Here is a 288,358-nt window from a genome sequence, read left to right as displayed (position 1 = left end):
AAACAAGCAAGCGCTCAGACAATATATTACATAGATATGTAGATGTAAACAAACGAATAACACAACAAGAACGCTAAACGAAACTAACTCGCACTCTCACTTCGTACATATACACCACGACGGCACGGGCAAGCTGTGACAAGCCGCTTGAGAGCGAGAACACACCTCGAACGAACATACATACTAGGTACCTACCTACCTAACTACAATATAAATGCAAAAAAAATATATCATGGTGGGTGATCTTAGCGTCTTAAACGCATCTCTAACTATGCATACATATATGTATTATAGTACCTACTAACTAGTAGTAGTAGTAGTAGTAGTAGTAGTAACCAGAAACCCAGCAGGCACGCGCGCTCGCGCGGGGGGGGGGGGGGGGGTGCTTGCGTTCCTGCCTTCATAGGCGTCTGTGTCACACCACACCAATGAAGACTCAAACACTCACCAAGTCGTTGAACCTAGACAAACACCCAGGCACCCCCCCCCCCCCCCCCCCGGCCACACACCCCCGCTCTGCAGCGCCTCAGGTTCTTTTGTGGTGGTCGATGTTAGTTCTTCAGGTTGATGGAGGCCACCCTCTCAACATATTCAATACCAATATCTGGGTGGGTGGGGGAGGAGCGGAGGGGGGAGGGTAGGGGCGGGGGCTAGGTCTCCACTGTCGGCTTTCACTCACCTCGAGGGTAGGTAGTGTTTGAATGACACCACCGACGATCCCTGATCTGCTGATCTCGAAACTTTTCAGTTCACTCGGTCGCTTGGTACGTGGATATCTCATCGTATAACGTATTTCTCCTCCGATACTATATACGTTTAAGTTTGCAACAATGTCATGCGGCGCGCGCAGATGCGCGCACGTATGATGTTGTGCGCGTGCGCGTGCGCAGCTTTCAGCGACTTAACGTTGACACGCGAACATTATTATGTTAGTGTGTTTCACGTTAAGTCGCTGAATGTCGTCTACGAACGAAAAATGGACGACACACACATGTAGTAATATTATTATGAAGATGATCAACACACATACATATTATTATATATATATATAAGTGTATATATATATATTAGTATGTAAGTGTGTAGTACTGTGTGTGTTGTGCGTTTGTGTAACTTCAACTGTGTGGACCGTCGGTTCGTAACAACGTTACGATTCGTTAACGGTTCAAATGTTATAAAATATGACTTTAATCGTGACGTGATCGATTCAAACGCGCACGGATACGCTAATGTGAATCTTTCGCGAGTTCAATCACGATTATTTATTTTTGTGTAAATAGTATTGTTCTATATACGCATTATTATATGATTACATACATAAACTAAACAATGAATATAGTGAATACGGACTCTGTACAATCCGGGCAATTAAATCGTTGTTTGACGTATTTTATTATGTTAACCGAGATTATTATTAAAGTGAATGAAATCGTGTCTCGATACGAACGTTCACCATCGGGGTTTTTTCATTATATTGTACCCTTATAGGCGTCGTCGTAGTCGTCGTCGTCGTCGTCGAAAACAATATTCGTCTCAATTATTATACGAGCTCGCCCGTACAAGCGTCTGCGTTAATCCGTCGACGCGCGGGAATGAGGATTTCTCGTAAGTATCGATATAGAGAGAGGACGGTATACGTGTGTACCACCGCAATCGAAAATCGAAACGAACGAGAACGTCTTTCATATGAATGAAGCTCCCTGGTTGATCCTGCCAGTAGTTATATGCTTGTCTCAAAGATTAAGCCATGCATGTCTCAGTGCAAGCCGTATTAAGGCGATACCGCGAATGGCTCAATATATCAGTTTTGGTTCCTTAGATCTTACTCAGTTACTTGGATAACTGTGGTAATTCTAGAGCTAATACATGCAATCAGAACTCTGACCAGTGATGGGATGAGTGCTTTTATTAGATCAAAACCAATCGACGGATGGCCATGTGTCTGAAGTCGTTAATTTTGATGAATCTGGATAACTTTTGCCGATCGCATGGTCCAGTACCGGCGACGCATCTTTCAAATGTCTGCCTTATCAACTTTCGATGGTAGTTTCTGCGACTACCATGGTTGTCACGGGTAACGGAGAATGTCTGAGAAAGGACATAGGTTGCATCGGAAAAAAAGAATTAATGGGAGATCAAAGGAATTCTGGGAGTGGGGTACAGCTTTTAAAGTTGGCTTTAAATAATATTGTTTATTTTAAATCTATACTCTATACTAATATAAAAAGCTGAAGAGTTTGTTTGTTTGAACGCGCTAATTTCAAGAACTACTAGTTCAAATTGAAAAATTCTTTTCGTGTTCAATAGATCATTAATCGAGGAAGGTTTGAGGCTATAAACCATCACGCTGCGACTAATAGGAGCGAAGGTACAATGGTAAATGTGGGAAAAACAGAGTAGATATAAATCATAACTTATATCTTCTAACCGAGCGGACGAAGTCGCGGGCAACAGCTAGTCAAAGAATTATGTCTGGTAAACGAAGCCAAATTACAATTTTCGCAAAATTTTCTCGTGTTTGTTTCGTAACATCATTGTTACAAAGAAAATGCATTACTGCTATGTCACATTTTTCTATTGTATTTTTTTTTCCCCGTTACATTAGCGAGAAATTAAAAGTGACAGTGACAGCCCATTAGTGCATTTTGACAAAGCAGGCTTTTTTGAAACAACTTTCTGTTTTCGTGAAATACGCCATATCTGCTAAAGACAACCATGGGATAAAAAATTGACTTTTACTGATTTTATCTTTTTATCATTGTAATCGAAATTTATTTTTATGTTGTACTTCTTCTTGGCTCAGCTGTAGCTGCACAAGTTAATCTCTCTCAGGTTAAGCTTCGCTTGATACGGTTGGTCCATGGATATGTGACCATCTATAACAATATAGATAGATAGAGATACTTTCACAATTATAATACTGCTATGGATTATGAGTTTAGGCTATAAAATCGATTATTGCGAGTCTGAATACAAATAAGGTAAAGATATATAAATAGTTTAGATAGGACTAACGGACGGGCAAAAGCAGACCTCAGAAATTTTATATGGTTTCATTTTTATCCTTTTAGTAAGGAACCCTAAAACCAAGAGGTTTAGCAACGATCAGTGCAATCATAAATTTTAAGTGACCATCCTAAAAATCTTTTTTTTGTATTTGTACGGGACCATCAGCGTCACAAGACCGTCTCGCACTTGTTTTTTTTTTCATATTTTTTATAATATGTTGCATCAGGTGAGATTATAACACAACCTTCCCTAAGAAAAGTCTAAACTGCAAATTATAAACACTTCTGCTTACCCACTTAACGAAAACAGTCGCATACAATACAAACGAATTTGAAACAGCAAATTAGTGACCGTTTTTTATTACATTTCAAAACCAGTATATTTTGAGCTCTTACGTAAAGACCGTTGACCTTTTCGGAGGCTCTGTTTAACTTGGCGGTTGGTAAGCCATTCATCATTGTGACTCGCGGTTTTGTAAATCAACAGGTTTGGGGTCAGATCTTTATATTTTAGGAGAGACTTAAGAATAGATAGATAGACGGACAAACAAGCTTGTTTCAAATATTTGTGTGATCCACGAATGCTTGTCCTGAGTCTGGGTGTCTTGTGCGTGTGACTTGAATGTTTGTGAAACCCCCCACGATGTATGTAGATCTTCGAGACACATGGTTAAATTCCTTAGTGCAGGAATTATTTCTCGTTGTCGTCCTTTTAGTACTGGAAGCTGACTCCAACATTATTGGGAAAAAGCTAGGATGATGACTACAGGCTGGTGTTATTAACAGCTTCGGTAATGGCGCCCCACCGTGGAGCAGCTCACAAGCGTGGTGATCAATGCTCGTTCTCTGTATGAGAGGCCTGCAGTGGGACAGTTACAGGCTGGTGTTATTAACAGCTTCGGTATTGGCGCCCACCGTGGGGCAGCTCACAAGCGTGGTGATCAATGCACGTTCTCTGTATGAGAGGCCTGCAGTGGGACAGTTTAAATAATGCTCGTTCCCTCATAGTTTTCCATATATGTAATAATACTCCTTTATCTAATACTGAAGCCGCTAAAAATCTATAAAATCCTAACAAACCCCGGTTTTCTCTAACAAAAATTAACCCTCCAATGCGCTTTTAACGCGTTATCGATTCAACCCTTAAATAGTCAGTCATGCCTTATTATCATGAACAAAGGGCCAAGTTAAAACACAGCGACCCGCAAAATACCCCCAAAGTCGTTGGACACAAATTGCTTGTGTCATTCAACGGTTAAGTAGGGAGAGGGTTAAAAACAAAGATTTGGGAAACAGTTAAAATTTTTGTAATTATACATCATTATCATCAGCCTTTGTCGTCCCACTGCTGGGCATAGGCCTTCCCTTTCTCGTTGATTTCTGTGGTCATGTACCAGCCTTAAGTAATACAATGATAATATTGACATGCCTGTTGGTCTAGTGATTGGTGACCCTGACTGTTACACAGTTAAAATTATCACAGATAAAGAATTTTTGGTCTAGTACTTGTAATAACCATAAAAAAAGAAAAGAAAATTGAAATTTTAGTTATTGATGTAGTTACAACAAAAAATACAAAAATAGGAAGAAATTTAGGTTAAGCAACAGATGCTAAAGTCAATAATGGGATGATGAACTTTTTTTTTTGCAGTGTCCGTCTTGTAGTTTTTTGTATAATAATGGATACGTATTTTTTTATTCGTCCCGCAAACATAAACTGACCAAATTACAGTGAATGAAACTTACGCGTGACGTCACGGTTGTGTATAAATTTTACTCTATCGTTACGTCACAAGCCCCTTCTCCTAAACATTAAAGCAGTTAATCTTTGTCAATTCTAGTTTTTCTGAAAAAGGAAAAAATACGTGTCTCATAGTTTTCAATTATCTAACTGAGGGACTAATGAGATTTTTTTCTTTTTATACCCAGTCATCATCCCTATTCGATGGTCGACGTATTTTCAAAACTTCAATCTCAAAATTGTTCGATATCCACAACAAAGTTATAAAGGAAATAGAAGTCCAACAAAAAACATTAAAAAAATATAGAAATCAAGGTTAAGCAACAGTTGAAACACCCAATAATTCAATGGTTGACCCATATTTTTATCAAAAATCAATTTCGCCTAAACCTATAGGTATATACGGGACCCCCAGGGTAGCGGATACAACTCACAATTGACTGCTTTTAATATTATTCCGTGTCTCCACTCCCTATATGTGTAAATAAAATAATAATAATAATAAATGCGGACAACATCACATACATTGTTCTGAACCCAAAGTAAGTTGCCAAAGCACTTGTGTTATGGAATTCAGATACAACGAAGGTACCACAAACACCCAGACCCGAGACAATGTAGAAATGTGATTTTTACATTGACCCGACCGGGGATCGGACCCGGGACCTCAGAGCTAGCGACACCTTGGAACCGGTGCGTACGCCACTCGACCACGGAGGTCGTGTAGTACAGTCAGCACAAGAAGATCGATTAAAAAAGTCATAGGCAGAAAACGTTGACTCCAGTAAGCTATATTATAAAAATGAATCTTACAGAATTAATGATGTCAATATAATGAATTTAACGACCGGCCTGTTGGTCTAGTGGTTACCCTGACTGCTATCCCGGAGGTCGTGAGCTCGATTCCCACCCAGGACAAATGTTGTGTGATGAGCATGATAATTTGTTCTGTGTCTGGGTGTATATTTGTATTTATTTGTATTTATTTATATTATGTATGTATTTAGAGATATATAAGTATGTTTATCAGTTGTCTAGTACTGATAATACAAGCTCTGCTTAGTTTGAGACTAGATGGCGCTGTGTGAAAGTTGTAGCTTGCTTAACTTGCGATTTCCAGCGACTCTGCTCACTACAATTCGAAAAGCCTCCTAACCTATATGTTGTAAACTATCTGTGTACCAAGTTTCGTCTAAATCCGTTCTGTGGTTTTTGCGTGAAAGAGTAACAAACATCCATACATACAAACTTTTGCGTTTATAATATTAGTAGGATTATATTATTTTTACTAGCTGTTGCCCGCAACTTCGTCCGCATGGGTAGAAGATATAAGTTATGATTTATACCCGCCCTGTTTTTCCCACATTTTCCATTGTATCTTCGCTCCTATTGGTCGCAGCGTGATAGTATATAGCCTAAAACCTTTCTCGATGAATTATTGAACACAAAAAATTTTTCAATTTGAACCAGTAGTTCCTGAGATTAGCGCGTTCAAACAAACAAACAAATTCTTCAGTATTATATATTAGTATAGATATAGATTAACTTGCAAACTGCATCTTAGCAGTTTAACAGTATTTAATAAAGATTTTATTTATGCCTACTTGTTTTGAAAGTCCATATGATACGTATTCTGTTCCTGACGGTAGGTACCCTCTGCCTACCCCTTTACACATTAAGAGCGAGAGGGTCTTTACGCTGTTACACCGACACCGCATGAGTGAATTATTTATTTTTAGATACAATCCACACGTGTATAAACTAATAACAAATAAGTTTTCTCTTTTAAAGCAACAAACGGTATAATGAACTAAATAGTATTTTTTTTAACAAAAACGTAAATACGACTTCAAATGAAAACTAATAAGGGAATTTTAAAGTTTTGTCTATGAACCATAGGGCAGTTTTTAGGCGTTAAAGGAACGAAGAATCAAGAAAAACGGTTCATCGAGTACGAAGTTCTTAAGGTAACAATACAAAAAAATAATAAATTGAAAAAAAAAATCTCTTTTAAAAATGTCCATTAAAATTTTATCAAAATCGGTCTTAACATTTTTAGAGTTGCAAATTGTAGGGTGAATTTCCCGGACCCAAAAATTGCGTGGCATCGATGAAATCGGTACTAAAAAGCATTGTTATAATGTTCTAACATTTTTTTTAGATAGATGACATAAAAACCTATCTGTAGCAGTAAATATTTTATTAATAGAATTAATAGGTTTTCCAAAAAAAAAAGTTAAACCACATAATCTTTCGTCGCCGTGTTTGTCCACACGTCACCTTGATGTATTAAATACATCATTGATCAAAAATGTATCGTTATTTATATTAAAACTTAGTTTTATTTGATTCGTGAATAGTTTAAGTATTGTCTTGGAATACATTTATTCAAATATCTAAACAATACAACGTATGGTTTATAAGAAACCGTTTGTCCCAGAACTACCTTTCATCGCCATGTCCTAAACATATTCGAGAATATAGCATATTCTAACGTTTTGCGTCGCTCCCGTTGTGCGTTAAACGTTGCATATAAGTAACGTCGAAAGGCTCGACAAGGAACGACGTGTGTACGCGTTTTCGAGCTATAATTAAAAGTATTCGATTTTTTGGTACTGGCCATTTTTTCTTTCATCGCCGTGGATAGGTCTAACTTCTATTTCAATAAGTTTTTAATCTCGATTGAGCATTCAATACAATGCCATTTATATTTAGTTTATTTGTAAAGTGTTCATTACTGTTAATTATTACCAGTTTTTTAGTAAATTGAATTATACCCCTTGATTTTCATCGCCGTGCTTTCATTGCCGTGGTTTCCGTGGACAAAATTTGCTATGGTAATGAAAAAAAATACACGGGAATGAAAAAAACATCATCGCCGTGCCTTGTAAAACAGTTTCCTTCCATTGCCGCGGCCACGTGTTTCATTTCCGTGACTTATGCTTTCATCGCCCCTGGACAGGGATGTATCTATTTATAGTTATATTATAAAAATAATATCATGTGTTACTGGATTTTAACATATTATATTCTATTATTATTGCGTATAAATTAATAGTATTTATTTTTGTTTCAATTATTAACTTTATCATTTAAAAATTCTTGTACACTATAATAACATTTAATTGCCATGGACGCATGTTTCATTGCTGTGCATGCATGTTTCATCGCCGTGGCACGGAATTTTCAATCTTGTATATCTCGTTAGTTTTTTAAGCTATCTGCTAGATATTAAGCAAAACTGCATATCTGATCATAAACTTGAGTAAACACTATTTTATCTTCTTCTTAGTTGAAGAATAAAAAATCCACGGAAATGAAGATTTTATTGGACCTGTTGAAATTCACCCTGTACTGTCATCTTTTGAAGCGACTCTGAACACCAGTTACCTCGCGACTGTCTATCTGACAACACAACACATGTCACTGTAACACAGCATCACATAGTTACATTTTAACCGTAACTATGAAAGTTAAACTACTAAAACGCTCTTAATACTAAACTACACTAACATTTTTAACCACGAAACTTGACTCGAACACTTGACGAGCTAAGATAACAAACTTGATCAACTAGACATCAAAGGGAACCGTCAACCTTTGAGATCAAAGTACCGACGCCGAGCGGTTTTGTTAAAATTACTTACATAAGTAGTTTGTTAGTTAAGCCTTTTAATCAATGGGTTTAAATAAATGACGTTTTGTTTTAAATGTCACTCCTATATATGATGATTAACAGTTTCTTCTAAAAGATTACTATTTATTTATTTATTTAATTATCACACGCTGTAATAAATAGGAGCAGAGCAGTACCTAATTAAATAATTATGTAACTCAGAAATTAACTGGATGAACCAATTCTGTTGATACTTTTATCATTTAACTTGAAATGTAATTTGGTCAATTTTGGTCCCATTTTTATCAAGTTTGATTTTAATTTAAAGTCTGAATGTTTTTATTTTCTATCTTCAGAACTTAATACATTTGGATAAATCGTAGTTTTTTATTTTATTTAACGTGATATATCTGTAATTTGACCCCACAAACCTCATCACATTTGTCTCAGTAGTTTTAATTTGAAATCGATCACATATTTCCGTTGTTAAAAAATATTATTTTTTCGCCAGGACCCAGACGGATCAATAATGCGGGCACTTGGTCAGCATGAACAACTCCTGTCAGACGGTGACATTATAAGGATAAATAGCATTTATGGTATAGACTGCTTTCTAGCAAAACGGGGTGTAGACAAGAAAATAGAAAACAGAGCTGACGAAGGCTATGTGGAGTTACAAAACGGAAAGGGATTCGCTGAAGAAACTTATTTGGGCGGGACAGGTGCTTCGGAAGAAAAAGATGTTGAAACCAAAGATGCTTCGGAATAAATTTTGTTAGATTTATATGGTTGTCGTATTTATTTTTTAACCTTAATAGCTGGTAAAATTTAAGCTGACTGGCTAGTTATTAGACGCCCTGACTGCTACACCGGAGATCGTTAAATTCCCACCCAGGGCAAATGTTTGTGCAATGAGCACGATCGTGTTTTGGTGTAATTTGTCTATATTATGCATGTATTTAGAAATATAAGTGTGTTTATCAGCTATCTATTAATAATAAAAAATTGCATTTGTCCTGGATGGGAATCCAAGACACGGCTTCCAAAAAGGTAACAGAGTGACTGTAATCAGTCAGGCAGATATTGACAAGTCAATAAATACAGATTTGATGCCAAAATGCAGACAAAATACTTATAAATGTAACTTTTTCAAAGTTATGTAGGTACTTAATGTCTTAGTATTTCAAGACACCACTCACAAAGCTGGGTTCTAATTATTGAAATCTAAAATCGCCCGCAGTGAGCTAGCGTGGTGATCAATGCTCACACCTTCCCTACACGGGAATAGGCCTGTGCCCAGCCGTAGCACGTATATAAGCAATTAGGCAGGTATTTATTATATTAAAGATACCGTCAAACAAGCCAACTTTGCCAATCAAGGTATCTTTGCCCCAAAAGCAATTTATAAACAAATCCTCTTACATAAGAATCAATTTTAGTTTTATGGTAACATTTATAATCAACTTTCCACCCAAATAATAAATATTGCCAAAAAACTAAAATTGTTTCTTATATTAGAGGATTTGCTTATAAATTGCCTTTGGGGCAAAGATACCTTGATTGGCAAAGTTGGCTTGTTTGACCGGTACTTTTTAAAATCCGTTCATAAAACATTATTTACTTAATTCAAATAATACAAATTCCATACTTAACATACAATTTAATGGATAAAACAAACTTAAAACAAAGCTATGGATTATCAAAGTGTTTTGTAAGACTTATGTCACTTTTGGTGATAACATCGAAAATGTCTACGCCAGGCGAATAAGTGCGTTTTCTGAATAGACATTTCTCCGCAAATATCATTACGCACACAGCTGAAATTAAAAGTCTTTATTGTAATAGAGAACAAAAAATATAAAACGGATTTTTCGACTTTTCAATAAAATATGGAATAAATTTATGAAAATTAATTATGGATAAACCAAACTTCACTAAAATATCCTTTTAATCAAAATGTGCCCAATCTCAATATTAACCTCAAATAAGAAGACGCGCCAAATCGATCCATACAGCAATTTGTTTTTTTTTACGGACTAAGTTAACTTACTATTTGGCTTTCAAGGTTGTTGTTGTAATTTGTGGTGGATTTATGCTTCTAAAAATCGATACAATTTCGTTAACTTTGGTAACCAACTAAAATGTTGAAAAAAATCCAACTAGTAAACCCAAACCAACCACCAAATTGTGTGCAAAAATAATCTAACAAGTGTAATTCATTTACAAGCAAAGTATCAAGTATGAGTATTTAACATGAGTATTTCTCAGTCTGTACAATTAATTCGTAAAATTTAAATTAAATTAATCAGAATAAAAATATATGTGGCAGAATCAGAATATACTGTTGCCCTATAAAAGTTGATGTAAAAATCTTTGTACAAATTATAAAATACTTACCGGGCCGATCCACCGTATTTATTTTATACATTCTTTCTATTTTATGTTCTTCTTTCCAATGGAAGAAGACTTTTCTGATAATTGCGATGACTAAGGCTATCATGAATATGCTTAGGCCGAACAATATAGTATACAGAGCCATTAAAAAAAGGTTTCTGAGAATGAAAATACATCTTGTTGCATTCAATATACTATTTCGATATTAGATGACGTTATTTTGACAACCTACATATTTATTTGTCCAAAAAATAAACATATTTGAGAAAAACCTTTTCAGAGCAATAGGGATGATGACAATTCTTTTTTTCAATGTCTGTCTTGTAGCTTAATGCATAATAATGGATACGTATTTTTTATTTTGCCCGGAAACATCAATTTATCAAATCTTAGTGAACTAATGCGTGACGTCACGATTGCGTACTTTTACCAAATCACCTGCCCTTGTCACTTTTTGTGGTTTAGAAAAAGGCAAAAATACTCGTCTAATTTATTAATTATTTATTTAACCGAGGGACTTAATAGATTCTTACATTTTATACCCAGTCTCAGTTAGTCATCATCAATCTAGTAAGTCTAGGCAACTGAAAACTTTTTTTATATATATTTATTTTATTGTTAACAATAATTTATTAAAATAAATTTAACAAATATTCTAAATAGGTCTTTAATTAGCATTTAATATTTTTAAAAACATGTTTTACATTAATTTTAAATAAGTAATACTTTTGACTTTGGCACAATAGCAAGACAGCATTTTTAGTAAGTATGGAATTAAAAAAAAACATTTATGTATAAAAATCTGTGGCGCGAAATAAACGTTCATTCAGAAAATCTTTTTCAAATTTATTTTAGGACGCAATTATTATTATTTTATTATATTACCATGTGTGAAGTAATCAAAATAAAGACAACATGAATTTTGACGATTATGGTAAGTGAATTAAATTACAGTAGGTACTTAACGATATAAATTAAGTTAAAACTTAACTTATGAAAGATATCTACTTTTTACCGTATTTTTTCTCGGTTATACTTAAAATTTTATTACGTTATTGTAACAGTGTAAACATTAACTTAATCACTGTAGTTAATTATTTAAACAATTAGGCGTTTATCAATGTTAAATCTTTTTATTAAAACGTTTAATATTTTTATCCTATTATCAAATAATAGGATTAAAACGAAATCTTTAACTACTTTTTGAAGTTTTATTGAGTCTAGAAACTTATATTGTGGATGTGGAAAAGTTGAATAACGTCATATTTCGTATTGCAGTAAATAATTGTCGATTTCCATTCATAATTTGACAACTAAATCTTTGGCTTGATTTAGTGACGGTCTCGGTTTTTTTGAACGGTTTTCTTTTTACAAAGTCACATGCACAAGACACACAGACTCAAAAGCGTTCGTGGAGCACACAAATGCTTGCTCTACGCGGGGATCAAACCTGCGGCTCTTCGCAAAGAGGATGTAGAGTGATGGCCAATAGACGACCTCCGTGGTCGAGTGGCGTACGCACCGGTTTCAAGGTGTCGCTAGCTCTGAGGTCCCGGGTTCGATCCCCGGTCGAGTCAATGTAAAAATTCACATTTCTACATTGTCTCGGGTCTGGGTGTTTGTGGTACCTTCGTTGTATCTGAATTCCATAACACAAGTGCTTTAGCAACTTACTTTGGGTTCAGAACAATGTATGTGATGTTGTCCGCATTTATTTATTTATTTATTATTATATAATTAAATTAAAACATCGCCAATCCGTGCAGTCAAAGTCAATTAATACTAGTGCCTAGCATATTCCTTATAACTTATCTTAATAATGAGGTGCAATAGACCCCAAATTACGGTACTGAAACTAAGAAAAGCTTAAATTATGATAATTATATGAAACTACAGAACAATATTTACACTATAGGCAAATTCAATTAAATAACTATCGTGAGACTGATTCATTATTAAATGATGTAACGGTTTACTCACGCGTATTTATCGGGGTAGCCCGACTAGTTTCGGACCCGCGAAACCGGACTCGCGATCCCGCCGCGTCTGCTCATGATTAAGGACTCCGGTTGGGTCCGAAACTAGTCGGGCTACCCCGATAAATACGCGTGAGTAAACCGTTACATCATTTAATAAAAAATTCAATTAAATTTTCAGCTACCCACATCTATCAAAAGCTGAGGCTAGCTATTGCTTTAGCAATCATACGATCGAAACCAACAAATATATCAACGGACGAATATTTAAACGAATTAAAATCCAAAATGGTGGACAAAATGGAGGATGATGACGTCACAGTGTGTAGCGATGACTTTTTAATGGACGACGACGATTTAAATGATAGTGTGAATCTCTTAAAAGATTTTGATCTAGGGGATTTGGAAAATGATGGAAATATTGTAGAATCTAATGTCATTGAAGATCAGAATATGAACTTAGATTCTGTGCAGGTAACTAACTATATTTTTATAAAAACTCCTAACCGTTTTTTTATCAGACTTAAGGTAGATACTAAGATTATTAAAAGTACCTCGATGCATTCTCAAAGCGAGACTGCAGTACACTTGGACTCGAGTTCGAACCCCGATTCAAGCCAAGAACTAACTTTTTCAGCCTATAAATATTTAGTAGAGCTAGCTAGCTTGGAAAAAAACTAGATGGAAAAGAGATCCGTCCTCTAAAGGTTAAACTTTATGAATAACCATTTAAATTCATATTAATTTCCATTTTAATTTATAGGATAATGATCTCCAGAACGATTTAACGCAAATGACGCTTTTTGATAACTCACCAATCGTTACTCAAAATACGTCAAATGATATTACAATGCACGAAGAAAATAGTAAAAACCATCAAAAAGTAACGAAACCCTTTGATTCTAATAAGAATCAAGAATCAGAAACTGCAATTGTAGATTCCTACCGCACGAATCTCAATGAGTCGAGGACTGCAAAATTAGATTCTACTTATTACGATTCTCAAAAAACTATTCTTTACTCAGTGCATGGTTTTACACAGAATTATACTCATTTTAGTCCAAGCCAAAGTGATTTAATAATTCCTCAACAATATATATATGGTGTTAAAGAAAATCGTACAACAAATAATAATAATCCCACTACAGCTCAAAATATAGAAAGTAACGTCTCTAACGATTGCAGTACTTTGAACAATAAGAACAATGTATTGTCTCATAATCCCCAAATAGTAGAAGAAGTAGAATTTACTCAAAATAGAGTTGTTGCACAAAATGTTGATGGAAGTTTCGATGTAAGACAAAAATCCAATTACATTAACAGCGCTAGCAATAATTCTACGTCAAATACTATAACTTCCAAAAATAACGAACCTTATTTCCAAAAAAGTCAAGATTTTGTCCAATCTTCCCAAAATGCTGAAGAATTTTTTGAAGATATGCAAAATATTAACAAACATGGTTATTATAATGACTCCCTTGTAAATAACACTCCGCGATGTATAAATATCTCAAATATGGATGAAACTTTAATATTTTCTCAAAATGGCAACCATTTCCCGCTAAATAAAAACAGCAAAGATACTTTTGAAGAAGAAATTTATTTACATAATAACAGTACAGTTAATGATCACCAAATTATTAATAATATAGTACTTTACAATTTAGATACGAAAACTATTAATTCTAAAACAAATTCTTTTAAGAATCAAGAATCAGAACCTGCAACTCACGATTCTTACTCACTTACGCAAGAATCAAATGCACGAATTGATTCTACTTACAATGATTCTCAAAATAGATTACAATACAATGTAGACGAAATTGAATTCGATGATTCAAAAGAACTAGTTTCTTATAAAGTTCTAGAAGAATTCAATAAAGTAAAGATGTATTTAAGAAGAACGGAGCAGAATAGAAGGTTGTCTTGCGATGGATATTCAACGGATTCGGGGTACCGCAGTGATTCTCAAATCAGGAGCAGTAATCGCAGTGGTAAGTTTTAAAATGATTCTATTTCTCTCTCTGCTTGTTGTAAAAGTTAGGGGTTTTTTTGTATATTCATTGAAAACCCTAGGATTTATTAACTTACAGTTAAATTATTAAAAGATTAATTAAAACCCATTGATAGTTCTCTCTCTCTCTCGCTTCTCGCTCGCATTATAGTAGATTTTAATACTGCATTTTAAAACAATTAATTTTTATTATTAATGTGCATATGTAAAATAATAATTGCTGTATTTTCTGTGATATTTGATCTTATTTTAATCATTCTATAATCACAAATTACTGTTTTTTTGACACTACAAGACCCTATATCCTACTCCATAAAAAAGTTGTTATACAGGGTGTAAGGAACACCGTACCACCAAAGTCGCATAATGACTTTAAAATAACGTGTTAATTAATATTAAAGAAGTCGCTACCATCGGAGATTAATATTTATAGATTAAGTCATTTTTGAGCACGCAATGAATTGGTTACCGCGCGATCCTTACGCTCAGCGTACGTACTTACACGAACTGTAATGTAGTAGGAGGGCGACACTCGGCGACACGATCGAAACATTCGAAACGCGCGCGCATTTTATAAAAATGTTGTGATGTAACGAAAAACAATCACAAAAAAATACCAATCAATTTACACTATTCTGACTTCAATCTGTGTCTTGTGTATTATTAAATCAAACCTACTCTTACCTTAATCTCGCTCACTTCTAACCAGATAAGGTTCGAAATGTCCGCCATCTACGTGCACACAAATTTTGGCGCGGCGAAAAATCTGCTGCTGAACCCGGGGCAAAAAGTACCGCGTCCAGTAAATGTTGCATTGCCACGTGCTTCGCCATAACACATTAGCATGTTGCCATTCTCCCGGGCGGTAAAATAACCTATCGAGCTACTAGGATCGTAATTTAAATAATACACACACAACACACGCACTTATATCACTTAACACAATAAAATTGTCTGCCTACACGATAATTAGTCCGCGAATTACCCGATTGCACATGCACATTCGATTAGCGTAAGGAACAAACTGAGTAAAAATAGGTACTATTTTGAAAAAAGCCGAACTTTCGGTTTTACCTTTGAGTAGTGTTGGACCTAGGTACCTATGATTCTTTATCGATAAATTACATGAGGTCGAAGTGAATATCGTAAAATTATTCTTGACAAGTACTTAACTTAAACCTTTAAAATTGATTAATCACAAAATGTACTTTTGTGTAAGAACACAATTGTTTTATGTGACTGGAATAATTATTCAGCAGTTCGTAGGAAAAAAAATGATAAAAAATTTTAGGCAGGAATTTCATTAGTAGATGATGGATATTAATAACAAAACAGAGTTTAATTTTAGAAAAAATAAATTATTGTTACAAAATGTTTTAGAACTACAGAATTCTAAACAATAACAAACTGTTAATAATAAAAGGTTTTAATAAATTTCGTAGTACGATAAGTTGATAAACGCTGAGAAGGTGATTTTCTATTTTATAACATGGAACCCGTGTAACAAAAATCGATGTACTATTTTATCCAGTGTCACAGGTACGTCACTCGCCGATACCGCTGTAGGTGTCGGCGACGCGCTGGCGGTGTCGACAAAGGCGGCTAGCGGTGCCTACAAAGCGCGCGGCTTTTTTTAAAGGAATAGTAGGCAGGATTACGAATAATGCGTGCGAGTGCGCGCGCAATAGTTGCGCTATCTCTTACGCTTGTCGCTCATGAGTATTGGTTCTGTTTTGACGTCACTTTCGGTTAGATTTGCGAGAGAGCGATGACCGACGAGTACCTTTACGAATCAGCTGATCGGGAGCAGTTTTTAGTGTTTCATTTACATTGCCTTTTTTTGTGAAAACGGCTTAATAATGATTTTGTTTATGAAAATATTATTGAAATACGTAGGAAAAATGATTTTATGACACATAAAATTAAAAAAACGCGAAAAAAAACTGCAATTTTCATGAAAAGACCGATGAAAAATTCCAACGCAGTGGGGTCTGGAATCATGTCTAGAACTCAGGTCCCACGGAAAAGTCACGGTGTTCCTTACACCCTGTATAAGAATTCAGCATCTGCGCATTTTATGATTCTTTCTAATTTCACGTGACTTTCTTAAATGTGAATTGATTTTTAGCATTACAACTAAGTGATAATTGGCTGAACCAATCTGCATGCTGTTTATTTAATTATATAATGCAGTGCCCTCTTGTCGCAGCTACGAGAGATATCACAAATGAAATTGCACAAGTAAGTTTAATTTACAGTATTTTTTTCTGTGGCAATACTAAATAAATTTGAAGGTCTTGTGGTTCTATGTACGGAATTGAATGCTCGAGATTGTAGGTTTGAATCCCATGCATATGCGATTTTAAAATTATGTGTTTTTATAAGACACCACTGACAAACGGTGAAGGAAAACATTGTGAAGAAACTTGAATTCCAGTGAGCTAGCGTGGTGATCATTGCTCAATCCTACTCTATCAGGGAAGAGGCTTATGCTCAGCTATGGAACATTTATAGACTGGTATCATCAATTGTATTTTTTGCTGGTACGGCAAAGTAAAGTTAGTTTTAAACCCCCGACGCAAATAGAGGGGTGTTATAAGTCTGACGTGTCTGTCTGTGGCGTACACACAGCTCGCGAATGGATTGAGGGATTTCAATTTATAATAGTTTGTTATCTATTATAGGTGAATTATGTGCCATTAGAGCCATTTTAAAGTTATGGGGTGAATTTACCGTCAGGGGTTTATTACATTTTTATCTTTTCACGATTATTTCTAGGTTCTAAGCCAATTGATTGACAAATTGCATGAAGAAGAAAAATATCCATCATTCTTAGAAGATTTATTAGAAACTATAGATTTATTACTACAACAAATCTATAACGGATCCAACAGTGAAAACGAGGTATAAAAATAAACATGTTTTTGATAAACTAAAAAAAATATTAAAAGGAGGGTAGGCAAGGAATAAATATTAATTACCTACAAAATCTAAAAATGGAAGTAACTAGAGGCAATGCAAAAGTTCAATACCCACGGCTTCGGTCACAATTAAAGACGTTGGTATAGATTAGCCTGTTGGTCTAGTGGTTAGTGGCCCTAACTACTATACCGGAGGTCGTAGGTTCGATTCCCACCTAGGAAAAATGCTTGTGTGTTGAGCAAAATCATATGTTCTGTGTTTGGGTGTAATTTATGTTTACATTTTATTTAGATAAAAAAATGTAAATTTAACTGTTTTATTTTCTGTTTGCAATTTATAATATTCAACTTAAAAAAAACAGCAAGCTTCGAATTGAATACTTGCCTACCTACCCTCGCTATGGTTGAATGTTATGTTTCAATCAATGAAATAATTTTGCTATTGAAAAATATCATTATTTTGTCTTCAGTTGTTACACACTAACACGCACACACACACAACACGCACATATTGATCTCAATTTGTTTATTAATGTTTTATAAGTAAGACTTAAGTTTCATTCATTTTAATTTTGTTTTTTAATTTGTAATGTTTAATTTTTATCTACTGTCAATTTGATACACAATGTTTATGATGTTATTAGGAAGAGCGAGGCCTCCTAGCACAGGTAAATACTTACTTAAAAGGAGGTCTCCATGTAAGATTTTATGATTATGTTAACTTGTGTCAAATAAACAATTTTTTTTTTTTAGTTCCTGACAACAGACGCAAACATACAAAGAATACTTTTACTAAATAAGTCGATACATGTCCAGCAGCACACCATAGAAGAAATAACGAAAATACTCGAAATCTTCCACACAAAAGTTAACGAGAAGGATACTACATACGAACTAACGAATATTGAAGAAATAGAAAATGTATCCTACATATTTCATATCCTAGAGATTTTGTTAAAAAAACATATCAAAAACAAAGAAATATTAAGTCAAAGTAGTCAGCAATCACAAGAAGAAGAGAAAATATTAAAAAAGAGTTCAATTTCTGATATTTGGAGAAAGAAATGGAATCCAAGTCAAAAAGTTTTTGAGGGTAGTAAAGAAAAAAAATGTGTTTTGAAAGTTTGCAGTGATGTGTTAAACAAAATAGTTGTTGATTGCGTCAGTAACTACAGTTTGGTCGCTTATTCAGCGCTTAAATGTTTTAATTCTATGCAATCTTAAGATAAAAACTAAGGATCAAAATGTAGGCAAGTATTTTTGAAAAACATCAGTTAGATTAATAAGGCTAGGCTGGAATTTAGGTATTAATTTTGTAAAATATAAGTCTTTTAGTTAAAAATCCTTACTAAAGGCATCATGTAGTGTTGTATCAATAGTTATTTTTAAGTAAATAAAATTCTAAATAATATATTACAAATATTATTTCTATTACCCTACATTTTCTCATAATGTCACTCTCGATTGATATTCCGCTTTGCGAACGTAAATGTTTTTCCGTCATTCTGTTAAAGTATCTCATGAATTGTGATCACAGACATATTTTTCTATATAAATATTAATCAAGAAATATATAGATATACTAGCTGACCCAGCAAACGTTGTTTTGCCGAATATTTTTTTTCTAGTTGTATAGATTTCTAATGCCGCATTATAAAAAATATACAAACAATAAACTTCATTCAAACAATCAAAAAAAAATTTTTAGTGTGGGCAACCCTTGTCACTTAGGGGTATGAAAAATAGATGTTTTATTCTCAGGCCTACCCAATATGTATACAAAATTTCATAAGAATCGGTCGAACCGTTTCGGAGGAGTACGGTAACTAACATCGTGACACGGGAATTTTATATATTAGATTTCTGTTGTTGCTATACAAATATTAGACCTATTTCTTTCTCTTTATACATATGCTTCTGTCTTCTATGTAAGGACCAATTTCTACAAGCAAATCATTGATCAATTAAAAGTTACCTGCCACTCTGACAAAGTGAGCATCAATAAAACACCAATAACATCTAATTTACACTTTATTTATACAAATAACTTAAACTACTTTCTTCTCCGGTAGCCCAAACAGTTTCCTCACTGCTTCTGCGTACTTCTTTACAGTTTCTTCACTTTCGCCGCTATTCATCCAATCCGACACTGCATTTTTATATCCATCTGCGTGTTGTATTTCGGATACATCAAATGATTTGTATTCGTCATCTGTTAATGTTTTGCTTTCTCCCTTTTTTTGTAAATGCCAGTTAACCAGGCTTTTCTTAGAAGCGTTATTATTCCAATCGTAATACTCCATATCATCTTCCGTTTTATCCTTCTCCCATTCTTCGACGTTCCACGCTTCATGAAAGCAAGCGGTCAACAAGTAATTGACGTAATCCGTGTTTTGTATTCTCGCTGGACAGCGGTCTGCTGTTATAGTTACTAAATCTGTAGAGCTGTCATAACGGTCTCCGACTAAACGTATAAACTTGTCACGAGCATGTTTGTCAAGTTTCAGGGTTGATAACTTGACTCTCAGGGTCACTATCCTTGCTAAAGGGTTACGGATGGATGGGCTGGCATGACAGTAATCTGATGTGATAATTTCAACTGGATAATGCTTCTCAATAGCCTCTTGAGAGTTTAGAAGGTTTGGCCATTCCGTGCAGTACTGTTTAATGGCTTCACACTGGCTTTTAATCACTGGAGGAGTTAAGTGGAGGAAGTTGGGCACTTTCATGAGCTCAGCGTTTGCTTTCTTGCCAGGAGGTGCCTGGCCTTTAGGCACGTAGCCTTGTCGGAGAGGTAGTGGAACAGATGATGGATGAAAAGTTTTCGGTCCTGGCCACACATTGCCCCAATTCTGTGAAAGAAATATGTAATTTAATCCCAGTACAGATCGTTTTTTATATTTTAAAGATTATTTTGTAATTCGGTACAAGATTTGAATTCGATTAATAACACAAATATTGGGTGACAATTTTTATCAGCTGATTGTCTTATTTTCGGTAATTTATTACATAAAAATTGTTTCGTACCTGGTCTGGAGCCATTCTGTCGGACCTATCAGGCTGTATATCAGCTCTACGTGTAACTTTCCTCTGAATTCTATCCTTTTTCTTCAAAATATCAAGAACACGAAATTCCTCTTCATTTTCGTCTTTTTTCTGAGTACTTTCGGCTGCTGTTGAGTGCAAACGCCATATCTTGACATTGTAAACAGTCGCTAAGCTGTTCGGCTTGTAATTTCTGATAAATAAACTCATTTTAACAGTTTTTTAGTAAAAATACATTTATCAGAATTTAGCACTCCATTTTGAGGTTATGAAACAGATTATACAGAAATTATGGCAGTACAATCGTTTCATTACACGATATCCAAGTGAGGAGTTTGATGAAAAAGCTAGAGGATCAATATTAATAACTCCAGAATCCTTAAACCCTACATAGGTAACTTAAAAACTTCTTAGTCCATCCATTTCCCAGAAATGCGATATATCCATGCTTACTGTTGAAAAACCCGGTACACATTACCGGGCTCTCTGTCGTCTCTTCTTTTGAGCGAAATGTTTGAGTAGCCTGTGTGCCCGCACTGCACATCCTTTCAAACCATGGGTTAGGTCGGTTTGCATTAACCATCTTTTTTTACGGGGTGAAACTCTAATGACTTCAACCCACGCCGAGGGGATATGTCACACTCCAAAAAACACCCCAGGCTTCTTCAACTGCCTGTGCCAGAGCCACGGGATCACTCTCACATGGTCAGTGCGACTCTAGCCGGCTTGCATTTACTATCCTGGCGATATACCTATAATTCACTAAACTTAGGCTGTAGCTGAACAGACAGAATGTGTTCGTCAGTACATACATATTAATACTCATCTGTATATTATTCTTGCTACTCTCCATTGTTAATACGAATCATAGCGATTTGCGTGGTATAATATTAATAGATTTAATAACAGGTCTGCGCGTCGACCCGACCTAGTGTGTATTCTATTATTTTACTTCAAGTTTACGATGTTCAACACCTTTTAGCGTTTCAAGTATTTACGAAATTTCCAAAATGACCATATCAAACTAGGGCAAATATAATAAAAAGAAGATCCTCAATCACGAGACTTTATTTAGGTTAGACCTAGTAACATAGGCGGTAGGTTTTACAATAGAAATAATACACGGGGCTGTCAATATATAAATTTATTAACGTTTTCACTTGGCGGCGGCCACCTGTTTCTTGGGCTTTTTAGATTTCTTGGTGGTCGTCTTCTTGACGCCCTTCGAGGCCTTGGCGGCCTTCTTGGGTGGAGGGGGGGCGGTTTTCTTTGCTGCGGGCTTCTTGGGCTTCTTGGCAGCAGCGGCTTTGGCGGCAGCGGCCCTTCGCACGCGGAGTTTGTCAGCCTTGACAGCTGGGTCAGAGTCGGGCAGCTTGATCTGTTGAAAACAAAGTTTATTAAACATGGGAAGATGGTGGGTAGTTTAAAATTGGAGTGTGGTTATGGTCAGGAAGTGTCAACGTGTAAGTAATCATGGTTTATCATAACCCAATGCTCTGAAAGAGAGTATCATCATTTTAAAGGTTTTTTTTACTTGAAAAAATTAAAAGATGGTTGCATGTTTTCTTTAGTGGAACATGAACAGTGTAATGTAATTTTATGTTACTTACGCCACGCTTCTCAGCCAGAGCCAGAGCCTTGACGTTGTTCCTCCTGGCCTGGTCGAGGACCGCGCGCCTTCTCAACACAGCTGAGTACGGGTTCAGTCTCAGCATAGCCTTGGTGTTGGTCAGGGGGTTCAACTTCCTTGTGGCGCGGACTACACGCTTGCTGTAAAGAGATTTTAAGGTTAAAATGTGATCGCGTGGTTTACTGGTGACGAATTGTATGGACTAAAATCAGGAAGTGTCAACGTGTAAGTAATCATGGTTATCATAACCCAATGCTCTGAAAGAGAGTATCATCATATTGGTAAATGTTACAACTGTACACAAGTGTTTATCATAAGGAGCAAGTTTACCACACTTACATGGCTTTATTAAAAAAATACAAATATTATGAACAGGTAAAGTTTGTGATTTTGGTTCCTCACGATCTATGCAACCGATTTTTAAAGTTCCTTACCAATAGCCATGTTACAAATGTAAAAATCAGTTGCATTGCAAATGCATACTCTACATTAACCCGAAAAACACCACACAATGAAGTAAAAATGAATCAGTTAACATTATAATCACGCTATACGTACTTGGGCGCGCGCAGGACCTTCCTGATCTCATCAGACTTGAGCAAGCGGCTCAGGTCCGTGTTGGCCATCTTGGGCTGGGGCAGGTTGAAGTTCTTCTTCTCCTTTGAGGGAGTCTTCCAGGAGCCGAACAGGGAGTCTGTTCAAACAAATAGATAATATAGTAGTGTAACAAAAAAAACATTATTGGACACAATCCCTTTATCTTTAATGAAAGTTTAGCTATGAATATAGAAAAATCGTAAAACGGAACGCATCTCAAAAAGGATCTCGACTGTGATTGGTAATCTGTGGTCATCCTTGATACCATTTCTCAAACAAAACTACAGTCGCAAAACACGCGTCTGCTAAAAAAGCTCTTAAATCGTGATATCTCAAATCTTTGAGATCAAGTGTTACAAATTCCCTCATAAGTAACAAAACACATTTCGATATTAACAAAACAATATAATAAAAATAAAAATGTATTCCACACGTCGACACACGACCAAACAGTTTGTTTCGGTCATGTTTCCTAAGGGAAATTCAATCTACCCCAGTATTAGTAACTCCATATCGTATGTTACGAAATGAGTAAGGCTTACAGGGGAGAAACTATCACGGTACAATTTTTCGATTCAACTGTCATATACACGGAACTTAATGACAAAATGGAGATCGTTTTCCATCACTATTACATATTTTAATCATTTGTAAAAACAAGTTTATTAGGTTTGTTCTACAAATAATTATCGAAACTTTAGGCTGATCTGTCTTATCGGGCCACGGGAGTGCGGGCACACAAGGCGTTTGTGTACAATAAGTTGGGTTGCCAGGTCGCCAAACCTTACATTTGGACATAAAAGACGAACTCACTACATTGAATACGGCAAAAATAGTTTGTAAAATCAAACTTTGTTATTATTACCATAGCTGTTGTTATATTCTAATGTAGTATGAATAAAATCGAATGCTAAGACAGTCATTTTGGCAGGAAACGGATCGAATGCTAAGTCAGTCATTTTGGTAGGAAACGGAACCAAAAAGCCTAAGTCGTGTTTAAGCCAGACGCCTGGCAACCCTAACTAACCCTTGCTGGCCGTGTTTAGTCAGGACATTTTTATAATAAAACTAGCTGACCCAGCAAACGTTGTTTTGCCGAATATTTTTTTTTGTTGTATATGGTATTTTTAAAGCCACATTATAAAAATATAAAACAAACAATTTCGTCCAAAAAATAAAATATTTTTTTTTAGTGTATGATTTCTTAGGAGTATGAAAAATAGATGTTGTTCTATTCTCAGTCCTATTCAATATGTATACAAAATTTCATAAATATCGGTCGAACCGTTTCGGAGGAGTACGGTAACTAACATCGTGACACGGGAATTTTATATATTAGATGAAGTTAGTTAATCAAGAGTACTCACCAAGCCTGTCGAAGGACGACTGGGTCCAGATGACGAAGCGACCGAGATGGCCACCGGGGGCGAGCTTCAGAAGGTTCAGCTTGTCCACGTTCAGCATCTCAATGCCGGGAATGTTGCGGAAGGCGCGGGTCAGGCCCTGAACAACAAGTGTGTGGTAAGCTATGGACGTCGAGTAACTATACGAACGACGAAACAAAGTTTTGTTTTAACTGATTCTCTGGAATCTGTCAATGACGCAGTATTTCGGGCAGTGATGCTAATTGGAACTATGCTAGATCGACGTTATATCAATGAATATTATACAATATAGTATCGTCTCAGATCCGAATCGAGATCAAAATCAAATACAATAACAGAAGCAAAATAGTTTCCGGTTTTCGCTTGCCTATGTAAATGCATGTTCGCGTTAATTTTCCATTTAAGTAATTTATTACTCAGTAGCATTCCTGCAGGCTTTAGGCTAGGGTCCTAACACTCTGTCCATTCGTCTTTTTATTCGACTATATAATGACTGAGATAACAAAAAATATAGGGCCGATTTTAAACAGAGTGGTTGTTTATTAGTATATGTATTTTGAAAAACTACTAAGCTATGATTAGTTTCTATACAATAAGATACATGTAGCGACACGTATGATCTGCACAGCGTAGTGACGCGAGCAGTTCGGTTGTGCCGCGTCGATCTCACCCCCGCGGCATTTGGCCACACTTTGTAAACGCGGCCGATATGTCCCAGGGGTCGGTTAATACTTATTAGAATTGGTATAACTATAATTTCTAAGATGTTAGTATGACAGGGTTATAATTATAAGTGTGCGCAAAGCGTCCTAAGGAGATAAAATACTGATAAAATTACCTATACCAACGGCTATACAACCCATAGCCTAATACTCAATGATGCTTCTAAACAATTCTACCGAGGTTACAGTTTTGACCTCACTGTTTAGCCAGTTAAAATTTCTTGTTGTTACACATTGGTAAGATACTTCGTAATATTGATAACATACCTGGTCCTTGTGGTAGATGATCAGGGGTCCCTTGCGCTGGATGCGACGACGGTTGCGCATCTTACCCTTACCGGCGCGGAGACGCTGAGATTTGTATACCTAGATAGAAAATTATTAAGTTTTATTTATAACTCGAGGATAAAACAATAATATTCTACAAGTGCTCTGTTTTATTCCACACTTCATTTACTCCATGAATATTCATTGTTTTTATAGCTACAAGTAATGTGATTTTTTTTAAGTAGCAATAGACAAATTATGAGGCAAGCTGATGCTTTAAAGACGTATTTTTGAGAAAAATGTATTCCATAGTCTATGTCAGAGTGAAATAATTCAATCAGATTGTTGTCTTTGGAAAATTTATATATCTCCATAGACATAACGTCAGATATATCGATCTGAAGTTAGCTTTTAAGGAGAACACAATGTTGAGTATACAAGTATTTTATCAAGAATATTAAATAAATAATTTAGGGCGTATACGATCTATGTCGCAACTGTATGGCATTAGTGGGTTCGACATTAAGATGGTGTTGTGTTATTTTTTGGGCAGTTTGAAAATATTTGATGATATAAATATGGTTTTCTCACCTTGAGGACATCAGACCAGGCCTTGATGCGTCTCAGGAAGATGACAGCCTGTTTGGTCTTGTTGATTTCTTGGACCTTGTCGGAAACCACCAGGGGCAGTTCAGGTACCTTCTCAATGATGTGACCTACGCAAAACGACATACATTTAGTAAAATAAAAACTTATGTAAGTTCATAAAAAATATTTATATGTTTAATTTAGTAATAAATTATATGTTTGTTTTCCTCAGACTACGTCCAATCTAAAACGGATGTTCAGTCGGATGGTTGGCTGGGAAACTTAATATCTCTCCATAGACATAACTAAAGATATATAGATCAGTAGTTAGCTTTTAAGGAGAATACCTAAATATTTTGTCAAATGCGGGGATCGAACCCGCGGCACGTCGCGCACTGTGGTCGCTAGCCCACACTTATGCCGCACGGCTATCCATACACTTCAAAGCATTGCTGAAAACAGGCTTCCCTTGGTAGAGCTGTATGACTCGGCGCAAGTGCGGTCTGCTTTTACGATTTTTTCGTTCAGACAAGATTGCTTACTTTTTGTTAATTTAGCGAGATTTGAAGCGAGACTCCAATTTGAAAAATTTACGACACAAAAGCAATTAAAAGTTAATAAATACATAGGTATATCTCACCTCTAGCCTGTACCAAGGCAGGTACGCCGGAAGCGGCGACCGCAGCAGCGACGGCGGCGCGCCTCTGCCTTAGATTGACGCGGCGGTGCCAGCGGCGCCACGGCTTCGTGGGCGCGAACATGCGTCCACCACGACACATGTTACCGAACGCACCCTGGCCGGACCTAAAGGGTTATTTATTCATTAGTTAATCAAACTGATTTTTATCTAATCAGTCTATCGAGGGGTAGGACGAGGTGATTTGTACTGTCTGAATCATTTTACAATACTAGTGACAAACGGTGAAGGGAAACATGGATACTAAATCTGAACGCCACAGATGCTAGCGTGGCCATAAATGCTGAAATTTTCCCTGCATGGGAAGACACCCTGATTCTTAGCAGTGGGATGTATTATAAAGACATAATATACTTTTATAAACATCTGTGGCATTGACATTTGAACTCTCAATTGAACTTTTTACTATTGCTTCTTCTTTTGGGAGTTGGTTTATTAAAATAAATGTATTCTAATATATCGAATGCGTCAACCCACATAGAGTTGACGTCCGCGCTACTAGAACTTTAATTTACCCTGCCATTGTACTGTCCACAATCATAGTATTGTACTGCGTCAGTTTTAAACAGGGAGAATAACAAATGTACAACTTGAGTCCGTGCAAGTGTCATCGAAAATCATCCTTTAACCTTTTTACGGTTTTGTGGGGCTTAACTTTAAATACACTAATCTGTGTGGAATAAAGATAAATAAATAGAATAAAATAATAAAAAAAAACCGTTGAAAGAAATCACGTTTCGTTTTGACGTCATTTATTATGCTTAGTCTAGATAGTAGAATCGGTTGACATGGAGTTTCTTTCCGGTTATTCTTCATGACATAAAAATTTTGGAACCATCCCACCAGTCATTTTTGTAACGTTTTAAAAGTGCCTGGAAACCAGCCTATTTGAAATAAACACTTGATTTTTACGAGGGCATAAAAATGAGCAATCGCTTTTCTGACGTAAATCAGCGTTAAGGGTAATTTCTCACCTGTGGGTACCACCACCGCGTACACGGGGGATACGGGCTACAGCACGTCCGGTACCCCAGGACTCGGCACTGGTCTGGTGACCTGGTAAGCAAGAAACCCTTAAATAAGCAACATTCTTACTAAGGCAGTTCAGTAAGAAAGAGTCTTCAAGGTTTCTTCAAGGTCAACAAGTTTAATGATTAGTCATAGTTCAAGGTCGTAAGTCGACAAGAATCTTTATTTATGATCAGGAAAAATTACTTGTCACTTTCTTGATAGTAAATTTTTTAAGTTGTCTAGAAATGATTACCAGTTTATTTTTTTCAGTTATCATGATGTTAATGTAATTGCAATTGCAATTAATAAAGACTTGACAAATAATTACGTATTTACAAACAAATATTATTTAACTGGTCAACATCTTCCAAAGTCAAACATAGATTATTTAATTGCATAGGAGGAACATTAAAGAAAATTTGTTGTAATAACTCTGCACCCGTCCTCACCACAGAGCGAGTCCAGAACGCCATGTCACTACATTAATGTTGCACTTATTTCGCAGTAACACTCTGCGGCTATATTATCCGAGAATGTGGACATTTAGTGCAGTTTAACATTTGACCAGTTTTTAGAGTTTGAAGTTAAATTGTATGCTCTTGACATCTTTTCAAAATTATTGAGTCATTACAAGCACTCAAAAGCTGAATTTGATTAGACCCAGACCAGATCCCAATAAAATGAGGAGAAATTCCATTGGTCATTCGGGAGCAGGATGGGTTGTTGAGATACTAAAGGTCTCGGGTTGAGTCTGGATGAGGCGGCTAGCACAGGGTCGTAGAAAGTGTCATGGAAAGGGGAGGTCTATGCCCGCAGGCAGCAGCAGTGATAGGATAAAGACTGCTGATGATGATGAAGTTCAAAATGTAATTGTATTTCTCACCTGCTTCCTTGCTGACGGAGTACGGCTGCCTCGCATTCTTGGACATGGAGACGTGCACATCATTGACGAGGTCAGGCCTGATGGGGGCCTTGAACACGAAGGGGAGGGGGAGGGAGGCGCCAGCGACAGCCTCGCTCTTCTCCGAGTAGACCGACACGAGCGGTCGGGCGATTGATAGACTCTGGAATAGATTGTCAGGTTTGTTATAATACAACTTATGTACAGAGAGTGTAAATCATCTGTTTGATTGTTTGTTATGGAAACTGCAATTCATTATGTGACAGTACATAATTACTAGCACACTAGATAAGTATAGGAAAGGCAAGGCAAGAATGACTTGAATTGTCTTTTTCCAAGTGACTTTCAAAGCCACTATTATGATTCTAATTAAGTATAATAAAATTCAAATGAAAAAGTATCTGTTTTGTTACACTAAGTAGGTAATTGAAATTACCTATGTCTAACTTTCACAAAAGTGATGAAATGAATAAAATTATTGAAGGTTTTATTTACAACAGATTGTTCCACTGCAAATTGTAAATAAGTGTAGTTGACAACTATCTAGCTGAGTCTAGACATTGACCTTTGTGATAATCTTGAACTAATTAGAAAGTGTAAAATATGAAAAGACTATAATAAGAAATATGAATATTCAAACAAGTTAAATGAGTATAAGGTTAATTGCTAAGATAAAAGATTAAGGTTGTTCCGGTTCGCCATACTGCTACCAAAAGGGCTGGTCACCAAATACAGGTGTGACTAAAAAAATAATGTATTCCTCATGTCGACACACCGTTAGCATGAAAACTAAAGTGTTTCCTAAGGGAAAATGATAATATACCCCTTATTATTGTACCTAGAAGACTACAGAGTACAACTAGGAAGAGTATTGGGGATCAAATGAAGTATGTATTGAACAGTCATGTCGAAACTTGTATTGCTAAACTTCCCTGATTTCATACAAATTAGATTACTTTTAATGAACTTGTATTGAATGAAGTAATTAGTAGTTTATACAGCACATTCTGAAGCGTTCAGAATGTTTTTTTTTTGAGGCAGAAGAGTTTCCAGAAATAAATTTGATTGACTAATGATCATAACCTCAAAATTTTCGCACACTTTCAAAACATTGTAATGCTTATGGAATATTTTTTATACCAGCTATTATAGATAAAATCTTATTTAATAGAAAAAATCTACAGCACAGGTGCACAATTTTAAGGTTTAACAAACAATAAACAAGTCTGGAAAAGCGTGATGCATCCATGGCGTTTGAGGGTTATCGCCATAGCGGATGCCTGGAAACGGGGTCGAAAAAGAAAATATATCGCAATAATATGAATCTCATCCTACTCACACCATTATTGACACGAATAACTTACGAAACACCTTGATTAACTTGTAAATTCTACAAAAGTTTGTGCAAACACGTGTTTCGAACACGACAACAATTCCAATTCAAATACGCACTTTCACTTCATAAAATCATTCACTTCATTATATTTGATATAATAAATCACATCTGCTAGCAATAAACTTACCATTTCGCTATATCAGCGAAGTTATTCCTCCAAATAACACTATATGCGGCGGCGAAGACCATCCGCCATGCCACGGAGGAGTAAAAAGACCGGATATGAGAATGGTTTTTTGACAGTACAAAAATCAGTGGCCAGATTAAAAAATGTTTTTAAGATCCGGTTCAGGTGCAAAACTTACTAAAAAGAAGTCGAAACCTCTTCTGGACTTGTAAGTGAAAATATGTATGTAAATAAATCGTAAAAAGCTAAAACTATCAATTAAACTTTATTTTCTAATCACAAGTTTTTCCAAGTATTCATTAGGAGATTGAAACTCAAAGCAAACTGAAATTCTCTTGTGACAGTGATTGACATTTTGGTTTACACATTATTTACGAGTTTAAATTACAGATTGATAAATGAAATTATACTTAAATTTACAAAAGAAAGTTTGAAGCAGTAATCGACCGCCTTTACAACTGAAATCCAAAAGTTATATATTATCAAGGGAGTAAAAACCAACTGCAAAAAAATTGGAAGAATAAGAAAATTATTAAAAATAAAGAACTTTCTGCGAGTTGAGTTAACAAACGTGCCGTAACATATTTGCTAACTAGCTAGCTTAGGATTAAAATATTTGACTTTAGCCAAGTCTTTCAGACCTTATGCGAAAGTCTTGGAAACGAAATATTTCTAGCTTAAAAATTGCAAATATATGGATGATCATAACGATCCAAAATGCAGTCGCGACGAAGACGTAGAAGCTGCACAAGATACACCGCAGCAAAATCAAACTACAACGAAAGCAAGCACTTCGGAACGACAGCGATCTGTTGAAACACCATTGTCGTTTTGTATCGCACGAGTGGAATCAGCGTCTCTTTCATACAGTCGAAACAGTTCATATTTGAGCGCATACACTCCTTTATATATCAGAGCGTCGACCCAAAGTCCTATTACCAGTCAACCACGAATGTCCGAATTGCACTCAACAGCATCTATGGTTCTATCGAACCAGCCTCAAAGTTTGTTTATTCAAGCATTGACCAAGCTAAACGAAAGTTCTTTGTCAGCTATCAACAGATTAAGATTAGTCCAGTCAGCAAATAACTTGGGCAAACTTAATATCGATATGACTGAAATGTGTGGAGATATAACACCACCAGATTCCTTATCAAACGCACCACCCTCATATTCTTTTGTATTGAGACAAATGGCCGTACGAAGACGGCCAAGACTTATGGGAACATTTATTCCTTCACCTTCTTTTGTTCATCATACACCACCCCCCACTTACACAACAGCTTTTGATATATATGTTGAGCCTGTCCCTCCTCCTCCGGCAAGGGTTTACACTTTTGGATTTGCTTCTATGCCCATTGTGTGCCCTGAATGTGGATATACGGGAATGACAGCAGTAACTACGAAAGTCACCATATGCACACATTTATGTGCATTTATTTTGTGTTTATTCTGTTGTTGGATATGTGCCCCGTTGCCGTATGTGTTGAGATCATGTAAGGACGTATATCATTATTGTAGGAATTGTAGAAGTTATTTGGGTATGTACTGTCCAACTAATCCTGATGCTTCATACCCATGATATTTGTTACTTCTATTTTTGTACAAGTTGTGTAAACATAATTAAGATTTTTTGGATAAGTTTAAACTTGTAATGTAAAGGATGGTATTGTATTTTTCTAACAAGATTTTAGTATGATTTACTAGAGATTTCAAAACGAAATCAAGTGATGAACCATAGACAATAAATATTTGAAATTACTTTGTTCTGTTTTATTTTGCGGGATTTTACACCAATTTCTTAAATGAAAGTAGTTAAGAAATTATTACTACTAGAACATAATATTATTATAATATTAAAGCTGCCTACTATTTTTCCAGTAACATTCTGACTGATTGGCAAACAATTCGCGAATATCCGAAAATGTGATTTTAATAATGATGCGTTCGTAGTTTCTTGTTCAAGACCATTCCAAGCATTTGAAAACTGACTTAAGATAAGGTTAAAACGCATTTCAAAACTTGGAGCACTGTACAAGAAATTGATCGAGTTTGTTTTGGGCGCTGAAAGTTTACAGGAATAATTAAAAACATCAAAAAACCATCATTATTTTGGAATGCGTTCACTGTCAATGATATTTCAGCGCCCTCTAGCGTCGAAATGTCCTGTGTAAAATTAGAAGTCACAGCCTTCCGTAAGTTCCGTGTGTGTTGCGGAAAAATCCCTTTTTGGGCGTCCGACCACATGTGTGAATTGTGAACAAAATATGGTTCTTTTATGATTTTATGTTAATAGGAGCGTTTTTCATAGTGATCGGTACACGACTTCGATAGATAAAGTGCGTACGGATCGTTCAGTGTGCCAGAAAAGTTGGAACAAGACGACGGAAGTGCATTTTTTTCGATGTAAATACGGTCCAACCAGGGTCAGTCCGGTGTGGTACGAGGAGTTCGCGCATATTTCCCAGCGACCGGCCGTGTGTGCGCGCCACCGGGACGAGTGAGTTACTTGTGAATAATTCGACCTTCGCACTGTTCGATCGGGCCGTTTTCATCGGGAAAGTTCGTTCGCGATTAGTGGGTTAACCCCATCATGCCGTCGTGTTGAGGGGCATGGAGGCGCGCTCGTGATCGTCTGTCGGCGCGGAGCGCGCGCCCGGGCTTACATAACGAGGGCAGCGGCGGCATGGCCGCCCGCGTGTCCGCCGAGGGCGCAGGGCCCTCTTACGCGTCAGTGTTGAACTTTAGAGGGGGCGACAGTAATAAGGAGAACATTGAGGCCGCGCCGGGCGAAGTGTCTGATGCTCCTCCCACCAAGCAGGATGACGAGGAGGAGGAGGGGTTCGTGCCTGTCATATCGCACGGCCGCCGTCCTGGCAAGGGCAGAAGGCACCCTGAACGCAGGGCTCCGCCTCGGCCCCACAAGGCGCCCCAGCCACATACTGATCCACAGAACCAGCCAACACCAGAACAGCAGCAGCAGTCATCGGAGAGCCAGCCGAAGAAGTTTGTAGAAGCGCCAATACCTAAAGTGAACCCTTGGCAGGTGAGTGGTATTATGTAAACAAAACAATGTCATAACATTAATGATGCAAGTCCGTTCTAATAGTTGAATCATGAAAGAAAGAAAATGTTTACGTATGTATTATACACACTTTTCCAATTAGGTCTTATGTGTTTCCGTTGACTTCTTTTTATATTCTTACAGGTTTCATTGACACATTTATGATTGGTATTCATATTATTCTACAATTATTCTTTTATTTTTCTTATTAGCATTTTAGGGGTAGTCGCAACATTATAATATAACTTAAGTTTGAACGCTAGCTAAGGTTAGTTTTACTGTAGTGGACATGTAACTATTTAAACTTTTAAACTAAGTAATTAAGTTCTAATTAACTTATCTACTATATCTTATATTTAAGTTTTGCCTCTTAGTTAAGTAAAAGTAAAAAATTGCAATAGCTTGCATATACCACATGGTCTCTTGTTTGTTTAAATTGTTAAGTATATGATTCTATATGTGTTACTGTGTAAATTGCACTGAAATTGTAACCCATACTGTAATAGCAGAGTATTTAAAACCATTAACTATTGCACCATAATGTAAAATTGTTTCTGTTAATATAAGTATCTATGTTGAGTATTCATATAACGAAATTACTTGAATTAAATTAAAACATTTGTAGTTATATTTCCGACAAATGCATAACTTTAATAATTAAAATGAAGAATAGAAAGGTCAAGAAAGAGACAAGTACAGACTCAAAATTTTTAATAATATCCAAACCTGCACTTTCATACTTTTAACCCACCAATCAATGCTCACACTACAGCTTATAACTTCTGCCACTTTAGTACATCTCATCTGTCATCTAGGTTCTACTTGCTAACCTCAACCCAACATGCTCTCATCCATAACCTACTTAAACCTTTCTTATATTCTAATATTCATCAAATAGTCATGTTCTTAACCTCCTTGGCCGAATCCTCATCAGAATTATTTATATTGTGTCTGAGATAGTCAACATCAGGGTATCCAGTGCTAGAGGACATCATTATACGAGATTCCTGAATCCTCTCGACATGTGATACAGTTATTTCGTTTAGATTACTCCATAATCTTTGACCCACTTAATTATCAATACACGCATTATTCTTAAGTTTAAACTATTTGTATTAAATGGTCTGTTTGCTTTTGCCTGATAAAAAAATATTCTTTAATTAAACTACCCACATTTATCAAGAAAATTTGTGTATTGTAAAATAATTTTCAATTTTCAAGTTTGGACTCTTTAGCCAAAGTTAAATCATTACTGTCTACAACACAGCTCATGATTAAGCTATATAGGTTCATGCCTTTTTTTTTAATCACTAACAATTGTGTCACAACACACAAACATCATGTGTCAAACTATTTTCTTCCATTACTTTTGTTTCCTCCTTACTTTGTGAATAATGAAACTAGATAAATAATTGGTATTTGATGAGAGATATTTCGTTAATTTATTTGTACGTAACAACCTCCCATTCAACTCCTTTGACAAATATTAATATTGATATACCCTCACTTTTTAATCTTAATGTGACCTGCATCAATCTTTAACAGCCAAGTTTATTATGATGCTGATCGGATGTAAACAAATTAGTTATATTTTGAGGTCACGTAACAATTTTTTCTTGGATATTGTCCAATATATTCAGCTGTTATTCTTGTTTTGAATACAGCATCCCTCAATACTTGTTCAAACTATCAACATCGTATGAAAAACATTATTAGTTGGAGTTCCACGCGTTCTCCAAGTAAGGCAGTAGCAGTGATTGAAATTTAATTGACTAATTTGATACTAGCTTATTTGTTTTGGTCATTACTGTAGAACGTTTCTTTAATTATTTTATTTTTAATATTGAATACTAACAATCTGTAATGAACTATTATTAAAACACCTTAAATTCTAAAAAGATAATATGTAATAGAAATCTTAACTTCAAGGTAACTTAAAATTAGATATTCGTATTATTAAAATACTAAATGCCTCTTAAAATTAACAGTTTCAAATGTACAACTATGATCCTCAAATTATTAGGGCTTTGCTCTTATTGGTGTAACTTTTTCATCTCTCTTGATTTTCTGCTATCACTTTTACTTACCTATAATATATGTTATCTGTTATGTTTGTTGTTTCAGATGGTATTATATGTACCTCATTCTGGGTCCCCCTCAGAATTGTCATTAGACAATAATACATACTACCTATTCTGATTTCTTCTGAGCACAAGACGAGTTGCTTTCTTATTAGTGTTTCAATCAATGGTTTTCTAGACTAGGTTGTGTCTTTTACCACTTCCCAAATTTGGTCTGTGGTGATTTTAAAAGAATTGTGTAGGTTTCTATTTTCCTTCAACAATTATAAGATAGGTTGTTAGGGCCTCAGCTCACAGCCAAACAAACATTACTCACAGCCAGTAGGAAACATCAGTCAAACATAAGTTTATTGTTTTCAGTAATTGCGCTTGTCCGTTTTCTCTTCACCAAGGTTTAATAGCATAATTATGAATGTAACTTTGCTTGATGACAATTTGATTGGTGAATTAGGTAAGCATTCTGTATTAGCAATAAGTATTATGTGTCTTGCATATAGCAGTCTTCAAGCCTAGTGTCAAGAACAAACTTGGTCTAAATAAAGTGCAGTTTATGATCATGTAGTGAAACAACTATGTAACTGTTTTGAAAGTTATTTGAATACCTAATATTATAATTCCAAAATTGGAATTCCCCTTTGGGGTTTTAGAAATGTGTTTATTCATTAATTTGGAATTTTCAAAGTTAAAAAATAAATTTATTTTTTAATAGCTAAAGTTTATTGTTTTAGTATTTAATTTAAATTTACAACCACACTATTTTTTTGAAATATGTCAAGTCATGCTCATAGTCTTTTAGGCCCATATATCATCATGATATTAATTTTATATGATAAATAATAAACTCAAGTCATTTGATTATAATTTGACAGTTAATTATGGCGTAATTGGTAGCCTGTGCCATAGTATTACATCAAATTACGAAATTAAGAAATAGGGAATGGAACTCGAAAATTGCTATAAGTATAACAAATATTTATGTATTGAAAATAATAAACTTTTGGGTCCTGAGTTGTGGTCCTCGATTTTGCGAGAAAAGCAAAATGCACAGGTTCTCTCATCGGACCTTAGACTGTAAACTATGTAAAAAAGTTGTGTTCCTACTACCCTCTATTTTATTGACTTGTAAGCTTATACTTCAAAGTTCCATTTGCCAAAGTTTTCAGCTTAAAAATAAATTACTTCTGCCTCATACTTAATGCATCAATACGACGCCATTACACATTAATTTTACTATACAAAAGCAAAGGAAACTAACAAACAGCCACAGCTAAAGAGTTTTTGATGTCACAAGCTATTTAAATTACAATGAATTATAATTTTGTCCTATTATTCCGTAGTTCTTGAAGCGTGAGAATATTAATTTAGCGTGACGTATGTCTCTGTATGTTAATAGGTTACACGAACATATGTTATTACGTCAGTCTATACGTAAATACCAAAAAAAATGTCGTCTGAAACTTCGTTCTTGGTTGAATATACAGGCAATATTTGTCCGCCACTTAACGTTACTTACCCAGTTACCTAAAATATAAGAAAATTGAGTTTACACTGAGAACGGTAGACACTTTATTATAATGTTATGAAGCAACGCTGCTCAGTTGTTCAAGGACACACTGACCTTATTTTCCCTGTCCTTCAGAGGTCACAGTGCGTAGTACTACACCGCGCATGTCTCTAGATAAATGAAAAACTTAAGGTCTTATTCCTCCTATGACGGAATAGTAACGTGATGCAATCTATATTTGTTCAGCGTAAAGTCTGCATTGATTGAATAGTATTTATGGGAAGGCCGTTAGTATTTAGTGGCTATTAATATTGCTACTGTGTTTATTTACGCTTCCGGCCAATATTAACTATTAATGAACGTATATGCTACGTTATTTGATGTATCCCAATTTTCGAGGTTATTACCGGTCTGTGACTGACTAGAGAGCAGCTGATATCAAAATTCCATTTCCAAATCAGAATGCAAATTATGCACATTAAAATCTACTCGACGAAGTCTTGACTAAAAGCTACTGAATATTATAATGTCCATACATTTGCGTCACGTACGGCATGACATAACATGTGATCGTTTTGAGGTTATGTATCGTTATCATCAGTTATCTATTAGCAAAGCAACGGTTAATATCTTCGCGATTCCGTAATCGTGATAATGGTACTATAGACAGCGAATTCGCGTGTCATACTTTTTAAATTTTACATTAAATTAGCGGGAAATTTGACATTTAATTTGAAAGATTACAAACAAGATGGCGCGGTATTTAAAAGTTTTGTGATGTGATTTTCGTAAGTGTGTGAATTTTTATCAAGAGGACTGATGTTTTGGTGTCCAATAAGGTATTTTTACATCATTTTAATATTTTCCTTAATCATATTAAGTAAGAAATGTTCTTTATGTTATAAACCTGGTGTTACATTAAAAATACTGTTATGTATACAAATTACAGCGCAGCGCACCAAAACCATGACAATGTTAGGTAGGTGTTGCTAAAAAGTACACGGCATAAACATTTTCATTAAAAAATCTAAATGAATTATATAAAAACTTAACCTTCGTCGATTATATACGGTTTTGGTTTACGTAAGCTTTGATAGATGGCGTTACTTGCAACGCTAAACAAATACTTTTTTATCACCTTTGCTTATTGCATATCGGTAGTTACCTGTAACAGAAATATGCAATAACATAATTATTATATGTTCAAGATGTAGTTTATCGTGCTTTCGTTCTAAAAGGGGTAGGCAGGGGTATCAAACTAGAAAAACAGAAATACGTGTTTCGAGTTAATATTTTAGATACTTATACATTTTTTTTTGTACATGCGTAAATAGTAGAAGAATTGTTACGGGTTTATTTTCACAATGTACAAAGCGACTCGTCGCAAGTAGTTTTCTTTTGATTTTCAATTGAAGTCTATTCATATGGGCGAAGACGAAGAAATTTTAGTATTCTCATGTTGTTAATATGTATCAAGTCGTTAAGGATTTCGTTTCGTTCAAAGGAAACAAGTAAATGTTCTCAGCGAGTAAGAACTTCTTTTTTTTTTCAAATTTTCCTCTCCCTTACAGTAGCTTGCCAATTGCGTCGGTTCCTGAAACATTCTGCCATAATATTATTTCAAGTAAAACCTCTAAAACGTCAAATTACACACTATGTGGGTTATAAACAAACTAACGGTCCCTATATCAACGCATTACCATTTACAATTAGCGCAAACAGTAATATTACACCGCAACACACTTTATATTGATTTAGTGTACTAGTAAGTACATAGGTTAACAACCTACAGCTATGTGGTTCATTGTTGCAATCTTTCGATTCCAGTTATCTTAGTCTCGGTTACGTGATACGATATCGTGAATATATAAACTATTATAGTATATCAATAACTCGGTAAATGTTACCATTTTATGTGGGTAAGTTTGTGAAAATAAATTACCTCTAAAAGGTATAGGAAATTGTTTTCATATGATTTTAGGAGCAGCCTGCCAACTAATAGTTGTGAAATACTTAGGTACGAAAAGAATAAAATCTTTTTAGTACGGCACTAGTGAACGAAAAGATAAAATCGTAATGTCCGTCAGGAAGAAAGCGTACCATTTATGTAAGTACCAATTTTAGTGAATACTACGTAATCTTACTGAAATAATTGAACAGGATTTTTTATATTTTTAAGACAAATACTATCACACGTTTTACGCTTTCTTAATCAGGGGTTTTTCTAATTTTAATTAGATAAGAGAATTAAATTCAATATTTAAAGCTTAGGTGTCATATAAAATTACTAAAACGATAATATTCTGACGTCACCACGAATTTATTGATAACAGAAGATTGTGATACAATAATTCATTGTTTAACGTGCTTCTTGTATTGAAAGTAAAATATTGTCACGATAAGATATTAAATTATTAAGATATGTACGATAGTCAATACTTATTTAATCTGAAAGGCCTTGGTTTCAGATATTTTTTTATTAATTGTATGCTTTTTTCTTAAGTTATAGAGTTTTTTGGTGTCGTCAAAAGATTAACAATATCATTTTTTTTAACTTTTATCTTGACACTTAATCAACGAGTTCTGCATTTATGTAAACTTAACAGTTTTCATTTGAAGAATGTTAACAACAACGGAAATATAACACTTATAATTTAAAAGTGTTTGAAATTGTGTAGACTCCAGTTCATAAAAATATGAAATTCTACTGTCTATAGTGGGACATCTATCTTGTTTTTATCTCAATCATACTGAGATTCTCGGCTGTCTGATAAGTATACAAACACGTGAGTACGGATCTATCAAAACGTCATATCACGTCGATCACGTGAATGGCCCAATTTAGAATGTTCCTTAAAATATCTAGTTATGAACGAATAAATAAGTTGTTAATTTTTTCACTATAAACTAAAAGATATCGGATATACACAGAAGGAAACGTTGATACATAAGCTTTATACAATCCGTAATTGGAATATATAAACGCAAGTTTTGGTCCAATTTCTACTAATTAGATTTAATTAAGAAATACACTGAAACATCAGATAAGTCAGTTCGATACGGAATGGCCTAGCTTAGAGTTTCTGGCCTCGTCGTTATTTCGTGGTGTGCCGGTTTTTTTTTTGAAGATGTTTTACCGTTTTTATCGAGTGTTTGATACGCAACTCATAAAATACGGTGTATGGTGGGATTCGAATCTATGGCCTTTTATTGGACAGTCGCATTTCTACAAGGCCATCATCATTTTTCAGCATCTAATCTGCAGTCATTTGGATACGTCACATCAGCATTACTAAGCAGAAAAATCCAGTTGAAATTTGTATAATACAATGCCTAGTCATTTCCACCCACTCCGAAGTCGGTTCGTCCACCTGAACCCACGTAGCGACCTCTAAACTCCACAAATATTTGTCGTTGCAGCGTAATGGTCATTACTCATTTCCCTGGCAGATAGGTCGTTTGAAAGTACTTGGGGCAGGTGACACAGGAATTAATTAAAAACCATGTTTCTGAATTATAACTTTCGTATTTTCGTTTTAGTAGACTTTGAGAAAAGTGGTGCCTTAAAGGCTTTTGGCAATCGGCTATCACCCAGTTAAGGCTATAAAGATGCCTGGCTATGTTCCAGGAACACTAAAATCTAGATTAAATTCGACCTTAGCCAGGAACTCCTTTAACAGCTAGTTTCAAAATCAACAAACGTATTTTTGTTTATTCCCCAATCTACACACAGTCCCGTCCATGACTCTCTGAAAATTATGAGAGAAGTAACTAAGCAAAACCGATAAAAACCAAACTACCCTCGTAAAATGTTAACGGTCAGTTGATTTAGAAGTTTGATATCACCTGAGTTGGCTCACATCCAGTTTAGACGTCACGCGGTGTCAACGTCTCTATGACGTTTTGAACCGTGATTGTCATTGGATTGATGTTATTTTTGGTCAGTTTCTGTGACCTCATCGTGTCCCTTCGCCAAAAATATTATCATTACCTTACCATTACCTGGTCTATCTAATTAATTGACTAGATAATTATAAAATATTGTAGATAAGTTCCAATTTTTGGACCTAATCATTTGATGTTGTAAATTTTCAAGCATCGTTGCCTACGATTAACGAAGCATGCTTTTTAAAAATTATTAGCAATTTTAAACAATTATTTTCGTATATTCAACGCTTAATATTATATTCGACCTCATCACGTTAATTGGATGTGTTACATAGTAATAACACTAATAACTCTTGTTCGAAACGAACGTGATCGCAGTGTGCCAGAAACCAGGTCTGTCACTATACTAACATTCCGGTGGTGACATCACAATGCTACGCATGTGGACGCTCGTCTCTCTGTCGTTTTAAACTGTTTAATTATATCGGCAGTTGTATTATGATGCATTAGAAATACCACCCCGAAGCTTCCTGAAAGTTATTAGAATCAAGAGAGAAATGGCAACTTTAAAAGCTTTTTATTAAGGGCAGGGGCTTTGGCAGTGACGTAAAGACCAAAAAAAAAATAGTTGACATACAGAGATAAAAAATAACTCAATAAAACGTACAATTGTATTCCTACCTCAATAGCGCAAATTCTAGGCTGATAAATGTTCTAAATAATTTTTGTTGAAAAGTCAAATGGGTATGTTAAAAGCTCCATGGTCAAGAATTATACACTACTTCAAATAATTACCTTTTTCAATGCTGTAGAGTTTAAACTACAATTGTTTATCATTTTGGACGTTATCCAAACTACCCACCGGCTCCTACTGCGTCAAATTCTAACTTCTTATTCTTCTTGCCGGTAGAGTCTTATTGAATAATGAAAGATTCGAAGATTAATTTTGGATCAGCAGTTACTTCTTTAGAAAGGTAAAAGAAAGTGAATTCAATTCGAACTTTTCGCATCTACATTTTTCTGACTTTTCATATTATCCAATGTAGACCATATGAAATGGTTTTATAATGGTTAAAATTCCCTGGTTAATTCTGCTTTATTCGAAATATACAACGTTAGAAACTAACATTCTAGTGCTCAACCTTGACTGACCAGCCGAGGTGTTGTTTAGACTATGTTCATGTACATACATAGTAGACATATCATTACGAGTTAAAAACAGCATATTCAATAACGTAATAGTTTAATAAGTCAAAAATTGTAACCCTACAAAAGTTGAATTTAGGCATTGAGGAAAAATTGTGTTATAACATCGAGATAAAAAGAAAATTTTGTCTTGTTGAGTCATTCGAGAGCAGCGCAATGCGCATTTTTCTTCTTGACACCCCCTTCTATGCGTCATTTCAGCATTTAGACTGGGATAAATCTTAAGCCTCATGTAGCTTCTTCTAGTAGTTTTGTTCTTGTCCTTGAAATAAGTTTCTTATTCTTCATGGATTGTGTTCTAATTTAGGACAGAAGAAGAAGAATACTGGAACGCCCAAATTCCCTTGAAAGCTTTTCTCCAGTACTTATCGGAAGCTAAATCTATCAAAGGAAAACTTGATAATGCTTTGTCTTTTTGTTTGCATAAGAAATTATGTCTTTTATAACTAGATATCGACATACAGATTGATCAGTCTGGTCCAGGAAACTCTGCTTTTGCTTTGAACCCATATTTATTTCAGCAATTTTCTGGATTTTTAGTCTGACCTAGGGTTATCGGTTTAGAAAGGTTTACTTCAGCTACTTTTAAAAATACTTTTTTAAAATCTTAGACCTTCTACATGTGATGATGTATGTTCTTAATGTACGAACTATATATTTCTGTAAGTATTTCTCATATATCTCTAGTTTTATTGCAGAATGATGGATGTAATTTATTTCATGTTACATTTGAGACGAGTAACGTAATAGATACGAGCACTTTACTACCACTCAGACTGTTTGTGGATTAGCTAACGTGCCGTCTTGTTTTTTCATAAAGGGAAAGATTAATAAATAATATAGTGTACTAGTAATGTGTTACTTTATTTTGTAAAGTATGGACTTTCATATTTAATCCTTTTATCTCTCCATTTTCAATTGCATTGTGGTATTCATTATCAAATAATGTAAGTTAATTGTGATTGCATTGAATGACCTTATTTTTATCAATCGTCAGTGTACAAGATTTTCGAACCATTTAGCAAATGAATCTACATTTTTGAACTCAAGAGACCCTCGTAATTGCTTCAGTGTAACGAATTTGTCAGTTCCCTGCCAAATCTAACCCAAATCTCGGAATCTACTCAGAATACAGCTGCTATTAAAATAAACGTACCAGCTAAATATATTACTATAATATTAGTCGGTGTGGCCATGACAGTTTACGGGTTTCGCGTTTCTGTTTTCCGGCCAAGACTAAGGTTGCTTTGATCATCTGTTTTAATTGAGATATAAAATCATTAAAAACTATAAAGAAAATACGTCTTGTTTGTACACAAGTTACATTTCTGGAACCTGGAATATATTAATGAGTGGAATCATTGAAATGCATAAGTACGCTTTTCCACTAGGTGATAAGTCAACCGGCTTAAATTTGTCACTTTGATATAGGATTAAATTAACTTTGCTATTGTATCTTTGAAGACCTAGAGAATTTTGCAACTTTGCATTACACTCTCAGGTCTTTATTGATGGGGGTAGCTTTTACCATAAAGCCTTTATCAAACCAGACCAATGCAGAGACCCAAAACTTCAGGTCTCTGCATTGGTCTAGTTTGAGACCCTTTGTTTTAAGAAAGATACAAAAAAAGTCTGCTATTCAAAATCAAAGGCTAATTGATATGCCTGTAGTGTTTGGACACAAGAAACGTTACACTAGCAAAAGCTTACTGTATGAGTCATCCACACCATACATGTCTATATTTAGCTGATCGTTAGATTTTACATAATAGAAAAATGAATGTCAAGGTTACTTTCACTGGTTCAACGATTTTGTTTTATCTACAAATATTTCGTTGGAGTGTTTATGTAATGTATAAGCTTCGAAAGCTGGTAAGCGGTTGATCCCAAATGTCTGTTTTCATCTTTGATGGGCGTTGTGTTATTAAAATTCTGACAACCAGTCGTACTGGAAAAACCATTCAGGATCAGGTTGTAGAAGTGATGCATTTTTTTCAAGAAAACACAACGTTTTAGCACCCTTAGTCTGTTATGGTATTCGGCTCATTGCAATATAGAATAAAGACTATGGAAATGACGACATCGTACATCATTTTTTTTACTGTATGTTTGGGAACATTTTTCGATCTCATAGTTCGTGATTTATTCCTAATTGAATTCAAAGTGCGCGCCTCGGAATAACAATGTCGGGTTTGTAAAATATTTGCGGCCTCATTAAACACGGTGCCAAATATTTTTTATTTGCACCTGTGTGCCGAAGTTTCATTGATTTGTCATTTACGTTTAAAAAGTAAAGGTTTTACGTTGTCATTGATTTTATTTAGGAATTATTTTGCATGATAACTGAATTAGAATATTTTGGGTGGAGCGGAATCTTATTAAAAGTAGAAAAAATCGGCCTCTAAATAATAAGAGTCGACGGCTACCGAGGTCGGTACCAGAATGACTTAGACGAGTACCGCGTAGGCTAGATAGGCTTTTAAGAAAACCCTCCGGGTGAAATACGGGCTGAGAAAAAAGATCGATTTTCCCTATCCAGATCTATACTAGTTTGACCTAGTTTGCTAAGTTATTGATTCCACACTGTCCACAATATATTCAATTACGTACTTGTATCCTACTTATATTATAAACGCGAAATTTTGCATGTATGCATGTTCCTCTTTTACGTATAGACTGACTAAGACGAAACTTGCTATTCTCATAGTTAATAACCAGGAATAACACAGGATGGTTTTTATCCCAATTTTATTTTCGCGTAGGAACATTTTTTGTAACAGGAGGGCCTGCGGGCAACAGCTAGTTGCACATGGATGAGAAGTGATACAATTAACCTAGAAACATTAAAATACAATTACTGACATAATATGATCTTTGAAAAGCGTCTTCACTGAGAAAATACATGCGAAACCTAGACCACAGTCACCTCTCACGGTTTCAATGCGTCTTATAGTTGTACTTTTTTCCTCGTTCTTATCGGATCATCGATCTAAAGATGCATGTTAAGAGATTTCTCATTTGCATACTCTGTGATTTGTTAAGAAATTCCTGCTGTTGCAATATTATTTAGAAATCTCTTCTCAGTCTATTAATTAAATTATTAGTGCCGAACTTCATCTATGGCAGCTTTACAATTGAAATTTCATTTTCTCTCGTTTTCGTTTCTATCGTGTAAATTCTCCAAATGTCATCATATGATACCCAGTCTCTGGGCTTTCAAAGGGCCTTTTTACATATTCTTTAAACATACACATACTATTGAATTTGCATACGTTTTCCTATGCCAACTTTGACCTTGCTATATCGATTGACAGATTCAGCCTATAATTACGCATTTGTAATGTTATATTCATTGGCCGTCGATTTTATCGATTAGGAAAAAAAAATCTATTTTTAGGACTCTACTTCAAACTTTGGTAACGATTTCCCTTTTACGGGAAATAGATGGATGAGTTACAATCAATAATAATTTACCTCACTGATAAATAAAAAAGAAGGGCAAAAGATACCTTATTTTTAGAATAACTATCGTGAGAATGATTCATTATTAAATGATGTAACGGTTTACTCACGCGTATTTATCGGGGTAGCCCGACTAGTTTCGGACCCAACCGGAGTCCTTAATCATGAGCAGACGCGGCGGGATCGCGAGTCGAAACTAGTCGTGGGTCCGAAACTAGTCGGGCTACCCCGATAAATACGCGTAAGTAAACCGTTACATCATTTAATAATAAAAGATACCTTGTTTCCATTTCTCCAATAAACTCTAAATACTTTAAAATATATGAAATTTAAAAAAGAACTATTTGAAGGTAAATTATATTCTAAACAGGATGTTTACAAGCATTACGATATTATTACATCACTTACGTTATTTAGTTTAACAACGGATTCCATTTGGCTTTGAGCCAACACCCGAACTCAGTTCTTGAATTTTGTATTTTTCTCCACACGTTTCGGTATTCTTTGTAATTGTCTTCAGCTGAAATTGGTCGGAATTGTGGTTCTTGATTCTTTGAAGCATAATTTGTAAAAGGTTAATTCTGCTGAGAAAATGATAATATACCTATACATGTTTTGAATAGTTCTCTATTTGATGTATATAGTATTTCTGGATTTACGTAGAGATTATATTCTGTGTAATTTATGTCTATTATCTCGATACGATTTTTAGCCATTACTCCCGATAGTAAGATAGAGAACAAATGATCATTGTGTTGATCTTTGACACTGGTAGAACAATGTTTTCTAGGTTTAATTTTTTCTTTCCAGGTAAGATTATCGCTTTAAGAAACTTATTGTTGCTGAGTAGATCCAACCATCCATCCACTAAATCCATTTCACCGTTTTACATACGAGCTTTTTCAGTTTCATTGCCCTTTGCATCGACGATTACCTTTTTCCGTCGTTATTCGGAAAAATATCAACACAAGACAGATCTATGTATATTGAAGAGTAGTCTGTCTCTCTTTGTTTAAAGGTATATTTTTTCACAAAGCCTAAAAGCTATTGTGGTGTATACGAGTAGTGACGTAAAGGCCTTGGTTTGTATTGTAAAAAAATGTAACACATGATGTCTGTATCATTAACGATTTCAATGGCTTCTTTCGTGTCTAGGTTTCATTTTTCTCGTTCAGCAGTGTAGGTTTTGAATTGGATCGCAATGAAAGACTAATTTAATGAGTAGAATTTTTGATCTGCTTTTGCATGGTTTGATTTGACAATATGGCATCAAATGTGTGATGTAATTGTAAAAGAAAAGTCTTCGTTTCTTTTTAGCCTCCTAAGAAGAGGTTTTTTTCAAGGTACTAAACCTTAGTTAAGCTACTTCTTTCTATTTTTTATTTAAATTTATTAAACATTACAAGTTTCCAATGGCGGACTTACTGCATGAGAAATTATTACCAGTCAACCATAGATTATGTTGGTTAGCAAAATTATCAATTGCATTGTAAAATAATAAAGGAACATGATATAATCTTTTGTTCAAAAACTTGAATAGACTTACGTTGCAAGTTTGCAAGGTCGACATTCAAAATACCGAAGATACAATTTTATTATTCACAATATTGCAATCGACTGTTACCTTTATAATACATTCATAGAGAGATCTATTCCACTTCCGTTGCAATGATTGCTCGATTGTAGAGTTGAGTTTAGGTGCAGATCTAGGCAGTAAATAATTTCAAGTGAATATTTTAGTTTTCTATTGGTATATGGCGGAAGTGTTCTTATATTTCAAGGCTTATGTTTCCTGATAATCGTTTTCTTATCGATTGAAGCATCGTGCTGCTATGTGCTGATTGAGTTTCACAGTTTCTTCTCCAGAAAATTGGGAAGTCAAAATTTTTGAATCGGCGATGTGTCTTTTACTTCATTGATTTCCAAAAAGTGTTTTGTAGTCCGTGTCTCATAAAAACACATTTAGATATCTAAAAATTAATCATGGGGAAGCACACGTGAAATTTTTTCAAGAGTATGTTAAGTCACGTCAGAGACCTACAGGCTTAAACTTTGACACCAGGTGGTGAATCAACAAAATAACATAAAGAATACCTCTTTCAGATCTAAGATAGTCTATGTTTCGGTTTCTATCATTAATTTCTTAGGATTATTCTACTTTGTCATCTTAACAGTGACGAATTATAGTTTCTGAAACACTGACATACATAATGCTAAATATAATATCATTGAATTATTTCAGCTTGTTACTATTTGTATAGGTGTTTAATTTGAAAAGAATTTTCCGTATTTTACTACGAAACGTGTCATATTAAATACAAATTTATTTGCTTATTTTCTTTTAAGAAATGTGGTAAGGTCGTTAGTTAAGAGGTACCTGATGACGTCATTACTTTACATGAGTGTAGTATGCACTTGACGAATCAATGATAATGACGAGATTGAGTATTAGATTTATTTATAACAATGATGTAGGCTGATTAGGAACGAGTACTTACTGGTCCAATCAAAAGACTACTAGCTGATCTAAACGTAGCATGGGATAAGGCTAGCGTTATTCAAGCTATACCAACATTACGAAACGAAGTCTTGTTGCCAACCTTAGACTGAATTACTAATTCCTTTCCCATTGATTCACAATTGCACTGATAAGGCGCTGATAAGCACTTCCGGGATGTTAGTATTAGTACATTTCTACGGTCATACACTTTTTAGTGTTTATTTTTAATTGATTGTGTTATAGTAAATGTTTTGAAATGTAACGAGGCCATGTTTACGTGTGAAGGAAAACTGTTATTCCTCTGAATGAAACTGTTTTGTCGGCAATTTGTCGCAGATCATCCCTACGTCATAACACACAAAATGGTTTCGTTTAAGACGTAAGGCATTTAAAAAAAAAAAACGACTCCCTAACCTAAGGAATTTCTTCGGAAAAAAATTCTGAGTGGCAGGATTTTCCACATGGCTCAAATCACATACACAAGACACCCAAACTCGACAAGCTTTCATGGATCACATTTAATAAATGCTTTTCCTATGCGGGGATCTAACCCACGCCAAGTTGCGCACAGTGGCTTCAGCGGGGTGACAACAAAACAGTTGGAAGACTGTCATGTTACTATTTTGTTGCCAGTAAGCGGCGGAATCTAAGATGCTTTAATAAGTAGTCTTCTATTTGGTGCCTGATGATAATTTCTATATTACTACATTTTGATCGCTTGATATTTTCTTCCCAATTTGATGTACCATGCTATTAGTAAAACTCCTGAATGGAATCATCATTCTTAACCCAAAAAATTATCGAATGGGTCAGGTCTTGTTCTTCTTACTAATAACTCAATACTTGTCTTTTCAAAGACTTATTTTAGAATTCTAGCAGTTAACAGTCTCCACACGATTCAAGCATAAATAAAAATTTAATTTAAAGGTATAATGCAGCAGAGCGCATCATAGAAAAAGTCTTGGTATTCACATTATACTACCATTTGAGCTTGATAGATGGGAAACTTTATTAAAAGCATGTGAATTGCTTTATATATTAGTAAAAAGATTAAACATGTTATTGGATCAAGTACATAAAATCTCATATTCTAAACACTTGTTGATGTTCTTGAATTAATACTTGTCTTTTCATTCCACTTAATTAGATAGAGATAGCATGATATTTAAAATACAACGGCATCATCATCACCTAATCCTTAAAACCACTTATAACTCTGATGTCAGCTTAACCGCTTATTTGACATCTATATATTTTTTTATTGATTTAAAACACTTCTGGATCAAAACCTTTTCGTGTTAACTGGCGAGAATATAAAAAAAGTTTAAACTTTTAAAACCTCAGTTAGGAGTAAATAACTAGCTGATTACGGGGTCCTTGAGTTGATATCGAATTCTTGATAAGGAAGTCATCGATCACGGGCGTTTAAAAACTTTAGATTGTGCTATTACTAAAGATTTTACGCTTCGCTCAACTTACAGTATTTAGTTCACGCCCTGATTGAAAACTGAGCTCTTTAAGATCATATTAAGATATGATGATTACCTTGAAGTAAATTAGTCTTCAAAAAGAATTCTTATCATGTAGACAAAGACTCGTGTTATGTCTGCCAAGTACTACCTAAAGATAAAAGAAAATGGGATCTCATTTTGTTTTCGAACCCACTACCTTCGGCACGTCATTCGGGCCCACTAACCGCTAAACTAACAGGCCATTCTGAAATTGAAGAACCGTAGAGCGTAAGTATTGGAAGGTGAGAAAGTTCTCTCCAAAATATTGCCGTCTTTGTCTCACACACCGTGCGCGTATACTTCCATCTCGTTCAAACAATCGTCTATCTCTTTTATCGGCGGCACTGTACTAAATGCTATCTTAAGTTATCGTAAAACCCTAAAAATATTGTGTAGATAATTTATTGTTTTTACTAGATTAGTGTGTCAGTAGTGCTTCTCAGATTTATCTTGAAAACGACAGGTCAAAGTCAAAAATAGTGACGATATCGTAGCTGTTTTAGATTTATTTACTAAACATTAAAATTTAGTATTTTTTATCAAAGTTATGTTATGTCTTTCTTAGTTATGCTAAGTCTGTGAGTACACGTGATTAATTAAGACTCCAAAGAAGAAGGTTGAAGCTTTAATTACAAGGATCTCCACGTTAGAGGGCGCTGCACTGACATGCTACTAGCTCTTTCACAAAAACGTTTTTTGTAAAGAAACAAAATTGGTGTAATTTAGATTGTAGAAACATTTAATTCATACAAATAGCCTGTTTTAGATCTTACTGCTGAGTAAAGGCCTCCCCCGAGATAATCTGTCATCTTTTGCGATTTCTGGCCACGTGCGGCCTGCGTATTTGACTAGATCGTCACACCACCTATGGCACTTACCACATTCGACACCTTCGGCAGTACCTACACTAAATGTTAATCGTTTATTCAACATTTTGTACGAACAAAATATTTGTTTTATAATTTTTAAAATACTTGTTGGTTTCTTGGTATTTCAGAGCATTCTAAAATAGAAAATAATAAAACCCATTGTTTAAGTTTCTGTTTTGTTCGTACCCTTGTTGGCCTACGAGGGACTAAAGTTGGAAGGGGTTGTTTGTTGATGACGTCACTACAAGTTTATAATAAATCTAATTTTATAGTTTACCGTTGGTTGTGTCTAATTAGATTGCCATTAAAAGCAAATTGTTAATTAGTTGCCAGAAATTGAAGTAGATATGCAAAACTAACTGTTGATGTAATTAGTGGTTGGACAAGAGCTTAAGTTATATGTAATGTTTGTTTTTCAACAAATATATTTATAATAAGTTTTCCATATTCGTATTCCCATAAAATGTCCCGTTATCTCCAAGTTATTTTTAAATAACATACCCGCGACTAACGTGAACGAAAACTTAGTTTATTATTAAACCAAAACCGCTGAAACGAAATTTTGCTGTGATACAATTAAAAATATCGATTTGATTTTTAACCCAGTGCCTTAGCTATGTGTTCAAAAAGCAGGACGCTTGCTATCGTGGTAGCGAGAACCACACCGCTCACAGAGCTATGAGCTATGCTATGCCCTGAGCGCTCAGTTCCAACCGACTTCGTTACAAAAAGGTGCTTCATATAAATAGCGGTTTGTGAAACGTCCCTTGTGTTTCAAAACACCTGTTTAATGATACCACACGGCATGGGGTAGCATTTTATTGACCTTAACATTAACTTTTTTAAATTAAAGGGTTGTGGGTAGAGGAAATCACCAGTAAATTTCTTAGAAGTAATTGCGGATAAATTATGTAAAAACGTCTTGACATTCAAATTGCAGTAACGCTTGCTTTACTACTTGATCATTATGCTTTGATTCATTAATTATCAACATCATCCTTCGATCTTCGATCCATCGTAAAGGTATTTATGCTAGCATAAAGCGTTTTACTGATATTTTTAATTACACTAGTCCAAAAACGAGCTCTCTCTCATTCGAACGATTATTTCGAGGAATCAGATTGCATTAGGGCTGTACGTATTTGCGAACAAATAATACTTAGGGTCCGTACCCCCTGAATAGGGGAAAATATTATTAGCAGTGGAGCGAGACTGCCGTCGCCAATTTTAGTGTTTGTATTTCATGTAGTAGTGTACGATTGCTGATTAATTTTGTGAGTGTTTTAAGATTCTGCTCTTGAAAAAGGTAAGATCAATTTTGGACGATATGAAATCGTCTTGATAAAAGCTCCTTTTCCCAGTAGGTATCAATAATTGTGAAAGCGACAGCTTGTCTCACAACAGTACTGCTTTTAAAGAGATTCTAGCTTGAAGACAAGTAGATTCTCTTTACCAATAATCGATTATAATCCATTTAGGTAGTGTCGGATAACTCCGCATATTAATTCGAAATATCCCCACGATTTGCGGTGAGTTTTTTGGTTTTTACGTTCGATAAGTCAAAACGGATTCATAATGACCAATGCACCAGCAATTAGTAAATTACTTATGCAATCAAGATAAAAATCGTCATGCAAAACAATAGTTGAAGTGAGTTTTTTTATGTAAATGCAAAAGAAATCCGTTTTCCGCAGTACATTTTCAAGCGATCCGAGGTCGATTGAGTATCGTTCAGAAGTGTTTGTTTTATTCAAGCTGCTCGCTTTGGGCACAGCTCCAAATGGTGAGCTGAGGGCACGATTCAATGTCGATAATAGCTGAGACAGTTTGGTTTTAGTCTTGAGTTGAATGCCATAAGTGCATTGGTCTTTGCGAGTAGCCCGTCCCAGAAGCTTACATTGAAGTAACATACTCGTAAGCTTTAAAGATGAATGAAAGTTTGGAAACCATATAGTGCTCAAGGCGAAATTTATTCTTTCCCTTCTCGTTGCGATTAGTAAACCTTATTTTACATAAACTACACGCCAAGCAAAGGAGTTCAACTTGGTCTTTGCCAAAGATTTAGAATGGAATTAATGGTACAAGCATGGAATGGTCTAAGAATACTCACTTACCCTAGTACTAAGGCCATAAGGTTTTCTATAGTATGCCATAGAGACGTGCAGACGTTTTATAATTAATAGAATAAGAAGTGATATAAATTCCTGATGCTGCAGCTATAATCAAGGTTACAATAATCTATATTATGTAATACTAACTTATCCAAAAGATTTCGTCCGAAAAAAGTCAAGTGAGTCAGCGTCATTCGAAGTAACCACAAAAACTCTTTTGTGACATAATGTCATTGAACTTTATTTCTAATCTGAGTGACGATAGATTTATTTATAAGCTGTTATTAATTGAAATAATTCTAAAAAGTTTTTTTTATAAGGAATGCAGGACCATTCAGTTATAGTGAAAAGTCCACCTCCAAAGCTCGGATAAATTTTAATATGATACATAGTTATTATTATAAAATTATTTCTGACCAAATAGCGGTTTAAATTTATAATAAATACGCCTTCAATTTATTTTTCATTGTATACTAATATAGTTTTCTTAATTAAAAGTTAACCGTCGTCGTCGCCTGCGCAGGTGTCGATCCCACCTCGTGGCCTCCGAAGAAACCCGACAAAAACCGAAGTGCGCATCGCTTTTTATTTCAAACGAACTGAGATCCTGTAAAAAAAGTCTTCTTTTATTCATATTCGTGTTCTCTCTCGCTCTCTTTCGATTTTATATAGCTATCTTTTTTATACGCGATTATTCAGCGAGCTCTTGATCCGGTAAGATTTCAGTTACACGCGATCGAACGTCAACATTTTGGATCTAAATGAGTTGTTACAATAACTTACTTTGAGTTTAAACTTAGGACGTCAGGCGAACAACAAATTTTGTTAAAACAACAACCCGGTTTAACTAAAATAACAATACAGACAAAGTTGAGAAATACAAAGTTAATTGGTTTTAGTTATAATTGTTTGAACATCGAGGTTCGAATATTTTGTGTAACTAAAAATATTTTCAATGCTACTTTCACATTTGAAACTTTTAGATTAGAATGGGTTTAGTTAAATGTCTTAAACTATTCATAGTTACTAGAAAGCATTTCTACGGTCCTTATTTATAAAAAAGTCTTTCTAATTTATATCCCCAAAAAATGTTTAAAGGAATAGAAAAGACGAAAACGTTTTTTCACGCTGTCCCGCAGTTGGGCTCGTCAAAATCTTTATAAATTATTTATCCTCACCTTAGTCCGAGCTTTTAAAAAGCCATAAAGTAGCCGGTAAATAAGGTAACTATAAGTTTATAACAAAAAATAAGGGAATCAATCTCTTCAGGAGAGAACAAACTGAGATATTGACTAATTACAGCTATCATAATTCATTCTTCGTTTAGTTCAACGTCAATGCGATCCATCCCTATCAATTAAACCGAAAAGTTACCTAAAATTTATTTATTTACACTAAAACATTAATCACAAGTCACTGGCTCACACTAATCGTTGTCCAACCTAATTTGTATTCACTGTATTACTAAATCCAATGAGAAAATACTAAAACGTTATAAAGCAATAAATAACGATCGATGAAAACCCAATAAGTTCACAAGAAATTGCTCAATATTACTCCAGTTGACATTTCCAGGCAGTATGCTAAAAACCGGTTGATCAATTTTTCATTTTGCACATTTTATTTGATTTTGCACCTTATACCTATTTGACTAGAGATCGTTTTAGTATGCTGTCGTGTCGGAGTGTTGACATATTGGTTCGTTTCGCTTGGTCTAAGTTGATAAGCGGAGCGGGGCTAGTTTTTGTTTGAAGTTATAAAACTATTATTTTTAATTTCTATTCAGAATGAAAGGGAGTTCAGAGAAAAAAAATATGAAAGTTATTAAAAAAATCTTGTATTCGATAAGATTAAGAAAAAATTGAATTGATCGCGGTCGATTTAATAGTCGCCGTCGTACCATTATGTCTTTAATCCGCGACAGGACACCTAATTTAAAGCCTCAAAGCTATTTATGTATTTTGAAAACTGGTGCCATAGTCTACACCCAACCAGGTTTCGAATCATTGCAGTAAGCAGTAATATCTATAAGCGAATTTTTAAAGTCAGTCGATTAGTTTCAATGTGAATAGGTAACAAAATACACACTCGCTGTCCTGTTGGTCTAGTGGTTAGTGGCCCTGACTGCAATACCGGAGGTCGTTGGTTCGATTCCCACCCAGAACAACTGTTTGTATGATAAGCACGATATTTTGTTCTGTGTATGGATGAAATTGTAAAATTTACAAGTTTGATACTAGATGGCGTTGTGTAAAAGTTGTGTAATTATTATTATTACTCAAATGCATAAACAAACTTTAGTTTCCATACATGATAAGGCCTATAGTTAGTGAGTGCGATTGCGTGTGATACGATTCACTTAATTACCTACTAAACATTGTGTAGGTACTTCGTAAATACATCCACAAAGTAATTTTCCGCCATTCAGTCTACGCTATCTCTATACTTCACTAATAGAGTTGTCACAATTAGATAGCGGTTTTGCGGTTACCACTGCTCTATCGATTTCATTCCACGTTAATAATTATACAGAAATGTTATTTGATATCAGAATATTAAATTGAATAAACAAGTATTTAGATTCTATGAATATTTTCTCATGTTCTTACTTTTCAGAGGTCAGTAGTAGTAGTCAAATATTAAACTTTGAGTCATAGTGATAGTAAATCAACAAGATTTCGATAAACTTACGATAAGTTTGCGAGGCATTCAATGTTTCTTAAAGAAAAATGTTATTGGTTTATCATGTTACTAGCAAGTAATAAGAGTTATTTAAATTTAAAGAGAAAATAATTAAAATATACATTAATCAATATTTTTAATTATAAAAACCTGTATATTCTTATCACTTGGACCAAACGAACACGTTTTTCGATACAGTAAACTAGTTTTGATATCAGAACTCGATTTGGTAGCGTTATTTAAAAAATAATTGTTCTTGAGACTTTAACTAAGTGAACATTACATTGTTGCTTATAATTTTACATTTAATTAATTCGGCTCACCAACTCTTGAGGTAAAACTACCTTTTGCGGATAGATGGCGCTCACGCTTTCAAAATGTAATCGATTTTAAGATAATTGTGGTTAGGTTTTCTTTATTTAAAGGTTTTTGATTAGTATGATACCTATTTGTCTTCTTTCTAGTTCTGTTTTTTTTACTAGATTGTCCTCGTCAATGGAGTTTTATTACTTTTATTTGGTACTCGTTTAAAACATTTTTTCTCTAAGTTCAAGCCCTTTTGGTCCAATTCTGTTTATGCAATGTATAATTAACACAACGATACGTCCTAACGAGACCCTAAAAGTTAAGTTTTTTTCTAATCACACCTACCTATTACAAATCTCGTATCTTCTTATATATAAAATGAATCGCTGTTCGTTAGTAACTATTTTAGTCTCTAAATATTCCTGGAAGTCCAGGAAAGGTTTAAATGGTGATAAAATCTAGAAAAATTGCAAAAAAAGCATTGTTTCATATCAACTGTTAGGCGATACGTAGTTCGCTGGGACAGCTGTATTCAATAAAAAATACCAAATGAAAAAAAAAACAGTTTTACGTATTATTTATAAGAAGTTATCGATCGAAATACCTATCAAGGAAAATCGTGTTTGAATAAATGAAGTACATTTACTTATTGGAAAATACTTGTACGACCCGTATGGTATTTGTTGATAAGTATGTTGGTTCAGGGAAAGAACCTGCACTTGCGGCAAGAAGGTTGAAATATGGATTGTATTTTAATACGGATAAATCTGCGATTCTATCCCTCTAACTTTTTAGAGATTTCAATAATAATGCTCCATAATGATACTAAGCTCAAATATAGAACAATGAAATAAAAAAATATTTTTTGGAAGAGTCTGTATAATTAGGCATAACTATAATACGTAAATTCTTATTTTATTTATAAACTATCCCTGTTCTGCTCCTGGACAACCATTTTTTTTCCTGTTTCCCCGTAAGCTTTTCCTGCAAATCCAAAACCCTGTTTTTCAATAGATAATTTGCGAAGAAGGGTTTCCATGAGTTTGCCTCTCTTTAAGCTACTCTCATGTGCCTGATCAAAGCCACTCTGTAATTACTACACGATGGGATAGACTTTAATTTCCGTTCTTATTGTCATCAGGTCCGAGGCGGCAGTACGGGCGCTCCGCCGCCAGCGGCACCAGCTATGATCGAACAGGAGAAGAGGTCGCCTCTACAGCCGCAGCAGCAGGGCAGAGTGCAGCCAGGTATAATTTCAGATATAGTTATCGAGATTTATTAAAACGACAAACAATAACTAGAAAAACTTAATTTACTTGCTTACTGCGTTTTAATGCCCATACACCCATGTCCTCTAGTGAAAATATTTTTTCTATAAAATAGTTTAGTACTTTTTCCCACGTTTTTATACACTCACTTTTCTTGTTTTTTTGTCGTTCCGGTTGGATTTTCGCAACAAAATTTTGAGGCACTTCCCGATAAGCTTGCAGGCTGATATTTACAGGGCAGCTTCAAACCCGAAGACAATACAATTTACAACTATAAAAACGGTTGGGTCTATTTTGATGAAATTAAATGGAGTGACATTAAAAAACGTGGGTTTATTATAATTGAGTAGTAGTATTCGAAAAGGAAAAACTCCTAACTTCATTTTACAGAGTATGCGAAGGTGATTTTTTTTCTTTTTTTTTTCGTCCACAGAACCCCCTGTAGTCAGCGTACCACCACCTCCAAAACCAGCGATAGTCAAGGCACCGAAAAATGTGAAAGTTAATCAAAAGGTAAGTCATTATATTAAAAACTCACAGCCACATGCAAAAACGGCACTTAGACAAGTAAAGTTTCAAAGTTATTGTCTCAACATTTCGCTTCACAGCATGAGGGATAGGGGCGCGACATTTTACCATGCGTCTGCTGTGCGTCGTTCTTGCATGCAGCTGCTAAACTATCACCCTTCACTTTCGAAGGTTGATTTAAAGAAATGCCCTTAATATAAACTGGTATTATTTTAATATGGAATTTTACAAGTGAGTTTTATATGGTTTTTAGCAGATTAATACGTTGGCATTGAGGAATTATTTACGGCATTTTGGGGTTCCGTGACTTGGATTATATTACGTTACTGCGATAATTTATTAAAAATTAAATCCTTTGTAAGTTACAAATCCCTTAAATATGAATCTGAGTGTATAACGGTAAGTCGAAGCTGGAAAAAGGAATAAATTGAGAAGAAGATACATAAGAGGTATCGCCATCATAATCTCGCATGAGGTAACCAGTCTTTGATACCAGACAAAATCATATAATCACAAATTTAAAAAAAGACTTTATTTCTTATCAAATCCTTGTACATCAAGGCCTGTGTAAGGAAAATAAAAAGTTTAACTTAAAAGTACCAATTTGTCATCGTAATTTAATTTTAATCAGCACGTATTTCTCTCGAGTTTTGTATTTTTTGCTGTAATTGAATTGATTTTTCGCTTTGTTTTACATTGTTTTTTTTTTTCGATATGGATTTGTGCATATTATATTTACGAATTTACTGACCGATGTATCTAGATAGCAGTCGATTGTGGGTGCGACAACCGTTTATGCTGCACTCTCTGATCCCACACTCTGATAGCTCTGACGGAAGCTATGCTATGGAAGCTCAAGAGATGTTAGCCCATCAAGATGGTTAGATACATACGGCATTACTTTTAAAATGTTTTTATTTTTTATTTTTTATGTAAGCAATTATCACATTATACAATTCTAACGCTACGTCCAATGCCACGCTCCTTACAACGTACCAACCATGTAATTTTACCATTTCTATGTCGTTAATATAGTTTTATCCAGTATTTTTATAACGAAGTCTTAGGATAAATCTTTGTTTGACTTTGTTAAACAATTGGTACACAATATTCTATACTGGAGGTTGCGAAATAAAATACAATGTAGTAGCAATATGTTGTCTATTTGTGAACGCTACCGTTCAATAACGGTAATTTCTGGATAATATTGAAATATCTTGAAGAATCTTAATTCTTGATGGAAACTATATTGACACACACGGACGCGTTAATCGATGAACACCATATCGTTTTTTTCGGTGGGGGTTAAAAATATCAGTTAAAGTACCTCAAAATTATTTTGCGTCACACAAATTAGCATTTAAGCAGCATCTAGTAATCGGTTCTGATATGCTATAATATAAACCATGATTGAGTAGTGATTCAGTGTTATCAGCGTCTTTAGCTGTCGATCGAGCGAAGATCCAACCTATGTCACAGCACGAATTATCGTCAGTGTCAGGTTCCTGACGATCTCCTCAACAAGTTAATAACTCAATGCTGTCGGCTGTAAGCCTAAGTTAAGCGTAAAAGTTAAAATTAAAACCTAGGCGTTACTAAGCAATCCATGAAATAAGAATATTTATCAATACACTCGAAGTTTCATTTTTATACGAATTCTTCGAAAACTTTGTTACAATGTAAATTGAACTGTTTCCCTCTTGCAGTAGAGTTTATTTTTGTTCTTTCGAACTTTTGTCGTATGGTTCGCTTGTACTTGACGTGATTGTAGGGTGCCATTACGTTTTCTAGGAAATCGGAGACGAGATTTTATGTATAAGCAGTATTTTGGCTGAATGTAATAGTCTTAATGATAAAGAAGGTTGAAACGCGCGTGCTTTATTCAATCTTTGGAAGGGCGACCTTTTGACTAGGGGTCACAATTCCTAGTCAAATTATTGAAGGAGGTCTGAGGGCTGTCTTCAAAAGTACGGGAATAACACTGCTTTTTGACAAATGACATGATTCTCACCTCCGTCTAGCTCATTTGAGCGATTCGTCAACTCAGACTTAGCATTCGCTGAACGATCGAACTGTTCAAGCGCTCTGTAAAATATATCGTTCAGTGAGATTTGGTGAGACTCAGTCTTCAGAACACAACTTGAATTACGTTTCGCGAATACTTATTTTCATATAGCCTGCGTCTTACTGTATAGCATTCTTCTCATTTGACTCAAGACTGTTCTGTCTTAGGCCTCTTCAATCAAATGCTCTAAGATCTTCAATCTTAAAGGTCCTACATGACTGGAATCAGTCAGAGCGCGGTTCCAAAAATCCTTTTGATTATCCTATAAATTATGTTTGACGTCGTCAAATCCCGGTGGTTGTACAAGAAGAATATCGCCATTACTTTACAAAAAAACATACAATGATATATTTTTACGTTTCGCTTGCTTTTCCAAATGCCTGGAAAACAAGTGTGTTGTAACATAACAATGTATCCTAGCGTATGTCAGTCTTAGATGTCAAATGAACAAAACAGGTAAACATTATTTACAGCAATACTATTGACATTTAAATATATGTGCCAACAAATTATAAACGCCAGACGATAAAGTATCATTATTTATTTAATGTTTGTAGTTATTGAAGAAACTATTTTCGTTGACTATGAAAATATTCACAGTTCTTGGCTTTCAAAATCGTTTCATTTTTAGAAGTTGGGAAAAATTAAGTGAGGTAGAAAAGGATTGGATTTTAAGGTAACGAGAAGAAGGAAAGAATATTTTATTCTACGTGGATGGCATTCCTTTTGGAAGAATGACGTGTGAAAAGTGGCGCCGGTTCGGACCCCACATATTTTCGCACCATCAATTGTGAGATTCACAAATGCTCGTTTCAAGTCCGAATGACTTAAACATTTGTGATTTGTGGTAAGGATTAAAATGTTAGGTCAGTCTTAGTTTATGATAAGTCTTTTAAGTTGCAAAGCAGAACTTGATCTGCAATGGTCAGTCTAGTGGTCTATATACACACGTATATATTAGATACAACCATGTCGCAATATCAACGAGAATTTTTGTATAATATATTTGGGACTGTCTCACAATTACTTAATATCAAGGCCACAACGCGAGTTGCTGCGCAAAAACAAGTTTCAATTGAGCTACGTGTCGTACAAGTTGTTGTTTAATAGTGATGGGCTGTATCGATTTCGATGTCGATGTTTTTGTTAATCAATTCGGAATTTGTTTATCGATATTTAAAAATCTTATCTATTTGTCTTTAAAGACGGAGATTATACAAAGTACGTGATAAAACGTGGGTAAATAATCCATGACAAAAACAAAAAATACATCCTTTATCTTCAAGTGCAATATCAAAGAAGTGGAAATGTTTAAGGATAGTTATGATTATTTTATGAGATTCAATATTTATTCTCTATTCTGAAATGACAAAATAACACTTACGTAAATTACGTTTTACAATTATATATTCACTATTCGTTATTGCTAGTTTTACCAGAATTTAAATTAGAAAGTTATGTATAAAAATAAGTTCGAAATCAAATAGGTCTGATATCATTACGGATTCAGGCGGCCAAACGTGGTTTCTTGTAACGAGTAAGTTTAATATTCAATCCAGTAAATGAGAACTATCTTACTTATCGATTTATTGTGATATGATGATGTGGCTGCGACCTTGAATACTTTTCACATTTAAGTGCTATTGAGTGAGTCTTAAGAATTTTCAATCGTTTTAATGTTAGAGAAAGAAAGAATGGAGAAATAATTTTCTAGAATTAACTGATGAAGAGGAATTGATAACTTCAAATAGGAATACATAGTACATCAATACTTCAATTATGAGTAACAATACACGAGAAAACAAGCTCTAAAATTATACGTTATGCTAGATTTAATATTATTTTTTATGTTATCAATGTTGCGAGTCCGTTTAATCAATTAGTCGGATTTTAATGCACATGAATATGTATTTCTTTCACAATAATCAGAGCATTAAAAATATCACCTAAGAATCGCTGCGATATAAACAAAATTAATGCTGACCAGCGAACCGAGAATAATCGAAACGATTCGATTCGCGTCCTATTGTAACGTGTCGCCTCACTACTAGTCGTTCGGCAAACGTCGGCACGGGCGGTCGCGCGCTCGGCGCGAAATATAAATAAAGATTTAGATATTCGAATAAACAACATTCTATTTATAATTTCCAAAGTAAATTCATTAAGAACTTTTAATTCCATCGAAAAAGTGATTTTCAATAGTGTAAAGTTTGAAGTTTTGAACAGTGTTGAGTGTGAAACTGGTATAAATAAGAAATGTATGGGTTTTTATTGCTTTAAATTCGTTCTGGTGACACATATCGGGTTTTAATTGTTATTACTTTAGTTTTGCGTATATTTTTACAACGCCTTGTTGTCCAGCGGTTTGAGACCGTGTGATTAATTGAATGCACGATAAGAGTGGTGTTAAACATTGTATTTCGTACTGCGTATATGGGAGATGCGAGGTTTAACAGGGTTCTATGTTCACGCCTGAACGATTGTGGTATGAACAAGTGTTGTTTTTTGATTTTGCGTTTCACTGGTATACCCAATGGTGGTGATACACTGGATCATTTCCTCTAACATTTCCTTGTCATGTAAAATTCGCGAATAGTCGACGCTCGATTTGGCGAAATGCTCGGAGTGAATAAGCATTTACCTTAACACTTCGTTAGAGAAATATCGGACTTCAAAGCACTTCACCTATTCTACATACACCTATACGTAAGGCTTGATGAGACTACGACAAAAAATAATACAAAAAAAAATCAAGTTTCCCTCTTTTTACAAGTAAATGCTCTTATGTAGCCACCTATGTTGTTAGCGACGGATGGAAACACTTTTCTTAATTGATCAAGTAATCACAATTAACAAAATAATTAATCCCTTCCTACTCCTAAGATGATAGACCTAACATTTTATGTGAGGCATAAGTACTTAAAGTTTTGTATTTGTTGTGGAACATTTACTTTCTTTATAGGGACAACGGGACATGTGATCACGTTAAGTATACAGGAATATTTGCCTTACAGCGCTATCTGACTGACCTTATTGTCATTAAGAAAGCACAAATAACTGAACTAAAAAACTGTTAAAGTGTTCATCCAGGTTTGAATCCTTGCAAACGATAAGAGTCACTAAATAGGTATGCAGTACACAACAACTCTTAACGTTGACATAAAAATCACGAGAACCCAGTTTCTAAGAAAATAAGACCACCTCGACTAATAGGATTCTATTATCTCCATTTTCCTTAACTTAATCAGACTAAGCTTATAATAAACTAAGGACATCCAATAAATATTTCATAAATAATAGCACTTACCTGCAATAATATGAATACTTCCTCAAGACTTATCAAAATTGGATTTATTATTCGATTAAAGGATAAACATACGCCAGCTGTTTGAAAGATATCGTGCCGAAAATAAGAGCTTATAAACTAGGAAACTTGAGGGAGGTCTATTTTCAATAGTGAATCGCGATCTAGGCTGAGTTTTAATGCTCAAGCTTTAAGAAAGATTCAATATCTCTGCGGGTCCCTCATCTTTCGCATTATTATCCCAACTTTGCTTTGATGTTGTTTATATTTAGGTACTACTTTTCTAATTTTTCAATATTCAAACCTCTCCTTCATAGGAAGAGGTCAGATGTGCTGCGTATTTACCCGTTTAAAATACCAGTCTGTTACGAATTCTCCGACCTTGGTCTCCGATGCATCATTAGCCCAGGTGAAGCCCCCGCGTAATAACGAACTCGTGTATGATCATAGTCGTTTATGCATGAAATTACTTGTTTGCGATCGTGTTTTTAGTATTACACAATTATATGTGCGTTATTGAATTCTAGAAAATGTTTTTTATATGTTTCCTGTCGTCCTTCATCAGGAATTATTACTTGAGAATAGATTGATTGATGAGCATTACTTATTGTAAAAATCTCGAAAATGTTCTCAAGTTTTGCAGTCAATTTAGAACGGTTCTTCAATTTATTGTCATGTGTAAATGATATAGGTCAGTAATATCATGAATTGTCCTCAAAACCTAGCGATTATATTCACCTAAGTTAATCAATAACGTCACACAGATAGAATCAAAGAAATATCTACCACTCGTATACTTTACTGGTTCAGTCCTAACTGACTTAATTTCCTTTTACGCTACGATCCCTTAGTTTAATGCCTGCAGGGAGCAATATCTGTCTCGAGGGACTGATAAATTGAAACTTGCCGTAATAGAAGGCCGTCTGAACTCTGAATCAATATTGGTATTCATTTTCAATAGCTCACCAGTGACTGTACTATTGATGATCCTTTTTTAGGAGTACAGGAGTATTTGTGTCGGTCATAGCACCGTTATTTTGATTGGACATAGTACCCGTGAGTTGAATCATAGCCTATTTTCAAATAGTGAAGAATTGAGCTTTGGTCTCCATGCTAGCCCAATGCGGGCTGGCAATTGCAGATCCAGCTTTCCTAAGATGTGTTTTCACCGTTTGCCTGTCTCTACAGCCAAACATTCAAAGAGGCGGCAGCCTTCCTATTGCAAAATAATATAACAGCTCAATTCGTTGTATTGAAAAACTGATCCGCATATCATATGGAAACCTTAAACAGTACAGTCATTTAATAATTTTGATCATATTAAAAATATTAAATAATGAAACCACAATATAATTTGCACTACTTAACCACTATAATATTATATATCTCAACCCAGGATACAATTTTTATATCTCAACCCAGTGAATGTGAGTGCAAGACAAATATTGCAATATTGAGATTTATATCTTCTTGATGATAATTATATATTTTACGGCTAAATTCCCTTTTTACTCCTTCATATAATATGTATGTTGTATCGTCTTGTACTGCACTATTTTTAATTCACCGAAAAGAGCATTTCTAATATTAGACTCCTCTGCAGATGTATTATTAAATTGCATAACGGAAAAATAAACCATCTACAATCTTGGCACAGAGAACTGCGTGCAAATATCTCAACGATATATTATCAGATAACGTACATATGTGTTACAAAATTGATTACGTAAATGATTTTATCACGAAAAGAACAACAATTATCTTTTCAATGATTTACTCACGTTTTTCGACTTGTGTTCGATGACACCTGATTTTATATGTGCAAATGACGCTATTGTCATAACAAGTGTTCTGTAAGAAGAAATTTAACCAGGTAAATGGTTTTCATAAAGATCTTAATAATATAGACCGACGGGAATCATTCAAGTGTATACAAGTAGACCTGATAAATATTCATGAGGATATGTCAATTTTAATAACCGAAATATCACGGAAAACGTCAAAGGAATTTACCCAAATTAAATCCATAGCTGAATGATTTCTTTCTGGTTTAAATACATATTGTAGTGAGTGCTTTTAATAGACTCCTTAAGTGTCTGACCGTGCTGATGTAATTCTTTAGTTTATAGTAAAGAATATTATGTTAAATTCTTTTATCCTCTATCTAGCTTCATATGTCTTATTACCGTTTTCTTATTTTTGGGCGATTGTGTAACGTGAATACTAAATGAATTTCTATCTCAATAAAGTATTTCTACTTTCTCGTAACCTTCAAAATTCAATACATTTTTTGGATTTACTCTACCAATTCGTCTTTTCAATGATTGATCCCACATTGACCACATTGATGCGTTGTAGCCATCTGTCACACAGTCATTGCTTGTTTGCTCTTTCCTGCAGTATAACTTCAGTTTTGGAGATACTTGTTCAAGTAACACTATTCTTTCTTACACTTATTCATTAACGTAACTAACATTAGTAATGCATTAAATTTTCACATCCCTCAGGAAAACTACCAGTTTATCATCTAAATCCAAAATAAAAAGTCCACTTTTACACGTATCTCTTCCGCCAAATGATAACGATTTAACAAGCATGGATATTCAATGTTGCAATAATTGTTTTGTTGCTTCGTCTATTACCTGGCGCCTTGTCTTTATACCAGCGATTATACGTGAATGATAATGCTATCTATCAAATATATCTGATATGTGTTTATGTTAATATGGCAGACGACCTTGAAACTACTTACGTGGAATTATCGTCCACGCGGTTTTGCCTCGCGATTTGCTCAGACAGAACCGTATTCGTTTTACATTTTAATATTTGATTATTTATCCTGGTACGGACGTTTTTAAATCGTTGAAATATGTTGGGTGATTTATTTGGGTTTACGAACGATCAAGTTCATATGGGCTTCACCATTTTGCGCTATGACACTTGGTTCCTTGCCTTCCGAATCTATTTTTATCCTATTTGTCATTTAAATACTTAGCTTTCTCTCTTTGGAATTGGTAATATTTGGCGAGATCTTATAAGATTTCCTTCTCTTTTACAATTATGTTTTCTTAGTTCAACTATACGACAAAAGTTACCCATTCTTCCGTCTAATCCTTGTTTTCCATAATTCCAAGTGATATTCAAAGCAACCTGTTGCTCCATAATTTTATAGTTCATCACTTATAATGCGATGCGGCTGTTCCATCTGTAATAATTCGAAAGGTCAAATTACTTAGAGTTCAAGGTCCTATTTAAATTACCTTAGAATACCGTACCGTGACCTTTCAAACTGACCTTTAGGGACACCGGCCTATAAAAGTACAGGTGTAGTGTTTATACACATTTAAATTAGGTGGTATGACCGCTTGAAGCGTTAGGTAATTCATTTCTGAGGCATCCCATGTCTCCGATACCGAAATCTCGTAATGATCGTGACTGTACAAGGGTCTATGAGTTGTCTCAAACTATTTGCTGGTAATTAATCTGAAAGAGAGATGAGGTTTGACTTTTTGCTTTTATAAATACGAAAAAAAAAAACAACTCCATTCCTACGCAAATATGTTTTTTTTTTGCGTTTTTCTTAACAGACTTTCACACACAGGACTTAGTACCCTTCGTTTGTGAGTCTGACTCGCATTTGGCCGGCTTTTAAACCTTGAAAAGATTGGAATGCTGCTTAAATTACTAAATCATTGTCACAACTTATTATTATCAGGCAATTATTAGGAGATGGGAATATGGAATGTCATTTGGTTCCCTACTCCAAAACGCATCTAACAATCTGATCTGGTTGTTTCACGAGCATCTTAGATTTTTGAAAAATATTTTTGTCAAAAAACAAAGTCCCTGATTGAGTCCTCACTGTCAGCAAATACCATCAGGTATAATCACCTTTAAGGTAAATAACTAAAGTACAGTTGACGACTGTCGTCTAGACAACTCGCAGAATTAGATCTGGCAAGCTCCCAACCCTCGGCAATCACTGTTATTGTCTTATAGACCGCCTTCTATATTTATATATACACATTTGTATACATACAAGTGTATTTTTATGTATATTATTTTGAACAGCCTCATTATTGGGGAATTTGTGATTTGGATCGCTCGGATAATGGGTGGATTCGCATTCCGATACGCGTTTCGATTTGTGTACGGCTGTGTGTCGAAATATTGCGCGGCTATTGTGAATTGAAAATGCGTGAATGAGGGAAAATTTGTCACGAAAGTTCATGTGAATTGCAGCGATAGCTGAATCAAAGGTGGGTTCTAAATAGTTCTAATAGACACACACCAATGTCTTTTTGAATTAATGTGCGTAAGTGATTATTACTTGCTCAAAGTGCTGAAGGAAAATATCGTGAGGAAACCAGGTTTTACATCAGTCGTATGAAAAGAAAAAGTATGTCATGAACGTACAGAAAGTATAAGAGGACTTATAAAAAGTCATTGCTTTAAAAAATGATTAGTGTCGATATCGAATAGAATACCCATGCTATTAAGTCAAGTCGGTTAAAGGTGTCAGATAGACAGTTACTTCATATAAAATGCTGTTTTCTACTGAATCCGGTAGCCCTGCGAACCCACACTACTATAGCTTAAAAAAAGCTTCGCAGATTAAAACTAGTATAATAATTCAAAGGAATAACATACATACATTTTTTTCTGCATGCACATGTAATGGAACCGGTCCTACACCTGTATCCGCTTTAATTAATACAGTTTCTTAATTATATGCTTGAAATATCGAACTAAATATACTATCCTCACGATATTCACATTAATATCTACTGAAACATGAAACAAATAACTCATCTAATCATCTCGAAAGCATTAATTTTATACGTAATTTATTCAATACATGATAAGTACGCAATAAATATTAAAAACCCAAAATAAGAGCATTTGCAATCGTCCTTCATCCTCCCAAATCGGCTAGACTAAAGTCTGCCACACATTTTGAAGCAAGACCGTGGAAGCGAGAAACTACTATACGTCGCATAGGTTTTGTCTCGCTCTTCTACACCTGAGATTTGACGGCGCTATCAAAATTAAAAGTTCATTCAATCTTCGGTTCGCTTTTGAAGTATTTTCGCAACGTCTCATTGTGAAACGTTTCGAGTTAATTTTGTTTTATAGCTGTAATATTTACGCAATTATGTTATTAACTGGTCTTGACCTTTCAGTTTGATATTATCTGGTTTGATGTGTCCGTCTGATTAAAATGCAGCTGAATTTTAGGCTGATTTACATTGACGGTATTGAACGTTTTCTCACGATGTTGCTAGTTGTAGTCAGACTATGACGTGTTACATTGAATTTTACCTTTAAAGCGACCATTTAGTTTTCATTATCATCAGCCCGTATTCGTCAACTGAATGAAATCTATTTTACGCTTCTCGAATCCGTTTTCTTTAAGAAATAAAATGCTTGTCTCATCTAATCGAGGTCTAAATCAGTACGCCTAAAATAAATTTCAAATTGCCAATAACAAAATACCATGACCAAACTAATTTATAGCTGTGCGAGTTATAATCCTACAGTCTATATATCTAATCAAGACTCTAAGGCCGTAGACAAGGATAGCAATATCAAACTACATACACAAGACGGAGAAGGCAATAGCAGTTGCAACCACGTGTAATTATGTGAGCGAGTCGTAATGTTGAATGCACGGCGGTAACAAAGAACTTTGATTTTAAACCTTATTGTCTGGTCAATAAACTTGAATTTAAGGGTATGAGGCTTGCTGGATATTTTGTTATAGCAGCTAGGTTTTATCCAATATACGTGCCTATGCCTAACAGACTAATGCTGTTGAGCTGTAGAAAATGAATGTTTCAGTAGTTTCTATGAAACAAGATGTGAGAGGGTTCTAGGTTGAGAAATAAAGATACTTTAGGGGCTAGGGAACGCAGCGGGATTGTCTGATAGGCTTACCGTGGCTCCGGTACACAAAAGGCAAAGGAAGGAACGCGGGTTTAGTCAGTAGAAGTCTTGCACTCCCTCCTGGTCATTCCAAAGCGAAAGGAGTCATTTCATGATTTTCCATCCGAAAAGAAGGCGCTATGTCATGTAGCCTAGGTACATTCCTCAGGGCGATATCGAAATAAGCGTATTGCTTTAATGTGCTACTAGCCAAAGTCCCATCAATTGTCAAAGAAGTATCAGTCCCGTTAGTTTGAAGGTATCCTTTTGTTTTCTCTTCTAATGCAATATAACATTGTCCAGGCCCTCAAGCTAAGTTACCAGCTAATTAGTCTAAATGCATTCAAGGTTTCTTAAGTTAATTAAACAATACGATATTTCGTCTAACTGTCAATTTTATATATTATGTCATATCATTTTATCCGCATTCGCTTGTATGTCCAGCCTTAGTGTAGCACAAACTATGTTTCATTATAAATATGAGTTGTAGTTAGATTGTTTGTGTGTTTAGCCGTGACTTTTGACTGGTTTCTGTTATTAGTATTAGAACTATAATGCTATAATATTGAGCATTGACTAATGTTTTATGATCAGCTCTATACTGATATTGTAAAAAAGGTAAATGTAATGAGTTTGTAATTTGTAACCTCTGTACCTATTGAATTTAGAAAAATCCTGTTCATATTATATGTATATAACCCGAAAAATACGAAGTACGGGTTAATAAGATGGATATTTTGCGATGGTTGGACACCCATATCGTTATTAAATGCTAAAACAGTTTAAATCTAAAAGTTAATTAACCTGCAAAGGTCTACATACGATTCAAGTTGCCTAATTAAACTGTAGGTATCAAAATTATATAATTGGACTATAAATTTTAATTAGATATCAAGGTTAACCAAAAGAGCGTGAAAACTAACTATCATATTTAATTTAGTATCCAAACCCAAAGATTGCTCAGATCCGTTATAAAAACGCGAACGGTAACTTTTTCATCATTCGCATGTTATAAAAATAACTAAATAAAATGTTGATTGCGCACGATTCGATGCAACGAATTCGCGTGGTCTGTGCGAGCGGGCACACTATACTTTCAACTAATAAGTGCGAACAGGAAAACTGTATTGCAGTCGTTGCCACGCAACACGCGATATAAAAATATCTTTATCTATACTATAGCAGAACGAGTGAAGATATTTTTTAAATAATAATTTTGATATGAAATAAGGTGATGTCACTTCGATAATACTCTGGTTTATAATCGTTGTCTCATGGGTGAGAAATACCTAGTATGTCAATAAAAAATGTCTCTGTACTTGATACTAATTTTCGACACCATCTAAATGAAAAAGTGACGTGTGTAACAAGATTGCATAATTCCATTTTGCATAATACGTAATATCATTTATTGTATGAATGTTTCGACATTACCAAAGGGCTTTAGATGATTGAAGATCAATCGTTTATTTAAATCGTGTTACATAATATTTAGTCGACATTTCAAACTTCGATTTGACATAAGTAGAATACAAGAACTAAGGTCCCAACTTGAAACTATCGAAATTCCAACACTTTTTTATACAATAAATTAATTCTCCTTCCAGTTATCTCGATCGACCTTCGCCACTCCAATCTGGTGACATTTCGCCCAAAACGTTTATGAACTTGCTAGACGTGAATTTTATATTCGATCGAACGATTTTATTTTTAGTAAGTCAATATGTGGATAAGTTGCTTCGCTCGAGGCGAACAACTTGCACATTGAATGTTTCCATAAAATCTGAATTGGATCTTGTTTTAACTTTAAGATATGATATTTTAAGTCTACCCTTTGTTATTTGGCTTAATTCAAACTGTTTTTGATAACTTCATTCATTCAAGATGATCATTCTATAAACTTGGCATTTTTGTCTGTTTGTCTGCCAGTCTTGTATAATTTGGTCGTTTAGCCAGTTAGTGAATAATTGAAGCCATACGGAATACTTGGGGATGATTTGATGATGAAGCTGGACAGTGGCCATGTGAGCTTCACTTTACAAGAACACTCACCCTTCTCGAGTTAGGACTCGTTTGAGAAAAGAAGCCAAAAGCTTTGATTTTTTAAACCAAGTTTTCAAGCTTATTCCTCCATAATTGATAAATCGAAACATTGGGTACGATAGGTTGCCTTACTATGAAATATTTGCGTTTCAGAAAACACAACAAGCAAAAAGGTCACGACACAAACAAAACCCATTCACGAAGCACGCATCTATTGATCAACTGACACACTAAAAACTAGGAAGTGAATGAAATGACACATAGTTGGAAAGTTTTTTGTTGTGTTACGTCACGTTACAATGCCTGCATACAATCGACGGGAGTAGGGCTCGGTACCGTTCTTTATTTACATAGACTGGTTGATGTAGCTGTGATCGTTGTGCTACATGCTGGTACTCGGTAAACCGGGCCAGTTACATCTACGTAGACAAGTTACATTTCGTTAACGCTGAAGAATGGCTCATATGTGTCGTGCCGAAAACTCATCACGTCACTTGTCGGAAAGTAATGTCGCTTCCCGTACAAGAATGTTCCTAATCTTAAGCTTTGAATCATTGTCTGGGCTCACAGATCAGCTCTGTTGTAAAACTATAATTTGAACCCTGTAGGTACTACATTTCAATTTCCAGGCTATTGTTTTTAATTAAGATTTCTATTCGGGCTCCGAATTGGAAGCTTTAAACCATCATTCTCTCATATCATCTTATAACAGTCCACCTCTTATCTTGAACCCTCTTTCTCTAACAACTTCGAAGGCACAGTATGGGAATATGTCGGCTTCTTGCCGACTAAAAACACCCCCTTCAGCCTGAGCCAGAGCTACGGCATCACTCGTGCTACTTTGGCTGGGTCTCTTTTATTCCCTGCTTGTAAATCCATACACTTGCTTGACTTATCACTTGACAATCTTTAATGTAAAGCTCATCCGTTGCCCATGCCGTGATTGATAATAACCTATTACCGAGTATCTAATATAATTAACACGCCACCTGACCCCAGCTCAATGACTTAGTGTCATTATAAAGTCTCCCTAATGTCTCATGATACTTATCAGTAACACGTCCTACGATTTATCTTACGATACTATTACTCAACCAGTAGGTAGGTTAGATCTGAGGTGATCGTCTGTTGACTTCTAGTGATAAAGTCGAATGGGATCATATGAGGTATATTTTTTAGTTTTAAACCACGACCAGTCTTTTAGTAGTTTTTGTTTAAAAAAAGTGAAGATAATCTGCACGTAGACTGAAGTGACGATTGCAAATGAGGTTGTTATTAATTTAACATACGTAGATAGAATAGATCCTAGCAAAAAATCTGGAGGAATGCGATAGGCAGTAGATGCATGAGAACTTTTGAGAAGCAGTCCAACAAAGCTTTAGACAAGGCAACGAATAAAAGTTACCAAACAATAGTTATCGTAGTGTTTGGGTTCCTGAAAAGTCGTATAATATAGTTATCCAAGTGAGTCATGCTATTTCTATATTCATCTATGAGAAATTATACTATAATTGAATGACGCCCTACCAATTTGCTTGATTCAATGGCCTATATACTTCCCTTAGAAGTAAATGAATCACCACCACTCAGCTTAATTAAGGCTGTATGCCCCACAAAAGTTATGACTGCTAAAGTGAGAACTAATTGTTTTTGGGAAAATTTTTATTTAAGTGGTGTTAGAATACTTTTTCATTGAATTAACAGACATGAAAGTAAGTGTCTTAAATAATTGATGATAGACATTAACAAATTGAAGACCTAAATGAATTTACACTACAGGTGTACTAAGAATTTTTTATTATGCTCTGTCCCTCTTACGAGTAACCTTTTCACCGCTCAAAGTTTTAAAGGGCTACTCCTAAACCGGACATTTAAATTTACAGCTTTACACATCACGCGTATGACTAGGGACGGTATGACATACAAAACAAGACGTCGACCTAATGATAAAATCAAAGACACAAATGTCTTTGAATAGTAAAACCAATATCAAAATTCCACATACATATTTAATTCATGAAATAACGCCTTATTGTTATTCAATACTTGTTCCGAATTGTATACTATACGCGTATATGGTCTCCATGCAAAATAGTGTTTAGTTAAACCCGTTGAAACTTAGTAGGGCTAGGATAGCCCCCGATTAAAGGAAACGCGGAAGCATTCCAGTGGTTTTAGCCGGTAGGAGTCCGGCATACCCCTCCGACTTCCTCAGGGCGAAGGATGTCCATGAGGATTTCCACTGGACAAAAAAAAAAGTCTTGGCTTTTATAAAATTAATGACGTTCAAAATCAATTTTACTGACTAACACAGTGTCGTAATGTTACTACGAGATTTTAGATTTAAAAAAATATCTACTCCGCCAATTATTTCGTCGACACAACTTTTGCAAGTTTTCCTTTGAATATACCTTTAGTGGCGGTTTCCCGTCTCCATCCAAGTATGATAAAGACGTAGTCAAGCAAACAGTTTGAACTAATATGAACGAGTTATTAAAATATTTACCATTGTTCTATGAACAATACCGTCTATACGGCGGATATAATAAACATTGTCTTGTGATGTTGATACACTGTTGTACGTCGCCATCTTGGATTTTAAGTACCTTGTTTCACTGGTTAATCGTATATGTAGAAAAATGTCCTTATTACAACTTCTAGAACAGCTTTGCTTTATTCAAGCATGTTTTCTTGCCTTCTGGAGATTATTTGTCTTCAAGTCTTCAGATGAGGATCTTTCAGGTATTTGTAATTGACAATTAGACTAAAAGATTTTCAAAAATCTATTTTTGTAACAGGGTTTTTTGGGTTAACCAAAGGTCTATAAAAACGAATCTAATAAGCCTAAACTCGATTAAGCTTCATTAATAAGCTCCTCATCCAATTTTACAGCTCCCAGCATCAAAATCCGATCAGCTCCATGCCATCATAATATTGCATTGTCAAACAGTATACCTATGCTACCATAATTTCAGCTTAATTAATAACCGAAACAGTGTGTCAAATGTAACTTGCAATTACACGCAAAAGGACGAATAAAAGACAATGAAAATACAGCTCTTAAAGCATACGTAATTCAGGAGACTAACATGGATTAGACAATAAATCCGTACATTTCTATCCACAAGTAAATAACTAACGGATACGAAACGAACGTGTAACCGGTTCGCATTTATCAAGCACTGACAAGTGACACATTAACATATAAATATATAGGTGGAGAAGCGATAGTCTGGGACCTTGACCCCTCGGGTCGTGGCGATATTAACTGGTTGAAATTTAACGTTATCTGAATACTCATAACATTTTGTTCTTGCATTTGTTTAGGTATGCATTATATCGAGAGACAAACAACTGCTACATTGAGTAGCCGAGTGGTAGAGAGACAGACTCTAAATACACTGCGCGCGATGTGTTGCGAGTTCGATTCTCTCGTAGGATAATAATTTTGAGTTTACACACTTTATAACACCTGTGACGCAACGATAAAATTTGTTTGTCTAAAATAATGCGATGGTTAGACGTTGTTAACTTAGACATAATTTTCGATTGCATGTTGATAGACAGAAGAGCTCTATAGTAAGTAGTGCCGCAATAAAAGACACAGCCCCATTGAGTTCGTGTTTATTTGATTTCTCTTGAAGAATACGATACTAAAAATATTTTCAGAAGTTGTTTTTTTAAACTTCTTGTTCTCTCTAATCCTTATAATTTGGAGATTCATCTCCGCGATCTCTTATACATGCAACTTGTTTGCTCACCTCTTGTTCGATATTTCTGACTTAATAATGCATTTGTGCTGAAGGCAGATCACGTTTCTTTCTTTATATCGACTCAAATCTTCAGTTTTTATGTGTATCATAAAAGCAATAACCTTGTAGATTTGATTGATCGAAGCTATTATTAATTTCCTTTTCCTAGTTAAAAGTAAAAAAGGGTTTTCTTTATTCTTTGAAAATTAATACATCCTTCTTATATTGAAACTGAGAGATCCCTTTTTTAATCATCTTGACTGAATTGCTTGTGTCCTGAAACTTTTTTTCTATACTCAATATTTTTTCAAACTGATTTATCTATAAGAACTAAATTAATGCACAATAAATTGACAAGAATTAAAGTCATTACATTATGTCTAATTGAAAGTTAATAATCATTAATTCAGGATTTAAGTCATAAACTTAATCAATGAAATCAAATAACTTGATTTTATGAAGTTTTATAATTGATTATTTAATTTAGTATCAATAAAATCTTGTCAGTGGTCATGTCCTGTCTATAAGATAGATAAACGACAATTACAATTACAATTAATTAAAATAATTTGGAATACAAAGAATATAATTTTGAGGAATAACAATCCGCCAAGGGACGCCTGGCAAGGTAATATATTCAATGGGTAACTATTTTTTATTGCAAATTTGTTTTTCTTCAGATATCGCCATTACTATTCACAATAAGCCAGTTCTTATTGAAATCTTTCAATACTATGACTGTAATTTCTTAAAGTTACTACTTTAAGTCTGTCGCTTAAATATTGCCCTAGCATTCTTCACTTTTGACAAATACCAGTAATTAATAATCTGGGTTATTTACTCTGAAGTTCGTTCGCTAAGTGAAAGTGCTCTCCTTGAAACTCGAATAAATCTTGCAAAAAAATCCCCTTTACTGCTGAGAGGTTTTCGGCTTTTACCTTACCGAAAAAGGGTTTTTGTGAATCTGTTTGTAGCGTATATAATGACGCTTAGATCCATTTTTAGGTACGGGTCTATTACGTCATTAGTCACCCATTGTCATGTCAATAGCCTTTTATAAGTGCTGTTTTTCCTTACCAAGTACTCGCCTTTTATGGCAACTGTTGTTCATTTTTAATTTTCTCCGGTCGAAGTCTTTCACTGCGGAGAGGCATTTCGGATTCCTATAAAATTTGTCGGAGTATATGACATTTCGTTTGTTTGTTGATGAGTTACTTAAAAGGTAATCGTCGCATATCGAGTATATTTTCGTTCTTCCCAACTATTAGTTTATATCCATGGTGCTGCCTAACACAGTCAATCGCTTTCTTTGCTACAACTAGCCATTTCTTTTTCGTCTCTTACTACTTCTGCCTTTTTTACTGTTGAGAAAAGTCCAAAAGGCAATGTTCCAATCTCCAAACAGTCTTAATTTAATCTATAATTTAAGAATGGAACTAAGTTGAGTTTATGGTAACACTGTCATCCGGTTGTAAAAAAATGTCTGTATGGAATTGTGTACTTGTAAAAGGGAAAAATAGAAATAAATAGAAAAAGTGATTGAATGTCAAGATTTATTATTTCACGATCCACGAAAAAATAACCAACATTTACTTTTTCTGATTTATCAGGTTGCGGGTTCCAAGTTAGTTAATTGTTTCCCCTGGGGCACACCGAGCTTACAGTTTCCATAGTTTTCGTTGGTTTCATTGTAGATTCTGTCTTACAGAAATCAATGACTGCCATGTGTGGCGGGTTTCTCAATAGAAAACTTTGATTGCCAGTCAACTGCCATTTAAAATCTCAGTTTTAAATTCTTCATTATAAAACACCATATTTCATAACTATATTTAACAATCTATAAATTAAAGAACCTTGCAATCAGATAAGAATTCAAACTTGTCGAATGTAACAATTCTATTTGGCATTTTATTAAGTTGCATCGATCTGGCTGCGCTGGCATTGCGCCAACCGCTCCACTGTTGCACAAAAAAAAACGCGTCAAGCGCAAACTTGGTACGTGAGTTTGGTTCTCGCAAAAACCCGTTCCTGGTTTCGAGTTTTGTTTAACCAAACTCGGTACTTTGGTAGGTCGTTAAGCTCCTGGTTTTCATGCAAAAACTTTTATTCGACATATTTCAGAAGTGCTTTTTTAAGTTGAACTCGCTCGCTCAAAGTCCAAGTAGTTACGATAATGCAATAATCCTATGGCACCATAACCTCTGCATCTTGATCTCATGAAAAAAGCTTCAACCTCGACATCATCATCAGCCTTGTACAACCCACCGATGTGCTTAGGTCTCCCTTTCTTTACGCCAGTCTTGCTCTTCGCATCCTACTCCTGTTATCTTTTCATGTCGACGGCCGATCTCACCTTTGGCTTTCCTGGATTTCGTTGTCCTATTCTATCGGCCTACTTTCCCTTATTTCTTCCAATCAGTTATGTCCAAATCTGAGATAAAGTATAATAATTGCATTCAAATGCTGTTGCAATTATTGAGCGACAGATAATAAACTTATTAATAAATTAAAATATATTTTATTATGAGTTAACACTTTTACAAACCAGTTCCTTGCTTGCCTTTACCATTCATATTGAAAAGTAGTATGACTTGCTTTTATTCTTTCAATTGCTTTCGCAACATAAAACTCTTAAAGTTCCGTGCCAAGAAATAAGTGGTTCTCTCCCAAGCAATTGCAAAATTTATTTTTCAATGAATCCAAGGATCTCTTAAACTGCAGTATTTATTGCTCTATACCGCATTCTGTTTCTATTAAAAATGCATTGACATTTATGCTTGGTTAAACTTAACTGTTAGCTTATTCCAACAAATAATGATTCGAGTTCACTAACAATTAAACAGCTTGAATATCGTTTTCAAGAGGGGTAAAAGAAAAATTTCATATATAGAAATCGCCTTCTGTACTCGCAAATATTAAAAACAACTGATTCTATTCAAGACCAAAATCAAGGATCTAAATAAACAAGCTTTTAATTATATTCTTCCTTTTGAATGATAAAAAAATCTAGGTACGGGGATTTTTGCCCTTCCGTTGGAGCCTAAGAAACCCAATGACAAATTCAGGAAAAAAAATGCATTCTGCATGCTCCTGTTCTGCGTAATCACCATGACTACTGGGTTTTCCTAGTTTGAACCTAAGTTTACCTTAACGTAAATCCAGTTTTTATAGTTTTACCCCCGACTACTGAAGTACTTTAAACGTTTCGAAATCTATTTCTCTCTTCTCTACGCCTGTGTAAAACTTTATATCATTTACTATAATGCCGGAAAACAGCGACCTTTGCACGGAACTGGGTTGTAAAAGACTGACAATGTTTCTTATTTAAGGTATGTACCACTGCAAAAACTCTGATGATGCTCCTTGCGCCTAATTTAGCTTAATAAATACTTTACTTTGTCTTGTTGTCGGTAATGCTCTTGGCAGCAAAGGGCTTATTTAATCATTTATTGTATAAAACATACATGGTACAAATTTACTTAGTCCACCCAATCCATTAGCCAATAGTTTGCCTGCTGAATCTCCTCAGGTTAGGCACCCATATTGTGCGCATACCCAAGTTCCACTGTTCTGTAAAACAGCACAGTTATTTTTGTATTCAGCAAACTGAGGTGATTAAAAACAACAACAGCTATGGCATTTAAAAAAATATGTACGTAACGACCGTCTTCCGTTGTTTTGACCTTCAAATGACAATGATTTATGTCGACGATAAAAAAATGGCTATTCAAAATAGAATTGCAATTATAGGTTACGAAGCCGTCACCTACGGAAGGCTGATTTTCATATATTCACGAAAATAGATTTTCCTATCAAGCTTTGATGTTCAATACGATCGAAGTGCTACACTACGATAGGTAGTACAAATGAACTATTTGAGTCTTTTGCCACGTGAATGTATCTAGGCATGAAAGTAATGAGTTTCGTAAAAGTCCTTTTCTGATTAGAAACAGACAATTATCATATTCCAGCGTATAAGACTGTGGTTCAGGAATTACATTAAGGATTCGTGCACCTAGAGTCATTACTGTAAAGTTTTTAAGTGACCTATTTGGAATAAAAGCTTTCGATTCTGACTTTAATGTTTAAGATTTAGCTCGTGCAGTTAGAACTGCACGAGCTATCAATCATAATTATGCTATAATAGTTTGTTATATTATAACACAAGAAGCTCCTTATGGTGTTGTGACTGCTCCTAGTTCGTTCGATAGTACCTTTTCATGACCAAATCAAAATTAAAAACGGAAAGCATTTCCATAGTAAATTTAGGATTAAGAAAAAGCGAGTAAAACCACCGGGCGCCATTATTACATGATTGGCAACATACAATTTTTAATACCATCATGCAATTCGATAATTATCTTAAAGCAACGTTTAACAGTAATGGGTTATAATGAACGGCGACACTCTTGTACTAAAACACTAAGTGGTACCTCTATGAGAAGTTGCCTCGACGCTAATTACAAGTTAAGGCGTTTATTAATCATGTTTACATCGAGCTATTGAAATGGCTTTAAATATTAGTCAAGAGCTTAAGGTCATAGAGACAGAAAAATGGCGACTGTTTTAACTGGGCAATGTCTACTTGTTGGGTACTGTTTTTTTTTGTATTAGCTTACAATTGCCTACTTCGTTTGGACGATGTTATTCAGTTATTTCACTCACATATGACGTGGTTTTATGTAAAATATACATAAATCCACTAACACTACTGCACTATTTGACCCTAACTAAACCGAATTATTTGAATGTAATGCAACGGTACTGTTTTATGCGCTTTGTTATAAGTATGTATTAGTAGTATGACAGATAAATGATAAATTTATCGGCTAATTAATAATTAGGAATCGCATTATCTATACAAATTACGATAAAATAGGTAAAATTTGCCTATTTAAATCCTACCAGGATAGACTAGGCTTCTTAAAACCGGTAAAACGACTTCGAGATAGCAACAAATGTTAATAAGGTCTTAATTATGCAATTCTTATTCATTTTAATTTGACCATTAAATGCACGAATACCTACTGTGTATAAAAACTCCCACGAAAATAATGATATAGGTATCCAAATGCTATTATCACTCTTGAACCAAATAGCGTTAGATAATCCCATTCACAGTTTTGAACTCCCCTGGACGTCGAAAACAAAAATAAACTCATTACATTAGTGCTTCAAACAGTATTACATAACGCGAAAAAATATATAACAGAAGAATTACGTACGTACCGCCTCGTTAGTGCCGTTTCAATAACCTTGAAAGTCGACGTGCGGACCCCTGCGGTGTGCGAGTGAGATAACAACGCCGCCTCATATGGTAGAGCGAGACACGAATACCGGCGCGCACGCAACGTGGTCGTCCACGCGGCCCAACTTAGGTTATGATGTTTTTAGGTTATAATCACATGTTTCGCAATAACTGTAAGATAAAACGACATTTTTGCATAGAAATATTTGTATTTTTGTAGAAACGACGAATGTATTTTTTGTCTATGGTTTTTTGACAACAAAAATAAAACATAACCTAAAAGAGCACGTGATTCTATTTTTGTGTTTATGGTGTTATGGGACAGCGCCATTTGACGGCTTATAGTGTTCACAACACGTTGGGTGCTACTTATTTTTATGGTAAAATTTTAGTTTCGTATTTGTGTGCAGTTTGAACTTATTGGCTGTGTTACTAAGTTGTTTGCGTTACGGTTTTTTTTTTATCAAGAGCTTCTTATCTCGTTTTTGTGTAATGTGTTAAGTGATAATTATTTTACAAAGTATTTTGTATGGATACGCGGATGACTTATAATTTAAATGGGGTAAGCTAAAGCATGACTGACAAACTATTCAGTAAGAATTGAAAAACAAAATGTTTGCTTAAAATTTATCAAAGTACTGTTTTTGAAAGCGTTGTTGTTAATGCAAGCGTATAGAGAGGTTAAGCCATGCGTGTCACGGTCTTAACTGAGGTCGGTGAGCGTTTTCTGTTTCTTTTTAGTATTTGTTTGTATGATAATATTGAAACTAATGCATTATTTAATAGTCGCTCGTAAAACATAACCCCTCCTTGCATAGTCGGGTAATAATAAAAGTTGGAACACCTGTCCTTAGTCGTATAGCTTGTTTGCTTTTTTATAAATATTTCTATTTCAACTGTTATGCTACATACGAATTGCAGTTTTTTTTAATTTATTTGCTATATATACAAGAGTTAGCATTAAGAATTCGAGAACGGATAGTTCCAATCAAAAAGAAATCGGATTATTTTCATCTCCACAAAGTTCTGTCGAATTTAAGTATAAGTATAAGTAGGCGGATAGATATTTGAAACTTTTTGCTCCGGTTCTATTCATCAGTCAGTCAACAAATAATACTGTTTGCAGCAGTACTTGCATCGGGAATAAATATACTAAAATTAACAGATCATTAAATAAGGATAAAACTGTTTTCTCTTCAACAATCAAACTTTTACAATAAATCTTTCATAGATATGGACTTTAATTTAAGTCAAAGTACCTATATTGAAACAAAATATGAACAGAATATTGATTATTAAATGTACCCCTTGCGTTAGCGTAACTAACTGCTAGTCTGCTAACTCAACACTTTATAATATGATTTGATCGATTCCTGTACACGTCTAGTGTTTTCTATTAATAACTATTTATAAAATAATAATAGATTTGATTGGTTTGCGAATTTGTAGCTAATTTACTTGACTGTGCTAATTTAGATAGTTAATGCACTATGTTTGTTGTTTTCGCTATTCTTTTCAATACATCCAGTTGGTTTTGCCTGTGTTTTATGCTTTAATTCAGTTACTATAACTTTAGTTTAATAATGTCTTTATTTTAAGCTTTGTTTATTAATGTAACAATAACTTACTTCATCGTATAGATAAGTTTCCATAATCTTTAAAATTTTCCTGATTGAAAGCCAGGGTAGACAAAATCAAAATAATAATTTTTAACTATCAGTTCAAACTTGTGAAATGCTGTTTACACTTGCTGTTTTCATTGGTAAATGCATCTTCATAATTTTCGTCTGTCCAGAGAACAGAACTTAGCACTTTGCAAATTGTTACTTCCTCTAATTATATTATTCGCTTATGAATCATACATAAGTTAGTTGAATGGTTATCGTAGAGCACTATGACGTCTGAAATTACTTCTCTTCTATGAATTTTGCTTTGGTACATACTATTTTACTATTTAGATTTATAAGTAATGATGATCCAAAGGTATTGAAATTAAATTTTATGGCGTCTTAACCCGTCTTCACGCTGGTAGAGACTCGGTCAAAAAGCTATTCACGGAACCAATAACGGAGTTCATTTATCGATGATGCTGCCAACCTTCTTTTGCCACATCAAAAAAACATTCTTCCAACGTTCGTGTAGCAACACTAACCTATACTAATTTCGTTATAATCTATGTTACTACACAGAACCTAAATGTCCAACTAATCAGCATTTACATCATTAGTAAGATTGAAACAGGGGGTTGAACTCTCTTGACTCACACATAATTACTATATTGGTATTCAGTTATTGCATTACCCACTGTCAGGTTGCTAGTATGTCATTAAAATTATCATAATAACCTGTTTGCGACACCTGTTGCTTACTATATAGATAAACGGTTGGGTAACCTACACGATCGTTGAGTGATAAGAAATTTTTCGAATTGGACCCAGGATAACCCTGGTAGCACCCTGGAAAACTAGAAACTTAGTCGAATTGGAGCTTTATAACCACGTGTTTGAAATAGAGCTTCGGTCATATTTAAAACTACCTGAATAATGAATTGTCATCCGCGTACCTCCCGTTATTAGTAAATCAACATAAAAATAGGTTCAGTAGTATTTGAGTTTATCGCAGACAGACAGACAGACGCGGATGAAAACTTTATTTCATTATGTAGTGATAATGATACCGTTTCTGTGTAAGGAAGTAAATATAAATGTCTATCCGTGCAAATGACGATCAGCTGATGGCAGTTTTGTGGAGTAAAAGCAATGGAATTGATATTGTCGAAGAACGAAAATATACAATCCTCAATGTCTATGTCATTGGCAGATTTTTCGGTGTTTTAAGAGAGGTGATTGCTGTCTTATTGCTGTCCAGTAACTTCAATTGCTACATCTATTTATCACTTCAATTGCTACTGCTGGAATTAGTATTTGATTCCTCAAGTTCACTTAATGCTTTGTTATTTTAAAGGAACATCATTAAACAAAACCAGTCAGTCAGTTTTGTGGGAATTGTAACTATGTAGTTATTTCTAGTAAGCCTACAGCAATAAAGTATGGGCCATTAAAATTTCGATTGCACAGGAAATCGATAAGCGAATGCTGATTCAGTGTATTGTTTTGTATTATCCCGTTTGTTAAAACGATTATTCCATAGAAATGGTCGACTTTATCCTTGGAAACATCATCATCTAGATACAGAGGTTCTTTCCAGATAGGCTACCAGTCTAAGCGGATGCAGCTAAGTATCAGTGTTTTACATAGAACGATGGCCTATCTGACCACCTTTATCCAGTACCCGGGTAATACGGGTAGTAAGGCTAGGCTGCCAGGCTTTCCGTCTTCGGACTACACGTAGCGAATGCCAAAGATAAAAAAGATAGCCTGAAACCTGCTATGAAACTTCTGAAACGCTAAGGAACTCGTTATGAAAAGGATTGTAGTTCGTCCATGGACGGAACACGAAGATTGTGATGATCCTTGCGTGTGTGATTTGATATTTAGCTATGAGCTTCTCTGTTTAAGAACCAGCTTCGATGCTCTTATCTTTAATAATAATAATTGCAGGAGAAGACTAGAGCTTCAACAATAACAGCCGTATGCAAGAATTACACTTAGCCAAGTGATGATTTAAATTGTCACTTCTGTAAGGGCCAGAAGAATTTGCCTCCAGTCGATTTTGTGAGAGCAAAAAAGTTGAATATATTGTTCAAATTAAAGCTCTTTTCTATAAACCTTCACAGCATAGCAACAAAAAACGATAATAGAACATATAATTAGGCAGTCAATTAAACACATATTAAAAGATATATTTTTATCTTATATTTAATTAATAAACACATCAGTCTATCACTTATTACTAGGGCGAACCGACCTCAAATTTAAATTTAACTCGTTACATTAAAATGTCACAAAACAGGTTCGTTTTTAATGCGTTTCCTTGATGTAGAAATGTCAAACGGCGTGTTTATCAGTCGGTGTGATTACCAGATCTCGGAACTGTGATTATGTTGTTAAAAATAATAATTTTAAATACACTTGAGGACTTTTTTCCTATAAGTGAAGTGGATAAGTAAACAGACTTGTTAACGGTAACGTAAAGTTGCAGATCGTTTAAAAGGGAGTGAATATCTGAATATTTAGGTGTAATTTTGTAAGCTATTTACGGAATACTATCAAAATATAATCCCATAATAATACAACGGCTAATGCTCGTGTATTTATTCCTGTTGGACAAGTTTCAAACCCATCTTTAGTCCTTAATCATGACCGAAAGCGACAGCGATTTCGCAAGTCGATTCAAAAGCGTGAAAAGCTATTATTTCAAAGTCTGCGCATAAAATACCTATCTGAAATATATTATCACAATCTCTTCGCTTAATAATATTTGCTTATACCAAAAAATACTTTGTATTATCTTAAAGTTATTACTTAACACAACAACCAAGAACAAAGTTTAATAGGCAAACGTAAAAGCTAAATCATAATAAGTTTCTAATTAGTTACAAATGTCATGGCTTGTTTAGACTATCTTAGTTTCTCGGAGAGTGCTTTAGTAGAAAATAATTAACGCTTGCCTTTCAATTAAAATCAAAATATGATCAGTTCCAATTTCTAAATCAGTCTTACCATGTCTATACAACCGAGAAAACAATAGCACTCGTAGAAGTTTAAATGATTGCTATTTTTTTTTTAATACAAAAGCAAACCTTTTCTATAATGTTAACCGGTTAATTTTGGCAAGTTGCATAGATAGCCAACGATGTATAACATTCAAAACCGACTAAACAATTCTTATCACAAGAATTAATAATCGTAAATAACTAATAGATAATTATTGGTTTATGTAAATTAATCATTTATTTGTCATTTATGATAGTCAGTGCTGTTTTAATTAAAGAGTTGAGAGTCTACCATTGCATCTTACAGTTATCGAAGCGAGACAGCTGAATACATGACATACTGACGGCCTCTCTCTTCCACAACTGCAACTTACTTACTTTGAGAATTCGTGGTAGCTGGTGTAATTGTTTGACTATAAAGTAGCGATACATGTCGTGGATAATTCACAGTAGAGTCATAAAAAAGGAATACTAGTTAGCAAATGGTGATTGGTTCTTAATGCCAAATTTTGACATCACAATTTGAATTCGTGAAGTATTTTACCTCACAATAACTTAGAACTTCATTTATGTGACAACAGAACGTTAAACGAAACTTAAAAACGAACAGCTCAGTAACCCGTCCAAAAATACAGTGACAAAAAAACAAACTGGACATATAACAGTATTTTGTGAACGATGATTCAATAAGTTATAAAAGTGTTGGATACTATGACGGCTGGTGTGGCGGCGCGACGGAAGTCACGGCCGAGGAGGAGCTGGGCGAAGGTGGAGCAGGATGGACAGGTAATGTGGTGGATGAGGTCTAGGAGTATAGGGAAATGATCCCTATCGACACCTGGTAAAGGGAAATGATGTGGATGTTGTTTTGGGTATTTTTAAGGAGATAGGAGGAACTCCGAAGTGTTGCCTTCCACATCAGATTCTGCTAAGAACCATGAAAGTAGTATTTTTGTATTAAATACTTAAAATATTACCATCCCAAGCCAGTGGCATTTCCAGAAACAATAACATAAATAGAAACACAACAAGAGTCGAATCACGTGACGTAACGAAGCGAAATGTCATTTTCATACGTTTTTTTTTTACGTTAAAAATTGGATATAGGGCAGGTCAGATTCTGCAGGAAACCACTGACAATTGTACTACCATAACTATTCTATTTTAAATCAGATACTAAATCTATTCTTCTGTTTGTCTCCAGGCGTCAGACTTCACGGATATAGGCGACTGGCCGACCCTCGGGGCGGCCGTCTCCGGAGGCGCCCGGTGTCACTCGACGCCGCCGCCGCACGACGCTGATTCCTCACATCATAATGGAAATGCGGTAAGAAATGATTTATGGCCTTCTCTATATGTACAGGAACTTAGACAATATTTTACATTTCGGCAATAGTTAGCGCCAATAAAAGCGCTAAAATGTATGGAAATTACTCATCGCGACTAGTCACGTGACTCAAGCCAGAGTAGATAGAAAATATAGCCGTATTTTCCATACTTCCGAGCATATTCAATGAAACTGAGCTGATTCCTGACTCGTCAAGAGACGCACGGCCTGAAGAGATGTTATATTTTTCCAATGTATAAAACTGACTAACCAAAGTTTTTCCAAACCATTTCACTGCGATGTAACATCGTCTAGTTAGGCCTTTAGAGAGCCTATCGACTATCGACGGTTTGATCAAAGCAATAACAGTTATACAACAGGTGCATAAACTAGACATGAACTTATAATAGCTAGTTTTACCGCAGTTCAATAGAAATAAAAATAAAAATTGACGTAACAGCTGTGTCTGTAAACTGTAAAATATTAAAAAAGAAACATTATTTTTATTGTATAGGCTTGATATAGATAAAGGCTCTAAAAAATAATATCACGAAGGCACGCAGTCATATGGGTTCTACTTCTGCACACAGAACTTTTGCCGGGGAAGTTTCTTGATTACTGTTCATGTTCAAACATTAACTGCCAAGCTTCAGATTCTACAAGCATTTCCTTCACCGATTTTCATTGGCGTCTTTCATAAAAGAACGTTGAAACAGTCTACAGTACTACTTGTGGCAATCTTGAAAGAAGTGGGAAAAAGCGGTTAACGCGGAGATCTATACAACATTCCAAAATACACCTGCTTACGCAGATTTCAACTAAACAAATGATAAATTTATACATTATGCAAGACATTCTATAAACCTCGTACATAATGCCGTAAGACTTTCAAATTCAAACAACGCAGGAAAGCTATAATAATCTTCGTGTATTGAGATAAGCGAATGTAACAATGTTTATATTACAAACCGACATTAATGGCCTTGTGAAGGTCAAATCATTTTACGTAAGATATACACTGACTTTGAGATTTTTAAATTTATATATGGCTATATAATGGGCCGGCTATATTAGATGTTTGCCGGGTCAACGGGGTTGTCTAAAAACGTTACCGCAACCCCGTTACATAAATAGCAAAAGAAGGAACATGGGTAGATTGAAGCAAAAGTCTGATACTCCTTTCCACTAAACCGAAAGTAGGAGTAACGAAAATATATGGTTGTGTATGCTTAACAGCCTTTTAGACTCAAATTTTCTAACCCGAAAAATACTTCTCAATTACCTAGTATAACACGGGAGCTAGTAATAAATATTGTTAAAGGCTTTCCATTGACAATCAATTAGACATGATCTAAATATGGCCCAGCTACTGGCCTGGTTACCCGTTCACCCATGCCCCTGCACATTAGATGACCTAATGCAAGCCAAGTAATGCTGCAGTTAGCCTCTTTTTGGACGACTTAGCCTAAGTATGGCTAAGTCTTTATCAATATGAAGTGGAATATTTAGATATTATACCTGAGAGGGAGAGGGATGTTCTAAAGGTTCTACCACATCTTGAAGTCATGTTATTATGGTTGCCTAGTCGTCACAGCACGCTATACAGCGTAAACGTGAATCTCTCGTCCACACCCTCAATAATATTAAAGGCGTGGCGGAAGACCCCCTATATTCGAATGTAAGTAACAAAATTGAACTAAACAACATGAAAGATAGCAATCTATCTATATAATTTGCCGACCCCACTGACCCAGTGGACTACAAAACGGTATTGATGTTATTTAATGGTAATAGTATTGGGTCGATGCCGAAAACCGTTTTGAACTATCAATTTAATAACGACATGCCACGGTCTTGACTTTTACGATCTTTGTTTGCATGATTGGCATAAAACAATCCCGAAAATTTTCCGGGTTGTTGGGGGCAGGATTTTTGCAGGACATTATTTCAACTAGTATTCGAACACCATGAAAAAAAGGCGTTTGATTAGCATAAGTATAATTTTAGCGGATATAATATGGCGTAATGTCTGAAGGTGATGTTGGCAGAGTCGTGTAGGTGCAAATTATCTTAGGGAACGTATTGCAGAATCGATTTCCGTGTTAGACAAGGTTTTGTATGATCAGCAAATTAGTTTTCCAAGTCTTGAAGTTCTTTATCTAATGTTAAAATTTATTTATCCTCGCGATAAAAGTCCCCTAGTACATCAATTCGTTAGCCTTGTGCTACAGAAAATATGCTGTTTGGGGCACAGTGGGTGACACCATCCCGCATGGGATCCAAAGATTTTAAAATGAACTATGTATTTATTTTTATCCCGTATTTTAGGCCTCATATTTCTGTCAAATAGAGATGTTGGGTTACGCAATACGGGTACAGTAAATTTCATTCTAAGTAGGTTTTATTGAGAACGTCCCGATTGGATGTTTTTGATTACTTATTGTGAAATACATTTTTCTCATAAATTCGATGGATAGGGCTTTTTGGAATTTAATTACAATATTTTATATAGCGAGTGAGATACCAGTATGTTTAATATGAATGCATGTATACCCAAGTAGTAGAAGACACCACGCCATAGACCTGCCGCGGGTTCGATCCTCGCGTGTGAAAAGCATACGTGCAATCCGCAATTGTTTTCAAAAGTCCTGATTTCTTGTGCAGACAAGGATAAAATTGCTCAATAATTCTTTATTGGAACCAAAAAATACGCAAGCCTGGCATAGCAAATCCGGAAAGAGTTGAAAAACATATACCTAGGCCGCTCTGTCTCGCTCTAAAAATATTTATCTTTTTTCCCAACCGCCAAGTTATCTGATCTTCCCAAACAACACGTCTATATTATAACTTAAATAATTACAGGAACAAGACCGCAAGCCGCCTGAGGAGCCGCAGCACCAACCGCCGGCCAAGCCGGAGAAGGTGGAGCCGGCTCACAACCACCAGCACACGGAGAAACACCACGACAAACATCTCGATAAGGCTAAGAGTTCAGGTGAGTTACAGCTAATAATGTTTAGGTACATAACCATTGAAAAAGTTTGGATCTCTTTGAACGACTATAAAACATAAGTAAAAAATTCTAGGAATTTCCAATATGAAGTATTTTTTATTAATTTTGCGCTCGTGACTCAATGATGGGCAAAGAGCTTTCCTTCCTTTCTTTTTTTTTTCTTTTCAAATCAAATCATTCAAGTCTTTAGATATTTTCAGGTTATTTTTAAGAATCAAATCCTATAGCTACCTATTCAAAATAGAAATGAAAGAGGTTTTATATGGTTTTTATATGGCTAAAACGACGAGAAATAACTTTCATATAAATTCTAGAGAACTACAAAGTCGATGTTTTTTTCTGATTTTCTTAAGCCTCTCTTCTCTCTTCAATCTTCGTCAATTTTCTATCTTACCCGAAAATATGTTTTAATTCTTATTTAATAACAATCCATAGGAGCAGGCAAAGGTGGCAGTAAGTCTGGCAAGCACAAGTGGGTGCCATTAGACATCGACGTTAAGGCTGCTCGGCCGGGCAAACATGGACCACAACACTCAATGAGACCAGAAAACGGTATGCACATTCATTTGAAGCATCGTTATCATACTCTAGCAATACGAGCAATACTTTGATACAAATGGTCAAGGTCACGTGTACAAGAACACCACTGGGACAAGTATTTGGGGATCCCGCAACCGCTTGTCCTATGCGGTGATTAAACCTGCGGCTGGTCGCTCAAAGTGGGTTTGACGTCGTGATGTTAACCGCTATGCTATCCGGGCACAGCAAAATTGAGTGTAGTGAAATCTTTGACCTCAAGTTGTAAGTAGAATCGGACAATGACTATACAATGTCACTTACGCATTTCTATTTCAAATTAATTAAAACTTGTTAAGAAGAGTATTGTGACGTTTCATCCCGTATATTAGGCCTCATTTCTCTATAATAGAGATTCTGTGTTACGCAATACGGGTATAGTAATTTTTTTTGCGAGTAGGTTTTATTGAGGACGTCGCAAACGATGTTTTTGATTACTCGCTGTGAAATACATTGATTTACTGTTATTTATATAATTTCAGTAGACATGTTGATTGTTAGTTAAATGATGTGATCTTAATAAGCTTGAATTTGTAGGAATAACACATCTTTTCGACGTGTAATGTGACTTTGACTTGTCTCTAGTATTGTAAGTGTGAGTAATGATTTATTATCAAATGATGCAACGGTTTACTCACCCATATTTATCGGGATTGGCCCACTAGTTTCGGACCTAATATAAGTCCTTAATCATGGGCTGACGCGGAGAGGTCGCGAGTCGAAATCTATTGAAACTGAAATCTCTGAAACCGTTGCTTCATTTATTGATTTAATTAGAGTGAGCGGTCGAAAAAATATTTATTTCTAAGTCCTATGCCAACTCTTGTATAATTAAAAGTAATATATTGGTCTGTCCCCCAGACACGGTATCCCTGAACGGCGAGGAGCGCGGGTCCCGCGGCGGCCCCCGCTCGCGCGGCTCGCGCGGCGCGGCGCGCGGCGGGCGGCGCGGCGGCGCGCGGCCCGCCTCCGCGCTGCCCGCGCTGCCGCCGCACCACCACACGCTGTACCACCACGCGCACGACTACCCGCACCATCCCGACCTCGCGCAGGTAACACACGCACACTGATAACTGCCCTCGACAACTTCCCTCGCAGCGCTGGGCGTAAGCCCTTTCTCCTACCCACTTCTATGATCAAACTCAACCCGAGAACTTAGTCTCGTCGACCAATCTTGCTCCCGGACGACCAACACTTCTTTTGCCTCTCGTAGCAATTTCTACGGTTAGACTTGACTGGAGTACTTCATCTCGTCGACCAATCTTGCTCCCCGATGACCGACGATTCTCAAGCCTCTCGTGGTAATTTCTACGGTCAGACTTGACTCGAAACCTTAAATATATCGTCGACCCATCTTGTTCTCGAAAGACTGACGATTATTTTGCCGTACTCTGGCCACTATTCTGTCACCGCCTTAGTGGTCACTTTGTCTGACCTAGCTTCCATTTGCTTCTTTATTGGGGCTCTTGCATTAATCTAATGCCGAGAAATGCAACTCCAGCCAAATCTGTACTTCTTGTGTGTGCCACAAACGGATTCTGGACCAATGACTTCTTTCTAACCACGCTGTAGACACGGCGATCTCTCCCTCTCGACTAAAAATACCCCGGGCACCTTAATTTGCCTAAGCCAGAGCCACGGGCCCTGCTCTACTCATGATACCATTTTAGAAGCGAAGATGCTGCGAAGTGCAAGCAAAATACACAGAAACACTTCATCAAAACATAACGATAGCTAGACTGACTGATGTTGCTAGTCGAACATATGACATTTTATAGCCAGAGATTAATTTCTTTGACATAGTAATAGCAAGTAGAAATTGTTTTAAGAATCTCATTAAGATCCCTATGACATGATTAAAGGTTCATGTGGTCTTCCAGTTTGCTGTCTGTTCTAGTGCGCTCAAGGCTATCATTGAAATTAATTCGAACACATTAGAGAACACACAGACATAACACTCTTATAATAATTCTAGCTTTAACTTATTAATGATTTTTTTAACAAGACAATTCTAAGTTATTTGATTAATGAATACACGATTCTGACTTGATTGCAGAAAGTATTGACAGCGGATTCGAATTCCGCAACAATTGAAAGTCTGAAAAATTCCTTAATATCGAATTGTTTTTAAATTAAACCTAATTTTGTAATAATAATAACCTTTTTGTTCGATCTGTGTGTAATAACAATTGAATATATTTATTCCCGTGTGCGGGCGAGACGTGTTAGCTGACCACGTTTCGTCCTTGGTATACGTATATTTCAATAATATATGTATACCAAAACTGTCCCCCTGTCCTTGAACCCAAAATTTCATTTTTGTTTTCATCATTTTGAGTACCATTTTCGTTTTGCTTGTCATTTGATGCTTATCATTTAATTTGCAATGTAATAGTGTATTAGATTATTCAAACACAGCTCAAGTTAAGTCGTTTCTTGTCCGTGACAATTTTAAGTATAAATTAAAGACTACATTTGGATAAACTCAATACTAGGTGTTGAGATACTCAATATTAAAGCTGAAACGTCACTAAACTTGAATTGGTTTGAGTATTCCTGAAGTAAATGTAAAGTAATGCTTGCTATTTTAATTATCAGATATAATATTTCTATAGTTAGGGTGCGTTTTCACTCGCACGGATTTAAGCGGAGTGTCTAGGAGCGATCAAAACTGTCTGAGAATTCGAAAGAATTGTATACGCAGCTACAGACCGTAATTGGCCAATCATATTCACTGTCTGCTCTTCTCGACTCCGCCTACCTCCGCTTAACTCTGTGCACTTTATGGATTAAGCTTACATGATAAATATAGTAAAAAGAAGCTTTCTAATAAAGCTAGTTAAAAGTAGCGTTGTAACATGGTGTGGTAGATTTGTCTTTATGTTTCATTTATTGTTTGTAAAACATACGTGAACGGAAAATACAGGTTTAAGTTTTTCTTTCATCCTGAAAAATACAGCCAGAAAAAAAGCAGTAAATCTATACTAATATATAAAGCTGAAGAGTTTGTTTGTTTGAACGCGCTAATCTAAGGAACTACTGGTTCAAATTGAAAAAATATTTTTGTGTTGAATAGACCATTCATCGAGGAAGGTTTTAGGCTATATTATCATCACGCTGCGACTAATAGAAGCGAAGATACAATGGAAAATGTGGAAAAAACAGGGCAGATATAAATCATAACTTATATCTTCTAACCACGCGGACGAAGTCGCGGGCAACAGCTAGTTATTACATATTCTCATACATTATTTTGTACTTAGTATGTACTTAATTACTTTTTGTTCTACGCTCTATGTTAGAACGAAAATTGTATGTTATGTTGTGTATAAGTTTATCGAATCTTTTTTGCAACTACGTAAATAAAATTCACACCTTTCTGCATCTGCTAGTCATCAATGATTTGCTAGCAAATTTGCAAGCATTTTTAGAAAATCTTTAAAAATTTCATCAGCTAGTAAGACAATGTAAGAATATGTCGTGCGGAAACTGGCACATCTGAGAATTGTTTAACGAGGTGTGAATCCACGTTAAACCTACGGGCTTAAACTCTTGACACCAGCTTTTACGTTAACCATATAAAATGTATCCGCTGATGACCATTTTTATAATAAACTTATTTTTTTACCGTCTTAACATTTTCAGTACTATGCCCCAAAGAGTTATTTCAAATCAAGCTGTGTCATCATGTTGTATAATCGCTTTACACCTGAAACAAATCGAAAAATAATCACATGGTACTCAAAATAACACTCATTCGGTGTGATTCATCATGGGACATTTTACATTTATTATATATATTTACTAACTGTTTTATGTGTATTTATCAAGTAGAAATGTTTTGCATTTTATATCTATATGAATATGTTGATAATTAGATGAAACTAAGTAATGATTTTTTTTAAAGTTTTGTCATATTGACTGCATGGATAACCGAGTGGTTGAGGTTAGGTTAGCACGCCATGCCAAACCTCTGTGCACATTATGACGCGGGTTCGATCCCCGCCTAAGAGTAGTTTTTTGCGATTCACGAATACTTTCAAGGGTTGATGCATGTGACTTGAATGTTTTTGATAACCCCACGACACAAGTATTAAATTCCTTTGTCCGGCACAAAGAGATTTAATGCTTTTAGTAGTTTTTTTTAAATCATAGAAAAAAAACTATCGCATTTGTACGTATCTAATCAATATTCGTGCAATCAAAAGATGCTAATAAGTAGAACAGAAAAATGGTTGTTGTAAAGAAAAAAAAGACATTTGATATTGGCATCTATAGATATAAGAATAAAGAACTAGATCTTAAATACCTTTTCATGTACATATATAAAGTAACTTTTTAACTTTTATTAGAGGGCAATGGCAAGGGCCTTTGCCCAGCTGTAGGACACAGAGGGCAAGATAAAAAATAGACGTAGTGGTAGACCCTCTGGAAGGACTCCTAAGGTTTAAACCTCCTATTGTACCGCTCGATACTGTTTGTTAGTGTGAATGAGTTGTTTTTAATATAAGGTTTAATTTAGTAAAAGCATGTTCAGTGTTAGTCAATTTAGTTTCTTTATTTTATATTTTTATTTACATAGATGAATGCGTAAACATTTTTACTAATATTGGTGTATTAGCGTTATTGGTGTTCATTTTCATTTTATTTTCAAATGAGAGTTTGGTTGCGATTATAGATTTTCGGAAAAAAATGGAAGAACTATAAATTTTCATACATTTGCCTGCAAATTACAATAATGTTACATCGTAAAACAGTAAAACTCCCTGTTAATGTGGGAAATGATCCTTCATACGTAGAAGCAGTGATTTACAAGTTCTTGTAAGATGTAACACGTAGAATGAAATAAAAATACATGAAAACATTACATTTTAAATATTGAAAAAAGCTAAAGGTCAATTTGAAATCTTTGTTATGAATACAAAACTAATGTGTTACGCTATAAGCTTAATATAAAAAGCAAAAAGCTATAGTGGAAACTAAATTTAATCTTAATTAATACAATCAGGCAACAAAAGTAGACTAAAAAGTCAACAGACAAGTCTACCAATCTCGATTCAGTTCAATCAGTATAAAATCGCGGAACACCAAGAATGTTCCAAGCACATTCTCTCCAAGAAGCCCCCCTCCCCACCCCAGCTGCGGTTACCAGCGGGCGGCGTGGCGCAGGTGGTGGTCCCGTTCGGCGTGGCGGCGCTGGGCGCCCCGCTGGCGCCGCCGCTGGCGCAGGCCTTCTACTACGGGGCCGCCGCCGCCACCGCCGCGCCCTACGGCCTCGGCCTCGACCACAACACGCTCAAGGACCTCATCAAGAAGCAGATGTGAGTACTACATGCTTACTTCAGACCAACACATACTCTCAAGTACCGAAGAATATGATAATATACACTTTGAAGTTACGAACAATGTCATTTATAAGCGAATGCTATCAAATACAGTTACTTAAAAGGCCTAAGGCCTGTTTCACCACCTACTTGCAACAATTTTGCAATATATCTGCCAGATAATCTTTTCTGTTCTAAAAATCCGTTTTCCTGGCAGTTTTATAACGTTCACAGTATTTACTCTAGGTACACGTTTACCAAATATCATTTTATAAAAGAGAATTGGCAAGAAACATCTATAGTAAATTTTAGATTAAAATAACAATAAAACAAAATCATAACTTTTTTCGGGAGTGACCCAGCTGAGTTCCACGAGTAACCATCCACATTATCCCCCCCTAGCGAGTACTACTTCAGCCCGGACAACCTGGCGCGCGACTTCTTCCTGCGCCGCAAGATGGCGGCGGACGGCACGATCCCGGTGACGCTGATCGCGTCCTTCCACCGCGTGCGCGCGCTCACCGCCGACGTCACGCTCGTGCTCGACGCCATCCGGGACTCCGACAAGCTGCAGCTCATCGCCGGCTTCAAGGTAACCACCCTACACACACACATACATATATACAGGGTTGGATACCTACTCATAAATAGTTACATGGTGCTAAGGGTCGATGACGTAGTAAAAGTCTTGAGTCGATTCTGGATAAGGCTGGCACAGGACCCTAGAAATTGGCACGAGATAGGGGACGCCTATGCCCAGCGGTGGGAAAACAAAAGCAATCTTCAAGTCAGCGACAAAACTGCCCATCATCATTATATATTATGTATAGATCTTCTACAGACAATATTTTATGCAAGTTGTTGGTGCACAGTGCTTCAACACCTTTTTTTATAAGACAGGTTATAAAGGTACATGTAATAAGGTTCACATATTCTGCTGTTTCCAGCCTGTAGTGTTAATGAGCATGTGTGTGAGATAGTTAAAATTATGAAATGTGGGAAAGAGATATGAGAATGGGGATGGAAAAGAGTAATCAAAATCGCACTACCTTGAACTGGAGGCCTACACTACCTTTCAAAGTGTTATTAAGCAGTTGTGAGAGAAAAACGCTTCGCTACGCCGAGTAGTGCAAAATTTAGCTTCCACACCTGTAAGTAAGCCATGTAAACTGCATCTTAAAATAATTTATAATTACTTATAATAAAGCAAAATTAATTCCAAAACAGGTGCGAACAGCCTTCGAACCAACAAAATGGCCGATCCTCGACATAGCAGCCGGCCCCAACGCCGAAGACGACAAATCCGATAAATCTGACAAGTCCGACAAATCCGACAAGTCTGACAAGCCGAAGGATCCCGAGGACAAGCCGAAGGATGCCGAAGACCTGAAGGATGACGTCACCGAGGAGGTTGTGATCGCCGAAGCTCCCAGTATAGCGGCTGAGGAGGCTGTGCTACAGAATGAAGTTAGTTCGACGACTGTTGAGGAGAGTGAGGTAAGAGTTCTGTATGTTTGTCGACCATACAACTCATAGGTTTTGTTGTTTTTAATGGGAAATCGTCATGTCTCCCCTCGCTTGCGGGTGGAGCTAACAGGTGTGTCAGACTTTTAACTGACTAGAACCCGCTCATGTGCCTCCGTCATGTATCCTTTGCACTTAAAGTACCGGGGTCAGGGGGGTGGGGAAGAATCCTAACCTGGCCTAACACATAGGCTGGTTTTAAACCGCACACTGGTTTAAGCAGACGCGACGCGACGAAGGCAAAATGTATGCGGCGTCTCGCTAAGCGGTCAGCTCGCATCATAAGACGCTGACTATGACACTGACGAATACATCAGTTCTGACAGGCAGCGAAATACACTAACGCAAGACATAAACACCCAATTCTAATGCTATAATACTAGTTCTGGTACTTGTTGTATCTGAATTAGCCGAAGTAGGCGAAGTGGGTTACTACATTTTGATTAACCCATTCAAGGGTTTATTCTGTTAAGGCTAAAGTGTTTCCGGCTCACGGTACTGATCAAAACTATTATGTAATCGTTAAGTAACGAATATCGAGCGACCAGTATAAGATTCAAAAGTCTGATGTATTGACAGACATCGGTCGCCTGATACTACGTGTCTAAGGGTTGTATGGTCTTTGTCTATAGCTTTTATCTGATAAGGTCCCTGTTTTCTTGCCTCTTAAGTTCTAAATACTAAAGAGGGTCACTACGGCAGGGGAAATTAACTTTCTTATGTCGCGAACGTATATTTCTTGTGAATATACGTTTCGACACATAAGAAATACATTTTATCAATATAATTGAGTTGAAAGAGAAATAAGTGATTGCCTAGTGGTATAATCGTTAAACTGGCAAGTTATAGGTCGTAGGTTCGAATCCCGATACGAATCAATGACTTTCCGAATTCATTTACGTATTCAAAAATTAATTATCATCCACTTAAAATGGCCAAGGAAAACATCGTCAGGAAATCGGCACATTTGAGAATTTTGCAATCTAAAAACTTCGACATCAAGTTTTATACTAAATACTAAAAGAATAAACAATGCTCTTCTCAACTCAAAACAACAACTAAATCATTAATCAAACCTTGCAGACACAACAACAACAGCCAGAGAAGGAGAAAGAGAACAAAGAATTATCACAAGAAGTGAAACAGGAGAGCAAAGTAGATTCAGATAACGATAAAGCCGTTATCGACCCTTCTGACGACCCTCCGCTGCAGAATGAAAGCAACGATGAAAAACCTGGAGAGAAACGGTAAGAGATCACCATACTAAATAGGGTTCTCGACAAAAAAAAACGTGTGGTCCGTCAAAAAGATTTCCGAAAACTATTGGATACGGTTCACATTTCCGTCATTGTAACTCCTGGTTATGGAAGTTGCAATGATGGGTGTATATGGCAGCCATGTCCCATAAATCCTATTTCAAGATGCCAGGCTTTGTAGATAGAAAATTTATTACATCATTTTTTTGGCCTAGCCTTTTGCCAACTATGTTGGGGTCGGCTACTAGTCTAACCGATTGCAGTTAAGTACCAGTGTTTTACATAGAGTAACTGCCTATCTGACATCCTCAACCCAGTTACCTGGACAACACAATACTCCTTGGTAAGACTGGTTCTTAGACTTTTCAAGCTTCTGACTACCTGTAATGAGGCATTATAGGCTTCGCCCGCGTCGAGGTCGGTTATATCGCGTTTCCAAGAGAAGTCTTCAAAAGTCCGGCATAAAAACTCTATCTCTACCAAATTTCATTCAAATCGGTTCATTGGTTTAGACGTGGAAGCGTAACAGACAGACAGACAGAGTTACTTAAGCATTTATAATATTTGTAGGGATATTAGTAAGAATTACTAGTTTCGCCAGCTTAATCTATACAGGGTGTAAGGAACACCGTGACTTTTCCGTGGGACTTGAGTTCTAGACATGATTCCAGACCCCACTGCGTTGGAATTTTTCATCGGTCTTTTCATGAAAATTGCAGTTTTTTTTCGCGTTTTTTTAATTTTATGTGTCATAAAATCATTTTTCCTACGTATTTCAATAATATTTTCATAAACAAAATCATTATTAAGCCGTTTTCACAAAAAAAGGCAATGTAAATGAAACACTAAAAACTGCTCCCGATCAGCTGATTCGTAAAGGTACTCGTCGGTCATCGCTCTCTTGCAAATCTAACCGAAAGTGACGTCAAAACCGAACCAATACTCATGAGCGACAAGCGTAAGAGATAGCGCAACTATTGCGCGCGCACTCGCACGCATTATTCGTAATCCTGCCTACTATTCCTTTAAAAAAAGCCGCGCGCTTTGTAGGCACCGCTAGCCGCCTTTGTCGACACCGCCAGCGCGTCGCCGACACCTACAGCGGTAACGGCGAGTGACGTACCTGTGACACTGGATAAAATAGTACATCGATTTTTGTTACACGGGTTCCATGTTATAAAATAGGAAATCACCTTCTCAGCGTTTATCAACTTATCGTACTACGAAATTTATTAAAACCTTTTATTATTAACAGTTTGTTATTGCTTAGAATTCTGTAGTTCTAAAACTCTGTTTTGTTACTAATATCCATCATCTACTAATGAAATTCCTGCCTAAAAATTTTTATCATTTTTTTTCCTACGAACTGCTGAATAATTATTCCAGTCACATAAAACAATTATGTTCTTACACAAAAGTACATTTTGTGATTAATCAATTTTAAAGGTTTAAGTTAAGTACTTTATTGTCAAGAATAATTTTACGATATTCACTTCGACCTCATGTAATTTATCGATAAAGAATCATAGGTACCTAGGTCCAACACTACTCAAAGGTTAAACCGAAAGTTCGGCTTTTTTCAAAATAGTACCTATTTTTACTCAGTTTGTTCCTTACGCTAATCGAATGTGCATGTGCAATCGGGTAATTCGCGGACTAATTATCGTGTAGGCAGACAATTTTATTGTGTTAAGTGATATAAGTGCGTGTGTTGTGTGTGTATTATTTAAATTACGATCCTAGTAGCTCGATAGGTTATTTTACCGCCCGGGAGAATGGCAACATGCTAATTTGTTATGGCGAAGCACGTGGCAATGCAAGTCTCGCGATGAATATTTACTGGACGCGGTACTTTTTGCCCCGGGTTCAGCAGCAGATTTTTCGCCGCGCCAAAATTTGTGTGCACGTAGATGGCGGACATTTCGAAATTTTCGAACCTTATCTGGTTAGAAGTGAGCGAGATTAAGGTAAGAGTAGGTTTGATTTAATAATACACTAGACACAGATTGAAGTCAGAATAGTGTAAATTGATTGGTATTTTTTTGTGATTGTTTTTCGTTACATCACAACATTTTTATAAAATGCGCGCGCGTTTCGAATGTTTCGATCGTGTCGCCGAGTGTCGCCCTCCTACTACATTACAGTTCGTGTAAGTACGTACGCTGAGCGTAAGGATCGCGCGGTAACCAACTCATTGCGTGCTCAAAAATGACTTAATCTATAAATATTAATCTCCGACGGTAGCGACTTCTTTAATATTAATTAACACGTTATTTTAAAGTCATTATGCGACTTTGGTGGTACGGTGTTCCTTACACCCTGTATAATGTTGATTAAGTATACCAGTATATATGTTTTATATGTATTATTTGCAGTCGCAAGAAGCAGCTAGTGGGTATATTCCCACTGCCGACGACGTCGGGCGGGCCGCTGGTCGCGCCCGTGTCCTCTCTGCTGCGAGCTGTTCCACCGCCGCCTTTGCCGCGGTAAATTACTTATTTTATTGTATTATGTTACAAGAAAGTGAATTATGTATTATAATCATTTCTGCAGGAGATAACTGCGAATTAATTGAAAGAGAGTAAAAAAACTTTTGATTTAGTTATTTATTGACAACTTTGTTAAGTCATACCCTGTTGACGGTCAATATCAAAACATTATTAAATAAAAAGTATGTTTTTGTATACATTTTTCTTTTCGAATCAATTCTAAGATTGTTTTTTTCCCATTGTATTATTTGATTTATTCAAAGGAACTAAAGATTTTGCTTAGTTTGAGACAATAAACGTTGTGTGCTTAAGTTGAAGAAGATAATAATCCATTATTTTAGTGTATATCTTTTCTTAAAGATTTAAGATATTCTCATACCTTTTATCGTATTGAGTTGTATCACATTACAATGTTTCCCCGCAGCATGTTCCGCGGCCCCCGCGCGGCGCCGGGCGGGCCGCCCGCCGACCCGCTCAACCCCGACGTGCCCGAGTTCGTGCCGCTCGCGCGCAGGCATGGTGAGCACACCCCACACATCATACAGGGGACCCTAGGACTAATACACCCCAAACCATCACTTATAACCATAAATAGAAAGAAATCCAATTTGATAAGAATTTATCACTGCAACACCATTGGTTAACATAAATTTGGCCTTGGTATTGTTTTATTCAATTATAAAAAATCTATCTATGATTAAAATATAGTTAAAAGACTAAATAATTAGAATGTCTGAAGTCCCTTGCTTAACATAAAATCAGTCTTGATACTGTTTTGTATAACTAAGGTAATTCTATTTTACCCAGATAAGAACGTGTATTAAAATATCGTTGTTGATTGACGATTAGTTTCTGAATGACGACTATTTATCAGGATTTCCTGACTTTTAACCATTCACAAAAAATTATATTCGAAGCATATTTTATCTATTACCGCGTTATGTTGAATCCGTGCGACGTCACTTACCAGTAAACTTCATTCAATTCACTTCACATTAAAAAAAAATGCTTGTTATAATACCACAACACACAAATACATTACCTCATTTATATTCTCATATAAACAATACTTATTCCACATTTACAGAAGAGTACAACGACAAGTCAGACAGTCAGAACGAAAGACGATCAGGCAACAACAGTCCCAGCTCCGAACAGAATTCTGATGCTTGGACTGAGGTGAGATGTTCATACAATTCATTTGTACAAAAACTTAGTGATGTTACTATAAAGAAAAGAGACCCTTGATAAACGGGAAAGTTTGTAAGTATGTTTGGATGTTTGTTACTCTTTCACGCAAAAACCATTGAAGGGATTCAAGCAAAATTGGTACACGTGATTTTTAACCTGGATTAACACAGAGCTTGTATCAAGGTTTTATGTTCCCCTGGGATAATTTTCTATTTATAGCAGGCCTAGCCAGTGGCAACAGCTAGTAAATAGATTTTGTCTAACCGAAGGATATTTAAATTTGATCTCTCAATTTGCTTTATTAAGTTATTTAGGTTATCGAAGTAATAAATATATGCACTAAATGTCCACTGTGCGCGGTGTGTATATCGCACACAGTTACTGCGAATGTGAGTGCGACACCAACTGTGTCGGCGGGCGTTCCGGAATGACTCAGTATTGTCAGAACGGGTGCAATGCTGATACGACAAACTAAATTCATATTTAGTTTTGATTTGGTTAGATTTAATTTGAAACTTGACCAGGCAGGCGTAATAAGGATTGGAGTAGGTAGTCGTAAACCTAGCGTATCTGTTTTATATTAGTAAAACAATCTTTAAACCTGTTGACAAACATTCTGGTAGAAATTTTATAAGTAAGATGTAGTAATGGCTATCATGCTTTGAAACAAAAACATCTTAATAAAATAAATGATATACGACATGGAAAAAGTCTTACTCAGTCGCCAAGTATAGTTAAACTAATAAATTCATAAAATATGTTCAGGTGAAGCGTCGCAACAAAGCGGGCTCCCGCGAGCGAGCCCCCGCCGCGGCCGATGAAGAGCAACGCGAGGAACTGCACTTCCAGCTCGACGAGGAGCTGGACCTTCCACCGCCCAGGCTCAACACCTTCACTGATGCTTGGTATGTATTACACAAGTCTACACATACACCAGTACCTAAACCAGCGTAGACAGATCATAGTCTGCAGTAACCAAAACTATAAACCATATTCCCGAAAATTTGGGTATTCGAAACTAAATATTGTATAAGTTATAAATAATGGGTAAAGGCGCACATTGAAAATTACTATTTTTAATCAGGTTTTTGTTTTCTGTCTATGTATATAACCTCGCCCTTGAATTTAGCATTTTACTTTTCTATAATACTTTGAAAATTGTGTAGTATTCTTATATAAAACAAACGGATAATGGAATTCGTTTAATATATTTAACCATTATAAGTATGTATTTTTTGGCCTCAAGAGATAATACATACATACTCCTATAAATTAATTTCTTACTAAGTTGGCCACGGTTTCTCGTAACGCAAGTCTACTGTTAGAGATAATAACTTTCTGTTTTTAATGTGTAAACAAATGATTAATTTCAACCATTCGTTGTGATCGCAGGTCTGACGAAGAATCGGACTTGGAGTTCACGGACCGTGACGTCGGGCGACTGCTGATCGTGACGCAGACCCCGGCGCGCGCGCACAAGCACGACGGCCACGACCGCCAGGGCGACTGGAACACGCGCACCAAGATCACGCAGGACCTCGAGCAGGTACGGGCCCGCTGCTGGCCAGGCTAGGTCACGCCATGACCAGTACATTGTCAAAACAACAGTTATAGCCAAATGATGTAATGGTTTACTCATGTGTGTATTTTCCGGGATTGCCCGACTAGTTTGACTACAGGGATAGCCGACTGGTCCAGGTAACTACGTAAAAACGACAGAGCGCAGCGTGTCGTGGGTTCGATCCCTGCGAAGAACAAGCATTTGTGTGATCCATGAATACTTGTCCTGAGTCTGGTTGTCTTTGTGCATGTGAATTGATGTTTGTGAAATCCCCGCGACAGGGATTAAATACATTAAAGTTTGACTAGTTACGTTTTTAAACTAAACAAGGAAAAGCAAAACTTTGCTAAAAACGGTGATAGTAAACATCATTAAGAAAGACACGACTGTGAATTGCAAGAGTGTGTTAATGTCACATCTGAGTCTTGCGGGCAGTTAATACTTTCATACCAAAGTTGTACATCTGCCACACAATTTTGAAAGCTGGACAATTATTCTACCCTTTTGTGGAGGATTAAGCATTAAAATACCCCAATGTACTTAATACTTGATATTCATCACTATGTATAATAATTAAGAATGTTAAAAAAAATCACCAACCTTCCCTATATAGGAATACGATAAAATTTATTTGTATTGTAATACAATGATTAATTTGCAGGTTATCACTGATGGACTACGAAGGTATGAGGAAGACTTATGGACTGATACGGATTACCCGTCGGTAAGTTATTATAACAAGCTTTTTGTATACATTTCAAAACAGTTTATTGCACTAAATGTCCACTGTGCGCGGTGTGTGTATCGCGCACAGTTACTGCGAATGTGAGTGCGACATGAACTGTGTCGGCGGGCGTTCCGGAATGACTTATATAGTCAGAACGGGTGCAATGTTGATACGACAAATAAAATTCTCATATTGAAGTTTATATTCCATTTCAAATTAAAAGTTACTATAGCTGTCCCGGCAAAATACGTACCGTCTAACAGTCGATGATACCAATGCAGACAAAAATATATTATATTTTTTGCAACTTTTCCATATTTTATCACCGTTAAAACCTGCCCTGGACTTTTCACGAATATTTCAAGGCAAAAATAATAAGCGTAATAGGTTCAGCCGTTCTTAAGTTTTCGCAAGACTAATGAACAACAATTCATTTTTATACATAATAATTACAGTTTGTATAATATATGTCCCGTTTCTGGGCATAGGCCCTCTTTTTATGACCAAGGGTGATAATTATCATCCCTTAGTCGTCAAACTATATGTAAACAACTTCACACTTCTTATATAAATCAAGTACATTTTAATTTCTTAAATATTTATATCTTTGAATACGATAGAATGTAATAGGTTCAATATTTAATTTTACCAACATGTTGTATGTTATGTTATATCTCCGTATATTTGATAGGCACTTATGAATATACCATTGTTGCGCAGTCGTACGGGTCGCAGACGTACCGCACGGTGTCGCTGATCAGCCGCGAGCAGTTCGAGGCGGCCGTGCCGGCGGAGCGCCACGCCAACCCCGCCGAGCCGCCGCCGCCGCCGCCGCGCCAGGCCACTGTGAGTGCACACGCGACACTCTGTAGCATCGGGACATCCACACAGCGCGACACATCACACTTACTAGCATATGAAAAACACTCTCGAAAATTTCATGCACACTTTGATGTAGCCCTGTAGTATTGCGAGACTGTTTTTTTACATCAAATTATAAAAGTAATTTTGACTAAGTAAAAATGGTCAGATAAAAGATGATAAAGAAAATCGGCAAACTAAAATGTTTTTCACCTAAAATCAAAATGGAAAGAGTTTATTTCATATATTCCATTCTCCAAGCACTTTTAAAATGTTACAATAATAACTCTAATTGCTCGAGTTAAAACCTAAGAATTGATGCATGCCAAGTCATAGACCTATGTATTGAAAACTCCATCACCATGTTATACTTCACCCATACGATAAGATTACAATGTAAATATATTTGTGCAGGTGGAGGTCCAAGAACAGCCAAGCAGCAAATCCAAACGGCCGCGCCGCACGGCGAGGTTCTACGCCGCCAACAAGGACCCGCACGCTACCGATGTTATGTAAGTTACATTATTTTCATGTATAATTGATTTTAAAGCAGGGTTTTTTTGACTAGATACAAGTATCCAAATGTCAAGGTTAACGAATTGCTCAAATGTATTGAATTTATAAGTCAACACATCATTTTTCGATTGAGAATGTCATCCATTTTTGACGATTTCTATTAGTTTTCAAGCTTGCTGTTATATTATACTGTCGATGATGAATGAATATCTTTTTTCCTGTCAAAGACAATATACTGCTGTTTACAAGCATCGCAAGTTACTTTGTAAACAAGCATGTCTCTGTGCAGTACATAGAGAAATGCTTGTTCTTGTGTAATGATTAATTAAAGTATTCAGACGCTTTACTTAAAATGGAATTAAAAAAGGTTTTATACCTTTATATAAGTTTTTCTTTGAGTAACCATACTATATGTTTACATATTTGCCCTATAAGTACTAATTCCCCGTCGTCTTCCCCAGCACGAGCCGCAAGCACAAGACGCGGCACAGCCTGAACCCGCCCGTGGAGCACCACGTGGGCTGGATCATGGACGTGCGCGAGCACCGCGCCAGGACGCACAGCACCGGGTGAGGCACACGCAGGGCTACTCGCTCAGGGTTGCTCAAGGGGCAGGAAGGGTATAGGACAACTTTCGATGAAATAATCGTCGTTTGAGAAGAAAACTGGGTTAAGGGGCATCATATGTTTTTGGGGTTAATGTGACTCGTTTCAACGATTAATCAACTGGTATTGATAGCTAATGAAAAAAAAATGTATAAGAAATCTCATGGATGCTTCCCGTCATCCCGTTTCAACAATATAGCACTGGCCTCAATAGCTAGTGTTAAAAAAAAACTAGAAAAATCGTAGAAGAGCGTTTATCTTACAGTCAGTTAAGGCTCAATACGAATGATTAGATTGATATTTTTTTAATAAATAAATAAATTTACTATTATATAATATATGCACTAAATGTCCACTGTACGCGGTGTGCATATCGCGCACAGTTACTGCGAATGTGAGTGCGACATGAACTGTGTCGGCGGGCGTTCCGGAATGACTTGCTGTAGTCAGAACGGGTGCAATGCCGATACGACATGTTTTAGATATAAATCAATAAAGTATTAAAAATTGAACGTCGCGTAAAAAATATTAAAGTGTAAAACAATGTACTGACCCACGATGTCTGGTCTTTGAAAACAACAACAAGACGTAATAGTGCACAAGTTTGTGTTAACACAGTCGGACTTTCTGTACCCGCACTCTCAAAAAGTGCTTATATGAGAGGACCAAAAAAATATCAGGAAAAAAATCTATATTTTAAGTTCCTTTTGAAATACAGAAGCTGTGATTTTTAGTATCTAAAACGCATACAACAACCTCCGGTGAATACCAAGTATTCACCGGAGGTTTTAATGTTCGAACTCAAGACCAGTCTATCACTACTTCTCATTCTATCACTATCTAAGTACACCCAGCTAACATACCGTCATCGCCAGGTCATCGCTGGGCACTTCCCCAACGCTGGGCTCGTCGTGCGGCTCGGTCCCGCAGTCGCTGCCCACGTTCCACCACCCGAGCCACGGCCTCCTCCGCGAGAACCACTTCACGCAGCAGGCCTACCACAAGTACCACTCGCGCTGTCTTAAAGGTAATCATCATCATCATCATCATCATCATCATCATCATGATAGCCTTTTCTCAACTATGTTGGGGACGGCTTCCAGTCTAAACACATGCAGCTTAAGTACCAGTGTTTTACAAGGAGCGACTGCCTATCTGACCTCCTCAACGCAGTTACCTGGGCAACACCATACCCCTTAGTCAGACTGGTTGTCAGACTTTCAAGCTATTGACTACCCATAACGAATGTCAAAGATGTGTCAATTACATCTGGGACCCACAGTTTATCGTGCTTTTCGAAACGTAGCTTAACCTGTGATTGATTTGTGAATTTGTGCAGTAGAGCTTTAGCCACGAGCTGCTCTGGTCAAATAAATAACCATTTATGTTTATACATATTTGGTCAGGAGAACAATGTTAGAGCATCTGTTTAATATTTCTTTCCCTTTATCTGTAATTAAATATTGCAAGTGAAAATTAATCCACTTGCCAGTTTCAAGTAATCTCGAGATTTGTAATTGCTCGACAATACAATATTACAATGCCATAGAACTGATCTCATGTTGCAGCTGCGACTATTAACTTCTAAACTGAGTTTTGTATCAAAAACTGTTCAAAAGACTCACCAAGATACTTTACCCTTTAGTTTAGTATAACCAAATAAAAGTAGACATAAAATTCACAGTCCTATAAAATTCTCCTTAAAAGCTAACTACTGATCTATATATCTTTAGTTATGTCTATGGAGAGATATTAAGTTTCCCAGCCAACCATCCGACTGAACATCCGTTTTAGATTGGACGTAGTCTGAGGAAAACAAACATTATATTACAAGAATATAGTTTTTAACTCACACTTCTATGATATCCAGAAAACTAATAGACATACAAACAATAATAAATATCGTTCACCACATAAAATATCGTTGTTTTTCTTTTGATATTGAAATCTAATATATAAAATTTCCGTGTCACGATGTTAGTTACCGTACTCCTCCGAAACGGCTTAACCGATTTTTACCAAATTTTATATGCGTATTCAGTAGGTCTGAGAATCGACTAACATCTATTTTTCGTACCTCTAAGGGTTGCTAACACTAAAAAAAAATATTTTTGCTTTAGGACTCAATTGTTTGTTTTTATTTTTTTTATAATGTGGCATTAAAAATACATACAACTAGAATAAATATTCGGCAAAACAACGTTTGCTGGGTCAGCTAGTAATGTATAAATTCATCTTTGCTGTGCCCGATAGGGTCCATAGTTGTTACTACAAGTTATGAAAAAGCAAATAGAAAATAAGTATAGGGTATAAACAATTTCCTTACTAGGACTCGAAATATACGACTTCAGCTGTCAGGGTGACCATAACCAAATACAATTTAGTTTCGGCTTCAAACGTAACCTAAAACTATCTATAAAAGATTAAGTTCATAACGAAGTTTTTACTCAAATTCGTTTTTATTTCAGAGCGCAAAAAACTCGGCATCGGACAGTCACAAGAGATGAACACGCTATTCAGATTCTGGTCTTTCTTCTTGAGAGATCACTTCAACCGGACCATGTACAATGAATTCAGGTGAATACAGCAAATACTTAAAAGATTGCATATAATATGGGACTATATCATCTGTGGCCAGAAATCGTAAAAGGTGCGAAAGAGCGGTCTAGAAGAGAAAGGGGCTCCACAGTGAAAAAAAAAACATATAATGGTGTCATCGCCGAGTCTAACTCGCAATTATGTTAGGAACATGTTTATGTTCCAGTCTAACCGTATATAGCATAAGTATCAGTGTACTTTAGGATTACCAGCAAGTAAATGTCACATTGCTAGTTCTATATATGGCTATCTTTGGAAAAAATATTCCCAAGAAATTAAATCCATGTATCGCGGGGGGTATCACAAACATTCAAGTCACATACGCAAAGACACCCAGACTCAGGACAAGCATTCGTGGATTACACGCATGCATGTCCTACGCCGAGATCGAAAAACTCGTTTGATCGCTTGCTGCAAGTGACTTTTTTTTCGGATGGGTTATTATAAAATTACTCTGCTTTGCGTTAAGCGGTAGGTAGTGCCAGGCTGTACTGTTGAAAACCCACCCATGATACTTCTTTTGTCTGATATGTACTGGGGCCACGGTAATCTCTTCAGACAATTCCGCTGCTCCGGCAAGACAGATGGTTCACTTTCGACTCTTTTGCTATATTATTTAGAGTGTTATTACAATAAATTGTGATGATCCAACAGAACGCTAGCCAACGAAGACGCGTCGGCGGGCTTCCGCTACGGTTTGGAATGCCTGTTCCGCTTCTACTCGTACGGACTCGAGCGGAAGTTCCGGCCCGAGCTGTACCAGCACTTCCAGATCGAGACCGTCGCGGACTACGAGAAGGGTAAGCTTTCACACAACGCCATCTAGTCTCAAACTAAGCAAAGCTTGTATTACGAGTGCTAGACAACTGATAAACATACTTATGTATTTCAAACAAATGATCGTGCTCATGACACAATCATTGGTCCTGGGTGGGAATGGAAGCCATGACCTTCGGTATCACATCAACAGGCCAGGCGGATCTCGCGTGATCGTAATGTCATACAAGTCTAAAGTTGACTGACCAGTTGAACTGACTAGTTTCAAAGTAAGCTGGTTGAGTATGCTTAGCTGTGAAACTAGTATCTGATAGTTGCCCCTCGAGTAAAAAAGGGGCTAGTGGCCCCGACTGCTTTACCCGGAGATTGAGAGTTCAATACAATCATCACTTTTCGATACCACCAAGCTACATCGGATTCTAGTGAATAGCAGCGTGTACATATAACTAAAATGTATATATGTATGCAGGTCAACTATACGGGCTGGAGAAGTTCTGGGCCTTCATGAAGTACTACAAGCACGCGGGCGCTCTGCAGGTGGACGCCAAGCTGCAGGCCTACTTGGACAACTTCCAGAGCATCGAGGACTTTAGGGTGCTCGAGGTATGATCTAACCCACACTCTTTGTAACGTTATCTTAGTAAGCATATGCAATACATAATTATAAATTACGTATCACGTTGTTTGTCCGCGATGGACTTCTGAACTACTTTCCTGATTTCAATCAAATTTGCGTACCATGTGCATGATCCAACTTGAAAAGAAATGTAGCCTACCCTGGTTTATTGCAGGACATGGTTTCTCTGAATTTGGACACAAGACTTGGTCCTTAGTCTTCCGTATTCAATGGATGACGAAAATGTACATGTTTTTTTTCATTGCGAATATTTTTATTGTGAAAATTTTGTATTTATTATAAGGGGCCCCAATTTTTTTTTAAGGGCCATCAAGGCTCACTATGCCACGGGTATCGAGATCGCTCGTTTAGTTTTAGAACCAAAGGATATATTATAAAAAACACTAACAGGGGTCGATAATCATGCGCTATTAAGATTTCCAGTTGTGTACGAGCTTGTTGGACTTGAACTGAGTATTATCTGTTACCGAAGTTTATTCAATATATGTTTTTGTCCCGTCAGCCGGCGTTGAACGAGTTGCTGGCGGCGCAGGGGCAGGGCAGCGGGCGCGGGCCTCACGCGCGGCCCTACGACCGCACGCGCTCCGTGTCCGAGAGCGACCGCGCCGCCGCCGCGCATAGGAACAGGTACTGCGTCTGTACTCATACTGAACGAGTCGCTGGCGTCGCAGGGGCAGGGCCCTGCCACGTAAACAAATATACAAATCTTCAACAACCTCTACAAAAAACCATGTGTGGCGGTCTCATTACATCGACAAAATGGATAGCTGTAACGGGTTACCACGAATTTTTACAGTGTGCCACAGTTGGACCGAGCTAATCTATATGGGACACGCAAATTTGTGTGTTTGTAGTAATGTTTTCAATAGCAATATAAGTATAAAACGCGCTCTACACTCGCGGCGCGAAAGTCCGCGAAAGCCGCGAAATGCGTGTGTAGATGGATTCTCGCGTACGCTTCGCACCGTTCCCCGTTCGTTTCGGTGGAATCGCGACCGAGTGCAGAGCGCGCTTAAAATTTTCAATGTATTTTTTTCGTATACAAATCAACAAGGTATCAAATAAGTTTCGAACCGCCTCATCCGAGTGAGAGCTCCATATAATGTAGTATATCCCCCCGCAGCAAGCACGTGTCGCTGCGCGGCTCGGGCGCGGCGCCGGCCAGCAGCAACAACAACCGCGGCCGCGCCGGCTCCTGCGGCGCGCAGAGCGTCGTCGCCAACGCGCGCCCACGACGTACGTACTCACACACCCACACATACATACACATATGGATAGATACATAGATAGAATAGTTATGTTATTGCACACCACATCAATACAGGACTGGATTAGCAACCGGCTGTGATAGTATGGCTATGTTAGATTAGATTAGAATTGAATTCAGTGATTCATTATACATACAGTGTTAGGGTACAATTATGGCGGTCTCATCGCTAAAAGCAATATCTTCCTGACAACCTTTGGCTGGACAGGAAAGTTATCTGTTTAAACAGAGGTAGATGGTCAGTAAAGTTTGGCGGAGGAATGAGAATCATGTGGTGAGGCCTTCCTCAGTGTTGAGTATGGATGTGGATGGATATAGGGGTAGGGGACGACCAAAGAAGCGATGAACAGATTGTGTCAAAGACGATATGGCAGCAAAGATTGTTCTTGCGAGATGACGTCATATAGAAAACTATGGAAGAGATGTTACGCCGACCCGTTTTAGATACCAATTCTTGGAATCCATATTCATGAAAAGCTCTAAGTGTCAGCTACCTCCAGAAGAAATTTCATTGAAATTGGTCTATTTGTTTAAAAGAGATAACAAATATACATTCATAAACTTTGGCATTCTTTATACTAGTGTGATTAACGAATATATTAAATCTCCACAGCAACGCCAAAATCGAAGCCAGAAGCGGAACCCAAGCAGCTCGCAGCAAAGCAGTGATTCGTGTACATATTAAAGACAAAAGTGCAGTGTGCTTAACACAAGTGTAGATTAAAAAGTATATCGGATGCATTTTCTTTTTCTATATATACTTTATTATAATATAGTGCTGTGACACTTAGTGGTTCGTTCTGGCGACACTCGACGGAAACGTTCGGAGCCTAGGTGAGAACTAACACATCATTATTTTTATTTAAATCTCTTTTAATTCGCCTGATAAACTCCACGGAAGAAACCCCGATACTTTAAGGCTTATAAAGGGAAGGCAGTCCAACACAGGGGTCTTGTTGAGGTCCTTAATCTAAAATGTGATGTTTCCCATCACAATTAAGATTAAATTTTTATTTATGTCATCAAAATGAGAGTAATTTGCGGTTGCTTCATAATATTCGTATTATTAAATAGGTGTTACCCGTGTGTATGTCGTTTATCCATAAAATTTCCGCAAATCCATTCAACTTCAAAGAAAGAGGATTATGTTTTATAAGTAGTAATTTAAGTTATATTTTATAAATCAATCACTTGTCTATAATAGGTCAGTAACTTGTTGTTTCTCCATCTTTCCAGCTTATATGCATCGACAATAAGCAACGCTACGCTGTATGTTCACGCGTTATCAGTTTTGACATCTATATAGCTAGAGTAAGTATGTACTACCATATAAACAATATTACTATATATTTATATATTTTTGACATTGTATAAAATATACACGACAAGCATCTTGCTAAATTCAAAATGACATAAAAGAAAAACTGTCATAGTCTTTGGTAGGTTAAGTATTTTTTATCTGTGGCGACTTTGGTGCTGCGACATCGACAATCCTCGCATTTTTTTCATTCGCCATCTTGGATTCTCGAGTGTGTGTACTCTAGTTGGTCTCGAGTTTTAGATGTTAAGGTTTTCTTATGACTCTGTTGGTTGTCGAAATGTATTGGTATGGTCGCCAATAGAAATCTATTAACACGAATTAGATTTTCAAAACAAAACAACAGTATACTATAACGACTGTGTCGAATGATTTGCTGTTGTGCTATGTAACAAACGGTTTGACAACAAATATAGTCAAAACATACTAATACAAGTGAAAAATACTATCTCCAAAATGAGATTGTGTAAATAGATTTTTGTCGCCGACTGTGCAGTTGAACTCGAGTGATATTATTAAGCGAAACACGGATTAAACTTAAATGTTACTCAAGTTTAAGCCGCCATACTCAGTCTATACTTCGCTAAGTATACTTGCCTTGAGTTGTCTTGAGCGTACTTAACCTCAAGTATCGATTATGAGTGTAGATACTCGAGTAGCACCCACTCGATTACTCCTACACAACGTTCTCGATCTCTAGAATTAACAAAAAAAAACTAGAATATATGTTGCGATCATAAAATTGTTTTGTATAACTTGTACAGCCGAGTATTGTCATGTATAAACGGAAAATAAATAGTTAAAAAAAAAAGAAAATGTATAATTGTCAGAAGACTGGATTTTCAGAAATGCGAGAAATTTTAACGTTTGCGAGATTGTGTGAAGCATACTCGATGTTTAAAATACTTAATGGTTTCTTTTTTAGTATACTTTTTAATTTTTATGCAGACCGTAGTTTGTTTGGCGATGTGTGTCAGTTTTGATGTTTAGTCGTGTTCAACGTAGGTAGAAATCCAAGTTACAACGCCTAGCTGACTGTGAAAGTAATAATAATAGTTATTTGATACATGAAAATCTGTTTGAATAATGTTTGTAGCATGAGATTCGATGTTTAAATGTATTCGAGCACAAAATTGTATTTATAGAATAATAACCGAATGTTGAGACGTCAGTCGCTTTTAAGACGCTGTCAAGTTACTTCGCTAGACGATTCAGGAGACCAATGTATTTTTAAAAGTTTAAAAATCTTAGTGACATTTACACTACCTTAAAAACCTTTCATTGTCGTTATTGGTTCAGCCTTTGCAAGCTTTAAACTGTACGACTTTATGTTATTATTTACTTGTGCTATAATTCATAAGTAGAAGCGTCAACGTATATTCTGATCGGCCAGTAGAATGTGACACGTATAAAACAACGTCTTAAAACGACACCAGTATTCGGGATTAAGGTAAATTAAAAGTAAATAGTTAATCTTAGTCTTACCTATAGGTAAAACTTGCCTTATACAATAATAATAACTGGCTTTAAGTGTAACTAAGTGAGCCATGAACTAACTTGGAGTTCTATCAACTTTAAGCAATTATATTAAAAGACTTAAGCGATTTATTATCACATACATGTTCAACGTCCGAAACGGTCTGCGAAATACTGCCACACGTATTTATAAACGAGCACACAGTTATTTTAGTACGGTATCCAAACAGTTTGACGCATTGGTTTGACGACAAACGGTGACACGAAATGTGTAGGCCAACAAATATTATGTAGTTTCGGTGCTATTTTGTAAATGGGATTAAAAATATACCGTTTGAATATCAATCCAATGATTTTTGAGGCGATTTTCATTGATTTTAAACTGAATTTCTCGAGTGTTACTTAATTTTAAATGGACTTAAGTTTCTGAACGATTGAATATAATATCATTGTCTGTCAAAAGTATAAAACATGTCAGTAATTGGTTGAACGAAAGGTCAACAACCAATTACAGGGCCTAAAGTCAGATTTCAAAGTTCTAGTCTTTCAGAAACTGATATTCAGTCTCATGCTGAGACAAACGAAAAAAAATAAAGTTAGTTATCATTCGAGAAACCGCTGGTTAGATATAGCACTCAAATTGTCCCGAAAGACATAGTTAATATTCAAACTCGGGATAGGTTACATACATATGGTTAAACAATGTAATAGCTTTAGTGTAATAACTAGGTCTATACAAACATGATTAAAAAGAGAATAGGAATGCACATCTCCATAGTTATATACTCTTAACATAGGAATGTTCAAACTAATGGTGGTACAGGAATTTGTATTGTGACATTCTCGTTATGAAGTCGATTAATTACTTTGGCCAATAAATAATGAACTCGGAAAACGACTTCAATATTAATGGTATACAGTCAATAATATTCCACAATTAATATTACTGTGCAATATTATTGTACATCTGCGGTCGCCTTACGCACATAACGTCGCCCCAATGTTGGCATTAGATTGATGTTTGTCGGTTTACTGAAGGAATGTTTGTACTCGCTATCCGTCCACACTTTCGTGTAATGTGTGAGCTGGTTAATATTTAAAACCAATTAGTAAGTTATATTTTTTTATTATTAGGGAATAAGTTGCTGTTGTGTGTGAAAACTTCAAAAATATCATATTAGATACGATTGTTACACAGTTGGTGACGTTCCTATTCTCATTTAAATCAAAATACAATTGTATAGATTAATATCGTGAGTTTAGTGATCTTAGATCTTTTTAGAAGCTAGATTTTCGCAATAATTACATGATAAAACTAAATTCTGTGTGAATCGAACCGGTTAGTATAAAAAGCATGATGTTTTGCCGACACTTGCCTGGTCCCAGGACAATGGCGGCAAAGTCTTGTATCAAAATCACAATTTTATCATTTCAATTTACAGCTAACCCCCTTAATAGTCATAGCTTGGTTCTAATGATAAAATTGTAAGTTTAATACGTTGGGAGGTCGTTTAAAACAATTCATGAAAATCGTTTCCTAATGTCGTCGTTATAACACTAACATTGCTCAAGATTTTGTTTCTTTTATGTATGGGTGTGTATTTGTGGTATGTCCAAAATTATGAATCCGAATTGAATTTTATAGCCGATAATCTAAATAGTATGATTTTCATTTAAATTGCTATCTATATTAATAAAAACTTGTTTTTTCTAGAGAGGTGACTATATTAATAGTACTATCTGCTGGTATATAGTAACTATTATAATCATCATAGTCACAGCTGATTCGATTGATTGAAAACCCAACTTTGCATGTTCTTATGATATTTGTAACATTATTAGGCCTTAGTAATTTACAATGTGATTACAATAAAGAAATCCTTCAGTATTTATTGAATAAAATACATTAAATGCAAATAATAATAAAATGGGTCTTTGAATAAATTGTTGCCTTATCAATTGTCTGAACTTATTAATAAAATCTATTTAACATTGGCCGATTACTCCAGACAGACAGGCATAATTCGTTTATATGTATACAAATGACAACTATTTTCGATATATCACGCAACTTGTCACTGTAATACATTTGCGCGAATTGATTATCGCTTGAAACAAATCAATTGCATAGGCAACTTAACTGATGATTATAACGTAATTTCAGGGAATTGACCAATTCAATGTGAGACCAATCTGATAATGTATTGTATGAGGTTGTGAAAATCTTCAATATAACACACGGAACATCGCCCCTATATGTCACGCTGTCTATCATGGCTGGCAAACTTTCGGTTCAGCAATAAGTTGAAAATAAAGCTATAAATTCAATTCGGATGCAAAAGCTAGCCAATAATATATAATATATATTAAAACCTGTATATGATTCATGTTAACTGAAGCTGGTGTGCGAAAATGGCTCTTTTTTTCTAGTATATAAGTGTGCTTTTATTTTTATTTTTTTTTGTTGTGCCATGTACTCTTGGTCTGTGTATTAAAATTATCCGCTTTGAACATACCAATAAAATTTATGATTTTATTCGACAATTATCAACAGTCAAATATTTTATTATTACACACCAAGAGCACAATGCAATACTGTTTAATAATATATATACCTACACTAGGATTATGAATAAAAAATAAAAAAAAATACATCTAGTTACGCTTAGATCGCTTCTACCCTGAAAAAAATAGTTCCTATACAATTATTATTAAATGTTTTAAGGTTTCTTATAAGTTTGTTTGACACAGAAATCTAGGCAGCAACTAGTTAAGTAAATTTTCTTAGTCATATTTACAGCACTTTCATGATTTTAAATTAACATAATGCCTTTTTAAGTCGCTTCAGAGGCCTAGAGGCTGTGTACACACTGACACCAGGTTGTACATCAACCATCCGCTAGTAAGACTTGCTTAAGAACTTACTCAAAGTTAAGCTCAATATTAGTTTGCCTTTAAATCTCTGAATGATTGATTTAGCAACAGAAATTGAGTTATTATGCAGGCATTAAATTTAATACATGTGCAAATCGTAAAGTCTCAACATTGGCCTATTGGTCAATTTTCACTTGAACCTATTGAAGTTTTATCAATAATGAACCTCCTGTAGAAAAAAAATAATACCTTCTTATTCACATCCTCTTTTCATATAGGAATGGTTTGAGCATTAATCACCACGATAGTGCACTTAGAATTTCAGATGATAAATAATTACATTCAATGATTTCTGTGTCACCAAACGTTTCACCCGTTTCGTTTGCCCGTCCCCATAGAGATGCATTGTAAATTGTATAACAGTTGTCTGTTTTACATTGTATCGAGGTAAATTTTGTATGGAAGCGATCGATAGCTGCGCCGTCGTGTTTGTATGAGATATCGTCAAAATATATTTGACGGTAAGTGGAGATTTTTAAATTCTAGTTGTCTCAAGAGTCGTTGGTAAAGCGATAATTTTATTAATACAGTTTTTGTTTGTCAAATTGTATGCAGTCTTTTTGCCAAGGCGAAAATTCGTCAACAAACAATTTTAATAAAAAATTTCATTCGTTACGGCGGGACGCTTTAGAATAAATTAATATTCTCATGCAATAATCAAAAAGTTTCGGTAATTTGACAATAGATGTCGTCGTATAAATTGTAAAATATTCCTTCAGCCTTTGGTTGTTGATATTTTCAATATATTCTAATAGATGCCTCTTGTTTTAACTCTAAAACCTCCCTCGCATACAAGTGCGACGTCGCAATAATGGCGGGATAATTGTTAAGTTGTTTTTAAGTTAATTTGTTGCAATTTTTTTCGTATCGTAAGCGCGCCAAAGGTGAAGAAGACAGGTGTTAAAAAACACGTAGGTTTACTGTATAAACGGAAAATATAAAAAAAAAATATCTTGCTAATAAAGTTAAGGCTTGCTAATATTATTAACGATGTGTACAATGGTCTGCGTTGCCGCCATTTCGACACTTATGAAATGACAGACGCCATGTTTTGCACGCACAAACATTAGCGTGTGATATTTGTGCAATCTTTTAAGTCATAAGAACAGTTTGTTTTTAAATAAATGTGTAACTAAACGCAAACCATTGTGCACACCGACTCATAGTAGGTTCAATTATTACTCCAGTGCATTCGATTTTGTTGTCACTATTTTTTTTTTCGGTAAAACTTTGGTTGTTGTAAAATAATAAAAAAATAATTGCGTAGATTGTTTCAAAAAGTTAGTCAATGTAGGTAGGTTAGTTTGGAAATTAAGTAAAAATTGATTTTTTAAGGTTCGCTTCGTCGAAGTGACGTAGACAGGTGTATGTATTATTAATTCACGGACGATTTTAATGAAAAGTTTGCATTTTAGCGATCACTGTCTTGTCGTAAGACGCAGTTAATGGCTGTAAGTTAAAATAATATACATATTATATTTGAATTAAATAAATTAATAATAAAACCACAATTCTTGTCTTTTATTTTCTACCTTTGCCTCCTGAGATGAATATACCAACACCTACCTGTCAGTTCTTAGTTGACAAAAGAAGAGGAAAGCAGAGATAAAATAGTAGTATGACTGTTGGACTGCCAAATCAAAGGTCGTTGGTTCGAACCCGGTGCACACCAATGATATAAATTTCGAAGAATTTCGAATTTAATTAAAATAACTACGTCATGAGGAAACCTGAAATCTTCAAGGGTGTACAAAGCCATGTTCGGGACTGGTTAAAACTCAGACACCAGGTATTTCATTGAACAAACAATAAAAAGAAGATATATGCAACAGAAATGATGAAAAGAATAGTTGGCTTGCCTATTCGGGCCTGCGGACACATTACTCCTCGCGCTAACACTGACAAATCCCTTTGAAGCTACTCAAATGAAAACGGCATCGACAGTCATTTGCGATAAGTGACGTGACTTGTCAGCTTGTCAATTCAATACATTTGAGGGATTTGTCAGTGTTAGCGCACAAGTGCACAAGTGTGAAATAAATATTTGTAAAATTGAAATTAAATTAAAAATTAAAATTATATATACAAATTAAAATTAATTTGAAAAATTATTTGTAGCCTTTTCCCAACTATGTTGGGGTCGGCTACCGGTCCAACCGGTTTCAGCTAAGTACCAGTGTTTTACAAGGAGCGACTGCCTATCTGACCTCCTCAACCCGGTTACCTGGGCAACACGATACCCCTAGGTTAGACTGGCTGTCAGACTTTTCAAGCTTCTGACTACCTGTAACGACTGTCAAAGATGTAAAAATGACAGCCGGGACCCACAATTTAACGTGCCTTCCGAAACACGGAGGAAAATTGAACAAACATACTTAACCCATTCGCTGCCGATCTAAAGAGTAACAATATTACCCAGTTGCCGCCATACTGTACTATGCAGCCCGCCCATCGGCGGTCCCGGCATCTTAATTATGTATTTTTGCCCGCCCATTGGCGTTTTCGGCATGAAGCTGCAGATTCCGACATGAATCGTTTGATATCGCATCCAAAAAAATCCTAGAAAATGCTATTAATTTGACTTAAGATAACGCGAACGCATAATATAAGCCTTCATTGCTTTTATCAGCCAGCCCTTTGTTTTGGCCCGGCCGACCGGCAGAAGTGCCGGCCGGCTGTCTGGGACGTTTTAGGCCAAAATAAACCCTGCCGAAGGGTTTTTTTTAAGTAAGAGGCGTTCCAAATGTTTTTTCTTAGTATATTTCACAACTTAATCAGAACTTTCTGTTGATCAATGTTTCGAAGGTTTTACACCTTTATGTGAAATAGATGATAACACTTTATTTTTATACACGAAATTCATGCTTAAGAAGTAGCGAGCAGAGAAGTTTTTACATAACTTAATAATAGCCGTTAGTCGTACTAAAATTTACAAATGTTTAGGACCTCTGATATAAAATCTTGCCTTTTTTCAAAACTTCAAATATCAGCAGGCCATTTGAGTTGCAAATCAATATTAATAAAACAAATCTTTACACATTATCTCATTACTTTCTGACGTTATTTCGTAAAGTTATTGCAGTTTAAAATCAAACCGCCCATGGGCGGTCTCGGCGTGAAAGTTAAAAAAAATTGCTCGCCGATGGGCGGGCTCGGCACTGAATGGGTTAATACATATCAATTTCATCAATTTGACGACCTCCGTGGTCGAGTGGCGTACGCACCGGCTTCAAGGTGTCGCTAGCTCTGAGGTCCTGGGTTCGATCCCCGGTCGGGTCAATGTAAAAATTCACATTTCTATTATTATTTTCTCTTTATCTATTATTTTCCCGGGTCTGGGTGTTTGTGGTACCTTACCTTCGTTGTATCTGAATTCTATAACACAAGTGCTTTAGCAACTTACTTTGGGTTCGGAACAAATACAATTAATGCAGAAAAATGGTCCTTTTAAGGTCTAACCTAATTTTATTATATTTTCATTATAAAATTAAGATTTTCCAAAAAATTACGCCGAGTTCCTAAAAGGTTGTTTCTTAAAATATGAAGTCTGTTGGACAGAAGCTTTCTCCTCCCTCCAAACCTCTGTTTTCACGCATTTGTGCCCCGCATATCGAATTGATTATGAATATTAAATTCAAATTAATCTCTTGAATCGCAATTTTTCTGATAACAACTCATTCTCCAAAAACCGGTATCTGAACTAACTAAGCAACTTTAGCGAAAGAATAAGTAATTTAGGACACAGTCGCTCAAAGCATTGAAGACCGAAAAAAAATAAAAATATTTCAAATTAAAAAAGCTAACGAAAAAAAACTGTATTGATTTTACTATTTTCACTGAGATTTTTGAGGACACTCCGATCTGCCACCCCGATTTATAAATAATACGATAACTGCAGACCCACTATATTTATGAGGGTAACACTGAACACATCTTGTACATAATGCATAAAATAAAAATGCCCATGAGTACAAATTATGTTTCGCTATTATATTTTTCATAACATAGTACATAAGTATAGTTTAGACAAGCAGGATAATTCTCTCTCTTTCTCACTATAGTCTATAATAATTTTGCAACCATCTTTGATCCATCCACAGTGAATTAATTTTCGTAATCTAATTCTTATACTTGGATATGTATTTATTCGTTAATAATTTGATAGAAAGACTGGTTTTAAAAGAAAGAGTGTGAGATTGATCTAACTTATAGTAATTTATACATTCTGTATATATTTAGGTCAACCATAAGTCTTAGAACAAATTACACAGCCGCATTGTCGAATAGGTTTTTAATTACCTAACACACATTTTTATTCAAAATGTTTTCTATGAATCCTAAAACCTTCCAGGTCATTTTCAGGTCAAATTAAGTGTCAAAATAACGCTAGTTATGACTAGGACAAACAAATGTCAACTTCAAAATGATTGCGTGGTATTTTTGTTACCTAACCCCAAAAGTCGATAATTGCTCGAATGCTATTTTTAGAATATTGAGCAACAAGCGAAGATGGAATCTATTTATCTACATATGTATATATGACTATAAACGAATAGCTCATTAAAGCAAGCATTATGATCTCTGCTAAGATTTGACCTCAGTCAAAAAGAATTTGACTTTGACTACTTAGATCAATGACATACTTTCTGACAAAACGTGACAAATTAATGTCAGTGAATTGACACCTGACATTGTTTTATTCTTATTGCAAGGGCTACAATGTGCTGAGAATATATGCCTCATCTAAAATGTGTTTATCTGAGATGTGAAACCTAAAATCGACACACCCATATTTAGGTCTTACGTAACATCCGGTTTACAAACAAAGGAAATCTTTAACGGCAGAAATCTACCATTTCAAACTCGACATTCTGTACTGTAATCAGTTGAAAAAACATGTAATAAATTTATGATAATTGGTTCAAATAGTTTGATTCATTTATCTTAATAAATAATAAGTAATTTTTATCTATTTTTATATCTTCTATGTATCAGTCATAGACAAAAAGAGAAACTTTGTTGTTGTTGGTCAATTAAGATAACTGGCAACATTAAAAATCGATTCTTTAAAAATAAAAACCTTTTTGTTGACAGTGCAGCTTCATACAAACATTATTTTTTGTAACACTACGACGTGGTTGAGTAATTATCTTACTTTAAGTTATTAGTCACAATTAAGTAACCTTAAAATGCTTTCAAATTAAGTGGAGTCCATGATTTCCGACTTGAAATATACATTTACTTGTTCGTTAGCTAAAAAAACTAGTTTATCTCAAGTGGTAAGGTCTATTAGTTCATGTGAAACGATAATTAATAAAAAAATATGATGTAAACAGATTTTATTTATTTCTCATTTTGCCTCCTTAATATGTGACGTAATGCTTGATAAACTTTTAATATATAAAAAGTACAAAAATAACGTTATTAAGTATTCAATCATTCAAATAAAACCTCATCCGATTAAAGTAACACGACCTTATCGATTCTCAACAATCGATTTGATGAACCAATGTTGCCATTCACTTTGCCGCCGAATTACATCACCATTTCATGGCACGCGTTTGACGCATTTGTTAAAATTTTCGACTTTTCGTGACAGCACGTCAATTTCGACATTTGATTGATAATTTTCTAAAGATCCATCAAATTAGTTTGTTTGAAAGTTGGTTTGGGCGCTAAATGTTATTATTTTGTTAATTTAACTTTGCTACTATGATGTGATCGTGAGGTGTCCATTTTTGGTTGCGCGCTTCCATTCCATAATGAGTGCTCTAAAGTGTGTGGTCGAAGGCTGTAATTTAGAATACGATGTTATCTGCAGCTTTTCCTTCTACAAGTGAGTTTGTTTTGGTCTTATTAAACTCTTGAATATAATATTTATTCGTGCCTTTTGTGGCTTTTGTAAAATGTCTATGGTTAGCTCGAGTGACCTCGAAAAAATGAAGTGGAAAAATAATAGTAAACATAATGCTATTATGTGTTTTCGCTTCAGTATTTTGCATATCAAAGCCATTTTTTAGCTATAAATGTTTAATTTTATTGGTTATTCATCCTTAAATGCTCTTACTAAAATGTTCAGATTATCATAAAATGTGAAAACTGCATATAAGTGATGAAATTTGTAATTGGCCTTAAAAATAGTGGTTCGGTGGGGATTAATCATGTAACTAATGATGTAGAATATATAAGGTTGTAACTGCTGAAACCTACTTTGTACAAAATCATCTATATTTTCTTTTCAAGTGATTTTTTCTGATTATTATTTGAATTTCTATGTATTGTACTAGATTTTGCAGTTGTGTCCTAATAATATACTAATTCTGTAGTGCAACTTTGAATATAAAATGTTATTAGTTGATTTGGAACTATAGCTTAAGCCTAGTTTTACTTCTACAACTTCAATAGAAAAATATCTAAAATTTGTAATAAGGAAAATGAAATATTTTGTTGCTATGTGAAACTAAGTACGTAAACCAGTTATACACACACATAAACACCTTAAACAATATAGTGATTTATTGATGAAACATTTGTTAGAGAAAATAATATAATCAGAATTATTTACAGTCTTATAACCCAAAGTATTCACCATATCTTAGTTTAGTTAATAAAATGGATTTAAAAAACCATTTAATATTGCTAAAATATTGACCTGTGAAAAAACCCCACTGCTGGGCAAAATTCACTCACAATAAAAATCATTACGTAGATCATAAATACAACCCAATCATAATCAATAATTACACTGCTGGTATAACATCTCAAATAAAAAAAACAGCTAACAATTTTATCTAAGTCCAAAATCCTTGCCTAATACTAACGAAAACCCATTTATTATTGAACACAAGCAACATTATCTTATACAAATGTTAACTTACTATAAAATACTAAATTATGATAAACTGTGGTATATACGTATATGTATTGATAACATTACAACACTATTCTGATAAGAACCAATATCTAAATTAGACCTTATTTAATATAGCAAAGGATCATAATACCAGTTGATATATATCCCACTGTTGGGCATAAGCCTATCCTTATCTTTTTAAAGTTAAGCAGAATTCTCTTTCTACTTACTGAATGCAAGTTGCTGATCCTAAGATACAATATTGGGTAAAGGATCAAATGCTTGTTATTTTTAACATGTTGCAGTCATTTTACTAAACTAAACTGCAAGTAGAGTCATTATTGTAATATTATAAATAATAAATTTTGATTTTTGGTGTCATAAGCCTATGAATGCCATTTAGTTGTTAGTGACTGAGAAGGAGGACTTGCACTTAGCGGTAAGACTGCCCATTTTTGGGGTCTAGATATATCTCAATACATGTACCTGCCAGATGAAGTTACATCCCATTTATATATTCGAGGAAGTAGTTCCTTTGAAAAAAAGTTGATTTTTATCTCAAACAGAGAAGCCATCAGATAGCCTCCTATAAATTATATTTGTTCAAGAAGACCAATTATTATTTTTAAGATATCAATTCAATTAAAAAACAAAATATCTTTTTAAACTATCACTGAATTTGGAATTAAATTACCTTAGCTAGCTATAGAGGTCTCTCTAAAAACATTTTTAATAAAACCTACATTCAAATATAAACTCTTATCACTAACACAATATCACAAAATATTTCAATTTTACAAAATTTTCTAAGATAACTCTTTATAAATAATCATACAACTTATTGTTATTATAACAATCATTGTGTTTGTACATATGGCTATACTGTTCTCAGTTACAACTGTGACATCAATGTTAGATACTACATAGATAGTGCAAATGTAAATAAATTAACATGTGTTTAGTTCATAAACATATATCTGCAAAATAATAATAATGTTGCTGAGAATGATGCTTTTGATTTTAGCTAGCAGTAAACAGGGCCGGATTTAGGGGCCCAGGGGCCCCGAGGCCTCGAGGCAACAAGGGAGTGGGGCCCCCTTGGTTCAAGTTATTTTCATTCAGTGAAAAATTTATCGAGCTTTTTTCTAGATGCCTACTTTGGCCACAGTTATTAAGACAGGCACTGTTAGTCTTATAGTGTCAATTAAATATGGGCTTCTACCGTGGTTTCGTATTTTTTTGTTGTTTCATCGAGACTGCTGAGCCCCTAGTCATAGTGGTGGGCCTCTGGTCATAGTGGGCCCCTACGCACTGGCCTAAAGTGCCTTATGGATAATACGGCACTAACAAATATACAGATAACTATCATCTACATATTTCAGGATTCCGTAGAAATAACGTGAAAATTAACAAGTTTACATGAAGAAAATACTGTATCAACCTTTGCTTAGTCCCAATAATATTGTAAAAATATATTATATTTAATTTTCCAGTGCAAATATATCGACTGACAATGAAAACAAACGACAGGACTGGATCGTCGGCGCTATGGCGGAAGAGAGCGAGTGTCTTTGGAGACACGTCAGCCTACAGCTGTGCGGGTAAGAGATAAATAGATTTAAAATATAAAAAAACCCAAGTTTTCAAATGTCATCCATTAAAATTTTATCAAAATCGGTCCACCCGTTTTTATAGTTGTAAATTGCAATGTCATCGGATTTGAAGCTACAGTGAAAATTTCAGCCTGCTAGCTTATCAGGAAGTGTCTCAAAATTGAGTTACAAAAATCTAACCTCAACGACAAACAAACAAGAAAGGGAGTGTATAAAAACTAGTAAATGATACAACGGTTTACACACCCGTATTTATCGGGATTACGCCACGACAACTCATAATTAAGGACTCTAATTGGGTCTGAAGATAATCGGGCGATCCTGATATATATGCTTTATTCTTCCTCACTTTCACCCCAACCCCCACACAGCAAAGCAATCCTATAACAATGATCTGACTGTACAGATAGCCGAGTTGTTGAGGTCATCACGTCAAACCCTTCTGCGCGTCGTGTCGCGGGTTCGATCCCCGCGTAGGACAAGTAGTGATCCACGAAAGCTTGTTCTGAGTCTAGGTGTTATTGTTCTTTTTTTTCTGAACCCAAAGTAAGTTGCTGAAGCACTTGTGTTATGGAATTCAGATACAACGAAGGTAGAAGGTAGAAATGTACATTGACCCGACCGGGGATCGAACCCGGGACCTTAGAGTTAGCGACACCTTGAAAACGGTGCGTGCGCCACTCGACCACGGAGGCCGTCATTTGTGCTCGTGATTTGTATTTTTGTGAACCACCCCGCGACAAAAGGGTTAAATTCCTCAGTGAGGGAGTCGCGTTAATAAAAAATATATCCTACAGGTACCACTTCGAGTTGGACAACCAGGGTCTTTGGATCGACTCGCCAATGCTTCCAGAACTCCTTGCCCATCAGGACAAGCCCACCATCGCACAGAGTCCAGCCGACAAGAAAAGTAAGTTCAGACAGTTATATTTTTGTAGGATAGTCAAAAGTCGACGAATAAAATTATATACATATAGAGTTTAATAAGGTATTTGACTTAACAAAATCGTATTAGTCTGCTAAATAGATTTGTAAGCAAATTTAGACGTGTATTTTTAATTAAAAATAAAATATACATTTTTCAATGTATATGGTCAAAGATGGAGTATGTAAAATGTGTGCTATTATAGTAACGTCACTTGTCGATAAAGGTTGTGTAAATAAGTGACAACTTCTATCTTTGGACTAAAGAAATCTAAAGAAGAAACTCCGTATTCTGGATACCGAAATAGTCATATAAATAAGTTTTCCATACATAGTTTAAATAAATAGGTACCATGTTCTTATTTAGTATCAACTGATTTTTTACTCCATTCAATAAATAAAAGAAGTGTCCAAAAGATAAAAAAGTAAATTATTAAACATATTCCAGTGTTGCCATAAAAAAAAAAACTTCACAAATATAAGGTTAAAAATACAGTCAAACTGTAACATCCTTCTTTTTAAAGCCTTAAAAAAAAGATATTAATACTCACATAAAGTAATTAATAAAAACATTATGTCAGTATATATTTTAGTCATCAAAATGTAACAAAAAACTTAGACCATGGAATAAGGTCAAGGTTTTAAGGCAAGACAAATCTATTTGTTAGCGTTAAAGCTTCCGTACGACATTGAGAAAAAATGTAACGAATTTTACTATAGAGGTATCTCAATGTCAAATATGAATTGACATTGTAGATGTAGAACAATAATAATATTTCACAACCTTCAAACAACGCCATCTAGTCTCAAACTAAGCAAAGCTTGTATTATGAGTACTAGACAACTGATAAACATACTTATTTATTTCTAAATACACGATGATTTTTTAGTCGTCTTACAAAAGAAGCCCAGTTCATGTATCCGACGTAAAATACCCCTAGACGCGATTATTTTTTTTTTATCATCAACTAAGATAATAAGTACCAAGAAAAATTAAACAAGAGAAATCTGAAAATACTCTTAAAAATGATAAAATTGCCGCCGCCCGCGCCCCTCACCATTGTTACAAGGCTCGGACCGCGCTCGCAACAGAACTGTGTTTCTAAAAAACTACGAATTGCATCATAATGTTGAATAAAAATTGCATTTTAAATTGATTCAAATCTCATAAATACCTATTTTTTTTAACATGAACGTGTTCTAGCCCTTGGATACATGAACTGAGCTGCTTTTGTAAGACGACTAAAAAATCACGGTGTATAATATAGATATATTACTCCCAGACACAGAACTATGTACTATGATCGTTCTCATCGTAAAAACTTTTGTCCTGGGTGGGAATCGAACCCACGACCTCCGGTATAGCAGTCACGACCTCTAACCACTAGACCAACAGGCCAGTCAAACAATGTTACATCGCATTAGAAAACTTCAAATGTATAGAATGACATTCCGTTTCGACAAGTGACGTGACTTTGACTTGTCAATTCAATACATTTGAGTGATTCGTCAGCGTTAGCGCCAGGAGTGATGTAACTTGTCTACAAGCCCGTATGTGCTTATTCAGTCATAACGGTTTTGGTTTCTCAACTTTACAAAATGTCTGTTTTGAGTATTTATTGTTATAACAGCTGCAACATAAATATATCGTCCAACCATCACGGTTTATGAGATACCATCTGGTGACGACGGACAACAGGAGTCGTAGTAACTTAGTAATGGGTTCCCGTTTTAGCCATTGGTTACGTAGCACTAAAATGATAAAGTGATGTCAAAATGTACTAAATAAGTTTCTCTTATTAATTATTATCGGAGTAACTGTCTATTAATTACCTATTTAACGCCAAATCGTTTAGCTTAAACAAAGACGTACATTTTGACACAACTATTGGCCCGAACATTATTTTATTGAAGATAAATGAAAACACATCCCTTATTATGTATGTATTAAACTGAAAGACGGACTCTGAAAAAAAATGTCTTCATTCCCATTTGACGGGAAAAATAAAATAGCTGTTACCCGCGAGTCCGCCCACAGCAAATTGAAAATTATCGCACGATATCACAAAATCGGGATAGAAGTGTTTATCCGGATTATAAACTATGTCTGTACCAAGTTTCGTCTAAATCCTTTCAGCGGTTTTTGCGTTAAATAGGAACAAACATCCATACATAAAAACTTTCGCGTTTATATTAGTAGGATATTGTACCTGTATCTTATTATACGTGATCTAAACTTTTACAAGTAGACGCTCTTTATCGTAAATAAATCTTAGAGCGTAGTATAGCAAGTGACAATTCTGCCTCATTGCAGGGCCTGGCAGGGGACCGTCCTATCAAGGTTTATTCGAAAAATTCATTGAAGGAGCCCCCAAAGGTACTGCAATTTAATACGGATAGGTTTAGCTCACGCAGTCCGAAATAAGCTTACATTTCACGACGCAAAACTCCTTAGTACGAAATTTTTTTGAGGTTATTTTGACAGCTGTTTGACATGATACAGTTAGAAACAATGATTGCTTAATATCGTTGGACTGTCAAACCAAAGGTCGTAGGTTCGAATCCCGGCACTCGAAAATGTATTTTGAATTTATTTATGCAAGTAATGATCACTTGTTGAATACTGTGAAGGAAAACATCGTGAGGTGTTTCTACACCTGAGAAACAGAGTAACAGAGTGAGAGAACAGGTGTGTCTACACCTGAGAATTGTTCAAGTGTGTGTTGCGTCACGTCAGAGGTCTACGGACGGATTAAACTCTGACACCAGGTTGTACATCAACCATACGATAAGAGGGAATTAATATTTATCCTTTCGTGATATTCTGTTTCTGAAACGGTCGAATGTAAATTGACAAATATACATTTATAACCGACTCAAGAAAGACGGAGATTCTCAATTCGTTTTTTTATAAGTTAACTCAGAACCTCAGACTTGATGAACCGATTTTCTAGATTATTTTTTCATTTAATGCGAATCAGCTATTATTTGGTCCCATAAAAATTTCATCAAGTTTTGCTCAGTAATTTATATTTGAGGTAGGTTGTATGTTTTTTTGAAATACTATTGAAGACTGTCACATATAATTTTTTTTATTATTGCATACAATCATTAAACTAGTCGTTATTCGTAATTTGCGTTGCCTCATGTAAAAAGTTATTTTCGGACTGCATGTGTTTCGTATAGCATACCGATTTATTAGATGAAGAATCTAGTTAATTTAATGTTCGGGCCTTAGTCAATGATCAAATATAATTTAGAATTGATTTAGGGAGTAGTATAGTAAATTCAACTCATCTTTCCTCGTCATGAGTGTGTAGCCCTTGTAAATACACAGTGACGTTGAGTTCTAACACAGCTGTCATTTGTGTGTCACTGTCACACTAATTAAAGCTTGCATAATAAACAATCGCTGTCAATCGCACGCACACATAGCGACAACAGATGAGTTTATAATTTGTCATTTTAAATAGATTTTTGTTTGTAATTTAGATAAAGGCGTGTATCTTGTAGATTATTAATTAATAAATCACAGTATTTAGGATAAGATGGGTAAAAAATAGGATACAAAGTATAGAAGAAAATGTCAGAATTAAAAAGGCTGTATGTAATGCCACTGTTGGACAAAGACCTCCTTCTTCTTTAACTGCCGTAATTTTTGGACACGTGCACTTCTCATACCTGAATTAGGGTTAAAACTTAAAGGGGTATCATCAAAAAATAAAGACAAGCAAAGTAGAAGACTTGTGTGTACGTGCGTGGGTGTGATAGTTTTATTAAACCAATATTGAATGCCTTTTTTTTAGGTTTTTTGGACTTTTTAACGGTTACAAATTTTACTAAGTGAAATACAAATAATCATGTATAACATAATTCTGAGCATTGTTCAAAAAGATTACACTTTCGTATAAAATTCGATTGTCAAATATTGTTTATAACATTTTTAATATCTTATCAAATATAAACTAGTCAGGTTCGATTAATAAGTGAACGGAAATTTACCGTCCAATTCACTTTAAAAAGTATTAAAATAACTGAAATTTATGAGCAAAAACTAATGTATACCTACATACATTTTTTTGCGGGATGCGTTTTGTAGACACCTTTCATATTTAACACTTAAGTGCTACATTACAGAAGACGTGCAAATAATACTAAATTTTTGTCACCATAAGCCCGGGCCTACTAGGCACTAGAGATGGGAGAATTATAGAAAACATCCTACAAAAGAAAAACGACCAAATTTTACCACCCTAGGCCCAACATACCTACATACATATTGTTTGCAATACATAATTGAATGATACTTATATCTTTACAGTGGCTGAAATAATCCGTATGGAGCACAACTACAGCGTTGAACCGGTGAAGGAGGCCCAGGATAATATATCCAGGCTGAATGTCAGACAGCTGGTCGATACCCTGGGATACCTGTGAGTATTTGAGGAGGAAATTCTTTTTTTTATAGACTAAAACTAACATTTCAAAACTTCATCTATGAAAAAGTGACAGAATAGAGATGATGACTGGGTATAAAAAGAAAAAATCTCATTAGTCCCTCAGTTAGATAATTGAATAGTATGAGACACGTATTTTTTCCTTTTTCAGAAAAACTAGAATTGACAAAGATTAACTGCTTTAAAGTTTAGGAGAGGGGGCTTGTGACGTAACAAACGAGTAAAATTTAAAATTTATACTCAATCGTGACGTCACGCGTAAGTTTCATTCACTGTAATTTGGTCAATTTATGTTTGCGGGACAAATAAAAAAATACGTATCCATTATTATACAAAAAAAGTACAAGACGGACACTGCAAAAAAAAAAATTGTCATCATCCCTATTACAATACAATCTTTTACAAGTCATCATTGTACTTTAATAAACCAAAGTTCGACATATAGGCCTGTATTTATTTATTTATGAGAGGTAGTTTCACAGCTGACAGTACATTTTATACTGAACTAGCTGTTGCCCGCGACTTCGTCCCCGTGGGTAGAAGATATAAGTTATGATTTTTATCTGCCCTGCTTTTTTCACATTTTCCATTGTATCCTCGGTCCTATTAGTCGCATCGTGATGGTTTATAGCCTAAAGCCTTCCTCGATGAATGGTCTATTCAACACAAAAATATTTTTTCAATTTGGACCAGTAGTTCCTGAGATTAGCGCGTTCAAACAAACAAACAAACAAACTCTTCAGCTTTATATATTAGTATAGATAAAGCACCATCAGGATTGTTTATACTAACTTAACCAAAAGACATAATTTTCTTCTAACCTTTGATATCCTAATGTCAACAGATCCATGAAGAATCTCCAGCGCAAACAGCTCTGGGTCGTTAAGGTCGAGTCTGATAAAGCTGAGGCCTCCATCACGCAATCAGAGCAAGTCATCACCAAGATGCCAGATCCGAGACAGATAATAGAGGTAACTTAATAATAATAACACTATACCCCTTGTTGCTAGTCTTTACCTCACCATGGGAATAACGCATGATCCGGGCCCCAATTCTGATATTTACAACGGCCGATGAATGAATGAAAATTGGCTTAAAATGACAATTTTCGTATTCTCTTAAGCATTTTTCTACACAATTATTGGAAATTCAGTACGGAACGGTACACATAAGGTCAATACAATTAACCTCCGATTATTATATTGGCAAAATGCTTAAGAGAATTGGAATAATTTCAAATTTAATCCAATTGCCATTCACTCATCTTTCACTGTAAAATACCAGAATTCTGACCCAGATGGCACATTAGTATGCTTTTTCAAACTTTGTAATATTAAAAAAAAATGCGTCTGAAGGACTATGTAGGAGCATATATCCGCAGGGCAGCTTGTGGCGAGCTGTTTGTGAGTAGCAAAACGGAACCTGAATGCCCCAGGGGGTCACTCTTAATGGGGACTCCCAGCTCTTTCTTGCCTTAACTGGTTAGAGAGGGGTCGCTAGAGCTATATGCTCGGGGGTGGAAGTGTCTAATGGCGTAATAACGAGGAATTCCTCTCCGGGTCTGTGACCGGCGATGGTGAAATCGGTGTCGCACCTTTCTACACCCTTAGCCTATCTCACTGATGTTGCCTCTCGCTGCCTATCGTGGCGCTATGATGGGGGGGGGGGCATTTTTGGGCCGGCGAGTCACCGTCTACCAGTTTAATTCCATATTTATAATATTTTGCACATTGCTATTGTTCTATCACGCGGGCACATAAATATCGTATGTCAAGAAGTAAGCATGGTTTTGCACTTTAATAATATTTATTTTATTTATTTAGCACTCCAACAGTACAATTACCTTAAAACTTAACATTTACGTTTTCAAATAATAATGGCACAGATTATAGGCATGCATGACATGTTCAGTATGTAAAGATCATTTAATTATCAGTAAAAGTTAATAAAAAATACACAAAAAGATTCAACAAAAGCGTAATCCTAATTTGAATTCCCGTACCGGGAATCGAACCCGAGCCTCCTGGGTGAAAGCCAGGTATCCTAGCCACTAGACCATACGGGATTGTACTTTTTAGACCAAAAACGCGTTTAGATCCGGTAGATTAATTTATAGATTAATATAAAATTACTGTATTGGTTTTGGTACTAAAAAAGTAAATAATCTTGGAGTAGCCCATTCATATTTGGTCACTTTTTTATTCATTTAAAATCTTAGTTTATTGTAATAAAACGCGACTCTTAGCAACAATTATTATCAAATCGTGTAAACTATCAGTACCAAAAAAATGGCATTTGTGTTTGAAATTAAGAAATTTAAAACTTATCCTACTAATATCAAAAAACGTGAAAGATTTTTGAACGGATTTGGTCCAAAATCGAATTTAGCTTCTGACTACAAGCAACGACTGCATAAAAAGTATAAATAACAGTTGTTACAACACTCGTTATGGTCACCCATCCACGGGCCGACCGTGTCAAGCGTAGCTCAACCTGTCATCGATCAACTTGTGTAGTTATACCTCAGCCACTAGCTCCTCAGGAGTAGAACTATCAATACTTATATATTTTTTCCCCAAATTTATTTGAATACTCTTTTCTCAGATAATCCCGCAAACTTCATCATCAACATCCCAAGCACAGAGTTCCGAAGTACTTCAAATAATGGATGACAGTACTATATCAGACAATTTCATTTACGAAATTGCTGAAGAGCAAGAAATAACAATGGAAGAGGTCAAAGAAATACCAACAACGGGAACAGAAAACCCAGAATGGACTGTCAACATATTACCAGATGATACCAAACCGAAATACGCATACATCAAACACTGCGCTTCTGGCAAGAAGAAACGACACTTCACTTCAGAAATGAACGAAATCACACTACAAGGTGACTTTGAAAACTATTACATCCTACCAGACGTAGACCCGTCCGTCGGCGTCGAGATCACGACAAGCTACGAACCAGAAAACTACATAGTCGAGGAGTATCAACATTTAGTGCTAGACGAAAGACCCAAGAAAAGATCGAAAGAGGATTCAGGAAAGAAGAAAAAGAAACGGCTGTCGACGAATCGGGAAATCAAAGAGGAACCAGATTGGGTCATTGAAAATAACATCGCTTATGAGCAGGATGAAGAATACGACGATCCGAAGAAAGTCGCGTCGAGAGTCAGAAGAAAAAATAAGAAATATTTAGGCTATGATTTTGTTACTTAAGTCCTTTAATGTCGGTGTTTTATCTTGCTGGTAGGTGGGTAGGTGTTGTTCTTATTCTATAGCTGTTCTACACCTGAGAATTGTTCAAGGGTGTGTTGCGTCACGTCAGAGGTCTACGGGCGGTTTAAACTCTGACAACGTTGTCCCAGGATATATATATAATGGCCGATGAGTGAATGAAAATTGCCTCAAAACGACACTTTTCGCATTCTCTTAAGCATTTTTCTACATAATAATTGAAAATTTAGTATGGGACGGTACACTTAATGTCAGTACAATGAATTTTCAATTATTGTGTTGGCATAATGCTTAGAGAATAGTTTCATTCATTCATCGGCCATTATAAAACAACAGAATTGGGGCCTAAGTGTCAGAGTTGAAACCGCCCGTAGACCGCTGACGTGACGCAACACACCCTTGAACAATTCTCAGGTGTGTCTTCCTCAAATTTTTCTTTAACCTTTTTTTGGTAAGTGATTTTTATTTTCTGTAATGTGTTAAAGAATTTCAATTGGTGCGTGGATTTGAACCTTGAACCTTTGAATTGGCAGTCCAATGGTTATATCACAAGGCTCTATCATACTTTGTCTATGTCAGTATAATATTATTATGAAATATACATATAAACAGAGCTAAGAGTGTTTTTTGCATTACGACTGGCAATTGTTTCACATAAAAGCATGTTAAAACTCCAACTCCACCAACTCGTTTAATAGTCTATTTTATTTAATGTTTATTAATCATTAGTTAAGTCGCACACAAAAAATTTGCAATGATTTATTATAATTTCAAATAATTTAGATATTTTTTATAAATATCAAATAAAATAGACAATTATGTAATTTTGTTTGTGTTACGTTATAGTCTAAATATGAGCCTCTTACCGTATATGGTTTGGGTATTCATTTAAAAATTAAATATGTGTTAAATTACAGAATTAAGTGTAGAAAAGAAAATACCTACCTACCCTACTACTTAGCTTGAAAAAAATCTATTTAAACATTCATATATTTGCTTAGTTTATTATAAATAGCTTATTATATTGTTCATATGAGATCATGATGAAAATATTGGCTGGACCACGTTAACAGCCTATAGTAGTCCCACAGTTGGGCATAAAAAGCATGGATCGATTATGACCTGCCCCACGGTGGGCGCCAATACCGAAGCTGTTATAACACCAGCCTGTAGCTGTCCCACTGCAGGCCTCTCAAACGAGCATTCATCACTATGCTAATCCCACAGTGGGCGCCCACAGCTGGGCTAAGATCTCGATTTTTTTTTGAAATCAAGATTAAATGCCGACATGAAAACTTTAATATAAGGTTTTGTTTTAAATATACGGATTTTAATTGCTTTGTTTTCAGTTCAACTTTATAGTTAGATGTTTGACTGTGGGTTAAAATTAACTATAGTAACGTTAGTTTAACGTAAATCAGAAAATACTGTAAAAAATATACCTTTATGTATCATTTCCGCTTCAAAATTTTCATTTAAAGGACATCCTTAGCTATCATGCTGTTTGTCATTCTCAAGTAAACGGATTATGATAGACAGACATTTTGAAACGTCACTTTCAAAATGCAATATTAATATAAACTAGATACGCTAAGTATCAAAGATCTCAGTATCACAATAAAAATGTTAGGCTTTCCAAAATAAAAACAAGAAGGACGGACTTTTTTCAATGATTGACAAAAAAAAAATATTAGTCAAGTGTTTAACTCGCAAAATGGAAGTTATTTTTGCTTTCAAGTTTGAAAATAAAACATTGACATGATGCACTGGGCATTTATATTGTCAGATATAAAAAATAGTCCTATTTAGAGTAATAGAAGTATATGGATTTTTATGGGACTAGCCCGCCACACATGCCCGTCATTGCAACTCCTGTAAGCCTGGATCTACAATGAAACCAACGAAAACCACCGAAACACTTAAGTTCGGTGTGTCTCAAGGGAAACAATTATCTGCCTTCTATTAATTAATTAAGTCACGTACAAAATATGGGCAAAGATGTAAAGATAATTAATCAAATTTCGGTTAAATTTAAGAAACCATCTTTATATTTGCTTTATAAATCCTTCTATACATATTATTATATAAGGAAATATTTTGCAATAAATAATACATATAATAAAAAAAATTAACCTCAAAAGGATTCGAACCTGCAAAACTAGTTAGATTAACACCAGTCGTTTGCGTGTCTCAAAATTGAGTTGCAAAAATCCAACCGGAACGACAAACAAACAAGAAAAGTGAGTGTATAAAAACGTGGGAGAAGATTTTCTTGTACAAAAGCTAAATGCTGGGCATATACAATGGCCAATGGCAATAATTGGAAATTCATCTGTATTGACCGCGAGTGTTCCGCAAATTTCCAATTATTGTGTTGGAAAAACGCTTAAAATAATACGAATACTGCTCATTTAATCCAATTTCCATTCATTCATCGGCCATTGTAAATAGCAGAATTGGGGCCCTGTATTGCTTAGACAAATCGTTATTTATTCACAATAGGGATGATGACAATTTATTTTCAGTCTCCTTTTTGCAGTTTAATGCATAATAATGGAAACGTATTTTTTATTTTGTCCCACAAACATAAATTGTCAAAAACAGTGACGTCACGATTGAGTATAAATATTACGAAGTCGTTACGTCATAATCGAAACTTTCACGCAGTTTATCGTTGTCAATTATTATTTTTCAGAAAAAGGAAAAAAATGTGTCTAATATATTTTTTATTATCTAACTGACGGACGAAATAGATTTTACTTGTTATCATTCAGTCATCATCCTTGTTAATTATCATTTAAATCTGACCGGAATATAAAGGTGCTACATGTAAAATAAACCGCATATTCATACGTCACTAGAGTTAATTGTATTTCATCAAAGTTTTTTGTGTGGGGTCATTTTCTAAAGAATGTATTTTGAAGTTTTTGGAAGCGAGATGGCAATATTTAGATCGTCTTCTTTCTCTATCTACAGTCTTTAAAAGTCACTGCTCGTTGGCACTAAAACATTTGCAAGTCGGTTCCGGTGTAGGTCACCACGCCAAAGCCACTGAGTGCGACGTGTTAGTTCGATCTCGTAGGACAAGCATTTGTGTGGTCCACGAATGCTTGTTCTGAGTCTGGGTGTCTTTGTGCATGTGACTTGAATGTTTGTGAAACCGTCACGATAGAAGGATTTAATTTCTTAGAGCGTTAGAGCGGGAGTTGTTTTAAAAAAAGGAAAGACTGTCTCGCAACTATTTAGATGCCAATGACCGAAGATTTAAAGATGTGTGAAGAAACTTCAATTTGCTAATGAAACAGAACTTTATTGATGTTTTGTCTAAAGATAGTTTAATGACATTATTTAGAGTAGCAAATAATAAAAGATTGCGGTTTCTTATAGTCTTATCAATACAAAAACTCATTAATCATATTTTGTCAAATTGGTTGTCGAAAGTGTGTTTACCGTTTTGATTTGACATTTACATAGATCATATCTTAGTACGATTTTCTTTACCATATTGCGTTTTCTCATAAAATAATTGTAATAATTAATTGGTTAAAAGCCGACCAAGGTCAAACACCTAATTTAGTTGACTAATTATGGTTTTTTTCTTTCATGAATTATAAGAAAATTCAGTGAAATAAATCAGATTTTTATTCATGTCATGTATATTTGTTAGAACATTAAATATTTTGTGTTGGTTTAAAAATATTTCTCTATCTTCAATTTCGTTGTAATCTCATTGACAGCTGAACACCAATATGTTATACGCGACTGTCTATCTGAAGACATATTTTCTTTGTAACTAAGTTTTGTAATTTCACATTGCTATAGAAAAAAAAACCAAAACAATAACTTAATAATCCAATACCTTTTGCTTGTATTCTCCGCGCAATTACTGCTAGACAAATTGTCTCGAAACACACTATGCCGAAATTACGCGATTGACTAGGCTATTTGACAAAAAAGACTGTTTAGTTCGTCAGACAGATTCCTAAAAAAAGATTGGATACGTATTTTTTCTTTCATATTGTAAACAAAAAACACAGTGAAATGAAATCTCGTGTGACGTCACTTACCAGTACGCTTTTTACTAGCAAGTGATGTTACTAGCCCCCACTACCAGACATTTCATCATCTTAGTTCTTTTTATTTTCCTAACTTTTTCTTAAATGGATTTTTTTTAATGAAAAACGTTTTCGATATTTTTGGGAAACCTGTCTGAAGGTCTAAGAATATATCAGTCAAATACCCTATATGTTGGCATATTCGGTTAATAACACACCATACGCGGCTGAAATTCAGTTATACAACTTTCTATGTGTATGCAATGTTGTTCCTACCGCTGTCGTCAATAAAACCGAATTTTACTTATAATTTATGTTGCTATAAATAATATTGCAGCGAAACTACTCGCCTATAATGTCGTTTCAACAATGTCGATATTACACGTTATAGCTTATGTATTTTTAGTAAATTATAGAAATTAGTGTGTTTCGAGACAGATTCTTAGTTCGCAGCGAATATATGCCAAGGGTATAGGAATCTTGAGTTACTCTATCGATGATGTCAGAATATATTTTTAAACCAATACTTTTGGATCATAGCATAGCATCATGGTGTATATTGTTGTATAATTTAAGTACCATGATTAAAGCAGTGTTTTAAAAATAAATACATTTCTTTTTAAGCGTTTTTTTTCTTTACACCTTGCTCCCAAATAATCCTGTCGTTTTCATAATTTATGAAAATTCTTAAATATTTAAGTACTCTTGCCAGTAAGGAAAGCGCTGAGTACTCTTGTGTTGAGCAGGGAAAGTATTTTAAATGACAGAAACACGAAATCACCTCGTGCAAGGCATCGTTGGTGTAGCCACACTGAGGCAAGCTGGGGCGCTTGGCCCACCCTGGCTCTATCCCTACTGATATTATAATTGCGAAAGTAACTCTGTCTGTCTGTTAAGCTTTCACGTCTAAACCACTGAACCGATTTTAATGAAATTTGGTACAGAGATAGGGTTGACTTTGAGAAAGAACATAGGATAGTTTTTATCCCGGGCTTTTGAAGAGTTCTCTTGGAAACGCGATATAACCGACATTAACGCGGGCGAATAGCTAGTATAAGAATATATATATTCGTCAACGAATATCGAAAACTTACCCAAATAAAATTGACACACAGTTCAAATCATCCAAATGAAAGTCTTACCTAGTTTTGCCAATCCTGAAACTGTCTTTAGAAGACCTGTTTACCTTACGGCATGTTCTTTGATAACATTAAGCCCATAGCAAATGTTGCAAATGACTTACGAAAATTTAAAAAAAACAGAAGCTTTCTACAATTTTTATAAATTAAAGGACTTTCTTAAGCGAGGCTGCACTGTGGTATTATTTTATGTGAAGAAAAAAATATGGAAATTAATAAATTGAAGATGAGAGAGCCGGATCTGACCAAGATTTCGGAAATGTTATTTTATCCCAGCGTAAAACTGCGCTTGCTATTTCTCTAACCCAGTTATGAACGACCTGGGCCCCGATTCTGCTATTTGCAATGGCCGATGAATGAATGGCAATTGGATTAAATTTGAAATTATTCCTACTCTCATAAGCATTTTACCAATACAATCATTGGAAGTTAATTGTTTTGATCTTGAGTGTACCGTCCCGTACTGAATTTCCAATTACACTTTAAAAAACATTTTACATTTTAAAATTATACTTTTCGTATTATGTTACTAAGTAACATAATACTAAAAATAAAAGTGTTATTTTAATTATTTCATCGGCAATTAATTGTAAAGAAACGGCCGATGAATGAATGAAATTTGGTTTAAAATGACAATTTACGTTTTCTCTAAAGCATTTTTCTACACAATCTCTGGAAATTCAATGTGGGACGCTAAACTCAAGGTCAATACAATTAAGTTCCAATTATTGTATTCGCAGAATGCTTAAGCGAATAGGAATAATTCCAAATTAAATTCAATTGCCATTCATTAATCGGTCATTGTAAAATAGCAGAATCGAGGCCCTGTATAACTGAGCGATCATTCAACACATGTCATTAAGGCGGGTCAAAACGTGGCTTCGATCAACAAAGTTCCTAGCACTTAATAAAAAAACTCCATTGTAACTCTTAACTTCGGTGATCGGACGAGAACCGTGTATTCAACGTATTATGGACGCTGGTGTTCATCCAATATATAAAATTCCCGTGTCACGATGTTAGTTACCGTACTCCTCCGAAACGGCTTTACCGATTTTTACCAAATTTGATATTCGTATTCAGCAGGTCTGAGAATCGGCTAACATCTAATTTTCATAACCCTAAGTGATAAGGGTTGTCCACCCTTAATATTTTGTCTCCACTGTGATCATCGAGGCGGTACGTAGTTCGCCGGGACAGCTAGTTTAATTATAATTATCTATTATTTGATCATATTCATAAATTATACACAAATATATATTGAACAAATAAATTACTGCTGGTTTACTCAATTTGATAATATTTTTGCAAAGAGTCGTGTTTTATTTTTCAAAAACCAAGTATTCAAATGTTTTTTTTCATATGTCGTCATTTTATATTAATCTATAAATTAATCTACCGGATCTAAACGCGTATTTGATCTAATAAGTACAATCCCGTATGGTCTAGTGGCTAGGATACCTGGCTTTCACCCAGGAGGCTCGGGTTCGATTCCCGGTACGGGAATATATCGTAAGATGTTGTTGTTTTGTTGAAACGTCTTTCGTTGTTTTTAATAAAGTTTTACTGCTATTTAAATAATCTCTATATTATTTATTAGTTTATTTACCTCGTGTGCAACAATTGTTTGGTAAATTCAAACTACAATATATTGGTGGGAACTTTATATAAAGGGTTTTGGTTCACAAAATTCGTTAATTAGAGGTATAGATATTTTTTTATACTTGGTGAGTCATATGTGAGTCATCTGTGAGTCGTGTGTGACGCAGAGTAAAACGGGGTGAATATGATTGGATTTCTTACTATCCTTATTAACCTCACTTTCTTCGGTAGTACATTGCTCACTCGCAGAGTCCACTAGATTATAGCTTGTATTAGAATACGCTGAAACGTGACCTCTATTAGAGTATTATTTCGTAAATTTCATAAATTAATTACAATTATTAAAGATAAAACAACAATTAACTTAAAATATTCTTTATTTACATTTAAAACGACTTACATTCTATCAGACCACTTATTTATATTTACAATTACACTACAAACATTATAAATACATATTTCACATCCATACAACGCCATCTAGTCTCAAACTAAGCAAAGCTTGTATTGTGAGTACTAGACAACTGATAAACATACTTATATATTTCTAAATATATAAATATTATAGATAAATTACACCCAGACACAAAACAAATGATCGTGCTCATCACACAAATATTGGAAATTGTTGAGTAACGAGTGAAGAGCGACCTGTATGAGAGTTGTAACCAGTGCCTTATTATCCATAAGGCACTTTAGGCCAGTGGCTAGGGGCTCACTATGACCAGGGGCCCACCACGCCCGATGAAATAAAAAAAAATGAAATCACGTTAGAAACCCATATTTAATTGACACTCTAAGACTGACAGTGCCTATCTTAATAACTGTGGCCAAAGTAGGCATCTAAAAAAAAGCTCGATAAAGTTTTCATTGAATGAAAATAACTTGAACCAAGGGGGCCCCCACTCCTTTGTTGCCTCGAGGCCCCTGGACCCGTAGATCCGGCCCTGATTATAAGTGTGATGTGTTGATAGACATCGGTCGGCTGATGTGAGGTGTCTAGGGGTTGTCTATAAGGACCTCTTTTAACAAAACAAGTGTTATACTAATAGTCAGCCGCGGTGTTCGCCAAATAATCTCTTCTGCCGATGTTTGACGCTTGCTTGTTCTGCACCGCTTCCAGCTTTGGACATTCTGTTGACAATATAATAATATTAGGTAAATGTATCATATTTTTACATGAAACAAATTAAGGCTTTAAACTGGGACTCGGTGTTTTTGATTAAAAATACTGAATAAGTATGTCTGATAGTTACGTTTTTTTTTTATAACGTGGTTAACAAGGAATTCAAATGATATTGTCAGTTGAAATTTCTTGTGACGTCCATTATCATTACAGTTTGTAGCGACAAACGACGTTTACCCCAATTACATCTTAAATACTGTCTTTTGCATTTATAATATTATGGTAGGATATATTTTTTATTCGAACTTAAGGTAGTCATCATTGGCCTAGCCTTTTCCCAACTATGTTGGGGTCGGCTACCAGTCCAACCGGTTTCAGCTAAGTACCAGTGTTTTACAAGGAGCGACTGCCTATCTGACCTCCTCAACCCAGTTGACTGGGCAACACGACACCCCTTGGTTAGACTGGCTGTCAGACGTTTCAAGCTTCTGACTACCTGTAACGACTGTCAAAGATGTAGGAATAACCACAATTTAACGTGCCTTCCGAAACACGGAGGAACTCGTTATGACAAAGATGGTCACCCATCTACGGACCAACCGCATCAAGCAAAGCTTAACCTGTGATCGAATCACTTATGCGGTTATAGCTTAGCCACGAGCTCCTCGATTCGATCTTAAGGTAGTATTGTTAAAAATGTAGCTAGTCGTTGAAAAATAAACCTATATATTCATTAAAGGAGGCTTTTCTTCACGATTGCCTAGTTTATAGATAAACTCAATCATTCATTGCATTCCATATGTTACAGAGATGGTACAAAAAAATAACAGTTCAATATGGACCTGTTTGGCACGCAAAAATTTAGGAGAGAGGAAGAGGGCAGAATAGCAATTTAGTCAAATTAATTTTGTGGCATTAAAACAACTAGAAAAAAATATATTCGGCAATACGTCAGATATAGTCTTACCTGTGATCCTGTGTCCCAAGCCCCCGCAGTAGGAGCAGCCCTGTCCGTCGGCCGCCGGCACGTCCGGCTCCCCGATCATGTCCAACAGGAATGAGGGGACCTGGACAAAACGTAGGAACGATATAGCACAATAGAGTATTCAACAAAAATAATTATGTTCAGTCCGTTACAAAGATTTCCAAAAAATATTGGATAGGTATTTCTTCTTTTATCTCGTAAACAAAAATGACGTTTTTTACTAACAAGTGATGTTACTAGCCCCCCCCCCCACTACAACACATTTTTGAATTACGAGATAATCGTTTGTATCCTTTATTTTTTGGACATCTCTGACGGAATAAACAAATTATTTTCGACCAGATTATTATAAAATCGGGAGACTAATTCATAATAAGTATTTTTCTGACGCGATAGTCGTGAGTCAAACTAGCCTTTGTCCATCCTTAGTCTCTAGACAATCTGTGTACCATACTTTATGATAATCGGTTGAGTAGTTTTGACGTGAAGCCGGGACAGACACAGGCAGACAGAGATACTTTCGCATTTATAATATTAGTAGGATGCCTACCTTCTGCCGAGCCTCCCTCAGCAGATGCGCCAGGTCCCTGAGCACGCTGTCGTCAGCCGCCCGCCCTAGCAGGGTCGTGGCCACGCCCTCGCCGCCCGCCCTGCCCGTACGACCGATACGATGGACATAGTTCTCAATGTCTTCCGGCATATCGTAGTTTATGACATGTTGGATATTCGCGAAATCAAGACCTGTTCAATAGGAAATGAGTAAGAATTATTCTTCTTATCGTATGGTTGATGTCCAACCTGGTGTCAGAGTTTAAAACTCTCGTAGACTTGAGTCAACATCATCTTAGCCTTTTCCCAACTATGTTGGGGTCGGCTTCCAGTATAACCGGATTCAGCTAAGTACCAGTGTTTTACAAGGAGCGACTGCCTATCTGACCTCCTCAACACAGTAACAGACAACACGATACAGACTTCTGACTACACGTAAAGACTGTAAAAGATGTAGGAATAACAGCTGGGACCCACAATTTACCGTGCCTTCCGAAAGACGGAGGAACTTACTTGGAGTAAGATGGTAAGCACTTGGGGTCGGATGGTAAGTACTTGGTGTTAGATGGTAAGTACTTGGTGTTAGATGGTAAGTTCTTGGTGTTAGATGGTAAGTTCTTGGTGTCAGATGGTAAGTACTTAGTGTCAGATGGTAAGTACTTGGAGATAGATGGTAAGTACTTGGTTTCGGATGGTAAGTACTTGGAGTTAGATGGTAAGTACTTGGTGTCATGTGTGAGACATGTGAGACTGGTGTGTGACATGTGTGTGACATGCGTGTAACATGTGTGAGACAAGTGTGTGACATGTGTGAGACAAGTGAGTCATATGTGTGACATGAGTGTGTCATGCGTGTGACATGTGAGTCATGTGTGACATGTGAGTGACATGAGTGTGACATGTGTGTTACATGTGAGACTGGTGTGTGACATGTAACGTATGTCATACGTGCTACAAAGGTTACGCGCGCTACAGATTTCAAATGTGCTACGGCGTAGTATATCTGTAGCTATGTTTAAGTAAGATGTCACAGCTTGTATGTCAATACCTTTGCTGGCTACATCTGTAGCTACCAGTACATCCTTTTCTCCCCTCCTGAATGCTTCCACAGCCCTGGACCTCTCCTCCTGGTCCTTCCCGCCGTGGATGGCGACCGCTTCTACACCTGAGAGAAGGAGATTGAATGAAATGAAATCATTCATTCTACAAGTAGGATATATCATCACTTTTACATGTCTTTTCTTTTTGTTTTAGCTGACTTCAATTAAAATAAAATTTTGGTCAATTCTATGACCTATCAAAAGATTCTTCCTAAAACTTTAACTTCCAATCTATACTAATATATAAAGCTGGAGAGTTTGTTGTTTGAACGCGCTAATCTCAGGAACTACTGGTCCAAATTGAAAAATTATTTCTGTGTTGAATAGACCATTCATCGAGGAAGGCTATAAACCATCACGCTGCGACTAATAGGAGCGAAGATACAATAGAAAATGTGAAAAAAAACAGGGCGGGTATAAATCATAACTTACATTTTCTACCCACGGGCACGAAGTCGCGGGCAACAGCTAGTACTAATATACAAAGATGAAGAGTTTGTTTGTTTGAACGCGCTAATCTCAGGAACTACTGGGACGAATTGAAAAATTATTCCTGTGTTGAATAGACCATTTATCAAGGAAGGCTATAGGCTATATAACATCACGCTGCGACTGATAGGAGCAAAGATACAATGGAAAACGTGGAAAAAACGGGGAAAATTCTAACCACGAGGACGAAGTCGCGGGCAACAGTTAGTTAACTATATCTATCTCCAACTCCTAAAGCTACTGACCCTTGAGGAGTAGATATTCATGAATAGCATCGACATCCTGTTTCCGTTCAGCGAACACCAGCACCGGAGGGGGGGTCTTCTGCAGGCACTGGAGAAGATGGACAGTCCTGGCTTCCGCCTTCACCGGCTCCAACTCCTGGCGAACGTTCAGGGAGGCCGCTCCGGCGCGACCCACGTTCACTGTCACCGGTTTAACAAGGGCTGATCTAGGTGTGAAGACAAATCATAAATTAATAGATGTTTTTCAATTTTTATAACCTTGAACAATATCAGTTCAAGAAATACTCCATTCTTGAAATGAAACTACTTTTACGGATTTTATCGCGGTTTAATTTTAAGATTTTAGTGACCATGATACCTGAAAAGGTTTCGAAACGTCGGGAACTAAAATCAAAATTTAAACCGCGGTAAAATCCGTAAAAGTAGTTTCATTTCAATGTCTAACATTCGCGTAAACCTAAGAAATCACTATACTCCATTCTTATCTATACTAATATATAAAGCTGAAGAGTTTGTTTGTTTGTCTGAACAAACAAACTCAGAAACTACTGGTCTAAATTGAAAAATATTTTTGTGTTGAATAGACCATTAATCGAGGAAGGCTTTTGGCTATAAAACATCACGCTGCGACTAATAGGAGCGAAGATACAATGGAAAATGTGAAAAAAAACAAGGCAGGTATAAATCATAACTTATATCTTCTACCCACGGGGACGAAGTCGCGGGCAACAGCTAATTCATTAATATACATATGAAACAAATAAATGGCTGCTGGTTAACTCAATTTGCTAAGAGTTCGTTTTATTATCATAAATTATGTGATTGAAATGAAAACAATCTCAAAATATGAATAGTTACGCCAATATTATTTACCTCTTTTCATACCTAAACAAATTTAAATATAATAATTTAATATTATTCTATAAATTAATCTGCCGGATCAAAGCACGTATTTCGTCAATTCTGTACAATCCCGTATGGTCTAGTGGCTAGGATACCTGGCTTTCACCCAGGAGGCTCGGGTTCGATTCCCGGTACGGGAATTTATTGAAACGACGTTGCTTTTGTTGAAAACATCTTTTTGTGTATTTTTAACAATCTTTAACCGATTCTTAGATCATCTTTAAATATTTATTTACTTATTGAGTTCTTGTGCAACAAGACCTTGGAATATATATTTTCTTTATTGCCATGTTTTTTTCGATAAACTTAAAATAAATTATATACACCTATAAAACAAAAAAAGGTGGAAAAAATCTTGGACGGTGTTGTCCAGGGCCTCGATTCTGCTATTTACAATGACTAAATTGACACTATACCTATTATTCTAATCATATTTCCAAAATAACAATTTGAAATTCAATACGGGGCGGAACACTCACGATCAACACAACGAATTTTCAATTATCGTGTTAACAAAATGCTTAAGAGTATAGGAATAGTTTCCAAAATTTAAAATTGTATCCAATTGCCATTCATTCATCGGCCATTGTTAATAGCAGAATTGGGGCCATTCGATAACATGTTTTAACACCTTATAATACATGTGGAAATCAATAAAAATATACTATACGCTAGTATAGCATATTTTTATTTTCATTTTCCCGCTCTTTTTATTTTCTTTTCACGCAGTTCCACCCGCGTGGCAGGTCGTCAGTATAATATACACCGTGATTTTTTAGTCGTCTTACAAAAGCAGCCCAGTTCATGTATCCAATGACTAGAATACGTTCATGATAAAAATAATAGGTATTTATGAGATTTCAATAAATTTAAAATGCAATTCTTATTCAATATTATGATGCAATTCGTAGTTTTTTAGAAACAGCTCTGTTGCGAGCGCGGTCCGAGCCTTGTAACAATGGTGAGGGGCGCGGGCGGCGGCGTTTATATCATTTTTAAGAGTACATTTCAGATTTCTCTTGTTTAATTTTCTTCGTACTTATTATCTTAGTTGACGATAAAAAAAAAAAATCGCGCCTAGGCGTATTTTACGTCGGATACATGAACTGGGCTGCTTTTGTCATCATCATCAGCCTATCGAAGTCCACTGCTGGACATAGGCCTCTCCAAGTGCACGCCACTGAGATCGATTTTCGGCTTCTCGCATCCAGCTCCTGCCAGCCGTCTTGCGCAAGTCATCACTCCACCGTGCCTGAGGACGTCCTACACTACGTTTGCCGAGGCGTGGTCTCCACTCTAGAACTCGTTTACCCCAACGGTTATCGGTTCTTCGGCTAATATGGCCAGCCCACTGCCACTTCAGCTTGCTGATTCGGTGGGCTATGTCGATGACTTTGGTTCTCTGACGGATTACCTCATTTCTGATGCGGTCCCTCAGAGAAATACCGAGCATAGCCCTTTCCATAGCCCGCTGAGCGACTTTAAACTTGTGAACCAGCCGTACCGACAGTGTCCACGTTTCGGCTCCGTAAGTCATGACAGGTAGGACGCACTGATTGAAGACTTTTGTCTTTAGGCACTGTGGGATCGACGATGTTAAGACTCGACGTAACTTCCCAAATGCAGTCCAACCCAACTGAATTCTCCTATTCACTTCGTCCTCAAAGTTGTTTCTACCTAACTGCAATGTCTGCCCGAGGTATACATATTTCTGAACAACTTCGAGAACGGCGCCGTGTATCGCAATCGGTTCCGGTAGAACATGTTCATTGAACATGACCTTGGTTTTGTCCAAGTTCATCCGTAGGCCGATGCGTAGAGAAGATTCAGCCAGGCCGTTCAGCATCTGTTGTAGGTCCTGCAGCGTTTCCGCCATGATGACAATATCGTCAGCAAATCGCAAGTGAGAGATGTGTTCGCCATTGATGTTGATGCCGCGTCCTTTCCAGTTCAGCGTCTTGAACATATCCTCCATTGCATTAGTGAACAATTTCGGGGAAATAACATCCCCTTGTCTCACTCCTCGATGCAACGGTATGGGCCTTGTTTGCTGATTCTGTACTTGGACGGACATTGTAGCGGCTTCGTAAAGACATCTCATCACTTGGATGTATCGCCAATCTACTTGACAACGCTGCAGGGACTCCAGAACAGACCAGATTTCCACCGAGTCAAAGGCCTTCTCATAGTCCACAAATGCTAGACACAGGGGCTGATTATACTCTTCGGTCTTCTGTATAATCTGCCGCACTGTGTGGATGTGGTCTATGGTGCCGTATCCGCTCCGAAACCCGGCCTGCTCCGGCGGTTGGAATTCGTCGAGTCTTCGCGCAAGTCGGTTCGTGATCACTCTTGAGAACAGCTTATAGACGTGGCTTAGGAGGGAAATGGGTCGATAGTTCTTCAGCTGGGTTTTGTCTCCCTTTTTGAAGAACAGGACGACAACACTCCTACTCCACGCCTCTGGAGTTCTCCCTTCAAACAGGACGGCATTAAAAAGCTTTTGGAGCTCCCCTAGTAAGGGGTTTCCTCCTGCTTTTAATAGCTCTGTTGTAATGCCATCCTCGCCAGGGGCTTTTCCATTTTTGAGCTGTCTCAGAGCGATCTCGATTTCGCCACTGCTGACTTCTGGCAGGTCTTCGGTGAAATGGCGTGTTAATGTGGCTCTGGGATCCTCATTTCCGGGATCAGGTCGAGATGCATGCGATGCGTATAACCGGCCATAGAAATTTTCCACTTCCGTAAGGACTGCCGGCACCGAAGAGACGACTTCTCCACTTGTTGTGGTCAGCTTCGTCAAGTGGCTTCTTCCAAGAGATTGTACGAACACCTTTGACCCCCGATTCAGCTCAATTGCTCTTTCAATGTCTAGAGTATTGGAGCACCGGAGGTCGCGTCGTACGTGCTTGTTGATCTCTTGGTTTAGAGCCCGCTTAGCTGACGAAGTGACAGGCGGGTTTTCACGTCGTTTCTTCATAAGCCCTAATGTCTCTTCCGAAAGCTTTGATTTCCTGCCCTTACGCTGCATGTTACAGAATCTCGAACCTTCCTCCCTGAGGATCCGAACCACATATTCGTGGTTCTGGTTAACGTCTGTTGTGGTTTCCACGGCGGCAAATCGGTTCTCCAAATTTGACTGGAACGTTTCAGATCCTGTCATGGTTTGGAACAGTGTTGGTCGGAGCCTGGCCTTCATCAGACGGAAACGTTCGGCCTTGAAGTTGATATTCAGAGAGCCTCGGACAAGTCGGTGATCGCTCCCGGTATTAAACCTATTGATCACGGAGACGTCTCTGAATATGTGCTTCTTGTTCGTCATGATGAAGTCAATCTCATTTTTAGTCATAGTGTCGGGGCTTTGCCACGTCCACTTCCTTTGAGGCTGCTTTTTGAAAAAGGAGTTCATCAAAAAGAGCCCCTCGCGTTCGAGGAAGTTGACGAGCATTTGCCCCCTATGATTCCTGCTTCCAAATCCATGGGATCCTACTGCCGATTCGCCGCAAATCTGTACTCCCACTTTAGCGTTAAAGTCCCCCATGACAACGGTGTAATGGGTCTTTGTAGTGAAGTGGAGGGCCCTTGATATATCATCAAACATATCCTCCACTTCATCGTCTGAATGTGTCGAGGTCGGTGCGTACACTTGCACGACCTTAAGGCTATACCTGTCGGTGAGCTTTATGATAAGGTACGCTACCCTGTTCGACACACTAGACACCTCCACAACGTTATCAGCTAGGGACTTATTAACCAGAAACCCAACGCCACCTTGAGATTGTTGGTCTCCCTCTCGGAAGTACATTAGGTGACCTGATTCGAGGGTTATGGTGTCCTCCCCCTCTCTTCGAACTTCACATAACCCTAATATGTGCCACCTAATCTTCCCAAGTTCCACCTCGAGTTGCGCCAGATGCGAGTCAAGCCGTAGCGTGCGGCCGTTGTACGTCGCAAGAGTCAGATTTGTTTGGTGGCCTCTCGTAACCCGGAGATTCTTCGCACCCCCTGTCCCGCCGTAACCACGGTCGCCACCGTGACCGGGAATAGCGGGACTGCCGGGAACTAGGGGCCGTGGCTTTTGTGTGCTGCCCATAGAGGTATTTAGCCTACTGCTATCACGCTGGCCAGACGGGTTGATAGAGGGTTTTTTTTTCCGAGTTTTCCTTCTCTCGCACTGGTGTTCGGTGCATTTTGACTCCATTAGTCGACTTCTACGACACCCACTGGAAGAAGGGGTAGCGACATATGTATTCTTTAGCCGTCGCTACACGGCACAATTTATGTAGATCGGCTGCTTTTGTAAGACGACTAAAAAATCACCGTGTATACAAAGATTAAGAAGAGTTTATTACCTGGCAAAGTTCTGTATCTTCCTGGGCATGGTAGCACTGAAGAGCAGGGTCTGCCTTTGACCGGCGAAATATGAGAAAATCGTTCTGACATCTTCTTCGAAACCCATGTCTATCATACGATCAGCTTCGTCCATACATAGGTAACGGCAGACGTTTAAACGAACCTAGAAAACAAACATGATTACTAATATTATAAATGCGAAAGTAACTCTGTCTATCTGTCTATCTGTTACGCTTTCACGTCTAAACCACTGAACTGATTTTAACGAAATTTGGTACAGAGATAGAGTTGACCTTGAGAAAGAACATAAGATAGTTTTTATCCCGGACTTTTGAAGAGTTCTCTTGGAAACGCGATATAACCGAACTCGACGCGGGCGAAAAGCTAGTAATGTATAAAAAAAACTCTACTTATTATTTTTGCATGATTTTTTAATTTATTAAACTAAACTATTTTGTATCGGCTTGGATTTAGTAAACTGTTTTGTATACTCACCATTTTCTTGTCTAACATATCCATGAGCCGTCCTGGTGTGGCCACCATGATGTGTACCCCTCTCTGTACGACCTCCATACACTCGGACACAGCCACACCTAATATAATACAATAATAATTATTATTTAGAAATATATAAGTATGTTTATCAGTTGTCTAGTACTCGTAATACAAGCTTTGCTTAGTTTGAGACTAGATGGCGTTGTGTGACAGTGATAGTTGTGGTATATTACAAAAAAATTAAAATAATACGAACAAAGATGAGCTTCATTGATAATAAGTTTTTTTGAAACGTCTTCCGTATTAAGGAATCTAATCCTTGTGTCTGGGGTCTCACAAACATTCAAGTCACATGCACAAAGACACCCAGACTCCGAACAAGCATTCGTGGATCACACAAACGCTTGTCCTACGAGATCGAACTACCACGTCGCGTTCAGTGGGTTTGGCGTGGTGACCTCAACCACTCGGCTATCCGTGCAGTCGTGCGACGGGTCTCGCAATTTGAACCTCACGTGACCTAACGTTTGGCTATACATAATTAATTTTTAATTGACATAGTCTAGGAACCCTCGAGGAGCTCGTGGCTAAGCTATAACCGCATAAGTGATTCGATCACAGGTTAAGCTTTGCTTGACGCGGTTGGTCCGTAGATGGGTGACCATCTTTGTCATAGCGAGTTCCTCCGTGTTTCGGAAGGCACGTTAAATTGTGGGTCCCGGTTGTTATTCCTACATCTTTGACAGTCGTTACAGGTAGTCAGAAGCTTGAAAAGTCTGACAGCCAGTCTAACCAAGGGGTGTCGTGTTGCCCAGGTAACTGGGTTGAGGAGGTCAGATAGGCAGTCGCTCCTTGTAAAGCACTGGTACTCAGCTGAAACCGGTTGGACTGGTAGCCGACCCCAACATAGTTGGGAAAAGGCTAGGCCAATTAATGATTGTCTAGGAACCCTCAATTACCTCCAATAGCCAAACAGCTCCTTATTTCAGGATTTCCCGCCATTTTCAGTTGTTTCACAAAGTGTAGGATGATGTCGTGTGTTTGCTTCGCTAATTCTCGTGACGGACAGATGATAAGGCCGTACGGTCCTTCGTTTCTGAAAATTAAAGTAATTAATTAATGTTTATAATTAGGTTTTTGTTAAAATAAAGTGTTTGGTAAGTTCATTGAGTGTTTAACAAAAATATCTCATGTTATTTTCTATAACTGCTTAAATAAAAAAAATGAGAGAGTTTAGATTTGGGAGAGGCCTTTGCCCAGCAGTGGGACACAGTGGGCTAGATAAAAACCAAAAGAAAAGTTAGTTGAAATCTCGTGTGACGTCACTTATCAGTACTCTCTCCGACCAATGACGTAATTAGTTAGCACTTCCATACGTAGTAACTTTCATGCTTTAATATTCGCTATTATTACGATATTTTTACGAAATGTCCCTGGCAGTCGAATTTCATTATTTTAATCGAATACCCTAATAAATACAATTTGTATGAAATGAAACCATGACATCCGGTACAGAATATTGTTAGTTTTAAGATAGAATAAGTTTAATAAACTAATTAGTTTTAGTCATCATGCGAAAACAGTTTAGTGGGTTTAAAAAAAAAATTCAGGTTCCCTAACCACAAGACAAGGCAAGTCAATAAAAAATAAATCTAATGTCAAATGACGTCACCAAAATGGCCGCCGCATCGTTACCAATATGAGTGCCACACTGACACTTACTTGATGAACGGCATCTTGATTTCCTGCTCCAGGCACATCATGATGATGGGCAGGGTGAAGACCAGGGTCTTCCCGGAGCCGGTGAAGGCAATGCCTATCATATCCCGGCCGCTCAGCACCGCCGGGATGCCTTGCACTTGGATTGGTGTTGGATGCTTTATACCTTTAGCTTCTAGACCTCGTAGGATACCTGGAAATAATGTTGTGTTTTTAATATTCTATAGGTTTTGTACAGCGCCATCTTTTTTCAAAGTTAGTGAAGCTGGTATTGAGTAATAGAGATATTAACACACTTATATTTGTGTAGTAAATGTTTTAGTATGATTCATGTTTAAATACAACAATTATGTAAATTCAATTCGCTCGCCCTTCCAAAGCGTCGGATTAAGGACTCCGGTTGGGTCCGAAACTAGTCGGGTAATCTCCATAAATACGCGTTAGTTGCATCATTTAAATTTTAAATACATACATTACAACATTATCTAATATATAAAATTCCCGTGTCACGATGTTAGTTGTATTACTGTACTCCTCCGAAACGGCTTTACCGATATTTACCAAATTTTATATGCGTATTCAGTAGGTCGCCCGCCCGCCAGGTGGACCGATGACCTGAGAAAGGTCGCTGGAGGGGACTGGATGCGGAAGGCGGAGGACCGGGTGTTGTGGCGTAAATTGGGAGAGGCCTATGTCCAGCAGTGGACTATGATTGGCTGATTGATTGATTGATTGATTGATTCAGTAGGTCTGAGAATCGGCTAACATCTATTTTTCATACCCCTAAGAGATAGGGGTTGCTCACAGTAAAAAGAAATATTTTATTTTTTGGACGGTTGTTCTTGCTTTTATTTTTTTATAATGTGGCATTAAAAAATACATACAACTAGAAATAATTTATTAGGCAAAACAACGTTTGCTGGGTCAGCTAGTGGATAAATAAACCCCAGTTATAAAACAACCACTGGCATCAAGTGTGTAGCAGTCAGGGCTACTTACCACTTGGCCATTGTAAGGCCAGTTTTTGTATAGTGGCCTATATATACAAACTAGCTGTTGCCCCCGACGTCGTCCGCGTGGTTAGAAGATATAAGTTAGGATTTATATCTGCCCTGGTTTTTCCACATTTTACATTGTATTTTTGCTCCTATTAGTTGTATCGTGATGGTATATAGCCTAAAACCTTCCTCAATGAATGGTTTATTCAAAACAAAAATAATTTTTGAACCAGTAGTTACTGAGATTAGCGCGTTCAAACAAACCAACAAACTCTTCAGCTTTATATATTAGTATAGAAGTATAGATTAGTATAGATATAGATTTTAGCATTACTAATATTTAAATTTTCGTTTATGTTTGCTCTCTTCTTTTATGTTAATTATGCTTTCCTAAGCTTGGCGGACCAAGACGGTGCACGGCGGTTCAGGTTTAGTCGTAGAAAGATTCTGACACTACCCGTTTCCCTGAAGAAGTTGGTTTTCAAGAGGATTCCCCCACCAAACTATAGAAATTGGCTGGTGGTGATGCTGACCTACCTTTGGGAAACTTCATATGCTGAAAGGTCCTGACGGGAGGGGGGACATCCTCACCCTCGACCAGGATCCGAAGCTGTCTGCGGACGCGCTCGTGCCTCTCTTCTGGAAGCTGTAGGATGCAGCGAGGGGGGCGCCAGGATGTCTTTATAGGTTCTTCATATTGAATACCTGGAGACAATGGTTGTGGTTAGCTTTTGAAATTTGATTTTTGAATTTTGTAATCTCATGTTCCATTAGAAAGTTAGAAATTCAAAGAGAATCTATCTATGTTGCCACTTTAACAAAAAAAAAAATAAGTTAAGCCACATTTGATAAAGCTATAAAAGTGATGTGTGATGATTTACAACTGCATTTGTAATTTATTTTTTAGGCCCAACTGGTTCCTGGTTACTTGTGAGTGGTGATGGACTCCCTGTTCCGCATTTAGGCTCCAAGTCAGCCCATTGTGCGTGGGGTCTCGTTTTGAGCCCAATTGTACAATATACTCATAGTCAATACATTGGACTTATTTTTTAAACATGTAAAAACTATATGGTTTTTTTTTCCATATAGCCAATATTATATCCCAAGGCTGAGCAAATAATAAAGTTGTGACGGCCTGGAACAGTCTGCCAGAATCTGTTGTTACGGCACCAACACTGAACTGCTTCAAACATAGACAAGACAAACTTAATATAATTATATCCAAACTATCATCATCTATTCAGCCGCTAGTGTGTTTTCAAAAATATAAAAATAATAAAATACTTATGTAATTTTCATTTAATTTCTTCCTTCTTAAGTTCTTAACTCAGATTCGCACCATTCTCAACACCGCAATACACAATGCTCTCCACTTGGCGGCAGATAAAAATATATGGCTGTTAGTTATATGCAGTACGTGTTCATGAGGCAGTCACGACCCTCAGCATTGAGGAAACCGACAAGCAGCAGCAGCATATTCTTAACTTACAACTTCAAGAGTTAGAAATATTTACCTTTAGCCAACTCAGCCACACCCATAAGAGCTTTACTCTGTGCCACACTTTCAAGTATATGTTCTTCTTCTCTGGCTTGCCTCTCCGCTGCCGACAGTGCTCTGGCCTCCGCTAGCCTCTTCAGTTCACTGTGCTGGTCCAACAGAGAGACGTTGTAGCGTCTGCCCCATTCCTCTTGAGAAGCTGTATGAGGAAATAGTTTTAATATAGTATTAAATATTGAGTATGTGTATAGTGTTCTAAAAACTTTCCTGCTTGGATATTTCATACGGTGGAAGAATTATAGCTTTACGACATAAACCAAAATTTCTTCAGGTATTGTGGAGTGAAATAAATATATATCAAAATTATTTTTAATACATATAGGTCCTAAGTATAGCCACTTTTTAGCCAGCCACCTTTAATTTTATTCGGATAGTGAGAATTGTATTCCTTAACTCATACAGAAAATATGAAATAGGTATGTAAGTGTGTACATTGCTAAAGTCAGTTTTAAATAAAAACAAACATAACCTAGAAATTATGATCAAACTTACTCTCGTCATCAGGGTCATTGTCACTGGAGCTCTTGGGCTCAGCAGCAGCTTCCGCTGCGAGCTGTCCAATCCTCCCTAATTTCATCAACTGCTGTTTCTTCCTCTCTTTAACTGGTACGTAAGGTTCATAATTATCAATATCTTCCTCTGACTCTGAGTTCTCTTCGCGTCTGTAACGCTTTATTGGCGGCGGCGGAAGTTCTTCTTTTACTTCTTCCATTACTTATTTCGGTTTTTGGATATTAATATAGTAAAAGCTCCGACTTAAGTTTTCGTAAATATTTACAACTATAAGTTCGCTACAGATTATAAAAAACTTGACAGATGATTGCCAATTTGCCAAAAATTCCGTTCTACGTAAACAACGAACTGGTTCGCTGTTACGTGCTATTATTAATTTCTGAATGTGAAATTTACTCGTGACGCACCAATCACTATGGACTTTATTGAATGCGAGTAGTAAGATTAATTTAGTTTCATTCTTTGGTAATTTATTTAATCGGGTTAGGAATGTGATAAATCAATAGGTGATTAATCATAGATAAGTGATTGGAATATTAGTTCTGTTTACAAAGTAAGAGACGGACAAGTTTCAGACGTAAAATTTGTATTTATATAAATGGCGTAGTATTTTATAAAGAATCAGATTTCTTATGTAATTTAAACGTTAATGAAATGTTTTTATGACACAAAAAGATTTTTGAAAGGAGGTTAATTAATTTCAAAATTCAACTTACATGCAAATCTTTGTCAAACAATCACACTATCAACGTGTTGTCATCTGTCAAATTGTCAAAATATGCAAGTGACACGTAACTTTATGTAATTAAATTACCTATTTATGACCTCCAAATGTGTGAAAACGTGAAAATTTTCTCTTCTACCGGTCAATAATATAGTATACAACATGTCGGATAAAAGTTTCGGGGACTGTCCGAGCAGGAACATTGTTAAAAACCCGCTTTTGTCCACCGCCGTGACTGGTCTCTCAATAGAGGATTTGACGCATAACGCAGTTTTAGTCCCAGTTGCGGCTAACCAGGCTTTGATCACGAGATCCGGTGAGTACTATTATTTATTTTTAACGTTAATGTACGCTACGAGCACGTTTTTCATGACGTAGTATAAAGAAACAAGCCAAAATAACCGTCATAGTTTTTCACCATCTCAATGTCATAATTCGAGTATTTCTCGCGAATTCTTGGCTGTTATACGCTTTACAGTACTCGCTATAGTGTTTAATAGTTCGTAAGTGTAATTTATAAGTTTTTAAGTGTGTGAAATTAGTGAAAAGTGTATATTTTTGGTGTGACTTACATAAACAGTTGCAATGTCGTCTTTTTTATATAAATCTTACAAGAACGCGCCGTTCGAGTACGGTTTTACACCGGAAATGCGATTTTCTTTCCGTTCTAAATTCAAAAGGATGGAGAAATATGTGTTTGATGCTACACATGTGAGTAAATAGTAGTTTTGTCTCTGGTTGCTTCACCAAACCGTTTTGAGTACAAAACAATGTTTATGGCAGCCATTAGAATAAATATACTACTCTTTAAAATTGATGAAAAAGTTTAATTTCTACCCTATATCACTTAAATAATTTGTTTACAAATTAAGGATTTAATCAATATAGCCCTTTTATGGTCATCCATTAAGTGTTAACTTGCCTCCTATTATGCCTTATGTTCTCTCAATGGATATTTATGTTGTATTCTCATTGCCAGTAGCTTATTTACATTATTTAATACATAGTCAATTTTAAATCCTTTAATATTTTCATAATAATTCGTAAATGGTTGATATCATCTTCAAATTATGTGTAAGCATCAACTTTATAAAATGTAAAGACGGTGTGCCCTCATGTTTGTATTGTCTATACAGTTTGCGTTTGAAATATATTGGGTTTGGTTATCAATCAATTGAAACTGTTAATTACTCTATTACAAATCATTAGTCACAAGATGTGTGTAATGCAGAAACTGGTTACCGTTTCGTAACTCTAACTTTATTAACAGCTGTTTTGGCATTAAATTTTTCATTTATTACAAAGATTTAAATTGATTTTAGTCTTGTTTGAAATATTGTATCTTTACGTGTAAAGTAATACCTAGACTCCATTTGTTTAGGTACCTGAAAGATTAACTTTTTATGCCAACAAATGTTAAATAAATAAACAACAGTTATATTTCAGTGGTATATTGGGATTTGGAATTCTTATCTATCTTATTTATTCATGTTTTAACGTTGTTTTTAACTGTTTTTTGGCACACATAAGATTATTTACCTTTTTTTAAACTACCTGATCATTTATGATATATTTATAGCCTGAAGTTATCCCACTGCTGTGAACCTAGTTATGATTTACCACCTATGTAATATTATGGTATGCAGTAATGATTTGATTTGATTTGACTGCTTGGGACATGCCTCTTCTCATTTAGGCAAGGCTCAATCATCGATAACCACGCTTCCTCATGACAAATTGGTCTGGCAAACTCGTCTCAAACAGTCTTACTTTTGGAAATCATGTTTTCCTAATGAGGTTTACCAATAAGAATGATTAAGCAAGTAAATGTTATCTTTGAAAAATGTTCTTGGATAATTGTCTGTGTAGGGTCGATTTCGCAATATCATGCAAACAAATAAAAAAATGACTAACTTTTTTGTATATGAATTTATATCTTCTGATATCTTTAAGTTTTACATATCACTTTACGATCTTTAATTATTACCTGAAGCAAGGGTTTACTCACGCGTATTTATCGGGATCGCCCGACTAGTTTCGGACCCAACCGGAGTCCTTAATTATGAGCTGGGCGGGGTCGCGAGTCGAGCTGACGTCAGTGACCGTTCATCTCGCTGCTTAGCGCCGCGCTACAGACCGCAATTTACCGATCTTATAATAGGCTTAAAGCTAGGTACAATAATGGATACCCTGTAGGGTACAGCCAAAACTATGTATCTGTTCTCCAATTCCCATCTGACACATCTGGAGAGAGATCAAGCGCATTACCCACATTTCCCGCCCCACGTTTTTATACACTACTTTGTTTGTTTGTTGTTCCGGTTGGACTTTTATAACTTAATTTTAAGGCACTTCTCGATAAGCTAGCAGGCTGAGTTAGCAGTAGAATTTTCAGGGTAGTTTCAAACCCGATGACAATGCAATTTACAACTGTAAAAACAGCTGGACTGATTTCAATAAAATTGTAATGGTGTGTTAAATAAAAACGTGGGTATTTACATTTTCAAATCTATTAATTTTTACGTGCTTTCCGAAACCCGGAAGCTGTGATATTTATTGCTAAAACAATCACAATCATTGAAAAGCTGGTGCATCACTTGGGATCGAACTTGAAACTTTTGGCTGGGCAGCTTTGATAAAAATATATTTGTGCAACTTATATTCCTTGCATTATTAGAACTATAGTTTAGATAAACCAGTCAAACAAGAGATGTTAAAAAGGTTAAGAGTTATCTAACTTGGTTTTAATTAGTTATAATGTTAATAACTCTGGTTAGATGAGGTAGTGATTGTGAATCTATTGCAAAAGAAATACTAAAGTAATATTTGTTTATTGTCTTGCCAATGGAGTTTTATAAACACAGTTCTGGTTTATCAATAGAAAGTGTGAATTTATTTATGGAAGTGAATTTGACTTGGGAAAGTTGTTTCTTTCAACATATGCAGTTCAGAAGGCACAACGGCCAATTTAGGCAGAGGCCATGTTCTAGGCATAGATTTATTGATAGACATGTGATCAGAAACAATATTCATAACAGACCAGGCTTGCTATAAACATTCCAATATTCATGTACTTTGGGCATCTTCTGTCATTTTATCTCTGTAGCTTATAAAGTACCACTGCTGGGCAAAGTTAATTTTAATAATCCTTATTAATAATATAAATGCGAAAGTAAGTCTGTCTGTCTGTTACGCTATCACGTGTAAGCCACTGATCTGATTTAATTGAAATTTGGTACCGAGATAGAGTTGACCTTGTGAAAGAACATGGATAGTTTTTATCCCGGACTTTTGAACAGTTCTCTTGGAAACGCGATATAACCGATCTCGACGCGGGCAAAGCCGCGGGCGAAAAGATAGTCATTCCATAATCAGTTCCGAATACAGCTACAGTGTCAGCTGCGAGTAGTGAATTGTTATCAAAAAAGGCAAATGTTAATGTTAAGAAAATAAAAACAAAGACCAACAATGATTTATTGTTTATTTCATAAAAACTTATTTTTTTTTACAAAATATGGCTCTTTTTAAACTAAAATTAAATTATTGTACTACCCGTATTAGTAGAAAATACTTATTTTTTTATTATTTGGGCGAAGATAGGCTTGATTACGTCATAGGATGCGGTGTGATGGAGAAAATTGAACGCACGGCCAATGACCTTGATAGCTTAGTTGGTAGAGCTAACCAAGAGTGGAAGGATCGATTCCTGTTTGATGTTAAAAAAAGTTGAGTTACAATCTCGTAAAATGATAGTCCGAAAAATTTACAAATGAAATGCCGCAAAAATACATAAATCAAGTATCTCGATCACTCAACTCCCACTTTAATTTAATCGTTGAATAAAATCTGATAAAATTCGCAATAATACCTATTCAATGAGCTTTCTTCGCCCATTTTAGTTATTACAATATTTAAATCTAAATTCTAATAAATAAAAACACGTTGTCATTTTAAAATTAAATTAAATAATAAAATGGCTGACATCGCCACAGATAAGAACAACTTTTCTTAATCTTTCCATTTTTCAAACTATATTGTGGTTATACCAGTCCCGTATATTATATGAGCTGTGCTTATGACCTCTAGAACTACTGAAAATTTTAAAATTATTTTTTTGTATTAAGTACGTGGCCATTTTGATTTTTCTAATTGATCATCGGAAACCGGGATATTTGTCGAATTTAATAAACGACTCCTGCATTAACGAATTTAATCGTTGTGTCGCGGCTTTCACAAACATTCAAGTCACATGCACTAACACACCCAGACTCAGGACAAGCATTCGTGGATCACACAAATGTTTGTCCTACGTACGACAAATCTCGCGATTTAGTTTGGTCGTGGTGATTTATACAATTGAGATATCCGATCTTTTTCCGCCATTGACAGCTGAAGCTAAAAAAAGCTTGAAAAAATGTCTACCATTGAGGTCTACTCTACCAAACGTTGAGTATGGATGTGGATGGATATAGGGGAAGAGGACGACCAAGGAAACAATGGATGGATTGTGTGAAAGACGATATGGCTGCAAAGAGTGTTTCTTGTGAGGTGACGTCAGATAGAAAGGTATGGAAGAAGACATGTTGCGCCGACCCCAAATAACAATTGGGATAAGGGCAGGGGCATGATGATGTCTACTTCACCAAACGAAACTCGGTCGATTTGATATCAGCTATTTGTATCTTTAAATTGCGGATATCCGCCTATTAAAGGATCCAGTTACGTTTAAATTTAAAACGGTGAATCACGTTTGGTAAATCAGATAAAATACTTGCTAGCTCTTGATGTATGTGGCTGTAGGACCGAGACTGAACATAGACTTTGTTCTAAAAATTTAGGGTCTGAGAGTTTGTCAGCAAACCGACTAAACATATTTGTACCCTCTGTCCCGCGAGTATGATTCGCACTTGAAATTTGTTTTCTGTTAATCGCGACCCACACGTATCACCCGCATACTTGCAAGCTCTCGACTAATAAGCGGTTTGCCAAAGAATTATACTTTAAAGCGATTTCAGCAACTCGTTCAAACGCCCGACCCAATCGGTTCGTGAATGTTCGAAACAATCAAGCATTTTGTTAATAACTCTAGTATACTCCAATATATAGGTGATACACAATTTAGGGCGTACCCTTGACGAGGTTTAGTCATAAGCCTTTCACGTTAGAAAACATCTTGAAGACAACTCCAAACAAAAAAGAGGTTTTACAATTCAGCTGGTATTATTTAATACTTTAATGATGCAACGGTTTACTCACGCGTATTTATCGTGATTGCCCGACTAGTTTTGGACCCAACCGGAGTCCTTAATCATGAGCTGACGCGGCGGGCGAGCGAGCCATATATGAAAGAGTAAACCGTTGTATCATTAAAGTATTAATAGACTTCACAAAAGTTACTATATTCGCCATTCTTAATGTATTTTTCTATCTATATTTTCTTCTTTATCTAAATTGATGACGCCATTTTACATTAAGTATACAATAACTTAAATAATTAAAGGTAACTTATTGTTATAACTTACGTATTATACAATCACATACATAACATTTTACACATGCTTTTTAATACAATTCTTGGGCTTTTAAGATTCATAGCTGTTTATTTTTTTGATTTCTTGTTTTGCCGTGTTGTTCGTAAGCAGGGTTTAAGGGTATTTGTTTAATAAAATTTTTAGTCTGTCAGATTTTCAAAAAAATAATGTATACGAAGTTAAAGCAAAAATTACGAGGATTTCGTGTGACGTCACTAATTAGTTTTTTTTGCCAGTTGGATACTGCCATCCTCTTCGATTCGTTTTACAATATTTAATGCAATATATCGTAGTGTTTTTTGTTGTTTTCATAAAACCAAAAATCGACACATTGTTTTCTTTTTAATTTTATCTGACGGACTAATTATATTATCAAATACCCTATTGGCATGTGGAAGCAAGACACCGATATACACAGTGTAATTTATTGTCTCGCTTTCACAATGGCAAGTCTTGTTTAAAGCTTCTTGGAAAGCACATGGGCCTTTTATTGGTCTTGGTTGGGATCTCGTTTTGGACCAGTCATCCGTCTCATTGAAGGCTCAGATTTTAAGTAACGTAGATCAGTTGATCTCCTGGTATGACCGTTGGACTGAACAGCCAAAGTCCGTAGCTTGGATCATATGCACTAATGTCAGTTAGAATTTGTGTGCGAATTACAATGTAATTACTAATGGCCAGAAATGGTGAAGGTAATAGTCACACCTGAGAATTGTTCAAGGGTGTGTTGCGTCACGTCAGAGGTCTACGGGCGGGTTAAACTCGACGACGTTAAACCATACGATTGAAAGAAGTGTGGAAAACGACTGTCTTCATTTTCGACAAGTGTTTTCGAAACGAATAACTTGGTTTACCTATTCAGCCTGAACTGCCTTCGATATAACCAGGATTGGATTGTTTAGGCAACAAATTTTGGTAGTCTAAATTTGTAGTTCAATAAGAATGATACTAGGCATTTATTGATCACCAATCTAGGTCACTGCGGGTACTGATTCAAATATTTGTAATTATGTTTCCTCGCCATGTTTTCCTTCACCATTAATCAGGGATGTCTTGGTAATTAAGAAAGTACATTATAACTTTGAATGTTGTTAAACATAACGTTGGTTCCCTGCGTTAGAATGGAACCTGTACCTTGTGCATATAAATCCATACGTAGGACTACCAGGCCAACACGACATCAAGAAAGATCAAGACTGTGGCTAGTGCTTTCCAATCGTTTACATCTTCAATTATATCAAAATTAAACAACTATAGAAACTCAACGAAACATACTTTTTTAATCTTATTATATTTGCACTCCTTTTAATACATAAATATTTGAGCTATGTTAAGGACTGCCAATTCTGCTTTTTACAATTGCCGATGAATGAATGGCATTGGATTAAATTGACGCTATTCGTAATATCCTAAGATTTTGCATAATTGAAAATTGATTATATTTACTGTGAGTGTTCCGCCCGTACCGAATTTCCAATTATTATGTTGGAAAAAATCATTATAGTGGTATTTCCCCACGTTGTTATAAACTCACTTTTCTTGTGTGTTTGTCGTTCCGGTGGGATTTTTGGAACTCAATTTTGAGTCACTTGCCGATTAGCTAGCAGGCTGAAATTTTCAGGGTAGCTTCAAACCCGATGACAATGCAATTTAGAACTATAAAAACGGCTAGACCGATAAAATTTGAATGGAGTTATCGGTTTTTAGATGTTTTAGGGCCGGTTTTTCAATCGCCAGAAAACTTTTATTCGACGAATATGTTTGACGTTTTGACAGCTCTTGTATAGAAAATATGTCAAACGGCCATATTTATTCCTCGGATAAAAGTTATCTGACGATTGAAAAATCGGGCCTTAAGTCTATTAATTATTTGTCCTATTTCTATTCATTCATCGGCTATTGTGTATAGCGGAATTGGGGCAAGATAAGCTTTTAACATAGCTTAAATATTCCTCTCATATCCTCTAAGTTTATGTCCTCGTGTTGTACGAGGGTAGTTCCCTGGATTCCTTTCGTTTCCTCACGCACCATACTATCAGGAATACTAGCAGAGCTATTAAGGCTATCGCTAACAACACACCTAGGACTATAGCTGCGATCGCTGCCCCAGTTAGGTAACCTGAAATGGGAAAATATAGGTTAGTTTTTTTGTCGTTTTTTCTTGGTATATCATTCGGATCTAGGGGTGTTTTTTTGGATAGGTTTGGAGGAAAAATTATCCAAATTCTACCCTAAGGCTTCATGTAAAAAATCGTTTAAAAAATCTGTATCTATGTAGTTTGTTCGTCTGTTTATCGGTACTTTTTGTCTGTCCGTTTGTAGCTTTGTGTTATGTAGATAGTTTTTTTTTCCACGGATAGTGTTCGCGGTATAACAACCAATGCTCAAGTATATGGATATTTAAAATTACTCCCACACGGCTTATATGTTTTTTCGACGTATTCTAGACAATGGAACGGAACCCATTGTGCGCGAAGCTGACTCAGATTTGGCCAGCTTTCATAAGTCTCTTAAAATGTAGAAGTATTAAACACCTAAGTCGTATTATTTTACGAATGTCTTACAATATAGGCAACAAGGATTTTAAAAAAATCAATCGAACAACTCATATCATACATCAATACTTATTTCGTCTCTATATTAATTCTTATCTCCAATTGTACTATCTCCAAAGGACTATAAATTCTATGCACTAGTCTTCTACTTAAATAAAATCGATAACCGTACGCGTTGCGCCGTCCAGAAATAGACATCAGACCTACTACACATTATGAAGTGAACTCATTGTATTTGTGAAAGCGAGACAGAGAGACACTTCGTAGAGCGGCATCTCTGATCTACACTCACTGGTATACTTTAAGATGTGGTGGTAGGTAGATTAGAAGAGAACTCCAAGAAATCGCGGAATGACAGAAATTTGAAAAATGGGAATCGTAAATAGTAAGGATTTCATATCTAGGAGAAAAGTGGATGAAGCAACAAGCAACTCCAGGAGGAGCAATGATGGGCATGTGTATCAGGCTAACTTATTGCCTATGCATATCAGAATTATCAGAAGATTACATATTAAAACAGTCGCTGGAATCTACACCTGCAACTATGTGCATAATAATTGAATCTTTGAAACCCTAGTTCACATAAATACTTAGACCTTTGTTTAGTCCTAGCTACCGCATTAGGTTAAGTAACCTGTAATGGTAGATTAGTGTGATTATTAAATAAATAAATAAATAAATAAATTAGCTGTAGTGCTTTATGGTTGTGATTCTGAACTTTGTCTTTTAAGACTTTGGTATTTATGTTTAGGTTTGAACTTAGATTGTGTTCTTATAAATTTATCTGTGATGTCGATGACAATTATTCGTTTTAGTTGTCGATTTTTGCATAATATGTCCAGCCGGTAATAATATGTAGGAGTCAGGTGGTCAGGTCTTGTTACCATTGAGAGCTTTTAAGGAAATAAAAGCCTGCCAAGTGCGACTGGAATCGCGACACTGAGGTTTCTTCAGGGATAGGTTAAAGAAAGTTTGCGGCAAATGCCTGTCACCAATCTAATTGAATTCTTGCTTAATCTCGGTGTTTATCTGCATCAATTGTTATTCTAACGGCAATAGAAATACATAATCTATGAACATTTTAAGTGAATAGCATCACGTTTCATGAGATACGGTCTGGTGACAGAAGAACCGATTATAGTGCTTCGGCAATAGGGTTCCGTTTTTAAACTTTGGGTACATCAGCCCGAAAATTGAAGTTTCGTCTTCTGATGTCAATGTGGTCTGAAGAATTTGATTTAATTTTTGTCATTTTCCTAGCCTATGATACTTTGAACGAACAAAGCTTTTTATTTACATATTTCACTAGCATAGAAGCGATGTAAAACTATCTTTCTAGTCAGTATGGACACGTTGACTTATTTATAAACTATCGCACCTGTAGAATTATATTGTTCTTGTTTGACGTCACTATCCACCGATTTATCACCGATTGGTTTTTCTGGGGACAAATTTATCTGATGACCCGATTGCAAAAACCACACAACCCCTAGACACCTCACATCAGGCGACCGATGTCTGTCAACACATCAGACTTTTCTTTTAACTCTCAACAAAAAATAACTTAATTGAAAATGTAAATTCAGTACAATACACATATGTACTATAACGGAACAAGTAAATTTTAATTATATTGCTAAGTTTTCCACTTTATGTAGAATTATTTGAACACCCAGACACAGAACGAAAGATCGTACTCATCATACAAACATTTATCCTGGATGGGAATCGAACCCATGATCTCCGGACAGCAGTCATTGCCACTAACCACTAGACCAACACACTAATATACTCACCAGATATATCGATGACGTATGTGTTAGTATTGCCATAAGAATCCACTCCGTTGATGAGCACTCTTGGAGCACAGCAGGTAGCTCTGTATGTAGCTACCACGTCTTGACGACTTCCCGATATGAAGTCGCTGTTATACATTAAACCGATTGGTGATGACGAGAGTCGAAGCAGACCTGTGGAAGAAGAGAATTTAGTAATGGACTTAAGATAGTACCCTGTGGTACTCCTTGTCTTATGGTTGATTTATAACCTGATGTTGGGGTTTAAAACGATCGTAGGCTTCTGATATGTCTTAAAACATCCTAAATATTTTTCTTGTAGTTCCTCCAAATGTCCAGTCTCCAGTAACCAAATGATCGGAAACTGGAAAAGGTGCGTGAATTCGAACCATTGTTATTTACACATCTTTATAGTTGTTACGGGTAGTCAGAAGGTAGAAAGTCTGACAACCAGTCTGACTAAGGGGTATCGTGTGTGTTTCCCAGGTAACTAGGTTGAGGAGCTCAGATATTCAGTCGCTCCTCGTAAAACATTAATAATTAACTGCATCCGGTTAGACTGTAAGCCGATCCCAAAATAGTTGGAAAAAGGCCAGGATGACGATGACATCTTATATAAGTATCAACCTCACCTGACAACGGATCCCTGGCCACAATAGTAGCAGACCAGGCGTATTGAGCGCAGTCATCTCCCGTCCTGCCCAAACAAGTTCCTTGGAAAGTATGGGTAATTTCAGGCGCCCAGACATCTGTAGGTTCCGCTGAGTTCACCACGTAGACGTAGGCTGATAGGGACACTTGTTCATTACCTAGAACGTGAAATGGGTTTTGTTGAGGTGCTTTATGGTGATGATTTGTTGAAGCATTTATAATACTTGTTACAGAGCAAAGAGTTCGTTGTAATGTTTTAGTTTACTCCTTTGAAGAATTTAATATATCGAATATTTCGTCTCTCGAATGAAAGACTGCGGTAGGTACTATTTTGTTTCTCGCTTGAATGTTGGATAAGCTAGGAATTTGCTTAGTTGTGTTTGATGACGATCGGTCCAAGATGGCTGTCGCCACAAAATGGCGGACGATATGCATTTTGACATCCTGATTATGTGTATTAAATGAAAGGGCTTGACTAGTAGAATACTATTAAATAAAATTAAAAGATGCGAGCGATCAAAATACGCGTGAGTTGTGTAGAACTCTTGAATTTTAAACTAGTTTGAAAGCCAATTGTGGATTGGTATGTTGCCCCACAGTTTGGTTTACATAATTTAAGGCATTGAAGCACTTACCATAAGCGGTGAATGTGATCTTGTCTCTCTGCCCTGGTTGCATAGAAGGTGGTATAATTACGCTTACTATGACGTTCACTGTTTGCCCAGAAATAATACGTTGCCTGTTGGACAAAATATATTGGGTTGGAAAAGAAACTGGCCAAATGCGAGTTGGTATCGTGTAACTACTATTATCATGAGGAAAAAAGATAGCAAATGATACATTTGTTGTATATGAAATTAGTCTTTGTATAAGGTAAACAATAGGGGACCACAACGGAAATTATATCAGTTGTAGTCGAGTGATAATCTATCTATATCTCTACACTAATATATAAAGCTGAAGAGTTTGTTTGTTTGTTTTAACGCGCTTATCTCAGGAACTACTGGTTAAAATTGAAAAATTATTTTTGTGTTGAATAGAAAATTCATCGAGAAAGGTTTTAGGCTATATACCATCACGCTGCGACTTATAGGAGCGAAGATACAACAGAAAATGAGGCAAAAACAGGGAAAATGATTTATCTTCGAGGGTTTGAGTTCCAAAATAACTTTATATCTTCTAACCTTATATCTTCTAACCAGCAAGCTTCCAACAGCTAGTATAAAATATAGAAAGGCAAACTTACGATTTTGGTTGTATATCGGACAAGAATCTTAGCTCGCCAACTGCCCCAAATGAGAATCTCACCGCTTGGTCTCTATAGTTCGTTACTTCAAAATGTAACTGTAATTAGAATAAAAAGGCATCATCATTATCACCCTTAATGACCCACATTTATGCCCTTATCCTATATCTCTTGCCTTACATACTAATAAAAAAGTAAAGCTTTCTAATTCGCCTTCCTTCTTTAGGATCATAATACACGTCACTGATTAAAAGACACAAAACTCCTCAGAGCTAGCTACAATGGCCATCTTACAGCTCCAGCATCAGATCAGCTTGTCATCATAACATAGCATGAATACGCAATACATGAAAAACTTCAGTTCAATTGAAATCCGAGAAAAATCTAATTTAACTTACGAAATTTGAATACAGACAAAAAACAGATGATCCCTACTAATATTATAAATGTGAAAGTAACTCTGTCTGTCTGGCTGTCTGTTACGTTTTCAAGTCTAAACCACTGAACTGATTTAATTGAAATTTGGTACAGAGATAGAGTTGACCTTGAAAAAGAACATAGAATAGTTTTTATCTCGGACTTTTGAAGAGTTCTCTTGGGAACACGATATAAGGTCGGCCTCGAGGCGGGCGAAGCCGCGGGCGAAAAGCTAGTACTAAATAAAAGCATAGAAAATGATACTAACCTGTAGATTCTCCCCCGGTGCACCATATAGACGGCTAGCTAAGCCAATTTGTACAGATGTCAGCAATGATCCTTGCTGGTTAACCACCTATAAACAGAGGTTTATAGCTAAACTACAAAAATATATCACCATCATCATCATTTCCCTGCCCTTATCCCGAATATTTTCTTTAAAAAAAAATACGACGCCTGCATAAAGGAACTTAATCCTTGTGTCGGCAGTTTCCCAAACATACAAGTCACATGCACAAAGACACCCAGACTCAGGACAAGCATTCATGGATCACACAAATGTTTGGCCTACGCGGGGAACCAACCGCAATACGTCGCTCAGTGAGTTTGGCGTGGAGACCTCAACCAGTCAGTTATTTGAGATGGCACAACATGTGTTCATCTTTCACACCTTTCTATCTGACGTCATCACACAAGAAACACTCTTTGTGAAATCGTCTTTTATACAATCCATGCATCGTTTCTTCAATCGTCCTTACCAAATGTATCACGACCTTACCAATGGGTAAGAACACTCATTGCATCCATGTCGTCTTTTGCACAATCCATACAACGTTTCTTTGGTCGTCCCAACCAATAACCAAGAAACTCTTCCTTACCTGTGATACAGCCCTGCTGAATTGTTGTGAGCTGTCGTTGAACAGCAACTGAGCCTCATACGCCTTGGAGTTCAGCTCCTCAATCCTCTCAAGGTCGTTGGAAGACTCAGGGAAGATGACCGCAGCTGACCTGCCCATCCTGATCTCTGGTTGGTTGAGCGGCCCCGAAAGACGTATAAATGGCTCTCCTGAAAGTTGTTATAGGAATTTGTTGCTTTTTGAAATGATTATGTATTAATTCTGTAAATATTATAGGATAGACGTTATCACTTTTACTTGTCATATACTAAGACTGGTTATCAGACGTTCTAGCTTCTACTACCTGTAACGGCTTTCAAAGTAGTACCAATAATAGCCGGGCACTTATAATGACTTAGATGGTCACCAATCCAGGGACATACCGTATCAATTGTAGCTTAGCCACGAGCTCTTCAGGGAGGGCTAGTAGTTAGTACTTCTGTAGGGAGTTAGTTTATAGAGTTTAAGTCCTTTTTTTCCTTAATTCTTTATTATAATACTAGCGGTAACATGCGGTTCCTCCCGCGTGAGATATAGCTGTAACGCATGATCCTGTATTTCTTAAGTTGATTAAAGCGAACTCTATGTAACTTTATTTCTCCAAGGACATGTTTGCCAAATTTCATGACGATCGATTTAGTATTTTTCGCGTGGAGGCTTAACAAACAAACTAACATTCGCATCTATAATATTAGTAAGGTAGTATACCTATTAGTGTTTAAATAAAAATACCATTTGTTTCCTTACCTCTTAGATCTCTCCCAACAATCTTCGCGTAGACCTTGGATCCTTTAACTGGTGGCAGCGCCACATCAGCCACCAGCTCTACAATGGGGTCTATCTCCTCATTCTGACCTTCACCAGCCATTGGTTGATAGCTGTAAATAATTAACTCTTTAAACTGGCGTGTTGGTCTAGATTCTAGAAATAAGTAGCCTTAATTGTAACGAGGTCTGCTATAAAACTCTGAAAATTTGAATTGGATGAAAACCGTTTAAATGCCAGTCGCAATAGGAAACGAACCGCGACGGTTAAGGGCAAAAATAGAATAACGAAAAACAAAAATGGTCACTCATCTAATTTGTGACCTTACTAATGCTGCTTAACCTTGATGTTTATTTTTTGCAACTACTACATCATCTGTGATAAATAAAATTGGCTATCTATAACGGTTCAAGCATTCGTGGATTACACAAATGCTTTTCCTACTTTGGGATCGAACCCTTAAAACGTCGCGCAAACTGATCCTAGCAAGATGATCTACCACTTGGCTATCCGTGCAGTCAAAATTTTACAAACGCCAATGTAACAAACCTTTCTCTACATTGCTTATTTGATTAGAAAAACTCATTGAATAGATTGTTGATCTACCCATTCATAGTTACATCATTAAGAGAATGTGAAAGTTCCGATGGTTATAAAAAGTTTAATTATTCATTCTTTTTACGTTTTAAAAAGGTATATCGTTTGTGTTGCTTTTTGTTTACAATCCGCTTCAAAAAGAGTCTTCTTAATTTCGGCCTATATTTTATTTACTTATCTAAACTGCATACTTGGTGTTATCAACCATAAAAATAAGGCTGTATTAATTTATTGAATGCTTACCTGAAAGGTAGCTTCGCGAGTTCAGTTCCATATTCGTCCACCAATTGTGATTCCCTGACGCTAGCTACAGGCCCAGTCACTCGGAATTTGAGAGTATCTGAAAATAAATAATCATTATGTTATAGTCAGTCATCACCTACATATATACTCATACAAAAGTAGGTGGCATTATGAGTCAAAGGTTTAGTTCGAATCCACGCACCGATGTATTTACCAATTAATGTGAATAATAATTGTTGCTCGCGGGCCCGCCCTCTAGACGTCGAAAATGATCCCACGGAAACATGAAATCGGGATGAAAGTAATCCTATGTGTTAATTCTGATTATAAACTATGTACCAAGTTTCGTCTAAATCCGTTCAGTGCTTTTTACGTGAAAGAGACAACCATTAACATCTATACATATAACTTTCGCGTTTATAATATTACTAATATTATAAACGCGAAAGTTAGTTAGGTTTATAAATGGCACACGCTAAAAACTGCGAAGGAAAACATCGTGAGGAAGATACGTCTTAGAATGGTTCAAGGGTGTGTTGCGTCACGTCAGGTCTACGGGCGGTTTCAACTCTGACACCAGGTTGTACACCAACCATATGATAAACAAGAAGAAAATTTCCCATTTTCCCTGTTTTCGATACATTTATGACGTCAGCAGACAAATGATGTTTGTCGAGTTCCAAAGTCTATACCGTATTGTCTGCGTCAGTTCTAGACTTTATCCAATCTTATCTTTGCTATGTAGTATAGTAATGGTTTGGCGCCATCTCTCGGACTCGAATTAAGTCTTACTTATACGGCTTAATGTAAAAGTAGCTGTTGCATTTCATTATTTTAAAGGATCAATATTTAAGCCAAATTATAAAACGTAGTCCATTCCAAAACAAACTTTTATATCATTAATTACCGCCCCCCCCCCCTCATTATCCCTTACAACTATTTTTTCCATTTAAAAAGGAACCTATGTCTTTTATCAGGCTCTAGACTATCTGTGCATCAATTTTATTACATTTGGTTCAGTACTTTTGTCGTCAAAGCGGGGACGGATAGAAAGATAGACAGAGATACTTTCGCATTTATAACGTTAGTAGGGATTAACCCACCAGAGATCGCACACGACCTCCTTAAAACGTGTCTCGATACTGTGGACAAATTAAAATTCCTGGCCAGTCACCTAGCTTAGTAAAGCGACTGGCGCGTATACCCCAAAATTCGTAAGCCTTTATCCTATCAGACGTTTTAATTCTTCCATTGGACTATTTCCCACGTTTTTTTATACACTCACTTTTCTTGTTTCTTTGTTTGTCGTTCCGGTTGGATTTTTGCAACTCAATTTTGAAGCACTTCCCGATAAGCTAGCAGGCTGAAATATTATGGGTAGCTTCAAACCCGATGACAATGCAATTTACAACTATAAAAACAGCCGGACCAATTTTGATATCATTTGAATGGAGTGTCATTTTAAACCGTGCAGTTTTTAGATTTTTAAAATCTTTTAATCATTATGTTTAATTTCATCCATATTTAGCGTAAATACTAAATACCCTTGTGAATATCCTACTAGTTATCCATTCATCGGAGACTGTTGATAACCTTTGGCTGATGACGTCACTTCCTATTCGATTCTTGCCGTCATAGAGACATGCGCGAGATAAGGGCATAGTCTCATCTGTATAAGAGCAGAAGATATTATCACCATCCCTAAAACCCCTTTTTATCTCAAATATCGTTAATATTATTTCTGGTGCAAAATCTCTCAGATCATCTTAAAATCTAAAATTGAAAATGCCAATGCACTCGACATAATTTTATGACAGATCTTTTCGCCCGCGGCTTCGCCTGCGTCGCGGTCGGTTATATCGCGTTTCAAAGAGAACTCTTCAGAAGTCCGGGATAAAAACTATCTTATGTTCTTTCTGTAAGGTCAACACTATCTCTGTACCAAATTTCATTAAAATCAGTTCAGTGGTTTAGACGTGAAAGCGTAACAGACAGACAAGAGTTACTTTCACATTTATAATATTATAGTAAGGATAATGGCTTTATATATGAAGCTGTATAACTTTTCTTAAAGAGATTTCGCATTTCAAGTTTGGGACGTTCAGTAATTTTCAAACACAAAGTTAATTGTATTTTGCAAAGCCGGCATTGAGCTAAAAAAACCGGTTAGTTTGAGGTGTGTAAAAGTGCTAAAATAATTAGTCATGTAATGGGTAGTTGTGGACCGCGGTAGTACCCGTGTTAACCTTGGTATTAGGATTCTAGAACTTTAGTCTAAAAGTTGAGCTTTCCCACGTTTTTATACACTAACTTTTCTCGTTTGTTTGTCGTTCCGGTTGGATTTTTGCAACTCAATTTTGAGGCACTGCCCGATAAGCTAGCAGGCTGAAATTTTCAGGGTAGCGTCAATCCCGATGACACTACAATTCACAGCTATAAAAATGACTGAACCGAATTTGATAAAATTTGAATGGATTTTTCTTTAGAAATTCGTAAGGATCTCTCAAAGTCGCGGGACTGACACATGCTTGACAAAAAATATAACACGAAATTAGGAAACGTCAACTTATTGAGAAAAATAACATACACATAGGAAATACTAAAATAGAACTCCTCCTATTTTAAAGTCGGTTAAAATATACACTATCTGTGTTGACCCTATTAATTATAACGAGATAATAATAGCTAATCAGTTGTGTATGTTTATTTTATATCAGCTATTGATAAAAACATGTATTGTGATTTAGTTTAATAGAAATTATTGACGCGCCAACACGGCCATATTGTATTTTTAAAACAATATTATTAAGTATAGTGAGTGTATTTAAATAGTTCGTATAGTTTTGTGAAATCAGTAGTTGTTATAATATAGCGTGGTGTGTTTACGGACTTTATTAATTTGTGTATAGATTTTTATATCACAATTTAATTAAAAACTTTTCCTTGTTTCCTACATATTTGACAGTCGTTACAGGTAGTCAGAAGCTTGAAAAGTCTGACAACCAGTCTAACCAAGGGGTATCGTGTTGCCCAGGTAACTGGGTTGAGGAGGTCAGATTGGCAGTCGCTCCTTGTAAAACACTGGTACTTAGCTGAATCCGGTTAGACTGGAAGCCGACCCCAACATAGTTGGGAAAAGGCTAGGCCGATGATGAATTAAAAACTTTTTTAATGTATTTAAGTGAAAAGCGCATTCGAAATGGTTTAGTCGTGTCTGAGGTTGCCGCGTTCAAACATATGTGGGACTAGCCCGCCACACATGCCCGCCATTGCAACTCCTTTAAGCCAGGATCTACAATGAAACCAACGAAAACCACCGAAACACTTTAAGTCCGGTGTGTCCCAGGGGAAACAATTAACTGCCTTGGTTCAAATGTACAGGCAATTTAGTATTGAATCTCATATATTAATTTTTGGCGTTTATATTATACACTATCTTTCTATGGGATACTGTGTTACCTAGTTTGGGCTGTGGAGGTCAGATAGGCAGATGTTTTATATAATATGGTACGTAGTTAAAATTACAGGGGGAAGTCCATAAGTTTTATTTTGGAAATAGTGGTCAATATTACAATTAACAATATTAAAGTGATATATTTTTTAAAAGCTCCCACAATTTTGAAATGGCTTCACCGATTTTTATCGAACATATTATCTAAGAACAGTCGCACACAATTCAACTGCAATACAATAAGTTAAGTTAATCAATTATGTTAAATTGCCTAATCTGTTCGGGAGCTACGATACTACAGACAGACTGACAGTCACGTCAAGCTTATAAAACCTCTCTTTTTTAAGGAAAATCTTAGTCCATCAAATTTACGACTGTAAAGCAAGCTTCTTTTGGAATTCAGTCATCTATTGTTATTACGGCAACAGAAATACATAATCTGTTAATATTTTGAGTGTCCATCTTAGCAGCTTTATTTATTTTGAAGAATACGATGATTAAAGTCTTTGTTATGTAAATATTCTATTCCGTTTTGCTATGTTGGACTCACCCCAAACAGTTTTATCAGAAAGCACTAGCTGTTGCCCGCGACTTCGTCCGCGTGGTTAGAAGATATAAGTGGCCTGTTGGTTTAGTGGTTAGTGACCCTGACTGCTATACCGGAGGTCGTTGGTTCGATTCCCACCCAGGACAAATGTTTGTGTGATGAGCACGATCATTTGTTCTGTGTCTGGGTGTAATTTATCTATATTATGTATGTATTAAGAAGTATATAAGTATGTTTATCAGTTGTCTAGTACTCATGATACAAGCTCTGCTTAATTTGAGACAAGATGGCGTTGTGTGAATGCTGTCCAATAATAATAATAATAATAAGTTAGAAATTTTTGAGCGGAACCCCTCGAAGATGAATAATTTTCCCTGCTTTTCCACATTTTCCATTGTATCTTCGCTCCTATTAGTCGCAGCGTGATGGTATATAGCCTAAAACCTTCCTCGATGAATGGTCTATTCAACACAAACATATATATTTTCAATTTGAATCAGTAGTTCCTGAGATTAGCGCGTTCAAACAAACAAACTCGTCAGCTTTATATATTAGTATAGATTATTCATAGGTCAAAGGTTAATAAACAAGAGTATAGAATTTATTTATCTTCCTGTTTAGATATTTAGTTATTCTATCCTTCTTGAGGTAACAACGCAAATACCTGCATTGCGCGACGTGTCGTGGGTTCGATCCCGTAAGACAAACATTTGTGTGATCCACGAATGCTTGTCCTGAGTCTGGGTGTCTTTGTGCATGTGACTTGTGTGTTGGTGAAACCCACCGCGATACAAGGATTAAATTATTTATTGCGGGAGTCGTTTAAAAAAATGGTACTTTAACTAAGGAATTAAATAAACTTTTTTTAGTCAACGCCATCTAGTGTCAAACTAAGCAAACCCTGTATTATGAGTACTAGACAACTGATAAACATACTTAATACTTATATATCTCTAAATACATGCATATTAAAGATAAATTACACTAATGATGCCACTGGTCATATTAACTCATACTTAAGTCCTAGTTGGTGTCGAACCCATGACCTCCAGTATAGCAGTCAAGGCCATTAACCACTAGACCAACCGGACAATCTTACAAAGTGCGTTATTTTTAAATTTTATTAGGGTTCCGTGCGCAAGTGGTAAAAACTGAACTTTATTACTAAGGTGCCGCGGTCCGCATTCTATATGTGCGTCTGTCACCAGCCTTTATCTATTGAATCAGAAAAGCTAGATACTTGAATGTTCACAGATGACATATTATAATAAATTAATAGTTTAAAAAAATCTAGATCCCACGTTTTGCTAGCTCATCGGTAAATGCTTAAAAAATAAATTGCAAAGCTAAACTGGAACGACAAACAAACAAGAAAAGTGGGTGTATACAAACGTGGAAAAAATAAAAATCGAAGTCAAGCAATTCTTAGTACGGTCATAAATTTGATGGGTAACCAATTTCATTTACACATTTGTTTTTCAACCGTACCTATTTATACGGACCCCGCAATATCCCGACACCAACTCTGACTTAACCGGTTTAATTTGACTAATGATCTGCTATATCATTGTTAAGCTTGCCGAAGCCTCCTAAAACCAATATTTCAAAGTAACTTATTTGTGTTGAGTCACAGTCACGTGACCCGTTCTGTTTATTAAAAATAATAGAGGAAGTTGAAAACGCAACGTCACGGCGTCAAAGAGTAGTGAGGTAGAGAGGTCATGATAGGCAGAATACCTACTCGAGCTTATACATATAGAGGCCCTGAATTCCGATATTTATAATGGCCAATGATTTGAAATTGGATTAAATTGACACTACGTATTCTCTTCAGCGTTTTGCCAAAAAAATATTCAGATATTTAGTAAAAAATCAAAATCGAAAATTCCACTCTCGAACACTCACTGTCAATACAATGAATTTACAATTAATGTGTCGGCAAAATGTTTAGAAGACGAAAAGTGTCAAATTTAATTCAATCATCGGCCGTTAAAATAGCGGAATTCAGGCACAGTTGTCGAGTACTCCATATACAAATACAAAAAAAAAACTATAATATCTGAGGTACTCTTCCATTACATTATTCACTTTTTCTCGCATCCTCATCAAAAAAGACATGTATAAATTCAACATACTTTCAAAATAAATAAATAATGGGCGATCAATCCCGCGACACGTCGCGCTCAGTGAGTTAGGCGCGGTGACCTCAACCTCTCGGCTATCCGTGCAATCACAATATAATTGAACTAGCTGTTGCCCGCGACTTCGCCCGCGTGGTTAGAAGATATAAGTTAGGAATTTTTGAACGGAAACCCTTGAAGTTGAATATTTTCCCCCGTTTTTGCCACATTTTCCATTGTATCTTCGCTCTTATTAGTCGCAGCGTGATGGTTTATAGCCTAAAACCTTCCTCGATGAATGATCTATTGAACACAATAATATTTTTTCAATTTGAACCAGTAATTCCGTAGCTTAGCGCGTTCAAACAAACAAACAAACAAACTCTTCAGCTTTATTATATAATAATTAGTATAGATTGTCACCTCTGTTTCATATATTCTTTGGTATCTATAAAACTGACGGTGTGCGTGCGAGATATCATTCTATGCCATTCGTTTTAGTGTTTGGTTGAGGATTTCGATTTTATATTCTCGTCTTCGATTTAGTGATACTAAAATCTTTGCGCTAATATTAGGAATATCGTTCACCGATTGTAGTACTAGTAAGTTTGTTCGGGTCTATAGTGAGACTTGTAGATTTATTTTTGTCATTCAAAGTTGATTTTTGAACGACCGGTCGGTTAAAACTCGCTAATACGTCCGTTTACGCTGTCACAGTCCAAAGCTATTAGTTGACACCTCTTTATACAAAGTTTTAAAGAACATCGTTTTGATATAAAACCTTTCATTAAGAAATCATTTTCTGATAGTAAAATTAGTCCTAATTGCCTAATTCGATGTTTGCAAAATATTTCTCTAGGCGCGAAATAAACGCCGTTCATTCAGAAACCACATATCAAATCTTAATATTTATAGTTTACGTAATAAATGACACGAAATAACTGGCTCGACTATGTTGGGCTGTATTCGACATTTTTGTCTTTACCTGGCTGTATGCAAGAGTGTCCTTGGCTTACTTATGGAGCGACGCCATCTTGGACGGAGCTGTCATCGTGACATTCAGAGGTTAAACTTTTTTTTAAAAGCATGGGTAAGGGTTTATTCAGAACGTCAATTTTTTTTTTCTTTTACATTTTGTTTTGTTTAATTGACTTTCTGTGTAAGCCCTTGTATTGTGCATGTTTTGTTTGTTTGCATGTTTTTTATGTCTTAAGGTTTGTTTTTATTGCAGTTTTAGTTTATGATGTTACAATACGTTAATGTTTTTTCATCATACTGATATTATTTATGTTTGATAATTTATTTGAGAGATTATAACTGACTTAGATATTATTATTTTATTTATTTTCCTGTTTTTAGGATACCGCTACCGTACTTAAATACCGGGTATTTTTATGGATTGAAAAGGTCTTGGTGACTATCGTACTAATATTTGAAATATGTTGGTATGGTTGTACGTTTACTATGCTTTTGCGGCTAAAACGCTTGTTAAATTTCGATGAAATTTGTAATAGGAATGATTTTTATAAAAAAGGAAATAATACCATCTTTGAGTAATGCCATAGCTATTCTTTGCCGCGTCAATCGCCGTACACATGACCGAAACCGGGGCCTGTAGCTACCTGTCAATAAATATTTCTTGTTGTGTACCTATAATGTTCGAACCCAAATAAATTAAAAAAAATAACAGACAGGTGGTTAAGAAGGGATCTGACAAAAAAATGTATATCATAGAAATGTTTTTCCAAACTGATTTAAGTTTTATAACTATCGCACATAGGGTTCATTTTCAACATTAATTCCTATTCCATTCGTTCTATTCTGCTTGCGAAATTTAAGCTTTGTCTCTAAGCATTAAGGTTTATTTTACTATAGCGCCTTTGATAGTATAAAAATCTGTGTTCTTTGATTTGTTATGATCGAATTATGTCACGTAAATATTTATTAATAGTTCAAGAACTTGTGGCAAGAAAGAAATGTGATTCATTAAGGACAATCTTCTTGTAAGCACAAGACGTTTTGAAGTAAAAAATCTTCTTTTCAACGACTCCCGTATTAAAGAATTAAATCCTGATAACGCGACGGTTATCACGGTGACGGACCCAGACTCAAGAAGAGCATTCGTTGATCACACAAATGCTTGTCCTACGTGTCAAACCCGCGACACGTCACGTGCAGTCGCTTTGGCGTGGTTCCCTAAACCACTCAGCTATCTGTGCAGTCAATTCTCTTTCTCGTCAGTCGTCGTAATGCGACAAAGGTCCTTTTTTTTTGGTAAGGCGGGGGAACCCTCATGGACACCCTCGGGGGAGAAAGTGGGTAGTGTCAGACTCTTACTGACTAAACCTGAACCGCCGTACAGCGTCCCCGTATTTATTAGGTGCGCGGCAATTTGCCACTCGAATATTCTATTGGTGCCATTCTATTGGTGTCGGCATCATATACGCTATCGGCTAATAGATGCCGACAGCTTCCTTCGTCTCGGAGGCCGACACGTAGAGAGCGTCGGCCTCTCCACCTGGCACTAGGACCACATCTACTGCACAAAATGTGGCCCCATCCGACAAAGGTCCTGGGTCCCAATTTCTCTATTTGCAACAATTTATTTAGGGCCATGCCTGTTAGCAATTTAAGGGTTATATCAAGAGTGCTATATTAATATTCAACGGCAATCAGTCGTAACTTGCTCGAAGGATGAAGACTGGGTATTAAAAATAAAAAGCTATGTAGTCCCTTAGTTACTTAAAATAGATACTTAATAAATATAAGACACGTATTTTTACCAAGAACAAAAATTGACAAAGAAAACCTGCTTTAAAGTTTAGGAGAGGGTGATTGTGACGTAGCGATTTCGTAAATACGTAACAGTGCCGTCACGCGTAAGTTTCATTCACTAATTTAGTCAATTTATTAGCTAAATATTAAAAAAAAATTGACGTCATCCTGATTCTTCCACTATTATCCATTAATGTGTTCTTTTATTTTTTTGTCTATATATATATATATATATATATAGTCCTCCTTATCGTTTTCGATAACGGCGACCATTGGCAATTCACCTCCTAGCGTGAGCCCTGATGTGACTGGCTAGACCGAGTTTGGATCTAAACACTCGGTCGCAAGCGCTGCAGTAAAGTTGACCCGCAGAATTGAGAGTATAGGTGTACGACGGCTTAGGCTTCTCTTTTTGGGCTTTTTTTTTTTTTTGTCTATAATGATGAATTGGAAAGATGCTTGCTTGTTTGTATGAATGACATTTGTTTTTTTTGAGCGTGCTTAAAAAAGCGGTCTGTAATTGGTCCTTTTGCAGTTATGTTACGTCATAGTATCGAGAAAGCTTAATTTAAAATCGCCGTCGCGTCATCTCATGACTAAGGTTGACTCCGGTTGGGTCAGAAACTAGTTGAACGATCCCGATAAATACGCCTGAGTAAAATGTTGCATCATTAAAATTTATGGAGTTTCTTGCCGGTTCTTCTTCATAAGAATGACACTTTGGAAACGTGCAACTAGAGTCAGTATTGTAACGTTTTAAAAGTGCCTGAGAAACGGCCTATTTGAAATAAAAAAAAAATGATTTTGATGATTATGATTTTGAAAAAACATTTTTGTCCCTAATTCACCTAAATACATTTTTTGATCACCATCTTTATTACATTTCAATCTACAGAACCCTGATCATAATTATCCCTAGTTTTTCTATTCATAACAGTATTTCTCAATGGATGAGAGACTTTTTTGTATACACAAAAGAAAAGTGAAGTGTAGCCTTTTTTGTGATACAAAAAGTTAATGATGAGATTTAATACATACGGGTTTTAAACATACGACAAAGATTTGTGTAATGTTTTTGATATTGGGTATTTTCAACCGACTTCAAAAGGTTTTTTTTATGATTGCTATTCTAGAATTTTAACTGAATGAACCGATTTTGTTGATCCCTTTTAAGTTAACCTGAAAGAGCCTGTTCAATTTGGTTCTGTAAAAAAATTATCAAGTTTTTCTACTTATTTTTTTATTTGAAGTTAGTCATATATTATTGTCGCTAAAACAATATCTTTCTTCTAATATATAAAATTCCCGTGTCACGATGTTAGTTACCGTACTCCTCCGAAACGGTTGGACCGATTCTTAAGAAATTTTTTACACATATTGGGTAGGTCTGAGAATAGAACAACATCTATTTTTCATACCCCTAAAATATTTTATTTTTTGGACGGAATTGTTTGTTTTTATTTTTTTTATAATGTGGCATTAAAAATACATACAACTAGAAAAAAATCTCGGCAAAACAACGTTTGCTGGGTCTTCTAGCTATAGTATATGTACCACTTGATAAAGATTTTTACGAAGTAATGCTATGGACTGATGTGGGAATAATATGAAGATGAAGAATATGGAGTTTTTAACTGTTGATAATTGCTTATTAAGCAAGTGATTCGAAAAGACATTGGTGCGTGGATTTTAACCTTCGATGTGATATTCCAAGTATTCCAACTAAAACCGTTTCACAAACAGTTTGTGACGATATTATTAATACTAAAGGGTTCTTGATTATTTAACGATTGTACCTCAAATAAACAAAAAAATATCAAATGTAATATATAATTCTCGTGTCACGGTGTACGAAATTGAACTCCTCCGAAACGGCTCAATCGATTCTCATGAAATTTTGCATGCATATTGGCTAGGTCTGAGAATCGAACAACATTTATATTTCTCATAACCCATTATATTCCCCAAACTCGTTTGTCTTACTGACAACAATAAATACTATTCTTAAAATGAAGTCACTTACCCGGCGTATCAGTTTGGACGTTGAAGTGTATGTGCGCACGCGCAGACACGCACAACCGATAGTCGCATGTATCGCATCGCACGCTCAGGTGCCACATCCCTACGAAGGCTGCTTGTACTTCCGGCCGGTTAGGACTAGCTGGTAACACTGAGAGCCTGGAATGAGAGTAGAATTGAAAAATATTATTCTAATAATAATAAAAAGTATTCGACTGCACGAATTGCCGAGTAGTTGAGGTCGCCACGCCAAGCCTACTGTGCGCGTCGTGTCGCGGTTTCGATCCCCACGTATGACAAGCATTTGTGTGATCCACGAATGCTTGTTCTGAGTCTGGCTGTCATAGTGCATGTGATTTCTACGTTTGTGAAACCCTCCGCGACACAAGGATTAAATTGCTTACTGAGGGAGTCGTTCTTTGAAAAGAAGAATGTGTGTTTTGAAAGGCAGGTGCCTTAGTTTTTCATAGTAAATAGAAGGAACGATAAAATTTAACATAATAATACCCATAGCCCAAATTAGTTTTATCTCCAATAAAATATTTTTGTAGCTACCTTGGGTTATCCATGTCTATTGTTTTATAGAAATAGGGTGGACGGTCTCAGGTAGATACCCCATCATATTCTTTAGATTGAAGTTCTCAACAGGGCCTCTACATGTTGGTCCTGTGTCCCCGTTCACGCCTTTAAATAGGACCCGGTCTCTTCACATGAGGTTACCCCGTGAATTAAAAGGTACACAAATAATATTTTAATAAGTTCCACGAGGCGGCTTTTAAAAACCACTCTTGCTTAAAGAATTTCAACCTTATGTCACGGGAAGTTTCACAAACATTCAAGTCACATGCACAAAGACACCCAGACTCAGGACAAATATTCGTGGATCACACATTTGTACTACGCGGGGATCGCTCAGTGGGTTTGGCGTGGTGACCTCAACCACTCGGCTATCCTCGCAATCAAAACACTTTTTGCAATACATTTTATAACTTAACATTGAAATGTTTATAAACACTTAATTAAAACCCATTTGTATGATAGTAATAAACGTCAACTTGCGAACAAATTATTATTTAATTATAAATATTTATAAAAACATGTTGTTTCTCATATAAATTATATGTTGACATCGGAATTATCATATATTTATTTCGGGTTTAAGATTCTAATAGGTATGTATGTAATTTGTAATATTAATGAATTAAAAACTAGTGAATTAGTTAATTTGATGTTTTCTTTGTTTTTGAAAAACGACTCCCGCACTAAGGAATTTAATAGTATTTAACGTTTGTGAGGCGGACTTTTTTTAATGACTCTTCATATCAAAGAATTCAGTCCGTGTGTCGCGGGGAGTTTCAAAAACATCCAAGTCACATGCACAAAGTCGCCCAGACTCACAAGCATTCGTGGATCACACAAACGCTTGTCCTACGCGGGGATCGAAACCGCTACACGTCGCGCACAGTGGGCTTGGCGTGGTTACCTCAACCACTCGTCTAAATGCAGTCTACTATATACGAAATAAATATACTTACATTATTAAATGGTGCAACGGTTTACTCACGCCTAGTTATCGGGAGTTTACGACTCGCTCGCCCGCCGCGTCAGCTCATGATTAAGGACTCCGGTTGGGTCCGAAACTAGTCGGGCACTCCCGATTAATACGCGTGAGTAACCGTTGTATTTAATAATGAGTCAGTCTCACGATAGTTGCTATAAACATGTACTTACATGTCCAAATCAAACGAGGTGCCGGGAAACATCAGGTAGACGTCCCTCGGTGAGAATCCCTCGGTCCTCGATTTGGGAGAAAAGCCAGCTACCGATGTCGCGTTGTACAGGTCTATTTGAGGAGCTGTGGAAAATAGAATAGTCATTTTAACATCTTAGTTGTATGCAAGAGGTGTATTTTCATAGTTATATCTACCTTCATGATTATTTACGACTCTTGATGTAAGAAATTTAATCCCTTCCGGGGATTTCACCAACATTCAGACTCAAAACAAGCATTCCTGATCAAAACAAACCCTCATTCTATGCGGGGATCGAACCCGTGACACGCGGTGCAGTCAATTCATCATTCAGGGAAGCGATTAAGAATGCGGCAATGTTATATACGCGTATTAGTCATAATTTCAGCTGTCCTGACATATAACAAATAGTAATTGTTCAGCTCATCATCCCTCATTAAATAATCGTTCGACGATGTCCAAAATATATCTCACTTTACTATACATTGCGTAGCCACACTGATCTGGTATCTAAACTGATATATCATTGCCAGCAATGTATTACAAACAGCAAAATATTTCCAGAAATCAAAGTCAGCTTCGAATAATTATAATCGTTACAATAATCTGTCAGAAAGCTGACGCACTGCCGGAACAAAATGAGATAATAACAGTTGTTACAAAGTATTGTAATTTTCAGTACCATTTGTATTGTGTGTAATAGGTTGCTCGTTACATCGAAGGTTGTCTAAATCAGAGTATTTTATTTTAGCTACTTGATTTTATTTGAGGATGTGTATTATATTTATGTTAAGGTTCTTTAAAGGTGAACTTGTTTTGGTATTAGCGAATGATATCGTTGGTTGCCCTGATCAGTTTTAGAGACACAGGTTGCCGAGATCAACCTGACAAGATTGGACACCATCTGTAGTTTAAAGAAATTCGTATTGATTACCACAATCAGATCGCTTGCTATGATAAGAATAAATAGTTTACTGCGCCTTCTCTCTTTCATAAAGAAGCAAACATAGTTTTGTAGCTTTTGGTATTGGCAAAGGCTTAAAGCAACCAGGAGACCTACCAACACGTCTTAAAATAATATAATTGTGGGTGTGGAAGAAAGATGCCTCTCTACGCCGTGTATTGCGCTGTCACGTTTCCACCAACATTACCTTAAGACGTGGTGATAGACCCTCTTCTGGTTGCCGTGCCCAGTCTGATCATACCAACTGCTAATTTAATAAAGATAATATGATATATAAGCTAGTTAAAAGATGACTCACCGTCATTAGGTGGGTACAAGACGGCGTGCTCCACAGCCCCCTCAATGAAGATCCTCAATGCTGTCACTCCGTTTTCGACTGGTACTCCTAAAGATATAGCTTGACCGCCGCCTCGACGCACTAGTAACAACTGAAACAGACAAACATCTATATTATGATCGATTTTGCTTCGATATCTCTTCGAAGTTATTTTAAAACGTCGGAGTTGGTTTAATGCTAGGCGTGTTCTTTGAAACTCATTATAAACTATTTATCCCATATCTTCTCTGTGCAGTTTCGTCCCATTTCAATGGGCGTTAATAGCCCTGTTGACCGTTGCACTGTCAAGTTAAATGTCGTGGATTCAAATACGTAGTCTAAACAAAATCCATTTTTATTTCGTCAATTGTTACTGTTCTACTGCAAAGACCTTCGATTTTACTAACGTACGTAAATAAATTGGTAAGGAAATCGTCGTCGTTGTGAATTTTTCAAAGGTCGTAAGGACTGTTTAAACTATTGACACCAGGTTGTACATCAACCATACGATAAGAAGAGTAGAGCAGTTTTATACCATATTCTAAGAAATAACAAATGGTATCACTCACATCAAATTTCTCCATTCCCAATTCAGAATTGAGTCTTCCCCGTCGACCCTGCTTAGGGTCCAATGGGTTCCACTGCTCCAACTCAGTTTCTGCTGCGAAGTTACTCGAACCGTCAACGTCCTGGAATACAAAACCGACCATTATCAACACTTGGATTTGAAAAGATTTTTTGGTTTCATCTGTCCCTCTGTGTGTAATGAAATCTTGCAAGTTATTATCGAATTTCCGGTTTCCGATTGAGATGAGATCGTCATGAGATAATGCAATGTTATGATGATATGGATAGCTGCAAGAAGGCCATAGGATCTTAATAAATCACATCGACATCGGTTCAGTATTTTTATATTCCGCAAGTTTCACACAACGCCATCTAGTCTCAAACTAAGCAAAGCTTGTATTATGAGTTCTAGACATGTAAATACATACATAATATCAATTACACCCAGTCTCATCACAAAAACATTTAGCCTGGGTGGGAATCGAACCCAAGACCTCCGTATAGCAGTCATCATCACTAACCACTGCACCATACCAATTGATTTGTCTCGACACGTACTTTGATCCCAAGGTTAGCTTAAAATTTCTGTTTCTTTTTCTTTTAATCTCTTGTCTATGATACATACCATGACCTGAAGAGGATATGGCATGACGTCCCCCTCAGTATGCTTGGATATGTTTCTCAACTCTTGCAAGGACTGCTCGGATTCTTTCGTTAGATGTTCAGGGTCCGTCCATATTGTGTATACCTATAAACAGATGGTATAATTAGTTGCCATGGTACCGAGAAGCTCGTGGTTTTGTAAGCTCGATCGATCTTAAAGTTGCTTAATACTTAGCGCGGTCAGTTTCAAGATGGGTGAATTGCAGGTCGTGGCTATCATTTTTACATCTTATGCAGGTATATTAATATCCATTCCATTGAAATACTCTGCATTAGTTTATACACTTTACTCTCATTTTAAAACTGTCTGGACTTTAAAAGAGCCTACGACCCCTGAGTTTGTTTCGACATTTCTTCTCAGGGTAGTCAGATAGGAAATGTCCGCTCCAGCGTTCTCATAAAAGACATGTAAAAGTGATGAAATATCCTATTTGCAGAATAAATGATTTAATTTAATTTCATTCCATCTTTGATAGTCGTAACCGTTAGTCAAAAACTAAAAATTTAAACAACCCCTCTTACTAGGATTGAAGGAAGTTAGATAGGAACTCTCTCTGTAAAATGCTGGTATTAAGCTGCGTCTTACACTGGAAGTCGAGTCCAACATATTTCGCAAAAGCTCTCCTTATAATAATGTTCTTTTGAAACATTAATTCAATCCCAGTTTTAAAAATATCTCCGGGCGTCATAAACTATCAATCATTCATCTTTATTTGTGAATATAGGTAATAGTTAATAAGCAACGTAGGTACAGAACATAGGTATTAGTTGGTAAGCAATACATCAGGTCTTAAAGGTAAATTTTATATGAAATCAGGTTCTGCAACTATACGTTAAGAAAAATAATTATATACAATCATACCTTCAGCCTCTTTTCGACCAAGGCCCTGAGCGCGAGAGGCAGCCTCTGAGGATCGCCAGCTCCCTTATCCGTGATGATGAAGAGAGCACTGTCGTACGGAACCAGTTTAGCTGCTGTGGCCAACGCTCGCATCGTACCATCATTCGAAACGTCTGTTGCTACACCCTGGGGAACGATAAGTTTACATTTATCATTCATTACTTCTCATACGGGGTCTCTTAAGGGGTATCGTGTTGCCCAGGTAACTGGGTTGAGGAGGTCAGATAGGCAATTGCTCCTTCTAAAACACTGGTACTTAGTTGAATTTTGTTAGACTGGAAGCCGACCACAACTTAGTTGAGAAAAAGATAGGAGAGATGACAATAGAAGGAGTTGAAAATAATGACGGTGAAATCCCGGTAGGGCAGATGACATGAAAAAAAAAGTGTTATTGTATCGATGACGCACTCCTCTGACACTTAGGGCAACCGGTTAAAAGTAGAAATAGGAATACGAAGGAAGATACGACAATTTTAAACTCTCATCATTGGCCTAGCCTTTTCCCAACTATGTTGGGGTCGGCTACCAGTCCAACCGGTTTCAGCTAAGTACCAGTGTTTTACAAGGAGCGACTGCCTATCTGACCTCCTCAACCCAGTTACCTGGGCAACACGATACCCCTTGGTTAGACTGGCTGTCAGACTTTTTCAAGCTTCTGACTACCTGTAACGACTGTCAAAGATGTAGGAATAACAACCGGGACCCACAATTTAACGTGCCTTCCGAAACACGGAGGAACTCGTTATGACAAAGATGGTCACCCATCTACGGACCAACCGCGTCAAGCATAGCTTAACCTGTGATCAAATCACTTATGCGGTTATAGCTTAGCCACGAGCTCCTCAAGACAATTTTAAACTCTAAGAGCTGAATATCCATCATAATATCCCATTATCACGTGATACACATGCAAAATGTCATCTCAATCGGAAACCGGGAATTCGATCTTTAACTTTCAAGATTTGATTACAGACAAAGGGACAGGGGAAATTAAAGAAAAAGTTAATTACCTGGTATTTTAAAAGTAGTTTTGATAGAGCTTCTCCTACAGTCTTCTCAGTCGTGGTTGTGCCTGATTGTTGTAAATTATGTCTTGATCTCCAGTTTACACCTGTCAACAAAAAATATCGTCATTAGGGCCTTTGTTCTCAAATTTAGTAAGTGATAGCATCGCATGGCGATTTATCAAAGATTTCCCTTCAGTTTTTCGGAAGGTACGGTAAATTTTGGTCATAATACTGTTTCACAATTTTCCCACAACGCCATCTAGTGATACCCCTGGGCCGTCAAATTATGAGGCTAATTTGACGCGGGGTTTTCACAAACATTCAAGTCACATATACAAAGACACCCAGACTCAGGACAAGCGTTTGTGAATCACACAAACGCTTGTCCTAAAGGATCGAACTAATAGTCGCTCACAGTAGGTTTGGCGTGGTGACCTCAACCACTCGGCTATCCGTGCAATCGTTTGCAAGACGACTAATATACTTATAACGTATTATTAATATAATTTATTCAATCAATTTCAATAATAATGTTTTAATGAATGCCAACTAGTACAATAAGTCTTTTTTATGTGCCTTTGAATTATATGTACATTCTATAATTATGTGATTAGTCCATGTTATATTGTAGTATAAACCATTGTAAAAAAAACGAAGTTATTTCCTATTTAAAATGGATTGCTACATAAGAAACTGTGGTCGTTGTGGGGTTCATTATGTGTGCTTACAAAACGGTTTATTACTTTGAATAATATCCTCAAAATGTTTGGTTGGTTTTGACATGTTTAATTTTTCATTTATGTAAGTTTAATATTGTTTTGATCTTTGGAACTTAATACTAGCGCCAATTCGTGCTGTGGCACAAATTGAAACTACGCTCGACTGACACATTGACACTGAACATTATTTTTATATAGGATTCCCACAAAAAAATCCTTGTGTCGCATAATGATACACAAACTTTCAAGTTACAGACTTAAAACCACCCAGATCGCTAAACCCACCGCATCTTCGATCCCCGCGTAGGACAAGCATTTGTGTGATCCACGAATGCTTGTCCTGAGTCTGGGTGTCTTTGTACATGTGACTTGAATGTTTGTGAAATTTCTGCGACACTAGGATTAAATTCCTTAATGCGGGAGCCGTTTTTTTTTGTAACCTCAACATCGATGTATTCAACATCGTTTAGATGTAATTCCGGTTCGCACTTGCCTGTTTTTTAGCCAGTCAATCGTCAAGTTTTTGCCGTCTCTCTGCGGTGGCAACTGGAGCGTAAACTATAGTTTTACATAACACACACAAGGTCGCTGCCTTTCCAAACTTCCATGACGATTCGTTTAGTTTTCCCTTACGATAATAAGGTATTGATTTGTGCTGATCATTATTGATTTAAATGAAATCCTTTGCTGCTTTGTAAGTGATTTGGCTGAGAAGAAAACTGGAGTTAGCAACTTAACAGCAGATTATCTATACTAATATTATATCACTAAACTGATTTTAGTGAAATTTGGTACATACATAGATAGTCTAGAGCCTGAGAAAGGACACAAGCTCAATAATAGTTATGATTTTTAGTGCAACGGACTATACGGCTTTGAAATCTGACTGAAATATTGTTTATTGAAAATAATGAAATATGGTGCCATAGACAAATTCAACGATATATAAAAAAAAAATTGCGTCGAGGATTAATAATAATTCTTTTGCCGACTATACTGAAGATGGTTACACATAGTAACAATTAGCAATACTTAAGTCGAAGGCAATACAATTGTCAGATTATGTTAATACCGAAAAAAAATATTCGGCTCAAAATAAATATTCTTCAGGCTTATTAACTATTTTCATCACATTACAATATAAGACTGTTAAGGTGCTTCTATACTTTTTGAAATCCTTATGTTTTATTAATTTGATTTTCTCTTGGTTTCGCTTACTTTGGTATCGGTTTTGACTGCATAAATTATACCCTCTTTTAATGCACGGATAGCCTAGTGACCCATAGTAGCCGTGACGTGGGTTTGATCTTCGCGTAGGGTCTTTGTTCATGTGCCTTGTAGACTTGTGAAACTGCCCGCGAAATAAGGATTAAATTCCTTGTTGTGTCTAACAGGAGCGTTAGCTAAACTACGGAGATTTTTCTCCATAGCAATGACATTTTAGAACAGCGCATCTAGATCTGTAATTAATACTTCTTTAATACCGTTTTTACGCTTACTCGCAAATCGAGCTGGTGATTTTTAAGCTTCGGGATCCCTATAAAAACTCGTAAATAAACCAAAGAGTGTTATGCCATTTTTTATTTAAAAGAAACACAGGCTAATGTACTATCAGCTTAACAATGTATAAAACATGCATATACCGTACAATTTGTCATATTTAAATGACAATTAAGCTTGACGAATCGACTTGAAGTCACCAATGCCGTAAACTCGCAAACACAAGAACTTTTATGTTTAAATCATTGTTGAAAGGTTGATATATTATTTTGTATACATACATATAGTAAAACAGATGTGCGAAAACAATTGGCGAGATATCCTCGATGCGGTGGGAGTAAGATAGTGAGCTATTCGGAGGATATTGGCGTCTCGCTTTCGCAAATGCAACTGGTATACTTTTCATTCCATTCATTTATTTCCATGCTAGCTGTTGCCCGCAACTTCGTCCGCGTCGTTAGAAGATATAAGTTAGGATTTTTTGAACGGAAGCCCTCGAAGATGAATATTTTTCCTCCTATTAGTTTCAGAGTGATGTAATATAACCTAAAATCTTCCTTGATGAATGGTATATTAAACCCAAAGAGATTTTTTCAATTTGAACCAGTAGTTCCTGAGATTAGCGCGTTCAAACAAACAAACCCTTGAGCTTTATATATTAAAAGTATAGATTGACTGTATGGATAGCCGAGTGGTTGAGGTCACCACGCCAAATCCACTGCGAGCATATAATATTACCTTAACGTGTGATAGACCCTCAGAAGACGTTTTTAATGCCTCAATGATCGCGTGGATAGCAAAGTGGTATATCTCAGCACGCCAAAGAATGCTGAGCGCGATATGTTAGTTCAATCCCCGAGTGTGTTTTTTTGCAATATTTTATTAATAAAGTCTTTTTGAATGGTTTTGTTTGTTTCATGAATGCTTATTCTAAGATTAGCTGTCTTTTTGCATGTGCTTCTAATGTTTGTTAAACTTCTCTTCTTGTGTTTTTTTTTGTCTCAATATTGATAACCAAATGAGTTATTAAACTTGTCCTTGTTTGAATATATAAATAATTATTTTTTTTGTTTTTGTTACAGGTAAGTTCTTCTAATTCAATAATATTAGAGAAAGATTTTTGGTAAGTACTTACTATAAACATGACACGTATTCAACTCGTTTAATACAATCGTCAGTTGTTTTTTAGAAATTTAAGTTGAGTGTTGGCGAAAAGTTATAAAACCAGTTAAGTGCGAGTCTGTTAAATAGTATTTTATTCTGTTGTTTTATTAGTTGTACATAAATTTTATCTGGCCGTTCGTTACTACAAGAACTATTGTATAACACAAAAGTAATGAACAGTGAATTAATTTTTCACCTTACGCCGATGTGAATGTAGCGAAATGGCCAAGCCACATATTTTGACTAAGGTGTAGGGTTTGTGAAGTTAGGGCGTGTAGTGTTAGAAGCTTGGCTCTACATGAGATCTGTACCTCTACCATGAGTTGCCATCGAAAACGTCAATGACGTTACTACAGTCGATAGCGTATAAACGCGGTTCGAATAGTTTTCAATCGGACTCATACCATGAGTTTAAAAAACCTTGACGCGCTCGCTATCGAGAGCTCGATTGTTATTGTAGTATTCGTGTTGTCATACTTGTCATTTTGTCGACCGTGCCTAACTTCACGCCTAATGTAGTTGTTTCTTTCTAACGTTGCTTAAAAGACAGAGTAAGATATATATTCCCGAAAAAGCTTCAAATCTACATTAATAATTTCATGCAGGACTACGGTAAACTCGATCGAAACCTTATATGAATAATAAAACATAAAAAAATATTGATTTTGAGTCGACAACATATATCCGCAGATTTCGGATTATGGAGAATTTCGTTAAATTCCGATGGCAAAAAACAAACCGCTCAAGTCGCCATCTTTGCCGTTGAAGTTTCGCAAAGTGTTTTTTTTTTAATTATGCGGTTGATGTAGATATACGAACTCTTTTGATATCACAAATAGATGGACACTTTTCTTCTTGCTCTTTTGGGTTTTAGTAATTTTTCATTATTAAATTGAAAGCGGTGTCGTGGGTACCTAGGAATGGTTAGTGGCGCAACTTTGGGGAGTACCTATGTCTTGCGATTGATCGCGATAGTTTTGTTGAATTGTTTCATATACCGATAAACTGTGCATCTATTGAAACTAATATTATAAATGCGAAAATTTCTCTGTCTGTCTGTCTGGCTTTCACGCCAATCCTACTGAACCGATTGTATTGAATTTGACAGATAGCCTGATGGAAACGGGGACCACCGAACGCTATAAACTGAAGTCCACGTGGACGGAGTCCTGGGCTACAGCTAATGTTTGAATAATCCTAATACTTTTTAAACTTCATAGAGCGTAAAATATTCAGTATATTTTAATATAATTTAATATTACTTAATGAACTATTGGTTGGGATGGAGCCCTCTGTGAACGCTGACTTATTTCCAGCGTTTCTGTAATAATGAATTTATGTATGTTTCATTGTAAAAAAGTGACAGCGTGTATTCAATGTAAATTGACTTTTAACTAGTGCTACTTGATTTTAAATACTCTCTTGCCGACATGATTCTCACAAGAAATACTCAAAACTAAACAATTACTATAAACCGAATACCGTTTCACACCTTGTTTAGCAAGTGAGTTACTTAACTACAATCGTAATGGTATTTGTCGATACCATCTGTCAAATTTGTGACTCATGGTACCGTTTTCTTAGAGAAACCACCGCAAAACGTTACGCGCTCGCTACTCGCTGTCGAAGACGTTTTGAATGTTTCGATAGGTTTTATTTGTCAACTCATACTACCGATTTTAGTTTGTCAAGTGACCGCTAGGGGCGCTGTACATTTTGTCATAGATATTTTTTATGCAGACGCTAGCGAGACCTCATGGTAGAGGTACAGTACCTCTACCATGAGTTGCCATCGAAAACGTCAATGACGTTACTACAGTCGATAGCGTATAAACGCGGATCGAATAGTTTTCAATCGGACTCATACCATGAGTTTAAAAAACCTTGACGCGCTCGCTATCGAGAGCTCGATTGTTATTGTAGTATTCGTGTTGTCATACTTGTCATGTTGTCGAACGTGCCTAACTTCACGCCTAATGTAGTTATTTCTTTCTAACGTTGCTTAAAAGACAGAGTAAGATATATATTCCCGAAAAAGCTTCAAATCTACATTAATAATTTCGTGCAGGGCTACGGAAAACTCGATCGAAACCTTATATGAATAACAAAACATAAAAAAATATTGATTTTGAGTCGACAACATATATCCGCAAAATTCGGATTGTGGAGAATTTCGTTAAATTCCGATGGCAAAAAACAAACCGCTCAAGTCGCCATCTTTGCCGTTGAAGTTTCGCAAAGTTTTTTTTTTTTTTTCTTTATGCGTTTGATGTAGATATACGAACTCTTTTGATATCACAAATAGATGGACACTTGCTCACTTGCTTGCTCTTTGGGGTTTAGTAATTTTTCATTAATAAATTGAAAGCGCGGTGTTGAGGGTACCTAGGAATGGTTATGTGGCGCATCTTTGGGGAGTACCTATGTCTTGCGGTTGATCGCGATAGTTTTGTTGAGCTGTTTCATATACCGATAAACTGTGCATCTATTGAAACTAATATTATAAATGCGAAAATTTCTCTGTCTGTCTGGCTCGCTTTCACGCCAATCCTACTGAACCGATTGTATTGAAATTTGACAGATAGCCTGATGGAAATGGGGACCACCGAACGCTATATACTGAAGTCCACGCGGACGGAGTCCTGGGCTACAGCTAGTGTTTGAATAGTCCTAAAAATGTTAAACCTCATAGAGCATAAAGTATTCAGTATATTATAATATAATGTAATATTACTTAATGAACTATTGGTTGGGGTGGAGCCCTCTGTGAACGCTGACTTATTTCCAGCGTTTCCTTTATAATGAATTTATTTATGTTTCATTGTGAAAAAGTGACCGCGTGTATTCAATGTAAATTGACTTTTAACTAGTGCTACTTGATTTTAAATACTTTATTGCCGACATGATTCTCACAAGAAATACTCAAAACTAAACAATTACTATAAACCGAATACCGTTTCACACCTTATTTAGCAAGTGAGTTACTTAACTACAATCGTAATGGTATTTGTCGATACCATCTGTCAAATTTGTGACTCATGGTACCGTTTTCTTAGAGAAACCACCGCAAAACGTTACGCGCTCGCTACTCGCTGTCGAAGACGTTTTGAATGTTTCGATAGGTTTTATTTGTCAACTCATACTACCGATTTTAGTTTGTCAAGTGACCGCTAGGGGCGCTGAACATTTTGTCATAGATATTTTTTACGCAGACGCTAGCGAGCCCGGTCGCTCAAAACTCATGGTAGAGGTACAGATATCTTTTCGACAGCACGAGTCAAATGGGCTCGTCTTGGCAACATTTTACATGAAAATGTTTTTTGTGGGATTATTTATACAGAAATACATATTACGCATTCTTAAAATGTCTGTAGTACAGAAGATATTTATACAGTCTACCCAGAAAGTAGAGTCAGAATAAAAGGGTCTTAATTTACTTCTTCGATATTGAACTCTAACATTCCCGTTTTCTTTTTTTCTGTACGGATCTCTAAGAAACCATATCAACAATGTTACTTCTTTTTGCTCAACTCAAATAGTAACTATTAATATACGTTTTCGTGATTCTGTCAGCTATAATAGTTGTTGATTTAAGTAATTGACGTGCATACATGATATGTCAAAACATCTTTATAATTATATCTGACGAGTTTTCGTTCGTTATTTTTGGAGATCGCTGTGAAACTTTTTGTGTTAATAAATAAATAAATAATAAATGCGGACAACATCACATACATTGCTCTGAACCCAAAGTAAGTTGCTAAAGCACTTGTGTTATGGAATTCAGATACAACGAAGGTACCACAAACACCCAGACCCGAGACAATGTAGAAATGTGAATTTTTACATTGACCCGACCGGGGATCGAACCCGGGACCTCAGAGCTAGCGACACCTTGAAACCGGTGCGTACGCCACTCGACCACGGAGGTCGTAAACGGAAAGCCGAGTGGTAAAGATTATCAGTTTAAATCTACTGTGAATGATGCGATGTGTTACATGCGATTGAAGTAAAACTTCTCTTTTAGAATTTAATATCTTTTACTAATCATGATTTTTCTAAAAATTTTGATTGTTTTTTTTTATAAACTGTCTATCAAAAATATACAAAAAACGTAAGAATGTGACGCCATATTGCCGTAACGGACTTTCGTTGCATTGTCACCTCCTTACCTCCTAGTCGCGCCTAAAGAAGTTTTACCACAAAGAATACAAGTTAATGATCTAGACTAAAATCTAAATAAAATAACTGCAATAAAACTTACCGTTAGAATCATACCCCATTACCAAAACGTGTGTCAGATTCAACGCCGGTACTGTCAGATCACTCCATACAGCCAATGCTCTCGCCAAAGCTGTCGCCCTCAGCGGTACCATGATGCCGGCTGGTGGTCGTATCCAGCAGTCTTGCAGCCAACCCCTCACGACAGATCGAGTCGTTTGAGGTTTTAGGACAGGTGGGTGTGAGTCGAAGTTGCGTTTGTCGATCGGTGGTTTGGGATCTGAAAGTTTGAGATGGTTAAGTGCTGTCTTTGTGAACTGAATTTTCAAAATTGTGATGTTATATTAGTTTGAGGAGTTCGTAGCTAAGCTATAACTGAAAAATTGAATCGATCACAGGCTAAGCTGCGCTTGACACGGTTGGTTTGTAGATGAGTGTCATCTTTGTCATAACGAGTTCCTACGTGTTTCGGAAGGCACGTTTAATTGTGGGTCCCGGCTATTATTCATACATCTTTGACAGTCGTTACAGGTAGTCAGAAGTTAGAATGTTTGACAACTAGTCTGACTAAGGGGTATTGTGTTGTTTAGGTAACAGGGTTGAGGAGGTCAGATAGCCAGTCGCTCCTTGTAAAACACTGGTACTTAGCTGCATCCGGTTAGACTGGAAGCCGACCCCAACATAGTTGGGAGTAGGATGATGATGATGAGTTTATCATCTTTCTTACAAGTCTTTTCTGATGACGCTGGAGTCGACTTTTATAAGATTACTTAATTGATTTTGATTAGACTAAATTTATAAATTAGGTTAGGATAAAAGTTCTACGCGATCGAGAAATGTGATGCTAATTAAAGATTAAAACACTAGAAAGTGTTTTAGCGAGAGTTAATTAACACATGATTAACTAAAACGTTAATTGCTCTTGCATCATAATTAACGAACAATGTGTAATTAATTGTATGTATAAAGTCTGAAAGTATTTGGAAACTTGCGTTGTTTTCTACGACGCCACGTATACACCGTGATTTTTTAGTCGTCTTACAAAAGCAGCCCAGTTCATGTATCCAATGACTAGAAAACGTTCATGAAAAAAAAATAGGTATTTATGAGATTTGAATAAATTTAAAATGCAATTTTTATTCAATATTATGATGCAATTCGTAGTTTTTTAGATACACAGCTCTGTTGCGAGCGCGGTCCGAGCCTTGTAACAATGGTGAGGGGCGCGGGCGGCGGCATTTTTATCATTTTCAAGAGTACATTTCAGATTTCTCTTGTTTAATTTTTCTTCGTACTTATTATCTTAGTTGAAGATAAAAAAATAATAATCGCGCCTAGGGGTATTTTACGTCGGATACATGAACTGGGCTTCTTTTGTAAGACGACTAAAAAATCACCGTGTATATTCAATCTAAAACGCGATCTGTGATCAATATCCATGATCATACTCTGACGACCTCCGTGGTCGAGTGGCGTACGCACCAGTTTCAAGGTGTCGCTAGCTCTGAGGTCCCGGGTTCGATCCCCGGTCGGGTCAATGTAAAAATTAACATTTCTACATTGTCTCGGGTCTGGGTATTTGTGGTACCTTCGTTGTATCTGAATTCCGTAACACAAGTGCTTTAGCAACTTACTTTGGGTTCAGAACAATGTATGTGATGTTGTCCGCATTTATTATTTATTTATACTGCAGATTGACCGTCAATGAATATAAGGCACTTTTATTCTAAATTTCGATCACGGATTTTGATCAAGGGTAATCATGATTGGGATGGAGTGAATACGGGATACCTTTATAAAGCATACTAATCACTGTACCATTGATGTTAAAAAAATAGTACACTTTATAATTGTTGTGTTTATACTAAAGATAAATGTTTACTATTCAAACATGTATCAATCAAAATCAAAATGTTTTTATTTCAAGTAGACCCAAAATGGGCGCTAAACTACGTAAGATTTTCGTTAGATTACAGATCTAGCGCCTCTACTTTCGTATAAGTATGTTCCTCAGTTTTTCAACTAGATGGCGTTGTGTGAAAGTTATGGAATGTTCTTAAATTACCATTGTCAGCCTTGGGATTCCTCTGTCCTGGTATCTCCAGGATATCTTCCTCTGTGTCTCGTATTTTTGGTGGTGGTTCATCGTCCATCGCTCTTGTTGTAGCCTGCATCGGAACTGTTTCAGTCTGAAATTGTATGTAATTAAATTTAGTAGGTAGTTAAGATGATGCTGTTTTGATTTTTTTTTGTATATAAAACGATTCCCGCATTTTGGATTTAATTCTTAGGTCGTGAGGGTTTCACAAGCATTCTAGTCACATGCGCAGAAAAACTAAAATTATCGTGTATCACACAAATGCTTATCCTATTCGGGGATTGAACCCTCGACCTAGCGCTTAGCGGATCGCGCATAGCCGCGTATTTGAGTCATCACGCCAAACCCACTGCGTTTCGTGTTGCGGGCTCAATCCCCGCGTAGGACTGTGTGATCCACGAATGCTTGTCCTGAGTCTGAGTGTCTTTGTGCATGTGACTTGAATGTTTGTGAAACCCCTCTGATACAATGATTAAACTTCATCTACGCCTCTTTTAAAAAAATCTATTCAATGGGACAGTCCTACTACATATAAATACACAACCCTTAGTTTATTATTTACCTTAAGACTTGTATCAATATTATTACTCGTATTAGATCTATTATCGTCGACGACATTGTTCGATGGCACGGTTATATCAACAGTTGTTTCATCTGTAGCTGTTTCGCTGCTCTCTTGTTCTCTATTTTTTATTTCACTATCATCATCAGTAACGCCATATTCAGTTGTGGTTCTCAGATCTTCTTCATCGACTATGACTGTAGTGTCATCGTTTTCAATGATTTCTTCGCTTTCTTTGACTTGTTTTATTTCGCTTGAAGTTAGATCTTCGCTGTTAGTTGTTGCTATGTAGATTAATGCTAGTAGTATTATTGTTTTGGCTGCCATTTTTTGTTTTTAGGACATTCTTTGGTGGGGTTTCTGTGGACAAAAAGGTTATCTTAGTATGTTTTGTATTTTAGTTTATTACAAATTTGTACGAAAGAATCTTGAGTAAAATTAGTCAAGCTGTCAAAGTTGGCATTTGACAGCACCCTAAATCGACACATCTTTTGTACACAACTGGCTAATCAAAAGTAACAGTTCACAGTTTAGTTTATAACCTGGATTGACACATATGATAACATTTACCTCGGTTTTATGGTCCTGTGGTATTATTTATTTTATTTATAGCGGGCATAGTCGCTATCAACAGCTAGTCAGTAACATATTCTGTCTTAAGTATGAAAAGCAATAAAAATACACACATCCATCCATCATTGAAAATTATAAATTACCAAGGACCAATTCAAACTTCACTTCCGAAATTATTTTGCAATTACTCGTCTCTCCCGTCATCACGATTGCCTCTTACATCTCAAGATAATTTCGCATATTTTCTCTAACCATCCTTGTCCCACTTCACATCACACACATCTCCCATCCCTTTCTGATGTTAAATTAGATGACGTCATTTTTGGGCTGCTGTTTCTTTAATAATTTCTTTTGGCTGTACATCGGGTCTCGATTTTTACGTAATCGCGAAAGCTAAAGTTGTTGATACACTTGGGCATTTACTTGTAACAGAACGAAAATTACTCTCTGAAATATTTTAGTACATCACGAACCGAATATTTTGTCGAGAAGGTATAAATAGCTCCTTATAAGTAACTAGCTTTTCGCCCGCGGCTTTGGCTGCGTCGATGTCGGTTATATCGCGATTCCAAGAGAACTCTTCAAAAGTCCGGGATAAAAACTTTTCTATGTTCTTTCTCAAGGTCAACTTTATCTCTGTACCAAATTTCATTAAAATCGGTTCAGTGGTTTAGACGTGAAAGCGTAACGGACCGACAGATAGATAGACTAACAGACAGAGTTACTTTCGCATTTATAATATTAGTAGGGATGTCATATCCCTTTAAATTACTTCAAATGTATGGGAATGACATTCCGTTTCAACAAGTGACGTGACTTTGACTTGTCAGTTCTTGCTTGTCATTCTTTGACTGCACGGATAGCGAAGTGGTAAAAGGCAACATGCGAAACCCACAAGTGACGCGGGTTCGATACCCGCGTAGGACAAGCCTTTGTGTGATCAACGAATGCTTGCCCTGAGTCCGGGTATCATTCTGTTTGTGAAACTCTCCTCGACAGAAAAATAGAATTCCTTAGTACGAGAGTCGTTTTTTTAAGTACAATTACATCGGAGTTATTCGTCAGCGTTAGCTCTCGGTGAAATGTTATACAGGCTGTATCTGTATGCATACATCTTAAGAGTAAATTATTCTCAAAAAACAGATGAGTCATCCCGTTTTTGTCGAGTCCAAGTATTTAGGGGTCCTCGTCTCGTTGGTCCTTTTGTGCTTCTTACATAATGGATCCGGATTCCGATTGGATATGTATCTTGTTGATATTTTGCTTGAGTTAAATCTGTTAAACGTATCTTTTATTTGTGTATCGTAATACGTATATAACATGTGGAGGTGACCTTGTTTCGATCCCAATGCAGGCAGAACCAATGTGGCTTTTTTAAAGTTGACAAACGGTGATTGAATTCATCACGATTAAAGTTTTAGCCCAAATATTAGGATGGGTATCCTGACTGGTCAGATAGGCAGTCGCTTCTTGTAAAACACTGGTACTCAGCTGGATCCGCTAAGACTGGAAGCCGACCACAACATAGTTGGGAAAAGGCTAGGCCGATGATGATCTTGACTGGCCTGTTGGTCTAGACTCTAGTGGTTAGTTGCCCTGACTGCTGTACCGGAGATCGTTGGTTCAATTCCCAGCCAAGACAATGTTTGTGTGATGAGCACGATAATTTGTTCTCTGTCTGGGTGTAATTTATCTATAGTATGTATGTAGTTAGATATAAGTATATTTATCAGTTGTCTAGTACTCATAATACAAACTTTGCTTAGTTTGAGACTAGATGGCGTTTATTAATATCTGAACGTACCCTAACCTGCTTTGGTATAAATAAATAAAAATAAAAAGCCTTTTATTTCTTGCTTCCAATATCACAAATTCCATAACAGTGTGCAGGCAAAATAAAAACAAAAAAATAAATAAAAAATGAATGTGATTATATATAACACGCAAAAAAAGATTGTAAAATTAATATATTCAGAACCATTTAATTTTTTTTTATTAAATAATGATTAAAAATAACAGTAATACTGCTTTGTTATGAACCTAAAATGAATTTAAAGAAAGCATACAAAATTACGTCATATTAAAAATGTTGGCTACATAGTATCTTAAGAGAAACCCTTAATTAAGATTAATGATTTGCAATTAGCATTATTTAAGATAAACATGTTCTGGGACCTTATGCCTAATTTGTTGAACTCTTAAATCTAGGTTCGAAATTCTAGGTCAACTGCTTTAAATGAAATTACGATACATTAACTGAAGTCGAATCAACAAGGTTTTAGCTTCAAATCAATACTAGTGAGTAGATTTATTAAAAATAAACTAGCTGTGCCACGCGGTTTCACCCTCGTGAATACGTAGATCCCGTTCTCGGTGCCTTTATATTATTGGGGGCGGAGTTGGATCCAAGAAATCACTATCTTAACAAAAGTCAAGATTACTTAATATGGTGGTTAAGTATTCTTAAATTTCCCGCTCAATTTCTTTTTCTTACATAAGAATCTTCTCTTGACAATAAAAAATACAACAAAAAAAGCATCAGCGATATCGGTCCAGCCGTTCACGCGTTTTGCCGTGACCAGGGGAAATAGGGATTATTTTTTATATACATAGATTATATATTAAAAAAATAAAACTTTAGGCAGGACTCGAATAGGCTTCTCCTGGCTACACACGCCAGTTATTCGCGACACTTCTTTTCGACAAGTGATGTGACTTTGACGTGTCAGTTCAATACATTTGAGTGATTCGTCAGCGTTAGCGCGAGGAGTAATGGGACCTGTGTTTAAAACTATTCAAATTCTACTCATATCTTTAATCTAAATTGAGCCCATTTTCCTAGTAGAACTATACGCAATTTTAAGTCATGTTAAGCAATAATGTGCCTTATTGCTTTAGAGTTAAAGGCTTTATCTATGGACGATGTTTTTTTTTCTATCCCGTTGAGATGAAAATGATTTACATAAACGTGTCACTAGGCCTAAATGTTAAAAAAACGGGTTAAAAACAAGTTGAGCTCACGAAACTGAGGTTTCCGCACGTTTATGCAAAGAGAATTGGTCACCCATCCATTTATGACCGTAACAACGGTAATATTTTTTTTGTTGTTAGTTTTTGGAGTAATTTTAACTGTCTAACTCATCATCGGCCTAGCCTTTTCCCAACTATGTTGGGGTCGGCTTCCAGTCTAACCGTTTTCAGCTAAGTACCAGTGTTTTACAAGGAGCGACTGCCTATCTGACCTCCTCAACCCAGTTAACTCGGCAACACGATACCCCTTGGTTAGACTGGTTGCCAGACTTTCTAACTTCTGACTACCTGTAACGACAGTCAAAGGTGTATGAGTAACGGCCGGGACCCACAATTTAACGTGCCTTCCGAATCACGGAGGAACTTGTCATGACAAAGACGGTCACCCATCTACGGACCAAACGCGTCAAGCATAGCTTAACCTGTGATCGATTCACTTATGCGGTTATAGCTTAGCCACGAGCTTCTCTTTCAACTGTCTAACTATCCAGGTTTATTAGATACAGGCCAGTGTTATAACAACTGACTTATACACAGTGGAGTCTTAGTAAGGTACCTACAAATCGCCTTTGTAGGAGACAGACTTACAAACAGACAAGCAGGCAGATAAGCAAACTAAACTGAATTCAGCTAAGTACCAGTGTTTTACAGGGAGTGACTGACTATCTGACCTCCTCAAAAGAAAAAAGGAGTGGTTTTATAAGTTTGACCCCTATGTGCGTTTATCTGTTTAAACATGCATAAAAACTTTGGCATTACACTTATATGGTATATCTGTGTGTTCGTTACCCCTTTTGTGCCTAAACGGCTGCACCGATTACGATGAAACTTGGTATTTCAGTAGCTGATGCCCAAGATTAACACAAAGGCTATTTTTATCTGTCTTCATCAAAGGAGTGTAATGTTTTTACAGTTATAACCATCCACAATTTAAGATACGTATGTTATTATAATTTGAAAGGTAAATAATTAATTATGATCATAATTCGTTCCGTAATATTTCTTTAAAGTTACTTGCAAAAATATTTTTTTGTTTAAAATTTATTTAGATACGGTCAATAACCTGTAACTTGTATTGCCTTGAGGTCAAGGGCTTTAGAATATATTTTACAATTAATTATGTTTATTATAACCGATAAAGATAAAGAGCGCGGTTGGTCTTCAGATGGGTCATTATCATCCTAGCCTTTTCCCAACTAGGTTGGGGTCGGCTTCCAGCCTAACTGAATTCAGCTAAGTACCAGTGTTTTACAAGGAGTGACTGACTATCTGACCTCCTCAATATTAAGGATCGGTGTTATAAGTTTGACCCCTATGTGTGTTTGTCTGTTTGTTATATCTTAGCTCACGAACGAAATGAGCGATTTCAATTTAGTTTGTATTCTATTAGAGATGAATTATATGTGAGTCTTCTTAGATATGTTTGATAAAAATCTGTATAAACATTTAATGGATTTGGGGGTCTTTTTATTATTTTTGCAACTGTTATAATTGGTTTCACTCTCTCCGCAACTTATTCGGCCATTAATATGTATCCTTGAACTTTTTGAATTTTGTAAACTTAATTATAATTTTAATTATCTATCTACATTCTATCGGCTTATCATAGATTCATATTAAACTCGTAAATATTACCTTGCTTAATGAATAACTCATGTATGTGTAAAGGCCTAAATCGCAGATTATATTGCCAATAGTTTAATGGTTTAAAAAAAGGAGGTTTTCAATTTAACGGTATTTTTTTATGTTTGTCACCTGACAACTTTGGACTGGGTGAATCGATTTTGTTAAGTTTTTTTTTTATTTTACATGATTTGAAATTAAAACCTGTTATACTTTTCTCAACCAATTTCATGAGGTTTTGTTCAGTAGTTTTTCTATTTGAAGTCCTAACTTTAAACCTTCCTACGTATTTCTTTTATTCAGTGTATTAAATATACCTAATTGAAATATTAAATATAATTGAAATCTCATGTGTCATCACCGGCTGTCATGGTATGGGCATGTTATGCGGAGGAATGAAAATTATGTGGTGAGGAAGGCGTTAAGCATGGATGTGGATGGATATAGGGGAAGAGGACGACCAAAAAAACGATGGATGGATTGTGTGAGACGATATGGCTGTAAAGAGTGTTTCTTGTGAGATGACGGCCGATAGGAAGGTATGGAAGAAGATGACATGTTGCGCCGACCCCAAATAAAATAATTGGGATAAGGGCAGGGGAATGATGATGATGATGATGTGTCATCACTTACCAGGTCAGTTTTAGTGCCAAGTGGTGAAGCCCCACTTCCATGCGTTTAATTATCTTTATTTTATATTCTATTTTAGACATTTGATTAAAAAGAAAATACATATAAATCGTGTCATTCTATCTTTCGAAAATGGATATGTTCTTACCGAACTGATAATTCATTGCTTTTGAGAGAGACAAGTCGAAAAAGAGTGGGGATCCTTTGCCCTGCAGTGGGCAATATGTCGCTAGTAATGAAAATAAACCTCGGAATGTTTTTTTTGCCATCTAGTTTTTTGCCCATCGCTGGACTAATATTCCCCCTAAACATTACGACAGCGCATCTGTTAATATCTAAGCAAGCAAATCTGCGTTCCGAGTGTAGTAAGCATTGTGTAAGATATTGCGTGCGTTGAGGTCAAGACGGCAATGTCATAGAAACGAAACGATACGATTATTGTTATGTAGCTAAAGGGTACAAACAGACAGACAGCAGAGGGTTGGAAATAGGGCTGAGGCTCCGCTGTCCGTTAGTTAATACGTCAGTCTGTCTGTCCATCCGTAAGTATGTCTGTCCGTCGGTAAGTATGTCTATCCGTCCGTACGTAAGTCTGTCCATCCGTCCATCTGACAGTCCGTCGGTCCGTCTATCACCAGGCTGTATTCCAAGAATTGTGATAGTCAGATAGGTGTAATGTCAACTGTTGAGGTATGTATTTCTGTTGAAGCTAAAACAAAAAAGTAAAAGAAACGCTAATTACGGTCATAATTTTGATGGGTGAACAATTTTTGTTGCACTTCTTTGAGCCTGAATTTGTATCGCAATTTCTTTAGCCTATATTTGTACAGAACTCTTAGTGTCTCAATTCTGAATCACACTTAACCATTTTTGCATATGACTCACTTCGATTTCAAAATCAGTCGATCTCTCGATCCCTCTAAAAATACTCTCAATAAAACCGTTAATAACTTATCATGAATTCGTCACGAAAATTATAACAATAACACTTACATCTGAAAAACTTGAACCCAGAAAGTACGTTAACCCAAGCACAGTGAAATTAGCAACAGTCGTTAACTACACAATTAATTCAAGAACATCATCATTGTCTACGTTTTCTCATAAGATTAATATCAGGATGTCGACAATAATCGTTCAGTTTAACTATTAAACGTTTATATGCAACACTGGTAATGAAAGACCTTGTGTTATAGGTGATAGACTTGTGGTAAGACCCCTCGACTTCTAATAACAACGTCTCGAGTTCGATCCCGAAGTATGAAACGACTTTTTGAATGTTTTGTGTGTTTTAGACGGAAATATTAAAGTCTAGCTTTGTCCGTTGTTGCCCGCAGCCCGCTATGAATAGAAAATGATCCCACGGGAACATAAAATCGGGATGAAAATATATAATATATCCTATGTGTTAATATTAGCTATAAACTATCTGTGTACCAAGTTTCGTCTAAATCCGTACAGTAGTTTTTGCGTGAATGAGGAACAAACATCCATACGTACAAACTTTCGCGTTTATATCAATATTAGTAGCTTTCCGTGGTATTTCTTTTTTGGCTTACCTCTCAATTACATATATAAAATCCTTGTAATGCGGGGGTTTCACAAACATTCAAGTCACATGCACAAGACACCCAGACTCAGGACAAGCATTCGTGGATCACACAAATGCTTTTCCTACGCGGGGATCGAATAGAAACGTCGCGCGTAATGATTTTGGCGTGGTGACCCCAACCACTCGGCTATCCGTGCAGTTTCTCCCTACCTATTTAATTTTTCCTTTGGGCCTTTTTAATATGTGTATGTATAAATAACTAGCTGTTGCCCGCGACTTCGTCCGCGTGGTTAGAAGATATTAGGAATTTTTGAACGGAAGACCTCGAAGATGAATAATTTTCCCTGTTTTTTCCACATTCTCCATTTTATATTCGCTCTTATTAGTCGTAGCGTGATGGAATATAGCCTAAAACCTTCCTCCATTGAACACAAATATATTTTTTAAAATTTCAACCAGTAGTTCCAGAGATAAGCGCGTTCAAACAAAGAAACAAACAAACTCTTCAGCTTCATATATTAGTATAAATTATTTGCAAAAGGTCTTCAAATGCATTGCAAATGTTATTTTCAAACGATTCGTGTTAGTAGACCACACAAAACTGGTTATGTATATGTGTACGATTGAAACTGGTAATTATAAATACACATACATATTATGATGTAAACACACGTTTTCATAGATACTTTAGAGACAAGCAAGTACTTAGTTAACTTATGCGTTATTAATGTGACTAGCTGTTGCCCGCGACTCCGTCCGCGTGGACTTCAGTTTATAGCGCGGTGGTTGCCGTTTCCGTGGGATTGCTGGGATAAAATGAAGCCTTTATGCCCAAAAGTCGCTGTGTTCATATTTCAATACTAGCTGTTGCCCGCGACTTCGTCCCCGTGGGTAGAAGATATAAGTTATGATTTATACCTGCCCTATTTTTTTCACATTTTCCATTCTATCTTCGCTCCTATTAGTCGCAGCGTGATGGTTTATACCCTGAAGCCTTCCTCGATTAATGGTCTATTCAACACAAAAAGATTTTTTCAAATTGGACCAGTAGTTCCTGAGATTAACGCGTTCAAACAAACAAACAAACTCTTCAGCTTTATATATTAGTATAGAAGTATAGATTTACCACAATATTTAAGTCAAATTTGAAAGCCGTAGTCCATTCCAAGAAAAGTTTCATATTTTTCGACTTTGAAAACCCCCATCACCCTTCTTAAAACCACTTTTTCCATTCGAAAAAATGTTTTAGAGGTATTATAAACTTTTAATTTAGTGACACATGACCCTTTGTCCGTCTAATATGCTTATTCCCGCGTTTTTAAACACTCACTTTTCTTGTTTGTTTGTCGTTCCGGTTGGATTTTTGCAACTCAATTTTGAGTCACTCCCCGATAAGCTAGCAGGATGAAATTTTCAGGATAGCTTCAAATCCGATGACAATGCAATTTATAACTATAAAAACGGCTGAATCGATTTTGATCAAATTTTGATGGCGCGACATTTAAAAATGTCGGTTGCTAGATTTATCAAATCTATTAATTTTGTAAATTTGTTTTTCTTTAGCCTTGTTGTACGGAACCCTCTGTGTCGAGCCCGACTCTCACTTGACAGGTTTTTTAAGTACTTGATGTATGTAATTATGACAGTTTATATTAATAATTATTTTTTAGCTACAATCGTTTAAAAACTTAAGCCTAATATTCTCCACACAGCGTACTTGAGTAATAACGTTAAGTTTAAGTGAAGTATTACAAAACTACAGATTTAAAGGTTAAACGTTGATTATTTGTTTAACCGAGACCGTTTATCTTCATCAATTGGTGTCATGTGTATATTAGTAATTAACCGACTTCGAAATAAAGGAGTTATGATTTTTACTTGAAAGTAAGAGTTTCTTTGATGTAGTTTGTTTTTTGGATATGGACCCAAAGGGTAAAGCAATAATCAGGACCCTGTTGCTAAGACCCGTTGTTTGCTTGTCTGTGTGTGCTTATCTAATGAACCTTGATAGTTGATGTTTTCAACAGATACAGTTTTTTTTTATAAATATTGAGATCTTAGTACGCGACTAGCTCACAAGAAATCGGATCAATGGTCTTTCTATGTATGAGAGGCCTGCCGTGGGACAGTTACAGGCTTGTGATATTAACAGCTTCTGTATTGGCGCCCCACCGTGGGGCAGCTCACGAGCGTGCTGATCAATGCTCGTTCTCTGTATGAGAGGCCTACAGTGGGACAGTTACAGGCTTGTGATATTAACAGCTTCTGTATTGGCACCCCACCGTGGGGCAGCTCACGAGCGTGCTGATCAATGCTCGTTCTCTGTATGAGAGGCCTACAGTGGGACAGTTACAGGCTGGCATTATTCACAGCTTCTGTATTGGCGCCTCACCGTGGGACATCTCAAAATATCCTTTTAAAAGATACAAGATACGTTTGTTTCTACAATAAAAGTCTTTATTTTAACAATACAGTGATAAACAATACATTTTACGACAATGTCCTATCATTAGGATGGTGCGATGTGATCAGAATTATAATGCTATGACGTCATACGGTTTAAAACAATGTACTTGGCGTATTTACTATGGATGTTGTAAATATTTATACATACATCCTAGTATTTTCCCAACTATGTTGAGGTCGGCTTCCAGTCTAACCGGATTCAGCTAAGTACCAGTGCTTTACAAGGAGCGACTGCCTATCTGACCTCCTCAACCCAGTTACCTGGGCAACACGATACCCCCTAGTTAGACTTGTTGTCAGACTTTCTAGCTTCTGACTACCTTTAACCACTGTTGTTAATTTTATATTGAGTTTTTAGACAAGAAGATACAACGAGACTGTTTCCTTTTCTTACACATTGGCAATAAAATTTAAAATGTATGGTCTCCCATCAAATTTACAAACGTAGCAACCGTTAAATTACTCCAATATTATCACCAACGTTCTAGCCACCATGGTTCATTAGATACAGGTAACAAACGGTCAAACAGCGGAAACATAAACATACGGTTTTGATTTTACCTTTTCGGTATAGAATAATAAAATGTTGTCCAGGTAACGAGGTTGAGCAGGTCAGATAGGCAGTCGCTCCTTGTAAAACACTGGTACTTAGCTGCATCCGGTTAGACTGGAAGCCGACCGCCACATAGTTGGGAAAAAGGCTAGGCCGATGAGGTATAGAACAATAAAAACATAACCCGCCTTGTGACATAGTCGGTTAAAAAGGCAAAGTAACGATAATACGATACATTACATAAACGTAGGGTCAAATTAAGTAATCCGACTTTCCCTTTAAACTTATTGCATCCTAACTTTATTCATTGTAACCGAAAAAAACAATCACCAGTACAACTTGACCTTGAAACACGTTGAATAAGTATTCAATAAGGGGTCAGCTTACACCGGTCATCTCAATATGGTATCTCGGTAAAGTTTAACACATCTGTCGTGTTATATAAGAAGACTTTGACCGCGATTGTATAGTGTGTGGTTTAAAAATAACGTGGTTTAATATGTAGAGGGTCAATTTGGTATGGGTCACCACGCCAAACCTAAGGCGCGGTGTTTCGATCCCCGCGTAGGACAAGCGTTTGTGTGATCCACGAATGCTTGTCCTGAGTCTGGGTGTCTTTGTGCTTGTGACTTGAATGTTCGTGAAACTCTATTGATATAGGTCAGGACTTGACTGGACTGTTGGTCTAGAGGTTAGTGGCCCTGACTGCTATACCGGAGATCGTGGGTTCGATTCTCACCCAGGACAAATTCTTGTGTGATGAGCACTATCATTTGTTCTGTGTCTGGGTGTAATTTTATGTATATTATGTGTGTATTTAGAAATATATAAGTAAGTTTATCAGTTGTCCAGTACTCATAATATAAGCTTTGCTTAGTTTGAGACTAGATGGCGTTGTTCTTAAAGCGTAAGTCTATTTTTTTTTAAATTATTTAACGGCACAAAGTACTGCCCTGTCACCCAGACTTAGAAAAAGTATTCGTGTATCACACAAATGCTTGTCCTACGCGGGGATCGAACTAACACGTCGCGCCCAGTGGTTTTGGCGTGGTGACCTATACCGCTCGACTATCCGTGCAATCAACTTCGTTTTTAATTAATATTGTGCATAATGCATTATATATCGTGACTTAAATATCTATATTTATCCTTTAACTATAAAAGAGAATATATTGCCCATAATATATATCATTTATGAGAAGATGTTATCAACATTATAATAATTATTAAGATTTATAACACTACTTACATATGTTTCGGGATAAAATTATATTTGATTTTATGTATAACTAGCTGTTGCCCGCGACTCCGTCCACGTGGACTTTAGATTGTTCTAGTCTATACTAATCTATACTAATACTAGCTGACCCAGCAAACGTTGTTTTGCCAAATAAATTGTATCTAGTTGGATGTATTTTTTAATGCTACATTATAAAAAAGTAAAAACAAAAAAAATCGTCCAAAAAATAAAAATAATAATTTTAGTGTGGGCAACCCTTGTCACTTAGGGGTATGAAAAATAGATGTTGTTCTATTCTCAGTCCTATCCAATATGTATACAAAATTTCATAAGAATCGGTCGAACCGTTTCGGAGGAGTACGGTAACTAACACCGTGACACGGGAATTTTATATATTAGATATAAAGCTGAAGAGTTTGTTTGTTTGTTTGAACGCGCTAATCTCAGGAACTACTGGTCCAAATTGAAAAAATATTTTTGTGTTGAATAGACAATTCATCGAGGAAGGCTTTAGGCTACAAACCATCACACTGCGACTAACAGGAGCTAAGATACAATGGAAAATGTGAAAAAAACCGGGCAGGTATACCTAAATTATAACTTATATCTTCTACCCACGGGGACGAAGTCGCGGGCAACAGCTATTGTTTTATATAAACAATGGTATTTAATGAATTATGTTATATCCTCCATATCCATGCCAAACGCCCTCCTCACCACATGATTCTCATTCCTCCACATGAAATGCCCATACCATGACAGCCGAGGAGCTCGTGACTAAACTATAACTGCATAAGGGAATCAATCACAGGTTAAGCTACGCTTGACCCGTAGATGGGTGACCATCTTTATCATAGCGAGTTCCTCCGTGTATTGGAAGGCACGTAAAATTGCTGCGGCTGTTATTCATCTTTGACAGTCGTTACAGGTAGTCAGAAGCTTGAAAGTCAGACAACCAGTGCAACCAAGGGGTATCGTGTTGCCCAGGTACCTGGGTTGAGGAGGTCAGATAGGCAGTCGCTCTACAAAACAATGGCACGTAGCTGAATCAGGTTAGCCTGGACCCCGACTCCAAAATAGTTGGGAAAAGGCTAGGATGATGATGATGACCATGACAGCCGATTGCTCAGAGTATAATGCGAGCTAGCATTGTCTAGAATCCTATACATTGACAATTGTTTACACTAATGTATTCTTAACACGCGTTTGTTTTTTTTATCGTAAACTTAATTGTGGCATTGTGTAATTCTTTGAGTGATTAGAAAAAACGGTCAAGTGCAAATTGAGCTCTTGATAAGGAGAGTTCCTTAATAAAAAAAAGGTATATGTAGTAAATTTAATCAAAATCGGTTCAGCCGTTTTTGTAGTTTTAAACTGCAGTCTCATTGGGTTTGAAGCTACCCTGAAAATTCTGCTGCTGATTCAGCCTGCTAGCTTATCGGGAAGTGTATCAAAATTGAGTTGTAAAAATCAACCGGGACGACGGTGAAAGATTGTAGAAAAAGACTTTGACTTTACTTTTGTTATTATTGGATACATCTCCGCCCCCACTAATATAAAGGCACCGGGAACGGGACCTACGTATTCACGCGGGTCAAACCGCGGGGCACAGCTAGTTTATTTATATTTTTCCACGTTTTTATACAATCACATTCTTGTTTGTTTGTTTGTCGTGTGGATTTTTGAAACTCATTTTTGATGCACTTCCCGATAAGCTAGCAGGCTGAAATTTTCAGGGTAGCTTCAAACCCGATGACAATGCAAATAAAAACTATCAAAATTTACTATCATATTTTTTTTTATTTTTATTGCCTAAACCCTACCGTTTAACTCAGTCTCTATAACTTTCAGTTTAATTAACCTTCATTTATTAAGATTTTCGAAATCTTTTAAGTGTTTTTATTATGTATCATTCAAACAAGTGACCAAATCAAGTTTAAATGTAATATCGATGTCATATTCGAAGGTTCAATGACCGGTTTCGCATGCGCAAGGTCGTGGGTTCGATATCGGGCCTGTACTAATATGACCTTCACAATGTTACATATAATATTATTTAAGACTGTCTTTTTGGAGGAGCGTTTGTTAAACTACAACTGCAAAAGTTGTCGCAGGTTAAGCTACACTTGATAAGGTCGGTATGTGGATGGGTGACCATCTATGTTGTAACGAGTTCTTCCGTGTTTTTGAAGGCACGTTCAATTGTCGTTGCTGGTTATAAGATAGAAAATCTAACTAAGTGGTATCCTGTTGCCCAGGTAACTGGGTTGAGGAGGTCAGATAGGCAATCGCTCCTCGTAAAGATTTATTATTTTTTCCTATTTCTGCAATAAAAACATCATCTATGAAAATTTTAACTGTTCTATATAACACAGTTCATTAGATATCTCCGACTGAGACAAGAATACTGATTAATACAGATTCTTAGTTACATTTTACTTAATAAATTCAACCTACAACGGTCCACTGCTGGACATAGACCTTCCCCAAGTTGTTCCACACCACCCACCTTCCGTCCACCTAACCATTGTTTCCCCGGGTTGAAACGTTGACTTCAACCCACACCGAGGGCACGGCGTGGGGGTATGTGGGACTTCCACCGACTAACACCACTCCGGGCCCCTTCTCCTTTAGCCAGAGTCACGGGATTGCTCGCGCATGCTCTTCGTGACCCTGGCTGGCTCTAGTCCTTTGGACCCCTTCTCAAGGGATAGGTGTCAAAAGCCTACCCCTCGTTCCTTATAAGAACGGGTGCGCAGGACGACGCGCCCGTCTCCTTCTTGGTTCCGTCCACGATACATAATGCTTGAACGTAAACGGGTAAAACTATACGAAATAGACTTCTCAGCGTGTTTTCCCAGACGTCGTTCCGATTTACGAGACAGCAAGACGTTTAGACCGCTTGCTGGCAGAATATTAATATACCAAGGATACGTTTATGTATTCACACGGTTAAATTTCCGGGAACCAATGATCGTATCACGTTGTGTTTGTTTTGAAAAGGTCTATGCTTGTTGGTCTGGTGGTAAGTGGTTCCGATTGCTGTCCCAAAGGTCGTGGGTTCGATCCCCACTCAGGACTTATGTTTATGTGACGAGCATGATTGATTTTTCTGCGTTATGTATGTTTTTAGAAATATATAAGTTTGTCCGTTTTCTAGTAGGTATTTATAATACAAGATTTGTTTTGTTTGAGACTAGATGGCGTTGTGTGATTGTTTTGGAATATTATTGTTATTAAATTAATCTTTGACTTCATTTTGTAAGTATCTGGTGTCAGAGTTAAAACAGCTTTCAATTTAAATGAAAATAATCACCAATAAATTAATAGATTCAACACCACCATCACCAATAAATTAATAGAAGAAAAAAACTAAAAACTTACGACCTAATGCCACTCCATTCAAATTTGATCAAATAGTTGGAAATTGCATGGTCGTCGGGTTTGAAGCTACTCTGAAAATATCAACCTGCTAGCTAAAAAAAATCCAACCGGAACGACAAACAAACAAGAAAAGTGAGTGTTTAAAAACGTGAGAAAATCAGATTATCCAGTTCGAAGCTCTGAAGAATACTCTAGAGAAAAACGGATGAATTAAGACTTATCTAAAGTCGGTTAAACAAAGAGTTCAATATTCATTTGTATTTGAAGAATCTCAACCACCACTTTGTTGCATCGTTGTCTCATTTTAAGTTTCAATAATTATTTGCCCCTTATCGGACATTTTGGACCTTAGCAGGGTCAACGGAACAATATCGAGATACTCACTTTTTTTGGCATTCCAATGCAAGGATGTGAATTTGATTGTTTTTATTTTTATTTTATGTAGTTTTTCTAAACCGGATCTCGCATTAAAGTTATATTGGCTTAGGTATACTATACACGTGGTTCTACAATTGTTTGATTTTCGTAGAATTTGTTGTTTTCTGTTAAATCTATAAAGCTATTTTGTATTCATCGTCCTAGCCTTCTTTCTAACTATGTTAGGGGCGGCTTCCAGTTTAACCGAATTCAGCTAAGTACCAGTGTTTTATAAAGCGACTGCCTATCTGACCTCCTCAACCCCCAGTTACCTGGACAACACGATACCTTTTTTTTTTTTATTTAGTCTGGTTGTCGGACTTTCTAGCTTCTGACTACCTGTAACGACTGTCAAAGATGTATGAATAACAGCCGGGACATACAATTTATCGTGTCTTCCAAAATGCGAAAGAACAATTTATGACAAAGATGGTCAACCGTCGTCAAAAGTACGTCCAGAGGCTTACCTGGTAGGAACAGGCAGTTTTTTATTTCACACAACACAACGCCATCTAGTCTCAAACTAAGTAAAGCTTGTATTATGAGTACTAGACAACTAATAAACATACTTATATATTTCTAAATACATACATATTATAGATAAATCACACCCAGGCACAGAACAAATGATCGTGCTCATCACTCAAACATTTGTCCGGGATCGGGATCGAACCCACGACCTCCAGTATAGCAGTCAGGGCCACTAGCCATTTGACCAACAGTGTTAGGATAGGTCATATCACTCAACTATCACCTCTATAAAAACTAAAATCTTTGTCTGAAAAGACCAGCATTTTATTAACTTCCGCTTGTAAATTTATTGTGTATTTCAAAAGCATATTTTCTTTGTATCATATACATTTTATGTATAACAATAAAACATGATTTTATTTCGTTAGTTCAATAAGTTTTTTTTTACAAACGAATCAATTACTTTTGCAATAATGTTAGGTATTTATAATACAGCCTTGATCAATTTGATGTAATTTTAGTCCCTACATGTAAATATTAACACCAACTTAAAATTGAGTTTTATTATTTTAGGGATTTTTTTCTAAAATGCAAAGTAATATTTATTTATTTATTTAATTAACACACTAATCTACCATTAAAGGTTACTTAACCTAATGCGGTAGCTAGGACTAAACAAGGTCTAAGTATTTATGTGAACTATGGTTATTTGTCGATAATGCTGTGATAGAAAAATATATTTTGATGTTATTAATATTTTTATCACGTCTAGCAAGTTCGTAAGTCCTTCAAGGATCAGACAGCGTTGTTCATACATCTTACTAATATTACAAACGCGAAAGTTTGTATGTATTCCTCTTTCACGCAAAAACCACTGATCGGATTTAGACGAAACATGGTACACAGATAGTTTATAACCAGGATTAGCACATAGGGTGGTTTTTATCCCGATTTTATGTTTCCGTGGGATCATTTTATTTGTAGCGGGCGGGCCCGCGGGCAACAGCTAGTACATTGATCACGTATTTGGACCATGACATTAATATCTTGTTCAATTCAATCCTTTTGCTTTATTTGTCTGTGAAGTATGATTAGACACGTATCGAATTTATTTATTAATTTACAGCAAAAGTCATTTGTATTTTGTCGTTGTAAATAGACCTTCAAATACGAATTGTAAATTTTCGACTGCATGTAAAGTGTTAACTGTTATTGCTAACAATTAAACCAGTTTTTTTAATAAAACTAGTCAATTGGGGTTTGAAATCAATATACAGGAGTTTTAGTTACAAATATCATCATCGGCCTAGCCTTTTCCCAACTATGTTGGGGTCGGCTTTCAGTCTAACAGAATGCAGCTAAGTATCAGTGTTTTACAAGGAGCGACTGCCTATCTGACCTCCTCAACCCAGTTACCTGGGCAACACGATACCCCTTAGTCAGACTGGTTGTCCGACTTTCAAGCTTCTGTCTACCTGTAACGACTGTCAAAGATGTGTAAATAACAGCCGGGACGCTCAATTGAACGTGCAATCCAAATCACGGAGGAACGGAGGACATAGATGGTCTAAGGAGCGAACATATCAAGTGTAGCCTAATCTGTGATCGATCAACCTGTTCAGTTTTAGTTTAGCTACGAGTTGACTAGAATGTATATTAGAATGTACCGATCTAAATATTTAATGATTGTTTGTAAACAGATCCGGCGATACTAACATGCCTAGTTTGGCGGTCAATTGATAATGTTATTCAAATGACAGACAAACAATAGACGAATGCATAAACAAAACACTTTGTCTGTCGGTCAAACGGTTTGTATACAAAGTAGAAATATACTCCGGACATATACAAAATACCTATTCTATTAGTTGATGAAGATTTTTCATTATATTTTTACTAAGGAGAGTAACTAAACTACACTTGATAAGGTCGGCCCGTGGATGGGTGAACATCTATGTCCTATCGAGTTGCTTCGCGTTGAAGGCACGTTAATTTTTCATCATCAGCTTAGCCTTTTCCCAACTATGTTGGGGTCGGCTTCCAATCTAATTGGTTAGACTGGTTGTCAGACTTTTCAAGCTTCTGACTACCTGTAACGACTGTCAAAGATGTAGGAATAACAGCCGGGGTCCACAATTTAACGTGCCTACCGAAACACCGAGGAACAACCGCGTCAAGCTTAGCTTAACCTCTGATTGATAGATTGAAGGCACGTTAAATTTTGGGTACGTTTTCTATACAGTACGGTATTTAACTGATTCGGTTGAGAGCTAAACATGACTCAAAACCGCTTAAAAAAAGGTAGGCCCTAACAATTTATTAAAGAAGATTCTTAATAATTTAACTTCATCCTTAACTATATCATTTAAATTTAATTATTCCATCTTAAAATTATCAAATCATTTTCCTCTTTTGGCAAAAAGTTTAATCATTGTATTTTGTCGCTCAAACATTGATTTATAGCAGAACATAATATATTATAGATTTTATTTTTGGAATCCGCAGCTGAAGGGTTAAACGGGACCCTATTACTAAGACCTCGCCGTCTGTCCGCCTATCACTAACCTTTAGGTCATGATTTTTTTGATAGAAATTTTCACGTATCTAAAAAACCGGAATTCAATTTATATCTAAATAGATTAACACGACATTGTATGGTTGGTTCCGAAACTAGTCGGGCTACCCCGATAAATACGCGCGAGTAAACCGTTACATCATTTAATAATGACATTGTATGTTTTTGTTCTCTTTATAGATAATGCATCGAAAATATTAATGCTCGTGCCCGACTCGCACTTGACCGGTTAGTTAACTTTTAGATCCGGTAACAAGTGCTTTTATCCACTTTTTACCACCTAATGTTTTTTTTTCTGTATCAATATAAGAACCGCAAAAAAAGTTGTTTGAAAACGTATAGAAATATATTCTAACACTAGCTGTTGCCCGCGACTTCGTCCCCGTGAGTAGAAGATATAAGTTATGATTTATACCTGCCCTGTTTTTTTTCACATTTTCCATTGTATCTACGCTCCTACTAGTCGCAGCGTGATGGTTTATAGCCTAAAGCCTTCCTCGATGAATGGTCTATTCAACACAAAAATATTTTTTCAATTCGGACCAGTAGTTTCTGAGATTAGCGCGTTAAAAACAAACAAACTCTTCAGCTTTATATATTAGTATATATAGAGTATAGATAGTATAGATTGAGATGGGTGTTACAATCATGTATCTTAGATAGATTCAATTATCGGAGTTGTATTTATGCGGACAACATCACATACATTGTACTGAACCCAAAGTTAGTTGCTGAAGCACTTGTGTTATGGAATTCAGATACAACGGAAGTACCACAAACACCCAGACCCGAGACAATGTAGAAATGTGATTTTTACATTGACCCGACCGGGGATCGAGCCCGGGACCTCAGAGCTAGCGACACCTTGAAACCGGTGCGTACGCTACTCGACCACGGAGGGAGGTATTGCAAGGAGTCCAAGTTCGAATCAAGCGAAAATGGTGTTTCAAAGTGTTTATAGAATTTCTTAGTTCAGTGTAAGAGGTCATAGCTTCGATTCGCAGCCAATTATAAAAACTAATGTGTCTTGATAAAGTCATGTAAATTTTCTTAACTATTGTAAGACTCTATTGATAAAATTTGAAGGGAAACATAGTATGGTATATCTATACTAATATATAAAGCTGAAGAGTTTGTTTGAACGCGCTAATCTCAGGAACTACTGGTTCAAATTGAAAAATTCTTTTTGTGTTGAATAGACCATTTATCGAGGAAGGTTTTAGGCTATAAACCATCACGCTGCGACTAATAGGAGCGAAGATACAATGGAAAATGTGTAAAAAACAGGGCCGATAAAAATCATCAGATAACAATCTTCTAACCACGCGGACGAAGTCGCGGGCAACAGCTAGTCTGGATATATAACCTAGAAGCTTTTAACGATTTTCCTTCCTAAGCAAAGATAGAATTCAACTACTCTAACTCTACCTTAATTTTTTGTTGGTAAAGCGGGGGAATCCTCAGAGACACTCGCTCCCTCGGGGGAGGAAATGGGTAGTGTCAGACTCTTACTGACTAAACCTGAACCGCGGTGCTACGTCATCCGCGTTTTTGTGTCGGCGTATGGCAATGCGTTGCAATCCTTTATATGCAACGCTTACACCCCCTGAGGGTTTTGTTTCCTAATTTAGTACGTCACTTTGTGAAAATGTGAAGGAAAACATAGTGTGGTGAACTGGATAAAGATCCTAAAAGATTTTAACGAATTTCCATCAAAGATTTTTCTTTAATACCTACCCATAGACAAGCGTGAAAAAGCGTAACCATGGAGTTTCTTGCTCGTTCTTCTTCATGGGAATCTAGCTTTCGAACGAGCGGACCTAGCTTCGGTAGGAGACTGACCGACAGACGACACTTCAGATTTTAATATTGTGTAACTAAATTGACGTTCAAAAGTGCCATATTTATACTGGTCCAGTTGAAATAAGGAATTTGACTTTGACTTTGATATAAAATAATAACATTCGACTTGTGTATCGTCTGCATTTGAACACACGGTATAACTTCAATTTAAACCCGGTCTGTTAAAAAGATTTTCCGGAAACCCAGATCCGAAATGTAGAGAATTTGTTGAGTATTTTTTTTTGCGTATTTTTCATTATAAACTGGCCAAATATATTTTAGGTATCATATATTTAGTGATCGAAAGATATAAAGACCCGTTTCACAATACAAGTTAAATCTCTAAGACCTTTCTTCAACAGCTTTGACCTATACGAAAACGTATCGCCTAGTAACACTAAAAATATTTATAATAATCTCGAGTTTCTGCATGTATTCATAACTAGCTGTTGTCCGCGACTTCGTCCGCGTGGTTAGAGGATATAAGTTATGATTGATACCTGCCCTGTTTTTTCCACATTTTCCATTGTATCTTCGCTCCGATTAGTCGCAGCGTGATAGTATATAGCCTTAAACTTTCCTCAATGAATGGTCTATTCAATATAAAAAAATAATAATTTGAACCAGTAGTTCCTGAGATTAGCGCGTTCAAACAAACAATCAAAGAAACAAACAAACTCTTCAGCTTTATATATTAGTATAGATATAATATTACCAAAAAGTTTTCCGTCAAAACATACCTAAAAAATAACTTATTGATATGCAATAACAGAATATTAATGAAACAAACAAAACATCATTTCATAAAACTTACAATTTTTAATATAACTGTGCACACTTCACAAGTTTCTTTTTATTCAAAACACTTTTTTTTTTCTCACTATATCGTAATGCACTGCACTGTTTGTTGTGACAACACGTCTGACGCCCGCGACGGTCGGAGCCACACTGACTGCGAGTTGCGCACGCGCAGCTGTCTTGTGTACGGTCAATGGTGGATGGTGTCATGCAATATGTCAATATTTCGTGATAGCCATTTTTGGATATTTTCCGGTCGGTTTTTTAAGGCTTGGTTTTTGCTGGTCTCATTTGTACGGTTATCTGTTTTCTTTTTGTTGAAATTATATTTGTGAAGTTTTGTTGTATTGAAACAGATAACTGTTTTCCTTGATTTAAAGTTAACTTTTCGTAGACAACAAAGCTTGTGTTAAGTATTTTTTTTTGGTTTCTATATTTATTTTGTTGGTGAGTGAATTAAGTTTGGCCGAATCTCTGTGTTTCGTGATTTGGTGATTTCCTTGAATTTATTATTTTGTATAGATCGCTGGATAAAAATAGTGTAGTTTACTATGAAAGTATATGGAATAGAACTTCATAAATATGACAACACGGATATATAGATGATATATCACGCACCGTTTTTGAAGTGTCGCGGGTTCGATCCCCACGTAGGACATGCATTTGTGTGATCCACGAATGCTTGCCCTGAGTCTGGGTGTCTTTGTTCATGTGACTTGAATGTTTGCGAAACTAGGGTAAAATTAATAAAGCGGGAGTCATTTAAAAGTAATTAATATTTTTCTAGCTTATCAACTATTTAGGTAGTAAGATAACCTACAAAAACCTTTTTCCAACTAAGATTACGACAGGATATGACAAACTAGTGAAAGTCAGTCATTTTTCAGTGAAACACACCGGATGTTGCAAAGGTAGGGCTGTGGAATCTTTATCTATGGCATAGTGCAATCATTGATATGGAAAAGTAGAAAAAAAAAACAGACAAGTGCGACACGAACTCGGGATAGTGAGGGGTCCCGTCCAAATAAGCAGGTAATAATGAAATCTGCCAGAAAATTGGTCACTAATTGAATTTGTGACCGTTGTAATTGTTAAGTTCGTTAAAAATATAAGATACTAGCTGTTGCCCGCGTCTTCGTCTGCGTGGTTAGAAGATATAAGTTATGATTATCTACCCTGTCTTTTCCACATTTTCCATTGTATCTTCGCTCCTATTAATCGCAGCGTGATGGTTTATAGCCTAAAACCTTCCTCGATGAAGGATCTATTGAATACAAAAATAATTTTTCATTTTGAACCAGTAGTTCCTGAGATTAGTTCAAACAAACAAACAAACTCTTCAGCTTTATATATTAGTATAGATTACATAAAAATGTACTAATTAGCATATTCCTCCTCTTTCTTACTTTTGCTGTGCCAAATGCTGTAAATTTAAAATTTAATAATTGATCAATTTTGCACATTATGGTATGCAATAAAGAATTGAAAGAACTAGTTATCACAAAATATATTTTTGCGTCGTACAAGTTTAAAAATTTATTCATTGATAATATTACGTTTTTAATTCATATTTATAAATGCTTTTAATTTATACGTGATTTGCTTTAAAATACATAGTATGCAGTTTTTATTGTAAGTATAATTGCAACGATTATTATAATAATCGTAACAGCTGTGCAAATAGTATTTACGCATAGATTATAGTAAATTATTGAGCTTAGAATCTCAAATGCATTTATATGAATATGTTTATTAGAAAAACAAACTTGGATGGTGTTACGTATATAGTAGAAGGTCTTTTACGACCTCCGAGTTCGAGTGGCGTACGCACCGGTTTCAAGGTGTCGCTAGCTCTGAGGTCCCGGGTTCGATCCCCGGTCGAGTCAATGTAAAAATTCACATTTCTACATTGTCTCGGGTCTGGGTGTTGGTGGTACCTTCGTTGTATTGGAACTTAATTTGGGTTCAGAACAATGTATGTGATGTTGTCCGCATTTATCATTTTTTAACAGTGTTGTAGTGGTAGTCCAATGGTAGGACTGTTGGATTGCCAAGTCGAGGGTCGCAGGTTCGAATCCTGGGACAAAGCAATGTCTTTTCGAATTCATGTGGGTTGGAAAGTAATATGCATGATGATTGGGTATTAAACTGGAAATTTGTTTAGTCCTTCATTTAGGTAATAAAAACAGTGGTAGACACGTATTTTAGTGACAAGAAATATTAACAAAGATTAACTGTAAAGTTTAGGGGACCCCGCTTATGACTTAACGGTCTCGTATAATTTATACACAATTGTGACGTCACGCGTAAGTTTAATTCACGACAATTTGATCAATTTATGATTTCGGCACACAAAAAATGTTATGCATTGAACTACAACAAGGACAATGAAAAAAAAATCATCATCCCTATTATCACTTGCTGATAACAGTGAAGGAAAACATCGTGAGGAGGACACACCTGAGAATTGTACAAGTGTGTGTTGCGTCACGTCAGAGGTCTACGGGCGGCAACTCTGACACCAGGTATCCAGGTTGTACATCAAACATATGATAAGAAGATTTTTCTGTAACTATTTCTACCTATTATACGTCATTATTTGTACGTGTGTTATTGATATATTTTTATTCTTTATCATTATTTCACCTCTTATCTCAACCGATTTGCTATTTATTACGTTGGTGTTACTTAATATTTAATTAAGTAATATAGCATATCTGTTATTGTCAAATATTTTACTAAATCGCATTGCGACAAAATAAAGCTGTTCGCAATGTATTGCAAAATTGTATGGATTCCATTGGGTTCCATTTTTGCACTTCAGGCACGGAAACCTGTTACTAAGGGTCGTCTGTCAATCCGTCCGTCTGCCAGCAGACTGTATCTCTTGAACCAAGATTGCTAAACAGTTGCTTTTCATAACAACTATTTATTTCTGTTGCCGCTATTTCAACAAAAATAACATCGAAGTTAAGCACAGATGGTAGGGCCTTACATTTTATGGGTGACTCATTCTCTTTGCTTTTTTTTGGTCCTGTACGTCGCAATTTCTCTTGTCTGACATTTGATCGGTTTTTTATGTATCTTCAACCCTCCATTATCTGATGCATCCAAATTCACACCTATAACCACAAAAAAGCAAAACCATCTTCAACATTATTTACTTTATATAAACAAAATGCAATTTTCGCTTCAACAGCAACTTCATTCAAATTTTCTTCATAAAAGTTTATATCTTGCCTCCTCGTTACATATCACCATCCGCGCGTACTCTCGCCGTGCCTGCTGCACGCCCATAGTAAACAAAATTCACTTACAGTCATATATCTATATGTATCTGTTGGTAATATTCGCCATTCTTACCATTCAAGCAATCGTACACTTAAGGGTCTAGACAGACGGACCGTATATCAAATGCAATCCAACCGCAAATTGCTTTTCAAGTGCAGTTGACACGACTGCTATAGATCTGCAAACCAACCGTGCAATGTGATTGCAGTTCAATTGCAGTAGGTCTTTCTAGAGCCTAAGATCCAGCGCCCAGTGGCTCTTAGACTGATGTTGACTGCACGGATAGTCGAATGGTTGAGGTCACCACCGCCAAACCCACTGAGCGCGACGTGTTGGTTCGATCCGTGTAGGACAAGCGTTTGTGTGATCCACGAATGCTTGTCCTGAGTGTGGGTGTCTTTGTGCATGTGACTTGAATCTTTGTCAAACCCCAGCTATTAAGTTTCTTAATGCGGGAGTCTGATGAACGGAAAAACCTTTGAATAAAAGTTAGACTAGTGATTGAGGGTTCTGCAAAAATAGGCGAAAGAAAGATACATTTACAAAATTGTTTACCAATTATGTTTTTGACCGCACCAAATGTCGCCATTAGTTTCTGTGTGCTTACGTTACGGCAGCAGTCATACATCACTTGTGAAATTTTCAACCGTGTAGCTATAATAGTTTATGTGATACGGTTAGATGATGGATGAATAGACAGACTGCAAGTTTTGACTGCACGGACGGTTGGTTGAGGTCACCACGCCAAACCCACTGGGCGCATGTGATTTGTATAACCCCCCGCGACACAAGGATTAAATTCCTTACTGCGGGTTTCGTTATTTTTTAAAGACCTTGTGACTTTAGTAATAAGGTCTCTTTTATGAGATATGGCGTGATAATGGACGTACACACAGCGGATCTCTAGCAATCAAACCCCTTCTTTGCCCTTTACGTAAGACCACCCTGAAAAGCTATCTCTGTCTCTACATAGAGGTCGGAGGATCAGGTGTTGTGGCGCTACTTGAAGGAGGCCTATGTTCAGTAGTGAATCTCGATAGGCCGAATGGATTGATTGATTCAGTTTGAATACTGAGACCAGTAAGAAAATACCTTTAACTGGCTAACTAGTTAATAACCTTGAATCGCGCCTTGTTTTAGCACAACTTATACCAAGTAATTGTTTACTTGAATAGTGTAAACGTTTATTTGTTTAAATATACTCGTAGCTTGTAGTATTTCATATACAAAGACTAGAATAACGGCAGCGTAAAGTTATAGCGACAGCATTATGCTTGGGTCCCCCCTTTAGGGTAGTTAAGCTGGATTTCAGATTAAACCAATCCAATCCTATTTAAAAGTTACCAATAGTAAAAGGTTTAAAGAAAAGGTAAGAAAAACACAAGTGGGTGACACAGTTTTTTTTTCAAGGAAAATTAGAACAATGTCATGTTTCCCGGTAAGCCGAGGGTTCAGCACGTTGTTACGAACATAAATATGTTTGGTGACTAATTTTAATTCAAATTAGATTTTTTGTAGCCTTTTCATACTGGCCCTCAAAAATACTGTTTTTTTTTTTATTAAAATTGGATCTCTGCGTCCTAAATTCCACTTAGTTTAAAAAGAAATCTAAATGTTGCCCGCGAATCCGTCTGCGTTTAGTTTAGTTTACAGCGCGCGACGGTTCCCGTTTCTGTGTAAAACAGATGTCCCCCGCCCCCCTTTAAAATAAAATTTCAATTTTTAAAGATTCCAAGTATATTAAAAAAAAAGTTGCGACGTATGTCCTTTCTCAGGCTATCTGAGAATACACAGGTACCAGATATCTGAGGTATCTGAGGTACACAGATGTGTACCAAATTTCATTACACTCGGTTCAATAGATTTGGCGTGAAAGCTAGACAGACAGAGATACTTTCGCATTCATAATATTAATATAGATTTAACCTTCTTGCCACTCCTCAACTTAAAGGAAAACTTAATCATAGCAGTTATAAAGCTTCAACACAAGTCCTATGTCACTCGACCTTGCCAGTAGCCACGGTCAAGTGTACTGGCGCTAGTGACTCGCTCAACTTGACTCGTATCCGTCCAACAATGGTTCGAGACCTTACTGCAATCCGGTATAACATATGACGAATGACGATGATCTAATGACGTGTATGGCTGTATGGTCTATTTGATGTGGAAAATTAAAAATAAATGCGGAGAACATCACATACATTGTTCTGATCCCAAAATAAGTTGCTAAAGCACTTGTGTTATGGAATTCAGATACAACGAAGGTACCACAAACACCCAGACCCGAGACAATGTAGAAATGTGAATTTTTTACATTGACCCGACCAGGGATCCAACCCGGGACCTCAGAACTAGCGACATCTTGAAACCGGTGCGTACGCCACTCGACCACGGAGGTCGCGGTCGTCAAGAATGGAAAATGAATAGAAAACTTCATGTGTTGAGAATGATATTCGGTTTTGACAAGACTGGCCTGTTGGTCTAGTGGTTAGTGACCCTGACTGCTATACTAGAGGTCCTAGGTTCGATTCCCACCCAAGAGAAATGTTTGTGTGTTGTGCACGATCATTTTTTGTTGCGTTCTGTATCTGAGTGTAATTTAGCTATATTATGTATGTGTCTTGTAAAGTTGAGAATAGATGGCGTTGTGTGAATGTTGTGGAATATTATTGTTATAGATAAACTAGCTGATCCAGCAAATGTTGCTTTGCCATATAAATTATTTTAAACCCCTTGTTTATGAGAAATTTCAGGAAAATCGATCAAGCCGTTACGAAGGTGTAACACTGTACACGTGAACTTTATATATTAGACAACACTCAAAAACAAAACAAATGATCGTCCACATCCCAGAAACATTTATCTTAGATGGTATTCGAACCCACAACCTATGGTTTAACAGTCACGTCTAACCACAAGACCGAAGAGGTCAGTCAAGTTGACTGTAATGTCAATTGCCTCTGATATTCCCACATATAAATAGTTATTATAAAATCAATTCTTAACTGTTTTTAATGAGTTGCGAGTTAGGGACTTTCCTTGGTCGATTATTACTTTCCTTATATCTCAAGATAAGTTAGTAAATTGTTTTCCTTTTGAATTTATTACCTTATTTATTATTGAGGCTAAATGCACTTCAAACATGTTAAGGTCTCAAATAATGATGTTTTCTATAGTTTTGGACCCAACTGTTCCTTAATCATGAGATGACGATGCGTCGAGCTTGAGTGAGGAGGAAAGAGTTTGAATTGCGAAGCTAATCGGACAATGCCGATGAATACGCATGAAAAACCGTTATTTCATTTATTTTATTGGGGAAAACAAACAGTATTATTGGTGTACAAAATGTTCTTAAAACTAAATTTAAAATTATACCACATTTGTAATCTTTTGTAAATGTAGTGGCATTTACAAAAGATTACAAATAATATTTGTGAATAGGTATTATTGAAAAATTTAAAATATGTCCGATCTTTTCTAGATTTTTTTAGTTATTATTAGAATTAAGTGCTGATAAGGATATTTCCATACAATTTATCTATAATATGTATAATCATCGGCCTAGCCTTTCCCCAACTATGTTGGGGTCGGCTGCCAGTTTAACCGGATTCAGCTATGTACCAGTGTTTTACAAGGAGCGACTGCCAATCTGACCTCCTCAACCCAGTTATCTATAATATGTATGAATTTATAAAATACATATATAAGTATGTTTATCAGTCTTCTAGTACTCATAATACAAGCTCGGCTTAGTTTGAGACTAGATGGCGTTGTGTGAAAGTTGTAGAACATTATTATTATTATAAAAATGCATATATGTGAAGCAATATCTCCCAAATCCACGCCTTTAATATATTTGTTCAAACTATCGATAGCTATGTGTTTGTATATCTGTGTATTGTGTAACTGAAACAGGGCTTGCCTGTAAGGGTGTGCCCAGATAGGGTTGGTATGTTGTAGATAGTGTGTCATTTTTGACTTTTTTTGTAAAATCTGGCGCTTACACGGATAACCGAGTGGTACTGGGTACGATGTTAAGTCCACTATATGGGACGTGTCGTGGGTTCGAAGCTCGCGTAGGACAAGCATTTGTGTGATACGCGGAAACTTTTTCTGAGTATGGATGTTTTTATTAAACTAGTATGCTGGCAAAATCCTACAAAGGACTAAATCCCTTCGGAGCAGTATAATAAAAGAAAACTGTTTTTAGAATGCTAGCTAATCAATACAAATAAGATCTGTCTGATCATCTATATGTTGTATGTTGCTGATAACTGAAAAAGCAACTCTTTAAAAACGTCTAATATTACCATTCAAGTGCCTTTTGGATTGGCTGCACTGAGGTTTGCCTAAAAATAGCCAAAATAAAAACAAAAATCGTCAAAACGTCAGCTATCAAAACTATAACTATACTAAACGATGATTAAACTCACGGTTACTGATATACAGACTAGTGACAAACAGACGCCTTAGTAATAAAGTCCAAGCCAAAGGGTAAAACGGATTGCCTCCTGAAAATTAGAAAAAAAAAACAAGAAAGTACCGCTTCTAATAAAGAAAGTCCTCAAAAACACCTAAATTGAACAGTAACGGTGACTTATATTTAAGTTAGAGTAACGCGGAAGGCTGTTCTTATCAGCTCCGCCCTGCAACGTCCTGTCACTTTTAGTACCAAGTACCAACCGTGTGTCATGATGACAGATTAGGTGAAGTTAAACCGCTATCAGTAAAGAAAACTATCATGAGGAATGTCGGTGACGAACCACGCCAAACTCACTGAGCGCGACGTGTCTCGGGTTCGATCCCCGCAGGACAAGCATGTGTGTGATCCACGAATGCTTGTCCTAATTCTCGGTGTATTTGTGCATGTGGCTTAAATGTTTGTGAAAGCCTCCAAAACATTAAATTAAATTAAATTGTTTATGTGATCTAGAGTTTGTTTGTTACGCTTTCAATCGAAAATACTAAACCGATCGTCATAAGACTTTGTACACATGTTCTTGGAGGGATAAGAAGTAACATAGGGTTACATAGGAGACGCGGACGACAGCTAGTTCTATTACAAATCTTTGAAGCCATACCGTAAAAGCTTTTATTGAGCAAAGCAGTTCTTTTTAAAGAAGAAAAAACATCGAATTTATAACCTTACGTAATGCTATAATAAAATCGGCATCAACCTTAACAGGTCATGCCTTACTGAGAAACCATGTCACATAAGTTACATGCTCATGTTGCATTCGAAAATATACCTTTTGCTCTTCTGATAAAGATAGTATTCGTTTGATTTCGTTTTGAGATTAACATACTGCGCGTAAGATGATAGTTTTACTAAGATTGCAGATGTTGATGTGTATGTTTTTTTTTTTAACCGGTCAAGTCTTAATGGCGAAGTTTGTGTTCATACTTATGATACAACGGTTTGCTTATGAGTATTTATCGCGATCGCCCGACTAGTTTCAGACCCAACCGGAGCCAAAGCCAACGTGGTGCCTAGATATTTGTGATTTTTATTTAAATAAATGTTACTAGCAGTTTTTAAAATACGATTGTTGCCCCTACAAATAATAAAACAAATGAATCAACGAGTTTGTGCAACTGTTGCTACGGTCATAAATTTGATAGGTGACCTGTTTTTCGGTTTATTTACCCCCTCTTTGTACGGAGAAAGACAGTATCGCTAATCCTAAGCACTCTTTATAAAGGGTGGATATTTCCATTGTTTTCTCTCAGATAGTATATTGTGATATACACTCGAAATATTTAATTTAAATGCTCTGTAATCAAATTGAACACCCTACGAAACTGAAAAACAGTTTGTTGTCAACATTTTTCAACCCACAATCATTTTTCAACCAAAACCCATCTCTTTGTTTCAGAGCACATCATTGGATCCACAGCACACACCCTGGATCACTCTGACCATGAATTCACGAACTTCCCATCAGGCGATTCCAACACCAGTGTCCTTCAAGGCACCTACTTAGACCAACACGAGAAGAAAGAGCCAAGCACAACAGTATCGAAAGTACTTAAATCCGATGACGATTTTGACGTGAACGAATACTTCGCCCGACTCCAAGGCACACGATACGTGAGTGCTCCTATCAACAGCCAGGCAGATCAAAACGCCAATCTAGCTGAAACAGAAGACAATCTTGAAGAGATTAATCTGAATGAGGACAAGAATGAAGTTCAGCAGAGTTTGACGGCGGATATAGCGCAGAATTTCTCTCAGCTACCGACGGTTTTACCACACGTCGCGAGCGCGGTGTTCAGTTCGTTTTCGAATATGTTGAGCTATAAGAGCCGGGAGCAGACTCCTGATGAGAGGTACCAGGGATACCAGGATACTTATGGAGCACCCGGGCAGGGTTTCCAAGCGATGGATATACCGGTAGCTCCCGTAATGGCTGAGGAGGTGAAAGAGGTTGCGCCGCCGCCGAAGGAACCTCCGATCGGTGGTGAGTGGTTTTAGTTTTGTTATTTTTTCATAACAGATAAATATTTTTTGTTTTTTGTTGGTGTTTCGAACTTTATGGTTGATACGGACTCCTATTGCTAAGCTTTCGCGCTGTCTGTCTGATAGCCTATTGGTATGAACGTTGGACTGCCAAGTCAAATGTCGTAGGTTCAAAATCCCGGCGCAAACCAGTGTCTTTTGGAATTTCTCTACGTATTTCTAAGTATTTAGTACCAATATTACTTTCAAAGTTATTTACACTTTTATTAATTACTAGCTGTTGCCCACGACTTCGTCCGCGTGGTTAGAAGATATAAGTTATAATTTATACCTGCCTTCTATCTATCTTGTAGGATTCAGTCAGCGTTTGCAATGTAAGCGCAAAAAATGTGTTTTTTTACGACCTCACATTAGAAACCTCAAACCTATGTGTTATTCTGATGTATAAGCTATATTGTGGTAAAGTTTCATTCAAATCCATTCAGTAGTTTTTACGTGAAAGAGTAACAAACATCCATACATCCATACTTACAAACTTTCGCCTTTATAATAGTAGTAGGATTCTAAGACATCTCTTACGAACGGTGAAGATAAACCTCGTGAGGATACCTGCATTCCAAATATTGAAATCCATTCAATTGCATACCATAATGTTACATAGGTCGTCAACTAAGTTTAAAGCTGAATTATGGACCCTGTCGGGCACAGCCAAAGGTAGGAGAGAAGAGGAGTTAGTTTCTAACTATAACTAAATACTGGTATTATTAACGAAAAAAACAATAACAAGACTTAACAAAACCTAATCAACCATTGAATTATAAAACAAACGAAAATATTTGCTCAAACACAACAAAATATCTAATATGAGCATGGTGTTCCCACGGAGACGCCATGACCTTTGCTAAGGGTCAATGAAAACCATCGCTCGCGGCTAGCACATAATCTAAACATATATATTAAATTCTATTGTCTGTTTGTAATATTGAAATAAGTATTTTTTTCTACATAGATAAAAATGTATGTATTAAAAAATACATATATTTATGCGGCACATATAGGTACAATTTTCTTTTATTTTTTACATTTTCTGTCTGTACCTTTGGTCCGGCTTATCTCTGAAATTGCTGGACCGATTTTTATGGTGTACTTCGCCTGATCTCTCTCCAGTCGTGTCGGATTGCCTTCCTATCATGATTTGAGAGTAAGGGAACAAATATTGAATGATGGTGTCATTGTGTTGGCGTACTAAAAGAAGTACTATATAGTAACATTCTCATAGATAAAAATTATATCATTACAATATAAATAAAATAAAACAGCCACTTAATAAATAAAAATGATCTGTGATACATAATCTAAATAAAGTTACCATCCTCCTCTCTCCTACATTGCCGTGCCCTACAGGGTCATTAGTGTACTATACTTATATTATGTAACACCTGTTGAACATATGGAGTGCAATAAAATATTGAGTATTGAGTACTATATTATACTCTTGGTCAGACCCTACCTAGCCTTACCCTTAGTTGATTAGTAGCTAAAGTGCCTGATCTGTTTGACCAAGAGTCACGGCTTCGAATCCTGCCTGAGGTAAAAAAAAACAGAATAGGACTTAAAAAAATAAGCAGACATATCCGCGCGTTTGATAAAGTCATTATTAAACTTCAATATAATGAGTTATTGAAATGAGGAAGCGTGTAATTGATCTACCATCCGAAATATTACCTCGATATTATTTAAAAACAAAAACATACAAATGACTTCAAATAAGAAACTATTAAGCCAAACTTGATGATTTTTTATGGGACTGAATGACAACAATTTCACGTTAAATGAGGGTATCAACAAAATCGACTAATCCAATCCGAAGATTTGAAACATGAAAAATGAAAAAAATGCAGACGAATTAAGAACCTCCTCATTTTTTTATACACTCACTTTTCTTGTTGGTTTGTCGTTCCGGTTAGATTTTTGCAACTCAATTTTGATTCAAATCCCGATAAGCTAGCAGGCGAAAATTTTCAGGGTAGCTTCAAACCCGATGACAATGCAATTTACATTTATTAAAAAAAGCTCAGCCGATTTTCATAAAATTTGAATGGGATGACATTTAAAAACGTGGGTTTTTAGTTTTTTTTTAATCTATTAAGTTTATTAAAGACTTATTACATAACTTGTAGAACTACAACATCGAGTAAAAGTTTCCGATACTTACATTATGATTAGTCGGCACAGCCGGTATTTACAAGGAGTAGTTGCGCCGAGCTGTCTGCCAATTAATGCGATCCAAACCAGTCTGTTTGTTTTCATTGTTAAAGGTAGCACGGCAATAACAAAAAATGACTGCACGGATAGCCGAGTGGTTGAGGTCACCACGCCAAACCCACTGCGACGTGTTGGTTCGATCCGGTAGGACAAGCGTTTGTGTGATCCACGAATGCTTGTCCTGAGTCTGGGTGTCTTTGTGCATGTGACTTGAATGTTTGTGAAACTTCCCGCGAGAAAAGGTCTAAATTCATTAGTGCGGAAGAAGTTTGTTAAAAAAAAATTGTAATTTTTGACGACCTCCGTGGTCGAGTGGCGTACGCACCGGTTTCAAGGTGTCGCTAGCTCTAAGGTCTTGGGTTCGATCCCCGGTCGGGTCAATGTAAAAAAACACATTTCCTAAATTTCTCGGGTCTGGGTGTTTGTGGTACCTTCGTTGTATCTGATTTTGTTTTAAACCTTTACGTTAATATCGTCCAACATTGAAAACTCACAAACAGCTATGACTGCAAAGATATAATTTAAGGCTACTAGTTTTACTTATACTCGTTCACCATAAGTTTCCTACTTATTAACAAGATAATATATTAAAAAAGAAACGAGTTCTTAGCTTGCTTCTTTCCTTTGAAATCAAAGCATTCGTTAATAGGAATCTAAGGTTTTCTTACTAACAAAATAAATCCTCATATCGCGACGGTTTCACAAACATTCAAGTCACATGCATCAAGACACCCAGACTCAGGACAAGCATTCGTGGATCACACAAACGCTTGTCATATGCGTGGATCGAAACCGCGACACGTCGCGCCGGTAGATTTCTCGTTCGCAACCACTGGGAAATCTGTGCAATCTATTTAATTTGCCTTTAAATACGCATTAGAATAGAAAACTAACGATGAACTATTTAAAAAGGTCGGTGTAGTAAAAGTTTTTTTTTTAATTTGATTCTTTAGCGCATTTGTAAGAAACTTTTATTGTTGGCAGTCCGAGTCAAACTTTGCCGGTTTTTAAATAGATCTTATCTAATATTTTAAAGAGAGAAAGTCTTTCTTAATTGTATGGACCACTTAGTACACTTTAAGTTTTAATGTAACCATATCTAGATCGGAACCTGTATACCTAATTGTGTACTTACTGCATAACTGTTAAGACACAGAGTATGTGTTACAAAGAGGCAATAGTTTACATTTATATGTGACTTATTTATGAAGTGCATGGAGGACTTATGTCTAACTAGCTGCTGCCCGCGACTTCGTCCCCATGGGTAGAAGATATAAGTTATGATTTATACCTGCCCTGTTTTTTTCACATTTTCCATTGTATCTTCGTTTCTATTAGTCGCAGCGTTCGCAGCCTTCCTCGATGAATGGTCTATTCAACTCAAAAAGAAATAAGAATTTTTCAATTTGGACCAGTAGTTTCTGTGATTAGCGCGTTCAAACAAACAAACAAACTCTTCAGCTTTATATATTAGTATAGAGTATAGATATATATAAAACAATGGATAAATTGAAAAAAAAAATAACAAAACTTTCACCCTCCAAAAATGTTAAAGAGCTAGATCGTTTTTTATCGAACATGTCAAAACGCTCGCACATAATTGAGCTTTAATACAAAACTAACTAAATCTAAATCGCTTAATCCATTCGGAAGCCAAGATGCTACAGACAAACATAAAAACAATCTTTTCGTTTATTTTTCTTCCAAGAAAATGCTTCGGAACTCTCCATGCTCGATCCCGACTAGCACATACAGGCCTATTGATCTAGTGGTTAGTAGTCCTGACTTCTATACCGGAGGTCGTGAGTTCGTTTCTCAACCAGGACAAATGTTTGTGTGATGAGCACGTTCATTTGTTCTGTGTCTGGGTGTAATTCATCTATATTTTGTACGTATTTAGAAATATTGAAGTATGTTCATCAGTTGTCTAGTACTCACAATACAAGGTTTGCTTCTTTTGTCACTAGATGGCATTATGTGAAAGTTTTGGAATAAATATTGTTATAATACTTGGTCGAGTTATTTTTCTGGTGACACCTCTGTGACTTTCCTACTCTGTGGTAGTTACTTAGGAATCAATTAGCTCTCTGTAATGTCAATATAGCTGATAATATGTGTAGCGTGACCGGTTTGAGTTTAGCGGAAAATTGTAGGAAACCGATGTCCCGTTTATCTTAATGTTGTACCAATTAACATGCGAAATGAGATGAGATGCTTTAGTCAACAACTTTCACACAACGCCATCTAGCGATGAACTGTGGAAACTTGATGTGTACTAGGCAATTGATGAACATACTTATATATTTCTAAATTACGTACGTATTGTTGATTTAATACACCGAGATAGAGAAAATTATCGTATTCATCACGCAAACTTTTGTCCTGGGTCAGAATTGAATCCACGAGCTCCGGTATAGCAGTCAGGTTGACTACCCACTAGAACAACTGTTTATTATCTCAGTCAGATGATAAGTTAGAGTCTGTCTTAGTACTGGTTGAAATGAAAGAGTAAGTTTTGGAGCTTTTTGCCGGTTATTTTTCATAAGAATGAAATTTTGAATCCGGACATGTAGTCTAGTCTAGCCAAGTCATTAGATCAATAGAGAAAAATCATCATCAATTTCAACTGTTCAACTATTACGGTCCCTAAATACAACAGACGGGTGAGCAGACATCGGAAAACTAGTAATACAGTTCTTTTTAACCCATTGGGTACGAAACAAACTTTAAAAAGCCTATACTTACAACATTTATTGAAGAAATAAAACCTTATACTAATCTCACTTTTCTCTTGTTACAGGAACAACAAACTACCGTATTACGACGAGAAAGAAATACGCTCAAATACCAGGTCTAAGCTCTGGACACAACACCGATAATGTACAGCAATTAGCATTTAATCCACACACACAAAACGTACCTTCATACTTCGTTCCAACACCTGAAGATAACAATCAAAACATTTATAAACCTTTAGACAATTTAGCACAACAAATTAAACCTATAGAACAAGGAATACCTAATATACAAGAAACATATAACATCAATCAAGTAGATAGTGTTAAAGCAAGCGATAATCAACCTAATGCATTCAATGTCACTAAGGATAATGCACCAAATTCCTTTGAAGAGAAACTGCCGCCTGCGCCGTTTGTTTTCCAAGATAATGCTAGGAATACGATTCCACCTCCTCCAATGTTCTCGTCGCAGAAGAAAGAAAGTACGGCAGCTAAGTCTGTTCTTCCTCCGTCGGTAGCTAGGCGCATTGGATCAAATCAACCAGTTATCAAAGCACCGACGATTCAAGCTAACGTCACTGAGAATATATTGGTTCCAACATTTGATCCAACTGCTTTCTCTACGGAAACATCACAGCCAAATGATCCTTTGCAGATTGGTTCACAAATGTATGTCACAAACCCACCAAGTTATCCGGCTCAAGTTCAAGAGAAACAAGCGCTTACAAACATTCCGAGTATACCCCCACCGGGTCAATTTATGCCGACTCCACCACCTGGTTTTGGATCTTCAGCACCACCGAGTGTGATTGTACCACCGACTGCTCCACAAAAATTACCACCACAAACATTGCCACCAATAAACATGCCTTCGACGAATATAGCAGCACCACCAATGTTTGCGCCAACGTCTCAAGTTCCATCTTCGATCTTTGCGCCATCATCTATACCAATAGATGCACCAAGTTCTGTTATTGAAACGTCAAAGCCGCCGCTAAGTAATATTTTCTCACCACCTATGGTTGCTGCTCAGTTGCCTCCTGTAGCGGCTATACCGCCGAATACTGGACCTCCTAATATAGGTCCAACTTTATTCAATCCACCGTCGAACACGAATATTGCACCGCCATATTTTAACCCGGCTGCGATAACGGAGCCAACGCCAGAGTCATTTACGGGCCCACCGAAGCCGCTAGCAGAACCACCTAAGGCCACTGAAGGGGTCAACTTTAGGATGATCAAAAAGCGTCCACAGTACTACTCGGGTCCGATCGAAGGAGTTGGTTCAATTAGCAATAGTATCAAACCAGTCATACAGCCCGTAGAATCAGGAACATTCCAAGGTGCTATGTTTACACCGGAGCCACCGAAAGTCGAACAAAATGTGCCGCTAACGCCATTTGATATCAGCAAGCCGATAGAGACCGTACCTCTGATGCCCACATTTAACGAAAGCAGTTCTTCTATAAATGTCCAGCCTTCAACTTTCGATCTAACTCAGCCACCTGCCTACCCTCAGTACGATATAACAAAACCCATACAAAACTATGAGTACAATACAGCATTTGACATGAGTAGACCGACAACAGAAACCTATGAGCGAAAAGAGGAACAGCAAGAATCAAAAGGTTTCGGTATAATCGGATCGCTAAAATCTAAACTAAGCAGCATTGATATCAATAAGATTCAACATAGCGTAACAACTTTCTTTGATCCCGCTTACAATGGTACTAAGAAAGACGATGCTATTGCACCGAAAAATGAACCTTATGCACCGCTACAGCCTCAAGGGAACGTGAATAATTTCGAGATTTTCGTACCAAGCGTACATCCAAACCAGACATACAATTATGAACAACACCAACAGGCTATACATGCAACTGAACAGTACTATCGGTACCCAAATTTCCAGAATCAAGGGCAACCGTCAGCAATGCACTGCTCTAATTATAACCACTACCCGAACCAACAAAATACATACGCTAATGTCGAAACTCCAATGAATACTGCAAGTGTCCCGACTAACGTTGAAGGTAATACTCCAAGGATGTGTGAAGTATTGTATTCTGAACCAATCCCACCACCAAAAATAGAACCAAGTAAAGAAGCAATAGCAAAGCCAAATGAAGGAACAACATTTGAACCTGAAGCGACCAAGGTCATACATAATGTTACAACGATAGAAGAAAAATCTGCAATCAGTTTCTTTGAACTCGATTCGTTTAATAAACAATCGATTCTTGTACCAGAATACAAAACTGATCAGCCAATACCAAAGCCTATTGGATCACAAGTTACCCAAGACAGTCAGAAAGATTTGAATCTAACTACTGATAAAATAGAACTACTGAAATCGGAAAAAATCGCATCAATATTCGAACCTAAAGTGAAACCCGATTTATTTGCAAAAGATAAGGTTTTAGATAGTCAAGAAAATAAATTTAAAACGGTAGATATGTTTGCTAGTACAAGCTTTAGTAAACCGAACATATCAGACTGTGGTGCACAAAGCATAGATTTATTTTCAAATACGAAACCAAAAGAGCCTATAGAAGAGAAGGCTGACATGCTATTTGCGACCTTACCTGTTGAGAATAAAGTCGAAGATGTTAAAACTGATGTCTTTAGCAGCACAATGTTTAAAGACGAAGTTGCTGTCAAGGATAATATTTTGGAATATTTGAAGAAAGATGATGTGCCTATATTAGGGGTTTCTTCAGTTCCTTTGTTTGGGCTAAGTACTATCGTTCCCGATAAATCGTTAGAGTTTATCACAGCCGATAGTCACGCACTGGCGACCAAACACTCAAGTATGAGTTTCTTTGATCATCCGCATAAGCCGGAGGAATGTCCAGCACCGAAACACATCGAAATGCTAAACAATACATCCAGTTTTAGTTTCTTTGAAAATGTTGCTAACATACCAAGTAAAGACGGCGAAAAAACTGGAAAAACAGACGTACAGGACAAAGGCAAAGATAAACTTGAGCTAAAAGATGATTTGAAAAAGGATAACGAATTCAATAGCCCAGGAAAAGAAAGTACTGAGGAAAAAGATCAAAGTCAAACCGAAAAAACAGACAAAGATAACCCAGATGATGAGAATGAATTGAATATATGCGAGACTTGTCGAGAAGTAAACCAAACAGATGACGAAGATGACGGACAAGATGTGACGAACCAACTTATAGAGAATATAACTGCGCCTATACAGTTATCGAATCCTGTAGAAGCTGTTCTGACTGAAGCATCATCAACTGGACCCAGCACGACACAGATCGCACTAGACGCTAAACAATTTGACGAAATATCACACATCACAGAAGAAACTATTGAAACTATTCAAGTGCAATCCGCTACGGAATTGCTAGAAGATGTCGACGAAATCAAAGCTATGAATTACGGATGGACAGAAGACCTTTTAAAACAGGACTACACGTTTAATATGGATCCGAATTCAATGGGATTCTTCGGAACTAACTCTTTGTTCTTCGACAAAGTGCCGACCAAAGCTGAGGAGATTAAGCATCACGAGGATTTGTTAACTAGGACATTGAATCCACCATCTGCGCCCCCAGAAGAAGAAGATACGAAATCCGATCCTGGCATCCTAGATGTTCACTCTATAGAACAGGATGCTAATAAAGATTTCCCTCTCTTCGAAGAGTTTGTGATCGAACCTTCAGAAAATGATGACGATGGAGACTTTAAGAAGTCTGAAGATAGAGACGAGGATTCGTTTACAAACCGAGTGGAGAAATATAAACAGATGGAACCAAACGAAGGATCGAAATCATTGTTCTTTGATGCTCCTCCTCAAACTATCGGCATGGCTTCATACTTCGACACAGGAAACTTCGCTGCTGACAATCATTACAGGATCACTAAAACCGGAAATAACGCACCAACTATCCCACCAGGTTTTGAAGAGGAATTCCGAAAAAGATTAGCGCTTGCGAAACTTAAAGAAGAACAACAATTAGCTGATATTAATAAGGAAAGACAAATACCAGACACTTCTACTCAAACTCGTACGACGACTGTGGTATCGTATAGCACTGCACAAGCTGTCCCCACATACTCCAGCCCTCAAGCTATAGGGTTCAACGTAGAGGCAAATGTAACCAAACTAGTTGAAGAACAAAATGATGATGAGGAACCTACAGTAGCTACACCAATACCTGAACCAGCGAAGCCTGCCGCACTGACTAAAGAAGAAATAAAACCAGAACTTAAACTCCCAGATCCCAAAAACTTTTTCGCCGACGACACTCCTGCTAAAACCGACACAGCCCCCGAAAGCTTCAGCCGTCTAGCCAGTTATTTCAGTTCCCCCCCAAAAACAGATCACGCTAAATCTTTTTTTGAGTTGAGTCAAAGTCAAAATCACTATAGGCACGCTTCAATCGAAAATAAATATACCGACCTCATCAAAGACTTGACCTCCGTTCAAAATCTCGCCGCACCAAAAGATCAAACGATACGCCACGTGAATTATTTTACCGTTGAATACGATTCGGTGTTGCCAGAGTTAAATAAAGGGGATAATAGTAAAGAGAAACCTGATTTGCTTGAAAACGATGATAAATTTGATATAGATAGCTTAGTTAATAATTGTATGTATTGCGCAAAGATTTTTGATACTACTTTTAAAGTTAGGACGGCGACTAATGAGAACAGTGAACAGAGTGCGAACATACCCAATATGGATGCTAATAAAGTCGAACCTGGTCGAGGATCAGTCACTGTCAATTTTGATGGGTCGACCATTCAAGAGGAGCCAAACGAAGGAGTTGCTGGATTAACAGAGGTACTTGTGATTATAAATCTGGTTTTTTTTTAATAGTTATTTTGAATGGAGATTACCTATTTTTGTAGGGTAGGACAGCCTCTGTATTTAAGTGACATTTATTTATTGTTTATTTATTTAATTATCACGCTAATCTACCATTACAGGTTACTGAACCTAATGCGGTAGCTAGGACTAAACAAAGGTCTAAGTATTTATGTGAACTAGGGTTTCAAAGATTGAATTATTAAGCACATAGTTGCAGGTCTAAATTCCAGCAACTGTTTTAAAATGTCATTTTCTGATAATTCTGATATGCATAGGCAATAAGTTAGCCTGATACACATGCCCACCATTGCTCCTCCTGGAATTGCTTGTTGCTTCATCCACTTTTCTCCTAGATATGAAATATTTACTATTTACGATTCCCATGTTTCAAATTTCTGTCATTCCGCGATTTCTATTTTCATACAATCGTTTGACGTGTGTCGTTTGTCACGTTACGTCTTTTACCTGTTATTTTCGAATCATATCATACAGCACCATCTCTCTTTCAAAACCATTAGTACTACTCCAAGATGTGGACCCAAAAGTGACACAAATTTAAATCAGAATACTATTTAGACAAAAAATAATAATACCACGTAATACCTAGGCATTTTCAATACAGTTAGTCGCCATTTTAAACAGTTTTATTTAAAATTTAATAGAGATAAGTACCAAATATTTTAATGGCTGTGAATAAATATGGAGAACACCACCAAGATAAGACCTAATAATAAGAAAAAATATGAACATTGTAAATTTTTCTATGCTTTTTTGGTTTACTCACTTGAGATCGCCCGACTAGTTTCGGATCCGACCGGAGTCGAAATATTCAACACGCGATCTCATCTCCGCTTCAACTTAACATTAACGACTTGGTCCGAAGCCTTTCGGGCGATCTCGATAAATACGTCTGAGGGAATCCTTATTTCGGGGGGGTTTCAGAAACATACAAGTCACATGCGCAAAGACACCAATTTTATAATAAATTTCCTTCAATTTTCAGAACCGTGCTTCCACAGAATATACACCCGTGAAACATCATTGGTTTTATCGTGTTGATGTGGAAGACAAGTCCATTTGGAGAGGGTTTTCTGTCATCGATTCCAGAGCCCTTGAGACTGCCTATTTAAGCCGTAAGTAACATACTGTTATGATGCATTGCCATTCAAACGATATAGATTCGATGTCAAATGTCGTCAGTTTAGATCCATGCACATTTTTTTTTATAGAGTATCTAAAGTAAGGTAAAAAACGTAAACAAGCAATCCGTTACTGAGTTACATTGCGATAGCGAGGAATTATTATCCCTGTCCTTATCACTCGTACGCGCATATATGGCGTGAGTTGGTCGATGACAGCTGTCGTTATGTGTTTCGTGGTACAAGAAAGCAGTCAGTACGGCAGTTGTCAACATTTGATCCGCCATGTTGTGAACAAGTTCATTCCTTCATTTTTGACAAAATTCGAACTTTATAATACTTTATGCAAATAAAAATGTTATGAGCCCCTGAAAATTTGTTTACGTTCTTTATCTCGTCTGGTTGGCGTTACTATAACTAGCTTATTAAATTGTTCAACGGTATACTCACGCGTATTTATCGGGATTGCCCGACTAGTTTCGGACCAACCGCAGTCATTATACACATTTACAAATAAACAAGTATGTTTATCAGTTGTCTAGTACTCATAATACAAGCTTTGCTTAGTTCGAGACTAGATGGCGTTGTGGGAGTGTTATAAAAACTCTTATATTGATACATTTTCAGCGGAGCTTGATGATCAGACGCTGGTGCCTACGGATGGAGGTCGCTATGACGTCAATGTTGTCGGGAGATTGCGGATACCGGTGTATTGGAGTGATAAGCCGACTAATGTTAGAAGGTAAGGGAAAAATGGCCTCTTTTTAGGGACGATAACAACTTGAGAGTGTAAAATAAAGAGAAATGATGCCAAGTATGAGCAAGACTCGCTTTTCTAAGAGTCCCTTGCAAATAGGCTTAGGAAATTATATCGGCTTGAAGACCAATTTAGGGTTTCGTTTTAGCTCATTTGATACGGAACCCTGAAAACGGCAAAAAAATGCTCCTGATTTGAGACCCCCTTTTAAATATTTTAGTGTTTTTTGTTATAGCTAATAAAATAATTTTTTAACTCTATAGCTATAGGCATAACCTGGTGACAGACTGAGATAGTGGCATCACAATAATAGCCCGCTTTTTTACGCTTCAGATAGAGAATCCACAAAAGTCCTGCCTGGTATTCACACTTGGTCCTCTTTAACTTCCATTTAAATTGACGACCTCCGTGGTTGAGTGGCGTACGCACCGGTTTCAAGGTGTCGCTAGCTTTGAGCTCCCGGGTTCGATCCCCGGTCGGGTCAATGTAAAAATTCACATTTCTACATTGTCTCGGGTCTGGATGTTTGTGGTAACTTCGTTGTATCTGAATTCCATAACACAAGTGCTTAAGCAACTTACTTTGGGTTCAGAACTATGTATGTGATGTTGTCCGCATTTATTTATTATTTATTTCATGATAATTTTTTTTTTCTTAATACCCTATTTGCTTCCTAGATCGCCATTTGATTTTATTGCTTTTGTTTCAACAGATGTAGCTGGTTCTACAAAGGCGCTACCGATGCACGATACGTGCCTTATACGGAACCCACTGCTGAGAAATTAGAGGTACGTGGTCGTAAGCTTCTATTTAATATTACCGGCCTCTTTGTCTATACTCAAGCGTTGCAACTTAAAGATTAATAAAAGAGCCATATTATGATGACATGGAACTAATCTTATGCTGGACCTGGAAGACACAAGCTCCGTAATAAAACGACACAACCCCTGACTGCTATACCAGAGGTTGTGGTTTCGATTCCCACCCAGGACAAAGTTTGCGCGATGAGTACGATCATTGATTCTGCTTTTATACATATTTAGACTAATCTTATAAACTTGTTTGTAAAACCCCCGGCGACAAAAGTATTAAATTCCTTACTGCGGGTGTCATTTTTTTTTTAATAATAAGTGTGTGTGTGTGTGTGTGAGTACGTTTATACAACTCTCCAGTACTTGAAAAATCTTTGCATAATCTGATACTAGATGGCGTTGCATAAAACTTGCAGAATATTAACATTATACTCACTTTGCAGGAGGAATACCGTCACGGCATGACGACTGGCGAGTGGCACAGACGTCTGGTCCTGCCCAACGGCGAGGTCGTCGTAATGCATGGGCCCAGTGTCATGGTGCACTTCTTACACAGCGACGCTTTCAGTACTCCACCGGTAAGGACATCATCGGTCTAGCCTTTTCCCAACTATGTTGGGGTCGGCTACCAGTCTAACCGGTTTCAGCTAAATACCAGTGTTTTTTTAGTTCACCGGTAAGGATGAGAAGAGGATTTTGCCACGTTTCTATACACTCACTTTTCTTGTTTGCTAATCGTTCCGGTTGGATTTTTGTCAAGTCAATTTTGAGGTACTGATGAGCTAGCAGGTAGAAAATTTTCAGGTTTCAAATCCGATGACAATGCAATTTGCAGCTATAAAAACGGTTGGACCGATTTTGATAAATTTTTAATGGAGTGAAATTAAAAAACTGGTTTTTAGATTCTTTTCATCTATTAATTTTTAAATAGTTAGCACAATTGAGTCAAATTTTGGACAAGGACACCTTGACAGGTAGAAAACATTAAATATACGTAATGTATAATAGTTCTTAAACCCCTCCGTTCTCTTTCGGCTTACATTTTATGATTAAGTTAATAGATAAGAACAATTATTATGATGAAGTAAAATATGTTTTGCATGGGCAAAGGATAGTTTGAGATAATAACATTTTGACAACCGTAAATTATGAGATGAGGGAATATTTGAAATGAAGATATATTTTGCGAAACGGAAATTTGGGAAAAAGATTTTTTAGATAGGGTCTATTTGTCATCTAGGGATACTTTTGGAAAGAAACCTTATGACCCTGAACCAGTTCTTTTAGTATAAGGATTTTACGCCTCCGCCTACATACCTATACATCCTGACCTATCCCCTAATCCTCTCCTTTCCTAGCTATTCGCGTTCGGGAAACGCGTCTACCGGAATCCCCCTAAAATCCGTGTCTCTCGCGACCAACCAGAGAGAATAGATCACCTCATACTCTTGGTGCACGGCGCTGGAGAATACAAATGCCAAAAAGAGAAAATTGTTAGTAACATTCATGAATATGTATCTAATAAGGCCATGTAACGTATGTACTTAATAAGGCCGTGGTCTCGTATAAGGCCTGTTTCAGATTAGCGTCTTAGCGCGTATTAGGTGCCATCAGGCATGAGAGTAAGGGAATTGTGTTAATGAAGAAGATTGTGCACAATACTGACTTCCGCAGGCACTAGACACCATGGTCGATATAATGTTACTGCCTGAACACTAACTATTTGGCGCATTTTAGAATAAGCCAGATTACGCATAATATGTTTTTGAAGTGCGAAAGGAAACGCACTTTTAAATAACACTTTAATAAGAACCTCTTAAAGATAACTTATACAACACGCGCGAAAAGACGCTAATCTGAAACCGGTTCATCCGCCGGCCGTCGGCGTGTCGGAAAGACCACATCTCTATATGTGTGAAGGCGGAGGCGGAGGCCTTTATACGAGACCACGGTTTTAATAAGGCCAATGAGACGAGACTATATAGGTCGTTCCAAATTTGTTTTAGCTTCTTTAAAAGGCTACACACGCGTTTATGTATTTGAAACTTGTATCACACAACGTTACACAAACATTCAAGTCACATGCACAAAGACACCCAGACTCAGGACAAGCATTCGTGGATCACAGAAACGCTTGTCCTACGCGGTAATCGATATATCACTTGGCTGCCCTGCAGTCAGTGTATTATTGTCTCGTCTCGTTGGCCTTTTAGTAAACCACTATACACTAAATACTCACGCGAGTTATCTTAGATGGCCTTTATCGGGACCAATCGGTCCCTGCAGGCCTTGTTTAGATCAAACCCCTAGTTAGACGTTGACCGGATTAGCATTAAGCTATTAATAAGGTATTTGAATAAAAAAATTATAATACGTCCGTCAGATAGATCTCAAAAAATAATTGAAATTTAAATTTTATAAAATCTATAAAAAAAAAACGAAATTAAAACGCATCACTTATAACAATATCACTTTTCACCACTTCGTCGACAAAAGTGTACTGATAAGTGATGTTACAAAATATTTCTATTTTGTACAGGTATCATGTTATTTATTCATAAAAAGAAACGTATTCAATATGTTCTTATCATCTTTATTGCTGCCACTAATTCATAAATAACTTTTCCTATATACTTTACGACGACCTCCGTGGTCGAGTGGCGTACGCACCGGTTTCAAGGTGCTAGCTCTGAGCTCCCGGGCTCGATCCCCGGTCGGTCTCGGGTCTGGGTGTTTGTGTTACCTTCGTTGTATCTGAATTCCATAGCACAAGTGCTTTAGCAACTTACTTTGGGTTCAGAACAATGTATGTGATGTTGTCCACATATTATAAATATATCTGACGGATTAATTACATGTTTTTTTACTCAAATACCCCTTTACATCCTAGCTTAAAACTCTCAACACCAAAAAAAAACAACAATTTATTCTTCATTATCTCCTCCGTACTAGCAATCGACGTCCCGTCCGCGCGTGGTTCGTCGCGGTCACGACGAGTCCGAAATCGAAGATACGGAACCATCCAGCATCGATCATCTGCTACTCCTGTGTCATGGAGTAGGATCAGCCTGCGATATGAGGTTCAGATCCGTCGAGGAAGTCGGTGAGTCGAAATCAAAACCTATTTATGTAATCACTAGCTATTGCCCCATAGATATAGATATACAATAGATGACGCAAATGCATGTATAGTTACCGGCACGGATCTTGAGCACTCGACGGCAGAGTGGCGATCGCTTTGCGCATCGTAAAATTAAACGCCAATCAATTGTGCGTCGTCGTCTTGAGGTGCATGCAACTGCAGCAAAGAACGAATTTCAACTCATCCCTCATGTCGGCTATGACGCGATGCGCTGCGGGACACTCCCTGCTGTAGTCCGCCCCGCGCCTCACTTCATACCGCAAAAGGGACACAAACAATCACTTCAGCAGGTGAAGGTCAGCGCTCAAGATCCGTGCCGGTAACTATACTTTGCGTGTCCAAATCCCGACCAAGCGTCTAGGTTGGCCGCCGCTACTCACAATCCACACGCGTCTGTCGTTGTAGCCGGACGACTGCGTAAACTAAAAAAATGCCTCGTTGCGTGATAAAAGGCAAGAACATATTTCCTATCATACATAGGCCCGCGGGCAATAGCAAGTTTTAAGTAAAATCTGACATCCAATAATGGAGAGCAAAATGTTTAATTCAAATTTTATGATCTTTTGTTGTGAACAGTGGAAGACTTCAGAGCGACTAGTCTTCAGCTCATACAATCCCACTACAGGAACTCCTTCGACCAGGGCGTGGTCAGCAGAGTTGAGGTAAGATTCAAAAATAATACTCCACAACTATCACACAACGCCATCTAGTCTCAAACTAAGCAGAGCTTGTGTTATGAGTACTAGACAACTGATAAACATACTTATATATTTCTAAATACATCTAATATACAAAATTCTCGTGTCACAGTGTACGTAATTGAACACCTCTGAAACGGATCAACCGATCCTCGTGCAATTTTGTCTACATCTGAGGATCGGACAACATCTATTTTTCATAACCCTCAGATAATCTTCTGCATCATCATACAAAATATAATTTACACCCAGTCACAAAACAAATGATCGTGCTAATTACACAAAAATATCCTGGCTTAACTTCCGGTTGAGCAGTCAGGGCCAGTAACCACATACAAGGTGCCCGTGACCATGATACATGCAAAGGTGTCGAAACGTCGGGAACTAAAATCTAAAATTGAACCGCGATAAAATCCGTAAAAGTAGTTTCATTTCAAAGCTTTGGTTAATTAATTAAATAGCGTTGTGCGAAAGGTGCAGAATAGTCTTAAAATAAAAAATATCCTATTTACATGTCATGTCTCTTATCCCCCAGGTACTACCCATATCGTGGCACGCGACCCTCCACTCGGGCGAGACGGGTGTAGACCGCCGTCTCGCTCAGATCACTCTCGACAGCATCCCGCGTCTGCGCAACTTCACCAACGACACCGTTCTCGACGTTCTGTTCTACACGAGCCCCGTCTTCTGCCAGGTATGTCGTCCTGCATCCATCATACTCCATCTATCATCCATCATCCATCATCCTGCATCCATCGTCTGTCATCCATCATCTATCATCCATCATCCATCACCCTGCGTCCATCACCCTGCATCCGTCACCCTGCATCCATCAGCCTAAATCCATCACCCTGCATCCATCAGCCTACATCCATAATCTTGCATCCATCATTTGTAAACCATCATCTGTCATCCAACACTCAGCATCTATCACTCAGCAACCATCACCCAGCAACCATCACCCAGCATCCATCACCCATCATCCATCACCCATCATCCATCACCCATCATCCATAACCCAGGATCCATCACCCACCATCCTGCATCAAATCATCAAACCAAATGTCTTTTGACTTTTTAGAATTGTCATTATAATCACACTCAACTCTAAATTTTTCAATCCGCAGACAATCATAGACACGGTTTGTAAGGAGTTGAACCGCATCTACAATTTGTTCGTACAGCGGAACCCTTCCTTCAAGGGCGGGGTCTCCCTGGGCGGGCACTCTCTTGGCAGCGTCATACTCTACGATCTGCTGTGCCATCAGGCAGAAGTGAGTATAAATTACATAATGACCTGATAAACGGATCGTAACTAATATTATAAACTAGCTGTTGCCCCCGACTTCGTCCGCGTGGTTGGAAGATAAAAGTTATGATTTTTTTTTTGTAATTCTTTTATATGCAACCGAAGCCCTCGAAGATGACTAATTTTCCCTGTTTTTTCCACATTTTCTATTGTATCTTCGCTCCTATTAGTCGCAGCGTGATGTTCTATAGCCTAAAACCTTTCTCAATAAATGGTCTATTCAACACAAAAAGGAATTTTTCAATTTGAACCAGTATTTTTCATACCCCTAGGTGTTAAGGGTTGCTCACACAAAAAAAAATATTTCATTTTTGAAACGAATTTTTTTCGTTTTTATTTTTTTTATAATTCGGCATTAACAAATACATACAACTAGAAATAATTTATTAAGCAAAACAACGTTTGCCGGGTCAGCTAGTTTACTTTAAAAATGTAACATAATATTTAATTTCCAGGTGTCGTCAACAGTTCCTTTATCTGCAGACAAACATTACGTATCGGGGTCGGCCGGTACCGGGCAGTTATGTGTTCGTTACCCCTGCCTTGCATTCTCCCCGGACGCCCTATATGCCTTGGGTAGCCCTATAGGTCAGTATACCTCTAATATATGTCCTATAATATATGTAAGTATATGTAAATAACAGGTAACTGTGTTTGTCCGCGTTGGACTCCTACACTGTTTAACACATTTTGATTAATTTTTGTACACAATTTGCAGTTTTATACAACTTGAAAGATTAACTTAACTGGTATAACGGAGGTCGTGGGTTCGATTTCCACCCAGGATTGTTTGTTGATCACGATCATTTAATTCATCTATAGTATTTTTTATTCTATTAAGAAATATCAGTTGTCTAATACTCATAATACAAGCTTTGCTTAGTTTGAGACTAGATGGCGTTGTGTGACATTTGTGATATATAATTTTATTAATATTTCAGCCATTTTCGAGTGTATACGCGGTGTGGAGTCTCTCGGCGCTTCGTTTAAACTGCCGACCTGCAAGAACTTCTTCAATATATTCCATCCTTACGATCCCATCGCTTACAGGTACGTTTTCAATGGGTGTTAGTATTATCTATCTATTCCTAATATATATAAATCTTGTGTCACAATGTCCGCCCTCGATGGACTCCTAAACCACTTAACCGATTATAATAAAATTCGCACACCATGTGCAGTTCGATCCAACTTGAGAGATAGGATAGTTTAAATCTCAAGTTATAGTCGCAATTTTAATTTATTGCTAATTATTTGTCTGTTATTAATTGACAGTCACCGTTATTTGTCATAGTTATCTGCTAACTCCAAATGTTTCTAACAGATGTCGATACCTTTCGACTGGGTTGAGTAAGTAATCAATAGATGGCGCTGCTATGGTAAACTTACTTATATCTTCTAACCACGCTTACGAAGTCGCGGTCGACATCTAGTATATGTATAAAATATCATCATCCTAGCCTTTTCCTATGTTGGAGTCGGCTTCCAGTCTAACCGGATTCAGCTAAGTACCAGTGATTTACAAAGCGAATGCCTATCTGACCACCACAACCCAGTTACAGACAACACGATACCCCTTAGTCAGACTGGTTGTCAGACTTTCTAGCTTCTGACTACCTGTAACGACTGTCAAAGATGTAGGAATAACAGCCGGGACCCACAATTAACGTGCCTTCCGAAACACGGAGGAACTCGTTATGACAAAGATCGTCACCCGTCTACGGGCCAACCGCGTCAAGCGTAGCTTAACCAGTGATCGATCCACTTATGCGGTTATAGCTTAGCCATTTACTTTTAAATTAAAAATGTGTTACGTCATAAGCCACCAACATTTTTAATAAGTTTCATATATTTTAAATTTTACCTATTATTGTTTTTTGCTTCCCAGAATCGAACCTTTGATCGATCCTCGCTTGAGGGAACTCAAACCGTTTCTGATCCCACATCACAAAGGCAGGAAGAGAATGCATCTTGGTAAGTATGTCATAAATGTATTTTAGCGCTTAGATAAATGAACTTACGTTTTAATTAACGTAACATACACGTTAATTAAAACTGGCCTCGAGCGAGTTATAATCGCAAAACTGTGGGTTCCGTACTATGTCAAACTAAAGGTCTAGAATTTATTTTGTTGTTCTAACTGCCGCAGAAACTCTTCGTTTGTGTAAATGTCAACTGTCCTGTTATCATGTTTCATGAGATGCAGCTTGGTGACAGACGTCTAAACAGCGAACCCTTAGCAATAGCGTTCCGTTTTAACCTTTTAGTTGCGGAACTCTAAAGTATTAATATCCTACATTTTTTGAAGATCTATCTGATGGATTTATTGTGATTTTTTTTTCTTGAGAAAAAAATTCTATAATAATGTTTTAATAAAAATGTTTTATCGCTTTTCAGAATTAAAAGATACTATGGCGAGAGTAGGAGCTGATCTGAAGCAGAAGTTACTGGAGTCCCTGAAGAGCACGTGGAACAAGTGGAAGGCGCCGCCGCCCACTGATGGGCAACTTGAGAAGGTGAGCTGGGCATAATATTTGTTTATAAAAACACTATTAGTGATGGTCTAGTGGTATGAACGTTGGACTGTTATGTCAAAGGTTGTAGGTTCGTATTTCGATACAGTTTTTTCGAATCCATGTATTGTCCAGAGAGGTCTAGGGAAAACTTTCACACAACGCCATCTAGTCTCAAACTAAGCAGAGCTTGTATTATGAGTACTAGAAAACTGATAAACATACTTTGTTCACAAATAAATAATAACATCCTCTTTTTTCCACAGGTGGTTGAAGAAGAAATAGAGAAGGAACACCTCTGCGAGGATAGCAAAGAAGAATTAGCAAACGAAAGTGAACTGGTGAGATGACTTGATTCTTATATTATAAACGCGAATGTCTGTATGTATGGACGTATTGAGGACTAGTATTAAAAATTATATAGATTAAAAAAATCTAAATACCCACGTTTTTAAATGCCACTCCATTCAATTTTTTTATCAAAATCGGTCCAGCCGTTTTATAGTTGTAAATTGCATTGTCATCGGATTCGAAGCTACCCTGAAAATTTCAGCCTGCTAGCTTATCGGGAAGTGCCTCAAAATTGAGTTGCAAAAATCCAACCGGAACGACAAACAAACAAGAAAAGTGAGTGAATAAAAACGTGGGAGAATGAAGGACTCTAGTCGTTCAAAATAATGTTTAATTAGTTTTATGAAAAATAACCGTTGTTCGCTCAGTGTCACTTCGGCCCCCACCGCTGTCACGTTCATTTTGTTCGTAAACAGATCCCTCAGGCAATAGGGCAATATACTTTCATTAGAAAAATGGTGGAAGTTATGATTTCATCGGCTTTTTCTAGCCTAGCCTTTTCCCAACTATGTTGGGGTCGGCTTCCAGTCTAACCGGATTCAGCTAAGTACCAGTGTTTTACAGGAAGCGACTGCCTATCTGACCTCCTCAACACAGTTACAGACAACACGATACCAGACTGGTTGTCAGACTTTTGATTTTTAAGTCATTATGTTTTCCATTTCTTTTCATTCATTTAAGATTAAATTTTTCCCCGTTTTTGCCACATTTTCCATTGTATCTTCGCTCCTTTTAGTCGCAGCGTGATGATATATAGCCTAAAATCTTCCTCGATGAATGGTCCATGGAACACAAAAAAGTTTTTTTCAATTTGAACCAAGTAGTTCCTGAGATTAGCGCGGTCATACAAACAAACTCTTCAGTTTTATATATTAGTACTAGCTTTTCGCCCGCGGCTTCGCCCGCGTCGAGGTCGGTTATATCGCGTTTCCAAGAGAACTCTTCAAAAATCTGGGATAAAAACTATCCTATGTTCTATCTCAAGGTCAACTCTATCTCTGTACCAAATTTCATTAAAATCAGTTCAGTGGTTTAGACGTGAAAGCGTAACATACAGACAGACAGAGTTACTTTCGCATTTATAATATTAGTAGGGATAAATCATAACATTATAATCTCTCTCCCGCAGTCCACGCCGGAGATGTTGGGTCGCCTGAACGGCGGCCGGCGAGTCGACTACGTGTTGCAAGAGGCCCCCTTGGAGATGATCAACGAGTACATCTTCGCGATGAGCAGCCACGTTGGATACTGGTGAGGAAGCTTGAAGCTTTGACAGCTGTCAGTTGTGACAGGTGTCAGAATGTGAACTGTTTAAACTAATTTAATACAAAAACGAAATATTGAAGGAAACGGTTTTTGTAAATACCTTTTAGGTACCCATGTGCAATCACTACACGACACTGGCGGAAATTATTGTAAAGAACAGCAGATTCCCATAAATTAAAAGAAAACTAATTTAATGTAGGAGGAGGTTTTTAATTTGTCTTTTTTAATGTTTGTTATATTTGAATTTAAGACTGAGAAGGGTTTTTTTACCATTTTGCCTGTCCCTTTGTCTGTAATCAAATCTTGCAAGCTAAAGATCTTATTCCTGGTTACCGATTGAAATGAGATTATGCTAGCATATGTATGTGGCGTGACAATGCAATATTATGATGACATGGAGCTGATCTGATGATGGACAGTGCTTCCAACCCAACTCCCTCGTGTTGATTCATTTTGAATTCATCAATCCAACCATTTAAAAGCACCTGACAAACATCGTAATGACTTGGAATATATAATTTTTTTTTGTATCCTTTTTTTGTATTGTAGTTATTATTATAAAAAAAGGTTTTTGCTTTGAAAAACCTTTTTTTATTATAATAACTAGCTGACCCGTCAAACGTTGTTTTGCCTAATAAATTATTTCTAGTTGTATGTATTGTTAGTGTCACATTATAAAAAAGAAAATCGTCCAAAAAAATATTTTTTCTTTTTTAGTGTGAGCAACCCCCATCACTTAGGGGTATAAAAAAATAGATGCTGTTCTATTCTCAGACCTATCCAATATGTATACAAAATTTCATCAAAATCGGTCGAACGGTTTCGGAGGAGTACGGTAACTAACATCGTGACACGGGAATTTTATATATTAGAAGAGACTATGCAACTCACACGTCGCGCTCAGGCGGGTTAGGTCCTCAATCACGCTAAACCGCGTGCGCGATTTGTCGCGGATTCGATCCCCGCGTAAGACAAGCATTTGTGTGATCCACGAATACTTGTCCTGAGTCTGGGTGTCTTTGTGCTTGTGACTTGAATGTTTGTGAAACCCCCGCGATAAAAAGATTAAGTTCTTTACTGCAGGAAATGTATTATTAAAAAAAAAATATCTATCCATATAATAATAATGTAATAAATAACCTAATATCACCAGGGAATCCGAAGACACGATGCTGTTGATGCTTCGAGAGATATATTCAGCGTTGGGCGTCCAGCCCGACTCCACGGTACCGCAACAAAACATGACGGTGCAAAGAACTAGGACTGCTAAACCGGTGAGTAACACCAGCCCACTGTTGGGCACAGGCCTCTCCTCATATAGGGAAGATTTGAGCATTCTCCCACGTTTTTATACACTCACTTTTCTTATTTGTTTGTCGTTCCAGTTGGATTTTTGCAACTCAATTTTGAGGCACTTCCCAATAAGCTAGCAGGCTGAAGTTTTCAGGGTAGCTTCAAACCCGATGACAATGCAATTTACAATTATAAAAATTGACAAAGATAAAATGTGACGTTTAAAAATGTGGGTGTTTAGATTTTTTTTAACTATTCGTTATTTGGTCTAGTGGTTAGTGACCCTGACTGCTAATACCAGAGGTCGTAGGCAGTTTGTGTGATGAGCATGATCATTTGTTCTGTGTCTGGGTGTAATTTATCTATATTATGTATGTATTTAGAAATATATAAGTATGTTTATCAGTTGTCTAGTACTCATAACACAAGCTTTGTTTAGTTTGAGACTAGATAGCGTTGTGTGAATGTTGTGGAATGTTATATCATATTACTACTAACTGTTGCCCGCGACTCCGTCTGCGTGGACTTCAGTTTACAGCGTTCGGTGGTCCCCGTTTCCATGGAAACAATCCCCTTAGTGATCTTATAGCTTTTACACACCTTTTCAATTTTCCCTCGGGAACTATTTCAAAAATCGGGATAAAAGGTAGCCTATGTTCTTTTCCATGTCAATGGAACTTTTTCACGTAAAAACCACTCAACGGATTTAGACGAAACGTAGTATATAGATAGTTTATAACCTGGATTAACACAGTATAGGTTTTATCCCGATTTTATGTTCCCGTGGGATCATTTTTTATTTGTGGCTATGGTCGTAAATTCGACAAACGCGCAAAAAACTTTGTGAATTATATCGTTGAAAAGATGTCCTTTTATTTCATTTATATGTTGTTTTTCTTTTTTCAGGATGAGACCATAGTCATTGGCCATGCTTCGGGTATGTATTCAGAAATAATGTTTAAAAAGCATGTAAAACATTTTGATTATAATATTCATGATAATTATCTACTTCCCGTGGTGAAATAATTTAATAGACAATAATTTAACTATTTTGTTCATGAGAAATAGCTAGTCCCATAAATATACAAGAATTTTGTTTATTTTTTTACAGATTTCCCATCGACAAGCCACGGCTCAGTATGACGTGAGAGCATAGACAAAAATAATTTTAGTTAACTTTTTTTTTAAACGTGTATAGATAAAAAATGCATTTCCGATTTGAAAATGTTCACAAAATTAGAAGCCTTTCTACGGAAAAATATTTATTTAAGTTGTTTTTTTTTTGTATTTTAATTTAATTTTTCGTTAGCAAATATTAATCAATACTTGTGTAAACAAACGCTTTGATCTACTTTCTAAAAATATTAGTTTAATCGTTGCACACAATTACAAAATAACATTTTTTGTTGCAGTCGGTTAAAACAATTATTCATTTAAAATCTTAAGATTGATAACCATTTAATTCACTATAACAAAGTAACTGTTAGCAACAATTTTGCTAATTAATAATGTTTTTTCATATATACTTATGAAAGTAAATTTAATATGGCCGATTTTTCAATCGTCAGATAACTTTTATTCGACGAATATGTTTGACGTTGACACAGCGTTTGTATAGAAAATATGTCAAACGGCCATATTTATTCCTCAGATAGAAGTTAAGTGATGATGGAAATATCAGGCCTAAATAACTTTTAAATTTATTGAATACAGTAAATTATTGTTTTATTAATCTGAACGAATGGTACGACGTGACTTAAACTTTTTCATAAAAACACAAACATTACATGTTTATAATAACTCCTGCAGTAATGAATATTATCCTTGTATCGCCGGGGTTACACAAACATTCAAGTCACATGCACAAAGACACCCAGACTCAGGACAAGCATTCGTGGATCACACAAACGCTTGTCCTACGAGATCGAACTAACACGTCGCGCTCAGTGGGTTCGGCGTGGCGCATTATTCGGCTATCCGTGCAAAAATAATGGATACGTATTTTTGATTTTATCAAAAACATAGAATTGATCCTTAATAACTTTAATTTTCAGTAAAAAAGTGTACTAAAAAGTGACGTCACACGAGAACTTACTGTATTTTCTTCATATTATGTTTTCACGATTAAATGATAAAATACGTATCCAATAATTTTGAAAGGCAAGACAAATTGGTGTTTATTTTTTGTTAAATTCCCTCACCATCTTGCAAATTTATAACTTCATAGATATTTTCGTAAATCCCACTGTTATTAAATGATGTAACGGTTGAGCACGCGTTGCGATGTAACGGACCCATCCGGAGTCCTTAATCATGAGTAGACGCGGAAGGCGAGCGAGTCTAACCTTCTAAAGTAATCGGGCTACCCCGATAAATACGCGTGAGTAAACCGTTACATCATTTAATAATGAATCAGTCTCATGATAGTTACTATCAAAACACAATCCCACTGTTGGACAAAGGCCTGATATACAAAAACCCATCTTAAAAATTACCTCAGCCTGTGTTTCGATGTTGCTAGAACCATTATTTTTCCATTGACAGGGATGGAACTAAGATATATAGATAGCCCCATCTCTTTCTTGCAATTGAACTATTATGGCTACAACACTTGATACAGGCTGGGTCTGTCTTTGTCTATCTTCTTAGGCCTTATCCTACTGTCTTTAACTATAACTATCATTTTTCATTTTAAGCCTTGTCCCGAAGAAAAGTGTCTCCTCACGCTAACGCTGACGAATCACTCAAATGTATTGAACCGACAAGTCAAAGTTAGGGCGTCACCCAAACTCATACTCGAAAAATTCATTCAAATCTGTTCAGCCGTTTACGAGGATTTCAGTGATATACACACGTACGGTATGGAATTATAATATAATTATAATTAAAGACTAGCCGGTCCAACAAACGTTGTTTTGTCATATAAATTATGTATAGGGAATATTTGGTAAAGAAAAAACATTATATACGATTTAAAAAAATAATTATTGGCATGTAAAATTAAATATATGTTGTCCAATACGCGGACCTAGCCAAAATTTCACGAAGATCTGTCGAGCCATTTCCAAAGAGTTTAATTTTAAACATTGTGACACTAAATTCTTTTTATACACTAGCTGACCCTCCAACTATTATTTTGTTCTTCTCAAACCTAACCAATATGGACACAATTTTTTTAACAGTTTAATTATAAACACCAAGACACTATAATTTTATATAATAGAAGATTCAGAACGTCATGCTATTCGCCTCTTATATCAACAAACAATAATAATTTTTGTTCATATTAATAACGTTACTATATGAATTTTTTTTCAAGGTTGTTTTTCATCTACTTACATGTCATCAGCAATAGAGTTTTTGACAAAACAAATCTAAGTTATCTGTCACACAGGTTTCCCAAAAATATTGAAAAAGTATTTTTCAGCTTCACAATACTAGCTTTTCGGCCGCGGCTTCGGTTATATTGCGTTTCCAAGAGAACTCTTCAAAAGTCTTCTTTCTCAAGGTCAACTCTATCTCGCATTTATAATATTAGTAGGTATTTAAAATGTATGGTAGTGAGGGCTAGTAACATCACTTGCTAGTAAAAAACGTATTGGTAAGTGACGTCATATGATATTTAATTTCACTGTATCCCCTTCATTTTTTTTTACAAGATAAAATAATAAATATGTATCTAACATTTTTTGGAAATCTATCTGACAGGTTTTTTTTTTTGTCAAAAATGCTATTAATCTTAATTTAAGCTATGCTAGAAATATCGTATGATACATTTCTGACGATGATATATCGCTTTTGGATAACAACGCTTGTAGCCAAGTTACATTACTCCTCGCGCTAACGCTGACGAATCACTCAAATGTATTGAACTGACAAGTCATAGTCACGTCACTTGTCGCAACGGAATGTCATTCATATACATTTGAAGTTTTCTATTCGTTTTCTATTGCAATTTAACTTTATTTACGATATTTCTTGCATAATCTTAATAAACCTTTAGACTATCTATTATTTATTTTAGGTTATGTTTTGTAATTTTTCCGTAGATTGACTTTCAATAGTCATAAATATTTATTTTGTGACACAAACAATAGGTTTAATCAATTAGGTGGGATAATTAATGTTTTTATTTTATATTTTGTATGCCTCATAATGAAATACTCTGATTTTGGCGTGCTTCTTGCGGTTTAATCTTGGATGGGTTACCATTTTGAAACCTTGTGGCCTTTCTTTTAGAAAAACACTTAATATCTCGCCATTGCTCCCGACTGTCATACGCTACTTAATCTTTGACAGTTCAAGTCATTAGAATTTTGACAGCCAGTCTTAATATGGAATACCAATTGGTGTAAAAAAAGCATATATTTTTAAGTTTATAGAGTACCAATGATTGTTCCGTTGGTAACAATAATTATGAAATTCTGAATAAAACCAGCTTCTGACTGTTTTACAGCAGGCCTCTTATACAGAAAACGAAAATTGATCACCACGCTTATGTGCTGCCCCACGGTGGGCGCCATTACTGAAGCTGTTAATAACACCAGCCTGTAACTGTCCCACTGCATGCCTCTCATATAGACAACGAGCATTGATCAGCAATCTTGAGTATTTATTTAAATGATGTTTAAAGAAAAACTAATGTAATTTTATAATTTTGAAATAGGTAGTCTGTAAAGGCTAACAAAATATATTATAAAGACACGACACCTTTTAAATTATTGTAGGAAATCCAGTATTTCACAGGAAAAAAAATGTAAAAAATCGAAAAAAAAAACTGATATTATTTGATTTATTAAGATTTATCAAAACTTTGTTTATTATTAAGATAATTATTTGGCGAGGAAAGTATGAAAACCGGTTAGAATTTATGGTTTTGTTTAATTAAATTTTGTAGTTTCTGGGTACAAATGCAATGAAACTGTTGCACAACAGTTGTCGTTGCGCGACAAAATTGTTGCCTAACTTTTTTGTTGCCTGTAAAAAATGTAATTCTTACTTGCTCTCTACACCTAAACGTCATATTTAAAATTTTAAATCTATTTTTACCCTAACTATCATTTTCGATTATTACCGATAAATTAAATTGTTATATATCTAAAAAATACTCTCACTTATCAGCAATGTTTTAATAATATCGGTAATAATCGGTTTTAGAGCACAACTGTAATTGAAAACCGATCTTTTCACCGGTTTTCTAGCCTTCATTTTAAATTCAAATTATTTTCTGTAGAGAAAAGTTGAATTGAGAAAATTTAGTTTTATTGTTCACTTGGCTATAGAATATTATTGATTATGGCTAAGCTTTCGTCGTTTTTAAATGTATTTTTGACCGACTTCCGAAAAAGGAGGTTATTAATTCAAATGTTTGTATTTTTTATATGTATGTTGGGCCATAACTCCGTTAAATATATACGGTCTTGCAAAATTATTTTTACTACGCAATGTTGATACGGTCATGAGTTTGATGGGTTACCGTCGTTTATAAATTTGTCCTTTCTTTAGCCTTTTTGTCCGCAACATTCAATGTCTGGCTGTCATAACGAGTTTCTCCGTGTTTCGGAATGCACGTTAAATTGTGGGTCCCGGCTGTTATTCATACATCTTTGACAGTCGTTACAGGTCAGAAGCTAGAAAGTCTGTCAACCGTTCTAACTAAGAGGTTTCGTGTTGCCCAGGTAACTGGGTTGAGGAGGTCAGATAGGCAGTCGCTCCTTGTAAAACACTGGTATTTAACTGAATCCGGTTAGACTGGAAGCCGACTCCAACAAGGTTAAGATGATGATGACTTGCACTTGGCCTTTTTAATATATATTTAGTAAATGAATTGTGTGCTTTTGAAATAACCAATAAAATTCTATAGCAAAATAAACTCAAGCTTTTGTTAACATTAAATTATAATTGTCTTGTTTATCTTTATTTGTTATTTATTTAAATATAATTGATAGATTGACAGTTCAAAAATCTGGTATAACAGCCAAGTAAAAAAAAGAAATAGTAAAAAAAACTGTTTACAACACGATCCTCTTAGCTTACTTTCTTTCTGTCGGATCAAAAACTTGTCAGTACTTGTTGAACCCAACCCACTGGGGTTATGTAATTATTAAAATCTTATACGTATATTATATATTTTAAAACAATATTATGAATATGAATTTAAATAAAAACTAACACATTTATATTACATAGAAATTATGTATTGAAGAAATCAGAAATAAATTATTCTGTTAGATATTTTTTTTGTACATTTCGACACTCCTTTAAATGCAAACTGCTAGATGATTTGACAACTGCTCAATTGTAATCGGGGCCGGTATACGTAGCTCTCATGTCAATCTATCAATTATATAACATTTTCTTGTTCTTTTTTGCAAAATATTATGTATTTATAATAAAGTAAAGAAAAAGTTAAACCAAATAGCGACGGATGTATTATTAATTGTTTTGTTCTAATTCAATTTTCTGGTGAATGAAATTTCCGAAACGTTTATTATGTTTAATATTTAGTTAACAGAGTCAGCTCTTTCAACCAATAAAATAGTTTTAAAGTCGTTCAAAGCTGTGTTTTGAAACACACAACAGCTACGTCGTAGCCTATTTAGTTAGTTATTTGTTTAAGGGCTGATTTTTCAATCGCCTGATAACTTTTATTCGACGAATATGTTTGACGTTTTGACAGCTTTTGTATAGAAAATATTTCAAACGGCCATATTCATTCCTCAAATAAAAGTTATCTGACGATTGAAAAATCGGGCTAGCTTTTAAATCATTCGATCACCCCGTTTTGACAAAGCTTCGCCTTGGTTTAACTTTTCAGCGTTTAATTAAGTTGGAAATTATTGGATTCCAAGACTAAACTGTTTATTTAATAAAAAAAAAAGAATTGTTATAATTATTTGTTTTAAGTTTTTCTCCATCATTATTTATGTAACGATCATGTAAACGAAATTGTTAACATTAAAAATAAAGTTTATATTTTACTAAGATGGCTGACTTTTTTTTTGACCTTTCAGATTTTTGAGTTCATCCAGGATGTCAGATAATTAAACTTAATTACAAGTATTAAATAAATAAAAAACCCGCCGATCTTGGATCCTTTTATTATAGTTTTCTCCTAGTCAAGACGTTTTATTTGATACACATATATAAAGAATTATATATAAATCCCGCCTTTTTGTGATGGCGGCCATTTCTACTACTAGATTCTTTGACAAGGTAGGACGCCTTATAATGATATCGTGTTGCCCAAGTAACTGGGTTGAGGAGGTCAGATAAGCAGTCGCTCCTTGTAAAACACTGGTACCTAGCTAAATCCGGTTAGACTGGAAGCCGACCCCAACATAGTTGGGAAAAGGCTAGGATGATGATGATGGTAAGGCACCTTATACTAACCATCCCTTACAGATTGTTGCAGTTGTTTCCAAGACGATTTTTGCCCTGGGAAACACCGAGATTAAGTGTTAGGTAGTTTTCGTGGGATTATCATATTACTATATTATAGGACTGGTGATCCTGGTTTTCAGGAGTTGCAATGAAGGACAGGTATGGCGAGCTTGTCACCTGAAAATAATACAGTTGTAATTGGTGTGGCGTAAATAAACTAAGTCTGAAGTGGGGATGGGGAAGACAGACGCCCTTTTTTAATTTTTATTAATGTTTAGAGACTCCCTTTTATGTGCCGTTTTGCTTCCACAACCGTTATTTCTTAGGTGACCCATATTAATGAATTAAAGTCTGGTGTCGCGGGAGTTTTCACAAACCTCCAAGTCACATGCACAAAGATACCCAGACTCAGAACAAGCATTCGTGGATCACACAAACTCGTGTCCTACGCGGGGAACCCGCGACAAATCGCACTCAGTGTGTTGGCGTAGTGACCTCAACCACACCGCTATCCGTGCAATCATCGTAATTTAAAAAGACATGTGAAAATAAAATACATTTTGATTTTGTTGTTCCATTTATTGCAAAATTCAGTTCTTTTTCAAGCTTAACCGTTCTATTCTTACACAGCACCAAAAACTGAGAGTCAAAACACTCCAATGTCAAAATTTGAAAAGTTAGACAATATTATTTGTGTTGGCAGGACATAGGAGAAGCCACAATATGCTGTGATAAGCATAGCTAGTGAAATACAAAGATGAACGCCAAGTCTGAACACAAATTCGTGAGATTTTGACAACGAATCCGGCTTTTCGTCGACATTTTTGTTTATGTTTTTCTCGAGCGCCGCCGGTTTTACGTAAACTGGGCGCGGCCTCCTAACCTTCTTTGTAGTTACAACCTTTTTCTTAGCTGGTAGACTACACTTGCTGGTCTTCGTGATAAAGTCTCCGTCGATGTCCATTTTGTACCAAGACTTGTGCTTGTCAAAAATTGTGATTTTACTGTTACTTCGCGTCAAATCCATTTTTTGTTTTATTATTAAATAGTACAAAATAATTTACATAGAATCGGCACTTCTGATTTTCATGACAAATTTTGACAATGGAACTTTGACTGTGAGTTTTTTTCTTCTTGTATTGACAGAGTCATGTTAAGGCTTTTAAAAAGATTGTAATATTTTTTTATGCCAAAATAACTGAGAAGGTGTTATAGGTAGTCGCTGTGTTCACAACGACGGCGCTCCTAGAAGCTACAAATATCCTATAATTGACTGGCCTGCTGATCTACTGGTTAGTGGCCCTGACTGCTGTACTGGTCGTAGGTTTGATTTCCACCCAGGACAAATCTGCGTGATTTTTGCCCAGCCGTCTATGCGGCTGACGTAACCCGCCCACCCCATTTTAGCCTGGCAGCCTTTTTGCCGACGCCTATAATCCCACAATTGGAACGCAGCGTGGTGTTGATTATCAAAAATATAGTGACCACATAATACTTTCACGTTAACATTGAAAGGTCCGATCAGAATGCAGTACCTCACTTCGTCGACATCAGCTAGTAGACAGAATTGTTTTTAACCATTTCGCTATCTGTGCGTCTGTGCTGCTAACACCAATGATATAATTCAAGTGCAAGCTTAATTAGCTCAAGAATAGTCTCATATATATGTATATTCTAATTCTAACTAATATATAAAGCTGAAGAGTTTGTTTGTTTGAACGCGCTAATTCAGGAACTACATAGACTACATCGAAGAAGGCTTTAGGCTATAAACCATCACGCTGCGACTAATAGGAGCGTAGATACAATGGAAAATGTGAAAAAAAAAACAGGGCAGGTATAAATCATAACTTATATCTTCTACCCACGGGGACGAAGTCGCGGGCAACAGCTAGTTAATACTAAAATCCAATAAAACAAAATATTAACATAGGACATTTAATAACCATAATTATCTTTAAAAATACAACACAAAATACAATTTATTTCATTCTCAATCATCGCCATCTTCATCTCCGTCATCATCGATGATGCTTGCTATCTTTCTCGAAGTCTCCTTAAGAAGCTGTTCGCTAAATTTTGGGAATTTCTCTTCAAAACTCGCTTTTAAGCTATCGAGATCAAATCTCTCCTTTTCCATCTCTTCAATAGTAACTTGTGACTTCTCATACTCTTTAAATTTATCTATATCTAGATTGGATTCCTTTTTAATCTTTTCTAGCCCGTCTATGGCATCATTGACTGCTTCTAGGAGTTGTTTGTGCCCGGACTGCTTGTTGTAACCAAAGTCTACATTTTTCAGTTCAATTCGGTCAAGATGAGCTTGTTCTGTATTTGCCAGATCTTTTAGGAGTGACTCCGCATTTGAATTTTCGGTCATTTCATAGAAACAGGAGTTGTCATTGCTTTTTAAGTCGAGTAGCCTGAAAGATATAAGATTTATTAGCTAATTATATTATTAATTGCACTGTGTCTGATATACCCACACCTTACTGTGAAATTTAAGTAAATTTGGTCCAGGCATTTTAGCATAAAACATTAACAACAAACATACACACAATTTCACTTTGTAATGTTAGTAATTATATTTAAAATAAGCTTGTAATTCTGCTATTGGCCGCCTGGGACATAGTAAAACATACAAGAAATGTTTAAATTCAGTTTTTGCGATTTCACAATTCATTCAATCATTGCTGTACTGTCATTGAAACTTAATGGAAATATTTAGAGGATGAATGTGAAGGGAAAGAGGCCGAAGAGAGTGGCATAGACAAAGGGAGGCAAAGGCAGTGTTGGTTATTCAAATCTAATGATTACAATGTATACAGGAATTAACCTTTTTTGTTCAACCACAAAAGATATATCTTTCAATCGCCGACTAGTTTTATCCAACTGGCTCATCGTTTTCTGGAACCTGTCAGCTAGTTGCGCCATTTGTAAGTCCATAATAGTTTCCTCTCTTTCAAATTTTTCATCAACTAGACATTCTTCGAGCATGGCGCGAACGAACTTTCCGTAAGCGATTTGGCGGTTTTCCGTATCAAAATCCGGAAGTCCTTGGAGTTCTGATTTCAAAACTGTGGCGTCCGGATTCAAAGTCGTATTTGGATTACTCGTCTTTTTCGCTTTGGGTGCGGGTTTATCTTTGGCAGTAACTTTAGTCGACGATGTGGCGGCAGCTGTTATAGGACGCCGAGTTTTTAAAGCATTCCTTGCGGCTGGCCCCGAAGCTTTCGTTTTATCAGACATCTTATAACAATTATCAACAAAATAAAAATATATCGATCAATCCAATTTTGTTTTCAGGTTTTGCTGTTAGCCTGACGTTGTTTTTAAACGGCTGTCAAATTACGTTTCGTTGCCATAGTAACCATGATTTTATATTGCGTTCAGAAATTAACTTTGCCGTTTTAAATAATTATTTTTACTGAATATTAATTTAATAAATTACTGAAAGCAGTAAGGCGGCTTCGGATTTAAACTTTAAGAATGTTTGAAAGATAAATAAAAGCATTTCTATTTGAAGGAAATAGGAATAGGAATGTCTTTCAAGGGAGTTTTTAACACGCTTTTATTAGCTTCACTTGTTAGTATGTAAGAAAATTTTCTTAGCTTTCTTTCAGCTTGGCCTGAGAGAGTTGTAGTAATTTATTTCCACACACAATGTGCCTAAAAATTCTCCACAGCTTGATCCTTATTAATAAAAAACATAATATACACGAAGTCGGCATATTGTGTTAAATTAGTCTCAAAGAGAACTCTATGTGAGGGAAAGGAAACTAGAAAAATTATGAATCGGGTTAACCTACTTTATGCTATCACAGCTATCACTACAAAAATATACTTGTCAAAATATTTGCATAGGATTATTTTTCACCTCAATATGTTCTTTAAACTATTCACTGTTATCAAATGTAACTTATATTCCTAACAAATATTGATTTGTATTCTTAACAACTCCAAGGATCTATTTTAGTCCAATGATACCATCATCATCCACAGCCTTTATCCTCCCACTGCTGGGCAAAGGCCTCCCTTTCTCGTGCCAATTTCTACGGCCCAGTGCCAGGCTCATCCAGACTCGACCCGAGACCTTAACTATGTCATCGACCCATCTTGCTCCCGGACGACCGACGTTTCTTTTGCCTTGCATTGGTCATTATTCTGTCACCAGCTTAGTCCACATGCCGTCACTTGGTCCGGCCAAATGACACATAAAAACTGATTTTTTGTTAGATTTCTGGTCACCTGCTATTAAGTACACATCTTTGACAGTCGTTACAGGTAGTCAGAAGCTAGAAAGTCTGACAACCAGTCTAACTAAGGGTTATCCTTATCGCGTTGTCTCTAACTGGGTTGAGGAGGTCAGATAGGCACTCGCTCTGTACAATACTGGTACTCAGCATTCGGTTAGACTGGGAGCCGACCCACATAGTTAGACAAAAATCTCAGCCGATTTTTAAGTTATATAAAATGAAAAACACATTTTTATGAATTAGTATTTTATTAAGTTCTTTACATAAGGCATAGACAATATACAATTGAGTGAGTGAATGAACCAAATTGAGTGTAGCTAAAACTAAAGATAGTGTGACCAGGGGCTTAGATAATATTTATTACATAACATGACATTAACAAATAAAACTTCAAACGTGTTTAATTAAATTCCTTTCCATGATTAATTAATGATGCAACGGTTTACTCACGCGTATTTATCGGGGTACCCCTCATGATTAAGGACTCCGGTTGAGTCCAAAACTATTCGGGCAACCGCGATAAATACGCGTGAGTAAACTATAGTATCATTTAACAATGAATCATTCTCACGTTAGTTACTTTCATTATTATTTATTTAATGACGGTTTATTCATCCATCTAACTAGTCGGGCTATTCCGGTAAAAACGCGTGAGTAAACCGTCATGAAATAAATCATTTTCAAGTAATTTTTTATATTATTCCGTTTCGACAAGTGACGTGACTTTGACTTGTCAGTTCAATACATTTGAGCGATTAGTCAGCGTTAGTTTTCTGTGCTTGGCCTAGTATTATAATGCGGTGGATTGGCGATTTATTACAAGTTGACAGGTATCCTTTACGATTTGAACTGCCCAACCATCAGCCGTAAGGCGTCTTGAGAAAAACAATATGAAGGCGCGGCGTCAACTCACGAATATTATTATTAATATTTGCTGTTCGTTTTGATATTCCATACATAAAGGATAAAAAAATAGAGCCTTATTATAGAAACTCCGCTGTCTGTGAGTATATCTGTCACCATGCTGTACCTCATGAACCGTTGTAATTAGACGGTAAAAACTTTTAGAGATGAAGTTTATTTGTTGAGTCCATAACACGAAATCGTTTCAGCATCGTTTGGTACGGACATTAATGGGATTGATGATCAATACTTTACGCAATTTGTTTTTTTTTTTATCTCATTTGTATGGAACCCTCAGTTTCGCGATTCCAATTCACTGTCCGCCGATTTCTGACTTATGTCAAAGCCAATATAATTATTCAAAGTTCTAAGTGTTTCGCCTATCCACGTTTATTATTATTTAAATAAATGGTCTTTTTCACATTTTCTTTAACTCCAAACTGCTACCTAAATTATAAAGGTATAAAAAGAATTGAAAAACTTAAAATTAACTTAAATGCTTATATAGAAAATAATATTATAACGTCAAATATATCCATGGGAGAATCTTATTTATGTGATGGCAACATTGGTCTTCAATTGTTGCCAGAAAACAGGTTTAAATTTGACAGTCTTGAGTGAAATATAATTAGTCAAGGGATATTATTAACCTCGCAAATTGACAACAGAAAAATCTTTGTCGTAGTAAAAATGACGTCAAACAGATGTGAAAAGTACCATTTAAAAGCGGCTTGCAATAGAAATGTATTGTCAAATTACATCACAAAAATGGCGTCCAAGTCTATTATCAACTTGCAAGGATTTATTAACAATAGGGTATATGACAAAAAAAACTATTTAGTTCATCAGACAGATTTACAAAAACTATTGAAAATGTATTTTTTGTTATCACGTAAACAAAAAGTTAAACGGATACAGTTATTTAAAATCTCGTGTGACGTCACTTACCAGTACGCTTTTTACTAGCAAGTGATGTTACAAGCCCACACTAGCATAAATTTCATCACCTTAAGTACTTTTAATTTCCCTAACTTTTTAATGAATGTGATAAAATGAAAAATAATTATTCTAGATTTTTGGTAAACCTGTCTTATGTACTTAGATTTTTTTGAAAAACACCCCATTGAGTACACCAAGTCCAAAATCATTAAGACATATTATGATAGTACAATATTTTGGTATATAACTCAAACATTTACAAATAAAAAAGAATTTTGAAGATTATTATTTAATCACATAAATAAGTTCTAAGCGTGTTTAAAAAGACAGGTGCCATATTTCAAACTTCGCTTCTACGTTGAAAATCACCGAGTTTCTATAAAACCCCCTAACATTAATACACCCAGACCAAAGTTCTGATATAAGAAAAATAACGTACAATCACATAACAAACCGCCAAACAATTTTCGACCTTATTGCTTTGCGTTTAGGAAGAAAAAAATGTAGATACACGGTGATTTTTTAGTAGTCTTACAAAAGCAGCCCAGTTCATGTATCCGACGTAAAATACCACTAGGCGCGATTATTACTTTTTTATCATCAACTAAGATAATAAGTACGAAGAAAATTAAACAAGAGAAATCTGAAATATACTCTTAAAAATGATAAAATTGCCGCCGCCCGCGCCCCTCACCAATGTTACAAGGCTCGGACCGCGCTCGCAACAGAGCTGTGTTTCTAAAAAACTACGAATTGCATCATAATATTGAATAAAAATTGCATTTTTTTTTCAAATCTCATAAATACCTATTTTTTTATCATGAACGTGTTCTAGTCATTGGATACATGAACTGGGCTGCTTTTGTAAGACGACTAAAAAATCACGGTGTATACAGAAAATAGACAACCTTTCTGTAATCGGTTCAAATGGCTTGGACTTACCATAGAAATATTGCAAATTAAGTGATGACAATTTATATTTATAAAATTAATAGATTTAAAAATCTAAAATCCCACATTTTAAATGTCACTCCATTATTTTTATCCAAATAGGACCAGCCGTTTTTATAGTTGTAAATTGCATTGTCATCGGGTTTGAAGCTACCCTGAAAGTTGCAGCCTGCTAGCTTATCGGGAAGAGCCTCAAAATTGAGTTACAAAAATCCAACCGGAACGACAAACAAACAAGAAAAGTGAGTGAATAAAAACGTGGGAAAATGGTCTGTGCCTTTCTTAAAGTAATAACCAAGCAAAAAAGCGAAATTGAAAATATATTCTGTCTGCGAAACACGTCTAGAAGTAATATTATTTCAGGTGTGAAAGAGAGAGGCAACTCTACACCGTCTGACTGTCTCCTTTCCACATCCATAGTTGAAAATAGGTCAGACCACACAACCCCTAGACACCTCACACCAGTCGCCCGCTCTCTGTCAACACATGACCCTCACAACTCTCACACAGGTCGCTCGTCACTCGTCACTCAACAATTAGAATTAGTTTCGACCAGTACCGTGAGCCGGAAACACTTCCGCGTTAACGTTGACCTTGAGAGCTCCAATCAGAATGCAGGACCCCGCTTCCTCCACCTCAGCTAGTTCACAGAATTCTTTTGGAGTATTAAACATGGCTACACTTGGTACGGTCGGCATTTCGATGGGTGACCATCTATGTCATAACGAGTTCCTCCGTGTTTCGGAAGGCACGTTAAATTGTGAGTACAGGCTGTTATTCATACATCTTTGAAAGTCGTTACAGGTAGTCAGAAAGAACGAAAAGCTTGAAAGTCTAACAACCAGTCTAAACCAAGGGGTATCGTGTTGTCCAGGTAACTGGGTTGAGGAGGTCAGATAGGCAGTCGCTCCTTGTAAAACACTGGTACTTAGCTGAATCCGGTTAGACTGGAAGCCGACCCCAACATAGTTGGGAACGGCGAGAACGACGATGTAAACACTGAATATTAGGTGTGTATGGGTTGTATGATCTTCGGAAGATCCTTTTCAGTCAAGTTTTACTCGAATACAAGGGAGGCGCTTGCATAAGAGACTGACGAATCATGGCTGTTCATGCATTGTGACGATTGAGCATACTTTAAAAACTTCATCGCCATGCGAGGCGAATTAGACTGACCGCGTAGTTTTGCTATCGCCTGAAAGAAAAATAATTTTCTGTTTTATAGCATGAGAAACATCCTACTAATATAAACGCGAAAGTTTTTATGTTTGAATGTTTCGTACTCTTTTACGCAGAAACTACTGAACCGATTTCGACGAAACTTAGAACACAGATAGTTTATAACCAGGATTAATATGGAGGATAGTTTTATCGCGGTTTTATGTTCCCGTAGGATCATTTTCGATTTGAAGCGACGATATACTAAATTTAATGAAAGTAGCCTATGTGTGCTAAATTTCATCGCAATCGGTTCGATATTTGGCGTGAGGGGTAACAAACATACATACAAGTACAAAAATTATCATATACTTTCTCATTTATAATAATAGTGACAATGGAGCAAACCAAACGCGAACAATATTTCATCTCAATCGGAAACTGGGAAGTGAGGTTTAAATTTGCAAGATTTGTTTACAGACAAAGGGACAGGTAACATACACATAAAAAAGCTAGTAAAAAATATACAAAAAAGCCCGTCCGACTCTTGAAGGATATTATAATTAGAATGGACTTGATAGACGAGAAAAAAAATAATTATCAAAATATATATCTTTAGCGCTCAGCATTGACGACAAATATTATTTGAATTTTGGAAAAAATCCAGAAACTAAAAAAACTCTTTTTTTTTTGAGTCACCTAGTTGTTACGATTTATTACTTTTCAGTGTTGCCATATTTAATCTATACGACATTATTTCAAATCACTAAAAATCGCGGCAAATACTTTTGCTATTTTCACAAAAAAAATATCGGAGAAAATTATCTCCTTATTTTCAAAAAAATAATTACAAGAACTTAATTATTTTACGATACACTACCCCTTATAATATATCAGATAGGTTTTTTAATAAATACTGTAGATATTTCATTAAAATATATTTACCTGCAATAGTACACCTATGGGATGCCTTCCACAGATGGTGTTGCCATACTTATTGAGATAATCAGTGAACATGCGAGGATCCATCTTCTCAATGATGTCCATACCCTGAGAATCAAAGACAAAAAACGTTTGTAATGATAATATATTCCACAACTTTCATACAACGTCATCTAGTCTCAAACTAAGCAGAGCTTGTATTATGAGTACTAGACAACTGATAAACATACTTATATATTTCTAAATACATACATAATATAGATAAATTACACCCAGACACAGAACAAATGATCGTGCTCATCACATAAACATTTGTCCTGGGCGAGAATCAAACCCTAGTCCAGTAATTTTTGCCCATGTTTTTATACACTCACTTTCTTGCTTGTTTTATCGTTCCGGTTGGATTTTTGCAACAAAATTTTGAGGCACTTCCCTATAAGCTAGCAGACTGAAATTTTAAGGGTAGCTTCAAACTAGATGACAATGCAATTTACAACTATAAAAACTGTTTGACCGATTTTGATAAAATTTGAATGGAGTGACACTTGAAAACATAGGTTTTTAGATTTACCTACCTTTATAATACCTAATTTTTTTTCATAAAAAACACAATTTAGAATTAAAATATCTTTCATATCACCTGTTTATCCAACCACTCGATGCTCTGATAGATTTGTCCTCGACTTGAATCCTTCCACGTGTAACGGAACCTGCTCCCCCAGTGACAGAAATCTGAGGATATGATTAACAGGTTCTGAGGATCAGCGAGGTACGGAGCCAGGATAGCGCCGTACTTGGCCTCTTTCTCAGGTGACAGGGAACCGACGAGAATCGGGATGATTGTGAAGCCGGTTTGGTATCTGTAAGAAAATATAATATTGTGTAAATGGCACCCGTTACAGAGAAACTACGTGGCAAATGTACATGTATGGGCCATAACATGCCCATATCATGACGGAGAAATGAGAGTAATGTTGTGAGGAAGGGAAGAAGACGGCTAAGGAAACGATGGATTGTGATATGGCTGCAAAGAGTGTTTCTTGTGAGATGACGTCAGATAGAAAGGTATGGAAGAGAAGAAGAAGATCCTATTAGTAGTTTTTGGGTGAAAAAGCAACAATTATAAATAAATAAATACGGACAACATCACATACATTGTTCTGAACCCAAAGTAAGTTGCTGAAGCACTTGTGTTATGGAATTCAGATACAACGAAGGTACCACAAACACCCAGACCCGAGACAATGTAGAAATGTGAATTGATACATTGACCCGACCGGGGATCGAGCCCGGGACCTCAGAGCTAGCGACACCTTGAAACCGGTGCGTACGCCACTCGACCACGGAGGTCGTCACAATTATCCATACATACAAACTTTCACGTTTATAATATTATTAGGATTGTATACTTACTCCTCCATAACCTTGGCTATGTACGGAAGGTGCATCTCTATGGAATGTTCATCTTCGTCCGTCTGTACGTCCATCCATTCGAACTGACGAGTCGCTTCCAGTTCCGCGTAAACTATAAACATGGTATTAATTTATTAGAATGAAAATTAGAAGAACATAGATCAATTCCACTGATTCTAATAAAAACACGACAGTAGATACAGCAAGAACTTGCAGTATATTTTTTTATAATAGACAAGATAAAATAAAATGAAATCCCCAGTGCCGGCGTTAGGGGGGAGCGTGATGGGGCGATGGCCCAGGGCGACAAATTCTGGGGGGCGCCAAGGTCTGAAGTTGGAGTCTCTTGCCTCTCCTGGCGCACACCCTCAGAACTGTGCTCTACGCTAGAGCTGGAATACTTCCACCGCCAAACGGAACGCTAAAGGAAAGATGAAATTCTTAATATAATTTTACTTGGGATCAGCAAGAAAACTAACACTTGATATTGCTGCCCTCAAGTGGGCGCCACAATATTTTCGCCCGGGGTGTCAGTGACCCTTACGCCGGCACTGGAAATCCCGATATTTATCAACATGTTTTTGAAAACTCGTACATAATTCACCTTAAAAACAGAAAAAAACTAAATTGAAATCGATCTTTCCATTCGGGAGTTATGATGCCAAAGGCAGAGGCTAAACTCAGCCCCTGTTCAAAGCAGGGATATTGACCATTTGACAGGACTTATCCTGATAGTAACTATCGTGAGAATGATTCATTATTAAATGATGTAACGGTTTACTCACGCGTATTTATCGGGGTACGCGTATGGTTCGACTCGCAATCCCGCCGCGTCTGCTCATGATTAAGGACTCCGGTTGGGTCGGAAACTAGTCGGGCTACCCCGATAAATACGCGTGAGTTAACCGTTACATCATTTAATAAGGACTTATCCTGTCTGAGGCTTAAAATATTCCATAACCCCATTTATATTTACTTACAGATATTATCAACGTTGTCTAAGTATTTAATGATAAATGTATTCTATTAAATAACTTACTCTGTTTATCAATAGTGAGGTCGTAGAGAGGCGTTTGATACTTGTCGAGCGACGAGAGCGCGCAGCCACCGAGCCTCACATGATGAGAGGGACCCAGGATGAAAATACGCTTACTATAATTTGGACAAAATGTTAATACTTAACAAAAAAATAATATCAATATCTATACTAATATATAAAGCTGAAGAGTTTGTTTGTTTGTTTGAACGCGCCAATCTCAGGAACTACTCGTCCAAATTGAAAAATCGGACCGAAGATACAATGAAAAATGTGAAAAAATCAGGGCAGATATAAATCATAACTTATATCTTTTACCCACCGGGACGAAGTCGCGGGAAACAGCTAGTTTCTATAGAAAAAAGAATACTTACACAACGACAGGACTAATTTGTCTGTAAGCGAAAGCTGCGCATGCGCCGCAATAGGAGTATCCCGCGTGGCTGCAATATAAAAAAAAAATATTAAAAAATGCCTGTATATATCCCACTGTTGGACTTAGACCTCTTCTCATAAAAAAAAGGCTTGGGCGTTGAGCACCATGGCAGATTCTGGATTGCAAAATGTTGGAATCTAATACTTTTTATACTCGTCAAGTAAGTTTAAATTTCAAATCAAAAGTCATATTGGGATCGAACCTGCAACGCATAAAACTGGCATAGAAATTCTGGCAAAGAACAGAAAAGTCTATATTGTGTTATCTATATCTATACTAATATCTATATCTATAATTCTATATTCTATACTAATATATAAAGCTGAAGAGTTTGTTTGTTTGTTTGAACGCGCTAATCTCAGGAACTACTGTTTCGATTTGAACAATTCTTTTTGTGTTGAATAGACCATTTATCAAGAAAGTTTATAGGCTAACATCACGCTGCGACTAATAGGAGCGAAGATATAATGGAAAATGTGGAAAAGACGGGGAAAATTCTAACCACGTGGACGAAGTCGCGGGCAACAGCTAGTTTTACATATAGCTTCCTTGAAATAAAAATATTCCCAATAAAAAAATCATCTCATTTCTGAGTGAACACACAAATACTGATCCTACGCGGGGATCGATCCCGCGACACGTCGCGAATAGGGCGCTTGGCGTGGCGACCTATACCGCTCGGCTATCCGTAAGTTGCTTTCAACATTTTACGTTTCCATTTAGTTTTGTAAGATAAATAATAGCGCTATCTAATAAAATACGTTACTTACGGTGCAATTATAGCTCTCGCCGGTCCATGAGTGAGATCAGCCTTAGAAAGCCACAAGTCCAACTGGCGTGACAATTCATTACCTGTTAACCAAGAATAAGTAATAATAATATAACGTATTTTTAATAGAGCAAGGATGGATGGCCCCGTGTAGATAACTCTAACACATTTTATATTAAAGTTCTCAACAAGGCCTCTGCATGTTGGACCTGTGTCCCCGTGCACGCTTATAAAAAGGACCGGGTTTCTTCCCATGAAGTTAATTAAAAGAGATACGAACATAATATCATAACATTCGACAACTTTCACACAGCGCCATCTAGTGTCAAACTAAGCAAAGCTTGCACTATGAGCATTAGAGAACTGATAAACTGAGATATTTCTTTATTCTCAGTATCCTAAGCTTTTTTTAAGTTAAGCAACACTATTCGTATTCTGTTAAGCATTTTTTTTTATTGTAAACTTTGAATGTCCTTGTATTAACTGTGACTGTTCCACCCCTTACTGAACTACAATTATTGTATTGACAAAATGCTTATATGAATTCCGTTAAATGTATTCTTACTTCCATTCAATCATTGGTTATTATAAAAAGTGGAATTGAGGACCAATCCCAATCCGACGCGAACTGGCGGCACTGATATTGAAGGTCTGTTTTTTTTTTCAGAAAGGTTTTTTTTATGTCGCCTCCCACTGCTGGACAAAGGCCTTCCTCTTTCTCTTCCACAACTCTCTATTCTTTTCAAGAAAGGTTTAGTGCCACAATATTATTAAGTAGCGACATCTCAACTGACACGGTATTATGAGAAACAGCCTATTATGAGCTACTATTTATACATCGAAAGCAGAACTTGCTTTCAGAATTTCGGCCATATTAAATGGGTTAAAACGTCAATAAAAGAAAAAACATACATCATAAACTTTATTGTTTAAATTATACAACAATAATTAACAAAAATATTTCACAATTTGTAACACAACAAAGATACAATATTAATATTAGATTAAACATTAAATATAGGCTAATATTTAAATAAAGGAAACAATAATTAAAACATTTATTTATTTAAATAACAAAGATTCACATAAAATTACAGATACAGGAATAATAATAATAACAGCCTTACAACGCCATCTAGTCTCAAACAGCAAAGTTTGCATTGAGTACTAGACAACTGATAAACATACTTACCTTTATAAATACCTACATATTATAGATCAATAACATCCAGACACAAAACAAATGATCATGCTCATCACACAAACCTTTGTTCTACTCAGGAACACAATATATCACAAATAATCAACCCACGGCTGGGTCACAGTAGTTATGCAACCTCTGTGATACCATCCTTGTTCAAATCCAGTGATGACATCCTCATATTTCTTTATCAAAGCCTACAAAATGTCTACAGATAACCAAAGGCCTAACCCAAATCCTTTGTTTGCTGTCCTGAGCTAGCAGGACTTAATAACTTAATTCTGGATTGTACATGTCTGTTCTTCCATTAGGCTGGAGTGGAACTACCCTGATAGATATAATATAATGTTCCACAACTTTTAAACAACACCATCACAGTTTATCTGGTCAGACCTATTTTCTCATGAAAATCAGGTTTCTTCTCTTGAAGTTATCCCATGACTAAAGATGTACTTAAAAAAAACAATACTTTTAAAATAAATAACATAATTCTAAACCATCATCAGCTTTTTAGTTAACTAACAACCTCTCAACCTTATTAGTGACCTCTTTTAGTAACTGTTCTCGTAATTTAGGAAATTTTGCATCAAATCTCAACTTCAAGCTATCCAAATCAAATCCCTCCATTTTCATTTCTTCAATACTATTGTTTGACATTTCATACTCTTTGGTCTTGTCTATGTAATGTTTAGATTCTTTTTTAATTTCTCCTAGACCATGTATGGCATTATACATGCTGTCGAGGAGTTTGTCAAGGCGGGCTTTTTCTGTCATTGCCAGTTCATTGATAAGTGATTCGAATTTGGAATCGTACTCCATTTCATGGACACTACAGTTATCACAGCTGTTAAAGTCAAGAAACCTGAAAGAAATACATTTATTTGGATATAAATAATCCAAAGAGCATTCAAATTGCGTTTAAATATAATTATTGTTAGACTAACATTCGTTTCTTAGTCTTCTCCGGCCTCCATAAAGATTTTCCTTTGCCGCGGAATTTTGTCAACGATGTGTTAGCAGTCAATACAGCGCGAGTTCCATTTTTCAAAGCATTTCTTGCACCGGGCTTCATAACATTCTTTTTCTCAGCCATTTGATAAGAATTAGGAAAAAATATTAGTATTTCGAATGATCGCACTGACGCTTGTTTTTAAATAGCTGTCAAACAATATGTCGCCATGGCAACCATTACCCTTTTCGTTCAGGAACAAAGTTTTCGTATGTACATATATTTTTGAATTAAAAAAAGAACTGTAGAACTTAAATTTAACTCATCATTGAATACCAAAGTATTTATTCAAACCACACCTTTAAATAGAAATGTTACTTCCTGGCGTATAAACTACATTCTTTGTTTAACACAAAAGCATGAAGAATCCAATTCGTTTTATTGCATGACTCACATAAACAGCTTTACAACTATAATATTAATTTGTACATCAATCAGTAAAAGCATTATTAAAAATAAATAAATAAGAGAATGATACTATTTTATACATTTCCGAACGCAACACAAAAAGAAATCAATTCTGTGACTTTTGCTAGGCACTTACGAGGTCATCAACAGGTCAATATAAATATTTAAATGAACCATGCAGGTAGAAGCATAAAAAGTATCGAATAGTCGAATGCATTAAATAGAACAACAGTTATAAAGCTAGAACAAATAAGAAACATTAAATAAAATAAGAAATAGGTGAGAAATAATCTTTTAAAAGTCCAGGCAAAGGAATTGCATTCTAAGCCGAATGATAAAAAAAGGTTTTACAAATCATCCCGAGAAAGACAAAAGAGATTATTAATAGGCACTTTACAACAAAGGTTAACGACCTTTTGACTTTTTGAAGTTACTCTAAATAATAAGTTTATTCATTTTTACAAACAAACCTTAATTTTTAATTTTAAAAATTGTCGTGATTGACAAAATAAAAATAAGTATAAAATATTATTACTCATAGATTTATTATTTACATACCGTTCTCGGTATACCAGCTGCCAGCGTGCGAAGCGTTGCGACACGACATTTTCCTTATTTATACGAATAATTAATTAAAATATGATTAAAACAAATAAATAATTAAAGATAACTTTCACAATCACAAAAATAATACTTTGACGTTGATGTAAATACACCACAGACAATTCACAATCTTAATTTTTTTTACAACAATTTTGAACGTTTGCGAAGAAAGATTTTAATAAACATTTTGCTTTATGTAAATATTACTTTGTGCGACTGTTCCAAAACGATTTACCTATTTATAAACTGCATGCATGCACTTGTACATTATTGTTGCTGCTTAAAACGCTAAGCAGCTGCACATTCATTGCAAAAATTGGGATTTTATGCTCTTGAGATTCAAGTGACTTAAGATCAAAACTCAAGCCCATAAAGTACAGTCTTTACGGTTCTTATAGCTATTGGTGGTAAATTCTCCATATTGTTTATAATATTTGACCAGTCGATCGATTGCTTGCTATAGGAAATTAAAGTTCAATAGTTGGGCTACAATATGACGTCACAAACTCACAGTTTTGTAGCTGTAACGATTGAGTTTTTACCATTTATTTTTATTATTTTACGCAATGCAAGTATTCATTGTCCAGTATATTAGCTTTCGTCACAATTAACCGACAGGCTGAATGAATTTTTATTTCAGTAAACAGCTTTACTCAACATACAACAGAAAATAAAAGTTATATAATATTTGTAAAGATTGCAATTACATAAATAAACACTATCATGTTTAATATGCAGTTTTACTCAGTGATAGTGCATAGTCACTGTGATTTGCCAAAAGTTAGGTAATTTGACATAATTAATACTTGATTATTTCAAAACAACGTTTTAAATGAATTCAAAGATTTTGTAATTATTTTCTTTGCTAAAGTAAAGCGGAAAAATGTGATTTATTTTTTTATAAATTAAACTTGAATCGGTCAATTTTAAGCCATTTATCATTCTATACGAATTAATTCAATTACCAATTTATTGTCTACCTCCCAAATCGGACATCCCTTGCTAGCATGCGATTACTTGTCTGTACTCTGTTGCCAATGTCAATTGTTGTCAATATTCCGGCAAGCGATAATGAGACCGAGTTAAAATTCTAATTAAAATAAAAATACATTTAATTATTTGCATTTATTAAAAAGCATTCGTGTATTTTTCTAAATAAATATAACATTCCCGTATAAGTGTAATTCAAGAAAATGTTTTCTTCTCTGTGTAAGTAAAAATTTCGTAATATTTTTTCACGAAAATTCTTTACAAATTGACCTAATTTATTCGACATGTTACCTATTGTACAACTGTTTAAATATTGATTAATTATTAATACCTTTCAGGTGCATTACCTTACATATTATTATAGTTATATAAAATGTAATTTAACTCCCGTTTTCTTACACCCGAATTATTATGAAATCTTTGAGTTACGTTTTTGTAGCCGCTGCGTGACTATTGACTATTTTTAGTGTCTGGTTAAGAACCTAACTTTGATTTGTGTGTATACTATTTACAGTGCCTAGTCTAAAGTTATAATTTCCAAAAAATACCTTAGTACTATAATTTTCTGAAATTATAATTTTAGCTTATATGTATTTTTTTAATTGTCTTTTCATAGTCATGTGCACAATGTAAAGTTATTATCACTTGCTGAAAATATGTAGTTTGAATTGTGACACCAGAGTATAGCCATAGAGTCAAAAGTAAAGTTATTTCAAGTCGACCTATACTAGGTACTTAAGAAACATTAGATTACAGATCTATTGACTTGGTTCAAAAATATCATTTTCATTGACAAGAAACGGCAAGATACTTAATAGGTTAAACATACATAAAGAAAACGAAAAATACTTAAACATCATTATTGGCCTAGCCATTTCCCAACTATGTTGGGGTCGGCTACCAGTCTAACCGGTTTCAGCTAAATACCAGTGTTTTACAAGGAGCGACTGCCTATCTGACCTCCTCAACCCAGTTACCGGAGCAACACAATACACCTTCGTTAGACTGGATGTCAGACTTTTTCAGCTTCTGACTATCTGCAACGACTGTCAAAGATGTATGAATAACAGCCGGGACCCACAATTTAACGTGCCTTCCGAAACACGGAGGAACTCGTTATGACAAAGATGGTCACCCATCCACGGACCAACCGCGTCAAGCATAGCTTAACCTGTGATTGAATCACTTATGCGGTTATAGCTTAGCCACAAGCTCCTCAACGAAAAATACTTAAACAATCATCATTAAATCTTATACACATGTTCTTGGAGGGCATAAGCTTGCTTTATACAACTTAAAAATAAACCTCAACTCAACTATATCACTCTCAAGTGGGTGTGTTATCTCTAGTACATTGTAAAGGTGAAAATTCTAAAGATTTGTCTTCAACAGGTCGTACACATGCCCCGAGACTTAATCGGATGTTTGTTGCGAAACAAACAACATGTCAAACTCCTGAAGACCAGTGTAAGCAGAAGCCGAAAACGGCAATTGTCATGCTCAACATGGGAGGCCCACAGAACATAGACCAGGTATGACTTTTACCATATTTTAATTATTAAAAGAGTAACTGTAAAATAGGGTGAATATAGGTATTTTTTGGGTCAGAGATTTGGATGTTAAACAAGACAAAATAATATAAAGATGATATAAAAATTCTCAAGCATTTCATAAAACAATTGTGTTTAAACTAATTTATGTAACCAAATGCAAGAAATCCCTTAAAAAAAAACAATTTTCTATTCACCCCTTGATTGAACCTCTATTCATCCCATTTTACAGTAAGGTATTATTTATTTTTTATTTTTAAACAATCACATACTGTGTAATACTGACTTTCCATTGACCAAAATGAAGAAGGTGGCTGGTTCAGGCTGAAAGCAGATGGTGGAGAACCGGGTTTTGTGACGTAATTTGGGGGAGGCCTTTGTCTAGCTGATTTGCATATGGCTGAATAAAAAATAGATTGAAAAAAATATATTTAATAATTGAAAATTCATTGAATTGACCGTGAGTGTTTCGCCCCGTACTGAATTTCAAATTATTTTGTTTGAAAAATGCTTAGGATAATAATAATAATAAACAGACTACCTCCGTGGTCGAGTGACGTACGCACCGGTTTCAAGGTGTCGCTAGCTCTGAGGTCCCGGGTTCGATCCCCGGTCGGGTCAATGTAAAACTTACATTACATTGTCTCGGGTCTGGGTGTTTGTGGTACCTTCGTTGTATCTGAATTCCATAACACGAATGCTTTAGCAACTTACTTTGGGTTCAGAACAATGTATGTGATGTTGTCCGCATTTATTTCTTTATTATTTATTTAATACGACGTGTGCTAATTTAATCCAATTTTCACTCATTCATCGGCCATTGTAAACAGGGCCCTGATATCTATAATATTAGGTCATAACAAATCATGAATGACCACTTGAGATAATTGTTACACTTGGCTTAAGTATTTCTGTGTTATTTGTCGGTTATCATTGCAGAACCTAAAAAAAATCCCTTAAAAGATTCTCAATTTTGTGCAAATGTAGGGAAGGTTGTGAAATATTTATTTATTATTTATTGAAATAAAATATTATAATAAAATATTAGCATTCTTTTTGAGTCGGATTCGGATAATTTGGTGATAACTTCAAAATTCGGACCTTACCAACCGTTGATTAACCTCAATTTTTGAAATTAATTACAAATTAATTATCTGTGAATATTTTAATCGTCTAACTATCACGGTTCATGAAATACAGTCTGGTGACAAACGGACAGATAGCGGTGACTTAGTAGTAGCGTTAGGGTTTTACCTATAACTAGCTGTTTTCCGCGACTTCGTCCCCGTGGGTAGAAGATATAAGTTATGATTTATACCTGCCCTGTTTTTTTCACATTTTCCATTGTATCTACGCTCCTATTAGTCGCAGCGTGATGGTTTATAGCCTAAAGCCTTCCTCGATGAATGGTCTATTCAACACAAAAATATTTTTTCAATTTGGACCAGTAGTTTCTGAGATTAGCGCGTTCAAACAAACAAACAAACAAACTCTTCAGCTTTATAGATTAGTATAGATATAGATTTGCGTAACCCTAAAAAAAACTACTGTTTTTTTCTAGTATATCTTTTTAGATGTGTAAAAAGCGAACGTGTTTAGGTGATACCCTTTTCAAAGGTTATCTTATTTTTTTTTGGAATATTTCTGTTTTGATAAATTGTTTAGGTCTTAGACTGTGCGTAGGTCAAGGTTAAGATACCTATACATTTGAAGTTTTCTATTTGTATTAAATTTTTTGGTCTTTTGTTTGTTTAAAAAATAACGACGCCCGCATTAAGGAAATTTATCCTTGTGTCGGGGGTTTCACAAACATTCAAGACACCCTGACTCAGGTCAAGCATTCGTGGATCACGCAAATTGCTGCCAGTGGTTTGGCGTGGTGACCTCAACCACTCGGCTAGACAAGACATTACAATAGATTTAATATCTTAATATACACTTGATACTATCTAATTTAAACTATCAAAGGACGTTATTATAGTTGAATTGGGACTAGTGTTATAATTATGATCCCTACTAATGTGATAGCATTGAAGTGTATCCTTTGTCCCACTTTTAAACCCTCGAAGCAAATGAGGGATTTCTTTATTTTATTTATGTAAAAAAGCGACAGCGTGCTATGTTGTGGAGTTTGTTGCGCCGTTTCTTCTTCACAGCTAGATCACTTAGGAAGCGGTGAAGGGTGGGCGATACGGGGAGCTGTCAGTATATTTTGACGTTCAATAAGTGCTACTTTGTAGCCTATTTTGAATAAATGGATTTTGATTTTGATTTGATTAGTCAGCACCCAGATTCTCTCACCCTTCACCGCTTCCTAACTGCTTTTGTTGTGAGAGAGGAAACACCCTTTACAATATGGGTTTCTCGTCTGTCTAACTAAGGGCTATAGTGTTGCCCAGGTAACTGGGTTGAGGAGGTCAGATGGGCAGTCGTGTAAAACACTGGTACTTAGCTGAATCCGGTAAGACTGGTAGCCGACCCCAACATAGTTGGGAAAAGGCTAGACCGATGATGTTGTAATTAGTGTTATTTTATTTTTACAGGTAGGAGACTATCTTCTACGTATTATGACAGACAGGGATATGATACAGCTGCCGATTCAGGGCAAGCTAGGACCCTGGATAGCTTCTAGAAGAACCGAAGAAGTCCAGAAGAAATATCTGGAGATTGGAGGAGGATCGCCCATATTAAAGTGGACTAACAGCCAAGGTACATTATTCTATATTGGTTTTAGACGGATAGGAATTTGAAGGCTGTCAATAACAATGTTTTTTTTCAACTCAATTCAATTCTTTATTGCATACCATAGTGTTACATAGGTGGTAAATTATAACACATCCAACAGGTTCACAGCTCATTATGGACCATTTCGGGCACAGCAAAAGTAGGAGAGGAGGAAAATATTAATTTATAATATACGTATTATGATATATTTTAATATTATATATTCCATGTTTGTATATAATCGTCCTTTAATTAATGGTGTCCAATTATTGTGTTGGAAAAATGCTTAGAAGATGGAGAAAATAGTGTCATTTTGACACTAATCGTATCTCACGGATCAACCGACCACGCTATCAGCCTGAAATTTTTATCGTAGCTTAAAACCCGATGACAATTCAATTTACGACTGTAAAACGGCTGGAAACGCGAATTTAATAAAATTGGAACTTTTATTAAAAACGTGGATATTTAGATTTTTTTAAATTTCTTGTTTCCAGGCACACTGCTAACAGAATCCTTGGACAGATGTCTGCCGGAGACGGCGCCGCACAAACACTACGTAGCATTCAGATACGTGCCTCCCTTCACGAACGATGCGTTTGATGAATTAGAGAGGTAGTGTAACACCCTATATGCATGCCACTGCTAGGGACAAGACCCCAATTGTGCTATCTACAATAGCCGATGAATGAATGGAAATTGGATTAATATAACTCTATTAGATAGTATTTTTTTTAAAGACTCCCGTACTAAGGAATTTGATCCTTGTGTCGCGGGGGTTTGACAAACATTCAAGTCACATGCACATAGACACCCAGGCTCAGAACAAGCATTTGTGGGGTCAGAATGCTTGTCCTACGCGGGGATCGAACCCGCGACACGTCACGCACAGTGGGTTTGGCGTGATGGACCTCAACCACTCGGCATCCGTGCAGTCACGGCTATTAGTCGAAGTTCTCCAAAATAATAAGCATTTGCTTAAGAGAATAGGGATAGTCCCGGGACCCTGGCCTCTTTCCGTATAGCAAAGGATTGAAAATTAATCACCACCGTGGATTGGTGATTTCAGATTTCAACACTTTTTTTTTCCTTAACCGCTTTTTAATGGTGTTTTATAATAATAAAAAAGTACAAGGAACTAAGAGAATAATAAACCATCACATAGATTTTAAATAATTAGTTTTAATACATACATGATTCGATTTCAAATCGTAAAACTCGTTCACGAGCGACCCAGCGCTGGACCAAAAAAACCTACTATTTTTTTTTGTTTTTGTTTCAGGGACGGAGTCGAACGCGCAGTTATATTCTCGCAATACCCCCAATACAGCTGCGCGACCACTGGCTCTAGTTTAAATGCGATAGCTGATTTTTATAGGGGCAGGTAAACACATGTTGAATTAATATATTTATAAAGGGTTGTTTTTAAACGATCAGTCAAATTCTAATAGAATCGTTTCATCCTTTTAGAGAGAGCACTTAAGAGTGTATAAAAATACGAGTATATGTATATCTTACTAATCTGTCTGTCTAATGAATATATATAAAAATAATGTTTGTACGCCGAAAGGTAGAATCTACAAGGACCCTCAAACTTATGTTACCAGCTTTTTGTAATACCTACATTCTATACAAATAAATATCTGATTCTGATTCTGATTCTAACTTTCACGCCAAAACTACTGAACTGATTGTAATGAAATTTGGGACACAGATAGTCTAAAGTCTGAGGACCGACTATCATTACTTTTAACCTCAAAAAAGGGTTGTATACTTTATATATAGTAGGGGGTTAAAGTCTGTGTATGAAGGATTGCAACGCATTGCCATACACCGACACAAAAACGCGGATGACGTAGCACGGCGGTTCAGATTTAGTCAGTAAGAGTCTGACACTACCCATTTCCACCCCCGAGGGAGTGGGTGTCCATGAGGATTCCCCCGCCTAAACAAAAAAAAAAATGCGGGTTAAAGCCTACATAAAACTTTTTGGAATTTACTAAGTACGGCTTCGAAATTTGGCTTTAAATATTGTTTATTTAAAATAATGAAATATGAGTACAGCAGTTTTTACGCCAGTATTTTGATTTGAATACCCTCCATTAAAATCAGGGTCGAAGAGTCATCAATTAAAGTCAAGCTCATGGCTACATAATGTCCCGCCAAAAGTTGTGGAACATTAATATTATTATCATCATCATCCACAGCCTATATCCTCCCACTGCTGGTCATAGGCCTCCCCTTTCTCAGGAAAGATTTTTTATTATATTTAGCCCTAATTCTCTAAATGTTTTTATAATAACTATCGTGAGACTGATTGATTATTGAAATAATGATGTAACGGTTTACTCACGCGTATTTATCGGGGGTGCCTAGTAACTGGTGCCCGACGCGGCGATCGCGAGTCGAACGGACTCGCTCGCCCGCCGCGTCTGCTCATGATTAAGGACTCCGGTTGGGTCCAAAACTAGTCGGGCTACCCCGATAAATACGCGTGAATAAACCGCTACATAATTTAATAATCTCTAAATGTTGTTTTTTAGGTCAATCCCTAAAAACATAAAGTTCAGCATGATTGATCGCTGGGCGACACATCCACTCCTAGCCAAAGTGTTCGCTGAGAGGATCAGAGAGAAACTACTGGCCTTCGACGATGACGTCAGGGATGACGTGTTAATATTGTTCACAGCTCACAGTTTGCCGTTAAAGGTATTTGGTTTTTTTTTTAAATATAAACTTTTTTGTTGATTTTGCAGTTGAATTTGTGAAAGGAGTTTTTAATTCGTTTTTTTTTGTTTTTTTTTTGTTGCTAAACTTGGGACTGGATGTAAGGATTTTGTTCAAACTTTTATATTGAAAAGTGGTTTAGCTGTTTTTTTATTAAATTGTACTTTCTTTTTGAATTAAACTGCTTTAGGAGGTAACCGACCGCTACCGCAACGGAAGTTCGTTACAGTAAAATGGCGTCACGTTTCAGTACTATACGATTTTAAAATATTTTTTATAGTTTGAAAACATCAATGAAACATTTTTGAGAAAAGTTTTATTTCAAATTTTTTTTTAAGCATCCTTACCCAAACTCACTTTTCTTTCCTGAATTTTTAATTAATTCTAGATTTTCCTCTTTTATTTCTCCAGGCTGTGTCACGTGGCGACACATACCCTCACGAGGTAGCGGCCACAGTCGCGAACACCATGATAGAGTTGAACCTGAAGAACCCTCACAGGTTGGTCTGGCAATCCAAGGTGGGCCCGTTGCCATGGTTACAGCCCTACACCGATGACGCTATCAAGGTAACGTATTAAAACCATATAATTTACTTGAGAACTGAATTAAAAATGGACTACATTCTCTTCTGGACTTTAAAAGAGACTGCGACCCCTGATTTTGTTTCGACATTTCTTCTCAGGGTAGTCAGATAGGAAATGTAGGCTCCATCGTTCTCAAAGACATGTAGTAGTGATAAAATATCCTATTTGCAGAATAAATCATTTCATTTCATTCATTTCTGAAATGATGTTGGTTTTATGCTTGTTACCCCATTAGTTCGGAGAGGATTTACTGAATTTGTTGATTATTTTTCCATTTAAAGCGAAAAACCTGGTTTTTGGTTCCATAAATTTTATTAAACCTTAAATGAATAATTGGAAATTTCCCTGACACATTTTTGTGTGATGAGTATGATGAAATTTATCTATATTATGTATGTATTTAGAAATATATAAGTATGTTTATCAGTTGTCTAGTACTCATAATTCAAGCTTTGCTTAGTTTGACACTAGATGGCGTTGAGAAACATCATTGAAGTGCTAAATTTCTTTTTAACATCTCTATTCTTTTTGCAGGCATACGCGAAACAAGGCAAAAGGCATATAATCTTAGTGCCAATAGCATTTGTGAACGAGCATATTGAAACTTTACATGAATTGGATATAGAGTACTGTCACGATGTAGCCAAAGAGGTAAGACTTATGTCTCCACGGATAGCCGAGTGGTTGAGGTCGGTCGGGTCAATGTAAAAATTCACATTTCTCGGGTCTCGGGTCTGGGTGCTTTAGCAACTTCACTTTGGGTTCAGAACAATGTAATGACAGATAAAAAGGGGATGACGACATTTTTTTCAGTTTCCGTCTTTTAGCTGTCTGATATTTAATATTACCAGATTAAATTTAGTCATATACCCTATTGCTTTTTGACGACCTCCGTGGTCGAGTGGCGTACGCACCGGTTTCAAGGTGTCGCTAGCTCTGAGGTCCCGGGTTCGATCCCCGGTCGGGTCAATGTAAAAATTCACATTTCTACATTATCTCGGGTCTGGGTGTTTGTGGTACCTTCGTTGTATCTGAATTCCATAACACAAGTGCTTCAGCAACTTACTTTGGGTTCAGAACAATGTATGTGATGTTGTCCGCATTTATTTATTTATATTATTTTATTTATTTATTTATTGCTTTTTTAAATAAATTATCAGAACAAATACGTTTAGCGTTACAAATATTTAATTTTGAATTAAGTTACGCCTTAATGTTTAATGGATACGTATTTTTTAATTCGTCCTGCAAATATAAGGCACTGATAACCCGAAACACAGGTTTAAAACAAACCTAGTTCGGGTGTCCCTATATTATCTTTAGACCATCCTTCTTGTATATTATTATGTTTTGGTGTAGATTAACTCAACTCCTATGATTATGACTATTAAGATATTTTTACTGGTTTTACATCCGAGTCATTTGTATTCGTACATGTATTTAAGTAATGTGAACTATGTTTTTAATAAATATATTTTTAATTTTAATTTAATTTTTTAATTTTAATAAATTGATGAAATGACAGTTAAAAAAACTTACGTGTGACGTCGAATCGTTACGTCACAAGCCCCCTCTCCTTAACTTTAAAGCAGTTTATCTTTGTAAATTTTAGTTTTCCAGAAAAAGGAACTAATCTTTCCAACTAAGGGACTATATAGATTTTTTATTTTTATACCCAGTCGTCGTCCATATTCTATCCCTACTTCCCTACTAATATTATAAATGCGAAAGTAACTCTGTCTGTCTGTTTTTCTGTTACGCTTTCACGTCTAAACCACTGAACTGATTTTAATGAAATTTGGTACAGACATAGAGTTGACCTTGAGAAAGAAGATAGGATAGTTTTTCCCGGACTTTTGAAGAGTTCTCTTGGAAACGCGATATAACCGACCTCGACGCGGGCGAAGCCGCGGGCGAAAAGCTAGTGTTATTATACTTTACAATTATTTCTAATTCCAGGCTGGTATAGTCCATATAGAGAGAGCAAGCACACCGAACGCACATCCTACGTTCATTCAAGCGTTGACGGATATCGTCGCGACGCATTTGCGATGCGGACCTGCCGTGTCCAAACAATTCTTGACCAGGTAACTATAATACCAGTCGTATTATCCCACTGCTGGGCAAATTAATTGTCCAGACAGATTCCTAAAAATATTGGATAAGTATTTTTTTCTTTTATCTCGTGTACATCAAAATGAGCGTAGTGATTTACGATCTCGTGTGACGTCACTAACCAGTACATTTTTTGCTAGTAAGTGATGTTTTTAGCCTCGACTACTAAACTTGTAAGGTGATTTTTATCTTCGTTACTTTTTAATATTGTAATAAAGTGAAAAATCGTCTTCAATATTTTTTTGATATCTGTCTGATGGACTAAACGGATTTATAGGTATTATAAGATAATATAGTCAAATACCCAATTATAATATGATACGCACTTTGTTAAGTAATCAGTTTAGTTATTTATCTATAATATTATATTCATATTTACAAACATAAGGTATGTTAATCAAATTGTCTATACCCTATTCATCGGGGCTTGAGCCAAAGTGTAAACAAAGAAATCAATGTTCCCCAAACTTTTATTTTAGTTTTTATTTTCATTTAACTATCTCTATATGATTTTATTTATGTTTCAGTTTATCTTACATAGTTCACATGTTCAAATAAATGCTCAAGTTTTGTTAGGAGGTACTAAACTATGAAGATAATAAAAAATAAGGAAAAAAATCTAAGAAAAAGTATAAACATTGCTTAGCCCAGGTTCAGGTTCACTTATGTTATTACACGAAAACTTCAATATAACTAAAACAAAACAATTAACAAATAACTTTAAACGTAACAAAATAATAAACCTAATGAAAACAATAAAAATAATAACGGAATAACATGAATTTAACGAAAATCTTAAAATGTCTGCAGTGGGATTTCTCACATCAACAAGTTGTTCGATAGTAAAGATGGCGGGTATGACCCGACCGATGAAAAAACGTCACATTTTTATGTAAAATGTTCGCAGTATCTGTGGTCTTCATTTAGTCGTATTAAAATGTGTTCCAAGTTTGAGAATAGTTCCTTTTTTAGGTTCTTTTACATGTAAACTATTTAATTCGTAATTAATTAAAATTAAGAAAATAATTTAAGGCATTTATGATATTTGATTTCAAATAAGTCTGAACGGATTACAAACGTTTTATAGACTTCGTAGTAAAATATAATTTCTTATGTTGTCTGTGTATGCTTCCGTAGTTATTTTTATAAATTAAGTTCAGTACATCAATCGTGACATATAAAGAACCCTTTTTATGGTTTGTTTACCTTTTGGCTCATGGCTCGTTGAATAGGGTATAGTATTCATGATACAAGCTTTGCTTAGTTTGACACTAGATGGCGTTGTGTAAAAGTATAATGATTTCAGTTATTTTGTTAATTTTAAGTTTTTTTATGTTTTTGTACGCAATTTTATTTTATAATGGCTTTGTATAATAGTAGAATACTATGTCCCTAGATGTCCTCACTGTGTGAGCCAACGTTGTCACAGCTCCAAGGAGTTCTTCAAGAGCCTCTGTTCAGAGGTTCCCTGCCGCGATACCTACATACCTTCCATACCGACTATCGTGATGACCGAGCCAACCAAAACATAAGTTTAAATGTAATATAGTAGCAAAGGTTTTAATACATGGTTATTTGGTGATTTTGTGTTTTATTCTACCCTTTTTTATACTTTAAGGGCCGATTTTTCAATCGCCAGATAACTTTTATTCGACGAATATGTTTGACGCTTTGACAGCTTCTGTATAGAAAATATGTCAAACGGCCACATTTCTTCCTCAGATAAAAGTGTAGTAGAGGACGTTTACCACTTGTTGGTGAAATGTGTCAGGAACAGAGCTGGCAGAGAGTCTTTGATGAATAAATTAAATATAAAATTAATCGATTTAGGAATTTTTCAAAGTATTTTGTCAGTACCTTTATCGGAAGCCATTTTAGTTTATAAGATAATAAATAAGATAAGCTAGAATAAGTAAATTAAATGTTTAAGTTGCGATGGGGCTGACATGGTCTAAAAGTCCCTAAATAAAATAAGATTAAAAAAATACTTTTAGACAGACAGAATATATTTCAATTTTTCTTTTGTGTTTGCTAATGAACTTACTTTAAAATTCAATTCAATTCAAGGTTTTTATTTCTCTCATATACATTACATAACTAAATTACATGCCCCGCAAAACCGTTTACACGGTTTGACTGCGGGAACGAGTGTCACATTAATATAATTTATTTATAAATTGCAGACGTGGTTATTCACTCCTGCACAGGTACACAGATACAGACACTCACATTACATCCTTACCTTCATGCATTTATATATTTCCATTCTTGTACACACATTCATAGACATTCACACACACATTCCTACATACATACTTAAATAAAAGGCATAGTTTATTTGCCCACGTTTTTATACACTCACTTTTCTTGTTTGTTTGTCGTTCCGGTTGGATTTTTGTAACTCAATTTTGAGGCAGTTAACAAGCTAGCAGGCTGAAATTTTCAAGGTAGCTTCAAACCCGATGACAATGCAATTTAAATCTATAACAAACGACTGCAACGATTTTGATAAAATTTGAACAGGGTGACTTCTTATTCTACATCAAGTTCTTATTTAACGTATAAAATGTGGGTTTCTAGATTTTTACCTAGTTTTTTTGAGATCCCTTT

At 36.3% G+C, this 288,358-nt stretch overlaps 13 protein-coding genes, 1 long non-coding RNA gene and 3 other non-coding genes across 28 annotated transcripts; 8 read left to right on the top strand and 9 right to left on the bottom strand.

The window, feature by feature from the left end:
- Positions 1–10,010: 10,010 nt before the first annotated feature.
- Positions 10,011–11,028, bottom strand: LOC113508996. The gene is made up of 2 exons (XR_003402059.1): positions 10,763–11,028; positions 10,011–10,182 (listed from the first exon to the last, which is right to left on the bottom strand). It is a non-coding gene; the product is annotated as an uncharacterized LOC113508996 (long non-coding RNA).
- Positions 11,029–11,632: 604 nt separating this feature from the next.
- LOC113508674 (kinesin-related protein 4-like) lies at positions 11,633–19,060 on the top strand. Its single transcript, XM_026891755.1, has 6 exons — positions 11,633–11,693; positions 12,917–13,209; positions 14,441–14,729; positions 16,878–16,990; positions 17,528–17,653; positions 18,424–19,060. The coding sequence occupies exons 1-6, from the start codon at positions 11,675–11,677 to the stop codon at positions 18,892–18,894; spliced, it is 1,311 nt and encodes a 436-aa protein (XP_026747556.1). The 5' UTR covers positions 11,633–11,674; the 3' UTR covers positions 18,895–19,060.
- Positions 19,061–19,683: 623 nt separating this feature from the next.
- LOC113508990 (28S ribosomal protein S35, mitochondrial) lies at positions 19,684–21,009 on the bottom strand. The gene is made up of 2 exons (XM_026892220.1): positions 20,698–21,009; positions 19,684–20,522 (listed from the first exon to the last, which is right to left on the bottom strand). Exons 1-2 carry the CDS (start codon positions 20,923–20,925, stop codon positions 19,719–19,721), a joined length of 1,032 nt encoding a protein of 343 aa, XP_026748021.1. The 5' UTR covers positions 20,926–21,009; the 3' UTR covers positions 19,684–19,718.
- Positions 21,010–21,844: 835 nt separating this feature from the next.
- Positions 21,845–30,121, bottom strand: LOC113508986 (60S ribosomal protein L4). Its single transcript, XM_026892215.1, has 10 exons — positions 30,037–30,121; positions 28,496–28,676; positions 27,576–27,657; positions 26,545–26,708; positions 25,908–26,032; positions 25,317–25,415; positions 24,310–24,445; positions 22,904–23,039; positions 22,326–22,485; positions 21,845–22,093 (listed from the first exon to the last, which is right to left on the bottom strand). Exons 1-10 carry the CDS (start codon positions 30,037–30,039, stop codon positions 21,872–21,874), a joined length of 1,308 nt encoding a protein of 435 aa, XP_026748016.1. The 5' UTR covers positions 30,040–30,121; the 3' UTR covers positions 21,845–21,871.
- Positions 30,122–30,217: 96 nt separating this feature from the next.
- LOC113508991 lies at positions 30,218–31,797 on the top strand. The gene has a single exon (XM_026892221.1). The coding sequence runs from the start codon at positions 30,731–30,733 to the stop codon at positions 31,616–31,618; it is 888 nt and encodes a 295-aa protein (XP_026748022.1). The 5' UTR covers positions 30,218–30,730; the 3' UTR covers positions 31,619–31,797.
- A 400-nt stretch (positions 31,798–32,197) lies between these two features.
- Positions 32,198–117,457, top strand: LOC113508673 (la-related protein 1-like). The gene is made up of 29 exons (XM_026891754.1): positions 32,198–32,231; positions 32,646–33,082; positions 56,362–56,467; positions 56,922–57,001; positions 85,173–85,295; positions 88,158–88,290; positions 88,744–88,860; positions 89,746–89,936; positions 94,024–94,205; positions 94,611–94,800; positions 95,436–95,705; positions 96,816–96,979; positions 99,364–99,474; positions 99,902–99,996; positions 100,565–100,656; positions 101,434–101,573; positions 102,061–102,214; positions 102,891–102,953; positions 103,677–103,802; positions 104,232–104,329; positions 104,795–104,902; positions 105,815–105,966; positions 107,408–107,516; positions 108,192–108,337; positions 108,784–108,917; positions 109,454–109,578; positions 110,075–110,187; positions 110,832–111,052; positions 111,455–117,457. Exons 1-28 carry the CDS (start codon positions 32,198–32,200, stop codon positions 110,885–110,887), a joined length of 3,849 nt encoding a protein of 1,282 aa, XP_026747555.1. The 3' UTR covers positions 110,888–111,052; positions 111,455–117,457.
- A 4,034-nt stretch (positions 117,458–121,491) lies between these two features.
- LOC113508965 lies at positions 121,492–135,699 on the top strand. 2 transcript variants are annotated; one of them, XM_026892180.1, is made up of 7 exons: positions 121,492–121,782; positions 124,293–124,400; positions 125,210–125,322; positions 127,651–127,713; positions 129,658–129,769; positions 130,638–130,764; positions 132,398–135,699. In XM_026892180.1, exons 1-7 carry the CDS (start codon positions 121,709–121,711, stop codon positions 133,013–133,015), a joined length of 1,215 nt encoding a protein of 404 aa, XP_026747981.1. In that variant the 5' UTR covers positions 121,492–121,708; the 3' UTR covers positions 133,016–135,699. The 2 variants fall into 2 exon arrangements, with proteins under 2 accessions (XP_026747981.1, XP_026747982.1); XM_026892181.1 differs by lacking the exon at positions 127,651–127,713 and having other exon boundaries at positions 121,494–121,782.
- Positions 131,787–131,858, bottom strand: Trnae-uuc. The gene has a single exon. It is a non-coding gene; the product is annotated as a tRNA-Glu (tRNA).
- A 3,962-nt stretch (positions 135,700–139,661) lies between the features above and the next one.
- Positions 139,662–139,733, top strand: Trnae-uuc. Its single transcript has one exon. It is a non-coding gene; the product is annotated as a tRNA-Glu (tRNA).
- A 651-nt stretch (positions 139,734–140,384) lies between these two features.
- Positions 140,385–155,436, bottom strand: LOC113508964 (ATP-dependent RNA helicase abstrakt). 3 transcript variants are annotated; one of them, XR_003402058.1, is made up of 14 exons: positions 154,839–155,436; positions 154,303–154,485; positions 153,326–153,493; positions 151,794–151,983; positions 151,031–151,167; positions 150,072–150,169; positions 149,576–149,739; positions 144,324–144,529; positions 143,538–143,654; positions 142,491–142,681; positions 141,923–142,022; positions 140,878–140,963; positions 140,766–140,842; positions 140,385–140,691 (listed from the first exon to the last, which is right to left on the bottom strand). XR_003402058.1 is itself a non-coding variant. In XM_026892179.1 (13 exons), the coding sequence occupies exons 1-13, from the start codon at positions 155,056–155,058 to the stop codon at positions 140,840–140,842; spliced, it is 1,863 nt and encodes a 620-aa protein (XP_026747980.1). In that variant the 5' UTR covers positions 155,059–155,436; the 3' UTR covers positions 140,385–140,839. The 3 variants fall into 3 exon arrangements, 2 of the variants coding, with proteins under 2 accessions (XP_026747980.1, XP_026747979.1); XM_026892179.1 differs by having other exon boundaries at positions 140,385–140,842; XM_026892178.1 differs by having other exon boundaries at positions 140,385–140,963.
- Trnae-uuc lies at positions 145,295–145,366 on the top strand. The gene has a single exon. It is a non-coding gene; the product is annotated as a tRNA-Glu (tRNA).
- Positions 155,437–155,542: 106 nt separating the features above from the next.
- On the top strand, positions 155,543–256,330 carry LOC113508942. Of its 9 annotated transcripts, none has more exons than XR_003402055.1 (21): positions 155,546–155,899; positions 227,947–228,531; positions 233,596–238,343; positions 239,374–239,503; positions 240,137–240,251; positions 240,979–241,054; positions 241,522–241,656; positions 244,031–244,181; positions 244,797–244,882; positions 245,454–245,612; positions 246,046–246,192; positions 246,683–246,815; positions 247,169–247,277; positions 248,116–248,201; positions 248,625–248,743; positions 249,007–249,081; positions 250,221–250,342; positions 251,511–251,631; positions 252,557–252,587; positions 254,347–254,509; positions 256,107–256,182. XR_003402055.1 is itself a non-coding variant. In XM_026892151.1 (21 exons), exons 1-21 carry the CDS (start codon positions 155,746–155,748, stop codon positions 256,202–256,204), a joined length of 7,227 nt encoding a protein of 2,408 aa, XP_026747952.1. In that variant the 5' UTR covers positions 155,546–155,745; the 3' UTR covers positions 256,205–256,330. The 9 variants fall into 9 exon arrangements, 7 of the variants coding, with proteins under 7 accessions (XP_026747953.1, XP_026747952.1, XP_026747950.1 ...); XR_003402056.1 differs by having other exon boundaries at positions 256,110–256,174; XM_026892151.1 differs by lacking the exon at positions 254,347–254,509 and having other exon boundaries at positions 233,596–233,829; positions 233,983–238,343; positions 256,107–256,330.
- LOC113508944 lies at positions 162,968–219,243 on the bottom strand. The gene is made up of 20 exons (XM_026892155.1): positions 218,796–219,243; positions 197,626–197,985; positions 197,031–197,154; positions 195,009–195,245; positions 187,365–187,465; positions 186,316–186,480; positions 185,416–185,538; positions 184,793–184,912; positions 184,206–184,335; positions 182,924–183,047; positions 181,197–181,351; positions 170,281–170,377; positions 169,423–169,553; positions 168,658–168,845; positions 168,048–168,134; positions 167,363–167,460; positions 166,752–166,855; positions 166,098–166,274; positions 165,466–165,639; positions 162,968–163,233 (listed from the first exon to the last, which is right to left on the bottom strand). The coding sequence occupies exons 2-20, from the start codon at positions 197,950–197,952 to the stop codon at positions 163,085–163,087; spliced, it is 2,811 nt and encodes a 936-aa protein (XP_026747956.1). The 5' UTR covers positions 197,953–197,985; positions 218,796–219,243; the 3' UTR covers positions 162,968–163,084.
- A 4,627-nt stretch (positions 256,331–260,957) lies between the features above and the next one.
- LOC113508955 lies at positions 260,958–262,389 on the bottom strand. The gene is made up of 2 exons (XM_026892169.1): positions 261,870–262,389; positions 260,958–261,456 (listed from the first exon to the last, which is right to left on the bottom strand). The coding sequence occupies exons 1-2, from the start codon at positions 262,280–262,282 to the stop codon at positions 261,027–261,029; spliced, it is 843 nt and encodes a 280-aa protein (XP_026747970.1). The 5' UTR covers positions 262,283–262,389; the 3' UTR covers positions 260,958–261,026.
- Positions 262,390–266,981: 4,592 nt separating this feature from the next.
- On the bottom strand, positions 266,982–275,139 carry LOC113508954 (protein MEMO1). Its single transcript, XM_026892168.1, has 8 exons — positions 275,013–275,139; positions 271,838–271,919; positions 271,006–271,074; positions 270,635–270,747; positions 269,596–269,707; positions 268,823–269,042; positions 268,186–268,290; positions 266,982–267,277 (listed from the first exon to the last, which is right to left on the bottom strand). Exons 1-8 carry the CDS (start codon positions 275,059–275,061, stop codon positions 267,140–267,142), a joined length of 888 nt encoding a protein of 295 aa, XP_026747969.1. The 5' UTR covers positions 275,062–275,139; the 3' UTR covers positions 266,982–267,139.
- LOC113508959 lies at positions 273,220–274,261 on the bottom strand. The gene is made up of 2 exons (XM_026892173.1): positions 273,982–274,261; positions 273,220–273,899 (listed from the first exon to the last, which is right to left on the bottom strand). Exons 1-2 carry the CDS (start codon positions 274,128–274,130, stop codon positions 273,548–273,550), a joined length of 501 nt encoding a protein of 166 aa, XP_026747974.1. The 5' UTR covers positions 274,131–274,261; the 3' UTR covers positions 273,220–273,547.
- Positions 275,140–276,226: 1,087 nt separating the features above from the next.
- On the top strand, positions 276,227–287,330 carry LOC113508950 (ferrochelatase, mitochondrial). The gene is made up of 10 exons (XM_026892163.1): positions 276,227–276,266; positions 277,440–277,579; positions 280,141–280,306; positions 280,819–280,936; positions 281,604–281,705; positions 282,865–283,030; positions 283,460–283,615; positions 284,168–284,284; positions 285,593–285,720; positions 287,145–287,330. The coding sequence occupies exons 1-10, from the start codon at positions 276,251–276,253 to the stop codon at positions 287,278–287,280; spliced, it is 1,245 nt and encodes a 414-aa protein (XP_026747964.1). The 5' UTR covers positions 276,227–276,250; the 3' UTR covers positions 287,281–287,330.
- The last annotated feature ends 1,028 nt before the right edge of the window (positions 287,331–288,358 follow it).

This window comes from Trichoplusia ni, chromosome 3 (assembly GCF_003590095.1).
Source record: "Trichoplusia ni isolate ovarian cell line Hi5 chromosome 3, tn1, whole genome shotgun sequence".
Lineage (NCBI taxonomy): Eukaryota > Metazoa > Arthropoda > Insecta > Lepidoptera > Noctuidae > Trichoplusia > Trichoplusia ni.
The sequence above is the reverse complement of the archived record's forward strand: the minus strand, read 5'-3'. Positions and strand labels throughout refer to the sequence as shown.

Bases quoted from the DNA above. Each gene is read 5' to 3' on its own strand.
- LOC113508674 (XM_026891755.1), top strand. The intron at 13,210-14,440 runs GTAACTAACTAT...AATTCTTTTAAG, and splicing joins TGAACTTAGATTCTGTGCAG to AATCAAGAATCAGAACCTGC. The intron at 17,654-18,423 runs GTATAAAAATAA...TTTTTTTTTTAG, and splicing joins GATCCAACAGTGAAAACGAG to TTCCTGACAACAGACGCAAA.
- LOC113508990 (XM_026892220.1), bottom strand. From the start codon at position 20,925: ATGAGTTTATTTATCAGAAATTACAAGCCGAACAGCTTAGCGACTGTT. The intron at 20,523-20,697 runs GTACGAAACAAT...TTTCTTTCACAG, and splicing joins ACAGAATGGCTCCAGACCAG to AATTGGGGCAATGTGTGGCC.
- LOC113508986 (XM_026892215.1), bottom strand. The intron at 26,033-26,544 runs GTGAGATATACC...CGTTTTGCGTAG, and splicing joins TGCCTTGGTACAGGCTAGAG to GTCACATCATTGAGAAGGTA. The intron at 22,094-22,325 runs GTAAGTAACATA...TGTTTTCAACAG, and splicing joins CTCTGGCTGAGAAGCGTGGC to ATCAAGCTGCCCGACTCTGA.
- LOC113508991 (XM_026892221.1), top strand. From the start codon at position 30,731: ATGGATGATCATAACGATCCAAAATGCAGTCGCGACGAAGACGTAGAA.
- LOC113508673 (XM_026891754.1), top strand. From the start codon at position 32,198: ATGTCCTGTGTAAAATTAGAAGTCACAGCCTTCC. The intron at 32,232-32,645 runs GTAAGTTCCGTG...CGTCGTGTTGAG, and splicing joins ATTAGAAGTCACAGCCTTCC to GGGCATGGAGGCGCGCTCGT. The intron at 109,579-110,074 runs GTACTGCGTCTG...ATCCCCCCGCAG, and splicing joins GCCGCCGCGCATAGGAACAG to CAAGCACGTGTCGCTGCGCG.
- LOC113508965 (XM_026892180.1), top strand. From the start codon at position 121,709: ATGAGTGCTCTAAAGTGTGTGGTCGAAGGCTGTAATTTAGAATACGAT. The intron at 121,783-124,292 runs GTGAGTTTGTTT...TTAATTTTCCAG, and splicing joins TGCAGCTTTTCCTTCTACAA to TGCAAATATATCGACTGACA. The intron at 129,770-130,637 runs GTGAGTATTTGA...TAATGTCAACAG, and splicing joins GTCGATACCCTGGGATACCT to ATCCATGAAGAATCTCCAGC.
- LOC113508964 (XM_026892178.1), bottom strand. From the start codon at position 155,058: ATGGAAGAAGTAAAAGAAGAACTTCCGCCGCCGCCAATAAAGCGTTAC. The intron at 151,984-153,325 runs GTAGGTCAGCAT...CATTATTTCCAG, and splicing joins GCATATGAAGTTTCCCAAAG to GTATCCTACGAGGTCTAGAA. The intron at 151,168-151,793 runs GTAAGTGTCAGT...TTTAATTTTCAG, and splicing joins ATCAAGATGCCGTTCATCAA to AAACGAAGGACCGTACGGCC.
- LOC113508942 (XM_026892145.1), top strand. From the start codon at position 155,746: ATGTCGGATAAAAGTTTCGGGGACTGTCCGAGCAGGAACATTGTTAAA. The intron at 238,344-239,373 runs GTACTTGTGATT...TTCAATTTTCAG, and splicing joins GAGTTGCTGGATTAACAGAG to AACCGTGCTTCCACAGAATA. The intron at 246,193-246,682 runs GTGAGTATAAAT...TTTAATTTCCAG, and splicing joins TGCTGTGCCATCAGGCAGAA to GTGTCGTCAACAGTTCCTTT.
- LOC113508944 (XM_026892155.1), bottom strand. From the start codon at position 197,952: ATGGCAGCCAAAACAATAATACTACTAGCATTAATCTACATAGCAACA. The intron at 168,846-169,422 runs GTAAGGAAACAA...AACAACTTTCAG, and splicing joins TGTTGGGAGAGATCTAAGAG to GAGAGCCATTTATACGTCTT. The intron at 166,275-166,751 runs GTAAGTGCTTCA...TTCACGTTCTAG, and splicing joins GATCACATTCACCGCTTATG to GTAATGAACAAGTGTCCCTA.
- LOC113508955 (XM_026892169.1), bottom strand. From the start codon at position 262,282: ATGTCTGATAAAACGAAAGCTTCGGGGCCAGCCGCAAGGAATGCTTTA. The intron at 261,457-261,869 runs GTTAATTCCTGT...TATATCTTTCAG, and splicing joins TTTGTGGTTGAACAAAAAAG to GCTACTCGACTTAAAAAGCA.
- LOC113508959 (XM_026892173.1), bottom strand. From the start codon at position 274,130: ATGGCTGAGAAAAAGAATGTTATGAAGCCCGGTGCAAGAAATGCTTTG. The intron at 273,900-273,981 runs GTTAGTCTAACA...TATTTCTTTCAG, and splicing joins GAGAAGACTAAGAAACGAAT to GTTTCTTGACTTTAACAGCT.
- LOC113508954 (XM_026892168.1), bottom strand. From the start codon at position 275,061: ATGTCGTGTCGCAACGCTTCGCACGCTGGCAGCTGGTATACCGAGAAC. The intron at 270,748-271,005 runs GTAAGTATTCTT...TCCAAATTATAG, and splicing joins CAAATTAGTCCTGTCGTTGT to TAAGCGTATTTTCATCCTGG. The intron at 269,708-270,634 runs GTAAGTTATTTA...CCATGTTTATAG, and splicing joins CCTCACTATTGATAAACAGA to TTTACGCGGAACTGGAAGCG.
- LOC113508950 (XM_026892163.1), top strand. The intron at 280,937-281,603 runs GTAGTGTAACAC...TTTTTGTTTCAG, and splicing joins GCGTTTGATGAATTAGAGAG to GGACGGAGTCGAACGCGCAG. The intron at 283,031-283,459 runs GTATTTGGTTTT...TTATTTCTCCAG, and splicing joins CTCACAGTTTGCCGTTAAAG to GCTGTGTCACGTGGCGACAC.